We start from the raw sequence: 227,437 nt of genomic DNA, 5'->3' as shown, positions 1-227,437 counted from the left end.
CATAAATGAGTTTAATCTGTAAGGAAAATGTAGAAGAGGTCAAAGATTTTGAATTTGATGTCTGATAAATGAGTCATTGCAGTTAGTGGAGTGGGATTCAAGGCGCAAGAGAATGTGGGTGTAGACCGTTGGATAAGTTTCAGGTCATGTTTGTTGGGAATTTGGAAGTTTGATGAGGAGTGTATTGAATAGAAAAGACTTGAGGCAGCAAGGGATGAATTGATCTGTTGATCAAGGGATTCGAGTGAGACAGAGTCAGAAGTGGAAATAGACAGTTTGCTATTAGCTTGAATATGGAATTTGAGACTAAGCAGCAAACTAGGCTTGGTCCATCAGGATTTGCATAAGTGAGAAGCTGCAGAGAGAAAGAAATGAGATTGGAGATGATGGTACGGAATGTTGGCAAGAACTAATCAGGTTGACTTCACTTCTGGAGTTAAGTTGGTGCCTAGCCCACACTGGATAAAATTTTGTTCTTCTGTCACTTATGTTTGATGGGCTTATGGATCCATTTTGTATATTTAAAAATAATACACCCGTGATCGTTGACTCAAATTCAAACATTTGGTTAAAATATAGTCCACTAGTCTTGTGAACAAGTATATGAACAGTGTATTCTAAAATCTGACTCATTTACTAACTGGTAAACAGTATGAGTTTTAGTTGAGGTTTATATTAAGTTTACAAAATTAAATATGTAATGGACTATCATATAATGTTTCGTGAATGTAAAAATACCTCTGAAACATGATAACTGAGACCTGATCATAAGTAGGAATATCTGACAGTTAGTTAATTGTATTGCAATAAAATTTCTGTAATGTTTGAACAATTAGCAGTTATTGTCTTTTTTGGAAAAAAAAGTTCAAAGTTTCATATCTCCGGAACTAATTTCTGTAAAAGTAATAGACAGTCATCAAACAGAGGTAATTCTGACATCCCCTGTCATCATAAGATGACTCAGGTACTTACTTGAGTAGGATGACACTCGTGAGTGTGTGTACAAACTTCAAATCAAAAGTACAACTATATCCCTTTAATCTATTGTTGACCACTGTTATTTAAAACTGGATAGTTTTGTCTTTAAAACATATCCATTTCTGAAAAGATTACTGTGGGAGGAAAACTACATGGATAAACAAGTGGTTTGTAATTATGAACAAAGGACTTAATGCCTCAGTATGCACAATTGGAAGAAAATGTTAAGACTTGTTCAGCTGTCGGAACATGTAAAATGTGGTCTTTTTGTTCTGAAAGTCCAGTAGTGTTAAATGAGAGAGTGTATGCATTTAAATAGTACCTTTCATTCACCTCATCTCAGGATATTTCCAAATGCTTCATAGCCAAAGAAGTATCTTAGAAATGTAGTCAGTGTTGTAAGGGAAACATAGCATCCAACAACAAGGACCCACAGGCAACAATGAGATGCAGGATCAGATCATCTATTGTTACTAATTGGCATTCTATTAGAATACACTCAGATCTTGTAAAACACCTGAATTCATTTCCTGTATTACTTAGCAAAAGCTGTGATCAGAGTTGACTGAAATGATGTAAGAGCAGTTGTGGCTTTGCACATGGAACTGATTGCTCCAATCAGGACAGCATTTAGTGAAAATGGATCTGGTAACATTGGGCACGGGCTGAGATAAGGCTTCCTCCCGACACTATTGCTTTTTGATATCTTTGCAGAACCCATGATTAAGAGGGTGCACTAGATGCAGTACAGAAAGGTGTCAAAGTAAGTCAGTTGGTAAAGATAATGAGATCTGCAGATGTGCAGACTCTGGTAACCAGAGCAGCAGAGGAAATACGGGTGCTAATAGATCAAATTAAAGAAGTGCGAAAGGAAAATTATTGTTGAAGTACAACAGTTATGAAGACTGGAGCAACCAATGGTGGGAAAACATAGCTCACGATAAATGGTCAACATCTGGACCCACCCGTCACAATTTAAATACTTGGGAAACATCTTGTCAGAAGATGATCACAGCCATAAAGAAACACACTAAAATAGCACTGACAAAGTGCATCCACTAAATATAAAGAATTGCTCAGTATGGAATGATAGAAATCCTAAGAAAAGAAGAATGATCAAGTCTGTGATCTGGCTTGCCTTATACAGAGCTGAACCATGGAAATTGAGAAAAGCAGACATTCAGAGACTAGAAAATTGTGACCTGTGGTTCTGGAGAAAGATGGAGCTCATCAGTATGAGGGACCATGAGAGCAATGAACAAGTTGTCAGAATGGTTGAATGGAGGAAAGCTCATTAGTGAATATCTTTCAGATTGATCATATCGTCAGGCATGAAAACTTACTGAAGAAGCTATTTGTATGGATGGAGACCCAAGATAGAGAAAGTGAATGAAAGATGAGAGAAATGAAAATTAAAAATGTGGAGCTCCAGTGAGCAACTAAGAAGCCACAAGGTTTGGAGAAATAAGCAGAGAATCTGTCATTGGCTATATCATTACTATGGATCTTCCATTAGCTTTTCTCTCTTCTAAAATATATTATAGTGGATACGAAGCCATGAAGAAAATGATGAGATTGAGTTTCCTCACTGGATGGTGGAGAAATGCATTGAGTTAGAGTTAACTTTGTTGCCCAGATTTTGAAACAACACAGTCATGATTTTTTAAAAAATGTAGTTTCTGTATGTTTTTGACAATGTGGCCAATTGATGTGCCTAACTATGAACCAATCAGAATGCACCTTCAGTAATGATGCTGAGCTACTTGTCATGTTGTTATGGAGGCACTTTAATGAACTAAGATCTACAGGGGTTCCCTGATTTATGAATGTCTGACTTACAAACATGATTCCCATATGTGGTTGTAATTTCAAAGAGCCAACATATGGACATTTCCTGTACTTATGAATGGCTTCTTTACATCATCCTGCGCAATGTTCCAACTTATATTCAAATCAACTTGTGATTGGACTCCAGAAGGGGACCTGTTCACAACCCAGGGACTGCCTGTGCAAAATGTTGTCTGGTGAAGATGTCTCTGTTGATTGAATCGGCTGCATGTTGTTATCCTGGAATTCGTTCAGCCCTGAATTAGCAAGTTTCATGACTTTTGCTATCACAATATTGCAGCCTGAATAAGAATTATTGTTTGTGAGAGTGCTGCACACTTTGAATTTGGCATGTTTGACTAACAGCTCCAGGATTCACTGGTTCTTGGGCAGGGCATGTGACACAACAGATGTTGCATATGTCAGCATTTTGTATTGTCTTATTAAATTCAATGAAGTGGTGTCTCTGGGAGTGGGGTGTTTGAAAAGCTTAGGTGCATTTTCACAATATTTATGAACATATGATTTTGTTCTGTAAGAAAGTCCGCTAACACTACACTTGAATACATTTGGCTTGCCTTATACAGAGCTGAAACATGGAAATTGTGAAAAGCAGACATTCAGAGACTAGAAAATTGTGACCTGTAGTTCTGGTGAAAGATGGAGCACATCAGTTGAAGGGACCATGAGTGCAATGGACAAGTTGTCAGAATGGTTGAATTCACCAGATGTTTTTTGTTACCAATGCAATATAAAGTTAAAAAGTTTGGTATTGTAAAGTCACACCCTGAAACTGAGGAGCACATTCCAATCAGCAAAGTTTTCTGAGCAGTTAACAGTTACATTTTTAATTTATTTGGGCCTGCATTTACTTAACAATTTGATTTATACCCTTGAACAGTTGGTCATTGTTGCACATTAGCATTGTGCATTTATGGTAAAACACTCCTCAAAATGCAACGTATTACATAGCTTCCACTGATCAGTGCAGAACAGACATTTGTGTATATGTCATATGAATCATCAGCATTCTGTTCACTAGAAACTGGTTGGAATAAATTGCCATTAACTGGACCACATGGCAACCTCATCAGCAGCTATTGCAATAATAAGCTGGAAACTGGCTGCAGCAAAACAGGCTGAGAAAAACAGGATGCTAATGTTCCAAAATGTGTTGCTAATTGAAATGATATTGTTGGGCTGATAGCTTCCTGTAGTTTTCTAGTGTTCCTTATAAAGAAAATAATTTGGTTAAAATTCTTTAGTTGAGATGTGACATCACTGGCCAAATCCACTTTGTTGTCCGTCCCTAATTACCCTCAAGAAGACAGACAATTATCACTTTCTCTTCATTCCATGGCCTCTTGGACCAGCCACTACCGAGGACTAGATCCTGTTCAACTGCCGAGGACTGGATCCTGTTCAACTGTTGAGGACTGGATCCTGGCTAACTGTTGAGGACTGGATCCTGTCTAACTGTTGAGGACTGGACGCTGTCTACCTGTTGAGGACTGGACGCTGTCTAATTGCTGAGGACTGTATCCTGTCTAATTGTCGAGGATTGGACACTGTCCAACTGTTGAGGACCGAACCCTGCCCAACTGCTGAGGACCGAACCCTGCCCAACTGCTGAGGACTGAACCCTGCCCAACTGCTGAGGACTGAACCCTGCCCAACTGCTGAGGACCGAACCGTGCCCAACTGCTGAGGACCAAACCCTGCCCAACTGCTGAGGACCGGTACCTGTCTAACTGCTGAGGACCGAACTGTGCCCAACTGCTGAGGACCAAACCCTGCCCAACTGCTGAGGACCGAACCCTGCCCAACTGCTGAGGACCGGTACCTGTCTAACTGCTGAGGACCGAACCGTGCCCAACTGCTGAGGACCAAACCCTGCCCAACTGCTGAGGACCGAACCCTGCCCAACTGCTGAGGACCGAACCCTGCCCAACTGCTGAGGACCGGTACTTGCCCAACTGCTGAGGACCAGTACCTGTCTAACTGCTGAGGACCGGTACCTGTCTAACTGCTGAGGACCTGGGGCCTTTCAAAACTGCCAAGAACCAGAGGCCTGTCAAAGCTGTTGAGGGCCGGGTCCTGACAAAACTTCTGAGGACCAGGGCCGATTGAAACTGCCAAGGACTGGAGACTTGCCGAAACTGCCAAAGACCAGGGGCCTGTTGAAGCCACCAAGGCCCAGGGGCCCTTCAAAACTGCTAAGGGCCAGGGGTCCATCGAAATCACTGAGGACCGGAACCTAGATGGTGGTGATGAGTTGCTTTATTGAACAGCTGCTGTCAGTCTGGTGTATAGACACCCACCGTGCTGCTGGGGAGGGAGTTCCAGAATCTGACCCAGCAACAGTGAAGGAACAGAAATACAGTTCCAAGACATTGTATTACATGAATTGGAATGCAACTAGTAGGGTGAACTAAAATGAGGGAACTAGAACATCCTCACTTCTGACCATATGATGGAGAGATGGTAATAGATGAAGAATCTGAAGACTGTTGAGCCAAGGACACTACCTTAAGGAGCTCTTCCTATGTCTTAGGGATGAGATTTTTTTCCCCAACAATCACAATTATCTTCCTTTATGATTGTAATAATAGTGACGAGCACATCAATTAGCAGCACATAGCACAAAAGGAAATCATTCACCCCATAGTGTTTCTGCTGACCTTTTTGAAAGGGCTGTTCATTTAGTCCCTTTATTTCACTGATTCACCATAGTCTCGCAAGTATTTCATTTTAATCCTAATTATTTGTTTTTTTAAAGTTAGCCATGAGTCTACTTGTACTGTAATTTCCAGAGGTGCATTCTTGGGTTATAACTCATTGTGTAAAACTAATTCTGTTGATCTCCTGTCTGGTTCCTTTATCTGATATCTCTGTCCTTTGGCTAGAAATCCATCTGCCATAGAAGCACTTTGTCCCTATTTATTGCTTTAAAATGCCGTATAATTTTAAGCAGCTCCATTAAATTAGCTTCTCTAATTCTTCCCTGTAACTGAAGTCCCTCATCGCTGTTGTATTACCTTTATTTTAATATTCTTGTATGGTATGTGGGCTTTATTTTACCTGCTGGTCCAAGACACCAGCTCTGAATGTTCTTGGCCTTCCTATGTCAAGTCCAAAATGGCAGGATTTACTTGAAGCTTCAATATTTTCTTTCAATTCTGGCAGTCCAGAATGGAAGAGACCAATTTCATGAAAGTTGCTTGGAGCACACAGAAACTTGGAACAACTTTGAAGGATCATTCCATTTGGTGAGCGACAATAACTCTGAGAGGAATTTGTTTCCCAAATCTACCACCTGTTTGAAAACTGGATCATTGTACCCATTAATATTTCCCATATGTTTAAACTTCTTGCATTTTGTATAAATCACATCATATCTGAAAGCCTTGCTGTGACAGTTTTGGGTGATTCTCACAAAGTGATTGTGTTTGAAGTCCACACTGTCCTGCTTGTGAGAAAATGCTGTGCAATGAAAAATATATTGCTGCAGAAAAGTGCGGGAACATTTAAAAATAAATCATCTCCAATTCAAAAGATTTTGAGCCAGTTTTTCTTCAGCTCTCTTAGTCACTTTAAACACAATAAAGTTGCTTGAAAGTCATCAAATGTGTGTGATCTTGTTTCTGAATGTGTCCACGTAGATATAGTACCTTCCCTCAAAACCAACAGAACTGAGAATGCAACCATGCTGAATTTTGGATTTTACTAGGTCGTGGGTCAGTGGGTGGATCCGGCAAATCTGGTCAGATGGGGTCAGGGGCTACTGGAAGTAATGGGCATATGCCAGGGCGCAAATAGCAAAACAGAAACGGAGTCTGGAGCCATGCTGTCCCTAGTTGAATTGTCCAGATAAATTAATTTTAATTGAGTAAATTTAAAAAAAAGGTGCATGGCACATTCGGAAGCACCCAGTTTTTGGACATTTTCGGGTTTTCAACAGCCAGTTTTGAGAGTACATCTGTGCAGGGAATAAAACCATTTTCTCCAGTGGATTTATTTTTCTGCAATAAACTTTTGTGTCAAAAAGTTTGAATCAGAAAATCAAAGAATTTATATTTATGATGCTCACTATTCCAGAAATGCTGCATGAAAACAAAATCTCCTGTACTGTGTCACCTTTGTCGTCTCTTTAAATGTGTTCTGACATGCTGTATGTTTCACAAGTCTCTGCTGCTATTAAAAATGCCTAATCCTATTGGGTTTGTTTCTGTCTGCTACATAACAACCACATTTTGTTAAGTTTTGTTTTGTATAACACAGGAGGGCTGCAGTCCAAAAAAAAAGTCGAAATGATTTATGTGGTACAAGCCTTAATGAACTTTAGACAAAGTGTGGGAACAGGGTTGAGTGTGAGTAATTGGTGGCTGAAGTACAAAAATTGTTGCATGCTAATCCAGATGATTTCCTGTTTGACAGAACATAAGAATGAGATTCATAGCAAAGAGTTATCTTGTAATTTGTGTTCGATACATGATAATAAATAAGCTGACAAATTTTAAAAGGCATAATTATTTTCCAAATAATATGTTCATGTGTGTACTTGCCATTCCTTTAGGGTACATAGGCTATGGTACTTTCGTGCTAACTGGTCATAGCAATCAGTTAAAGTGCTTCGTCAGACTTTTAACCAGACTTCATAAGTGATTAATCGGTCAGGCGGTGAGTTACTTTTGCAAATGGGCATGCTGGGGCCTGTATGTATCCACAAACACTGACTTACCAGCCCATTAACTTCAAAACACTTCATCGTGTTTTAAGCAAGCTTTGTAAATGACTTCCTGTCATCAGACACTGTTTGTTTAGAGAATGAGCATGTTCGGAACTCTTTGTGCACCCGTTTGAACATCCATAAACATTTGACTAACTGCCTCAGTGACTTATGAGTTTTATGAGATTTTAACTAATGTCAGAAGTGTCTTCCTGCCATCAGATCTGGAGTTGTTTTTTAAACGTGAACGCTGTGAATTGTCAAAATTATGCTCAAACTTGTGTTGAAATGCTTGAGAGCATATAGCACCCAAGTGACTCAGTGAGTTTACAGGATGGAAGCTGAGCCATATAGTTCAGAAATGCCCTAGTTTTGACCTTCTGTCAATGCTGAATTAACTTTACAGCCTTGGGTCAGTGGGGTGCAAAAGTTGGAATCAACACTTCTAAGGGAAACTCCAACCCAATCATGTTCCTTACTGCTATACAATAACCCAAAATTTAGTCCTCCTACACAAACTACAAACAAAATTAAGACATAACAGTGATAAGTTATGCAATAAGGTGGTCTCTTCTAATATTCATCAATCATACTTCCACTTGGGTAAGCTGGTAGTCACACTGATGAGAGTTTAAGTGTGAAATTCATGACTATTTCAGGATATATACATTCCTGAGTTTTTGTTTTGGTTGTTTAGAATGTTATAAAGTAAATTCACTGATCTTATAAAAAAAAAGCACAGGCAACTTTTACAGTTTTCTGACGTCATTCAGCACAGATCCTGCTGAATGGAAAAGATACAAGGGCCACAAAGCAACTTAAAGCGATTATGAAAGGAAATTTGCCAGGGACATCAACATCAATTAGAAGAAATTTTATAGTTACATAAAGGGAAGCAGGTGATCAGGAGCAGTGTTGGCCCACTGAACACTGAAAGTGGGGATATTGTCAATGACTATAAAGAAATAGCAGATACATTGAATAATTACTTTGCCTCAATATTCAGAGTAGAAAAAGAGGATAGCTTGCCAGAACATAGAACATTACAGCACAGGACAGGCGCTTCAGCTTTCAATGTTGCGCCGCCCTGTGAAACCAATCTGAAGCCCATCTGATCTACACTATTCCATTCTCGTCCATATGCCTATCCAATGACTATTTAAATGCTCATAATGTTGGCTACTCTACTACTGTTGCAGGCAGTGCATTCCATGTCCCTACTACTCTCTGAGTAAAGAAACTACCTCCGACATCTGTCCTATATCTATCATCCCTGAATTTGAAACTATGTCCCCCGTGCTAGTCATCACCATTCAAGGAAAAAGGCTCTCACTGTCCACCCGATCTTACCCTCTGATTGTCTTATGTGTCTCAATTATGTCATCTCTCAACCTTCTTCTCCAACAAAAACAGCCTAAAGTCCCTCAACCTTTCCTCGTAAGACCTTCCCTCCAAACCAGGGAACATCCTAGTAAATCTCCTCCAAACCCTTTCCAAAGCTTCCACATCCTTCCTATAATACGGTGACCAGAACTGTGCGCAATACTCCAAATCGGCCATAGCTGCAGAATGACCTCATGACTCCGAAACTCAGTTCCTCTACCAATAAAAGCTAGCACACATATGCTTTCTTAACAGCTCTATCAACCTGCTCATCTATACTACCAAGAATCTTACCATTCACCTAGTACTCTGCATTCCTGTTACTCCTTCCAAAGTGAATCACCTCACACTTTTCTGCATTAAACTCCATTTGCCATCTCTCAGCCCAATTCGGCAGCCTATCTATGTTCTTCCACAACCTACAATATCCTTTGGCACTGTCCATAACTGTACTGACCGTAGTGTCATCCGCAAATTTACTGACCCACCCTTCCACACTCCCATCCAGGTTGCTTATAAAAATGACAAACAGCAGTGGACCCAAAACAGGTCCTTGCAGTGCACCACTAGTAACTGAACTTCAGCATGAACATTTCCCATCAACCACCATCCTCGGCCTTCTTTCAGCTAGCCAATTTCTGATCCAACCCGCTAAATCACCCTCAGTCCCATGTCTCCATATTTTGTGCAGTTGACTACCATGGGAAACACTTTACTGAAATCCATATACACCAGATCATCAGCTCTACCTTCATCTGTCTGTTTGGTCACCCTCTCAGAACTCAATAAGGTTTCTGAGAAATGACCTACCCTTCATAAGACCATGTTGACTATCTCTAATCAACTTATTCCTTTTGAGATGATTATGAGTCCTATCTCTTAGAAACGTTTCCAACACTTCACTCACAACCGAAGTAAGGCTCACTGGTCTATAATTACCAAGGTTATCTCTACTCCCCTTCTTGAGCAAGGAAATAAAATTTCCTATCCTCCAGTCTTCTGGTACTATTCCTGTAGACAATGATGACATAAAGATCGAAGCTCAAGTCTCAGCAATTTCCACCCTAGCGTCCCAGAGAATCCTAGGATAAATCCCATCTGGCCCAGGGGATTTATCTAATTTCACACTTCCCAGAACTTCTAACACCTTCTCCTTGTGAACCTCAATCCCATCTAGTCTAGTAGCCTGTTTCTCAAAATTCTCTTTTTCATAATTATCTTTTTCCAGGGTGAATACTGATGAAAAATATTCATTCAGTGCTTCCTGTATCTCCTCTGACTCCACGCACAACTTCCCACTACTGGCCTTGATTGGCCCTAATCTTACTCTAGTCATTCTTTTATCACTTATATACCCATAGGAAGCTTCAGGGTTTTCCCTGCTCCTATCTGCCAACAACCTCTCATATTCCCTCCTTGCTTGTCTTAGTTCTCTCTTTAGGTCTTTCCTGGCTACCTTGTAACTCTGAATCACCCTAACTGAGTCTTCACATCTCATCCAGACATAAGCCTTCTTCTTCCTCTTGACAAGAGTTTGAACTTCCTTAGTAAACTACAGCTCCTATGCTCAACAACTTCCTCCCTGTCTGACAGATACATACTTAGCAAGGACACACATCCACCTGTTTGGTCACCTTCTCAAAGAACTCGATAAGGATTGTGAGGCATGACCTACCCAAGTTGTTCTTTGAGTAAGCTCCACATTTCTATTGTGCCCACCCCCTGCAGTTTCCTTCCCTATCCTATGTATTCTAAATCTTGTCTAATTGCATCATAATTACCTTTTGCCCCACCTGTAGCTCTTGCCCTTCGTGTATACCTATCCCATGACTGAATTGTGGTCCCTATCACCAAAGTGCTCACCTACCTCCAAATATAACACCAGGGCGGGTTCATTACCCAATACCAAATCTAATGTGGCCTCGCTCCTTGTTGGCCTTTCTATATACTGTGTCAGAAAACCATCCTGCACATAATGGACAAAAACTGACCCATCTAAAGTACTTGAACTATAGTATTCCCAGTCAATATTTGGAAAGTTGAAGCACCCATAGCAACTACTCTGGTACTGTCACTCCTATTGAGGATCATCTTTGCTCTCCTGAGGAAGTTCTGAGGAAATGAATAATTGAACAGGATTAGGGACTGAATGAAATTAACACAAGTAAAACATCAGTAATGGAGGAAATTGAAGATGACAAATCCCCAGGACCTGAAGATTTCATTCTGAGGATGTTAAAGGAAGTAGAATCGTTGAGTCATAGAGATGTATAGCACGGAAACAGACCCTTCGGTCCAACTCATCCATGCCGACCAGATATCCCAACCCAATCTAGTCCCACCTGCCAGCACCCTCCCCATATCCCTCCAAACCCTACCTATTCAAATAGCCATCCAGATGCCTTTTAAATGTTGCAATTGTACCAGCCGTCACCACTTCCTCTGGCAGCCCATTTCACACACTTACCACCCTCTCTGTGAAAAAGTTGCCTCTTAGATGTCTTTTATATCTTTCCCCTCTCACCCTAAACCTATGGCCTCATGTTCTGGACTCCCTCACCCCAGGGAAAAGAGTTTGTCTATTTATCCTATCCATGCCCCTCATGATTTTATAAACCTCTATAAGGTCACCTGTCAGCTCTAGGGAAAACAGCACCAGCCTATTCAACCTCTCCCTATTGCTCTAATAGGGGCAACATCCCTGGCAACATCCTTGTAAATCTTTTCTGAAGCCTTTCAAGTTTCACAATATCCTTCCGATATTTCATGCGATATTCCAAAAGTGGCCTAACCAATTTCCTGTACAGCCGCAACATTACCTCCCAACTCCTATACTCAATACTCTGACTAATAAAGGAAAACATACCAAACACCTTCTTCACTATCCTATTTACCTGTGACTCCACTTTCAAGGAGCTGTGAACCTGCACGCCATGGTCTTTTTGTTCAACAACGCTCCCTCAGACCTTACCATTAAGTGTATAAGTCCTGCTAAGATTTGCTTTCCCAAAATACAGCACCTTGCATTTATGTAAATTAAACTCCATCTGCCACTTCTCAGCCCATTTGCCCATCTGATCAAGATCCCCTTGTAATCTGAGGTAGCCTTCTTCGCTGTGCACTACTCCTCCAATTTTGGTGTTATGTGCAGACTTGCTAACTTTACCTCTTATGCTCACATCTAAAATATTTATATAATTGTTGAAAAGTCGTGGACCTAGCACTGATCCATGTGGCACTCCAGTGGTCACAGGCCTCCAGTCTGAAAAACAACCCTCCATCACCACCCTCTAATTTCGATGATTGAGCCAGTTCTGTATCCAAATAGCTAGTTCTCCCTGTATTCCATGAGATCTAACCAGTCTCTCATGGGGAACCTTGTTGAACGTCTTACTGAAGTCCATATAGATCACGTCCATCACTCTGCCCTCATCAATTCACTTTGTTACTTCCTCAAAAGACTCAATCAAGTTAGTGAGACATGATTTCCCACGCACAAAGCCATGTTGACTATCCCTAATCAGACCTTGCCTTTCCAAATACATGTACATCCTGTCCCTCAGGATTCCCTCCAACAACTTGCCCACCAACGACGTCAGGCTCACTGGTCTATAGTTCCCTGGCTTTTAGGGGAACACATTATAGATGACCTGACTATAATCTTTGAGAAACAAAAACAGAAAGTGCTGGAAAAACTGAGCAGATCTGTGGAGAGAAATCAGAGTTGACATTTCGAGTCGAGTGAGTTCTGATTTCTCTCCACAGACGCTGTCAGACCTGCTGAGCTTTTCCAGCAATTTCAATTTTTGTTTCTGATTTACAGCATGCACAGTTCTTTCAGTTTTTATAATCTTTCAGGGTTCCCTAGAAACAGTGTCATCCCTCTGCATTGGAAAATAGTTCTCAAATCACTCCACTTTTAAAAAATGGGGAAAGAGGAAAACTCAGGGAATTACAGACCAATTAGACTAACATCTATGCTGGATAAATAGTTGGAGGCTTTAATCAAGGATGAGGTAACTGAACACCTAGAAAATTTCCACTTAACCAGGAAGAATCAGCATGGATTCATGACAGATAGGTCATGTCTGATAAATCTCAGAGAATTTTCTGGATAGGTGATTAAGATAATGGACAGGGTAATGTCTATGGACGTTGTTTATTTGGACTTGTAGAAGGTGTTTGATAAAGTCCCATATGAGAGACTGTAACATAAGGTGGAAGCCCTCGGAATTGAGAGCAAGTTACTGACAAGGCTGGGAAATTGAGTGAGAAGCAAGCGACAAAAGGTAGGAATAGTGTGTAAATACTCAAATTAGCAGGATGTGACCAATAGTGTCCTACAAGGTTCTGCACTAGAGCCTCAGTTACTCATATTATTTATTAAGTGATTTGGATAATGGCATAGAAAGTCATGCATCCAAATCTGCTGATGACACAAAGTTAGATGGAATTACAGACATTGTTGATAATCATATAAAATTCTAAAGGGATATTGATAGACCAAGTGAATGGGCAAAACTGTGGCAGATGAAGTTCAACGTAAGCAAGTTTGAGGTTATCAATTTTGGACTAGAAAAGGATAAATCAGCGTACTTTCTTATGGTATGAAGATAAATACAATAGATATCCAAAGAGACTTGGGGATTCAGATTGTTTAGATCTTTAAAGTATGAAAAGGTGCAGAAAAAATTCAAGAGGCTAATATATATGTTGAGGATTAGAGTATTAGGATACAGAGGTTATGCTACTGTTATTCAAAATCCTGGATAGACTCTGCTTGGAGTACTGTGAGCAGATCTGGGCATCAAACCTTAGGCTTGGAAAGGAGTATAATATAGGTTTACCAGAATGAAATCTGGAATTTAGGGTTATGAGGAGAGATTATACAATAATAAGATTAGATTACTTACAGTGTGGAAACAGGCCCTTCGGCCCAACAAGTCCACACCGACCCTCCGAAACACAACCCACCCATACCCCTACATTTACCCCTTACCTAACACTACGGGCAATTTAGCATGGCCAATTCACCTGCCCCGCACATCTTTGGACTGTGGGAGGAAACCGGAGCACCCGGAGGAAACCCACGCAGACACGGGGAGAACGTGCAAACTCCACACAATCAGTCGCCTGAGGTGGGAATTGAACCCAGGTCTCTGGCGCTGTGAGGCAGCAGTGCTAGCCACCGTGCCGCCCACTAATTTAGATGGTTTCTCCAGAACTTAGAAGGTTAGGGGGTGATCTGATCAACTCTTCAAGCTACTTACAGGAAAACATAAGGTAGATTAAGATCACTCAGGAAAAAAATTAGAAACACTTCTACACATAAAGGGTGATAGATGTTTGGAAGACTCTTCCACAAATGACGATGAATACTGGATCAGTTTTATATCTGAAATGGTTAAATTTTTGCTATAAATGGTGAAATGTTATAAGATAAGCAGAATTAGGCTCTTCAGCCCATCCAGTCTGCTGCACCATTTGATCATAGCTGATATGTATAACAACCCCATACTCTGTCTTCTCTCCATAACCCTTGATCCCTTACTAATCAATAACCTATCTAGCTCTATCTTAAGTATGCACAATGACTTGGACTACACTCAATGTTGCCATTGGCAGGCAGAAATAAAGTGGTAGCTTATTAAAAATCACGATGAAGCACTTGGAGTCCTATTTTCAGCCTGTCTAGTGACTCCCATTTCGGTGAGGGGTCCTCAAAATACATGACCCAAGCACCTCCTGGCTCAACAAATATCTAGACTTCCCTCAGCTTCATTTCTCCTCCCCCTGGATCACATTCTTGACATTTTAAATTACTGCCACCAACATGGCTCCATGAGGGTCCAAGTTCAGGGTTCTTCCAATCCCTCGAATGATGAGTTGCCTTTCAACATTTATTTAACGCTGGCAGCTTGCTAACTCTATTTGTTGTTTTTTTATTTATTTATATTTTTGTTGAAAAAGTTTATACTCTTTAACAAAAAATATTATAAAAATACAAAGGTACAGAAGAATAGAGAGAATACAACATTATATTACAACAGTATTAACAGTAAACTACCTAGTACTCTACAGGGTACGATCATCTCATAGTTACTTAACTTAGCTCAAGTTAAACTAAGAGGAAATTAAATAAAATGAAATTAAATTAAATAACAATTAAATTAGATTTCATCACATTACTCTCCTTGCCGCACCTCCACCTCAACGGGAGCAACAATTATTATACCCATACTGACTAAGCCTCCCCTCTTCAGAATCCTAGGACCACCAAACCTGGCCCTCACGACTATATAAAAGCCCTAATCAGTATCGCTGATGGATCCGTGTCTGTGGAACTTAGAAAGGGCCCCCACATTTTATAAAATTGCTCTGTTCCATGGTGCACTGTATTTGTAAGATACTTTTGGGAACGGGCTCCCCGTAAGACCTGGGTTTTTTTCTTATATCCAATTCTTCCTGGCACTGTGTAAGAATATTAAATAACCTCTTCCTGTGTCACCCAGAGTGGGCAGATTCGACAGTTCCAAAAGAAGGGATACCGGGTCTGCCTTAACTTCAATTCCCAGGATTCTCTCCAGCTTGTTGACATTGGCACCCCGGTATCCCCGAATCTTGTGGCAGGACCAAAAGCAGTGTGGACGGGCGCCCATGATAATTTTATGTTTGGAACATCCTGGAGATGATCCTTTCTTAGACATTGCTAACCCCTCCGGTGCCATATGGGCTCTGTGAAGGATCTTTAATTGCATCGCTTGTGCTTTATTGCATATTGAAATTTCCTTCACATTCTCCTATATCTCCTCCCATGTTTCCAATGAGATTTCTTCTCCTAATTCCTGATTCCAGATCCCATGGAGTCTCTCCATATCTCCCAAGGTGCTCTCTCTCTACAAATGATATATGGTACTAACCGAAAGAACGCCCCCACATCAGAGCACTCTTCTCTCTATGTGCAACTTGTAAGGCTGAGCTAAGCACATGGTTTTCTTCTGTATATAATCCCTCAGCTGAAAACATCAGAAGAGATCCCAACTAGGTATCCTGTATTACTGACTTAACTGGTTAAAAGACATCAAGACCTCTCCCTCAAATAAGTCTCCCAAATAGGGTACCCTCCCATGCTTTGAAGCCAGAGTCCATTGACCCCGGTCTAATTCCTTGGGCTCCCACTAATGGAGTGAACAGGGAGGTCTTAAGCAAATTGCCCTCACCCTGTCGCATTACTCTCCATGCTTTCACTGCATTTAAGATAATTAGGCTCTCACAGTACTCAGCCAAGGATCACATCATGTCCATAAACAATAAATTAACGAAGGGACACCTTGCCTGCGAAGCCTTCACATCAAGCCATATCGACCTCGAGTCCTTACGACCCAGTCACCCACATATGACAACAGGGCATTTATTTGGTATCTCTTCAAATCTGGAAGATCCACCCCCATACGCTGTGGGAGGTGCAACTTAGTACATTTAATTAAGGATGCCTGTGGCACCAAATAAAGGACCTAAGTCAGCTAAAAAGCATCCGCAGCACCTGTTGGGGAAGCAACAACGGGAGCATCCTAATAGGGTATAATAACCAAGTAAGAACATTCATTTTGATCAGGCCTATAAGGCCTAGCTATGATATTGGTAGCCCCTCCCACCACTGTAGTCCTGCTTCATCCTATCCAACAACTGCACAAAGTTAGCTCCGTACAGATGATGACAGACGGGGTAGTGAAAATTCCCAATAGGGAAAAACTTTTTGCGACCTCTGAAAAGGATATTGCATTCCATTCTCCATCTCAGGCACTTCCACCAATCCTCCCACAGCCATTTCTTCCCATTATCCTGTATCCCGAGAAGCTGCTGAATTATTTAATATTTTGTGTTAACCGGGGTACGGACTTTTCCAGGTTATCCAGAAACTGAAGGACATCATTCGCATAAAGAGTAATTTTGTGCTCTCCAAGTCCTACTTTTGGCGCCACTATTTCAGGATCCTTCCAGATGCCAGCGGCTCAATTCCCAAAGTCAATAACAGTGACAAGAGAGGACATCTCTGTCGGCTGCCTCTCCCAATGCTAAAATTATTCGATTTTACACTGTTCATGCTGACCTCTGCCTTGGGGTCACTATATAACACTGCAATCCACCGAGCGAAGGCTCCCCCAAGAACAATACCAAAGAGATATGACCACTGCACCCGACCTTTTCCACATCTAGGGGGACCACCAAGCCCGGAATCAATCTCTACTGACATACTTGTAATATGTTCAGTACCCTCCTGCTATCATTGGAAGAGCTGCGGCCCTTGATAAAACCTGTCTGGTCTTCTTTTATAATAATAGGCAGTAGCTTTTCCAACCTCAGAGACAGCACCTTTGATAAAATTTCGAAGTCTACATTCAATAACGAGATAATACTGTACGATGCACAATCCTCGGAGTCTCTCCCTTGCTTTAAAATGAGCTTTAATTGGCTTCCCCGAGGGAAGGCGGAAGGCAGTTCTGTTCTATACGAGTGACTATACATCCCCAGAAGTGGCTAACATGTTTATAAACTCCTTGTAAAGCTTACTCGGAAACCCGTCTGGGCCAGGTGCTTTGCCACTTTGGAGCTGTCTCCTGTACCTCTTGTATCGTCAGGAGTGCATTTAAAAGGGAGGCCTGCTCTGCATTTATACTGGGGAGGTTCAGGTTTGGATTCCATTTTCGCTTCTCCATGCTCACAGCCCTCCGACCGGGTATAACTTTGCATAGAATTCCTGAAATCCAGCATTAGTCTTTTTCAGCTCGCGGGTGATGGTACCAGCTTTCTCCCTAATAGATACAATGGACATTTCTTCCTAGCCAGGTAAATCTGGCTTATCCCCATACTCTAACAACCTTTGTTTGCAAAGGAGACCCCTCTCTTCACCACCTCTGTCAGCACTGAGTCCAGAGCAGCCCAGAGAGCCGTGACCTACTGTAACTTAACCACAGATGGCCTGTTATAATAGAGAGAGAGAACCTGCACAGTTACTGCCTTTACTGTTTGAATTCATGTATTTCTGGACATCAGAGTGCATCTGGGAAAATTAACAAACAGTGAAATTCACAATTGATCTTGGAGGAACTGTTGGGCGAAGTTCACAGCACAGAATCAGATAAGTTAATCGTCTTTAAGTGTGGCCTACAGAGAATCTGGTATAGTGAGTAGAGTGGGTTCTTTCTTGAGTATATGTTTGTGGAGATATGTCTCTTAATTAAGTTCAAAATATAAGCCATAACTATTAATTTATCATGGGGCAGTGTTTTGTAGAGGAATAAGACAGTGTTATTTTCTGGTCTGTAGATTGTGAAGGAGCAAAAATGGCCTTTAGTACAATGATATATACTTCTTGTTAGATGTGGGAGTTTAAAGAGAGTTTAAGGGTTACTGCGGATTATATTGGCCATAAATGCTGTTGCTGCAAATCTTATCAGATCGAATGGATCGATTGGAGAGACAGTTAGAAGCAATGAGGAATTTGCAAGAGCAACAGTATGTGATGGATGGCAGTTATAGGAAGGGGGGAAAGTCTCAGATACAGTCACATAGATGGGTTAACCCCAGGAAAAGTAAGTGCGGTAGGCAGCTAGTGCAGGAGTCTTTTGTGGATATACCCATTTCAAACAGGTATGCTGTTTTGGAAAATGTAGGGGGTGATGGATTCTCAGGGGAATGTAGCACGAACAACCAAGTTTCTGTTATTGAGACTGGCTCTAATGCAACGAGAGGTACGTTGGGTTCCAAGAGATCAATTGTGTTAGGGGATTCTCTAGTCCGACGTACAGACAGACATTTCTGTGGCCAGCAGTGATAAAGCAGAATGGTGTGTTGCTTCCCTGGTGCCAGGATCAAGGATGTCTCAGAGAGGGTGCAGAATGTTCTCAAGGGGAAAGGGCCCAGCAAGAGGTCATTGTCCACATTGGAACCAACGACACAGGAAGGAAAAAGGTTGAAATTCTGAAGGGAGATTACAGAGAGTTAGGCAGAAATTTAAAAAGGAGGTCCTCGAGAGTAGTAATATCTGGATTACTCCTGGTGCTAAGAGTTAATGAGGGCAGGAATAGGAGGATAGAGCAGATGAATCATAGCTGGTGTATGGGAGAAGGATTCACATTTTTGAATCATTGGAATCTGTTTTGGGGTAGAAGTGACCTGTACAGGAAGGACAGATTGCATCTAAATTGGAAGGGGACTAATATACTGGCAGGGAAATTTGCTAGAGCTGCTCAGGAGGATTTAAACTAAGGTGGGGGGTGGGGGGGGGGGGGGGGGGGGAGGTGGGGGGGACCTTGGGAGATAGTGAGGAAAGAGATCAATCTAAGACTGGTACAGTTGAAAACAGAAGCTAGTCAAACAGTCAGGGCAGGCAGGGACAAGATAGGACTAATAAATTAAACTCCATTTATTTCAATGCAAGGGTCCAAACAGGGAAGGCAGATGAACTCAGGGCATGGTTAGGAACATGAGACTGGGATATCAGAGCAATCACAGAAACGTGGATCAGGGCTGGGCAGGACTGGCAGCTTAATGTTCCAGGATACAAATGCTACAGGAAGGATAGAAAGGGAGGCAAGAGAGGCTGGGGAAGTGGCATTTTTGATAAGGGATAGCATTACAGCTGTGCTGAGGGAGGATATTCCCGGAAATACATCCAGGGAAGTTATTTGAGTGGAACTGAGAAATAAGAAAGGGATGTCAACCTTATTGGGATTGTATTATAGACCTCCTAATAGTCAGAGGGAAATTGAGAAACAAACTTGTAAGGAGATCGCAGCCATCTGTAAGAATAATAAGGTGATTATGGTAGGGAATTTTAACTTTCCAAACATAGACTGGGACTGCCATAGTGTTAAGGGTTTAGATGGAGAGGAATTTGTTAAGTGTGTGCAAGACAATTTTCTGATTCAGTATATGGATGTACCTACCAGAGAAAGTGCAAAACTTGACCTACTCTTGGGAAATAAGGCAGGGCAGGTGACTGAGGTGTCAGTGGGGGAGCACTTTAGGGCCAGCAACCGTAATTCTATTAGATTTAAAATAGTGATGGAAAAGGATAGACCAGATCTAAAAGTTGAAGTTCTAAATTGGAAAAAGGCCAATTTTGACGGTATTAGGCAAGAACTTTCAAAAGCTGACTGGGGGCAGATGTTCACAGGTAAAGGGACAGCTGGAAAATGGGAAGCCTTCAGAAATGAGATAACGAGATTCCAGAGAAAGTATATTCCTGTCAGGGTGAAAGGGAAGGCTGGTAGGTATAGGGAATGCTGGATGACTAAAGAAATTGAGGGTTTGGTTAAGAAACCATATGTAAGGTATACACAGGATACATTGAGTGAATCCTTAGAAGAGTATAAAGGAAGTAGGAGTATACTTAAGAGGGAAATCAGGAGGGCAGAAAGGGGACATGAGATAGCTTTGGCAAATAGAATTAAGGAGAATCCAAAGAGTTTTTACTAATACATTAAGGACAAAGGGTAACTAGGGAGAGAATAGGGCCCTCCGCTTCAGAGACCTCCACACACATCATCTATTGCATCCGCTGCACCCGATGTGGCCTCCTCTATATTGGTGGGACAGGCCGCTTACTTGCGGAACGCTTCAGAGAACACCTCTGGGCCGCCCGAACCAACTAACCCAATCACCCCGTGGCTCAACACTTTAACTCCCCCTCCCACTCCACCGAGGACATGCAGGTCCTTGGACTCCTCCATCGGCAGAACACAACTACACGACGGCTGGAGGAGGAGCGCCTCATCTTCCGCCTGGGAACCCTCCAACCACAAGGTATGAATTCAGATTTCTCCAGCTTCCTCATTTCCCCTCCCCCCATCTTGTCTCAGTTGGTTCCCTCAACTCAGCACCGCCCTCCTAACCTGCAATCCTCTTCCTGACCTCTCCGCCCCCACCCCACTCCGGCCTATCACCCTCACCTTGACCTCCTTCCACCTATCCTACCTCCATCGCCCCTCCCCCTAGTCCCTCCTCCCTACCTTTTATCTCAGCCTGCTTGGCTCTCTCTCTTATTCCTGATGAAGGGCTTATGCTCGAAACGTCGAATTCTCTATTCCTGAGATGCTGCCTAACCTGCTGTGCTTTGACCAGCAACACATTTGCAGCTTGATCTCCAGCATCTGCAGACCTAATTTTTTACCCCTCAAAGATCAGCAAGGTGGCCTTTGTGTGGAGCCGCAGAAAATGGGGGAGATACTAAATGAGTATTTTGCATCAGTATTTACTGTGTAAAGGGATATAGAAGGTATAGACTGTAGGGAAATAAATGGCGACATCTTGCAAAATGTCCAAATTACAGAGGAGGAAGTGCTGGATGTCTTGAAATGGGTAAAGGTGGATAAATCCCCAGGACCTGATCAGGTGTACCCTAGAACTCTGTGGGAAGCTAGAGAAGTGATTCCTGGGCCTCTTACTGAGATATTTGTATCATTGATAGTCACATGTGAGGTGCCAGAAGACTGGAGGTTGGTTAACGTGGTGCCACTGTTTAAGAAAGGGAATAAGGACAAGCCAGAGAACTATAGACCAGTGAGCATGACGTTGGTGGTGGGCAAGTTGTTGGAGGGAAGCCTGAGGGACAGGATGTACATGTATTTGGAAAGGCAAGGACTGATTAGGGATAGTCAGCATGACTTTGTACATGGGAAATCATGTCTCACAAACTTGATTGAGTTTTTTGAGGAAGTAACATTGGGGATTGATGAGGGCAGAGCGGTAGATGTGATCTGTATGGACTTCAGTAAGACATTCGACAAGGTTTCCCATGGGAGACTGATTAGCAAGGTTAGATCTCACGGAATATAGAGAGAACTAGCCATTTGGATACAGAACTGACTCAAAGGTAGAAGACAGAGGGTGATGGTGGAGGGTTGTTTTTCAGACTGGAGATCTGTGACCAATGGAGTGCCACAAGGATCGGTGTTGGGTCGTCTACTTTTTGTCATTTACATAAATGATGTCGATGCGAGCATAAGAGGTACAGTTAGTAAGTTTGCGGATGACACCAAAATTGGAGGTGTAGTGGACAGTGAAGAGAGTTACCTCAGATTACAACAGGATCTTGATCAAATGGGCCAATGGGCTGAGAAGTGGCAGATGGAGTTTAATTCAGATAAATGTGAGGTACTGCATTTTGGAAAAGCAAATCTTAGCAGGACTTTTACACTTAATGGTAAGGTCCTAGGGAGTGTTGCTGAACAAAGAGACCTTGGAGTCAGGTTCATAGCTCCTTGAAAGTGGAGTCACAGGTAGATAGGATAGTGAAGAAGGTGTTTGGTATGCTTTCCTTTATTGGTCAGAGTATTGAGTACAGGTGTTGGGAGGTCATGTTGGGAGGTCCTGTACAGGACTTTGGTTAGGCCACTGTTGGAATATTGCATGGAATTCTGGTCTCCTTCCTACCGGAAAGATGTTGTGAAACTTGGAAGGGTTCAGAAAAGATTTACAAGAATGTTGCCAGGGTTGGAGGATTTGAGCTACAGGGAGAGGCTGAACAGGCTGGGGCTGTTTTCCCTGGAACATCAGAAACTGAGGGGTGACCTCATAGAGGTTTATAAAATCATGAAGGGCATGGATAGGATAAATAGACAAAGCCTTTTCCCTGAGGTGGGGGAGTCCAGAACTAGAGGCCATATGTTTAGAATGAGAGGGGAAAGATATAAAAGGGACCTAAGATGCAACTTTTTCACACAGACAGTGGTATGTGTATGCAATGAGTTGCCAGAGGATATGGTGGAGGCTGGAACAATTGCAACATTCAAAAGGCATCTGGATGGGTATATGAATAGGAAGAGTTTGGAGGGATATGGGCCAATTACTGGCAAATAGGACTAGATTAGTTGGGATATTTGGTAGGCATGGACAGATGGACCGAAAGGTCTGTTTCCATACTGTGCATTTCTATGACTCTGTGGCTTATTGTCTGCAAATATCTTTTTCTCTTCCCCACTCAGCCCAATTCAGTTATTTCAGAATGTTCATAAATTCTTTTGCCTTTTCTGCTGAGTTGAAACGATAAACAGATCCACCATGATTAAAACGCAATATTGCCAGGTACCTCAGAGAATATTGAATATTCAAGTCTCTTCTTTTTTTTCTTAACATCATCAAAAGATTTCCTCTTCTTAATTATGGTCCAGAAAAGACTTGAAAGATATCATTCTTGAAACTTTATATACCAGGGCCTGTGGATCTCTTCCCAGTCTTCTGAGACTTCTATTATCAACTGCTTTTCTTGATAGTACTGGATTCACACTAGGACTGGGCAGGGGTGCTGTTCCAACCCAGATCTGTGCATCGCAATCCGATGGGCCCGCTCCACACTCACCCAGCCTGACTTGATCTCCAGCTCCAAGATTCTCAAGGTCGTCAACCTGGTCCAGCAGGACCTGAACTTGGCCTTCCCGAGTTTGGATCCACCCCTTAGCGATCTCTGTCATGGTCTCCGAGGCTGCGGTCCCTTGTTCGACCGCTTCCACACGTCGGTCCAATGTCCGAATCTCCTGCTCATGCCTTTTCAGAATGGCAGAAATTGGCTCCAGTGCTGTTTCGACTTTTTTCGGAGTTTTGCAAACTCCGAGAGTAGATGTGGCTGCTCCACCGAGCTCAAAGGCGCTGCCATGGGAGTTGAAGCAGCAGCCGCAGGTGTGCCTGACACAGGGGAGTGCCCTGCCTGCTGCCATCCCTTCACTCCTTTACCCTTGTCTTCATTTCGACTCCAGAGCTTCCAGATCCTAATTTAAAAGGTTCTAGGTATTCCAACTGCTTTGTGTAAACAATGTTTCTCAGGGATAGCTAATGGGGGTAGTGGGTAGGAGTCCACCTTGCCTGGGGTATAGCACAGAGCCCAACACAGCAGACTTTTCAGACCACCGCCATCTTGGATCTCCCCTTGCTGACTCTATTTAAATGCGGGCCAATAGTGTAGACTCCTGATTACTTCCATCAGGTTCATTCCTTGTGTCTCCAATTCACTGGAAGTAGCCACATGAAAATCACTTTCAGCAGGTCTATTGCTGCAATAAAAGGAGGACTTAAACGATAACATTTAGCATTTGCAAAATGAACAAGTATCCTTAAATGTCAGCTAATAATTGCATCATTTGGCAGCTGTAATAAAAGAAGCATTGAATCACTGTGAGAAAATTTGAAAGCAGAAGGAAATGGCAAATGAGTCTGCAATTGTTCATAAGAAGCCCTGGGATGAGATAAACCTGAGAAACCTCATGGGTCACAGAACATATGGGTTAGAAAACAATTCTTCAGTTCTAACAATTTTAAAATAATGGCGCATTTACTGTTAACACAGAGTGTTTCAGCGCAAAAACTAACATGTAACATGATAGATCTCTGAGGAATTCAGACAACTGGAGAAAGAAGGCTGTTTAAGATAATTTTTTGAACTACTCTCAGTTATGAGAACATTTACACAAGGTAATTTTACAACTTTTTTCTAACAATAACCTTGGCTGCCAACAATGGCTATTGAAAACTTATGTCTTAACGTCTGATACATGCTTTAAATAAGATGGAAAGTCTGAAACTCATACATTTATCAAAGTATTATCTTCTTTGATTTTTGAAGCAAGGAAAAGATGACAGCTTTACTTACTCAAATCTTTAATCATACATGACATCAAGGCGTGCAAAGCTATGGGCCAAGTGCTGGAAAATGGGATTAGAATAGTTAGGTGGTTGCTTTTGATAGGCATTAACACAATGGGCCGAAGAGCCCTTTTGGTGTTGTAGATCTCTAGGACTATATATTTAGTGCCAGTTGTGGCCTGGTTTGAAGCACCTTTATCTCTGAGTCAGAAGGTTATAGGTTCAATCCTAAGCCAGAACTTGAGTTTATAAGGCCAACACTCCAGTGCCCTGCAGTTCTGCAAAAGCTGAAATAATGCGAGCACCTTATGGAGATAGCTTTACTTGAAGCATTCCTTAAATTTAAACAAGTGGCGAATCATGTCTCCAGTGTAATGGTGTGAGTCTTCACTGGTGAATTCAGGTGGGTTAATTCAGTGCATTGTGCTGACCTCCTTCCAAATTTGTTGTGTTGACTGTACAATTAATGGTAGGGCCTTGGGTAGAGTTGTAGAACAGAGGAACTCAGGGTTTCAGGTACATAATTATTTGAAGTTTGTGTCACATACAGACAGGTTGGTTAAAAAAGCATTTAGCATTGCTCAGTCCTTTGAGTATAGAGTTAAGATGTCACCTGGAAGTTGCAGAGAACATTGGTGAGGTTTCTTCTGGATTACTGTGTCTAATTCCAGTTGCCCTGTTATAGGAAGGATGTGATTAAGCTAGAGAGGGTTCAGAAGAGATTTTACTAGGATGCTGCCAGATATGGAGGTTTGAGTTATAAAGGAAGGCTGGATAGGCTGGGACAATTTTCACTTAAGCGGACGAGGTTGAGAGGTGACCTTATAGTGGTTTATAAAATCAGGAGGCGTACAGTAGGGTTAATGGTGGTTGTCTTTTCTATAGGATGGGGGATTTCAAGACTAGGAGGCAACTTTTTAAGGTGAGAGGTACAGAATTTACTGAAATACATGAGGGACAAATCTTTTGTGGTTCACATGTGGAATAAACTTCCTGAGGAAGTAGCGGATGTGGGCACAGTTATAAGTTAAAACATTGAAAAGATATTTAGATGAATACATGAGTAGGAAAGGTTTGGAGGGACATGGACCAGGAGCAGACAGGTGGTGCTAGTTTAGTTTGGGATTATGTTCAGCATGGACTGGTTGAATTGAAGAGTCTATTTCCAAGCTATGTGACTCTATGACTGACTTGCGTAATCAATAAGAGCTTTAACCTCCCACTGTCAGATTGCCGAAATAGAGAATTTTTTATAAATTCATTGGCCATTGCTGGCTCAGTCAGCATTTACTGCCCATACCCAATTGCCCTAGATTTACCATTTGAGATGGCAGTTAAGAGTCAACCAAATTGCCGTGTGCCAAGAATCACACGGAGGCCAGACTCGGTAAGGATGGCTGATTCCCTTCTGCAAGGGGCACTGCAGAAATAGATTGTTGCAAAACCAGTTGCAATTGGGCCAGATACATTGCCAGATGTTTATTAAATTTAAATTCCGCCATTTGCCATTGCAATATTCAAACTCAGAGAATTAACCTGTGGATTCGGGATTACTAGCTCAGTGACATCATCACTGTGCTAACACTTCTGCATGCAAAGTTTGCCTCTTAGAGTCATAGAGTCATAGAGGTGTACAGCACAGATTCCTGATGAAGGGCTTCTGCCCGAAACATCGATTTTCCCTGCTCCTCGGATTCTGCCTGACCTACTGAGCTTTTCCAGTACCACTTTAATCTTGACTCTAATCTCTAGAATCTGCAGTATCCACTTCTGCCTATGTACAGCACAGAAACAGACCCTTTAGTCCAACTCCATGCTGACCAGATATCCCAACCTAATCTAGTCCCACCTGTCAGCACCCTCCCAATATCCCTCCAAACCCTTCCTGTCCATATACCCATCCAGATGCCGTTTAAATGTTGTGATTGTACCAGCCTCCACCACTTCCTCTGGCAGCTCATTGCATACGCGTACCACCCTCTGCGTGAAAACGTTGCCCCTTAGGTCTCTTTTATATCTTTCCCCTCTCACCCTAAACCCTCTAGTTCTGGGCTCCCCCCCCCTCCACCACTGCCACCACCAGGGATAAGACTTTGTCTATCTACCTTATCCATGCACCTCATGATTTTATAAACCTCCATGAGGTCACCCCATAGCTTCTGACGCTCCAGGGAAAACAGCTCCAGTCTATTCAATCTCTCTCTATTGCTCAAATCCTCCAACTCTGGCAACATCCTTGTAAATCTTTCAAGTTTCACAACATCCTTCCGATAGGAAGGAGACCAGAATTGCATGCAATATTTCAACAGTGGCCTAACCAATGTCTGCACAGCCCCAAAATGACCTCCCAACTCCTGTACTCATTACTCTGACCAATAAAGGAAAGCATACCAAACACCTTCTTCACTATCCCCTCTACCTGCGACTCCACTTTCAAGGAGCTATGAACCTGCACTCCAAGGTCTCTTTGTTCAGCAACACTCCCTAGGACCTTACCATTAAGTGTATAAGTCCTGCTAAGATTTGCTCTCCCAAAATGCAGTAATTCACAATTATCTTGTTCAAATTTAAACAGTGTTTTCAGATATAAGTGTCTGCACATGGTACAAATTGTACTTCAGCTTTTGCAAAACTTCCAAAATTAACCATCATTATTTATATAGTCTTTGTTAAAGATCAGGATGCAATAGGAGGAGTACAAGGTAAAAATTAATGAGTAAAGGAGAAATGTAGCGCCTTGCTGATGTTTGTCAAAGTGAGTACACTAGTGCCATCTTAGGGGGAAGACATGTCATTGGTTTAATGTCTGAGCCGGAAACTGGCACCTCCGACAACACAGCACATCCCTCAGTACTGCACGAGAATATTTTGAATTGATCTTGTCTTTTCACCCTATCCATGTCGCACATGATTTTGAATCTGTTATAGACTCTTTGATACTATGACAAAAGTTTATTTCCCGTGGTGGAGGAGTCCAAAACTAGAGGGCATAGGTTAAAGGTGAGTTGAAGGTTTAAAAGGGACCTAAAGGGCATCTTTTTCCACGCAGAGACTGGTGTGTGAATGGAATGAGCTGCCAGAGGAAGTGGTGGAGGCTGATACAATTATAGCACTTAAAAGGCATCTGAATGGGTATATGAATAGAAGGGTTTAGGGGGATATGGGCCAAATGCTGGCAAATGGGATTAGATTTATTTAGGATATCAACAAGTTGCACTAAAGGGTCTGTTTCCATGCTGTGCAACTTTATGACTGGATGACTCCAAATGATGGTGTGCTTTGGGAATTATAAGTCCCAGGTCACTCAGTTCCTCCACTGTGCACACCACACTCAGTTCAGTCTCACAGTCACAGGATCAGTCTTACACCAGGAACGTTGTGAACTGGAAAGAAGTGTGTTACCAACAGTGACATGCCTGAGATCAGAGGTGAGAAAAGGTGTTTAAAATGTGTGGGACAGGTGCAATTGCAAAAAAGTTAAATAGTTTGATAAAGACATTGCAATGAGAAGCCATTGAGAAAGAGAAAGAAATATGGGAATCAGACAGAATTAGTGCATCGGAAAGAAATATTACCTTCAATAGTCATTTTGATAATGCCACAGGAGGTGATATTTTCAAAGGTTTTTATTTATTTTTTGAGGATAGCTGAATCATGGCTTAGGGTATAATTTTACTCTGTTGAAGTTTGAGGAGGTAAGCCCAAAGGCTACTTCAGCCAGGACAGGAATCACACCCCCATACTGTTAATGTTATTTTGAACCATACACAGGCAGTTTCTGGATTTCGAACAGGTTCCATTCTGGAGTTCGTTCACAAGTCACTATGTACGAAAGTCAGAACACAATCCAGGACAGGAACGCTTTGTATCAGATCTTCAAAAATACACTGCTGTATAAAATCATGTTCATTTGTATGAGTTTCTGTAGGATTAGATTAGATTCCCTACAGTGTGGAAACAGACCCTTCAGCCCATCCAGTCCACACCGACCCTCTGAAGAGTAACCCACCCATTCCCATTTCCCTCTGACTAATGCACCTAACACTATGGGCAATTTAGCATGGCCAATTCACCTACACATCTTTGTGACTGTGGGAGGAATCTGGAGCACCCGGAGGAAACCACGCAGACACAAGGAGAATGTGCAAACTCCACACAGTCGCCCGAGGCTGGAATCAAACCTGGGACCCTGGTGCTGTGAGGCAGCATTGCTAACCTCTGAGCCACCGTGCCACCCCAAGTTGGATATTTATAAATCAGGAACTCCCTGCATAAACAGTCTAGTCAACTAACCAGGCCCCTCGCAGTAATCATCCAGATTAGAATCCATTGTATTGCATTGTGTATTACTTGTTAAAAATTTTATCCTCTCACTCAGTGTGAGCACACTGTGAACTATTGATTTTAATTGAAATGCAAGTTGCAGTTCTGACATTTTTAGAAAAGATGCATTTCACCTGCATCTTACAAGCAAAAGAAAATTAAATCCTCAGTAAAATGTGTGTCAGTACGAGGCTGTTTGCAACGACTGTTTATATTTGATTTTGCATGACCTGATTACTGATGAAGGATTTCCATCAGTCTGATGGAAAGAGCTCATTTTTGTACGTTCTTTTCCATTTTCTGCTCGATTTCCATCGCAGACTCATTTCTGATTTGGAGGAGGAAAAATGGTGAAGCATTTCCTATGTGGTGTGACATGACCAATTCCTACCACCTTTGAGAGACCGACTGATATGGCCTTTGAAATCTTGCAAAGTAATGGACAAAGTCTATAGCAGATCGAGGTCACTTGATATATGGGGAGGACTTGGGTAAATTTGAACACTCTTGCTCGCTGCCAACTCTCCTAACACAGAGCTACTAAAGGAATTAGCAGTCTGGTATTGTCCTCTGCTTTCCATCTTTCTGAAACCAAAACTGGACACTCTTCCCCAACTGTGGTACAACCATACATATAAGTAGGTGGAGGCCAAGGGGAACATCACTGCCAGTGTAAACTTATTGGAATGAGTGGCCTTCTTCTGTGTCCAATATCCTATTTACACAAGTAGTTTGAGAAAGAAACAATTACTGTAGGTAAACATGCACTTATGTGGAAATCAGACACAAAAATCAACACTGGGAAGAAAGGAGCTTAGGGTGTGTGGCTGGAATTTTGAACAAAGAGCTGATATTTAATGAAAATTTGATGGAGGGCAGAGGCATACCGAAATAATTTCTAAACCCTGGAGCTTAAATGACCGAAGATATGACGATCTTCAGTGGGGATAAAGAGAGGGAGATGTAGCAAAAGCTAGACTCAGGAAAATAGAGAATAGCAGGGATGTGGTTCGGTCTCAAGGAAGATCAGACACATGGAAGAATAAAACTCTGGACAGATTTAAATGTGAGATTTGATTTTAAAGGCGCACTTTGGAATTGGCAATGATGCAAAGTGGCCGAGCAGAGGCTGATAGCCAAGTTCGGTGACCATGAGGATAACTTCAACCAGAACCTTGGGTTCATGGCACACTACAGGTGACCACACTGCACTACACACACACACACACACACACACACACACTCTTACATATTCACACACTCACTCAGACCGTCTCTCATAGACACACTGTCTCTCATGCACACACGTATGCACCCCCTCACACTCACACCCATGTACACACCCTCTCACAGGCTTATACTCCATCACACTCACGCGCACACTTTACCAAGTTTTCGCATGCGCAAACACACACACACTCACATGCACTCAAGTTCACAAGCAAACACTCACAAGCACACACCCTCTCTCACTCTCTCATGCACGCACACATACATATAGGTCTATGGGTTGAATTTGTATTTGCATAATTATATTTGCAGATATATTCTATTTTGCTCAAAAATGCACAATCTGCAGGAAGTCAATGCAGGCAGTCAATCCATGTCATATTTTGTAAATTCCACTTTGGAAATAGAACCAGTCTGACTCAAGATTAGGATACAGGCGGACTCTGACTTCACATCTTTAATGCATTGTCTGAGCTGAAATGTCACCTTATGTTCTAAAAATTATCTTGCGAATGTGACTTAAAAGAAGTTCTGGGATTTACATATTACTGAACCAAAACCTGCAACCCATTCTAAAAGAGGAAAGACTTAACAATAATCCAGGTTTGTTCAATATATCATTTTAGTTGCATGACACTGTAATCTTTTGCTATAAATTCTGTGTCTTATGATCTTATACTCCACCACCAACTGATGAAGGAGCAGTGTTCTGAAAAGTAGTGCTTCCAAATAAACCTGTTGGACTATAACCTGGTGTTGTGTGATTTTTAACTTTGTCCATCCCAGTCCAACACCGACTCCTCAACATCAGAATGATGAATGAATGGGTCATGGTGTGAGATCGATTGTATGGAGTAGTTTTGGAATAGCTGAAGCTTACAGCAGCTGGAAAAAGGAAGTTTGCAACTGATTAGCTTGGGGAGCTCCTGTAATAGACATGGAAGAAAAGTTGCAGAGACTCTGACATTAATTTTCATATTCTCTCTGGTTATAAAAGAGGTGCCAGAGGACTGGAGGACAGCTAATGTGGTACTATTATTCAAGAAGAGTGGTAGTGATAAACCAAGGATACATTAGCCAGTGTGTTTAACATCAGGTGGAGGTAGATGGTTTCACAATGGATGGTACACGCAACTTAGCAGCTGGGGATAAGGATGGAATTGGTGACAAGACTAAAGTTTGAAGACCATGGATTTGGTCTTTCCAATGTCTTGTACCAACCCGATATACTTTCAATTGCAAAACCACCTAGGAAGGATGTGATTGCACTGGAGAGATTGCTGAAGATATTCATCAGGTTGTTGCCTGGGCTGGAGCATTTCAGCTATGAAGAGAGACTAGATAGACCGGAATTGTTTTCCTTAGCGGAGTGAAGGCTGAGAGGGGACTTGATTGAGATAAACAAAGTTATGAGGAATGTATAAAAGTTAAAAATCACATAACAGCAGGTTATAGTCCAATAGGTTTATTTGGAAGCACTAGCTTTCGGAGCGCTGCTCCTTCATCAGGTAGCTATGGAGCAGGATTATAACACTGAAAAGATGAGTGATTCATGCAACTAATATGCTTTGTTGAACAAGCCTCAATTGCTGTTTAGTTTTTAAGGCATTAAGGTTTGTTCAATATATTGTATCAGTTGCATGCATAATATTGTGATGTTTTGCTATAAATTCTGTGTCTTATGATGCTGCTCCACAGCTACCTGATGAAGGAGCGTCGCTCCGAAAGCTAGTGCTTCCAAATAGACCTGTTGGACTATAACCTGGTGTTGTGTGATTTTTAACTTTGTCCACCCCAGTCCAACACCAGCACCTCCACATCACCAGGGATGGAGACAAAGTAACAAGGAAGAAATCTTTCTCCCCTAGTGATTGATGACCAATGTGGGAATAATGGGTGAAAGGATTTCTTTCCATGCTGTAATTCTCTGAAATTTCCATCACTGTAGTCCCTTTCACAACTTCAGACCATCCCAAAGCACATCATAGAGTCATAAGAGACATACAGCATGGAAACAGACCCTTTGGACCAACTTGCCCACATTGATCAGATATCTGGAATTAATCTAATCCCATTTGCCAGCACTTGGCCCACTAACCTCTAAACCCTTCCTATTCATATACCCATCCGGGCACCTTTTAAATGTCATAATTGTACTAGCCTCCACCACTTCCTCTGGCAGCTCATTCCATACACCCACCACCCTCTAATCACCCCTCATGTCCTTTTTAATTCTTTCCACTCTCACCTTAAACCAATGCCCTCTAGTTTTGGACTTCCCCAACCCTGGGGAAAAGATGTTGGCTATTCACCCTCTCCATGCCTGTCATGATTTTATGAAACTCTGTAAGGTCACCCATCAGTTCCAATGCTCCAGGGAAAATAGCCCCATCCTATGCAGCCTTTCCTTATAGGAGAAAGTAAGGACTGCAGATACTGGAGATCAGAGCTGAAAAATGTGCTGCTGGAAAAGCGCAGCAGGTCAGGCAGCATCCAAGGAGCAGGAATCCTGAAGAAGGGCTTATGCCCGAAACGTCGATTCTCCTGCTCCTTGGATGCTGCCTGACCTGCTGCGCTTTTCCAGCAACACATTTTTCAGCCTTTCCCTACAGCCCAAATCCTCCAAACCTGGCAACATCCTTGTAAATCTTTTCTGAACACTTGCAAGTTTAACAACATCTTTCCTATAGAAGGGAGTTGGAAATAAATACAATTTTCTCGAAGTGACCTCACCAATGTACAGCTGCAACATGACCTCCCAACTCCTATACTCAGTGCACTGACTAATAAAGGCAAGGATGCCAAAATCCTTCTTCACTGCCCTGTCTATTTGCCACTCCATTTTCAAGGAACTCATGTCCAAAAGACTTTTATTATTCGTAAGTAAAATTGAGAGTAATGCAATGAATCTATTGATTTGCAGCAAGGAAAGTGTTATGAAGGAAATAGGGAGTTTACTCAATGGGAATAGTTCTAGATTTGGTGCAATGTGACACTAAGTTGTCACACTCTCTCAGCATTGGAGAATTATGAGCATTCATACTGGTGCAGTAGAGATAGAGGTTAAGAGGAAAACGTCCGTATGTCTATATTTTGTACTCTTGGTTAGTGTTATAGGCCAGCGTTTATCCCACATTCCTTGTTGAACTTAAAATGGGTTCACCTGACAAAGGAGCGGTACTCCAAAAGCTTGTGATTTCAAATAAACCTGTTGAACTATAATCTGGTGTCATGTGTGATTTCTGACCTTGTCAAAAGGGGATTGTAAGCCTTCTGCTTGAAATTCTGCGGATTGTGTGGTAAAAGTGCTCCAACATTCTATCAGGTTGGGGTTGTAGCCTTGGCTCAGTTGGTTACCATGCTTGTCTCAGAATTGCAAGGTTCTAAATTCAATTCCTACATTTGGACATAAGCTCAAAACCCATTGCTCCCTCTGTGCTGTACTGTCGTAGGTGTCATAATTATCCTTCAATCAACATCATAAAAAAGACTGGCTGGTCCTTATTATTACTTGTGGGAGCTAGCAGTAAACTGCATTGCATATAGTACAATACTTTCTACATTTTGTTAGCTGTAAAACACTTTGAGATATCTGAAAAGTGCTATATAAATGCAAGTCTCTCTAGTAAGGAAGGCAGGATGGTATGTGACTTGGTATGTGGACACACATTTGGAAAAGGTGTGGATATTGTAGAGTCGTAGAGCACGGAAACATACCCTTCACTCCAACTGGTCCATGCTGACCAGGTTTGCCAAGCTAAACTAGTCCCATTTGCCTGCATTTGGCTCATATCCCTCTAAACCTTTCCTCTCCATGCACCTGTCTAAATGTCTTCTAAATGTAACAACTGTACCTGCATCAATCACTTCCTCTGGAAGGAGAAAATGAGGACTGCAGATGCTGGAGATCAGAGTCGAAAAGTGTGGCATTGGAAAAGCACAGCAGGTCAGGCACCATCTGACAAGCAGGAAAGTTGACGTTTTGGGCATAAGCCCCTCATCAGGAATGTGTCCTGATGAAGGGCTTATGCCCAAAACATCGACTTCCCTGCTCTTCGGATGCAACCTGACCTCTGTGTAAAAACGGTGTCCCTCAAGTTCTTTTAAAATCTTTCTCCTCGCACCTTAAAAGTTTGCCCTCTTGTTTTAAACTTTTAAACCTGGATAAAATACCCCTGCTATTCACCTTATCTATGCCCCTCATGATTTTATAAACCTCAATAAGGTAACCCCTCAACCTCCTGTGAAAAAGTTCCAGCCTATCCAACCTTCCTGTAGCAGGGGGAACCAGAAATAAACACAGTATTCCAAAAGCACGCCCCATGGACAGAATGCACTGCAGCCATTGTATGTCCATCATGAAGGGGCTGGACGTTTCGCCAAGTGTGTGAGGTATCAACCAGATGGACTGGATTATACCAGGCATCCTGAGTGTTGTTGCATCTGCACCATACTTCACTAAGTGACATGCAGATCTTGAAGAGGCACTGAGAAAGCTGGAGATGTGCCATTTGCTGCTGATACCTAGCCTTTGACCTGCTGTGACATTTATATGGCCAGGCCAGTTGAGTTTCTGGTCAATGGTGAACCATACCCACACCTCAAGATACTGATGTGGAATTTCAATAGTTGGGAGTTGGCTAGGCTTTCACTTGTTGGTCATGTTCAAGATCTGGTACTTAATTGGAGTAGATTCTCATAAATCAGGCAAGATTTTTAGTATGTCCTGCTTCATTCAGTTCAAAATCGCATAACACCAGTTATAGTCCAACAGGTTTATTTGGAAGTACTGGCTTTCAGAGTAATTCCAAATAAACCTGTTGGACTGTAACCTGGTGTTGTGTGATTTTTAATTTTGTCCACCCCAGTCCCAACAGCTCCTCTATAACACTGCTGCATGCAGGCTGCTTCATTATATGAGATCCTGTGAAGCAAGTTGAGTAGTGCATGATCATTTACAGATAGCCCTCATTTGATAGAAGAAAGGTCATTGATAAAGCAGCTGAAGATTGTTGGGCCTAGGGCACTCCTGCAGACCATAAGACCACAGGAAATAGTAACAGGAGCAGGCTGTTCAGCCCCTTGAGCCTTCCCCACCACTCAAGAGGATCATGGCTGACTCGACATTCCTCACATCCACTTTCCTGGCTTTTCCCTTTAACCCTTGATTCCCCAACTGATCAATAATCTATCTATCTCAGCCTTAAGTATGTCCAAGGACTCTGTCCCCACAGCTCTCTATGGCAAGGAACTCTGAAGACTCACCACTCTCTGAGAAAAGAAATTCCTCCTCATCTCAGTCTTAAATTGGCATCCCTTTATTCTGAGTCTATACCCTCTGGTCCCAGACTGTTCCATGAGGGGAAACATCCTCTCAGTATTGACTCTGTCAAGCACCTTCAGAATCCTATAGGTCTCACTAAGATAATCTCTCAACCTTCTGAACTCAGTAAATACAGTCCCAACCAGTTTAAACTTTGCTCATAAGACAATCCCTCCATCCCAGGGCTTATTCTAGTGAACCTAAGGAGACCAAAACTGCTTTCAGTACTCCATGTGTGGCCTCACCAGCACCTGGAATTGTTGCAGTAAGACTCCCCTCCTCTTATCCTGTAATCCCCTTGAAATAAGGGCCAACAGTCCATTAGCCTTCCTGGTTACCTGCTGCGGCAGGTGCTAGCTTTCTGTTTCTGTGCAGAGATATTCTGAGATCCCCAAAACCACAGCCATTTTCCATTGTCACATTGGCTGCCAATGAAAGAATTTGCTTTTACAGATAGGGGCTTAGCGAGTTTTGAGAAGATTTGTAGCTTGGGTTGAGGATGTAGGTTTGCTCGCTGAGCTGGAAGGTTCATTTCCAGACATTTCGTCACCCTACTAGGTAACATCTTCAGTGGGCCTCAGGCGAAGTACTGCTGATAATTGCTGCTTTCTATTTATATGTTTGGGTTTCTTTGGGTTGGTGATGTCATTTCCTGTGGTAATGTCATTTCCAATGGTGAAGTCACTTGCTGTTCATTTTCTCAGGGGGTGGTAGATGGGGTTTAACTCGATGTATTTGTTGATAGAGTTCTAATTGGAATGCCATGCTTCTAGGAATTTTCATGCGTGTCTTTGGCTTATTCTAGGATGGATGTGTTATCCCAGTCGAAGTGGTGTCCTTCCTCATTTGTATGTGAGGATACTAGTGAGAGACAGTCATGTCTTTTTGTGGTTAGTTGGTGTTCATGTATCCTGGTGGCTAGTTTTCTGCCTGTTTGTCCAATGTAATGTTTGTTACAGATCTTGCGATATTTGTTTGTTACGATATTTTGTAAATGACATTACAATGACACATGTTTTGCTTATTGTCTATATAGGGTCTTTCAAGTTCATTAGCTGCTGTTTAAGTGTGTTGGTGGGTTTGTGAGCTACCGTAATGCCAAGGGGTCTGAGTAGTCTGGCAGTCATTTCCGAGATATCTTTGATGTAGGGGAGAATGGCTAGGGTTTCTGGACGTGTTTTGTCTGCTTGTTTGGGTTAGGGTTAGGGGATTCTCAGGATGGTATTGGATGAAATGAAAAGCTGCAGGGTGGTGCAAGGGGATAAGTAAACTGAGGAACCTTGATGACATGGTGAACTATGATGATACTTGTCAACTAAAACCATGAGCAATAGACAAATGCTGTTCACCTGATTAAAAATAAGCAAAATAGAGCTCTTCTGTAAATCTGGTCACCATTGTGGATTATGCCTTACGCTGACAGTTTTCATGAAAATGCTTGCCTCCAAATTGAAATTTTAAAATTCCCCACCTTACACTGATTCTCTTTTTTAATATGTCAGTTGACCCCATGGAGTGCTAATACACACATCATGTTATTTTCAGCATGGCTTTGTTACCTTTGCTAATGTAAATGTTATTAATTACAACATTGCTGTTTATTCACAATGCAAAATGTACTCTTGTCCTCCATCCAGAATCTGCTCTGAAGAGATTCCTGTCATTTCCACATTTCAGTCGTCATGTAGGATAACACACAGCAGAGGGCATCACTAACATTCGAATGCCTGCTTACTCCTGTCAGTAACATTTTCAATAGACATTGTCAGACGCCTTCATTTTGCTGCATTGTGACATTCAGATCCTTAACCAACATAATGGAAAAAGTAACCAGAAATGTTAAAATCTAAGCTCTGGCATTATTCTATTGTTGTTGAGAAACATCCTAAGTTTTCACTTTTTGAATATCCTATCCTTCAGAAAACAAGATTGGCATTTGTTTGTTATAAATCCTAAAGGATAATGTGTAAAATGAATTGAGAATTGTTTACTGGAGCAGAATGATTATTGTTCTATAAAGCAGCACAACAACGTTTGCACAAAGATTGGTCCTGTGAAAAATCAATCGACGTTATAGTCTGCAATATGGGGACTTAGTTAGGGGAAGGGAGTTGGGAATACTTTACTATTGTTTCATAAACACCTTGATTTAACGTTTTATACTTTTGACAGTGCAGCACTCCTGCAGCACCTCATTGATGTACATATGCACATTCATAACTACCATCCCCCAAAATTTGGGTCAATTAAAATTTAAAGACTGAGTTTGATAGATATTTGACAAATACAAATAAGAATGTGAATGAAGGTCAGCAGATGGTGTTGAGATGCAGAGGAAGTGGAAGTGAATGGGGTAAAATAGGGAGGCTGGACAGCTTACTCTTTGCTCCTATGACACAGATTGGACATTCAAGTTCGACAAAAGAGCTTTTAACCTAGTGAGGACAGGATTACATTTCGCTGCAGTAGATAAAAGAATTGCCCAGCTCGAGGATACAGCAAGGTGAGAGTGATATAGAAAGAGATTAAACCTAGAAACAAAATTACAGTGGCAGAACCAGCAGTATCACCCAGAGAGTTTGTAATGAGAAAGGCCGCAAGGTTTTCAGAAGTGGTGCAAGGAGATTGTGTGAGGCAAGACAATTGAGACTCAGAGAATGATGTTCCCGTAAAATGGTTCTGTGCACATAATCTGGGACGAGGTTCGTAGCTGGTGGTGGTCAGTGTTAAATCTACCACTCCAGACTTTCATGCTAGACATGTTTTATTGACCTCACCAGATGGACTAAGGTGCTTAAAGACATGAGTGTCCCTATAAATACTAAAATAATGCTAGAAGTATCTCTCCATATGATCCAGGATTACAAAGGGTCAAAGCTGAAGTCAGTGAGACCATGAGTAATAACAGATGCTGACATCTTATTCTAATAAGGTATACCTTCACTCCCATTATTGCACTGACCCATATGCCTAGGCAGGCCTACACACTTGGTCTTGCATTCTGTACTCTCTGGTGGTGTTGTACATTATAAAGATACAGCCAGCTGACTAAACTGACTCCATTAGAAAGACAGTGACTAAAATGGTTTTATACTAGAATAGCACATGTTGTGATACCATGTTGCTATCTTAAAGGTCTGGTCTGGAATCTTTGCCATAATTCAGCAATTGGGTTTGTCAGTGAAGGTAATCACTGACAATGTTACCTAATAGGAAAAAAAAACAGCCAATTGTTTAGTGAGAATAAAATCAAGGGAGCAAGAGGTTGGGGGTCTAAGAACATAGAACAGTACAACACAGGAACAGGCCCTTCCCCCCCCCCCCCCCCCCCCCCACCCCCCACCCCCCATGCCTGTGATGACTATGATGCCATTCTAAACGAATACTGTCTGACTGTAAATGATCCACATCCCTCTATTTCCTGACTGCTCATGTGTCTGTCTAAATGCCTCTTAAATGTTGCTATCATATCTGTTTCCACCATCTCAACGCATTCCAGGCACCTACCATCCTCTGAACATAAAACTTTTCTTGCACATCTCTCTTAAACTTATCCCCTCTGACCTTAAACCTGTCCCCGTAGAATTTGACATTTCCACCCTGGGAAATAGACTTTGACTAAGCACACTATCAATCCCTCTCATAATTTCTTGATACTTCTTTCAGGTTGCTCCATTTAGTAAAATTTGAAGACAGACTGCACCTGGATCATAGATATAGAGCATAGAGATGGAAACAGACCCTTCAGTCCAACTTGTCCATGCTGACCAGATATCCCAATCCAATCTAGTCCCATTTGCCAGCACTTGGCCCATATCCCTCCAAACCCTTCCTACTCATATACCCATATCTCAGTAGTGAGAAGCTAGATTTTATTGTGTTATAAATTAAATAGGAACAGTACAGCAAAAGTAGGCCATTCAGCCCCTCAATCTGTTCCTCCGTTCAAGGAGATTATGGCTGGTCTGTGGTCATGTACCTGCTTTTGGCTCATATATCTTAATCTCTCAATAATTGATAATCTCTGAGAAAAAGTGGAGTACTGCTATCTCATGTAGTGGATGTCTGTGTGCTGAATTCCTCCCGAGACTTGGACTTGAGATTGGGGTAGAACCAATTCTTAAGAAAAGGTATTTCCAGAAACTCAAGTTTATTCTTCCATGGGATGTGGCCATCGCTGACAAAGCCAGCATTTATTGCTCATCCCTAAATGCCCTTGAACTGAATCACTTGATAGTCTATTTCAGAGAGCAGTTAAGCACCAATCACAAGAGCCCAACATCACGAGTATTGAGAGCAGATAGGAGCAGAAGGTTTCCTTCTTCAGAGAGCATTAGTGAACCCAATGGGTTTTTGCAACAATCAACAGTGGGGGTAGCACAGTGGCTCAGTGGTTAGCACTGCTGCCTCACAGCACCAGGGTTCCAGCTTCGATTCCAGCCTTGGGTGACTGTCTATGCGGAGTTCGCATGTTCTCACCGTGTCTGGATGGGTTTTCTAGGTGCTCTGGTTTCCTCCCACAATCCAAAGATATGCGGGTCAGGTGAATTGGCCATGTTAAATTGCCCATGGTGTTAGATGCATTAGTCAGAGGGAAACAGGTGTGGGTGGGTTACTCTTTGGAGGGTCGGTGTGGACTAGTTGGGCCGAAGGATCTGTTTCCACACTACATGGAGTCTAATTTAACAGTAGTTTATGTGTAAAATCAGCTTTCAATTCCAGATTAATTAATTTCGTTCAATTTAAATTCCATCCAGAACTCAAAATAGCCGGTTGCAATGGATGAATTTGCCCTGAAATCTCAAACTGATGCCTGAAAATTCAACCGTGGGACCAACCAACCAGAGAAGGGTCCCCACAGTTAATGAGAGGCATTGGATCTCTGAAGGGATACCTCTCTCCCTTTGTTTTGTCATTGGAGGAGCAGCGTTGGGATGGTAGAAACTTGTAATTGGATGAATTGGAGGAGCGCGGTGGTCAGTCTTGAGCCCACCATGTCACAAAGATTGAAAGAAGTCAGCAGTGAGGACCTATCATGGCCAGGCCCATGTTCTGGACAGATGTGGCACAGGAGCAGGATGTCATCTGGATGGGAACCAGTGCCCAATGGCACAAGAGGGTCTGATTGCAAGTAGAAAATTTCCAACCAATAGGAGAAAACGTGGGCATATGCCTTTATTATTCACCCATGTGTAACAAACAAATCCACCCATACCTTTTGTGTTTGATAGCATGTTGAACTCAAATTTAACTTTGGTGAAGAAACATTCAAATTCACTGCCAAAGATGGCTTTACAGAACTAAACAGGACTATTGATTGTCATATTGTAAAGCTGCGACAAACTGCACACAGCAAAATTTAACTAAAAACTTCAAAAGCACTTCTAATTTAACATCTAGGGAACTGGCTGAACAAACCTTCAATAGAATCAAGCGGTTCAAGGAAAATATCAATATCAAAGCCAATAAAATATAAATAAAAATATCAATACAAAATTCAATAACTTTAGAAACGGTACCTCTTTTCCCATGTTCTTGACCCATTCCCCACACACCTCTGGTTCTGTCATGACAGGGTAGCTTTCAGCACAGCGAAGCCATTTTCACCTACTCATGGTATCTATTGTCAGCTTTTTCTCTCCCTGGCATTCTATCATTCATTTCTTTTCCATCCAACTATTTTCTCTATTTCCATCTCCATCTCTCCAATCACTTGCTCCATCCCTACCTACCTCCTTCAATTCATATATCACCTTGTCCTAGCTGCTATCAGTTCTGAGGAGAGGCTGGATAGGCCGGGACTTTTTTCTTCACTGGAGCATATGTGGTTGAGAGGTGACTTTATAGGAGTTTATAAAATCATGAGGGGCATAGATTAGGTGAATGGCAGATGCCTTTTCTCTAGGGTGGGATATTTCAAGACTAGGGAACATATTTTTAAGATGAGAGGAGAAAGATTTCAAAAAGACATGACAGGGATTTTTTTTTTACACAGTGAGTGGTTCATGTGTAAAATGAACTTCCAGAGGAAGCGATGGATGCAGGATTTAAAAGATTTAAAAGATGTTTAGGTAAGTGCATGAATAAGAAATGTTTGGAAGGACACGAGCCAAGCGGAGGCAGGTGGAACTAGTTTAGTTTGGGATTATGGTCAGCATGGACGGGTTGGACTGAAGGGTGTGTTTCTGTGCTGTATGACTCTATAAGAAGGGTCACTGCATTCAACTTTGTTTCTCTCTCCACAGATGCTGCTAAGTTTCTCCAGCAATTTCTGTTTTTGTTTCAACAGAAATACTGTTGACCCTAAACCAAGGGAGATTTTCATTATTGGTGGCATTTCTGCAAAAGATTAACTGTCTGTCTCGTATCAAGGAATGGACATGGCGAAAGTGCAGAAAGAAGGACTGACAACAATATATGCATGATCCCATTTTTCACAAAAAGAATGTGGGGGGATATATATCATAAGTTAATAAAACATCCTATTGATAGATTCCATTTTAAAAGATCTAGGAATGTGTGTACGCAGACTTTGTCGGAATTGTGGGAATGTTCGCTGAGCTGGGAAGTTGATTTGCAGACATTTCCTCCCCTGTCTAGTGGCATCTTCAGTGCTTTGGAGCCTCCTGTGAAGTGCTGCTGTACTGTATCTTCTGGACTTTATCTGGTTCTGTTCCTGTTGCTGGTTCATTGTAGTTGCCGATATATTGGGTGTAGGTCTATGTGTCTGTTGATGGAGTCCGTGGATGAGTGCCAAGCTTCTAGAAATTCTCTGGCTGTCCTCTGTTTAGCTATGATGATTGTGTTGTCCCAGTTGAATTTGTGGTCCTTATCATCTGTGTGTGTGGCCAGAGAATTTTGTTGAAGCATGGCACTCATCTATAGACTCACAGGAGGCTCCAAAGCACTGAAGATGTCACCCAGACAGGGGCCGAAATGTCTGCAAGTCAACTTCCCAACTCGGCCAACATACCCACAAACCACAGCAACCAGCACCCAAGCTACAAAACTTTAAGCAAATATTGATTAGATTAGATTACTTACAGTGTGGAAACAGGCCCTTCAGGCCAACAAGTCCACACCGACCCGCCAAAGCGCAACCCACCCATACATTTACCCCTTTACCTAACACTACGGGCAATTGAGCATGGCCAATTTACCTGAACTGCACATCTTTGGACTGTGGGAGGAAATCGGAGCACCCGGAGGAAACCCACGCAGACACGGGGAGAACGTGCAAACTCCACACAGTCAGTCACCTGAGGCAGGAATTGAACCCAGGTCTCTGGCGCTGTGAGGCAGCAGTGCTAACCACCGTGCCGCCCACAAATACAATCTTTGTATTTGTATAGCTTATCTTTCCAAGGAACAAAGCTGCAAAAACATATTCAACATAAATACAAAAAAAATGCTCCCATGGGACTGCATTATGATTAGATCCCATACAGTATGGAAATAGGCCATTCGGCCCAACTAGTCCACACCAACCCTCTGAAGAGTAACCCACCCACACCCATTTCCCTCTGACTAATGCATCTAACACTATGGGCAATTTCCCATGGCCAATTCACCTGACCTGCACATCTTTGGACTGTGGGAGGAAATCGGAGAAAACCCACACAGACATGGGGAGAATGTGCAAACTCCACATAGATAGTTGGACCAAGGCTAGAATTGAATCTGGGACCCTGGTGCTGTGAGGCAGCAGTGCAAATCTGGTTCCCCCCTGCCAGCACTGACTCACCGTGTCACCCATAAAAAAAGTGGTAGGAGTGAGAACAGCAAGCACTCCGTCCCTGGGTGGTTATCCAGCACAGAGGTTAGTGAGAATGAGAAAGGAGCCACTAAAAACTAAACATGATCCCCAAAAATCAAAATGAAGTCCATGAGAATCTCTCACAAAGAATCCTTGGGGCATTAGAAAATTTGACCCCTGATTCTATTGATGGGATTTGAACTTACATTCCCAGGAAAATAGACTTGGCATTCTGAATATCATTGAACATCAACAGTGTGCCAATACCACCATCCAAATCTCCCTGATGAGTTTCAATTGCTTGAAGGGTCAGAAATAATTTCCTGCATTTAATTTCCCCGAATTCTTACCTGGCTTTTTAATCTGCTTTTCTCGCCTCTTCCAAAAGATCGCGTGGGTTTGGTGAAATGGAGAATGTGTATAGTGGGGTACACAAAGTATTGCAACTGTGTGGGACAAGCGATATAAACTAGAAGGTCTTCCCCATGTGACAGTATTTTGTTCTACTTTGATTCATTAGTGAGACATCCCAATTGGAGCAAGATGTTCCTGACACATGAATTCTCAGAGAAATTCCATCTATTTAGTTTTTAAAATGTAGCAATGCCCGATAAGTCAATTCATTTTGAAAACAAAAGCTGGCGAATTATATATACATAGGAAACCGTATTGGAGAGAATTTCGTCAGCATTTCAATTTGCTTCATCAACACATTCGTCGAGGAGAGATGTTTCGCTACATAAGATAAAAGATGCTATCAAATGGTGTAGAATCATTGAATGATAGAATCATATATTACAGGAGAGGCCTTACAGCCCATCAAGTACTGCCAAAGAAATGCTACTGCCTACACTAGTCCCACTTTCCAGCTCTTGGCCCATAGACTTGAATGTTATGACATTTCAAGAGCTCACCCAAGCATTTCTTATAGACTGTGAGGTTTCTTGCCTCAACCACCCACCCAGGCAGTGCATTCTGGACTCCACCAACCTCTGGGTGAAAATACTTTTCCTCAAATCCCCTCTAATCTCCTGCCATCCACTTTAAAATTGTCCTCCTTTGTTCTTGACCCTTCAACTGAAAGGAATTGCTGTTTCCTTGCACCCTGAGCATGCCCCCCTTAATCTTGTGCACCTCAACCAGGTCCTGGAAAATAAACCAGGATCAAGGAATCCATTTGTGAAACATAGAGTCATAGAGATGTACAGCATGGAAACAGACCCTTCGGTCCAACTCGTCCATGCCAACCAGATATCCCAACCCAATCTAGTACCCCCTGCTAGCATCCGGCCCATATCCCTCCAAACCCTTCCTATTCATATACCCATCCAAATGCCTCTTAAATGTTGTCATTGTACCAGGCTTCACCACTTCCTCTGGCAGCTCATTCCATACACGTACCACCCTCTGTGTGAAAACGTTGCCCCGTGGGTCTCTTTTATATCTTTCCCCTCTCACCCTAAACCTATCTAGTTCTGGACTCCCCAACCTCAAGGAAAAGATTTTATCTATTTATCCTATCCATGCCCCTCATAATTTTGTAAACCTCTATAAGGTCACCCCTCAGCCTCCAATGCTCCAGGGAAAACAGCCCCAGCCTGTTCAGCCTCTCCCTGTAGCTCAGATCCTCCAACCCTGGCAACATCCTTGTAAATCTTTTCTGAACCCTTTCAAGTTTCACAACATCTTTCCGATAGAAAGGAGACCAGAATTGCGCGCAATATTCCAACAGTGGCCGAGCCAAGCAACATCATTGTCTTGGACCACCTCATGGGGGCAGGTTCACAGCCTGCTGCTGATACATAAGGAGACCCCATATTTGTTGTTCAGTCTTTGTAAAGGTACCTCAGACCTCAGGATGTCCTGCTCTGACATGAAGAAGCGGTTGGGGTATGGTGTGTACTGACTTAAGCTGTAAGGGCCAGATTTTAAACTCATCCAACACCCACCCACCCACTCAGTAACACAGTTTAAATTGGACCCCATGTAAACTCTGTAGGGAAGACAATAAAAGGAGAGAGAAGTAAAGCAGAAATAGAAGCGATTTTATTTGATAGATTATATAAAGCACAGCTGGAGGCACAAAGATGAATGCAATTATTTCTTATTGCTTGCATTTTGCTTTATTTCCTCCCACTTACTATGTACGAGCAGATGACAATGTAATCTTGAAAGAAAATTGCCAGGTCTGAATGAGAAATGTACGATTTTTAGCAGCTGTAGGGGTTACCATAGATCAAATACCATGCTTGTCTGATTTCCATATATTTAATTTAAACCCCATTTCACCCTTTGCAAGTAGAATCCAGCTGGGCTTTTTTTTGTGTTTTTTTTTTGTTAATTCAATGAGCAGAATTTTACTGGTACTCTCCATCGAGGCTACAACCAGTAGGATAGGAAGCAATCAGACTAAATCCCCAACCAAGTGTCTTTTTCAGTTTCACTGTCTCTAGATGCTGGGAAAACCCATGAGGATTTAAATAAGGCAGCGAATAATCTAGATTTTTCCTCAACCGTGCCTCAGCAAGGTAGTGACAATGAAAATGGAATAGATTCTAGGACACTGCATGCACATTGATTGATCCTTGGGCAATCCATTCACATTCCCTTCTCCCCAGTTTCTTTACTGCTTCCTCAAGACAAGCTGTGACAATGTGAGTTAATACATGAAGATAAGAAACATGAATAAGAGTTGAACAATACATAATTGTGAATCCGTTCCACCATTCAATAAGGCCATGCCTAATTTGTACCTTAACTCCATCTGCACGCCTTGGCTCTTTTTCCTCTCACCTTGCAAATGAATCTCTTGATATTAGATTAAACATCATTAATTGCATTAGCACCTGCTTTTCTTTTGATGGAGAGACTTCTCCACACTTCTCTTTTTGTATTTTCTGAGTTTTCTCCTGAATGGCCTGATTTCAACTCCTGCCCCAGTGCTAGACTTCCTCCACCTGTTTCCCTCCCTACCCTTATAAAGTAGAAGTAGATGCTTATTATTATTTTTAATTTACAGTAGAACCTTGATTATCCGAATGAGATGGGTGCGGAGTATTTTGTTCGGATAATTGATCATTCAGATAGTCGATCTGATCGTAAACATGTGGTAATTTATGAGAGCTGGTTATTCTCGGTTACCCGGCAATGCATGCTGTAATGTTGTTTAACTGATATCGGAATGCTGAGCTGCCTCATGCCGATTTTACAGGACCTTGAGATCTTGTTTGGATATTCCAAAATTTGGATAATTGATGTTTGGATAATCGAGGTTGTACTTACACTCCTGGAATATCCCTCTTAGCAAGAAGGAGGTTTCATTCACTCTCTTCTTCGTCTGATTCTCTCTCCCCTTTTCCTGCAGCATTCCTTAGTCTTTACCATGCAGTGTCCCTTCAACAGCTTTCATCTGTTCTCCATCCCAGTTGAGGTGGGAGGTTGTTGGGTGATAGGTTGAAGAAAGCAGACTTTATGACTGGAGGCAGGGAGTCAGGATTATGGAGGTGTTTGTTAAATGACCAGACTAGGAAGCCGGTCTGCAGACTGGCCTTCCCAATGGCAATGATGGGGTGAGGTGAGTGTCATGGATGAAATGGAACGGAATAGATATTTAATAGAAATTAGTAGGAGGAGAGGGAAGTGCCTTGGAGGGGAGGTGGTGTCAGTGGGGAAGAGTGGGACTGTGGGACGGGTTTCAGTGCATCGTAATAATAGACTTGTAGGGAGTAGGTAACAAGTGCAGCATATCAATTGAAGAGATTGTACAGTCAAGTGAGGGATATGATCAGAGCAAAAAAAGAACTAAGAACAAAATTCAGGGAATAAAGGAAACTTTGGATGCCAAAGCTGCCCTCGGAAAGAGGCCAGGAAAAAGTTGAGGATTGAGGCGAAAAAGCAAATTTTTGAGGAGATGTGCCAGACGGGAGAGAAGCAGAAAAAGATACTGGTGTGTGGTTAGAGATTAACTTTATCATACAGATGCAGATTTCAGGAAGTCTGATATGTATCTTTCTGTAGTTTAAATGGAAAAACTCTTTGGAAAGTTCTGTTTGTCATTCAAGAACCATTCCTTGCCTATGTTGTTCAGTGGCTTTTAGATTTTCAGAAAGCCCAGTCCTCCAAGAAAAACTTATGAAAAGTATCAAATTATTTTTCTTTATGAAATATTGTGAGGGAACACTTTGGGAAAACTTTACAATACTATTTGGGGATAGACGTCAAGACACTTGACAAAATGATGGGTTGAACTATAGAGCGTGGAGATTGGGGGGCAGAATTTTTTTTTATTGGGATGGGAGAACGTAAGATCATAAGAACTAGGAGGAGGAGTAGGCCATCCGGCCCATTGAGCCTGCTCTGCCATTCAATAAGATCATGGACATAGCTCCACTTACCCACCCTTGCACCATACCCATAATTCCTTTACTGTTCAAATATCTATCTATCTTTGTCTTAAAAGCATTCAATGAGGTAGCCTCAACAACTTCCCTGGGCAGGGAGTTCCACAGATTCATAACCCTTTGGGTGAAGAAGTTCCTCCTCAGCTCAGTCCTAAATCTGCTCCCCCTTACTTTGTGGCTGTGCCCCTCATTCTAGTTTCACTCTCCAGTGGAAACAATCTCCCTGCTTTTAATCTATTCCCTATATCACTTTGCATGTTTCTATAAGATCCCCCTTATTCTCGTAAATTCCTGTGAGTATAGTCCCAGTCTACTTAATCTCTCCTCATAAGCCAACCCTCTTAATTCCGGAATCAACCAAGTGAACCTCCTTTGCACCCCCTCCAATAGCAGTACATCCTTTCTCAGTACTTGGCCATCACTGGCTGGCCAGTAATTATTGTCTATTCATAGTGGCCTGAGACAAGATGATGGTGAGCTGCCTTCTTGAATCACTGCAGTCCATGTGCTGTAGGTAGATGTACAATGCCCTTAGGGAGGAAATTCCAGGATTTTGACCCAGTGACACCAAAGGAATGGTGATATATTTCCAAGTCAGGATGGTGAGTGGCTCGGGCCTTGGTGTTCCCATGTTCCTGCTGCCCTTGTCCTTCTCGTTGGAAATGGCTAGGTGTTGTCTAAGGATCTTCGGTGAATTTCTGCACTGCATCTTGCAGTTAGTGTAGATATTGTGTTGGGGTTGGGTCAAGAGGAAATCAGATGTCTGAAGATGTAGTCAGAGGCAGCAAGGACGGAGGAAAGGGTTGTGAATCTGTGGAACTCCCTGCCCAGGAAAGTAGTTGAGGCTACCTCATTGAATGCTTTTAAGACAACGATAGATAGATATTTGAACAGTAAAGGAATTATGGGTTTGGTGCAGGGGAAGTCACAGGATGTTACTTTGGATTGGCAATGGGGAAAAGAGAAGCAGGGATTGTCAAACGCTGTAAACTTAAAACAGAAGAGTAGAAAAATTATTTAGAAATGTTCATAAGATTAAGAACAATTCATCAAAGAGTACAAACCTATCTGAAGAGGAAAATGAAAGGAAGAGATTTCAGCCACTGTTCCACAGAACCACCAATTGCCTATACTTGGGATTACAGTGTGACATGTTCAGAAAATATTTAAATGTTTACATAAGCATTTCCATCTCAAACTCTTACATTGGGATGTTCAGTGTTAAATGTTGACATGCAATATCCAACTCTAAGGACTCTGTTTCTCCCTCCACAGATGCTGTCAGACCTGAGGTTTCTCCAGCATTTTCTGTTTTCATTTCAGTTCTGTGGCATCTGCAGTGACTTGCTTTTTATCTGGATTATTTGTATTTTTTTTTACATGCAGCACATGGGCAGTACAATTTTTATTGAATAAACCAACATAGTCATCGAATCATAAAATTATACACGGCAGGAAACAGACCCTTCAGACCAACCCGTCCATGCCAAACAGAAATTCTACATTTCAGATTGATTAGATTAGATTACTTACAGTGTGGAACCAGGCCCTTCAGCCCAACAAGTCCACACCGACCCATCGAAGCGCAACCCACCCATACCCCTACATTTACCCCTTACCCAACACTACGGGCAATTTAGCATGGCCAATTCACCTGACCTGCACATCTTTGGAATGTGGGAGGAAACCGGAGCACTCGGAGGAAACCCATCCAGTCCCTTTTGGCAACTATCTCTCTGAACCTTTCCTATTCATATAACATCCAGATATCTTTTGTAATTGTACCAGCCTCCACCACTTCCTCTGGCGGTTCCCTCCATACATGCACCACCCTCTGTATGAAAACACTGCCCCTCTCACCTTAAACCTATGCCCTCTAGCCTTGGACTCCCCTACCCTGGGGAAAAAGACCTTGGCTATTCACCCTATTCATGCTCTCATGCTTTTATAAATCTCTAGAAGTTCATACAGGAACATTGGGAAGGTTAAGATGAATGAAAACAGATTATTGGTGGAAGCTGGTACAATTAAAACATTTAAAAGGCATCTGGATGGACACATGAATAGGAAGGGTTCAGAGGGATATGGGCCAAGTGCTGGCAGATGGGACTAGATTAATTTAGCATTTCCATGCTGCACAACTCTAGTTGGGACATGGATCTGAAATATCAGTTTTAAGCTGGGGTAAGTTGAAAGTCATGAGCATATACAGAGAGAGAGAAAGAAAAGCAGAATAACTGAGAGAGCACAGTAAGGTATATGCTGAAGAGCATATAAAAAAATGTGGCTTTGCAAATTGGTGTAAAAGAAATCAAAATTGTTCACAAATACAGAAGAACCTCAAAACAGATAAAAGCTCTCAGGTTATTATAAAACATCATTCTTAGGACAAGATAAGAAACAAGCAACATAATGCCCACATTCATCATGGAGTGCCTTCCACCCTTTGGAAAAGATAAAGGCATTAGGCACAAGGGATCACCATCACTTGGAAGTTCTCCCTAGGTCAAACACTATCCCACCTTGCAAACACATTGTCATTTCTTCACTGTTCCTGGGTCAAAATCCCAGAAAGCCCGACCTAACAACACTCTGGATTTCTGTTCACCATATGGGCAGGCAGCGGTTCAATAAGGTGGCTCATCACAACCTTCTGAAGTGGATGTGGGAGTGGGCAATACATGCTGGTGCTGTCTGCATCCCAGGAAGAACAAAGTACACAATCAGCCAATGAGCGGACAATCCAACAGCGAAGAAAGAAACATTGCAGAAAATTATTACAATAAGAACAGAACTGCACATTTTCACAAAAGAAACGTCATGAATTCTGTATTCATGAATTCTGTAGGGGGAGGCAATGTCCTAGTGGTATTATCGCTGGTCTGTTAATCCAGAGACCCAGGATTGCTTTGAGGTATGTAGGGAAGAGGTGTTGGAAATTCTGGAAAGGGTGAAAATAGATAAGTCCCCTGGGCCTGATGGCATTTATCCTAGGATTCTCTGGGAAGCAAGGGAGGAGATTGCAGAGCCATTGGCCTTGATTTTTATGTCCTCGTTGTCTACAGGAATAGTGCCAGAAGACTGGAGGATAACAAATGTGGTTCCCTTGTTCAAGAAGGGGAGTAGGGATAATCCTAGTAACTATAGGCCGGTGAGTCTCACTTCTGTTGTGGGCAAAGTCTTAGAGAGAATTGTAAGGGATAAGATTTATGAACATCTGGATAGGAATAATGTGATCAAGGATAGTCAGCATTGTTCTGTGAAGGGCAGGTCATGCCTCACAAATCTTATTGAATTCTTTGAGAAGGTGACTAAGGAGGTGGACGAGGGTAAAGCGGTAGATGTGGTGTATATGGATTTTAGTAAGGCGTTTGATAAGGTTCCCCATGGTAGGCTACTGCAAAAAATACGGAGGTATGGCATTGAGGTTGCGTTAGAGGTTTGGATTAGGAATTGGCTGGCTGGAAGAAGACAGAGGGTAGTAGTTGATGGTAAAGGTTCATCTTGGAGTGCAGTTACTAGCGTGTTCCGCAAGGATCTGTTTTGGGACCATTGCTGTTTGTCATTTTTATAAATGACCTGGAGGAGGGGCTAGAAGGTTGGGTGAGCAAGTTTGCGGATGATACAAAAGTCGGTGGAGTTGTTGACAGTGAGGAAGGATGTGGCAGGTTACAGCAGGATATAGATAAGCTGCAGAGCTGGGCAGAAAGGTGGCAAATGGAGTTCAATGTAGGTAAGTGTGAAGTGATTCACTTTGGTAAGAGTAACAAGAAGATGGGGTACTGGCCTATTGGTCGGATACTTGGTAGTTGCCACCTAAGTAAATAGTGCTGTGAATAAGGCAAATGGTGTACTGGCTTTTATTGGTAGAGGAATTGAGTTCCGGAGTCATGAGGTCATGTTGCAGTTGTATAAGACTCTGGTGCGGCCGCATATGGAGTATTGTGTGCATTTTGGTCGCCATACTATAGGAAGGATGTGGAGGCACTGGAACGGGTGGAGAGGAGGTTTACTAGAATGTTGCCTGGTATGGTAGGAAGATCGTATGAGGAAAGGCTGAGGCACTTGGGGCTGTTTTCGTTGGAGAAAAGAAGGTTTAGGGGTGACTTGATAGAGGTGTACAAGATGATTAGGGGTTTAGATAGGGTTGACAATGAGAACCTTTTTCCACGTATGGAGTCAGCTATTACGAGGGGGCATAGCTTTAAATTAAGGGGAGGTAGGTATAGGACAGATGTTAGGGGTAGATTCTTTACTCAGCGAGTCGTGAGTTCATGGAATGCCCTGCCAGTAGCCCTCTTTATGGGCATTTAAACGGGCATTGGATAGGCATATGGAGGATAGTGGGCTAGTGTAGGTTAGGTGGGCTTGGGTCGGTGCAACATCGAGGGCCAAAGGACCTGTACTGCACTGTATTTTTCTATGTTCTATGTTCTAATTCTGTCTCCCTGCTAAGATTTTGTTATACTTGAAAGGGGCAGAAAAGATTTACAGGGATGTAGCCAGCGTTGAAGGATTTGAGCTACAGGGAGAGGCTGGATAGGCTGGGGCTGTTTTCCCTGGAGCGTCGAAGATTAGTGGATGACCTTATAGAGGTTTATAAAATCATGAAGGGCATGGCTAGGGTGTATAGCCAAGGTCTTTTTCCCAGGGTAAGGGAATCCAAATCTAAAGGGCATACGTTTAAGGTGAGAGGAGAAAGGTTTAAAAGGGACCTAAGGGGCAACTTTTTCACACAAAGGGCCATCCAGGTATAGAACGAGCTGCCAGGGGAAGTGGTGAAGGCCGGTACAATTGTAACATTTAAAAGATATCTGGATGGGTACATGAATAGGAAGGGTTTAGATAAATATGAACCAAATGCAGGCAAATGGGTCTAGATTAATTTAGGTTATCTGGTCAGCACGGACGAGTTGGACCGAGGGGTGGTTTCTGTGCTGTACAGCTCTATGACATAACATTTAATGATCCAGGTTATCTATCACATACACAATAATGTAGATGATTTCTTACCTGTAGGTATCTGAACAAAAAGCACAGCTTGGTTTTCCCATAGCAGCCTGACCGGCTTCTGATGATCTACGGTGACAGCAATGGATGAGAATCCTGGATAACCTCACACTGTGCCACCAGGAAGAATTCTTAACATAACAATCAGTATTGCTTTACTTATATCTGTCTAAATCAGGCTCAGCATGCAAAGTTGAGCTTGCGTAGCGTATAAAAAATGAGGTCTGCAGATGCTGGAGATCACAGCTGAAAATGTGTTGCTGGTCAAAGCACAGCAGGCCAGGCAGCATCTCAGGAATAGAGAATTCAACGTTTCGAGCATAAGCCCTTCATCAGGAATAAGCCTTTCCTGATGAAGGGCTTATGCTCAAAACGTCGAATTCTCTATTCCTGAGATGCTGCCTGGCCTGCTGTGCTTTGACCAGCAACACATTTTCAGCTTGCGTAGCGTATAGTCAACTGGACATGCTTGATCATCTCATCAACGCTAACATGCTCATTCGAGATTCCGAGCTGGCAGAGTGTTGGAACTTGCCCAGTCTGCAAGCAGTTTGTTCATGCTCTACTACATCTATATCATTCACTTGGGCCACCTGGAGCCTGGGCTGGTGAATTGGGTCTTGACCACAGCCACAATTCATCAAAGGCCAACAGTGATGTTGAGCTTCCCTTCAAACAGTAAGCATATGGTAACTTGATGAACATGGTAATCGCCCAACACCAACATACCCCTCACCTCCTTGTTTGTCCTTTTTTGTTGTTCTTTCAACTTTTGTACATTCCTTTGAGTCTACACAAATTCAATTGCTTGAAGTTGAGCTTAAACGCATATGAATGGAGGTATGTGTGATAACATATACTTGAAAGAAACAACTTGCGAGGACTGGGACAAACAGAGAGCTGTCACATGGAACCAGCACGAACACAAATGCCCAATTAGCTTCTTTCCGTGTGGAATGATCCTCTGAGCTCCAGGGAAAACAGCCCCAGTCTATTCAGCTTCTCCCTATTGCTCAACCTAACATATTTTGAAAATCATTATTTTGCATGTAGCTGTTCAGGGATATTGGTTTTGTAATTAGTAACATTTAAGAATGCTTCCCTTCTTGTTCTGCTTGGCTGTTTCTTAAACAAATAACAAAGGAAACAATATAAAATTTAATAAGCACATTATTAGTTCTCACTATAATGGTTCATTAATGTATTACCTTTGCAATATTTTATGTTTATTAGCTTAGGTTTATTGTTGGGTCACTTGTACAGCTTATATTTCCCTCATGGGCAGTTTGGTAATCTGGGCAATGGATAGTTCATCAACCACTATCTGCTGCTAATAAACTTCATAAAATCTTATTTGTAAATACTTTGAACAATCCCAATTTAATGTTACATTACTTATTGAAAGACTTAACTGCCTCTGCAGTGCCAAAATTGATTGATTTTCAAAATTTCAATGAATATTTTCTTACCTTGCATGTTTCCATCGGATGCCGAGGTAGACCATATCTGGGCCTCATCAATACTTCTGCAGTCATATGTGGGAAACTACTGCCTTGGTTATTTTACACCCCTCCTGATCCCAGTTAGTAATGCTTAGTCTAACATTGATAATTTGTTAATTTTCAGATCTCACTGAGCCATTGTAGTCAGCATACATTACCTAAGAAACTTTTGTGGTAGTCCTTCTACCTCTGAGACAGGAGACCCAAGGTGATGGCCTACCTGCTCTACAGATGTGGAATAACATCTCCAAACAGGTTGCTTAGAAAAGGTCTACATTGCCGTTTCATTCACTAAAACAAGCGGTATGTACCTATTGGGGCTCTTGTGATGTAGTGGTATTGTCCCAGCATTTGAGCTAAAATTCCCGGGTCAATTTCATCTTCTCTAGAGATGCACCATTAAATCCCTCAAGCGATTGGTTAAAAATTAAAGTGAGAATATGGAGGATTTTCTTCTGCTGTTGACTTGATTGCTTGTTTTCTCACTTTAACTTTTGTTCCTTGCTTTGTTCCCTTTACCCTTCACCCCAAATTCTTGTCAACTAAAAAGTATTATTAAAAATGTTTAAAATCTTCTTGTTTTCCAAACAGTGGTAGTTCTTTATCATTTTCAGTCCACCAACCATGTCTTCATTTCCCATCATATTACCTGCAAATTTAATTGAGTGCACCGTTCTATGTTGGTCATCTTCATGTTTTCTGCACTAGTGTTGTCTTTTGTTATTCATTGTCTTCTTGTCCTGGGTGTTTAATCTGATTTGGGTACACGTTTGTAATGGTTGAATAGCTTCAGATGGCCAAACTAATGCAATGACATGTATAAGCCTGAGATCCCCTTCAGTTTAATACACAAATTATGACATTTTAGTTATGCTGGAGGCTTCTCCCACTGACAATAGAAATATACCACTCCGCCTCAAAATACAATAGCATACAAGGTCACAATATTATAGAAACTATGACCTTCTGAACAATTCTGGAGAAACAGGTAAATTTGTTTCATAGACACAACTTGATTAGTCACCATTGATTGTGTTGCTTTTCACCCTTAAGATGAGGGTAGGTTTAGCTTAGTTGGCTGGACAGTTGATTTAGGAGAAAGTGAGGACTGCAGATGCTGGAGAGTCAGATTGGAAAAGTGTGGGGCTGGAAAAGCACAGCAGGTCAGGCAGCATCTGTGGAACAGGAGGGTTGACGTTTTGGGCATAAGCCCTTCTTCAGGAATAATGCCACTTCTGCCTGAACCATCCAGTCTCCTGCTCCTCGGACACTGCCTCTCCTGCTGTACTTTTCCAGATTCACACTTTTCAACCCTAGACAGTTGGTTTTCAAAGCAACATGATGCCAACAGGGTTTAATCCCCATGCTCGCTGAGTTTACCATGAAGGACTCTCCTTCTCAACCCGTCTCCTCATCTGAGTTATGGTGGTGCTCAGATTAAATTACCATCAGTTATCTCTCTCTAATGAGAGAGCATCCTTATGATCTGGTAAGATCATTGAGACTTGGCATGACCTTTAAAATAACTTCCATATGGCATGGATAATCTCAGCAGAACAACAGGAGAGGAATTTCTCAGAAAGCCTGTTCATATAAGCCATTTTTCTTGTACTTTTCAAGAGATGTATCAGTACCAGGAAGGGGATTGCTATCCAATCTTTCCATCTAATATCACTACCGTGCATTCTTGGTAATATGTATTGGAGAATTGTAAGGAACAGGACACTTGTTTTTCCCTATCTGCCCTGTTAAAATGGATATTCATTGCCCCAATGGCCTAATTAGGAATGCCAAGAAAGTAACAAATTGTGAACGTTGCATGTTGACCATGAGCTGCAAACCCGTAGTCCACATTAAGGTTAAGAAATGCGCACAAAAAGAAGGGACAGAAAAAAAATCCAAACATTCCCAGAAGCTGAAGAAACATTTGGAGGAAGGTAATCAGGTTTTTGACAATTGACTAAAATTAGTAGTGGCTAATTTAACAGTGCCTGGCTCTATGAATATGTGAATTGGCAAAGAAGAGATATTCTGTGACTGTGACAATTGTTGCTGGACATCTTATGCCACCCTGTCAAATGTATGCCAAAATGGCAACTCAATCCATGCCTTCTCATGAGTATGAATGCATTTTTGCAGTTGCACATTAATTTCTAACTAAATTTAAGTTAGAAGGTTAGGGCTGGCACTTAATAAAGTAAGTACATTTGTAAAGTTGAGATTTATCTTCCTGTAATTCTATTCAACCTCTCTAGCCCAGAAAAACAACAATTAAAACTTTGGAGACTCATTCCTGCAGGTAGCAATTTTCCCTGGAGAGTTTCAATTTATTTTTCTCTTAGCTTCTTCTTTTTTGCCTCATAATCAAATCTATTTTCATTTCTCTTTATTTTTTCCTTTCTCCAAGTCTAATTCTGACTGGATTTTATTTCCATTCTTCCTTTGTTTCTGTCTCAATCCTTAAATATATCACAGGTTAAGGAGATAGACTGTTCATCCCCTCATTCATCAATGTCCCACAAGCCTCATTAAATAGCTTGCACATCCAACAACTTGCAGGGCACACCATTTGGAGCTGAAGATGAAACAGTCCCAACAAATGCCTGACGTAAACAAGTTCTGGGTCATTGTTCCAGCAACAGTTCCTGACCTATAACATCTCTTCTGTTTTTCTGACTTTCTCATTCTGAAATCAGTTTTCTTGTCTTTATCTCCATAACGTGTACAAGTAAACGAATTCCACCAGATACGATGATATGTAATTTCATTCCCAAATGAGGCTTCAGCTTTGGATAAGTCCATGTAATGTGAAACCTGTTAAATAAAAGGCTCCAATAATGTTTTGCTTTTGCTCATATTTCTGTTGCTTCTTTCAATGCATATGTGTAATTTTTCTCACCGTTAATTATCTTGTATTTTCATTCTCCTTCCAAGTCTATCAGAAGGTAAACAATTTAAAACCTGCTTAATGATAAGGACTAGGCCAGTAATATACTAATCTCCAAAAAGGAGCTTATTATATTAGTGTTATTATTAACAACGAATGTTAATCAATGAATTCAAAGCACTGATTTAGAATTGCTGTCATTTGCATATTCATCAGCAAGCCATTTATTTGTAATGAGATGTTAAGTGGCAGCTATCAGTATAAAACAAAAATGATGTCCCTCCTGTTAGCTGTCAACACAGTTACATGAACGTTAACATGAGTAGCATATCAGGATTTAGATATTTCTAACAAAAATTTCAGTGTGTCAGAAATAAGCATTTGCTCTTTGAGAAGCAGATCAAAGGATCTCTATACAACACATCAGGTAATCTTTAAAAGCATTGGGAAATGCTCAATCATTTGATTTAATAACTAGTTTAGATCACATGAAACTTCCTTTATGTGCTGGGTCTAGCAAAATAGTAGATATGCCTTGATAAAGAGATCTCAGCTGTTAATATAAATAATGTACAATGGAGCTCTTCTCCTGTTTGCATCAAAGACATTAACCTGCCTCAATGCATGTTATAGGTTTTTTAGAAGGTTTGTAGGCAACAAACTAAACTGCACATTGCTTAAGGTTCGTAATATTTAATCATTTTAACTAGCTACAAAACATTAACCACTTCACAGACTGACAGAGGCAGTAGGAATTCCACATTACATGCTGTAATAACATTTATCTCAACAGATTTTGTTATTTTTGTTTAGTTATTTCTTTAACTACACAGTCCAGCCATTTGCTGTGCATAGCTCTAAATACATAAAGCGACAAGAAACTTTACAAAACACAGGTAATAACAAACAAAATACAATTTCTTTATAAAATCTACATATCTTTCATAAATATTCAGGCCTATGTATACAACTACGTTTCCCCTGTTAGTGCAATCTTTCCATCAGATATTGTTACCATTAGCAGCATCTAAACCTTGTGGATAAATTGTCTAACCGCTACCAATATGTTTTGCTTCTGCCTTAAGTTTCCTCATTTTGAGAATACTCATTGCAGGAATTGTTCATTTATTAAATGCTTTGTCCTTATTTTACACCATGTTCACGGTTTTGTTTCTCGAACATAAAATGTGGCACTACTGTAGACTTGCAGATATAACCTATTATCAACTGTGTCTCAATACTGAGCATGCTTTGCCAAGGCGCTACTGCCATGTGAAGATCATTTTAGCAGAAGGGTCTTACAATTAATATCATGCATAATTGTATGAGTACATCACCTCAGTGCAAGGACGGTTACAGTTACACACACCACACTTCCTTGACGTTAAGTTAGAAAGGTTCTGTGAAATGAACATAAGACAACAGTTTTGTTTTTAACTATGCATTTTTATCATCACATTACCCTTAGGAACATGGCAGTAGCTTTGTGTAATGACACAGTTCACAAGGACAATACTGTACACCCTGCAATTCAAAAGAAAAACAGCTTTTCTCAAGCTCCTATTTTACCGAGCAAACTTTGTAATGGGAAAACAAAATGAAAAATCACGAGTGAGCTAAAGCCATCAATCCAGCCCTATATACATCCTTTGGAAAGAGATTCATCTAGAAATAAATAATTACAAGTACTCTGGTTAAAAATATGACAAGCTACACAGGGCAACTTTTACACTGGGTCTGTCATGTGCATGTGTGCAAACCTAGTCAGTAAATACCACAATAAAATCAATGTATACGCTGCTTTCTGAAGAGTGCCAGGGAGTAGTGCACTTTCCTGCAGGCTTAGCCACTTCCCAGCATCTTTGTTGCACGTTGGTTAGCTTCGTCAATCCTGGTTTTATTGGATTCAGCCTAAAATTATAAAAAAAAATTGCACCCACATTATTTTGTGTTGGAGGAAGAGCAAATTAATTGTACATTACCCAAAGAATGAAGAATAATTGAATGGCAAGCACCACAAACAACTGGATCTGAAATAAGAATTGAAGGAGGCCATTTGGCCCTTCAGGCCTATTCTACCATTCAATAAAATCTTGGCTGACCACTATCTAATAGGAGAAAGTGAGGTCTGTAGATGCTGGAGGGCACCTCTCTCTTGACCTGTCCATTGTCTTTCCTACCTATGTGACCCACCCTCCTCTTCAACCTATCACCTTCTGTCCCACATTCTTCTACCTATTGCATTCTCAGTTACCTTCCCCTCAGCTCCACCCCACTCCCATTTATTTCTCAGCCTCCTTGGCCCACAAGCCTCATTCCTGATGAAGGGCTTTTGCCTGAAATGTCAATTCTCCTGCTGCTCGGCTGCTGCTTGACCTGCTGTGCTTTTCCCGCACCATACTCTCAACTCTGACCATTATCTATCTCAACTCCACTTCCCGAATCTGCCTCCATTCCTTTAGCTCAGCTGGCTGGTTTATAGTACAGAGTGACACCAACGGCATGGTTCAAATCCCATATCGACCGAGGTTACCATGAACGACTGGTCTTCTCAACCTCTTCCCTTGCCTGACTTATGGTGACTCTCAGGTTAAACCACCACTAACCATCTCTCACCAATGACAGAGCAGTCCTCTAGGACTACGATGACTTTACTTACTTAATTCCTCAAAAAAAAACTTGTCAACTTTTGGATATTAGGTACTCAACGGCTAAATATCCTCAGCTCCCCAGGGCGAAGAATTCCAAAGCTTCACAACCCACTAAGTGAAAAAATGTATCCCAATCTGCAACCAAAATGACTGACACCTTCCTCTGAGACTGATTATTTCTAGGTTCTCCAGCCTGAGAGAACACGTTCTCAACATGTACTGTACACTCACTGTTAAAAGAAAACATGTTCACAGAAGGAAGGTATGTCGTTTATAAAATCTTTTCCATTGACCAACAATACAGAGGATATGTAGACAACGTCAATACCTAAACAAATGCGTTGTGCAAATAGAGGCATAGAGATGTACAGAACGGAAACAGGCCCTTCAGTCCAGCTTGTCCATGCCAACTGGATATCCTAACCTAATCGAGTCCCATTTGCCACCACTTCCTCTGGCAGCACATTCCATAGATGCACCATCCTCTGTGTGAAAAAATTACCCCTTAGGTTCCCTTTATATCTTTCCCTCTCACCCTAAACCCTATAGTTCTGGGCTCCCCCACCCCAAGGAAAATAACTTGTCTATTTATCCTATCCATGCCCCTCATGATTTTATAAACCTCTATAATGTCACCCCCAAGTAAGAACTAGCTAGCATACATTCAGTTAATTGGATATAGGTGTTTCTAATGCTGACGAAATAGTAAATCACAGAGGTACAGCACACTGGAGAACACCGCTTATAGCTCTACTGATCAGTGGTGCATTGCCACTGTCCCTTTGCAAGTACGTGCAGATGTTTCATTGCTCAGTGCTAGAGGCTAAAAGGCAGTGAAACATCTGTAGATATGGGATTAGCATTCTGACAGTAGTGTCCTGGAGTCTCCAGGAAATAAAGATTAATCTTCTGGACAATGCTACAAACAATGATGGAAATAAAATAAATCACTTTGGCAATAACAAATGGGAAGTTTTTTTTTGATATTCCCTTTTTGGTTATTAGTCACAAACATATGGGGAATGTTTGGTAATACCAAACTTGAATATTGCTGAAAAGAGAGACACATTGCTTAAGCTTTTCATCTTGCACTCATCAGGACACACGCAAGAATGCCAAATTTCACCTCTCACAACAGTTTAAGGTACAGGGATAAAGGGTGCTGATTGGCTGAAGCATGAGCATGGAGGATGGAATGAGGAACAAAAGGCACCCCAAAACTTCTGGGTGAACATAATCCTTCTGTTTGCAAATAACAGCTTCTTGCATCTGAATGAATGTCATTTTATGCAAGTATAAATATATTATGAACTTGACTGATTATCTTAAACTGGTTGTTAGTTGTTATTGAGACGTGTGGCACTGGAAAAGCACAGCAGGCCAGGCAGCATTTAAGGTGCAGAACGGCTGACATTTCGGGCATAAGTCCTTCATCAGGAATCCAATTGGTTGTTGTCCAATTACCCAAAACCTTGGGGAGCTGATAGTTCCCTCCTGGTATCCCTACCAATGAGCACACTTTTTTCTTGTCATATAAATCTTTGTGATTGTTTAAAATTAGTTATGCTTGAGTTTGTTCTGCTGATTGGAAGGTTAAAAAGCATTGACAAATGCCTCTCTTTTCAGGAATATTGAAGCTAGTGGAGGAGAGAATTTAGACAAATTGGCTCAGTGGGGAAGCTTGTTTATATGATGAAACTCATAGGCATGTATCCAAAATATTATCTCCTCCAGAGGTAGTCTGGAACTTAGCAGCAGCAAAAATGATGACAGGAATATTCTAATTACTTACTTAGTTGTGTTACTGATCATTATTCCCGCATACAATAATAATTGAAGTACCTGATATTCCACAGGTAACTGTCCGTACTTTACCCATAGAGTTTTCAGTTCCCTTTCAATTCAGAGATCAACGTGTTGCTCGTTCACTAAGCACTGAAGACGTGAGCAACAAGAATCTTCAGGTGAAATGGCTTCACCTGACAGGGAACTGCACTCCGAAAGCTTGTGATTTTAAATAAACGCATTCACCTATAACTTGATGTCACATAACTTCAGACTTGAGAGGTGAGGGGAGGAACTAACCATAAAATGCTTTCTGAACATGACAGTGATCAAACATTGCTTGATGAACATGTTAACAAATATTACGAATGTTAGTCACCCTGTGACTATGTCAATGAGATACTCACAGAATCACAGAATTGTTGCAGTGCAGTGGAAGGCCATTTGGCCCATCATCTGCACCAGTTCTGCAAATGTGTAATTCAGCTTGTCCCACCATCACCCCCTAATCATTCTTTCTTCATCGAAAGTATATTTGTGTGAAGTTACTGTCTCATGCTAATGTAAATCTTTCATTAAAGCCATCAACAGGGAAAGTTTCACTTCTCTGTTACTCCAATGATGATGTGCTCACACATCATATTGAAGCATCCAGAAGATTCAAATCAGAAGGTCTAGTTATGCAATTGTGTCAGTACTGAAAATGTGTTGCTGGAAAAGTGCAGCAGGTCAGGCAGCATCCAAGGAGCAGGAGAATCGATGTTTCGGGCATAAGCCCTTCTTCAGGAATTGTATCAGTACAGTTATTTATGGAGTGTGAATGATGCGTTTATCCCAAAGTTTGTCTCATGGGTCATGATATTCCCATCTTTATTGGAGTTAGATTATTGTAAGTTCTGCACATCAGCTGGCAATATACACAGCAACATTCAGGTAAAAATACAATTTAGAATAGTCATTGAGTACATCCAAGGCAGGAGTTGGTAATTTGCTTTTCACTTGAGGAATTTAGGTACATTACCCCAGTTGAAAATTCATACAAAACACATATTAGTACATGTTGCAAATTAAATAAGTTCAAAAGACTTTTGCCTGTTTTCAACAGTGTTTCTTGCAGAAATTATATGTCACTACAACCCTTCCTTTGGATGGGAAATGTTGATAAACAAGAAGCTATTGCTCACAGTTTTTAAAAAAAATAACTTGTAGGACATGGGTGTTGTGGCCTGGCCAGCATTTATTGCCCATCCCCAGTTACTCTTAAGAAGGTGGTAGTGAGCTGCCTTCTTAAACCACTGCAATCCACATGCTGTAGGTTGATCCACAATGTGCTTAATGGAAAGAATTGCAGAATGTTGACCCAATGACTATGAAGGAATGGTGATATATTTCCAAGTCAGAATGCTCAGTGACTTGGAGGGGAATGTGCAGGTGGTGATGTTTCCCTGTATCTGCTTCTCTCTATTTTAGATGGAAATGGTTGTTGGTTTGGGAGGTCCAGTCTAAGGATCTTTGGCAATTTTCTGCAGTACATATTGTAGGCAGGACATACCGATGCTAATCAGTGTCGGTGGTGGAGGGAGTGGATGCTTGTGGATGTGGTGCCAGTCAAGTGGGCTGCTTTGTCCCGGCTGGTGCCAATCTTCTTGAGTGTTGTTGGAGCTACACTAATCCAGGCAAGTGGAGAGTATTCCATCACAATCCTGGCTTGTACCTTATAGATGATGGACAAGCTTTGAGGTGTCAGGAGGTGATTTACCTGCTGCAATATTCCTAGCCTCTAATCTGTTCTTGTAGCCACAGTTTATGTGGTGAGTCCAGGTGAGTTTCTGGTCAATGGTAACCCCCAAGATGTTGACACAGAGGGAATTCAGTGATGGTGATCCCACTGAATGACAAGGGACAGTGGTTAGATTGTCTTAAAATGGGGATGGCCATTACCTGGCATTTGTGGTGTGAATGTTACTGTGAACACAGTGCATTGAATTTAAATAAAAAAGGGTTAAAAATTTAGCCAATATCCTTTTGTCAACACATCAATCCCTCCTCTCCAATCTTGGTAATTGGCCTCAGAATGGGGCACCATTTACTGGCTCGGCAGAACATTTGCTTATAGTGATCAGCAACACAACCCTCAACATGCGACATTTTTCCTACTGCATTTACATTGTTAATGTGGGCACATGGCTATACACTGCATAATGATAGTACAGTGTGTGTTTTCAAACTTCAAATAGAGTCAGAGAGTCGTAGAGATGTACAGCACGGAAACAGACCCTTCTGTCCAACTCATCCATGCCGAGCAGATATCCTAAACTAATCCAGTCCCATTTGCCAGCACTTGGCCCATATCCATCTAAACCCTTCCTATTCATGTACCCATCAAGATGCCTTTAAATGTCGTAATTGTACGAGCCTCCATCACTTCCCCTTGCAGCACATTCCATACATGCACCACCCTCTGCATGAAAACATTGCCCCATAGCTGACCTTTACATTTTTCCCCTCTCACCCTAAACCTATGCCATCTAGTTCTGGACTCCCCCACCCCAGCCATAAAGGCTTTGTCTATTTACCCTATCCATGCCCCTCATGATTTTATAAACCTCTATAAGGTCACTCCTCAGCCTCCGACGCTCCAGGGAAAACAGCCCCAGCCTGTTCAGCCTTTTCCTGTACCTCAAACCCTCCAACCTTGGCAACATCCTTGTTAATCTTTTCTGAACCCTATTAAATTTCACAGCATTCTTCTGATGGGAGGGAGAACAGAATTGCAAACAACATAGATCAGTAGACAGTTTAATGAGTGAGCCGAAGTGCATTTTAAACACACGAACACCGATAGTTCAGAATTAGTTTAGGGCCAGTTACAAAGTGAATTCATATTCCCCCCCAAGTACCTTTAAAATTGATTTGCTAATAGTCTTACCTTCTCCATAATCCTGTCAATCTGGCGGTTCTGTGTATCAATCTCATTACCCATGTCAAGAGCCATGTGGCGAAGATTACCAATGATACCACCAACTTGCTCTAAATTGTCATCCATCTCATTTTCCCGGGCATCATTGGTTACTCTGCATCAGAAGAAAGTGTCTTTAAAATATATTATTTGGATCATTTCCTTGAGTCTGACTATACAGAAAAACAATTTTATCTCTTAAATTTAGTTAGAGGAATGGAATAGGGGAATTTTCAATTAATCAGCAATAGTGGTTTCTACTTTATTATGGTCTCAACTCATGTTATGACTGGACAAATCAGATCACAGAATGCAATCTGCTTTGATAGATCATGCATTTTTTTGTAATGTAACATATCGGTCATGATTTGGAGATGCCGGTGTTGGACTGGGGTGTACAAAGTTAAAAATTACACAACACCAGGTTGTAGTCCAACAGGTTTAATTGGAAGCAGTAGCTTTCGGAACGCCGCTGATGAAAACCTGATGAACCACCTGATGAAGGAGCAGCGTTCCGAAAGCTAGAATGCTTCCAAGTAAACCTGTTGGACTGTAACCTGGTGTTGTGTAATTTTTAACATATTGGTCATTCACTGCAGGATAGGTACACAAGAATGGAGACTTTCTTTAACAACAAAGCAAATATTTAATTCACAAGAAAATGAAATGTAGAGCACAGTTTGAAAGATATTAAACACAGTTTCATTTGTTCCACAATATTATTAGTTTACAGCAAGATAAATCCAAAGAAATTACTTTTCTTTATCAAATCTTTAGGTTCAACTTAATTGATTCTGTTCAGTTCTGTTTTGTGAACTATGAAGGCTTTATAAATGAATACTCACAGAATTGAGTGCTTAAACTTTATCAGCTTTACCATAATCTGCAGCTTTCTAACCAAATACTCTGGTCTGGAAATTTCAGAGGATCAACCTTTACCTCAAGGTAACTGTATTTTCCCTGAACTGTCCTATCCACTTTTTCAGGAGAGTAACTATATTTGCTTCTGACCCCTACTGCATACACTGCCCAGGAGTGTAAGAAATGACAGAAAGTTGCATGCACAGCTCAGACCATCACGAAAGGCAACCTCCCAACCATGGACTTCATTTATACTTCTCGTTACCACGGAAAGGCTATCAACATCATCAAAGACCTCTCCCACCCTAGTAATGTTCTCTTCCAACATCTTCCATCCGGCAGAAGACACAGTCACTTGAACACATGCACCAACAGATTCAAGAACAGCTTCTTCCCTGCTGTTTTCAGACTGCTGAAGGGAGCTCTAATACCCTTGTATGTCCTGCTCTGTCTAAGCACCCTGTGGTCTGTATGTCCTTGTTTGCCATGATTTGCCTGTACAGCTCATAAAACAAACCTTTTCACTGTACTTCGGTACATGTGACTACAAGAAATCAAGTCAAATCAAAATCAGTCAATTCTCCTCCAAAAACTTTTCTAAAAGCTTTTATTCTCCATGTTTTCTAAGCTAAAATCATTCTTTGACGATTCTAAACTAGGAGAAAGTGAGGACTGCAGATGCCGACGATCAGAGTCGAGAGTGTGGTGCTGGAAAAGCACAACATGTCAGGCAGCATCCGAGGAGCAGGAGAATCAACATTTCAGGCATAAGCCCATCATCAGGAATGGAGAATCGACATTTTGGGCATAAGCCCTTCATCAGGAATGAGGGAGAGTCAACATTTCAGGCATAAGCTTTAGGCATATTCCTTTGATTTGCCTGCTCTTTGGATGCTGCCTGACCTGCTGTGCTTTTCCAGCACCACACACTCTCTAATGCCCGCCAATTTTCACTTCACTTCTCAAGAATCCCAAAGTATAAATAAATAATCTTGCAGCTCTCTGACCCATCAGAATTAGGTTGGGTCTAATTCTTCCACTATCAGCGCTTCCTGTTTTTCTGTTCCTCACCAACTTTTGTTGCATCTTATTGTCAATGCATTGAAGACAATATTCCCACTTTTCACAGCAAATCCCTGCCATTGTCTGGTCCCTCCCTACCTCTGCCATCTCTTCCAGCATGGAAAATTAATAATTCCTTGAGCTCCAACCTTAGGGGAGAGCTCTGTTTTGCAGCCAGTACACCTTATTTTCACCCTCAGTTTCCCACGTCAGACATTGGAGGAGCTACCACAGCTCAACGAACCATACTCTATCAGTTACTATGTTCAAGATAAAGAACAAAAGATTCACTCTTGAAAGAACAGAAACATCTGAGCTTTACTGCTAGACTGATGTGACTTTTCCATTTCATCTTCCAAAGTAATCAGCCTAAATGCTAATTTTTAACTTCATACACCCCAGTCCAACACCAGCACCTCCAAATCACAGTTACAAAACAGTTCACTTTAACCTGTTGGTGTGAACCATATATTTTCTACTTGCCAATCCTAAGATCAATATAAACCTTTTGTATTTAGAGACAGAGATTTGAATATTTTTATAAGTGGAACAGTTCCACTTTGGTGATTGTGGTCTCCAATTTCATTATACTGTTTGCTGTTCTTGTGAACATTGTAGGTATTATTTTACAGACCTGCAGTAGCATAAAAAACATATGCAACTTAACATGCTATAAGAAGGCAAATGGATATGTAATAATGAGCTGGATTTGCTCTTGCCCCTGCTTTCCCTGTTATATATGAATGACTTACACACTGGTGAACAGGACACATATTCAAAAATTTTCATGTGGTGCAAAACAAGGAATCAGGCTCATTAACGAGCCAATTGACAGTAATTATTTTGAAGCTCAGCAGAAATGAGTGGTGCTCAAGGATGCGAGTGTTACAGTCTTCAAAAGATTAACCAGAAAGCTCCTGTGGGATTCACCCACAGCTTTTAAGACAAAATCCATCTTTCAAAGGCACTTAGTGCTCGACTGAGGAAACTGGGACCCATCCTTGCATCTTGCCCTCTCTGTCATGCGTCCAGAGATCCTACGATGATGTCTGTTGGAGGCAAACCAGCTATGTTAGTCCCTCTTATTTTTTTTTCTGTCATTTGTGCGATGTAGGCATGCCTAGTTCACCATATTTTGTTTATCCCCAAATGCCACTAAAACTGACCGACTTGCTCAGGCCATTTCCAGAGGGCAGTTAACAGTCAACCACAATGTCATGGGTTGGGAGTCACATGTAGGCCAGAACAGGTAAGGATGGCACATTGCCTTCCTTGAAGAACATTAGTGAATGTGGTTTAGTGAATGGCAGCACTGGGCCAAGCAGGGTTTCCTTCCTTGTGTTCTGAATTCTAGGAAAGGCCCATCATAGAGTCATGGAGATGTATAACACAGAAATGTCAGTCCAACTCATCCATGCTGACCAGATATCCTAAATTAATCTAGTCCCATTTCTCAGCATTTGACCATATCCCTCTAAACCCTTCCTATTCAATTACCCATCCAGATGACTTTTAAATGTTGTAACTATAACAGCCTCCACCACTTCCTCTGGCAGCTCATTCTACACACACACCACCCTCTGTGTGAAAAGATTGTCCCTTAGGTCCCTTTCCACTCTCACTTTAAACATATTCACTCTAGCTTTGGACTCCTCTACCCTGGGAAATCAAACCCTGGCTATTCATCCTATGCATGCCCTCAATGATTATATAAACCTCTGTTGTTGTGGTTCTGTTCGCCGAGTTGGGAATTTGTGTTGCAGACGTCTCGTCTTCTGTCTAGGTGATATCCTCAGTGCTTGGGAGCCTCCTGTGAAGCGCTTCTGTGATCTTTCCTCCAGCATTTGTAGTGGTTTGAATCTGCCGCTTCTGGTTGTCAGTTCCAGCTGTCCACTGCAGTGGCCGATATATTGGGTCCAGGTCAATGTGCTTATTGATTGAATCTGTGGAGAGTGCCATGCCTCTAGGAATTCCCTGGCTGTTCTCTGTTTGGCTTGTCCTATAATAGTAGTGTTGTCCCAGTCGAATTCATGTTGCTTGTCATCTGCGTATGTGGCTACTAAGGATAGCTGGTCATGTTGTTTCGTGGCTAGTTGGTGTTCATGGATGCAGATAATGTTGGAGGAAAGATCACAGAAGTGCTTCACAGGAGGCTCCCAATCACTGAGGATGTCACCTAGACTGGGGACGAAACATCTGCAACAAACTCCCAGCTCGGCGAACAGAACCACAACAACGAGCACCCGAGCTACAAATCTTTTCACAAACTTTGAATATAAACCTCTATAAAGTCACCCCCTAAGTGCCTGTCAGATACATAAATCAGCCAGACCTCCTGTTGAGAGTGCGTTTCATTCCAGCAATGAGCTGGACCTGGGTCAGTAATATTAAACTCCACCCAAAATGAATTCTAAACCATCTTATCCACCTGTGGAGAGCTGGTGGGTCTTCCCCATTGGTCGATACCATGGCTTTCTTCCACTCGTAAGCTTGGTTCTTGATGACTGAAATCTTTGCATCGTTCAACTTGGGACCAAGGTAAAGCCCCAGATAACAGTATGTCTTTTAGTCTGGTGCGTTCTGAGTTTTAATCTCACCTGCGAATAAATCCTCCACTGATAGCCATCTGCTCACGCTCATCCATCACCCGGGCCGGTTGGCTGGCCACGACCCCATCCTGGTTATTCCCCCAGGCCTTTTTATAAGCATCACTTGACTTCAGTCTGCACAAGTACAACAGGACACCATAACGTAGACACCGAAACCGGGGCTCAAGCCGGGACACTTTGTAACTCCACAATTTCTAACTGCACCAGGCAGATGGAAATTTTAGGAAGTAATAGCATACCGATATATCATATGATTGAGAAAAAAATTGTAGCCATGATTGCACCAAACACATATTACACTTTTCAGTGCACAAACGTCCACGTAAGTGTTTCCGATATTATTCACATGGAAATTAATGAAACTTTGGGTTATTACACAGAACAAGACATACAACACTAACATTAGCAGACAGAAATAAAAAACTGTCAAATTCAGCATGGACAACACATGACAGAAATCAGACTGTCGTGTTGGAGTGAAGTTTAGGATGAGCTTGAAGTTTTCTTTTCAAGTATCTCCCTCCCCTTTGAAGATAACACAAGTATTTAATATCATGAAGCAAGTAGCCAATAGCTATCAAAGCAGCTTGCACAAGCTGTATGATCAGAAGCACCATTTTACTTACACTTTTTCCCAACCCAATCTACCAATGTTATGTTGAAAGTTTTGTATTGTTATTGGAAATGTTGGCCGCATTTCAGAATAATATATCGGTACTTGTAATTTATTAACCATAAGTCGTTGTCTAATGTATGCCCCTTTGCCAATGAACACGCAAACTGAAGAAGCACATACAGTGGAACAAATGCAAGAGCGAAAGGTAACGCAGTTAGTGAACTATTAGGATTAGAAAGGAAAGCATTGAACACATCCTTGTGTCTTGTTTGAGTCTGGACCCTAGGCACAAAAGGGAAAGCACAAAGCACACTCAGGCAGGCCCATGAACCGAAGGGTCACTAGCAGAAAAAGCAACATCAATGGAAGGATACTAATGACTTGCTCAGCACACAATTAGAATAAATCTTTGATCATCAACTAATAGTGGAAGGGGAAGGGGTTGGCGGGGGGGGGGGGGGGGGGGGGTTGCAAAACAAAAGAAATGAGTCAATAGCAAGCTGAAATAAAATTGCGATTCGCAAAGCTCGTGCACGTTTTCTCTCTCTATATAAGCCCATTCTCATCCGTGCAGCTACAATAACAGTGCTGCAGTGTCAGGTCTCTGGGATGTGCAGTATGTGCTGTGTTAATTGTATAGCAAAGTATATTCTATCTAGGTATTTATAACATCAACCAATTATGCCACACATCTGGAGCAGGCCTCCTATGCCAGAGGCAGGGACACTACCACTGTGCCACACCAGCCCAATCATTCCATTGTTAAAGCCATTTCTGATTTTTCCCAGCTGCTTAATCCTGTAGAATCTAACAGTAAAGTGACTATCTGTTCTTGACCATTGGTAGACTTGAGTGGTCAGGTGAAACATTGGTGTCTATGTATATGCTTCACCCAGCACTCAGTTCCAATAACTTCTGTTGGGCACATGATACACAAATAAATAGATCAAATCAAATACGTGATCCGGCTCAGAACTAATGGACTGTCGTTACACAAAATCCTGGCAACACTCAGCAGGTCAGGCACCATCTGTGGCGGGAGAAACACTGTTAACACTTTCAGGCTTTTCACCTTCCCTCAGAACAGGAAAATGTTAGAGATGTGATGGGTGTTTTAGTCTGGGCGTTTTTGCCTTTCGGATGAGATCAGGCTAGACCTCAGGTTTTTGTGAGCTGGCAGTAAAGAAAATAAAGATCTTGTTGGCTTGCAAAGCAAAAGGATTCAAGAACAGGAACAACAATTTCTTGCTGCAATGATACAAGGCATTGGTGAGACCACACATGAAATATTATGTGCAGCTTTGGTCTCCTTTATCAGATGAAGGATGTTCTGTCTGTAGAGGGAGCATAGCGAAAGTTTACCAAGTCAATTTCTGGGATGGCAGGGCTGATGTATGAGAAGAGATTGAGTCAGTTAGACCAAAGAACAAAGAAAATTAAAGCACAGGAACAGGCCCTTCGGCCCTCCAAGTCTGCGCCGATCCAGATCCTTTATCTAAACCTGGCACCTATTTTCCAAGGATGTGTATCCCTCTGCTCCCTGCCCATTCATGTATCTGTTCCAATTATATTCCCTGGGGTTTAGAAGAATGAGGGGGCTATCTCATGGAACCTAAAACAGGACAGGACAGGTTAGACGCAGGAAGGATGGTCCTGATGGCGAGGGAGTCCAGAAGCAGAGGTAGTTGTTTAGGGATAAGGGGTAAACCTTTTAGGACTGAGATGAAGAGAAATCTATTCACTCACAGAGTGGGGACCCAGTGGAATTCACTGTCACAGAATGCGGTTGAGGCCAAAACATTTTGTGTTTTCAAGAGGGAGGTAGAAATGGCTGTTGTGGCTAAAGTGATGAAGGGATATGGGGAGAGGGTTTATTTAGGACATTGAGCCCAATGAACAGCTATGAACTTAATGAATGGTGGAGCAGGCTAAAGGGGCTGTATGGCCTACTCCTGCTCCTATCCCCTTTGTTTCTATGTTTCTCTGATCTTACAATCTGTAAGGCTGGGGACCATGACAATTTCCACTTCCATTTAAATATGCGATGCACAGTATTCAGATGTCCACGGAGGAAGAAAGAAAATCGGGGGTGGGGGGGGAGAGGTACCGTCGCTTACAATAGCGGGGTTGTGTCCTAAATAGCTCTCAGTCCAGTCCAACATTCTACAACGGTCCCCACCACTCAATGGCTAAGGCCACAGTTACAGCATGCTTCAGAGATGTGTCTGCATGTTCACTAAACCTCATCTCAGCAACAAGTTTAAAGCTAGTGCAGAGGCTGACACACCATTGAAACATACACTCCACGGGTAGTGACAGACCTGCTCTGCATTTCTCAAAACCTCCTTCCTATATTTTCATTGCCACCTTTGCAATTCACTGCTATTCTCTTCCAGAAATGTCCACCTCAAAGAATGTCTGCTGTACTATCCAACAGAGTTTCTATTTGTCTGTTAATCATATTTCACCTTTTTTATACCCTTTGGTTTCACCTTTTCACAGATTCCAACTGCTGGGTTCTATCACCCCCGTCACTCATTTTCCCTGCCTTTGGAATTGTTTAAAATCCATCATGAAGGGTTGGGAGGGATATGGGCCAGGTGCTGGCAGGTGGGACTAGATTGGGTTGACATATCTGGTCAGCATGGATGAGTTGGACCGAAGGGTCTGTTTCCGTGCTAATACCCCTATAACTCTATATCTGTAACTTCTTTCACTTCAGATCTGAAGCTTTTCTCTCTCGGTAGGCAAAGCCTGACCTGCTGAGTGTTTGCAGCCTCCTCTGCTTTTATACGAAAATAGGCAAGCTTTGTTTAAACATAAACCACCAGCAATAGCCTGGTTCATGAAGTACAAACATCTTGGAAATAGGCCCCTTTCTTCATTGGTCAGGGGGAGTGTTCCTGTCAGATTAGATTCCCTACAGTATGGAAACAGGCCCTTCAGCCCAACAAGTCCACACCGACCTTCCAAAGAGTAACCCACCCAGACCCATTACTCAACCCTACATTTGTCCCTGACTAATGCATCTAACACTATGGGCAACTTAGCTTGGCCAACCCACCTGACTTGCACACCTTTGGATTGTGGGACAAAACCAGAACACCTAGAGGAAACCCATGCAGACACAGGGGGAATGTGCAAACTCCACACAGTCACCCAAGGCAGGATGAGGCAACAGTGCTAACCACTGTGCCACCCCATCACCAAGTAGAGCTCAAATGGTGCATTTGAATCATCTGACACCACTAATTGCTCACGCTTCCAAGAGGGAACTGCAATGACCACAAACAAGGCCTATAACCAAATGTGCCTGAACCCTTCCAGGATACACCTGCCAACACGTCCACAAGCCCTGGAGGGTTATGGAGCAGAGACTCCTCTCCCTTCAGGTCGAGAGCATTGAATAAAAGTCGAAGCCAAGAGAACTGTAGATATTGGAAATCAGAAACAAAAACAGAAATTGGCTGGAGAAGCTAAGCAGGTCTGGCAGCAACTGTGGAGAGAAATCAGAGTTAACATTCTGGGTCCAGTGACCCTTGCCCAGAACTGGTTCCTGAGGATGCTGCCAGACCTGCAGAGGTTTTGTCTTCGTTCAAGGGTATTGAAGTCATGGCTTGTCAAAAATGGGGAGGCGGTGAGTAGGGTCAGGTGGACAAATTGGGGTGGAGAGCTGAGAGTTTGGGGTTGTGCTCTCTAAGGTAGCAAAGGCTGCAACAGAGTTGAGTGCCTCCTGCCCCGCTCTGCTCTCACAGTTCTTACCTCTCTTGTGGCTTGCTTTCTCTCAGTTCCCACTGAGCAGGTTGTGACGGTTTTTAATCCTCAGCCTGGGGGAAGCACAGATTTGCATCTGAGCACAGAAGGGACCTGGCACCACTGCCAGTTTGATCAGACTGTGCAGATTTCCTTGACTCTGGGCCCCACCTGTGTCAGAATCGCAATAGGAGCCTACATTTCCGAAGGGAGTGTGAACGGGCAAGTAGAACAAAGAGAAAACAAATTTCAACTGGCGTTGATTAAACTTTGAAAATAAAAATGAGAAAATCTGACTTGTTAGACTATAAGACACAGGAGCAGAAACTAGGCCATTCAGCCCATCGAGTCTGCCCTGTCATTCAATCATGGCTGATAAGTTTCTCAACTCCATTCTCCCGATTTCTTCCCATAACCCTTGATTCCTGTGATATTCAAGAACCTATCTATCTCAGTCTTAAATATACTCAATGACCTGGCCTCCACAGTCTTCTGTGGCAGTGAATTCCATAGATTTCCCCACTCTCTGGCTGAAGACGTTTCTCCTTATCTCTGTTCTGAAAGATCTTCCCTTTACTCTGTTGCTGCAATCATTGCATATGTATGACAGGCATTCACATTTGGAAGTTACAAACCGTTCTGATTTAACCACAGCATACTGCACATGCTCAGCTCCTGAATCACTACCTGCTGTTAAATTTGCATGCTGAAATAATAGACTGTTACATTACATACAAGAACACACTCAGGCATGAAATAAATCTGTCATAATAAACATGCTCGAAAAACAAGGTTATCATTTCACACAGTGATGTGAAATAGAGACTACTAAAGAGCATCTGTTGACTGATTTACGTCAAAATTACTTGTTCAGGCTGTGTCTTGTTACACTTTGCTTTTCAGGGAGGCAGAATTAACCAAATTCTTCTCATTTTTGCTTGTTTTCCCCATGAAGCAACAAATGACACATCACAGCAATAATGAATCCAGTTGTGTTAAGAATCGGAATGGACCACTTTCAATTAAAAATTGAAAGGCGATAACACAGTTCATTCATTGCTGCTCAACTGAACATTTAGACATCACACACTATTACCCACATCACATGGCACAATAAAATAAGTCATTCTTGAATAGATCTGTCAACTGATAACATGCTGAGTGTGTTCTGGTAATGTTCTATTATTTACGTTTTAGCATCTCCAAGTTAATAGCTCGATATCTGTACAATGAGCATGCGAGGGCATTGCTTACATAGTTGACATCGAGAGTGGAGGGTTTCTGTTTGCAGCATGCCTGATTTCTCTATGCATTATACCGACCGGATAGTCTACACTATGAAATGGATGCCTTTAAACTATATCATTTCTCTGCATGCCAATTGCTCATCCTGCCACTAATGCCAAGCGTGGATGAGCTGTGCAAGGCTTGATTTTGAGCCTTGGATGCCCAGATGCTTAGGCAGGCAGGCAGGCAGACGGACACCACCTACTTGTTACATGGACAGGCACAAAGACCACAGAATTTTCCTAGATCTGTCAAATTCTTTTCTGCTTCTTTCATGTCCTTATTGATTTGGTCCATTCCTTCCTCGATGCGTTCCAGTTGTTCTGATTAAACACAAGATTTTTTTTTGTTTTTAAATCCCCACACAATGAAGCAGATGAGAAAGAAAGGACAAAAAGAAAAAAAAGACAATTCAAAAAAGGAACACTTCAGACATTCACTTTGACAGCTGGACACCACACATCAGAGCCAGCACTCAGTACCTACTTGTTACAAGGGCATATGAAAAGACCACAGCATTTCCCTAAATCTTTTAAAGTTTTCTCAGCTTCCTTCATGTCCTGGTTGATATGGTTCATGCCATCTTCCACACGATCAAGTTGTTCTGGTCAGGATAAAGGGATTATAGCAGTGGAATGAATTTCGGTTTGCATTGACCATGAATAATGACCATGTTGACTAAGTTATGAAGCCAGAGACAAGTTCACTAGCTTGATGCATTGTTACTGCTGTCTGCACATTGAATGTGGACCAAATTATTTCTTGTTGATAGACCTAGAAAGGAAAATAATTATCTCATTGTTTCAGGTAATGATGGTATTGGGCCATTTGATGAGCATATTCTGCAATCTAAATGTAATGTAGAAGAAAGAAAAATAGAAGCCAGACCTTCAAAGAGAAATTTGTTACTCTTTGATTATGAATTCATAGTTTCTCTCCACATAGCCTCTCCTCCTGTCAAGCTAAGGGGGTAGCACTCTTGCCTCTGAGTCACATGTGGCTTGGGTACCATTTTCACTCCAGAGACTTGAGTACTGAGAGATGCTGCACTGTCGGAAATGCCATGTTGCAGGTGGGTCGCTATGCTGATGGCCTGGTTGATCTTTCGGGTGGATATAAATGTTATGTTTGTTTGAAGAAGGGAGCAGGGAGAAGTTTATCCCTAGTTTCTGGGCCAATATTTCTCTGAAAAGCCAACACAATCTGATTAGCAGATTACTCATGGGACCATACTGTGTGCAAATTAGTTGTTGTGATCCCTGTATTACAACAGTTATTACATTTTAAATGTTTTAATAAACTTATGAGAAAAAGTTGAGTAGATTAGACCTAAACGTATTAGGATGTAGAATAATGTTAGGTGATTTTATTGAAACATATTAGGTTCTGAAAGGGTTTGATAGGGTCGATGCTGAATGTTTCATCTTGTGAGGAAGTCTAGAACTGAGAGACATAGTTTCTGCATCCGAGGTATTCAATCTAAAATGGAGATGAGGAGGAATTTCTTGTCTCAGAGGGCTATTAGTGTTTGGCATTCTCTTGCACAGAGATCAATGAAGGAAGATCATTCAAGGCGAAGGTAGACAGAGCTTTAAGAGCCAAAGATGCTGGCAATCAGAAAGAAAAGTAGAAATTGCTGGAAAAGCTCAGCAGGCCTGGCAGCATCTGTGCAGAGAAGTCAGAATTCTGGGGAAGGATCACAGGACCCGAAATGTTAACTCTGATTTCACTCCATGGATACTATCAGACCTTCTGGGCTTCGGCAGGAATTTCTGTTTACGTAAAATAATTTTAGATTGACAATGGAATCAAGTAGTTTAGGGGACAGGCAAGAAAGTGGAATTAAGGTTACAATTAGATTAGCTCTGCTTTTACTGAATGATGAAGCAAGCTCAATGTTTCAAATGCCTTCCTCCCTCTCTTAATTTGTGTGATCGTGTGATCGTATTGGTTATTAAGCACTGAGGGACATCCCAAGTTTACTTACACAAAGGAAAGTCATTTCTCAAAAATAAATACAATGAAATAAAATTTAATTGTCTCACAGTCGCTGTGTAAATACGCACCTGGAATTGAAGTTTGCTAACATCTAAAATACAGAGTCTGTTAGACAAAAAAAAACTGTGCTGCAATGACAAATAATTCTTTTTAATTTTACAGTAATAAAAATCACATTCTACAAAGTCAACTAATTCAGGGAAATAAGCTGGTGTGTCCAGAATCACTCAGTGGCATCTTGCAGTTGAAACCTATGACAGTAGGTATAGAAACTTTAATGAAAAGTCACACAAGTCCCAAGACAAGACCAACCACCTCAGAGATCCAAAGAAACAATATACTGCCTCAGTTTGATATTTTTCATCACGGCTCTCAAAAAAGTACTTCACAATAGTATTAATGTGAAAGGTGAACAGAGAAGCAAATAGGCAATAGGCTCTGCAGCCACTGTGATCATAAACCATTCAAACCAAAGCCCACGCAGAGTTCAGAAGAATTCTCAAAAGTGCCTCCTTCTGTCAGTATTAAGCATTGACAGCTCATTGAAGCACAAGGGAGTAGAGGTAAAGTCACCATAGTCCTAGTTCGGGAGGGATGTCTGGTGGTGGGTTAACATGAGGGGCACAACACTCAGGCAAGGGGAAAAGTTGAGAAGGAAAGTCCTTCAAGGCAACCTCAGCCAGTGCTGGAATTGAACCCACACTGGTGTAGCACTCTGTGTAGCAAACCAGCCATCCACCCAACAGAGCTAACCAGTCATCCACAAGACTGCTGGATAGCCCATTGGCTATATTGATTGACCAGCCAGAGTTTGTCTTGGATCTGCACCTTAATGAGTTGCAACTGCTGAGACAATGACCTGATACATGTATTTAAAAGTCGTAACAGCCAGTGGGACTAATGTGCAGAATAAGAAGATTATAATCACTAATCCTGAGTACTTCAAATCCAGCAGCATCCCCTTGCATTCAAATCAGAGAGGGTAAAATGGGATAGTTGGATGGGAAGAAGATTAAATCTTCCAACATAATCCTTCCGCAAAATCTATTATTCTTGTAGAATTCGTCTAAAGAACACAATGTTATGTGTAGTATCCAAACATATTTCAACCTGAATGCATACTTACCTCATTTTATCAGATTATTTTCCAAAAGCTGTAAATTGAGTTTCCAATAAATATAAATGCATACTACCTCTACCAGAATCAAAATGCCATCAAAGGGTTTTTGAACAAGTTCCATTTTTATCACGCAATGCACAATAGTGCCAGCTGCACCCGAACATGTGGAGTTAATTATTTTTATCCCACGCTTAGGGAGTCGTGCCTCTCAACCTATGTATAAGTAACTGTCTCTCTGTGATGGAGAGACATGCCTATGAGCCAAGTGGACTATGACGAATTTTGCACTTAATAATTTTTGCAGTCATTATATAAAAAAAATTTCAGGATTGCAATGCACAAGTTTTACTTATTTGGCTCAAACAAAATCATGACTGTCTTTGTGACTAGGATATGGAATTTTATGGTTTAAGGTTTACTTAACTGAGTTTCTGTTACGAGTGGCAATTAATTTTGCAGATATCTTTCCTGCCAAAAATGCAAAACTTTTAAATCATGACGCTTTGAGTAAACACATAAACTCATTATAAACAGCAACTGTGTTTATGTTTTGTCTTTCATCCATCCCAATACCGCCCACTTTTTGTCATTTAATCTCTTCAGCTTACTTCATTACCACTTTTTTTTCCCTTTTGTCCTTTCTTCACTTTAATTTCCTGGTCTCTTCAATTCCTTAAATGAATGTTCAATGGCCAGGCAGATTTATGCTCCTCAAGGGAGTCACAGGTTATGTTGTTAGGAAAGTGAAGTAGAGAGGTGCAGGGATTGAGTTTCGACGCCATGAGGTCATGTTGCAACTGTACAAAACTCTGATGTAGCCGCATTTGGAATATTGTGTACAATTCTGATGGCCGCATCATAGGAAGGATGTGGAAACATTGTAAAGGGTGCAGAGGAGATTTACCAGGATGTTGCCTGGAATGGAGGGAAGGTCTTATGAGGACAGGCTGAGGGATTTGAGTCTGTTTTTGTTAGAAAGAAGAAGGTTAAGAGGTGAATTAATAGAGACATACAAGATAATCAGAGGGTTAGACAGGGTGGACAGGGAGAGCCTTTTCCCTCAGATGGTGATGGCTAGCATGAGGGGACATAGCTTTAAATTGAGGGGTGATAGATATAGGACAGATGTCAGAGGCAGCTTCTTTAATCAGAGAGTAGTAAGGGCATGGAATGCTCTGCAACAGTAGTAGACTCACCAACTTTAAGGGCATGTAAATAGTCATTGGATAGGCATGTGGACAAGAATGAAATAGTGTAGGACAGATGGGCTTCAGATTGGTTCCACAGGTCAGCTCAACATCGAGGGCCGAAGGGCCTGTACTGCACTGTTGAAAATGAATCTCTTTAGGCACGTAATGACACATCTCTGGAGCAGGTGAGACTTGAGCCCAGACCATCTAGAACAGAGGTAGGGACACTACCAATGTGCCACTAGTGCCTTTTTTTCGATAATATCTGGCATTCCCAGGCAGTCTCCCATCCAAGTGCTAACCAGAACTGAGTCTGCTTCGCTTCCAAAATCCAAATTCCAAAATGAGATTGTTTTCAGACTAGTACAGCCATAGGCAGCAGTTGGCTTGTATTCTTGCTACACTTCAGGATTAATTTAATTGCCTGCGAATCACTGTGTGGTGTCTGGAGGACATGCAAAGTGATCAATAAATACTCAATTCCTTTCTTTCCTGCTCTTTCTCTCTCTGTTTCTCTGTCAATTGGACCATTTTTACTGAAATGTAAATTGCAATGGAAAGTAAGTTTTCCACCAATTTTGAAATACAGGTAAAGTGCAGCTCAAACGCAATATCCAACTAATTTGTTTAAAAAAATTAACTTGGCCTTCAGCAGTTTGAAGAACACTCGATGTACGTTTTGAGATTTTCACATCTTATTTGAGTTAGGTTCATGTCAAATGCATTTTCAACAAAATGTTCAACGGCTGTAGATCAGAGCTTCTGCCTTAAATTGTTCCAAGCTTGCACACTGTATTACAATCGAGTTGGTATATTTTGCCTTACTGCCACATGGCTTGTTCACTGGGTGTCAATGACACCACTTGGCTTGGAATCCTATTTGCATTGCTGAGTGATGACGTGTTATAGTTTCACAGACGCACTTGACATTTGGTGTCATTGTTGTAGGTGCCTGACTAGATTTGCTTTTATAATTGGTACTCTTTCCATTTAAATGTTGGTGAGTCCCACTCCTTCATCCTCACCATCTACATGACATCCAGTGGGAGACCACATGCCATCACAGTCAGTTATCAGTTTGTTTATGCCCCAGTACATTTGCAGGAGAAGAAAGCAGAAGACATGAAGGGGAACAAGGCAAAGAAGAGGGAGAACAAGGAGATGGTCCTCCATGATTTCCCAGCAAACAACTTCAAAAGGGGAAGCGCTGTAGATCAGTGGCATTTTGTATTCCCTGATCGCTGAAATGGGACACCTACTCCATTGAAATATCAGAAACCCATTTGTCATGCAATTTTTGGCCAGCATCATTTGATTTCCACAGTGAGGGAAAATATGCTTATCCTCATGAGGGCAGCATGGTGACTCAGTGGTGAGCATTGCTGCTTCATAGCACCAGGGACCTGGGTTTGATTCCACCCTTGGGTGAGTGTCCGTGTAGAGTTTGCACATTCTCTCTGTGTCTGCATTGGATTCCTCCCACCATCCAAAGATGCTCAGCTTATTGCCCATAGAATCCAGGGATGTGCAGGTTAGATGGATCAACCATGGGAAATGAAGGGTTACTGGGATAGAATGTGGGGGTGGGATCTGGGTGGAATGCTCTTCAGATGGTTGGTGTGGACTTGGTGCATTGAATGACCTGCTTCCACATTGTAGGGATTCTATGTATAAGTTGCTATATGTTCTATGTATATTTTTATCTTTAAGAGACTTTAGTTTTGAGGAGCTGAGTTGCTGAGGGTACAGGGACACCCTGTAACTAGTTGCTCTACTATAATGTTTATTTAACAACTTGTAATGGACCAGAGTTTCCACTGGGCAGATATCATTAATCCAGTATAGATAGAAGTGCTGCATATATATCCTGCAGTATTCCCATTGTTGAATACACCAAAGAAGGAAATTGAAGATTCTCCTATGCCTGGGAACCTCTGAAAGTCTCCATTTAATTTGGAGACTTTGAATGTTCAAACTAAAGTTGGTGAAATAGTTACCGAGGAATTTTTTTAGACTACTCATTACCTAGCTTACCTCCTGAATAACTATTAAACTGACCCCAGAGATAACTCACACTTGCCTCATCTTCACCCCTCTCAGAACCTTTATACCACATCCCCAAAACCAGAAGAGCAGCACAGGGAGGGAAAGCACCGTTTTGAAAAAGCCTATGAAAGTCCAGAAATAACTTTTTAAAGCTTGAATGTAATTTTGTGCCATTTAGCAAGGGGACTGGGGAACAATGCACAATCATGAAAGAGGTAGGTTTTCAATCTGTAGCACAGGGAGAAATGCAGAAGGAAGTGATATTGAAAGAGGGTAGGGTGTATGTGTGGTGTGGGAAGTACAAGCAAGTGGTTGCTGATTCATGATCATTAGATGCAGAGTGAAGAGGCCATGAGAGATGGGGCGGTTGAGTCGGTGGCAATGAACATGGGAAAGGAATTTCTTTTCCATATATTTTCATGGTATGTGGTATCACTGGCACTTTTTGCACATCCTTCATTGCTCTTGAAAAGGTGCTGGTGAGCTGGCATCTTGAACCGTTGAGGTCCATGAGGGTTTTCAGGTGTACCCACAATGCTGTTTGGGAGGGAATTTGATCCAGAGAAGCTTTGTAATCAAGATGGAGCATGGTTGCGGGGAGTTTTGGTCCCAAGGATCTGCCGTGTTTGCCCTTCTTGGCAGTCAAAGTCATGGGTTTGAAAGAAGCTATAGAAGGAGCCTTGGTAATGTGCTGCATAAATTACACACTGCTGCCAACCTGTGGATGGAAGGAAAAGGAAGTGAATTCTCAAAGTGGTGGATGAGATGCAGATGAAGTAAGCTGCCTTGCCCTGGACGATGTTGAGCCTCATGACTGCTGTTACAGATGCAAGCATCAAACCAAGGTTATAGGAGCTGAACAACGCAGTCAATGCAAAAGTAACTTACTAGAGAACCGGGAGAGTTGAGATAGACATCATGACTTATAGCTTTAAGCAGGAAAGATAATTTGATTTCCTGACTTAAAGCGCAATCAGGATCTCATGGATCATTTTAAATTTATAGACTCTTTGTTTGACCACTGCCAATAAACCTCGCCTCCCCCCCCCCCCCCCGCCCCAGAATTGTGGAAAGATGCAAGTTAAAATCCAAAGTGGTATAAATGGGTAAGGATCTGAACAGGTAAGTAATCATTGCTTATCTAAACCCACAGATGTTTGTTAAAGTTAACCTGGCCCCTTTATTTTTGGGTTGATGACCCATCCTTCGATACGCCTCTGCTGCTAAAAGTGTGCTGCTTCTATCAACAAAAGGAAAGTACAGTGAATTCTGGAAATCTGAAATAAATTGGAAAATACTGGAAACACACAAGTCAGACAACATTTATTCTGATGAAATGTCACAGACCTGAAACATTAGCCCTGCTTCTCTCTCTCTCTCTCTCTCTCTCTCTCTCTGTCTCTTTCTCTCTCTCTCTCTGTGTCTCCACAGATACTGCCTTATCTACCGACCTTTTCCAGCATTCCCTGTTTTTACTTCTACTTCTCTCTCTCTCTCTCCTCCCCTACCTTTACATAATTTTGAACACACCTATGCTGTCTACTCCACAAACTGCACTGTGTTAATCAGAACCCAATTTGTAGTCCCTCATGTTAGTGAACCTGCAGGATGTAGACTCTCAAACCTCAGTAAATTTCATATTGTCTGGGCTCCAATAGTTTGTGGCATTTCCTGAGAATGAGCTGACTGATCAAAAGTGTTGGCTTTCACCTCTGATGTCTTTTTGGCTGTGGATTCTTAAGGTTCCTTTGGAAATATCCTGAAAAATGTGGCACTCACCCCTTATCATATATATTCTGAGAGTTGGGGTTGAAGTTCTGCCAATATTAAAACGACACATTTCTGCAGGTTGTCTGCCAAAGCTATTTCAGAATCCCCCTTGGTGTCAATAAAGTTGGAAACGCAGCCTAACAATAGCAATAGACGGAACACTCATTGTAATATCTATAGACAGGGCCTGATTTTAACTCAAACAAAATGCAGAGTTAAAATCGGGTCCTCTTATGTACAGTTTAGAATTCAAAGGAGTATGTTTTCTGGTATACGTTTTACGTCTGCTGGAACCATTTGGGACATCTTGGGTAAATTCATTGTCATCAATCATTCTTGAATTAGTTGAGACAGTTGGGGTGGGATGCCCACTTGAAATCTTAAGTAAAACCAGGTTCAGTCTTAGTATATTTATTACATATTATTTAATAACTAATTACTTTCTTTCTAAGATACGTTATGACCTCTTCCAAGACATCAGACTCAACTTAAATTCACATTATGACTTTAACTGTTTACCCTGGTACAGAACTGGCTTAAAGGTAGAAGACAGAGGGTGGCGGTGGAGGGTCGATTTTCAGGTTGGAGGCCTGTGACCAGTGGAGTGCCACAAGGATCGGTGCTGGGTCCTCTACTTTTCATCATTTATATAAATTATTTGGATGTGAGCATAAGAGGTATAGTTAGTAAGTTTGCAGATGACACCAAAATTGGAGGTGTAGTGGACAGCAAAGAAGATTCCCTCAGATTACCTCAGATTACGTCAGATGGGCCAATGGGCTGAGAATAGGCAGATGGAGTTGAATTCAGATAAATGCAAGTTGCTGCATTTTGGGAAAGCAAATCTTAGCAGGACTTATACACTTAATGGTAAGGTCCTAGGGAGTGTTGCTGAACAAAGAGACCTTGGAGTGCAGGTTCATAGCTCCTTGAAAGTGGAGTCACAGGTAGTTAGGATAGTGAAGAAGGTGATTGGTATGCTTTCCTTTATTGGTCAGAGTGTTGAGTATAGGAGTTGGGAAGTCATGTTGCGGCTGTACAGGACATTGGTTCGGCCACTGTTGGAATATTGCGTGCAATTCTGGTCTCCTTCCTATCGGAAAGGTGTTGTGAAACTTGAAAGGGTTCAGAAAAGATTTACAAGGATGTTGCCAGGGTTGGAGGATTTGAGCTACAGGGAGAGGCTGAACAGGCTGGGACTGTTTTCTCTGCAGCGTCGGAGGCTAAGGGGTGACCTTATAGAGGTTTACAAAATTATGGGGGGCGTGGTAAGGATAAATAAAGTATTTTCCCTGAGGTAAGGGAGTCCAGAACTAGAGGGCATAGGTTCAGGGTGAGAGGGGAAAGATACAAAAGAGACCTAAGGGGCAACTTTTTCACGCAGAGGGTGGTATGTGTATGGAATGAGCTGCCAGAGGAAGTGGTGGAGGCTGATACAATTGCAACATTTAAAAGGCATTTGGATGGATATATGAATAGGAAGGGTTTGGAGAGATATGGACCGGGTGCTGGCAGGTAGGACTAGATTGGGTTGGGATATCTGGTCCGCAAGGATGGGTTGCACCGAAGGGTCTGTTTCCGTGCTGTATATCTCTATGACTCTATGACAAATAACAATTATTTGAGCACACTCTGATGAGTACATGGACAGCTGGTTAGCTCCTCCCAGGAGGACCCCCTAATATACAGATGAATGGAAATTATTTCATAGCATCCCTACAGAGTGGAACAGGCCCATCAAGTCGACATCAACTCTCCAAAAGAGCACCCCACCCAGACTCACCCCCCTACTCTATCCCTGTAACCCTGCATTTCCCATGGCTAACCTACACATTCATGGACACCATGGGCAATTTAACAGGGGCAACCCAGCTAACCTGCACATCTTTGGACTGTGGGAGGAAACTGGAGCACATGGAGAAAACCCTCACAGATACAGGGAGAATGTGCAAACTGCATAAAGACAGTTGCCCGAGGCTAGAATTGAACCTATGTCCCTGGCACTGTGAGGCAGCAATGCTAACCGCTGAGCTACTATGCCAACCCTAAAATTATCTTGTGATGTCAATTAATCCTTTCAGGTACTAACTCTATGATTATGTATAACGGACAATTTCATTTATACCATTTTACATCCTTTTTTTTAAACTGCTCCATCTCACAAACATCTGCAGGAGGAGAAAGTGAAGACTGCAGATGCTGGAGATCAGAGTTTGAAAAGTATGGCACTGGAAAACTGCAGCAGGTCAGGCAGCATCCGAGGAGCAGGAGAGTCGATGTTATAAGCCTGATGAAAGGCTTATGCCCGAAACGTCGACATTCCTGCTCCTCAGATGCTGCCTGACCTGCTGTGCTTATTAGATTAGATTACTTACAGTGTGGAAACAGGCCCTTCGGCCCAACAAGTCCACACCGACCCGTCGAAGCGCAACCCACCCATACCCTGCATTTACCCCTTACCTAACACTACGGGCAATTTAGCATGGCCAATTCACCTGACCCGCACATCTTTGGACTGTGGGAGGAAACCGGAGCACCCAGAGGAAACCCACGCAGACATGGGGAGAACATGCAACATTATCCAGTGCCACACTTTTCAAAACATCTGTAGTACCCTGTAGTACACTCTCAAGTAGCCCAGCATGGTGAGAAAAAGTATGCTTTACTAATTTCAATAGAGTTCAAAACAAAACATTTCAAATTGCCCATTTTAGAACAACACACATTTAAACATTGAAATGTTTAAAAACATACCTCCTTGTTCATCCAGCATGACCAAAGTTCTGATGCCAGCATCCTTGCTCTGTTTTTTTAAAAATAGTTGGAACAGGGTGGAGGAAAAGGGAAGAACGAAAAAGAAAATCAGCAAGTTAACAAAAAAGTTTCAGAATTCTAAAGGTTCAGAAGAACTAAAAGGTTAAAACCAGAGTCTGATGTAAGCACTGGAATTAATGATGTTATTTGGTATTTAATCTCACTGCTTTGTTATTTAACAACAGGAAATTGTCTCCTGGAGGCTGAAAGAGCTTTGTGGAGAAATTGTTCTGATTATGACTTCATAATTGTTTTATCAAACTTACACAGTATGAAGAAATGACTAAGCAACAATTTCTGCTCATATCTATTATAAAAACCTCCACGAGAATCAATCTTATGGATAATAAGATGGATTTGATTTTGAAAGATAAGCCAAAGAAAAGCTAAGCAATTTATGCTCATGGAGTGCAGCACTGATCTATACATATAATATGACATTTGTCATATACAAGGCTATTACACTGCAACACAATCCACATCATAGTCATAGAGATGTACAGCATGGAAACAGACCCTTCGGTCCAACCAGTCCATGCCGACCAGATATCCCAACCCAATCTAGTCCCACCTGCCAGCATCCGGCCCATATCCCTTCACCCTTCCTATTCATACACCCATCCAAATGTCTCTTAAATGTTGCAATTGTAGTAGGCTCAGCCACTTCCTCTGGCAGCTCATTCCATACACGTACCACCCTCTGCGTGAAAAAGTTGCCCCTTAGGTCTCTTTTATGTCTTTCCCCTCTCACCCTAAACCTATGCCCTCTCATTGTGGGCTCCCCCACTTCAGGGAAAAGACTTTGTCTATTTATGCTATCCATGCCCCTCATGATTTTACAAACCTGTATAAGGTCACCCCTCAGCCTCAGACATTTCAGGGAAAACAGCCCCAGTCTGTTCAGCCTCTCCCTATAGCTCAAATCCTCCAACCCTGGCAACATCCTTGTAAATCTTTTCTGAACCCTTCCAAGTTTCACATCATCCTTCCAATAGGAAGGAGACCAGAATTGCATGCAATATTCCAACAGTGGCATCACCAATGTCCTGCACAGCTGCAACATGACCTCCCAACTCCTGTACTCAGTATTCTGACCAATAAAGGAAAGCATACCAAACACCTTCTTCACTATCCTATCTACCTGCGATTCCACTTTCAAGGAGCTATGAAACTGCACTCCAAGGTCTCTTTGTTCAACAACACTCCCTAGGACCTTGCCATTAAGTGTATAAGTCCTAAGATTTGCTTTCCCAAAATGCAGCAACTTGCATTATCTGAATTCAATTCCATCTGCCACTTCTCAGCCCATTGGCCCATCTGATCAAGATCCCGTTGTAATCTGAGGTAACCTTCTTCGCTGTCCTCTACACCTCCAATTTTGATGTCATCTGTAAACTTACTCATTATACCTCTTATGCTCACATCCAAGTCATTTATATAATAGCTGAAAAAGACCCAGCATCGATCAGTATAACTGAGGGACATCCTGTATCCCAAAGATTTATTTTTGCAAATCTGGCCACAAGTCTCGCATTAAGACACAGCCATTTGCAAAAATCAAAGCAAACAAATAATTAAATGGCTGATTTTACACAACACTGCTTTATATCTGTGTTTTGAAGCCTGAGAACTGTACACACAGGATTAGTCCAGGCTCTGGTGTTCCAGGCTCCAACTATGATCATCTGGCTTCAAGAAATAGATACCGGAGCAGACCATTGGAAAGTGCCCTGATCTCCAATTTAAATGACAGATCTGATTTGGAGGTGCTAGTGTTGGACTGGAGTGTACAACATAGAACATTACAGCGCAGTACAGGCCCTTCGGCCCTCAATGTTGCGCCGCCCTGTCATACCAATCACACAACACCAGTTTGTAGTCCAACAGGTTTATTTGGAAGCACCAAAAGCTAGCGATTCCAAACAAACCTGTTGGACTATAACCTGGTGTTGTACAATTTTTTACTTAACTGACAGATACTTTGAACTACATCCCCACAGAGATCAGAGTTGAAAAGTGTAGCGCTGGAAAAAGCACTGCAGGCTGCACCCAGGGAGCAGGAGAATCAAAAAGGAAACATCCTCATGGCACCCACCCTGTTAAGCCCCCTCTCAGGGTTTAGTATGTTTCAATAAGATCACATCTGAACCTCCTAAACTCCAGTGGGTATAGGCCAAACCTACTCAATCTTTCTTCATAAGACAATCCTTTCATCTAAAGAATAAGCCAATGAAATTGCACTGATTAATTTCTTAAGTAAGTACATCTCTTTTTAAGTTAAGGGTCTAAACCTGTACACTTTACTCAGGCTGCAGTCTCATTAATTGCTTGAACAGTTGCAGCAAGACCTCCCAATTTTTAAACACTGTCCCCCTTGCAATAAAGACCAGCATTCCATTTAGTGTCCTAATTACTTGCTGAAACTGCGTGCTTTTGTGATTCATGTACAGACACCCAGATCCCTCTATACTGCAGCATTCTACAGCCACCCTTCATTTAATTTTCTATTGTTCTGGCCAGAGTGGACAAGATCACATTTTCGCCCATTATTCTGCATTTACTCCTTTTTTGCCAACTCATTTAAACTATCCATCTCCCTTGAAAGAATCTTCATGACTCCCTCAAAACTTGCTTTCCTACCTGTTTCTGCATCACCTGCAAATTTGGCTACAGTATTGTTTCTCTTTTTATTCAAATCAAGAATTAAAAGCATTAAACAGTTGGTTCCCCAGCACTGATCCCTGCAGCACTCCACTAGTTAGTTTGAAATACAAGGATGACCCATTTATCCTGACTCTGTATTTCCTGTTGGTTAGCCAATCCTCTAACCATGTTATAATAACGTCCTCAACATCATGAAGTCAGTAACATTTTATTTGGTACCATGCGAAATGCCTTTTGAAAATATATCTGCTGCTTTCCCTTTGTTCACTCTGTTTGTCAGATCTCAAGAAACTTAATAAGCTTTCCCTTTCACAAACCATGTTGTCACTGCCTGATTGTATTATGATTTTCTAATTGTCCTGCTACTTCTTCCTTAATAATGGGATCCAGCATTCTCCCAACAACGGATGTTAGGCGAACAGGCCTATAATTTCTTGCACTGTCTCCCTCCATTCTTGACAATTACCATTTGAGGTTTTTGAATCTGCCAGGGCTGTTAGAAAATCCTAGGAATGTTGAAAGATTCCAATCAAAGCATACACTCCCTGTAAACTTTGTTTTAAACAGTTTAGTATGAAGGGCACCGGGTTCTGGGGAGCTGCCAGTCTTAGCTTCATTTGTACTGTTTCTCTAGTGATCTAGATTGTTGCACATTCTTCCTTCCCTTTTGTGCCCTGAATTCTATTATTCTTGAAATGTTTTGGTGTCTTCTAGTATGATGACAGATACAAAATACTTGTTCACATTCTCTGCCATTTCCTTGTTTCCCACAATTAATTCCACAGTCTCACCTTCACATTTCTGAGGAATGAACACTTACTTTAGTTACTCTTTCCATTTTTGTACACTTACAGAAGCTTTTACTGTGTAATTTTATATTTCTTGCTCCTATGCTTTGCTAGTTTTTAACATTTTCACAATCTCCTGTTTTGGTACTAATATGTTTTGCAGCAATGTATGTCTTTTCTATCCATTTCATTACATTCCTTCATCATCCATTGATCCTTTCCATAGCAGCTAACTTTTTCAGTGGAATACATCTTTATTAAGAGTTACTTACGATCTCCTCAAATATCTACATTGTTTCTGCATTGTCTTACATTTTCACTATTTTCTCTTTCTACTTTAGTCAACTTTGTCTTCATACTTCTGCAAGTGCTTTTATTAAGTTCAAGCAGACAGATCCAAATGTTTCACACTCAAAGAGAACGTGAATTCTTACATGTTGTGATCACTCTTACCATGTGTACCATTAACTACGAGATCATTACTTAATCCTGTCTCATTACACATAACCAGGTCTATAATACTCCATTTCTGATTGATTTTAGAATGTGTTGTTCTAAGAAACTATCCCAAATATAGTCTGTGAACTCATCCTCCAGACTAATTTTGCCAATTTGAATAATCATAGTGACATTAAGTCTAGAGTCCAACAGCAGAGACAGCCCCTTTAGCTCAAACTAGTCCATGCTGACCAAAGTGTCCATCCACAATAACCCCATGTCCCTACACTTGGCCCATTTCCTTCTAAACCTTTCCTATCCACGTATTTGTCCAAATGCCTTTTAAATATTATTAATGTACCCACCCTAACCACTGTCGCTGGCAGCTCATTCCATGTGTACCACCCTCTGTGTGAAAATGTTGCCCCTCAGGTTCCCTTTTTTTCTTTCCCCCTTACCTCAAACTGATGCCTGCTCGTCCTCAATTCTCCAGCCCTGGGAAAAAGACTGAGTGGCATTCACTCTATCTATGCCTCTCATGAGTGGGGTAGGGGGGCTGCTATAAACCACTTCCATCATTATTTCATTTGCTGTTTCTTATCTGCATCCAAACTGGTTCTATACATGTTCCTTCAATCCAATGCCATTTCTTATGTTTGAACTAATTCATTCTTTATTAACAGAGTTACCCAGCCCTCCTTTTCAGCTCTTTGTGTCCTTCCAAAGTGCAAAATACCTTTGGATATTTAGATCCCAACATATAAAGAGACAAGCAGCTCTTTATATGCACTTAAGTAGCAACCAAACCAATGCTTTCTAGATATTTTCTTAATCACCTTGCAACCATGTCTCTATCATGGTTATCTTATCACACTCAGAATCTTAGAATCGCTACAGTGTGGAAAGAGGTCATTTGGCTCAACAAGTCCACACCGACCCTCCGAAGAGTATCCCTCCCGACCCATTCCCCTGCCCTATTACTTTACATTTCCTCTGATTAGTGCACCTAACCTCCACATCCCAGAACACTACGGGCAATTTAGCTTGGCCAATTCACTTAACCTACACATTTTTGGACTGTGGGAGGAAACTGGAGCACCCAGAGGAAACCCACGCAGACACGGGGAGAATGTGCAAACTCCACACAGACAATCGCCGAGGGAGGAATCAAACCCAGGTCCCTGGCACTGTGAGGCAGCAGTGCTAACCACTGGGCTTCCTATATAACTATTTGTGCTATCAAGTCATCTCCCTTGTTACAAGTGCATTCAGATATTAAAAAAGACTTTAATTTTATCTTTTTCCAAATGCTCCCTATTCTGATTTTATTTGCTGGTACACTACAACAGTAGTTTCTAATTTCTAATTCGCCTGCTCAGAGATGTTATTGTATACCTCTGGTGCTGGTGGGACTTGAACACATGGCCCAAAGGTAGGGATATTTCTACTAGGCCACAAGTACCTCCTTCCTGTTGTACTCTGGTTATCTTTGCCTGCATCACTACAATAATGCCTTTTTTCTAAACTGAACAGATCATTCCTCACTTGAACCTTCCACTATACTCTTACCTACTACTTTGCTAAAAGTCATGGTCTAACCTTTGTTACACAGTTTTCCAGTACACCGGTCCCAGGGCGATACAGATGGTACAGTTCCATACTCCCTCACTATTGGTGCCAGTGTCCCATGAATCAAAACCCACCTCTTCCATGCCAATCTTTGAGCCACACATCCAACTCTCTGATCTTACTTCCTCTATGCCAATTTCATTGTGGTTCAGTAGTGACATGCCGATTATTGCCTATGGAATAACATGGTCTCACCTCTGTGGAGTGTCATAATATGGACCCCAAGGATTGTATTATCATGAGATCTGAGTGTGCATTTCAGTGAACAAGAATTAAAAGGGTAAGTTACAAATAAATTTCCAACACAAAAGTTTAAACCCCAGCTCCAGCTTTGACTATTTGAAGTATTGTTGATATTATCCTGATTACCAATTGGTGAAGGGTGAAACTAGTGCCAATCTTTACTCTGTTTAAATTTATTTACAAAGAGAAACATTTCAACCACCATCATCATATGTCACTAAGCGTCTCTTTATATTTGCTTAAGTAGCAACCAGACCAATGCCTTCTGGATATTTTCCTAATCAAGCTGCTCAGAAATGTGATCATACAGGTAGGGCTTTGACCCAGGCCTCTGGCTCAGAGGTAGGGACACTACCACTGCACCACAAGTTCCCTCCCAACACTCTTGTTCTCTTTTTTTCTAAGTAATTGGTTTAGAGGTGTTATTACAATGCCTCTGGAGCAGGTGGGACTTGAAGCTGGGCCTCCTTGCTCATAAGTAGGGATACTACCACCATGGCACAAAAGCCCCATAATTAATGCTCTCCATCATAATACAATGTAATTGTAAAATTAACCACAATCCATATACAACTAACAATAAAGCTATAAGGGGACAGATCTAACTCAAAGTCAGCTAATTCCCAACGTAAGTATCTCCAAACGTCACCTCATGATCTGATGCATCCAAATGCAGGACACCTATCAGAAAGATGTTGTGAAATCTGAAAGGGTTCAGAAAAGACTGACAAGGATGTTGCCAGTGTTGAAAGATTTGAGCTATAGGGAGAGGTTGAATAGGCTGGGGCTATTTTCCCTGGAGCGTCGGAGGCTGGGGTGTGACCTTATAGAAGTTTACAAAATCATGAGGGGCATGGATAGGGTAAATAGACAAAGTCTTTTCCCTGGGGTCGGCAAGTCCAGAACTAGAGGGCATAGATTTAAGGTGAAGGGGAAAGATATAAAAGAGACCTAAGGGGCAACTTTTTCATACAGAGGATAGTATGTGTATGGAATGAGCTGCCAGAGGATGTGGTGGAGGCTAGTACAATTGCAACATTTAAAGGCATTTGGATGGGTATATGAATAGGAAGGGTTTGGAGGGATATGGGCCGGGTGTTGGCAGGTGGGACTAGATTGGGTTGGGATATCTGGTCGGCATGGACGAGTTGGACCGAACTGTTTCCGTGCTGTACATCTCTATGACTCTATGAGTGCATCGGGTCAAGCAGTTATTGATTGACAAGAGCACCCATTTGTAATTGGCATTTGGCTCTTTAAATGCAGAAATGTGGGTGAGAGCAGACTGGTTGTTGGATCCTGAATGTGAATTTGAGATATCCAAGGGTAGAGTCGGAACTATGCACACTTTAAAATGACCACTGGCTGAAATAATCGCAAAGGCGTTGCAGAAGCATTTCAGTTTATATTTACATCTGCTCCAGGGTGGCCTACAAGAAAATCTCTGGCCCAGTGCAGGCAAGTTAGACAGATTCCTGCTCCAGAATTGTATCACCGTCAAGCTCTCCCCTGTCTGAACACCATGCTCAATACAGACCCCAGATAATCTCCCATTCCTTCATGGTCAATAAGCTGTAATGGAGCATTTGACTCGGAGCAGATTGTGACAGCGTTTAAAAGCCAAACTGAAATGACAGAAGATTAAGGCACAGAAATAACCCGTTCTGTTCACTAAATTTACACAAGTGGTCTTCCCCAATATCTATCCCTCGCCACATCCTGCAATGTTTTGAGCAATTACTTACATCACTTCAAAACTGATCAAATTTGCTTCAATGGTGGTTTGCAGTGATGAGTTCCTGACATCTTAAATGCCCTTAAATACATTTTGTGATTACATTGAATTCCTGCGTTCCCGTGAAAATATTATTTTTTCAATCATTTCCACATCAGATGATTCAAAACGCCAACTAATCTCTTGTGAATGTCTTTAGGGACATTACTACCTCTCCCATAGGATTGCTCAGGGGAATAAACAAGTACACCCATGCAAACTTAACAAAATCAGGCTTGCACACACATTTATAAAATTCAATTTCTGTTGTAGTGTTAAAAACTATGCTGGCATTGAAAAAGAATACTACTGCCTATTGACCTTTCTAAGACCGCTTGCTTCTCTTTATTTAATATACAGGAACCCTTCAGGATTTGGAACAGTTAGTTTTCTTAGTGGCAATTGAATATTGAAGACCTAAATGTTATTAATACATCTCATCATTTTGGCACAGATGACAGACTTGATGGAGCAATGAGCAGTATTTTCAATCGCTTAACATGTTTCATCGAAATAGAATTTGGGAGCATTGATGTTTACTGCTAGAAAACATTATGAAAAAATATTCCTGAACAGATTGAAATCATAAAATCCCTACAGTGTGGAAGCAGGCCATTCGGCCCATCATGTCCACACAGACTTTGCATTTTCCCATGTTTAATTCACCTAGTTTTCACAAACATGGCCAATCCATCTAATCTGCATGCCTTTGGACTGCACAGAATCAAATGGCACATTTTAAGACTTTCATTTAAAAACTTAGAGGGCAATTTTCCTCAGATACCTTTGTCATTAAAGAGCCTCCATGTTAGCCAAGGTTAGTCTTATGCTGAAAAGGCAGTTTGGTGGTTCATGAAAAATGACATAATAAAGAGTTGAAGATTGCATTTGGAATGGTCACCTGGAGATCGTTGAGGATTGATTGCCTTTTTAGTTGCTTGTTAATGCACATGAAGGAGGTTGCCACTTATTTTCTTGGCTAACACTAATGGTAAGGTCTTAGGACCAGGTCATTTAGCCCTTCGAGCCTACTCCACTAATTGACAAGATTGTCGCCAATCTCATTGTGATATCAATTCCAAATCCGGTTCAGTGTTAAACCACCAAGTGGATGGCTCCTGTGATAGTCTCCCTGCCTCTGAGTCAGGGGCTCCTGGGTTAAAGTCCCACCTGCTCCCTGCTGGGCAGGTTAATTTGAACATATCTTAAATCTGCAAGTGCCTATCTTGGTATCTCCTGCTGAGTTCAACTTTGGTAATCAGCAATTAGGATCAAAATTGCATGCTAAAATCAGAAATTCAAGCAGCTATGTCGTATTAGCACCTTTTTTTGGTCTGTTCACACCATTGCACCAAAATAGCCCTCCTAAATTAGCAAGTCCCAATGTCCTTTCTCAATATGATTTTCTGCTTTGAAAACAGGTTTGATTTTCTGTTTTCTTTAATTGTACTTAAAGCCCTGAGTGCTGGAATAGTCCCGGTGTCCCCTGACCTCTCACGAAGGCATCATTATCATTTATGAAATACCAACACTGTAAAAAAAGGCTAAAAATGTACTTTCACAGATGAGATGAACACTGATATTTTGCTTAACTTCATACGTAAAAGCATCCCATTCACACTTCAATCATTCAACAGTTAAGTTTCACCCAGATGCTTTCCTTTATTCCCTTTGTCAAAAGCCTCTTTTAATGCTACACAACTCACATCATTTTAATATACATTCTGTTATGGACCAGACCAAACCCCCTCAAAATATATTAAGAAGATAATCAGGATGCTAACTTGTTCTAATTTTAAAGGAAGACATTGTGCTCCAGATGCAACTCGATTGGTCAAACTACCAGGCTTGAAACAAAACACACTTCATTTATACGGCAATTAAAATACAGACAAAATAAAGCTAAAAGAAGAGGCTTAATTGTAACTCTACCAAAATGCTTAACAAAATACTATATATTTTAATAATTATCTATTCCAGTTCATGGTAACATCCCATGAACACACCATTAACAAAGGCAAATTCAGTAAAATAGATCCTCTCACATGCATTTCTAGCAGCAGCAAGAGAACACCAGCTTTTAACTGCAACAGAGCGAGGAATAAAAGTCTTCACATCCAGCTTCAAGTCCCCAGCAACTGCTACAGAAAGCTACAACTAAAAAAATCCTGGTTCTGCAGGAGCTTGACCCCATCCATTCAGGCTGCGTCTATTGTTTCAACTTTTAAAAATATCCAAGGCCTCACAAAATGTTTATTAGTTTTGGAGCAGACTGCTCAGGATTTCTGTCTCAACCTTTCTTCATTAAAAAAAGGATGAAATGCATCTCTGAAAGCCACAATATCATCTCAATATTTATAGATTTATGTACATATAAAGATTCATCAGTCACAATTTATCACATTTGTTCAAAATTCTTTTCAATTCAATCAATTTAGCTTAATCCCATCTTCAAATCACTTAGCTCATTGTCACAGTTAATCTGATATTATTGCATAGCGAGTACCTCCTACATATTTTTCATGAAAAACAGAATAAACTCTTGAAGAGCTCTGAAGAATCCACCTAAAAAGTTCTCATTTATTGCCATCTTTTGTACCTTGTTAACTATTTTCCTGCCTTTTCTATCTCCTTCCTCTCAGTCTCTGCTAAAGACAAAGCCTCCTTCTGTGGTAATATTTTGATCAGTTGCCAACATCTTGCCCAAAGATATTGTTGTTCATGTGAAAGGAGAAAGTGAGGTCTGCAGATGCTGGAGATCAGAGCTGAAAATGTGTTGCTGGAAAAGCGCAACAGGTCAGGCAGCATCCAAGGAACAGGAGATTCAACGTTTCGGGCATAAGCCCTTCCTGAAGAAGGGCTTATGCCTAAAACGTCAAATCTCCTGTTCCTTGGATGCTGCCTGACCTGCTGCGTTTTTCCAGCAACACATTTTTAGCTCTTGTTCATGTGAAAGCCTAGTATATGTTGGCAGTTGATTGAACCATGAAGGATATCACAGTCTGATAATCTCTTCGCATAAAAAAAAACACAACACATCCACCTCTCCACCTCTAGCAGGGGCCACTGGATGGTGATAAGTAACCTAGACCATATCTGATTTGTCCACTGCTAGCCCAGGGCACTGCCATAATAAAACAAAGAACTGGGAATGCTGGAGATCTGAAACAAACAAAATTAGAAATTGCTGGAGAAACTCAACAGGTCTGGTGGCATCTGGAGAGTGAGAAACATAGTTATCATTTCAAGTCTGGTATGACACTTATTCAGAACTAAAGAATGGTCATTTGACTTGAATTGTAACTCTATTTTCTCTCTATGGATGCTTCCAGACCTACTGAGTTTCTGCAGCAATTTCTGTTTTTGTTTGGTCCAGAGATCTGCCAGTTGTGAAATCGCTACCATTCAGAAAGTTGATTTCAATAAATTATATAGACCAGGTCCTTTATGAAGACTTCAATAAAAGCAAACTACTGTGGATGGTGGAATTCTGAAATAAACATATAACGTGCTGGAGAAACTCAACAGGTCTGGTAGCATCTGTGGAGAGAGAAACAGAGTTAATATTTCGAGTTTAGCATGACACCTCTTCAGAGTGAAAATAGCTGGAGATTGGGGGTTATTATGCTGTTGAGAGAAGGAAGAGGAGCGTGTGGAACAGACAATGAGGGTGACCAGAGCTAACGACAGAGACACTGATAATGGTTTCTCAAGCATTTTCCGTAGTAGTTGTAACAAGGTCAACCAGGTGGACTTCGTAGATTATAAGTTCCCTGACTGGGGCTGTTAATCTGGTCCAATAAAGGAGCCCTGGCTGACAGATATAAACAAGAGTGTTCGAGGTTCTGTTCACTCTGAGAGCTGGCTTTGACAGAGCTGGATAAAGGATTCTCCAAGTGAAAATAAAGAGTGACTTGGTGTTGGTAAACCAGCCTCTGTGAAATTATTTCACTTTCTGTTTTGATTTTAGGCCTGAAATGACTCAGTCACTCTATCATGAGGATTTTTGAGCCTTTGGTAAGTCCAGCTTCTATTGCTGACTAAGTGTTCAACAACAATTAAGTAAAATACATATCAGTTTTATCTTTCTACCTTCAACAGCAACTCCTGAACCTGAGACCTCACCACCGAGAATGACAACAGTGGAAGGCTCATGGTAATGCTATCACTTCCATATTCCCCTCCCAGCTTTACATTAGCCAGACTTAGCCTATACCTTGCTGGACTGACCTCCTACAACTCCCTGTCTAACAGTCCTGTGGAAGCACTTTGACCACATGGACACAATGCCTTCAATAAGAAAGCTAGTATGAGAGGTGACCTTGTTGAACCATGCAAGATTCTCAGAGGACTCGTCAGGGTAGACGTGGAAATGCCATTTCTCCTTTAGGGAGAGTCCAGGACCTAATCTCAGAGTAAGATGTTGCAAGTTTAAGATACAAATGAGGAGGAACTATGGGTGGAGAATAAACTTCAATCTATCCAGCAACACCCACATCATGGAATATTCCCGGTAACATTTGATAGCCTGCAGGATGTGATAATCCTCTAACATAGAAAACAGAAACCAGCGTAGGCCATTCAGCCCATCCAGCCTGCTCTGCCATTCACTGTGACCATGACTGACTGCCCTACTCAGTACAGTACCCAATTCCTGCTTTCTCGCTATGCCCTTTGATTCCTTCAGATCTAAGAACTATATTTAATTCCTTCTAAAAAGCATTCAATGTTTTGGCCACAAATGCTTCCTGTGACAAATTTATTTCATTCATTTTATTTATTTATGGTCTCTAAAAGCATTAACTAGTACCTGACAAAAAAAAAGTGCCTCATTTCATGAAGGATTCAGGGGTGTAAAGTATTCAGTACAGTGTCCATTTCAGAACACATTTTCCAGTCTGGGGAATAAGGTGAACAACGACGTCATTAACTCATTTTTGAAGGAATATATTTATTCTGTGCTGTAAAAAAAAATCACACACGCAGCTGTCTCAAAATATCGGACACATTCTCATTGAGACCATTCACATCCTTTAAAAGATCACAAGGCAGAACTAAGATGAAGACAGCTCAAAAAGCTAGCTGATCTCATCATGACTACTTACGCCCACATCTCCCTCCAGCTGCTTTCCGTAAATGAAGGCACTGTCCTAGAATCATCCTCTCTCCCGGTGGAAACCTATTGTAGCTATTTACCATTCTCTCTCTCCAAAGCACATGATATCTACCCTAAATGTTACTTTCTGAATCCACAACCTCTTGTCAAGCTGCCTGGTACAGCTCCAATTATTGGTTCAGATTTCTTTCCTACTTCCCATTCAGGCTTTTGTCTAATAAGGGGTCCTCTCTGATATATCTTCAAAGGGAAACAATGCAGAGGGCACCCTTTAGAAGGTACATAAAACACTGAGTAGGATATGGAAAGCAAACCTGAAACAATGGCTTAACAATTCACTCCTCATCGCTCTTTCATTTGAATCCAGCTGGTTTACAAATATAATCCTGCATTCTATTTGCTATCTTTACTGTCACCACAAGCTGATTAAACACGATGAGCCTCGGAGTCAACTCACATGACCATGTCCCTTTCAGCGGTTCCCTTGACAGGTTCTAGCCCACCCAGAGAGTGCAGGTGCCTCCCATTTTTACCTTTAGCCTTGCATTTGTCCAAAGCAAATTTAAAGTGGGCCCCAGGTGCAAACCCTATCAAGCTCACTTTTAGTGACGTTACTTTCCCGAAGACAAATCCATTCCCGTCACTGTCCCTCAACCTAGCCCACCTAGTGACTCTGAGCACCTCACATGTAGATGGCTACCCTGGCCCCTTTCCTTGCATTGCTGTAACCAATTGAAATGCAAGTTCAGTGTAAAATCACCATGAAGTGACAGGAATGTTGATTTTCCAAGTGACAGCTGGCCTGTTAGCATACAAACAGATGAGGCTCCTGAGAATCTGTGGAGGCGGTTCACACCCTGCAAGCAATTGTGTGGCTCTTCATCAATTTCTTTAAAGGAACATGCTGGTGAACAAATAGTCATTGCCTATCCCTCAACTTCAAAAAAGATACTGAATCAACCATTAAGAATATTGAAATTGTATTGAGATACCTGAGGGTGGAACACGGTGTGTGGAGAAATGCTTATTTTATATTGCACTTGCTGTAATTGTCAATTTGAAATGTTTTGCCCTCAGGCTACATTCCTGATATGCAAAGTATAACGTAAATATTAAAAATATTACAATTGTATTGAGGGGCACCCAAGAATTAGAACTTGCTGTATGGGGACAAGCTGAATTTTATGGCACCTTCTGCAATTCTCAAGTCATAATATTTTATAATCTATTTTGCATAAATTTTATGAATACAAAATATTTTTGCTCAAAGGATATTCTAGATTCTAAAGCCTTCGAAGCAAGTTGATAAAGAATTCAATCTCTAACAGTGGGCCTTACCTGGAAGTTAGTTTATGCAGTAATTCAATATCACAAAGTCATTAACACGTCTACCATATTATTCCTAGATACTTTCCAATCGACCTGGTCAGAAATATTATTACGTGCCTCTGGAGCCAGTGCGGTTTGAAGCTGGGCCTCCTGCTTCTGAGGTAGGGACTGTACCCTGTATCACGAAGAGGCCTCCAGTTTATTTATCAGATTGTCCGTATTGAAAGGCTCAATGTTAAAATTGTCTCAGTGGTCCTAACACCATGTGGAAATGCAGCGTAAGCTATGGTGCAGAAATTCCAGGATCCTGCGAAAACTACTCTGGACCTCTCACACTTCTCTATAACCATTACTTACGCACAAAACACAGAATGCTAGCATACAGGTGTAGCAGGTAATCAGTAAGGCGAATGGAATGTTGGCCCTTATTTCATGCAGATTGGCATATAAGAGTAGTGACGTCTTATGGCAACTGTACAAGGTATTGTGAGACTGCATCTGGTATATTTGAGCAGTAGGATCCTCTTATTTCAAGAAATATATCATTTTGTGGGAGGCAGTTCAGAGAAGGTTTACTATGTTAATCCCTGGTACGGAGGAAATATCTTTTGAGCAAAGGTTAAACAAATTGGGACAGTACTCCCTGGAGTTTAGAAGAATGGGAGGTGATTTCATTGAGACATATCAGATTCTCAAGGGGCTTGACAGGGTCAATGCTGAGAGGATGTTTCCCATCATGGGAGAGTCTAGGACAAGAGGGTATAGTCTCAGAATAAAGGGGCACCAATCTCAGACTGAAATGAGGTTGAATTTCTTCTCTCAGAGAGTTGAGAGTCTTTGAAACTCCTTGACACAGTAGCTGTTGGAGCAGAGTCCTTGTGTATATTTAAGGTTGAGGGAGATTGATTCTTTATCAGTCGGGGAATCAAAGGTTATGGGGAAAATACAGGAAAGTGGATGTGAGAATGAGAGATCAGCCATGATCCTATTGTATGGTAGACCAGCAAGAGGCTGGGAGAACACAGCAAGCCAGGCAGCGTCAGGAGGTGGAGAAGTCAACGTTTCGAATGTAACTCTTCTTCAGGTCCTGAAATGTTCACTTCTCCACCTCCTGATGCTGCCTGACTTGCTGTGTTCTTCCAGCCTCCTGCTGATCTACCTTGGATTCCAGCTTATTACAGAGGAGGAAGTGCTGGATGTCTTGAAACACATAAAGGTGGATAAATCCCCATGATCTGATCAGGTATACCCTAGAACTCTGTGGAAAGCTAGGGAAGCTGGGCCCTTTGTATCATCGATGGTCACAGGTGAGGTGCCAGAAGATTAGGGTTGGCTAACATGGTACCATTATTTAAGAAATGTGGTAAGGACAAGCCAGGGGACTATAGATTGATGAGCGTGACATCGGGGGTGGGCATGTTGTTAGAAAGACTCCTGAGGGACAGCATTTACACGGATTTGGAAAGGCAAGGACTGATTAGGGATGGTCAACATGGCTTTGCACGTGGGGAAATCATGAGTCACGAATTTGAATGAGTTTTTAAAAAAAGTAACAAAGAGGATTGGTGAGAGCAGAGTGGTGGATGCGATCTATATGGACTTCAGTAAGGCACTGCACAAGGTTCTTCATGAGAGACTGGTTAGCAAGGATAGATCTCGTGGAATACAGGGAGAACTAGCCTTTTGGATACAGAATTGGCTCTAAGGTAGAAGACAGAGGGTGGTGGTGGAGGGTTGTTTTGTCAGACCAGAGGCCTGTGACCAGTGGAGTGCCACAAGGATCGGTGCTGGGTCCACTGCTTTTCATCATTTATATAAATGATTTGGATATGAACATAGAAGGTACAGTTGGTAAGTTTGCAGGTGACACCAAAATTGGAAGTGTAGTGGACAACAAAGAAGGTTACCTCAGATTACAACAGGTTCTTGATCAGATGGGTCAATGGGCTGAGAAGTGGCAGATGGAGTTTAACTTAGATAAATGCGAGGTGCTACATTTTGGGAAAGCAAATCTATATACTTAATGGTAAGGTCCTAGGGAGTGTTACTGAACAAAGAGACCTTGGAGCACAGGTTCATAGCTCCTTGAAAGTAGAGTCACAGGTAAATAGGATAGTGAAGAAGGCGTTTGGTATGCTTTCCTTTATTGGTCAGAGTATTGAGTATAGGAGTTGAGAGGTCATGTTCCGGCTGTACAGGGTGTTGGTTAGGCCACTTTTGGAATATTGCGTGCAATTCTGGTCTCCTTCCGATCGGAAAGATGTTGTGAAACTTGAAAGGGTTCAGAAAAGGTTTACAAGGATGTTGCCAGGGTTGGAGGATTTGAGCTAGAGAGAGAGGCTGAATACGCTGGGGCTGTTTTCCCTGAAGCATTGAAGGCAGAGGGGTGACCTCATAAAGGTTTATAAAATCATGAGGGGCATGGATAGGATAAATAGACAAAGTCTTTTCCCTGGGATGGGGGAGCCAGAACTAGAGGGCATAGGTTTAGGATGAGTGGGGAAAGATGTAAAAGGACCTAAGGGGCAACTTTTTCACGCAGAGGGTGGTGCATGTATGGAGTGAGCTGCCAGAGGAAGTGGTGGAGACTGGTACAATTGCGACAGTTAAAAGGCATCTGGATGGGTATATGAATAGGAAGGGTTTGGAGGGATATGGGCCAAGTGCTGGCAGGTGGGACTAGATTGGGTTGGGATATTTGATCGGCATGGATGAGTTGGACCAAGGGGTCTGTTTCCGTGCTGTACATCTCTATGATTCTATGACTCTATCTGCAGTTTTTTTTGTCCGTCATCCTATTGTATGGCAGAGCAGGCTTGAGGGGTCAAATGGCCTAGTTCCTATTTCTTATCATCTTATTAGCACGCCCTTTGTGTTTTGTCCTGTGACATCTGTAATCACTAATCTCCCTTGCCCTCTAACTTTCCCTAGACCTTCCCATTTTTCCACCTCTCCTCCCCACCTTGTTCCACAGTGTGAAGTATACACTTTCCCAACTTCCTCTTCAGTTCTAAAGGCAAGTCACATTGGATTCAAAACATTAACACTGTTTCCCTCACTCAAAACTGTTTCCAGATGCCGCCAGACTTGCTGAGTTTCTCTAGCGCTGTTTGTTCTTGTTTAATCTTGCATATTCTATACCCGGCTTGCACAATATTATGCATAGGGTTCTTGTAATAAGACATATGGTCTCATTCTCTTAAATGTGAAATTCCTGCATCCTCCAGTATAGAAGGTCCCATATTTACAATGTATATTCATGATGTTGATAAGGGAAATAAATCAAAGTTACAGATGACACAGAGCTGGGTGGGAGGATGAACTGTGAGGAGGATGCAGAGATGCTTCAGTGTGATGCGGCCAAGCTGACCGTGTGGGCAAGTGCATGACAAATGAAGCATAATGTGGATAAATGAGAGGTTATCCACTTTGGTGGCAAAAAGAGAAAGGTAGATTATAACCTGAATGGTGACAGATTGGGAAACGGGGAGATGTAATGAGACCTGGACATATGAGACTCATACAGCAGTCACTGGAAGTACACATGCAGCTGCAACCAATAGTGAAAAAAAACAAATGGTATATTGGCCTTCATAGCAAGGAGATTCGAGTACAGAAGTAGGGATGTCTTGCTGCAATTGTACAGGGCCTTGGTGAGACCACAACTAGAACACCACATGCAATTTTGGTCTCCTTACCTGAGGAGGAATGTTCTGGCTCTGGAGGGAGTACAACAAAGTTTTATAAGATTGATTCTTGGCAGGACTGATGTGTGAAAAGAGACTGGATCCAGTTAGGATTATATTCATTGACATTTAGAAGAATGAGGTGGATCTCATTGAAACATATAAAATTATAAAAGGATTAAGATAAATGCAAGAAAGATGTTGCCTATGACTGACGTGTCCAGAATTATTTAGGACTAAGACGAGGAGACATTTCTTCACCCAGAGAATAGTCAGCCGACAGAATTCTCTGGCACAGAAAGTAGTAAGACAAAAACAATGAATGTTTTCAAGAAGGAATTAGATGTAGACCTTAGGGACCGAATGTTATGCGGAGAAAGCAGGAAGAGGATACTGAGTTGGGCTATCTATGAATGGTGGAGTCGGCTTCAAGGGTCAACTCCTCCTGTTCCAATATTCTATTCTTCTATGTTAATCTTGTACTGTGTGACACCAAGTTAAGAAGTTTCCTAAATGGAGGTGTTGGACCTAAGATAACTGTTTTTTTAACATCGGTTCAAAAAGGCAGCAGGATTGAGACTGCTCTCACTCTTCATTCTCCTCCTTTGTTTTCTAATTCCTCCATTGCTTCAGCCCTCCCAATCTCCCCGTAACGTCTGGGAACTTCCATGATCTCTACACTGCTTACACTCTGCCTTCTTGAGCATTCCAAATCTGAAAGATGGTGCCATTGGCCCCCATGTCTTCAGTTGTGTCTGCTCCAAACACTAGAATTCCCTCGCTAACATCTCTACCTCTTGACCGCACTTTCCTCTTTCAAAGCACTCTTAAAGTCCACCCCTTTGATTCAGCTTTTGGTGATCTGACCTATTGTCACCTCGTAGCTCAGTGTCATGATTTGCTTCACAGCACACCTGTGGAGCTCCTGGAGATGCATCATGAACTTAAAGATGCTATTTAAATTTAAATTGTTATTGTAAATGTTGGGGTTACAGTTTCTGAAACTGGCGAGATTTGAGGACTGCTGGAATATTAAAAATGTTTAAAGAGATAAGGGACACAGGCAATAGTTACCGTCATTAACTAGGCAAGTGAGTAACTGATGATTGTGACTTAAATTATGGATAAAACACCACTGAAAAATAGATAATCTTTTGTTGTTTCCCTTGCTTTCCCTTGAATTAAATTGCTTGAGGGAAAATCAGGCTGGTTTCTTCACAGGCATGCACTCAGAGTGAGTTGATATTCTGACACTTGCCACACCCAGACAATCTGTTCAGGAAACTCTTCCCAGTACATGAGATTTCTAATTTTAGCTACAAAACATTTGACAGTGCTAACATGTTCCTTATTTGCAATAGGAAAATAGGCAAGTGGTTTCTTTGTTAATGTTGGATTATAGGAACAGTTCTATTTCAACAACTGACTGCCCTTTGACAATGTTAAGTTAAACCAGAGGCAGTGAGATGTCAGAGAGGGCAGGATTCAAATGCAAAGGATGGCTCCAAATCAATGAGGTTGATGCTTGTCTGACTGACAGTCACTCGAAGTGTCAACGTCTGATGAGTTTGGAGTCACGGAATCGAACACCCAACTTTCTAAATAAGACGTTTTAATGTCAGGGTGTGATCAGATTAATAACATGCCACCACTTCCTTATGTACACTATCATTTTTATATCAACTTTCAGTTCAAAGGCAATCAAGGGTGAGAATCTGAAGCCATTAGCAGCAATTAAGCTTCACTCAAGCATAAGTGCAGCACGGTGGCTCGGTGGTTAGCACTGTCTCACAGCTCCAGGGACCAGGTTCAATTCCATCCTCGGGAGAGTGTCTGCATGGAGTTTGCACATTCTCCCGTCTCTGTGTTGGTTTCCTCCGGGTGCTCCGGTTTCCTCCCACAATCCAAAAATGTGCAGGTCAGGGTGGATTGGCCATGCTAAATTGCCCAATAGTGTTAGGTGCATTAGTCAGAGGGAAATGGGTGCGTTACTCTTCGCAGGGTGAGTGTGCACTTGTTGGGCCAAATGGCCTGTTTTCACACTGTAGGGAATCTAATCTAATCAATAAGTCAGCTTCCATTGCTAGGCTGGAGCCTAATTGAAGGGCTTTTGCCCGAAACGTCGATTTCGCTGCTCCTTGGATGCTGCCTGAACTGCTGTGCTCTTCCAGCACCACTGATCCAGAATCTGGTTTCCAGCATCTGCAGTCATTGTTTTTACCTGGAGCCTAATTGTCCTAGCAAAAATAAATATATTATCATACAGGACACAGGGTTGTTCTCACATGAGTGAGAGAAGTGGAGGTGATGGGGGTGACTGGTGATTGCTTTAACCTGCGGTAAAGGGAGAGTTTGAGAAGGAAGGGCCCTTCATGGGAATCGCAGACAATGCAGGAATTAAACCTGTGCTGTTGCCATCAATTTGCATAACAAATCAGCCATCCAGCCAACTGAGCTCACTGACCCTCCTAGGTAGAGCACTGTGTAGACCTGTACTTGGGATGTCAGCCCTCTAACATTGCCCTGGAGACTCCAGGAATTAAGGACAGATTGCCAGGTTATTGCCCGGAGCAATCCCAGAGGAAAGTCATCGCAGAACTCAAACTCATTGAGTTTTTAAAATGTCTTTGAGCATCTTACTTGCTACACATTAACAAAAGCAAAACTGGGGAGAAGGTGGCGTGGTGGTACCATCACTGGTTGTCAAGAGATTCAGACTAATGCTCTGGAGGTATGGGCTTAATATGTTAGCTGATGTAATTTGTAATCAATGTATACATCTGAAGTTGCTAGCCAGTTTCAATAATGGTGACCATGACAACTGTGATTGATAGTTGTTTAAAATTACCATCTTATTTACTAATGTCCTTCAGGGAGAGAAATCTGCTGTTCTTACCCAGTCTGGCCAGACGTGACTCTGGACCCACAGTCATGTGGTTGACTCTATATTGCCCTTTGAAATTGTCCAGAGAGCCACCCATTTGTACAAAACTGCTACAGATGCCAGATGACAACGCCCATATTACATGGGGTCAGCAGGCAAATTTGCTTTTGAAATCTCCAATTCATCCAGGAAATTTCACTCACAAGGGTGCATACTATGGAAAAGTCACCCCCATGAATAGCATGGAAAGGAATGGTGAGGAGCGGTGTCTCTAATGATGGGGAGTTGTTTCCATGCTTGCTGCCAATGATCAGCACTTTGTTGTGACTACACCAGTCCGTGGAAGGTGCATTTAGGATGATGGCCTTTTGTATGTAGAAGTGTTGAAAAATGTAGCGCTGGAAAAGCACAGCAGCTCAGGCGGCATCTGAAGACCAGGAGAATCCTATTCTCCTGCTCCTTGGCTCCTGCCTGACTGGCCATGCTTTCCCAGCGCCACACTTACCGACTCTGATCTCCAACATCTGCAGTCCTCACTTTCTCCTGTGTGTAGAAGTCTGTCACAATTATTTTGTGAAAAGAATTATTGTTAACTTCAACATGTCGCCCTGTGCCAAGTTAATTATTGTGTCAGCTAGGAAATTGATGCTTTCCTTACATATTCTGTCTGTAGGTTTAATGAAGTTGATATTGAGGATATTCATGAATTATTCTAATTCTGCTTCTATATGGGTACAATACAAATATAGAACATAATTTTATATGTGACTGCATCAACTAATAAAGGGATCAGTAAGCATTAAGAAACAGCTCTGGAAAACCAAAAGATAACCTTTAAAAATCAACAACTATCTCTTGAGAGGTTCTGAGAATTACACACTATGTTGGATCTTGCCACATTAGCCAAAACAGTTCCGGAAGACACTTGCTGAAAGCCAGTACAGAATTGGCCATGCCAATGATACTCAAATCCCATTAAAAAAAACTACAATCACGGAATTCCTACAGTGTGGAAGCAGGCCATCCAGGTCCACACCAACCCTCCAAAGAACATCCCATTCAGACCCACAGCATTCCTGCATTTCCCCTGTCTCACCCACTTAGCCTGCACATCTCTGTACACTACGGGGCAATTTAACACAGCCAATCCACCCTAACCTGCACATCTTTGGACTGTCAGAGGAAACCCATGCTGATGCGGGGAGAATGTGCAAACTCCAGACTGGAGGGTGGAATTGAACCTGGGTCCCTGGTGCTGTGAGGCAGCAGTGCTGACCACTGAGCTACCATACCACCCCTAGAGACAGGACAAAAGATTGAGAAGCAGTGAGGAACTAATCAACCCTGGAAATGGTGTGATCGTTAGATTCTCCATTTTCTGGGAAACCCAGGGCATTATTCATTTAGGCTCCAGCTCTGTTTGCCTGAGCAGAATTTCCTACACTGTTTGGAGAAGCCATAAGCTTTAACACAGCAGTGCACTTGTTGCTAGAGGCTTCATCCTCTAAAGAGGATGCAGGAAATGCAATAACTACCTTACTGTCGCAACAAATCCTCTGCCCCTCCTTAACCCCAAGGAGGATTCCTTTTCCCTCCGTTGGCTCCTTGACTCACCTCCTGATGTTCCAAAGCTTGTCTATCATCTGCAAGGCACATGTCAGGAGTGTGATAGAATACTCCCTGCTTGTCAGGATGGGTGTAACTCCAACAACAATCTAGAAGCCTGACAACATCCAGAAACAAAGCAGCCCTCACTGGATTGGCACCACATCCACAAGCTCCCATTCCCTCCAACAGTGGCACTCAATAACGGCAGTGTGAACCATCCTCAAGATGCATTGGGGAAATTCACCAAAGAGTCTTAGACCGTGCCTCCCCAACTCATGACCAATTCTATCTAGAAGGTCAATGGTGGCAAATACATTGGAACACCACCACCTGCAAGTCCCCCTCCAAGCCACACACCATCCCGAAGTGGAAATATCTCGCCGTTCCTTCAGTGTCGCTGGGTCAAAATCCTGAAACTCCTTCCCTAAGGCCATTGTGGGTCAACTTAAAACACACGGTCTGCAATAGCTTAAGAAGGTAACTCACCACCTTCAAGGACAACTAGGGACGGGCAATAAATGCTGGCTCAGCCAGCAATACCCATAGATCACGACTGAATAAAACAAAAATATTTTTACTTCCTCCAAATCACTGCCTCAAGTTCTCCTGCCTGTCTCAGCAGCACTTACTTTTCCCAGGGGCTGTTACTGACGCTTCAGACCATTATAGGAGGCCTATTAATGTTCTCATTAATTGGACAGTTAATTGTCCATCTATCCAGTTAATTGGACTGTTAAGGAATGACCTTTCACCTCAATGTCATAGTCATGGAAGGCTGCAGTAAAATTCAGGTCTTTGTGTGTATCATAAATTGCAAGCTCCTCACCCGTCCTTCCCCCTATACCATCTGTAGGATTAGGACAGCAGGAAGGATTTGAAAGGAAATAAAGCCTTCATTATCCCAGACAGAAGACTGCCTTCACTGCCAGTACATTTTCTTTCTATTTAGTCCTGTGGTTACATCTAATCGTGAGGTAGGTGATTCAATAAGATTGGAAAGGATTTGCCTCCAATTTTGTTCGTGTCTCTTTGTATATCAAGCTGCAGGGATACAGAAATCTGCATGTTTTCCACATTAAACACAATGGGATTTTACAGTAAGATTGAGTGAAATGGATGCTATTTTCAGTAACTGCAGAAAGGAACTTCTCTTGGGGAAAGCAAGCCTGTTTCATTACCAGGGCACTGAGGGAAAGGGAGTAAATTCTAACATATTAACAAAACAAAAACAACAAACTGGGAATGTCAGCAAAATTCTTCATCACTTCAGAAACTCAGCAGGCAGATCATCTATCGCTTCTTTTGGAATGAATAGAACTTTCTGGAAGTAGTTTACAGAGAAACAAAAAGTGAAGGAAAGGCTCAGCAAGTCAGAACATCTTTGCAGAAAGAGAAAATTTACAAACATCGAGCAGGAGTAGGCCATTCAGCCTTCCATCATTCTTTGTTATCATGGTGGCCATCCAACTCGATAGCCTGTTCCTGTTACCCCCACCCCCCCGCTCGTCCTTTGATCCTTTACCCCCCTCCCCGTCCTTTGATCCTTTCAGCCCCAAGTGTTACATCCAACAGCTTCTTGAAACCATACAATGTTTTGGCGTCTGTGCTAATAAATTCCATTGGGTTAACTCTCTCTGGGTGAAGGAATTTCACCTCATCTCAGTCTCAGATGGTTTATCCCCTATCTTTAGATGACGACCCCTAGTCTGGAATCCCTGGGGAACGCCCTTCTTTGCTAATGTTTCAGGCCAATGATCTATCATCAGAATTACTTTTCGCTGAGCTGGATGACTGGACAGGATGGTCCCTCATGGGCTTCTAATACCCTGGCCTCAAGTTCAAATGGGCATCAGAAGCCCAAGACAGGCAAAAGTTATAACTTTGTGGGTGCTCCGCATCCCAGTGTAAAGTTCAGGAGTGCAAGATAGGCGCTGAAAGACCAGCAGCTCCAGGGTAAAACTTTTCGAGGCACACATGAAGTGTTGAGCTTTCCTGCTGTCTATTATACATATTTTGTAATCATTGATTCAGACTTGACATCCCTTTTGCAGCAAGTAGGAACTGAGCCTAGGTTAGCTGGGCTCAGGGGTAGGGACACTACCAGTGTGCCACATGTGCAAATTCACTGGCCCACACAGATATTTTCTAATCACCCTGTTCAGAGATGCTATCATGATTTGGAGAAACCAGTGTTAAACTGGCGTGGACAGAGTCAAAAATCACACAATACCAGGTTATAGTCCGACAGGTTTATTTGGAAGCACTAGCTTTTGAGGCACTGTCTCTTCATCAGGTGGTGAAGGAGCAGCGCTCTGAAAGCTAGTGCTTCCAAATAAACCTGTTGGACTATACCCTGATGTGTGATTTTTAACCTTGCCCAGAGATGTTATGGAGCAAATGGGACTTGAGGTTGGCCTTCAAGCTCAGAGGCAGGAACACCACCAATGAACTACAAGAACTCTCCTGCTGCCCAGTATATTGGAGAGATATGGATATAAATTGCCCATTTAAGGGTATTCTCCAGGCTACAGGCAGGGGACACACACAGCTTTCCCCATCACCTGTAACATTGTAGACCGTGGGTCGCAGACAGTGTTGCACTGACATAATCCATCTTCCTGTCTTCCCCATGTGGAGAATGAGAACTTGCCAATGACTTTTTTTTCCCCTGAAATAGTCAATCAGGAGTCCCTCCAGCTTGATATAATCTGATGCTTATTAAAGTAAACATCCCTCATAGATATTATGGATGTACCCACACCACATGGAGTGCTGCAATTCAAGAAGACGGGCTAACCACCACCCTCTGAAAATCTATAACAAATAGGCGACAAATGTTGGCCCTTTCAGAAACGGCCACATCATATTAAAAAATGGTCTACGGTGCCTTATGAGGAGAACACAGTGCTGAGTCTTTGGAAAGGTAGCTTTTGAAAATTGGGAGAAATGTACATAAAACATAAGCAATATGAGACCATACAGCCCCTCGAGTCCCCCTCTTCACAGGCTGATCTGATTGTGGCCTTAACTGCATATTCCCACCTATCCCCAATAACCTTGTATTACCTTGTCAATCAAAAATCAGTCTAACTCAGTCTTGAACATGGTCAATGACCTGGCCTCCATTCTCTGAGGTGGGGAAATCTGGCCCTCAGAGAGAAGAAATTCCTCCTAATCTCCATTTTAAATGGAAGGCCTATTTTCTGAAACTGTGCCCCCACCGCTCAGATCTAGATTTGAACACTCACCCTATCAAGTACTTTCAGGATCTTTCAGATTTCAATAAGGTCACCTCTCATTGGCCATGCTAAATAACAGAAAGTGAGGACTGTAGATGCTGGAGAATCAGAGTTCAAGGGTGGCGTTGGAAAAGCACAGCAGTTTAGGCTACATTTGAGGAGCAGGAGGGTCGATGTTTCAGGTGAAGCCCTTCATCAGGAACAATCCTGATAAGGAGTTTATGCCTGAAACGTTGACTCTCCTGCTCCTCAGACGCTGCCTGACCTGCTGTGCTTTTCCAGTGCCACCCTTTTGGACTCATGTTAAATAGCCTGTCATGTCTAGGAATGTGCAGGCTAGGTGTATGAACCATGGGAAATGCAGGGTCATAGAGATGGAGTGGATCTGCATAGGATGCTCTTCAGAGGGTCAGTGTGGGCTGAATGGCCTGCTTCCAACACTATCGGGATTCTATGAACCACAGAAAGTTCTGTTCCACCAATGTTAGTGAAACATGATATGGTTATATGGGAAAGTGGACATGGGGAATATTGAATCAGCCATGACCCTATTGAATGGCAGGGCAGCTTTGATGGGCCAAACGACCTTCTCCTGTCCCTATTTCTTACGGGACCATGCAGGTGAACATCTGCCTTTCGGACCAGACTTTCACATGACGATAGTTTTGTGAAGATGACGTGATTTTCATTCCCAGTACCTTCCAATCCTTCAGCTGTAAAGAGGCTGTCACTTGCTATCAATAATAGTTTGTCTGACCCTGGAGCTGGCTCATATCTTATGTAATGAGTGGCAGATATACTTGTGCTGTCCTTTAAGAATTTTAACATTACATCAGACTGCAGTTGGCAGATCTATTTTCAGAGTTTCCTCAGAGCTAGTGATGAACTTAACTGAAGTGTTTCTGTATGATGGCTGACTTGTGCCTCCTGGCCTTCCTTCAGAGGAACATTTGCAGACAGCAGTAATCATTATCTCCTGTAAGGTCATTTTGCATCACTGCTAATGATAGGCATGTAAGACTCTTCCCTAACAACTAGTTAGCTCCATTCTAAGGATATGTTCACTTTGCATAAATCAAAGGAATTAGTTGTCCAAAACTGTATACACTCTGAGATTATTCAGATAGGAATAGCCAGCTTATTATTAGCCTAATTAATTAAATTATTTGAGATTGCCTCCAACTTTAAAATAAAGCAATCATCCTAAATGAAGTGTGCACATTCAAGATTTGATAACAGAGAAACAGAGTTAACAGTTCATGGCTCGAAATGTTAACTGTTTCTCTCTCCACAGATGCTGCTAGACCTGCTGAGTTTCTCCAGCGTCTCCTGGGTTTTTAATAGATTTCCAGCATCTGCAGTATTTTGTTCTAAAGATCCACAGTTTGCTTTTTAAAGAGACAAATATGAACAATTCTGTCCTTGAAAGAATGACCCAAACTATACCTGCGCATCACCGTAGGCACATTACAGTCCCCCAGTAGCAGAGTCTATTTTAATTCATCAATTCCTTGAGCAAGCTCATCTGAACGAATGCTCCTGCATTATGTGCACACCATTTTTAAGGTCATCGGATTTCAGTGACAATTCTGCTAGGCTATCTGCTTCAATGAGGAGATACAGCAGCTGCCTGTCAAAACATCCCTTTTGATGGAAGCCACTCATTTCCCTTGAGAAACACACAACAGGAATTCTTTCAGCAGGTCCACGAAACCCAACTGATGTCAGGGCTAGAGAATATGGTTCTGAGTTGGGTGATCAGCCATGAATGCTGGAGCCGGTTTGAAGAACCAAATGATTAGAGTGGTGCTGGAAAAGTACAGTAGGTCAGGCAGCATTCAAGGAGCAGGAAAATCAACACTTCGGGCAAAGTCCTTCATGGGGCTTTTGCCCAAAACGTCGATTTTCCTGCCCCTCAGGCGCTGCATGACCTGCTGTGTTTTTCCAGCGCCACTCTAGTCTTGACTCTAATCTCCAGCATCTGCAGTACACACCTTCACCTCGAAGAACCAAATGGCCTACCTGTGCTCCTATTCTAAGTTTCTATGACTCGTGGTGGTGATAAGAGGCTGCTGCTAGGCACTCTGCCCATTGTAGGTGACAGCCTGCCTCTGTGAGCTGCTCACTCCAAACTGTTCTCAGCTGCTGAGCCTACAAGTGGGAGGTGAGTGTTTCCATATTGAGCCACTGGCTCAAAGACATTGTGGGTGACCGTGTCGGCAGGTCCCAACAACTTAAGAGGTGAATCCTCCAGTGGCTGCACTGAGACAACAGGACAGTTATGACCCAATGGAAATGGTAGATCTACAGTTACAACATTTAAAAGGTATTTTGATAGTACGTGAATAGGAAAGGGTTGTAGGGATATCAGCCAGGAGCAGGCAGGTGGGACTAGTTTAGTTCAGGATTATGACAGGCGTGGACTGGTTGGACCAAAGGGTCTGTTTCCATACTGTATATCTCTATAACTCTAATTGATTCACCCTAATACTATAATAAGAGGGTGATCTTATGGTGGTAGTGTTCCTACTTCTGAGTCCATAGGCCCAGTTACAAGTCCCACCTGCTCCAGAGGTGTGTAATAACATCTCTGAACAGATTGATTCAAAGATATCGACAATAAAGTTGGATACTCTTGTGTTAACAGGAGGCAAAGGTATGTAATGCAGTATTCTATAAATAAACAAGCTATCAAGAAAGGATTTGAGACTAGTTTCATACTTTAATCATCTGTCTTGGGATCGATTTATCAATCACTGAGTAACAGAACAAACACAAGGGCTGAACTTTCTCTTTGTAAATCCCTAACAACTGCTATAGATAATGATGTTAATTAAAGTGGGATGGTGAAAGGGTAGAATTTACAGAGTCAGTTTTACTCTTTTAGGATTGAGTGCAGTTAGAGCCTTACAAGAGATATTTGCATCCCAGATTCCAAATCAAAGATATAAAATATAGAAAAGAGGAGTAGAGATAGGCCATTCAGCTCTTCTATCCTGCTCCAATAGGAAAATGATGTGTAAAATGGAAAGTTGAAGAGAATTCTCTCGAAACTAATCCATGTAACAACCAAAACTTACAATTGAAATGCTTAGCATAAAACAACAGAACACAGTCCACATCTGAACATTAAAGTCCTTACCTCTTCAACCAGTTGAAGCATGCGGCGAGTGCTTTCCAATGACTGTAAATAGGAAGAAAGACAGAAAATGAATTGAACAAAATCAGAAACTACACAGCTTAAATAATTTTCAGGAATCATTGAATCAAATGGCAATTGAACAGAATAGGAGGGCTCTTGTGGCACTGGTACTGCCCTAGCTCTGGGGGTTGGTTAGCGAGTTGGCCAGGTGCCTCATTTGTGATGTTAAGTGGTGCCAATAGAATGGATCCAATTCTGGTGCCAGGTTAACGTGAAAGTCCTGTTTTTTTTTCAAACATGTCCCTTGTCTGGGTTTTGGAAACTCTCAAATTAAGCTCCTCACCAGTTGTCTCTCTCTTATGAGAGAGTGGGACTGAGCCAGGAGTCCCAGGTTCAAGCTCCACCTCCTCTAGAGATATGTAACAACACCTCTCAACAGGGAGATTAAAAATGCCTAGAAATGAATGTGGCCACATGCATCAATATTCCTATGTTAACCTGTCAATTCTCCTTCCATAGCCTTGCAAATTGCTCCCTTCAGATATTTATTCTGGTGCCAACTGGAAGTTACTATTGAATCCTGTTACATTTCCTTTGTATTCACAGTAGCACTGTGCCTAGTAATTTGGGGTTATGAGTTCAAATCCTACCACAGTAACTGGGGGAATTTACATTCGCTTAATTTGTGAATCTGAATTTAGAAGGAAACAATGTTGCTGGTAATGGTCATCAAAAAACAATTAGATTGTTGTAAAAATTGTCCATTTGGTTCACTGAGGTTTTTGACAGAAGGAAATCTGCCAGTGTTACTCTGTCTGGTGCTTATTTTAATCCAAATCCATAAGAATATAGCTGAATATTTGGTCCTGAGGCACTTCATTCTAATGACTGCAGTGGTTCAAGATGGCAGCTCACACAACTTCCTGAAGGACAATTAAGAATGGGTAATAAATGCTGGGCCAGCCAGCAACACCCACGTTGCATGAACAAATGAAAAAAAACTGCCCTTTCAAACAGCTGAGCAAGCCACTCACTTAAATTAATATTGTTATGAAACAGTTTGACCGGAAGTATCATCTGTGATTGAGCAACATTTTTAAGAGGTTGCAATAAGTTACTAGCAACAAACACAGAAATTGCTGGAAAACCTCAGCAGATGTGGCAGCATATGTGGTGTGAAATCAGACTTAATTTTTCTGGTCGAGTGACCCTTCCTCAGAACCTGCTGAGCTTTTCCAGCAATTTCTGTTTTCTTGTTCTTTCAGCATTTACATAAGAAGGATTGGTTCTTTAACAAGTTTTTCAATGTTTAGATTTTTTCTAGGCAAAAAATAAGAGATATGAAGTAGGCTAAGCCTCTATTCTTGATATTGTTAATGACAGAATCTGATTGGTACTTTTGTAGGATTGCAAGAGCTATAGTTTTATTCTAAGATGTTTGAATGGATCTCTTCTGTCTTGAGCTGTTACTGTATTGCTCATTGATTCTGTGCATAGCGAATACTTGGGGAATGGGCATGAGGGTCACTTGGGGATATGAGGGTCTAATATCCCTCAGTACAATTGTGTCAAAGGTTCAGGAACCAAGGTTGGCTCTCTGCACTCTTACATTACCATGGCCATACCTCCACACTGCTTCAGACTTAAGACCATCCTGCAGCCGTCTTCCAAAATGAAAATACAGCAGACAGCGACTTTTCAAAGGGAGAATGGTCTGTTGGAAGCTTCCCAACTCAACATACCTACATTATTGATGTGAATCCGGCTCTAAATTGATGCGATTTTATGATCAACCAGACCAGAGACAAAGCTCAAATAGATTTTTAATTAAGATGGATATGGGCAGGAAGTACATCTAATGCCTAAGCAGACACAGAGTATGAACGGTTGTGCTTTAGCCTTTCTCCTTAGAACAATTTACCTTCCGGCAAGTCAGTGCAGATTCAGAACACTGTCATTATCAGCATTTAAACTACTGAACTTGAGCAAGTCATATTAATACAGTGCAACCATTGTACTGAATAAAAATATACTTGTCCTTTTCACAGGTTACCACACACTTGAAATGCATTACATAATCTGGAAAATGAGTGTAGATAATCTCAAATACTGGCATTAATTGTACATGACAGTAACTTGTAAAGAAGCAAAGTAAGGAAGCTTGTATTTAGATTGCGTTTCTCACAGCCACTTGACACTTTGAAGTATATTTATTGTTGAAATGCAGGAACCGCAACTGCTAATTTGAGCACAGCAAGCTTCCACATGTAACAATGTGTTGACAACCAGCTAATCTATTTTAGTCATGGTGAGTAAAGGATATATTTTGGCCAGGACGCTGTGGATATTGCCCCTGCTATCATTCTATGGGATCTTCCATGCCAAGTGGAGAGTGCAGCCAGGGCCTTAGTTCAATGCTTCATGGCCAAAGTCAGACCATCAAACAGTGCAGTTGTCACTCAGTACTTCACTGGAGTGATTAAGATCTAGAATGGAACTTACATGTGGAACTTTGTAATTAAGAGACGAGTGTGCTAAGAACTAGGTGAAATAATCTTAAAGTGGAATAGCACAGAATTCCCACAGTGTGGAAGCAGACCATTCAGCCATCAAGGCTATACCACCCCTCCAAAGAGCCTTCCACTCAGAGCCACCATATCCCTGCAATCCTGCATTTCCCCTGGCCAATCCACCCTAACTTGCACATCAATGGATTGTGGGAGGAAATCAGACCACCCAGAGGAAACCCACGCAGACACAAGGAGAATGTGCAAACCCCACACAGACAGTCGCCCGAGGCTGGAATCGAACCCGGGTCCCTGGAGCTGTGACGCATCAGTGCTCACCACTGAGCCACTCATTGCATATTGTGCATGAAATTTCTTTCATTTGAAAAGTTTTTAACTATACCATACTCGCCAAATTAAGATTTTAGATTGTATAGAGGTCTTGTTAAGGTGTTTATTGTAGGGGTTCCTTGGACATTAATGGTGAAGCTGCACAATGAGATAAACCTATCATTAATGTACATGCAGAAAATGGAAGGAGCAAATTTAAAAGGCAAAAGATGGTACAGAGAGAGGTGCCTTGGGAAGGATGGACTGACAGAAATCTGACACCAGTTAGGTCAGATTTAATCTAGAACTAAGTCCAGCTAGATCCAGAAAGAAACATTTCTTATTTGTAGAGCATGCAACACCTCAAAAGATGTTGTGCATCAGGAGAAGGTTACATTGTGGTGACTGAAGGTATGATGAAAATGCAAACTTTGAAGATGTCAATAAATATTGCAGGAGAAGTAACAAAGCAAAAAAGTTTAGGATGAGGGATCTGACTGTTGAGATAAGTTTCTGTTCCTGACAATGAAGCAGGAAAAGGGGGGAATTCAAAGGACATTTGACATGAATAGCACAGACATCCGCCGACATTTCTGCCACCTCCAAAAAGACCCCACCACCAGGGATATAATTTCCTCCCCACCCCTTTCCACCTTCCGCAAAGACCATTCCCTCCGTGACTACCTGGTCAGGTCCATGCCCCCCTACAACCCACCCTCCCGTCCTGGCACTTTCCCCTGCCATAGCAGGAACTGTCAAACCTGTGCCCACACCTCCTCCCTCACCTCCATCCAACGCCCTAAAGGAGCCTTCCACATCCATCAAAGTTTTACCTGCACATCCACTAATATCATTCATTGTATCCATTGATCCCGATGCAGTCTCCTCTACATTGGGGAGACTGGGCGCCTCCTAGCAGAGCGCTTTAGAGAACATCTCCGGGACACCCGCACCAATCAACCACACCGCTCGTGGCCCAACATTTCAACTCCCCCTCCCACTCTGGCGAGGACATGCAGGTCCTGGGCCTCCTTCACCGCCGCTCCCTCACCACCAGACGCCTGGAGGAAGAACGCCTCATCTTCCGCTTCGGAACACTTCAAACCGTTGGCATCAATGTGGACTTCAACAGTTTCCTCATTTCCCCTTCCCCCACCTCATCCTAGTTCCAAACTTCCAGCTCAGCACTGTCCCCATGACTTGTCTGGACTTGTCCTACCTGTCTATCTCCTTTTCCACCGATCCATTTCAACCTCTCCTCCCTGACCTATCACCTTCATCTCCTCCCCCACTCACCCATTGCTCTATGCTACTTTCTCCCCACCCCCACCCTCCTCTAGCTTATCTCTCCACGCTTCAGGCTCACTGCCTTTATTCCTGATGAAGGGCTTTTGCCCGAAACGTCGATTTCGCTGCACCTTGGATGCTGCCTGAACTGCTGTGCTCTTCCAGCACCACTGATCCATGAATAGCACAGCAATCAGTCATTGAGAATGAAGCAGACGAGAGAGATAGGGTGGGCTGAAGCCATGCAGGTATTGGTTGTATTCTTGGCCTGATCCCCTTCTTTCTCAAATGCTGCTCTTGACATTGCTATCCACAGCCAAAGAGTTAACTTCCCTATGTTAATGGATTGTACCTTGCTCTCCCTCTCCAGTTCCCTGCACCACAGCTTGTGTCTTGCAGCACGGTATTACTGAATCAGTTGAGTGCACCAACACAGTGACATGAATTGTGAAATCAGTGGGAATTAAAAGACAATTTAGAATTCAGGACCGTCTGACTCACCTCATCAGCCACCTGGTCAGCACGCTGTTGCATATTCTCCAACTCATTGCGCATATCTGCATCATCGGCCATGATGAATTCGAGCTGTCACTGGAGACTTCAATCCCAGAAAGTAACAGCACCAGTTAGGTCTGTAGCAAAAGGAAATTGGATACATTGAAGTGATTAACATAAATTTAAATGATAATCCTTCCCATAGTTTCCATTGAAAGAAGACTTAATTTGACAACCTCAAAACGTAATTATTTATTATTGAAATTAACAAAAGAGAAGCATCCAGTGTCAATGATACTTTTGTGAGACCACTTTGATTAACACCCTGATGAAAGGTTAATAACTCTGTTTTTCTCTCTTCACAAGAGGTGCCAGACTTGCTGATGAGCATTACTAGCACTTTCTGCTCTGATTTCAGATTTCCAACATCCACAGCATTTTGCTTTTGATGAACAACCTGCCACATGTTTGAAACTAGTTACAGCTCATTCTCATTTTGACTGGCTATCTACCTTATTCAGTCCTGTCTCATGAACATCTGCTCTGCTAAGACAAGGCATAACTTTACAGGAGAAAATATTAATCTGTGAGTATGTAGAGTCTTACAGATGGTCCTACTTGTCCATGCTGACCAGATAGCCTAAGTTAATCTAGTCCCATTTGCCAGCATTTGGCTCAAATCCCTCTAAAACCTTCCTATTCATATATCCATCCAGGTGCCTTTTAAATGCTGTAACTGTACCAGTCTCCACCACTTTCTCTGGTAGTATCTGAATAATACGAACATTCAAAGAGACCATATTGAGTGATATCCTTCACTGAGCAGATCAGCCATAATGTCATTGAATGGCGTAAAGGCTCAAGGGGCTGAATGGCCTAGTCTTGTTTCCAGCTAATGTTTTAAATTGAGTGATAGCCAACTAAGTGCCAGTTCGAGGTTCAGGTGTCAAATAAAGCTTTATGATGGGGAATTATTTAAAACAAAGTACTCTAATGTATCCCTGACATCATAAATTCATATTACGATAAGCAAAAACTGGATGAATGTAAATATTGGAACTAACCGCATAGACTATTAGTTTTAATAACACATTAGGTTTTTCAATCTTTCATGATGTTATAACTCATCTATCACATCAAATGACAATGTAATTTCCATTTTCTGATTCTCTGCTTAGTGAGAATACTTAGTATGTCAGCTTGATAACTATAGCTATGTAAACTGAAAATTAATTTCATTCCATATGGACAAAACAAGCAATATCAGGTCGGCAGCAGTGAATTTAAAACTTTAAATCAAATGTCTGATATTCATAAACCAGGTGGCTTCATTCTCAGAGCCTAAATGATATTCGTTTTAATAAATAGACTCAGCTCTAACACAGCTGAATAGGAAATGAATGTGGAGTGTTTCAGAGATCTGTTATCAATTTGAACTCTACCGGCTAGTTTCCAGATTGATTGAGGTTCCTTTCAACACCATCCTCTTCCATTATTACAGTGCATTAATCAGAGAATCATAGAATAGCACAGGACTGAAAATGGCCATTTGGCCTGGCTGATCCATGCTAGCTGTGTGCAGAGTAATCCGATTAGTCCCACATTCCTTCCTCTTACATGCAGCAGTAAGCATAGATGGCATTGGTAAGACCACATTACAAATACTGTGCCCCGTTTTGATTTCCTTAGTTATGGAAGGATGTAAATGCAATGGATACAGATCAGAGAAGATCTATTAGATTGCTACATGAAACGAATGGGTATTCTTACGAGGGAAGGTTGGTCGGACTGGGCCTGTTTTGAGTGTAGAAGAGCAAGAGGAGAATTGATTGAAGTGCATGAGATTCTGAATGGTGAGTTATCATGGATGTGGAAAGGGTTTTCCACTTGTGGGTCAGTCTACAACTAGAGTCCACTGTTTTAAAATAAGGAGTCACCCTTTTAGGGTATAAATGAGGAGACATTTTTCTCTCAAAAGGTTGTGCAACTTTGGAACTCTGCCTCAGAAGATGCAGAAAACATTGAATATTTTTAAGGCAGAGGTAGATAGATTCTTGGCAAAAGCCTCCATTCCTGATGAAGGGCTTTTGCCCGAAATGTTGATTTTCCTGCTCCTTGGATGCTGCCTGACCTACTGTGCTTTTCCAGCACCACTCTAATCTAGTAGATAGATTCTTGTTCAGCAGGGAAATAAAAGACTATCAAGGTGTAGAATTCAAAACCCAAACAGATCAGCTGCAATCTTAAAGCATGGCAATTCAGATTTGAGGGGACTAATGTCCTATCATTGCTATTATTTCATAAATTCAGCACTGCTGCCTCACAGCACCAGGACACAGCTTTAATTCCAGCCTCAGCCTACTGTCTGTCATGAGGTTGCACATTCTCTCTGTGTCTGTGTGGGTTTCCTCCGGGTGCTCCAATTTCCTCCCACAGCCCAGAGGTGTGCAGGTGAATTGGCCGTGCTAAATTGTCCAGCGTGTTCTGGGATGTGTAGGTTAGGTGCATTAGTCAGGGAAAATGTAAAAGTGATAGGGTAGGGGAATGGGTCTAGGTGGATCCATTCTCCACCAAGGATGGAAACTCTTCAGAGTCTTGGTGTGGACTTGTTGGGCCAAATGGCCTGTTTCCACATCATAGGAATTCTATGATTATATGATTCTTTTCTCCTTCTGAAAATGCACCTTTTGTCTTACTGCATTTAAATTGAAGCTGTATCCATCATACTTACAAGCTATGTGTCCCAGTTCATAGAACCCCTACAGTGCAAATAGAAGCCATTTGACCCATCAAGAATGCACTAACCTTCCAAAGAGAACCCCACCTAGACCCACTGTTCCCTATATTTCCCACAGCTAATCCACCTAGCCTACACAGCCCTGGACTGTACAAAGCAATTTAGCATGACCAATCCACTGGACCAACACATCTTTGGACTGTGGGAGGAAACCGCAGCACCCAGCAGAAACCTACACAGATACAAAGTGAATGTGCAAACACCACACAGACAGTCATCCAAGGGTGGAATTGAACCTGAGTCCCTGCTGCTGTGAGGCAGCAGTGCTAACCACTGAGCCACAATGCCTCCTAGTTAAGTCCAAATTCTATTGTGTAAAATCAAGATTTCCTCAAGTGGTTCTTCTGCAACACATCTTAAACCTTGTTTTCTCCAGCTATCAACCTTTGAAATAGTGTTTCTTTATTTACTTTCTCTAAAGTCCTCCTGATTTTATACAACTCTGTCAAATTGCCTCCTAACCTTGTCTGGAGCGTTGACATGCTAGCACGTATGAATTTGAGCTAGGCCAGCTTCCAGTTTGGATTCTACAACAAGCATCAAAGGGGATAGTGCCTGTTTTACACAGCCACCTCAGACATCTCTACAATGCCTTCACCAAAATGACACTTGATATGTTTCCACCATTACCTGTACTGAGTTGATCAATCCCCTTATAATTGCAGCTGTAGAAAACAGATTAAATGAGTTCCAGTTCCATCTATTCTATTTTCAAGCTAAGTCGATCAAGAATTGCTTTCTGCAAAATTTGCTAATCAATTTGCGGTAGTGTGGCAGAATGGTTTGCTTCTGTACAGCAAGTCCTCCACAGCTACTTCAATGGAAAATTCATTCTATCAGCAACAAAAGAGGGATGGCCAATTCAGTCTTAATACATTTAATAAATTCACCTCTTCTCAGCCTATGAATTCAGCTGGCTTGCAAATTCAAAAGCAAAATCTGACCACACGCTAAGCAGGTTTCCAGGACTTCAGAAGACTACTGGAGAGGAAAGGGCAAATTTTCACACAGGAAGGAATATGAATCAGAGATTGGACAGAGACAGTGAAAGTTGTCATTTCACTGCACATCTATGTGACAGTAACCAGTTACAAATACAATGATTTTGTCGAAAGTTTCATTTACTCTTATGTGTGTATATTCTTCCAATTTGCTTTGGAACAATTGTCAAATTTGAATCCCAGTCAGAGTATTTTAGAATGGTAACAATACAGGAAGAGGCCAATTACTCATTCGTTCTCTGCAAGAGCAACTCAGCTGGTCCCTCTTCCCCGCTTTTTTCAGACTGACCATGCAATGTTTTCCTTTTCTCTTCAGACGCTTTTTGTAAACTGCACTCGAAGCTGCCTCTGGGGAGTGAGTTCCCGATCCTAACCACTTACAAAGTGAAAAGGACTTTACTCGTGTTGCTGTTGGTCATTTTTGCCAATCATCTTCAATCAGTGTCCTCTGCTTCTCAAGCAATTGTTGATGTACAGAAAACAGACAACAGGAATAAATGGGTAATTTTCAGGTTGACAGATTGTGACTACCACTCACTCCTTGTTATCCACTGACTCACAATCCATGGAGCTGTGTACTCAGGAATTTGGCTTCAGGCCCAGTTTTATCCTTACCCCATTGTCTGCCTCGCTAAACATCATGCAATCTTTCACACTGCAGGGTCGAAGAACACAGTAGTGGTCTCCGTTCTTTATTTCTTATTCATAGGAAATCCATGTCCCTGTGCCTCGTGGATAATGAGGATTGAGCGTAATCAGGTTTCACTAGTTCAGCACTTGGGCTTGCACTGTTTCCAACCCACATCCATAATGATGGCACTAAGTGTAACCTTTTCTGATGATATGAAGCTAGGTAGAACAATAAGCTGGGAGGAGGATGTGTAGACTGCAAATGAATGTAGACCAATTAAAGGGAGTAATCAAGAACATGACTGGTGAAATTTAATGTGAGGGAGTGCGAAGTGAAGGGAAATTGGAAATATTTTAAATGGTGAGAGACAGGGAAATGTTAGTATACAGAGGAACCTGGACATCCCAACACTAAGATCATCAAATGTTAACACGGCAAGCGAGTAATTAGGAAAGCACATGGAGATGCCAATCTGTATCAAGCAAGGACTGGAATGTAAGAGTGAAGTAGTTTTATTACAATATTATCGGGCCCTGGGGAGAGCACAGCTGTCGTGCTGTGTGCCATTTTGCTACCCATACCTGAGCGAGAACATCCTTACCAAGAGAATGCAACAAGAGTTTGCTGGATTGATCTCTGGGATGAAGGGATTGTGCAATGAGCAAAGATTGAGAATATTGGATTTAGATAATTTTGTTGAAGTATACAGCACAATAGCAGCATTCAAGAAGCACCCGGACAAAGATATGAATAGGAATGGAATAGAGGGATAAAGATCCTGTAAGTGAAGATAATTTTAATATGGAAGGGCCAGGTCTGTTGGCGTAGCCTTGGAGGGTTGAAAGACTTAATCTTGTGCTGTACTGTTCTTTGTCCATATATAATACTGAAGAGGCTTGTTGGGGCAGATGTTACGAGAATGACTATTCTGGCTGGAATTCGAGAATATGGGGTCACAGTCTTTGAATAAGGAGTTGCCCACTTTGCTTTGTGTAAAGGGGAGGTGATGTCTTAGTGCTTTATCATTAGACTATTAATCCAGAGACCCTGGTAAGGTTCTGGAGACCTGGGTTTGAATCCAATAAATATCTGCAATTGGGAGTCTAATGATGACCGTGAAACCATTGTCAATTGTCAGAAAAGCCCATCTGGTTTACAAATGCCTCTAGTAAAGAAATGTTTGTCCTTGCTCGCTCTGTCCTACACATGACTCCAGGCAGCTGCAAAGTGATTAATACTTAACTACCCTCTGGACAATTAGAGATGGGTAATAAATGCTGGCCTAGCCAATGATGCACACATCCTCTGAACGGATAACAAAATGGTCATATGTTTTAAAGTTATCCTCTAGTCCATAATACAGCTGGCCATGCCTTTGCTCACTAAGACATTGGAATTAAAATAAATATCTCTCCAATCAAGTTTGATTTTTATTCTTGCCCATTCCTAATTGTTGTTGAGCTGAGTGACTTGCAAGTCCATTACAGTGAGGAGTCAAGCACATTGCTGTGAATCTATGGTCATGTGTTGACAAGCCTGGGGTAAGAAAGGCTAATCTATAGGTATTTACAATAATCGATACGTTGCTGATTGAATTCAGATTCCATCTGTTGCCTACTTGGTAAGATCTGAATCCATGTCCCCAGGGCAGTAGCCTGGGACTGCAGACTAGTAATCTAGTGACTTTACCACTGTTGTATAATTGTGTATAGGACTGAAAGGGTTAACATTGAGGAGTGCATTGAGCACTACCACAATGATGATGGCACGCAGACTTGGGGGAAGAGGTGCGGGGACGCGGGGAACAGCTGATTGTAAATGAGAAAGTACAATTATCCAAGTGCTCAGGGTCTGGGACCAGTCCCCATCAGGAACTGTCTCCTTCAGATGGAAGATGGACCAGAAGATATTGAGGGAAGACCCAAGGAAGAGTTTCCTAACAATTCATCTGGAAAGCCGTATGCTGTCTTCACAACTTTAATGAGATCTACACACTCTGTGCTTCTTATAGCAGACTGACTCCTTGGATGGCTGGAATATCTCCAAGTTTGCAAATGCTGGGTGGGAAGGTGAACTGTAAGGAGGATGTTGAGACGCTTCAGTGTGATTTAGACATGTTGAGTGAGTGGGCAGACAGGTGAAGTATAATATCGATAAATGTCAGTTTGTCCATTTTGGTAGTAAAAGCAGGCTATCAGATTACATCTGAATGGTGATAGATTGGGAAAGGGTGAGGTGCAACAAGACTTGGATGTCCTTAACAACAGTTTCTGAAAGTAATTGTGCAGGTGCAGCAGGCAGTAAAGAAACAGTAGTGGGCGGCACGATGGCACAGTGGTTAGCACTGCTGCCTCACAGCGCCAGAGACCCGGGTTCATTTCCCGACTCAGGCGACTGACTGTGTGGAGTTTGCACGTTCTCCCCGTGTCTGCGTGGGTTTCCTCCGGGTGCTCCGGTTTCCTCCCACAGTCCAAAGATGTGCGGGTCAGGTGAATTGGCCATGCTAAATTGCCCGTAGTGTTAGCTAAGGGGTAAATGTAGGGGAATGGGTGGGTTGCACTTCGGCGGGTCGGTGTGGACTTGTTGGGCCAAAGGGCCTGTTTCCACACTGTAAGTAATCTAAGAAACAAATGGTGCGCAGGTCTTCATAGTGAGAGGATTCAGGTACAGGAGGACCCTGGTACACACACCTGGGGTATTGCATGCAGTTTTCGACTTGCTATCTGAGGAAGAATGTTCTGGCTATTGAGGGTGTAAAATAAGGGTTTATAAGACTGGGATGGGCAGAACTGACATATGAAGAGAGACCATATCGGTTAAGTTTATATTCACTGGAGTTCAGAAGATTGAGGAGGAATCGCACAGAAACGGATACAATTCAAACAGGGCTAGACAGGGAGAATGCAGGAAGAATGTTCCTAATAACCAGGGAGTCCAGAGCCAGAGGTCAATGTCTAATGGTACAGGGTAAGCCATTTAGAACTGAGATGGGGAGAAATTTCTTCACCCAGGGATGGTGAGCCTGTGGAATTCTCTGCCACAGAAAGCCATTGAGGCCAAAACACAGAATATTTTCAAAAGGAGTTAGATATAGTTTTTAGAGCTAAAGGGATCATAAGGTATGGGTAGAAAGTAGGAACAGGGTATTGAGTTGGAGGATCAGGCATGATCATATTGACTGGTAGGGCAGGCTTGAAGGACTGAATGGTCTATTCCTGCTCCTATTCTGTGTTTCTAACTGCCTGTTCACCCTTTAGTACCAGTGGACCATTCTCATTGTCACTGAAGTATACTTTAATTTTGTTGAATTAACTAATGTGTCATATTTCAACTGTTAGCTCTTTGCAAACTTAATTAACTATCTAAAAGTCCCTCATGAATGGTCAACTGCCTATATTAGGCAGCTGTGGTCCCAAACCTCTATAATCTAACTCTTGGACTCTCTTGTCCCAGCATCAGGGGCTCCTGACTGAACATGGGAAACAAGAAATGATCCCCACTCCTATATATAACAGCAAAGCACAGATTTACTTTTATAAGCAGGAACAAAATTCACACCAGCTGCATTCATCACATACAGTTGTTACTTGTAGATTAGCTTAATGTTTTAATTCATTGGCGTAATACTATAATTTTGTAACCTAGCAATTATTTAATACTGAGCAGAACTGCAGGGGTGGCAATGAAATTTGTAACACTTCCAACAATGCTGACATATCACTGGATGTTAAACCAGACTTCGCCCCCAGTTCATAGCTAGCATGCATGCATATTTTTCACAGAAAAACTATTAGCTACATTTTTCTCCCCTTGTCCAAATTGATAAACTAAACCCATTAGCTTCCACTACCTGATCATTCCTGTGAGTTTATGACATGCATTGCTGCACACCCTCCCACACTTGATAGGGTGTTGTCTGGGAATAATTAGTCATAGAGGTCTACAGCATGAAAACAGGCCCTTTGGCCCAACTAGTCCATGCTGCCCAGTTTTCACAATTAAACTAGTCCCATTTGCCTGCATTTGGTCCCTATCCCTCCATCCCTATCCCATCCATATACCTGTCTAAGTGTCTTTTCAATGACAAAATTATACTCACCTCCACCAATATCTCTGGCAGCCCATTCCAGACACTCACCACCCTCTGAGTGGAAAAATTGTCCATCTGGGCTTTTTTGTAACTCTTCCTTCTCACTGTAAACCTATTCCTCTAGTTTTAGACTCCCCTACACTGGGGAAAAACTGTTGGCTACCTACTTTATCAATGCCTCTCATGATTTTATAGAGCTCCATAAGGCATTTTGTGCTCTCGGGAAAAAAGTCCCAGCCTATTCAGCCTCTCTATATAACTCAAACTTTCCGGTCTAGGTAGCTTTCTAGTAAAACTTTTCTGCACTCTTTCTAGATTAATAATGTCCTTTCTATAGGAGGGCGACCAGAACGGCTCACAGTGCTCCAAATTTGACCAAATCAATGTCTTGTACAACTGCAACACTTATCCACCTCTGATAAGGTAAAGTCACTATAGTCTCAGAAGACTACAGGACTGCTCTCTCATTCGAGAGAGAGAGATAACTGTTGGTGGTTTAACCTGAGGGTCGCCATGCCTCAGACGAGGGGGGAGAGGTTGAAAAGGTGGGACCTTCATGGTAATCGCAATCAGCGCAGGAAGTTTTGGCATCACTTTGCATTGTAAACCAGTTGCCCAGCCAAATTACTGCAAACGATCTCTGGTAGTGCTGAGTAGATGGCCTTTCTCACAACAGAGGAATACTACTTCAGAAAGCTGTAAAGAATCAACAGCATTGTTGTGGGACTAGAGTCACATGTAGGCTAGGACAAAGATGAAATGACAGGTTTCCTTCACTAAAAGACAACGGGGACAATTGTTGTGTTTTTACAACAATCCAACAGCTACCATATCACCTTTAATAACACTAGTGACTTATTCCCACGTTTTTCCTCAAATTCTAAAATTGATTAAAATTAAACTCACATTCACTGGAATACTCATGAAAGCCTCAGGAATATCAGTCCTGGAACGTATCTGTCAGATTATTCTAGCACTGGTATGAGGTATTGGATGGAAACATGGAAGCCAGCAGCACCAAAACGAAGGCTATACAAAGATGTTAAGAGGAACATGTGCAAGGCTTTTGGGAAGGAACTACCTGAATAGCTCTTTAAAAGGGCCAGCAGCAGCTCAATGTGTTGAATGGTCTCCTTCTGTATTGTATATTTACAATTGGTTTCAAATTCTTCCATGGCCGTATACCACCTCAGATCTTCTCCTCCATCTCTAATACCTCTCCCAGCCCTATAATGCACTGTAATATCTGTGCTCCTCTAATCCTCAGTTTTCATTGAGATACCATCAAGGACTGTGCCTCTAGCTGTCTTTGTCCTAAACTCTAGGATGATCTCCTAATCCTTCCCACCTATCTATCTCTCCCTCTTCCTGTATGAGGATCTGTAAAATCAAGCCATTTTAAGTATGTGGTCACCTACTCCGATCTATCCTTAAGTGGTTCTGTGTCAAATTTTGTTTGACAGTGTGCCTGCAAAGTAGTTTGGGACATTTTGTTACCTTTCTATTCAATTAAAGGCACTGATTAAATGGAAGTTGTTGATGCTGCACAACTCCATGGTCATGCAAGAGAAGGGAGAAATGATGGCATTGTGGTATTCTTCCTAGCCTATTAATCCAGAGACCCAAGAAATATTCTGGCGACCTGGAATTGAGTTGTGCCATGGTCAGTGAAGGCATTTAAAAACAGCAAAAATCTGGAATTATGAGTGTAACAATTATCATTGTTGACTGTTGTAAACTGGACTCATCTGGTTCACTATAGTCATGGAGTTATAAAGCATAGAAAGAGATCCTTAGGTCCATGTCGTCCATACTGACCAGATATCCTAAAGTGATCTAGTCCCATTTGTCAGCATTTGGTCTATATCCCTCTAAATTTTTCCTGTTCATACACCCATCCAGGTGCCTTTTAAATGTTGTAATTTTACCAGCCTCCACCACTTTCTCTGGCAGCTCATTCCATACACGTACCACCCACTGCATGAAAAAATTGCCCCTTAGGTCCCTTTTAAACCTTCACCCTCTCACCTTAAACCTATGCCTCTTGTTTTGGACTCCCCTATCCTGGAACAAAGACCTTGGCTATTCATCCTATGCATGTCCATCATGATTTTATAAACCTCTATAAGGTCCATTTAAGGAAATGCCCTTTAAGGAAGGAAGCCGCTATCCTTATCTGGTCTGACCTATATGTGACTCCAGGTTGACTTCTAACTGCCCTCTGGGTAATTAGGGATGGGCAATAAATTGCTGGCCACGTCAGTGATACCTACATCCCAAAAATGACTGAAGAAAGAAGGAATGGGAGAGAATCATATATATAAAGGAGAGAGGATCCAATATTATGGGGATGTATGAATGAAGACAGAATGAAAAAACATCCTTGATGGAAATTTCAACATCCCGAATGTGTGATAATAACAGCAGTTTGAAAAAAGTGGAATCAAGACACAGAGGCAAACTGAACCAAGGGATTATGAATCAGAGTTTAAAGAAATTAAATTTGTGAGACTTGAGACACCAGTTGTGACAGAAGGTGTAGTTCACATGGAGACAGCAAACCGCAAAAGACTGCAGAAGAAATGAGGTAACATTAACGCAGCTTCAATAAGACGTACACAATCTTTCTTTTAAAAAAAGTGCCAGCCATATTTTATTCTTTAATCTTCTTATGTGAAAATAAATCTCTAGTGGCAAAGGGGAATGCAGAATGATTCTACAGTCAATTATATTACTTTCCCTGAGGCAATTTTTTTTCTGAAGAAAAGAAATTAATTAAAATTTTATTTCTATCATAATGGTATAATTGCCCTTAATGGTGAAAGAAGTTTCACAAGGTAAAGACAATGAATAACCAAACCAGCAGTAACAAACATTGAACATGCAATTGTCTTTAAAACAAATCCAACATCTACATTCCTTGCAGATCCCAACAAATACATGAGATAAAGTGTCCCAGAATCAAGACTTCCTTGGGGAGATATTCCTTAAATCCGACTTAGAAATTTGATCTTGTTCTACCAGTAGTTGTATTCCCCTGTCCATTGTTTATTTCTGACAAGACAAATGAGAGAATGAGGAGGATTTTGCTGCAAAAAACATCACTGATTTTAAACAATGTATGTCATTCTTAATGCACAAACTAGCCAGAAATTCCAGGATATGCCCCTAATTGCAGATCTGGTTGATTTCCCCAATTCCCCCACACAAATGTCATCTCATTCTTAGCCTCCTTATTAACCTTAAAAACTTGCTACAGAATATCAAAGCTCATGATTAACAGCATAAATACCATTTTAACAACCTGAAAATGAATGTCAATTACACTCACTGATCGTGAAAGGGAACAATTTATACTGTTATCTTCCATGAAATAATCAATTGTTGTTAGAGATTTTAAAATTGCCAAAATGCTTTTGTTACATATCAGTCTCACTTTTTCTAATCTTCAATTCAGTCTTTCTTTCCATCTTTAATTCTCTTCAGTGTCTTAGAGTCATACAGCCATAGAGCTGAAAACCACCAGATGAAGGAGCAGCACTCCAAAAGCTAGTGCTTCCAAAGGAACCTGTTGGACTATAACCTGGTATTGTGTGATTTTTAGTCATAGAGCAGTACAACATGGAAACAAATTCTTTGGTTCAACTTGTCCACACTGTCCATGCCAACCAGCTATACCAAATTAATCTAGTCCCATTTGCCATGATTTGGCCCATATTCCTCTAAACTTTTCCTATTCATGTATCCATCCAGATGCCTTTTAAATGTTGTAATTTTACCAGCCTCCACCACTTCCTCTGGCAGATCATTCCATACATGCACCATTCTCTGTATGAAAATGCTGCCCCTTAGATCCCTATTAAATTTTTCCTCTCTTACATTAACTTATGTCCTATAGTTTCTGAACTCCCCCACCTCGGGGGTAAACACCTTGTCTATTTATTCATGTCCCTCATGATTTTATAAACCTTTATAAGGTCACCGCTCAGCCTCTGACGCTCCAGGGAAAATAGCCCCAGCCTATTCAGCCTCAAACCCTCCACACCTTATGAATCTAATTTCACACTTCTGGACCCCCTCCATTAACCTCCTTCATTTTCCTGTTGCCTCTTTCTGAATGAGTAAATCCTGTTAGTTAAGGAGATACATTGGTGGTCTCACCATTTACAGGAGTCTCAGATACCTCCATTCCCATTCAAGCTGAAGGCTACAGGTAGAAGTCTAATTAACAGGGCGTTCTGCACGATATCACATTTCGGTCAAAAGTTGTGTATACCAATTACTGACATGAAGGGCTTATGTTCCACTGCATATCCAGTGCCCTTGTTTTTAATTCATTCATTACATAAACGGCGCTGTTTAAATGGAAATTATTGTTGCTACACATTTCTATGGTAATGCAAGAGAAGGGGTAAGTGAGATGGCATTAAATATGAGCATCACTGACTGGGTCAGTATTCTTTTATTTGTTTTGACATTGAGCTTATCTTAAGGGGTTGTTATTGGAATTAAGTCACATTATTTAAAGATACTGGACTCATATTCTGAAATGCACCAAGACATAAAACTGAAGCAATGGGGTAGAAATTGAAACTTATTGTAGCTCTCTGATGTAGTACGCCTGTCAAGAAGGGAGGGAGACAGAACATTTAGGGCTAGTTAGCCTGACTTGGAACGATTTAGAGTCCATTATTAAGGGAGAGGTTATGAAGTGCTTGGAAGTGCATGGTAAAATAGGGTTGAGTCTGCATAGCATTATCAAAGGGAGGTCATGCCTGACAAATCTGTTAGAATTTTTTGAGGAGGTACTGACCAAGTCAGACAAAGGAGAGGCAGCTGATGTGATGTGTTTGGATTTTCACAAGGCCTTTGATTAGGGGGTCACACAGGAGGCTGCTAAATAGATTAAGAGGTCATGGGCAATGTACTGGCATGGACAGAGGATTGGCTGACTGGCAGAAGGCAGAGAGTCTTGTTCAAGAAAGACTTTGGAAACTTAAACCACAAAAGGGCTTGGGAGTCCTACTTTAGGATTCTCTTAAGGTTAACGCGGTGAAAGGGCTTATGCCCAAAACGTTGAATTTTCTGTTCCTTGGATGCTGCCTGACCTGCTGTGCTTTTCCAGCAACACATTTTCAGCAAGTTTTACAGGAGCCCAGTTAGATCCACGCAGGCATAAGCACCCACAAAGGGCACTTAGAATAGTTATAATGGGTGGAACCAGGAAGAGCAGGAGTGCTTCACCAACTTGAACATCTTGATAGCTCCTCGGTTGTTGCTCCTTATACCTGTTGCCCCAACAACACTCCCTCCCTGCCATCAACCCCCACCGCACCAGCCCCCATGTCCTCTCACCTTCCAGGCTCTCCCTCCAGGATGCTGATGGAGCAGGAGTGATTCTAGAGTACAGCTTTAATGGGGGCTGTATAATTCAACTCATTCTTGGCTATTTCATTAAAGTATAAGGTGTGTCACATTACACATTTGTAGTTAAACAGCCATGGAAACACAGAAAGTAGAAGCATGAATAGGCCATTCGGCACTGCTCCATCATTCAGTAGGATCACGGCTCATCCTCTACCTCAATTCCCTGTTCCTGCTTTCTCCCCATGCCCTTTGATCCCTTTAGCCCGAAGAACATTGTCTAACTCCTTCTTGAAAGCATTCAGCATTTTAGCCTGGATTGCTGTCTGTACCTGTGAAGTCCGCAGGCTCACCATGCCCTACGTGAAGGCAAGCTGGGATATTTTCAATGAGATGACAAGATCGGAGATATCTAGACAGCTGTTGGGAGAGATGGAGCATCCCACTTCAGTTTTACACAGCCAGTTAACATATGAATCCTTATTCGTAGCTGCAATTGCTTCCATATGGTCTGTGGGTTGTCCTGTTACCTGCTCACGTAACCGTAATCTGTGAACTTCTACACACAACACTTCCCAGTTTTCTGAAATGCACCAGCATTAACACTATAGTAGCAAAACTATCTTCCAATTTTAATTTTTATTTCCACTCTGAAATTAGAATCTATGACTTGACTACTTATGGTTCCATCTTTTCATCTCCTGTGCACAGGCCAGTGAACCACATTGATAATTCAAGCTGGACCTGAAATGTATGAACATAAGGACCTAAGAAGTAGGAACGTGATTAGGCTATTTGGCCCCTCGAGCCTGTTCTGCTATTCAATGGGATCTTGAGTCATTTTTATATTGAACTCCACTATACTCATTGAAATATAGGAACATTCTGCCATTCTGCCATTCAATGAGATTGTGGTTGATGTGTGGCCTAATTCCATGTACCAGCCTTTGGCCCACATTCCTTAATACCTTTACTCAACTAAAACTGACTGATTTCAATATCCCCGATTCCATGTCATACACAGTCATAGAGGTATACAGCACGGAAACAGACCCTTTGGTCCAACTAATCTATCCCAACTAGTCCCACCTGCCTGAGCTTGGCCCATATTCCTCCAACCCTTTTCTATTCATGTATTTATCCAAATGCCTTTGCAAAGTTGTAACTGTATGTGCATTCACCACTTCCTCTGGCAGTTCATTCCACATATGAACCACTCTCTGTGTAAAAAAGGTTCCCCCAGGGCCAGTTCAAATCCTCCTCCTCTCATCTTAGAAATATTGAATTGAGTTTATTGTCACATGTACCGAGGCACAGTGAAAAGCTTTGTCTTGGGAGTAATACAGGTAGATCACATAGTTATGTAGCATAGATAAGTAAATAACCTGATATGTCTTGAAATCTCAAGAAATTTTATAATCTCAGCTTTGAAAATACTCAGGGGCTGATCATCCACAGTCTCTGAGAAAGAGAATTCTCAGATTGAGAACCCTATGGATGTTCTTCCTCATCTCAGTCCCAAATGATGGCTTCTATATCCTGAGACTGGTGTTCCGTTTTCTAAAGTCTCCATCCAAAGGGAAAAAAAAATCAGCATTTACCCTTTTAAGCCCCCTGATAATTTAAATGTTTCAGTGAGATCGCTTCTAATTCTTCCAAAATCCAGGGAATGCCTAAATGATTAAATGTTGGACTTTAGATAACACATAATTTTCTGAGCACAAATAAAGTCGGAGGAGAAAGTGAGGAGTGCAGATGCTGGAGATCAGAGTCGAGAGTGTGGTGCTGGAAAAGCACAGCAGGTCAGGCAGCCTCCGAGGAGCAGGAGAATCGATGTTTCGGGCATAAGCCCTTCTTCAATTCTCCACCTCCTCAGATGCTACCTGATCTGCTGTGCTTTTCCAGCACCACACTCTCCACAAATAAAGTGGTGACGGTTTAAAGGGAAATAACAGGAAGCAAAGTTAAAACAATATTTTTGTAAGAGACATTCAGCCAAAGATATCACTGCAAGTAAGCGACTGGTTTGATCTAATTAACTGCCTCACAACATTGTGATAGGGTCCATTCTTTGTCTGCTTTTGAAGAAATAATCATGCACAGAATTCAACACAATGTTATGTGAATGTAATATCCAACTGTTTCAGTTAAACCCAACATTGTGTCAACATAAATGAGTAAGTCACTATCTTTGTGCCCCCCACCAAATTCATAAAGTGTGAGACACCTCCAGTAGATGTTTCCAGCTAACACCCAGTTGCATTATAACTCCAATCTGGTACAATAACATGTTTAGACAACCCACAATGTTGTCCCAGAAACCGTTTGCACTGAACATGAACAGACAGGGAATAAAGGGGTAGGGACCACCTGCAGGCAGTTTTCTAGTTGCAGTTGAACCCACAATCCTTCTGATCCAGAGATGAGTGTGCTGCCATCATTGATGGGTAGGCAGACAGGATTAGTTTAGAGTTAGAATAAGATGTAGTTTAATTTGGGTGGCATGGTGGCTCAGTGGTTAGCACTGCTATCTCACAGCACCAATGACCCAGGTTCGATTCCAGCCTTGGGCAACTGTCTGTGCGGATTTTCCCTGTGTCTTTATGGGTTTTCTCTGGGAGCTCCAGTTTCCACCCACTGTCCAAAGATGTGTGGGTTAGGTGGTTTGACAAAGTGAGGATTGGAGAGTTAGAATCAAAAAGTGTGGCACTGGAAAAGCACAGGAGGTCAGGATTGGCCATGCTAAATTGCCCATAGTGTCTAGGGATGTGCAGGCTAGGTGGATTAACCATGAGAAATGCAGGGTTACAGGGATAGGGGTGTAGGTCTGGTGGGATGTTCTTTGGAGGGGCAGTGTGGACATGATAGGCCAAATGGCCTGCTTCCACACTGTGGGGATTCAATGATTTGTTTGAATGGTATCATGGTTGGCACAGCTGTACTGTTCCATGAGTGGGAAACTGTCTATGTTGTTTAAATGTTTAACAAGTCAAAAACCCAATTTGAATGTTTCAGCCTGTGTGCAGACCTGCCTTGTTGCTGGGCAGAAAATGAAGCAATAGTTGGCAGCATAAAATGTTTTTTTTATTCATCATCTGAGGCTACAGACGTAATCACAAGACTGGTCCTTCCAGTAAAATGGTGGTCTCAGGTTGATAGATTGCTCTGAGTTTGTCACTGATTCATGATTTCACAAATGACCTGGAAATGAATGTGGATTAAAATTACAGGGAGTTGCAATGTCTGCAACAGATTTAGGACAGACTTTGTTTTAAGGAAGTAAGACAATGAGACAGCTTTTTCTGTAAGTTGTTCCAATTCCCAAGGCCTAACAAAAGTTGAAGGTGAAGATTTGGCAAGCACACCACTGTGCCATTTTGACCACCAGTTCATTTAGTAGTCCTGATGAAGGGCTTATGCCCGAAACGTCGAATTTCCTGTTCCTTGGAGGCTGCCTGACCTGCTGCGCTTTAACCAGCAACATATTTTCAGCACACCAGTTCATTTAGCCATGGCTTTCATTTTTATTGATTCATGGGATATCAAGGTCGATGGATGGAACTGCATTTATTGCCCCACTGTGGTTGCCCTTGTAAAATTCTTAAAATGTGAAATCTTACCATGCCATGCTCAACTAGAATTTCGAATTGAGTTTCTAAAACGTTATCAGTCTCCACTGTATTTTAACACACATCTGATGTGTGTAAATTATCTAGATAGAGTCAAGCTTGGTCTTCACTGCCATGCATTTGAGAGGATCCCATCTGATCTCAGCAGGAACAGGTCTTGCCAGCTGAGCTATTGAAGGCCAAGTGAATCAAGGGATATGGTTGGGAAGTAGAGTTAAGGAATGAGTGTAGCTATGGTTTCATTGAACAGCAGAACAGAGTTGACGGGCTGAATGGTCCACTGCTGATTTTGATGTTTTTACTAAGGTTTGCCACCGAGGCTAAGGGATTAGTAACTTGGCGCTCTTTCTTTTTAATCTTGACGAATTTCTAAAGCAAGTGCACAATCATAAGAACGTGGAAATCTCCCCAGAAACATATTCACAGAGTCTATGCTCCATACGCTAAGGATGAACAATAACATAGGTCAAAGAGAGTACTCTATAATACGGAGGTTTTATAGAAGGTTATAATCTATTACCCAACACTCAAACCGAACTGAAACAGGAAATGCTGGAAAAGCTCAGCAGGTCTGGCAGCATCTGTGGAGAGAAATCAGAGTTAATGTTTCAAATCAAGTGACCCTTCTTTACAGTATGTCACTGGACCCCAAACTGGACCCAAATCCAGTGACAAACTGTGAAGAAGGGTCATTGGATTCGAAACATTAACTCTGATTTCTCTCCACAGATGCTGCCTGACCTGCTGAGCTTTTCCAGCAATTCTCGTTTTTGTTTCTAATTTATCACATCTGCAGTTCTTTTAGCTTTTACCCAAAATGAACCTCTTGCAAATGAGACAAATATCGCAGTATGCTTGGGTTGGCTTGTATTGGTGTGTTATTTCTAGAGAGTTGCTAAAACTAACTTGCTGCTGCTATTAGCTGGAAATTACCTATGTGCTGTCATCTCCAAGCAACACTTCATTTGCTCCCATTTATTTTTGTGCAATATGCCACATTTTGATTTCAATGATCATTTTTAATTGCAAGCACAAAGTGCACCCATGCATACATCATTGTGCTGGTCTGTTTAGAAACCTGGTCAACTATCTTCCCAGAAAACCCCTGATTTAAAAACAAAACTACCAGGTGTCAGAAAGTGTGGAATTTGTAGGCGGCTACGTAAATGTACCTGAGGGAGAAAGTTCACAGAAGTCATGAATAAGAGCCTGAATAAAGCAGTTTTTTGACAGCTACTGTTAAGTAGCATCCAATATTACTTTTCACAACTCAATTTAATGATTATAATGGTCTCTTAAAAGAATTGCTATATGTTGAAAGCACAACAGCTTTGACTATAGAAAACAGATCTCTTAGCGCATGTAAAGACTGAAATACTTCAGAGACTGCTCTGTAGTCGCTTAACAAGTCAACTGTTGTAACTTGTGCATTCTGCTCCACTTACAGTAGCTAATAGGCTCTGCTGTGAACAGTGCAGTGCTTTAATACCAGCTATTGTAAAAGCAAAACAACTAAAGTTCAGCTGCATAAACTCCAAGCCTATTGAGCAAAAGTGCTGAAAACAAGAGTGCTTAACAAGCGCTGTTGAATGCATTATTCATATTTCTGCCTCACATTCTATATCTACTCATGTCTGGCCGTGAAATTAAATGCAATCATTACTTTGCTTAGAATGTAAACAAATTAATGGGAACTCTCTGGTTTATGGCCCCAAATCACTGTGGGTTAGGGGACTTGGGGAGGTTAGCCATCTCTTCCCCCAACCCTGCAAGTTCAGCCAAACTATTTCAGACAGCCTAGTGAGGAAAAGACATCCTGGGCAGAAATTCCGGGCATATAAGATTAGATTCCCTGCAGTGTGGAAACAGGACCTTCAGCCCAACAAATCTATACTGACCCTCTGAAGAGCAACCCACCCAGATCCATTTCACTCTGACTAACACTATGGGCAATTTAGCCTGGCCAATTCACCTGACCTGCACAACTTTGGATTGTGGGAGGAAACTGGAGCGAACCCACACAGACACAGGGAGAATGTGCAAACTCCATACAGGCAGTCACCAAAGGCTGGAATCGAACCTGGATCCCTGGTACTGTGAGGCAGCAGTGCTAACCACTGAGCCATCGTGCCACCCCTAAATACAAGGAAAGACTTGCATTTCTGATTTAATATGCAGTCAATCTGGTACTTAAGATATTATTGAAACCAATTGGTAAACAGCAAGCTCCCACAAGCAACAACATGAAAATATTCAGAAAGAAAATCCAATAAAACTGGTGAATGAGTCATATTGATCTGATTCATTTTGTTCACCTTCAAAACAGAAGGTCAGTACTGCATATTCATTTCCACGTGTTACTGTTTTCCTTTCCTCCAGGCAGGGGGCGTGGAGACAGTATTGTCTACACGATGTTGGTCAGGATACTAAGGTAACCCTCCTGTTCTTCTTTGAAACACTGTTTGAGAAGACAGGCAGAACCTCGATTCAACACCTCATCCCCAACAACACTCACAATGAGGCTCACACATTGGCATAATGTTGCACTAAAGTCCTGGAGTCAGAATTGAACCTATTGCCCTTCTGATTCAGAGGTGAGCATGCTGACACACAAGCTTTGCCCACTAAGACAAAAGGCTTGGTACAAAAGATATATTTGCCTAAGTCCTTCTTCCAAACCTTGGGCCCTAAAAATGTACAGCTGGTCCTGAATGTGCATGCAGTGACACTGGCAGGAGTCCATTGCTATAAATGGAAACCAGGCTGGATACATATCTAAGCTGTTTGTATGTGTCCTCATGGCTAAGGTGTACTGAATAATGCAAGGAGAACATTGTGGATGCTGGAAAGCTAACATTAAAATAACAGAAAATGCTAGAGAAACAAAACAAGTCTGGCACCATCTTTGGAGAGAGCAACCTTTTGAGTCCAAAATGACTCTTCTCCGGAACCTCTGCGCAATTCCAAACAAGAGCCATTGAACCCAAAATGATAAATCTGTTTGTCTCACCTGTTGAGGCCTTCTGAGTCTCTCCACCATTTTCTGATTTTAGTGCACTGGATAATGTTGATTCCATTATGTCACCACTGTACACTTAAATGTGCAGTCGACTCTCTAGCCCACTTTGAAATTACATCAGTTTCCCGATCCAATGGAAGTATTACTTTTCAATAAAACCACAATGAAGCTATGACTTGCATTTATACAGCCCCAATCCCAAGAAACCATTTCCAAAATCCTTCATGGAAACATTAGCAGGCAATAATGGACAGTAGGACGAAGAAGAACAGTGGGTGCCAAAAGACTAGTCATAGACATAAATTGTAAATGGGCTCCTAAGCGGAGAGGAACTGAGAAAAGGATGGGTCTAGAGAATAAGGGTTTTACATGACTGAAGGCAGACCTGACATCAATGGCACAAAGGAATTGGGGGGGAAGGGTGGTGCAAACACAAGAGGCCATCTGTTTGGTTGAATGATGCAAAGGCATTGTATTCTTTATCACACATGCAATAAATCAGCATGTTCACTATTCTAACTTACAATCTGCCTGTCAATCCTGATGCAATAAGACATTCTTGCCAATGCTTTGAATTGGAAAATTGGAATTCCTGTAGCAGTATTGGCATCTGTCATGCTAATTTATATGTTCAACACTTAACATACATTTCGGGAGCTCCAAACTGACTGGCCCACAGATTTTGGAATTATCACCTTGCTTTTTTAAATCTTGCTTCCTGAGAACAGTTCAGTGGCTTCAATGAACAGCTTCCTTTCAGTTTGCATGGATTTCTGATATCAGGTAATACATTGAGATTTGCACGACACATTTAAGTTCTAAAGTCATGTGTGACTTTATTATAAGGAGAATCATTTGGTCATTCAGACAAGTGGAAAGTAGTGAATTAAAATCAAATCAGCTCCAGAGGGATAAATGAATAGGAGAAAGAAAGAAATAATAAAGAGACAGAAAGGAAAAGCTGAACAAAATGTAAATATGTGCAAACATTCACTTTGAAAAATATCTCTGTGAACAATTTGGTAGCTGTTGGAAAGCAACTTCATAGATTAAATGGTATCCCTTTCTAGACCAGAGAGGTTGAGTGGGATTACATGAAAATAGCTGAAAATGTGTTGCTGGAAAAGCGCAGCAGGTCAGGCAGCATCCAAGGAGCAGCAGAGTCGGCGATTCGGGCATGAGCCCTTCTTCAGGAATCCTTATGCCCGAAGCGTCGACTCTCCTGTTCCTTGGATGCTGCCTGACCTGCTGCGCTTTTCCAGCAACACATTTTCAGCTCTGACCTCCAGCATCTGCAGTCCTCACTTTCTCCTTACATGAAAATAACCTTGTTTTTAAAAGGGTCTTACTCTGTTAAATACTGGGCTTACCTTGCATTGGAAAATTTGATTTGTTTTAACAATATAAATGCAGAAATGTTTCAACATTCACTGGAAGTATGAGCATAAAATTATGCTTTCTCATGGCTAAAGACGGAGCAATGCAAATTGCCCTGCAGTTTATGGGAATTCATAATCCCTGGGATATATCACACCCTCCCTTCCCCCAAAGCTTTCCAGGTGATTGGGTCATATATAATGACAAGATTCATTAAACCTGCTGTTGTTTTACCAGCAAATTCTGAGCCAATATGTTTTGAGAAACTCAACCTCGATAACTTGTCTTCTAGTTTGAAGGCTAAAGTCTCACATTTGAAAGCTTATGAAATGTACTGGGACAACACTACTATTATAGGACAAGCCAAACAGAGAACAGCCAGGGAATTCCTAGAGGCATGGCACTCATCCACAGATTCTATCAACAAACACATCGACCTGGACCCAATATACCGACCACTGCAGCGGACAGGTGGAACTGACAACCGGAAGCGGCAGAGACAAACGACTATAAATGCCAGAGGAAACATCACAGAAGCACTTCACAGGAGGCTCCCAAGCACTGAGGATGTCACCTAGACAGGGGACGAAATGCCTGCAGCACTAATTCCCAACTCGACAAACAGAACCACAACAACAAGCACCCGAGCTCCAAATCTTCTCACAAACTTATGAAATGTAGTTTTAGTTTTAATTTCTCTCTGAAATATACCTTTTAATTGTAACATTTAGACTGTCATTGGCCACTACAAACAATGGATAGCTGTTAGTACGTTTCCAGTTTCTGGTCTCATTTGCTAGCATAACAGGGAGATGTGAGTTCTAGCTTAGAGGGCATGGCAATGCTATAGAGTTAAATTGATATCAACATTCAAAGTGACAGGATCACTGAAGCATCTGTGTTAATGATTTATGCCCATGGACGTCAATTTTATCGTCCTTATACAGTTTAGACTCAGTAACACCTCCGAGCTCACTGTCTCAGAACTATAAATCAGGACAGACTATCCTGTGAAAGAAGGTCTTCAAGGTCTTGACTTGCCTTGCAAAAAAAGGCCCACTGATGGTGACATACATTGTAAAATACAAAATCCAAAGACAAATTAATGGTGGACGTTCCAAAAGGCTATGAGGAAAGTGCTGGCCTGATTTTTGTTTTGCATGAGAAATGTCCATCACTGGCAAGACTGGCATTTATTATACATCCCGGGTTGCGGTTGAACTGAGTAACTAGTTCAGCTTCTCAGCAGGTAGGTTTAAAACTCACATGCTGCCTCAGCAAGTTAGCTTCCTTGCAAGGTCAGCTCGTTGGAGTGACTGGGCCGTAAGAACAATGTAAGGGTTTGATGCCTTTTCTGGCTGATGTGTTTCCTTATTCTACCCATGATCTAAAGTGCTTAGATCTATCTTCAGGCAGCAAGTAGGCACAAATGATTCCATGCAAAGTTGCATGCCTTTTAACAAGGGGAAAGTATTAGTTATTTGCTGCAGTGTATCCTGTAGGAAATACATGATACAACCTTTAAGCAACTGGATGAGGCATTTGCCTCGGATGGTATTGATGTCCCAGACTGAGGATGTCAATCTTTTGCACATTAACCTCCAGTATTATCAACTGTGGATCCCAGGAGCCAGCAGGTATTGGGAGGACTTAGTGGAGTGGGAAGATAACTTACTTGCCTTTAGCCTGCTCTGCACCACCAAAACAGGCTCTTCAGCCCATCGGGTCTGCTCTGTTCTTGTCCTATCTATTCTCAACTCATTTTCCAGCACTTGGCCCATAGTCTTGGCATAGAGTGCATCCAAATACTTTTTAAATGTTTCTACCTCTATTACCCTTATAGGCAACGAGTTCCAGATTCCCACCACCCTCTGGGTAAAAAAGCTTTTCCTCACATCTTCTCCTTTCTTTTAAATCTCTGCCCCTGGTCTTTGATCACTCCATCAAGGGGAAAGGTTTCTTCCTGTCAACTCTGTCTGTGCCCCTCAAACTGTTATACATCTGAACTCTGCTCCAAGATAAGCAAGCCCAGTCAATCCAACCTCCCTTCATCACTAAAACTCTCCAACCAGGCAAAATCCTGGTAAACGCAATGTAGGAGCAAATTTCTGCAGATACTGAAAGCAAAAGAATGCTGCCGATTTCAGCTCTTCATCAGAGCCATCTAGACTAGAAATGTTAACTTGCTTTCTCTACATGGATACTACCTGACCCGCTATGATCTCCAGCATTTTTTGCTTTCAGTAGCATCCTGGTAAATCTCCTTTGCACTCTCTCCAGTGCTATCCCATGAATAATCAATGCATTCATCTGATATTTTTTTTCTTTACTGTGCTATTGAAATTAAATAGGTCAACACCAACACTAAAACAGCGGAGTTTGGAATTTCAGATGAATACGTTCGGCATTCATATACTATAGATCCATATGTCAATTTCAATACTATTACATTGAATCATATGTTATATGCTACTGGAAAAATGTATGCTATTTGTTCCTTAAACCACAATTGAATATCTATCTTTCTTATCTGGCATCCCAGTGCCTTGGCTATGTTGCCATTGGCAACAGCATCTATGCTGTATTAACCACACAACATAAATAGTGCCAAGATTGCTGACTCTAACTGAAATCATGCGATTTTGCAATAAAGAACCACCTGCTGTCTCAGAAACAACCTCTTTCACGCATGCATTCAGGTGTGGCGATTTTACCAAGTCACTTCTGTTCAGTGATGGCTCAGGATACTGGATAAATGTTCAATTTAAAATTGCCAGTAAGACACATCAATTTAAACCTGTCTCTGAGAGCGAGGAGAGCAGTTTGAAGGAAATTCTTTATTCCACAAATCTGCTGAGGCATGAAAGGGAAGATTTGCAGCAGGTAATAGCTAAGGAAGTATGTAGTGTCCTTTCAAGTGATGCAAGATAAACATTTGCAGCAAAGTACCACACAAACAAAAGTGGGTCAGCAGAGAAATTGGTCTCAATTTGAATGGGGAAAAGACAAGAAAGAAATCAGCCATGATCTCATTGAATGGTGCAACAGACTCAATGGGCTGAATGGCTTATTTCTGCTCCAATACCTTAAGGCAAAGAACCAGCAGAGACTCACTAGAGCACCTAGCCTCTTGCCTTTCTTAGCTTAATGTGGTTGTATGCTAGGAAGCAAACAACCACAAACATAGCATAGCTAAATAAGATGCAAATCTCATGTTAATAAAGTAGGGATTGCGACCATGGTTGCTAGCTACAGTGTTAATAAACTGTTGACCAAAAAATTTGGGTGATACTTTATAGCCAAAACTGCAAATGTGTTGCTGGTCAAAGCACAGCAGGCCAGGCAGCATCTCTATTCCTGAGATGCTGCCTGGCCTGCTGTGCTTTGACCAGCAACACATTTGCAGCTGTGATCTCCAGCATCTGCAGACCTCATTTTTTACTTTATAGCCAAAAACATTGCACCTGAAAAAGAAGCCAAAATATTTCTAGAAAAATATTGGGCTGTGAAATTTTCATAAACGTAATTAATAGAACATAGAACATAGAACAATACAGTGCAGAACAGGCCCTTCGGCCCTCAATGTTGCACCGACCTGTGAACTATTCTCAGCTCGTCCCCCTACACTATCCCATGATCATCCATGTGCTTATCCAAGGATTGTTTAAATCTCCCTAATGTGACTGAGTTAACTACGCTAGCAGGTAGTGCATTCCACGCCCTTACCACTCTCTGTGTCAAGAACCTGCCTTTGACATCTGTCTTAAATCTATCACCCCTCAATTTGTAGTTATGCCGCCTCGTACACGTTGACATCATCATCCAAGGAAAAAGACTTTCACTGTCTGCCTTATCTAATCCTCTGATCATCTTGCATGTCTCTATCAAATCTCCTCTTAGCCTTCTTTTTGCCAATGAGAACAGGTTCAAGTCTCTCAGCCTTTCCTCATAAGACCTTCCCTCCAGACCGGGCAACATCCTGGTAAATCTCCTCTACACCTTTTCCAATGCTTCCATATCTTTCCCAAAATATGGCGATCAGAACTGTACACAATATTCCAAATGTGGTCGCACCTGCATTTTGTATAGTTGTAACATGACATTGCGGCTCCAGAACACAATCCCTCTACCAATGAAACCTAACATACCATATGCCTTCTTAACAGCACTATCAACCTGGGTGGCAATTTTCAGAGGTCTGTGCGCAGGGACTCCAAGATCCCTCTGCACATCCACATGACCAAGAATCTTTCCATTGAGCCAGTACTCTGCCTTCCTGTTATTCTTCCCAAAGAGCATCACCTCACATTTAGCTGCATTGAACTCCATTTGCCACCTCTCAGCCCAATTCTGCAGTTTATCTAAGTCCCCCTGCAAACTGCACACTACTCCACAATTTAATATTCAGACTTCTGGGTAAATATGAATTTCGTGATGAAAAATAAGTTTTTTTTACAAAAATTGTATTAGAGTATATTTAATTCTTTAACAAACCTCTCATGAACTAGGCACAACATCCAAATTCAGGCCTTAAAGTCTCAACTATAAATATTAGGAAACCCCCTGAGTTAATGAGTAGGATTTGTGACTAAAACATAACATCAAAGGAATTGTAGGACGTTGGGGGAGGAGGAAGTAAAGTACCCTCTCACTGACAAAATGAAAGGTTGAACAAGCCTAATGCCTAGCTGTGCTCAGTCATCCTAGCTCATTATAATTAGTTTCTGCTGTAGATGAATGTTCTCTCAGGGAATCCTTGCCTCTCAGCAAATCACACTGTAGTCATCAGGTTTAATTTAAATCTTTACAGTTTTACTTTGTTGGCCCACTCAGGCTGCACTATGCAAAAGATTAAAGAGATCCACAAAAGAGGATTTACTTTTTATGCAAATACAGAAGGCCAAACCCCATTCTATTTATTCCCAGCCAATCAACTAATCCCAATCTATTGTGCTCCTCAAGGGATTTCATGCGTATGAACAATACCAAAAATGCCGTACCCTGCAAAAAAAGCACTCAACATATTTAATCATTCATGGGTATATTCACATTTAATATTTATTGCAAATTAGGTGCGTTCAGCAAAGTAATTACTGGAATTATTAACCTAGCACTTCAGCAAAACGACTAGCGTTCTGACTCCACATGACATGGACAGAACAAAAGAAGAATTCACCCAGATTTGTCCCACGCCTATGTATTGTGTGATCTTTTAGACAAAATGTAAAGCTGCTTTGCCCTTCCCTTCACTGGGCTGGCAAACCAGGATTTCAAATTCTTGTTAGAGTATGCATTCACAAGCCACATGTAATTATTCAAGGCAACAAAATATATGTAAGGAAATTGTGCAAGTTCTTTCAGTCAAGGTAATCTGTTCAATGTTATCGAGGTGAAAGCTGCAGCAAAACATTGAAAATGTCACCAGTGCTGCCAAATCCCTTGAGACAGTTTCAAGGCATTCATTTCGACAGGTAGCTTTGTTCTAAAATCTGACATCCATTCCTTAGCAGGGACAGAAAGGAAAGGAGGAAGGTGAGAAAAATGAGTGAAGAAACCTGTCTATGTGTGGGGAGGGTTTCAAGGGTGGGTGAGAGAAGGGGTGGAGGAAAGGAGAGGACTGGAGTTGGCAGAGGAGAGTGGGTGAAAGGAGAGGAGGGGAAGGAAATAGAGAGAAAAATAAAAGGACCGGCAGAGGTGAATGTTGGGGGACAAGGGGATGAGGGTAGGGGAAGAACAAAATGGCCGGAGGGGGAAAGGAGCAAAAGAGAAAAGGGAGGGAAAAGGGGAGAGCACTGAAAGATAATTGAGGAGAAGATCTGAGAGGAGACAGATTGAAGAGGAGGGCAAGGGGATTGAAGAGGAAAGTTGGAGGATTTAGATTTTTAATATTTCAACTTCCCACAAAACCTAGATTCATTTGTTTCTGGTTGTTAAAATATCAAACAAATCCTGTTTTTGCAAATCTGTAAAAAGGATTCACAGGGACCAAGTGACAAATTCAACCATTCACTTCTGTAGCAAACAGGCATACTGCAAGAATACTTTCTTTTCTTTGGTACCCATGACTATCGTACATAAATTAAATTTTTCTTGTTCAGATCTTTATGGGTGTGTGTTGGTCACGCAAACCATGTGTTGTCAAGTATAAAATATCTGTAAGTTTCAAATCATAAATGCAGATAATCATGTGGAGACTTTGTTGTAGCAAAGTACTGATAGTATCATCAGGGAAAGATAAAAGCATGTGAACACTGTGAACCTGATGCTCAAAGGGCAATTTCCAACTGACCGTATGTGAAAACGAGGAGCAGGTCAGAGGTTAGCAATTCTGCTACAAGTAGCACTCCTTCAAAGACTGTCCAACTTCGACAAAACGCAAATCAGGAGTGTGATGGAATACCTTGATGATTACAGCTCCAACAATACCCAAGAAGCTCAACAGCATTCAGAACCAGTCAACTAGTCTCATTGGCACCTCCTGACCTCATTAAGTATTCAGACTGTCCACCACTGACCGACAGTGGCAGTAGTGCCTACACCTACAAGATGCACCACAGTAATTCTTCAAGACTGCCTTGGTAGTTCCATCAAAAGCATGAGCCTCTACCATTTTTAAGGACAAGGCGTATGGGAACACCACCTGCAAGTTCCATTCCAAGGCACATGCCATCCTGTCATATCAGTCCTTTGCTAGTGATGGGTCAAAATTCTAGAACTCTCTTCCCTACTGCCCAACATGTACTGCAGCTATTCACGAAGGTGAGTCACAATCACCATTTGCAGGGTAATTAGGGATGGTTAATAGATACGGCGTGGACAATGACTGCCAAAACCCGTGAATGTGTTTTTAAAAATGCTTGTTACGGTAAATGACTGAAATCTGTGGGCCAAAACTACACAAGGTTAAAAAGTTTCAAGTGCTTGCATTTTATACTATTGATACATAATATGGTGAAAATGATTGAAACTTCATTAATGTTAAGCAAAATGACTTTTTTAACATAGTGGAACAATGTGAATGATTTTGAAAGTGTTTTTTACACTTCCTCATTTCACTATGGGGTTCAATTGTTCTTTACAGTTTATGGAACACCAGTGATTATGAAGAGCCATAGCTTGGCATGAGAGTGGATTGAAGTGCACAGTGTGACACATGGGGCAGGAAGTTGCATGGACAGGGCATGGAACCTGTATGGGGGTTAGGTGAGATATGAAGTGAATGTGAGAGCTAGAGGTCCATTATTCATTCATCATAACTGGGATGAAGTATCACAGAATGAGGCAGACCGTTTAAACATCCCACCTGTGCACCAACCAGCCCCTGTAGCTACCTTCTCTGGGCTGGCTGGTCTGATTATGGCCCGCACCCATATTCCTCAAACAGCAAAAGTTCTATCTTTGAGGGCACTTTCTCCTGAGGCCAGGAAGTCTCCCAACTTCCGCTACCTGCTTTGAAGATTAAAAGCTGAAAATGTGTTGCTGGAAAAGCGCAGCAGGTCAGGCAGCATCCAAGGAACAGGAAATTCGATGTTTCGGGCATAAGCCCTCATTCCTGATGAAGGGCTTATGCCCGAAACGTCGAATTTCCTGTTCCTTGGATGCTGCCTGACCTGCTGTGCTTTTCCAGCAACACATTTTCAGCTCTGATCTCCAGCATCTGCAGACCTCACTTTCTCCTTGAAGATTAAAAGCCCATGCTCTCTTAGCAAAGACAATACTAGAGCCATCTACTTCACCACTGAATGCAATAAATGGCTGCTCATAACTGCACCACTGTAGACCCATCTTCCCTAATTATGTCCCAACAGCCGGAAACTCAAATCACACTAGCTGTTCTGGGACGTCGCTCCTGTGCCTTTCTCTTCTCCCTGGCAAACACCAGCTCAGAAATATCACGCAAAAGGGACTGAGAGATTAATTTGCACTGGACAGTATATACACAGCATATGTGTGCATTGTGTGCATAGGAACAACCCGTAAACAGCAGGACATTTGGGAACACTAGTCATCACAGTGCTGCACATGCCTAGAGGGAATACAGTGGAATTGATTGCTCAAGCAAATATGGCTGTGTGTGCGATACATCTATGCACAGCTGATTAACTTAATGTTGTTGATGCCTCCTGTGGCATCCTGAAATGATCTAGAAATACATGCAAGAGAAATGATTGAGAGCATAATGCTGGTGGAAGTGTTCAACTCCTGAATGGTAGCATTGTTTCAAAGTGATGAGCAAAAGAAATGGAACAAAAATTAAATTTTAATGAATTCACATGAGTGAAAAGGTTGAACACAACACTTGACGAAAACTTTTAAAATTAACTTTCAAACTTGATTTGCTGTGCAATAAACCATTTTTAATAGGCTCTGTTTAACCATGTTAACCAGGTTAACTGTTAGTGGATAAATACTTTGTTGGGTTGGAGCATTTTACATGGAAATGTTGGCAATACATCACCGCACCATGCTCAAGTACTCAGTCTCTATTAATATTAAGGCTGTACCAAGCATTAACTTTACATGTAATAAGCTGGCTTATTAACAGCAAAGTGTGTGTTATTATTTATACGCATATTATGCATCTTTATTGTAGAACATGTCATGCTTCAATAATTGGAGATGCAGGCTGATACATGCTGTGTTGTAACGGATGTCAATTTGTTCAATTCATGAACTATATGTCAGTGATACCTCACATAATGACTGTGATATAGAGATGTACTGATAATCCCATTGTTTCTTTCCTTCAGCTGATAGATAGCGACATTGATAACCTGTTCAAATTTCTTGCGTTTTCATGTAGGATTCATAGAACTGAATAATTAATACCGGCTCCATGTATGCCCTATAAAGAATCTTGCAACTGAGGAATCTATCCTCCTTTCCAACAAGAGTGGGTGAGTCAGCAATGGTAATGCCATTAAATGTCAAGAGGCGGTGGCTAATGGTCAATGACTGTTAGTTGCCACATGTCGGTCAATCCTGGATATTGTCCAGGTCTTGCTGCATTTGGATAACTTTTGCCTCTTTGTCTAATCTGCTCAGCCAATTGGGGAGCCAATGGCTTTGTGGGATTATCACTGGATTGTTAATCCAGAGATCCAGGGAATGTTCTGGGGACCTGCGTTTGAATCCCGCCACAGCAGATGGTGGGATTTGAATTCATATAGGCATGGTGGCTCAGTGATTAGCATTGCTGCCTCACAGCACCAGGATCCCAGGTTGGATTTCAGCCTCGGGTGACTGTGTGGAGTTTTGCATATTCTCCTCGTGTCTGCATGGGTTTCTCCCAGGTGCTCTGGTTTCCTCCCACAGTACAAAGATGTGCAAGCCAGATGAATTGGCCATGCTAAATTGCCCATAGTGTTAAGTGCATTAGTCAGAGGGAAATGGGTCTGGGTAAGTTACTCTTCAGAGGGTCGGTGTGGACTTTTTAGGCCAAAGGGCCGATTTCCACACTGTAGGGTATCTAATCTAATGCCCAGCATTTGCAGTGCATCGGCCAGCCATCTTTCACACTGGCGCTCTGATGTCTTCATGCTCAGGCTCCTAACAAACTTAATTGACTGGCGTTGTCAGTGGTGACCTGTTAATTCATCTTCTCAGAAAAGTTCACACCGAATGTCCAGCCACCTATCCGGGTCTGTGACCTCGAAATCAGCTCAGATTCCAATTCATGACTTGAACTGGAAAATTCAGCCCTCACTAAACAAAATTCTGAGACTGATCAGCTTTGAAACATAATATTGTTCACGAACAACTAATTAGAGATGAATGTAGATATTTTCCTGTTCCTGTGTTAGAACACTGTACTAAGATTACTCAAGAATAATGCAACAAAACACTTCTGACTTAAATCACACCAGAGGTTACATAACAGATTAAAAACATCCAAAGTCCTTGACCACACCACATGTGGGCGCCGCCTTAAATTAATGAGTGATCACCAAGCAGTACAATGTAAATCGTAGCTCATCTGCTTTGCCATATTCCAAAAATGAAGTTCGATTTGATTGAGGTATTGCTGTTCACTCAATTAAGAATATCATAGTCCATAATACTATATTATAACTTTCAATTCAATAAATAATGCCAAGTGCATAATTATATACAATACCATTAATTAAATGAGTAATATCAGAGTGCACAATGCTATACCGTACCATTAATTCATGAGTGATATCGCAGAAACACAGGAAGTTGTTCAACCCCTCAAGCATGTTTCATCATTCAATGGAATTGTGGCTGATATGAAACCCATCTGCCCTTGCCCCATTCGCCTCAATGCCTTTGGTTAACAAAAGTCTAAAAGTCAGATTTAAAATTAACAACTGACAAAGAATAAATTGACGTTTGTAGAAATGAGTTCCACTGAGCTGTGTTTGTAAACATGCTTTCCAGTTTCACTCCTGAAGGATTTGACTCGAATCTTTAGGCCTATCCCCTTAGTCCTACACATGTCAATCAGCAGAAATACTTTGCTGTATCAATCCTATATGTTTCCCTTAGCAGGAATTTAAAGCTGTTACTGCTTCTCTGAAAAATTAAACAAATCAAATCATCAATTAACTTCGTAAATTCCAGGGATTGCAATGTTAGGTTAATTTATCTCTCCCATTAATTTAACCCTTGGGTACCAGATACTATTCCAGCAATCTACATTGCACTTCCTGCCATCTCAAGGTTTGGTGCCTAGAACTGTTCACAGCCTGACCACAGTACGGAATCTACAGTACCATTCAGTCAGTGAGTAATATCCACAGCACATAATATCACACATACCAACCATGAGTAATGATAGACAGTATGAACCACAAACCCACTGTGTTTCAAGAGACCTTAGTTGAAGTATAAAAATATTTTCATTTTGCACAGCTCATATCTATAATACTTTCAGTAATTGTCCTTCATCAAACCATTAATATTTTGTCTCACTCTTAATAATAAATAACATTGGATATTAACAGTTAGGTGTGCAGTCTGATAGCTTACATCAGATTTGTTAATTAAATCCTGGACATCAGAAAAATGATAGTACTTTGAATTCCTAGTATCACCATCAAAGGTAAAGCTACAATTGGCACATTTTCAGGACATAATGATCACGCAATTTTGTCTCCTTTTCGGGATAGAATCAAACATATAGCCTAAATACCTCAAAAAAAAGGAGCAGCTCTTACAGCCAGAAATGTTTCCCATCCTCCATCTTGGATTATCAAGTCTGGTCTCCTTCCTATCGGAAAGATATTGTGAAACTTGAAAAGGTTCAGATAAGATTTACCAGGATGTTGCCAGGGTTGGAGGACCTGAGCTATAGGGAGAGGCTGAACAGGCTGGGGCTGTTTTCCCTGGAGCGTCGGAGACTGAGGGGTGACCTTATAGAGGTTTACAAAATTATGAGGGGCATGGATAGGATAAATAGGCAAAGTCTTTTCCCTGGGGTTGGGGAGTCCAGAACTAGAGGGAATAGGTTTAGGGTGAGAGGGGAAAGATATAAAAGAGACCTAAGGGACAACCTTTTCACGTAGGGTGGTACATGCATGGAATGAGCTGCCAGAGGATGTGGTGGAGGCTGGTACAATTGCAACATTTAAGAGGCATTTGGATGGTTATATGAATAGGGAGGGTTTGGAGGGATATGGGCTGGGTGCTGGCAGGTGGGACTAGATTGGGTTGGGGTATCTGGTCAGCCTGGACGGGTTGGACAGAAGGGTCTGTTTCCATGCTGTACATCTCCAAGACTCTATTACAGCCATGTGAAAGCAGATCACCCCAGTTCAGCTCTGTAGAATCAATATTGCTTTAATTATTGGCCACATTGTCTGCCTTCCAAACCAGCTCTCTACCTTGTCATTATGACCAGGAGGACAGAGGAAATGCTTCAAATATGTCATTAAAGTCTCCCTAGAAAGAAATGCAACATCTCCACCAATCCGTCAGAGTCACGTGCCCACTCAAATTGGAGAAGAACCATTAATGCAGGTGACACCCATCTCTAGCATTTCCAACAGTCACAGATGGGAGTCAGGCACAAGCAGTGGTAGTGGTATGCAAAACCCAAGCATCCCACCCATCTGCTTCTTCAAACACTTATGGCAGGGTGTTCACAACCTGCCTGTCTAATTACCTCTGGATCCAACACTTGTAACACTTCAGAACTAGCTTAATATTTGTATGAGAAGGTCAGAAATGATCTCAAATGTTTCTTTTGAGTCTAAGAAAATTTAATTTCAAGTAAAAGCAAATTTCTGCAACATGAATTTATCATCAGAACATTGTTACCTGCAAAGATTTGAATATTTAACTATTGTGTCAACTATAAATGTGGCAATTCATCCTTAATGTTATGGAAATGCTTTATGTTGCTGATCTTTTGCATGTTAACTGGAGGTTTGTCATGGCACAGTATTCCAATCCGAGGAATCAGAATCAAGTGAAAATACAAATTTAGGAATTGCTACACTGCTCCTCAATGTTAGTAAAATCCCTTAGAGGAGTGAACAACCGTACTGCCCAGTCTGGTTGTAGCTATTACCTGTACCATTTATTGCTTCAAGAGCACATCACTTAACAGAGTGAGTTGGAAACAGAGTGAGAATTAGAACTTAAGCAGGAATTTGGTAAGAATGGGAATTCAGTGGGTACACAATACAGAATTTGAACATTTTGTTTCATTGATAAGTTTCATTTAGTTAACTAAATCAAGCAGCAACTACATATCTGCTATACATGGGTCACCAGCCAGTTGTTGTAAGACATTGAGTATCCAAGATGGCGATGACATTGGATACCTAAGCCGGAACTCATCCACTCCATCCACTTCTTTTCCTTTTCTTTCTCTTTTGTGTTTTTTTTCCCTTCTTTCTTCTTGGCGATGTCCTGAACGCCAGGCCCTAGTGCACTCTCGGACTCCCAGTTTCAGTGGACACCCAACATGGCAGTCTCCTGGCTCGGTTTGGCGGTCTTCCAACCTGATGTAGCGGTCTCCCAGTCTCTTGTGGTGGTCTCTCGGTCTGTCATGGCTGTCTCTCGGCTCAGTGTAGCTGTCTCTCAGTCTGTCGTGGTGGTCTCTCGGCTCGGTGTGGCTGTCTCCCAACCTGGCGTAGCTGTCTCCCAGTCTGCGTTGGCCATCTCTCGGTCTGTCATGGATTTTTCTGACCCCGTGTGTCTGTCTCCCGGCCCAGTGTGGCTGTATCTCGGGCTGTCATGGCAGTCTCCTTGTCTGTTGTGGCTGTTTGCCGGCCAGGAGTGGCTGTCTCCTGGTCTGTTGTAGCTGCCTTCCAATCTGTCGTGGTGGTCTCTCAGCCTGATGTGGCAGTCTTTCATCTTGGCATGGTCTCAGCGTCGGCTTCCGGCCTTGCGAATCGAGTTGAGGAGAAACTTCTTCACCCAGGGAGTGGTGGATATATAGAATGCTCTGCCCCAGAAAGCAGTGGAGGCCAAGTCTCTGGATGCTTTCAAAAAAAGGGATGGATAGAGCCCTTAAAGATAGTGGAATCAAGGGTTCTGAGAATAAGGCAGGAACAGGATACTGATTGTGGATGATCAGCCATGATCAGAATGAAGGGTGATGCTGACCCGAAGGGCTGAATGGCCTACTCCTGCACCAATTGTCTATTGTCTATTGATATGATTCCAGAGCTGTCTGTAAGCCTCAAGAACCTCAAGGTGAGGCCTGGTATGGTCCAGAGTCAAGATCCTGTGCAGCCTAAACATCAGGTGATTTGGAAGGACTGTTATTCAGAACTTTTTATTTCTTTATTTTCCTAATGAATCCTATGATCAGAAATGCGGGACTTTTTATTTCTTTATTTTTATAAATTACTTTTCCTCTGAAGAATTTATACTTAAGAATTTGTATCTAGGTAACTTTGTACTTAAAATGGCATTGTAAGTGACGACTTTTAAACTTTCACTGTACCCGTGTGAGTACGTGACAATAAAGCTAAATCTAATTCTAGTTCTAGTTGGGAGAAGACAGACCGGTTGAAAATAGCTGCAGATAGTGAGGAGGATTGCCAATGGATACAGCAGGATATAGATAGGCTGGAGACTTAGGCAGAGAAATGGCAGATGGAATTTAATCCGGACAACTGTGAGGTGATATCGAAGATTGAATACAGGAGGGATGTAGACAATAACTGGGCGGCACGGTGGCACAGTGGTTAGCACTGCTGCCTCACAGCGCCTGAAGACCCGGGTTCAATTCCCGACTCAGGCGACTGACTGTGTGGAGTTTGCACGTTCTCCCCGTGTCTGCGTGGGTTTCCTCCGGGTGCTCCGGTTTCCTCCCACAGTCCAAAGATGTGCGGGTCAGGTGAATTGGCCATGCTAAAATTGCCCGTAGTGTTAGGTAAGGGGTAATGTAGGGGTATGGGTGGGTTTCGCTTCGGCGGGTCGGTGTGGACTTGTTGGGCCGAAGGGCCTGTTTCCACACTGTAAGTCTAATCTAATGATAGAAAACTTAATAGGATTAACATAGAGAGGGATCTCGGCATACAGGTCCACAGTTCCCTGAAAGTGGCAACACAAATAGATAATGTGGTCAAGAAGGCATCTAACATTCTTGCCTTCATTGTCAAGACATGGAATATAAAAATTGGCGAGTCATGTTGTAGCTGTATAGAAATTTGGTTAGGCCATATGTGGAATATTGTGTACAGTTCTGGTCGTTGCATTACAAGAAGGATATGGAAGCTTTGGAGCGGTTCAGAAACTGTATACCAAGATGTTCCCTGGTTTAGAGGGTGTTGGCTCTGTGGAGAGATTGGACAAAGTTGGTATGTTTTCACTCAAAAGTCAAAGGATGAGGGGTGGGACCTGATAGAAGTTTACAAAATTATGAGAGGTGTGGATAGAATGGATAGTCAGAGTCTTTCTCCCAGGGTAGAAATGACAGTTGCTAGGAGACATAGGTTTAAGGTAAAAAGAGGCAAGTTTAAAGGAGATGGGTTTTTAAAAGTTTTTTACACAGTGGGGGGGAAGTGCCTGGAATGGTCTGCCATTGGAGGTGGTGGAGGTGAATACAGTAACAATGTTTAGGAGGCATCTTGACAGATATATGAGCAGGCAGGAACAGAGGGATATGGACCATGTTGAGACAAAAGGAATGTAGTTTCAAAAGGCATCATGTGTCAGTGTAGTCTTGGTTGGTTGAAGGTCCTGTTCTTGTGCTGTACTGTTTGTTCTTTGTTGTTTGGTTTGTGTCTTAAAGTTCTGGCTCTAAGACCACATCATGAAACAAGGTGAGAAGAGTATAAGAGTAGAGATTTTTCCCATGGGAGTTTAACAGCAATGTAGACTTTATGCAGAGGCTGCTCAAGGTGCTAAGTAGATTTGCTGATGTTGAACTCACTGCTTCAAAGAAGATCAAACTAACTAAGCCAAGATATGGCAGCACAACAAATGATGCATCATCCTATCAAAAATGTGCAACTTCCAAGTGCCAAGAAGGTAAAATCTCTCAACAAACCTCTCTGCTGTGATTTAATAAAGATAAGAAGGAAATTTTGATAAGTTAGGGCAGTTATAGGAAGCTCACAGATAGTGAGACAATACCAATAAGAGTGGGAGAGATTCCTGTTCAGCTATATGATACAAAAGAAAGTTGTACCCTCTACAGAGTACAACATGCAGGTATGACTGTCCCCAGGATTTCAGACTCTCTGAGTAATCTGCAGCCTAACACCACCCCACAGACTTATAACACAACAGAATTCAGTTCAAGGTTAGTCCTTATGAGGAATGACAAAACAAACAATAGAGTCAGAGTGTTAAAAGCCCTTGATCTTATTCTGCCATTTAATTAGATCATGTCTGTTCTGAACCTTAATTTCATTTACCCGCCCTCGCACCTGCAACTAACAAAGATCTATTGATTTCAGTCTTAAAAATTTCAATTGATCCAGCCTTTTGGAGAGGAGAGAGTTTCAAATTTCCACTGTACATAATGTAGAAATACTTGTTGAAATCACTTTCATATGTCCTGGGTCAAATTTTGAGATGAGACCCCGGGTTCTGTTCATTTCTCTGATTCCACTACATCAAAGTACTTCACCATTGTAACCTCTTTGATTGCATCAACTTCAAGGGAATATAAAACTCAACTATGCAACTTGTGTTTACGAATTAATGCTTGGATTATTCTGGTGATTCTGTGCTGTGCTATGTCAAAGACAGAAACCTTCAAGAGTTGATTGGAGTAGACTGTTCACGGGTAAAAGGGACAACTGCAAGGCTTTTGAAAGTGAGAAAATGAGAGTTCAGAAGCATTATGTTCCTGTTAGAATGAAGGGTGAGGTTGGTAAGAGTAGGGTACAATGGATGAATAAAAATATTGAGGCTCTGGTCAAGAATACGAGGGAGTCATACATAGAAGAACCTCGATTATCTGAACAACATGGGTATTTTGTTCGGATAACCGAATGTTCTGATAATTGAATGCCAGCTAACACAGTTTAGCCAAGCATCTTGTTCGAATAATCCAAAATTCAGATAATCGACATTTGGATAATTGAGGTTCCTCTGTTTTACATATAGACAACTGGGATGAAGTGAATCTTTTGATGAGTATAAGGGGTATAGGGGCACTCTTAAGAGGGAAATCAGAAGGTAAAAAGGGAATATGTGATATCCTTGGCAAAGAAGGTGAAGGATAATCTGAAGAAATGCTACAAGTACATTAAGCGCAAGAGAGCAACTAGGAAGCGAATAGGGCCCCTTAAAGATCAATGAGGTTGTCTATGTGTGGACACAACGAGATGGGAGAGATACTACACAAATATTTTGTGACATTTTTTATTGCAGAGAAAGAAATGGAGGCTAGGGAAGTTGGAAATAAATATTGATGTCTTGAAAACAGTCCACATAACAGAAAAGGAAGTACTGAAGACGTTAAAAAACATAAAAGTGAATAAATATCCAGCATTTGATCAGGTGTATCCCAGTATGTAAGAAGTTAGGGAAGATGTTGCTGACCCCTAGCAGAAATATTTGTAAAATCCACAGTCATGGATGAGGTGCTGGAGAACTGGAGGGTGGCTATTGTTGTGCCTTTATTTAAGAAAGGCTGTAAGGAGAAGTCTGAGAACTATAGACCTCTGAACCTGACATTGGTGATGGATAAACTGTTGGAAGGGATGCTGAGAGATAGGATTTACATGCGTTTGAAGAGGCACAGACTGATTAGGGATAGTCAGCATGACCTTGTGCATGGGAAATCATGTCTCACAAACTTGATTAAGTTTTTTGAGGACATAACGAAAAACATTGATGAGGGCAAAGCAGTAGACATTGTCTCCATAGACTTTAGTAAAGCCTTTGAGAGGGTTCTGCATTGTAGATTGATTAGTAAAGTTGGATTACACGGGGTCCAGGGAGACCTTGTCATTTGGATAGAAAATGACTGTTGGAGACAGAAGGTGGTGGTGAAAGGTTGTTTTTCGGACCGGACCCCTGTGACTAGCAATGTTCAGAAGGGATTAGTGTTGGGTTCACTGTTGTTTGTCATTTATATAAATGATTTGGATGAGAAATTAGGAGGCATCATTCGTAAGTTTGCAGATGACATGAAAATTGGGAGAAATATAGTGAAGAAGGCTATCTAAGATTACAAAGGGACCTTGATCAATTGGGACAATGGGATGGATAGTGGTAGATGGATTCTAATTTGGGTGAATGCGAGGTATTGCATTTTGGTAAAGTGAATAAGGGTAGGTGCTCCTGATGAAAGGCTTTTGCTTGAAATGTCGATTTTCCTGCTCCTCAGATGCTGCCTGACCTGCTGTGCTTTTCAAGCACCACTCTAATCTAGTTATACAGTTAATGGTAGGGCCCAGGGTAGTATTGTTGAACACTAGAGAGAACTAGGGTTCAGTGACAAAGTGGTGTCACAGGTAGACAGGGTGACTAAAAAGGCATTTAGCACACTTGCCTTCATTGCTTATACCCTTGAGTATAGGAGTTGGGACATCATGTTGAGATTGTCCAGGACGTTAATGAGGCTCCTTTGGAGTATTGAGAGCAGTTCTGGTCACCCCGCTATTGGTAGGATATTATCAAAATGGAGAGGGTTCAAAAAAGATTTACCAGGATGTTGCCAGGCATGGAAGGTTTGAGATTTTGGGAGAGGCCAGAATAAACTGGGACTTTTTTCACTGAAGCGTAGGAGATTGAGGGGTGACCTTAGAGACTTTTATAAAATTGTGAGGGGCATGGATAAGGTAAATAGCAAAGGTCTTTCCCTGGAGTGGATGAATCCAAAGAGGATATACTTTTAAAGTGAGTGAAGAAAGATTTAAAAGGGACCTGAGGGGCAATTGTTTCACATAGAGCGCAGTTTGTGTGTGGAATGAATTGCCAGAGGATGTGGTAGATGTAGGCACAGTTACAACATCTAAAACACATTCGGACAGATAAACAAATAGAAAAAGTTTAGAGGAATGTAGGCCAAATACAGGCAAGTGGGACTAGTGAAGTTTGAGAAACTTGGTTGGCGTTGACAAGTTGGACTGAAGGGTCTGTTTTCATGCTGTTTGACTTTATGACTGTAAGACCAAGATATCCTTTCATGGGTTCTTTGGCGCAAAAACAAAGTGCATTACTACAGAAACTACCTTTATAAACAGTAACATCAATTTTGCCTATTTGCACTCTTAAAACAGTATTTCATGTGAATTTCCTTTTTATGATATGTGTATGAACCTTTAATGGTTTGTACATTTAGTCATCTCCTTTTAATTGCTAATATGGGGAGTATAGAACTGTCAGTTAAGAAACTAACCTCCATAAGCAGTTGAACCACCTCTCACCTGTGCTCAAACTGTACTGTATATCATTAACCTCCTTTACATGTCACGCTGAAGATTGTTATCCAATGGTGACTCTGTTATGTTGTCCCAGTTCTATAGCACCTGGCAAATAGAAGGCTCTTTCTGAGTTGAAGTAAGCACCAGGTATGTCCCAAATTGGATAACGGTCATTTGTGGGTTCCAACGTTCAAGTTGACTGGGATCCAACAGGGACCCCGCGCTAGGAGAGCAGTAGCATTTTATATCCAAACAGGAAAACTTCATCTTACTCTGCAGAGGCATGGTGTTTCGGATGGATGATTGATCCAATATGAAAGCAACGTGACAGCTGCCAGGAAAATGGGCACAGACCTGTATGGTATGCTGCCAGTCATCACACTGGCTGGATATTAATAGAATGGAGCACTTTGGCATCATGAGGACAGTCACAGCTTGTGCAAAAACAAACAATATAACATCCCTTGGAGACTGTGCCCTGGGCAGAAGGCACCAGACATTTCATTTTCAACTTGCTGTCAATTTCTCAGGCATTTTTGTCTTTGAGCAGTCTTTTGGCTTGGTATTAAAAAAAAACAGGGATTTTAGCAAGGAACCTTTACAAATAGAACGTTACCAAACTCACTGCAAAGGCCTGGCATGTAGTCACTTTACAATATAGCATTGTTGGTAACATGTTTTCAACAGATACTTACAGAATATTTTTGACCAATAAATGTTAATCAATGGTGCATTTCCCACTACCTTTAAGATAATCTCTTAGGAAGCCAAATGGGATGTTGACAATAATCTATAAGACAGAAGTCAAGATTGTGATGGAATGCTCCCCACTTGATGTATGATTACAGCTCCAACCTCACCCAGGAAACTCAACAGCATCCAGGAGATAATAGTTTGTTTTGGGGCACCATCTAAACATCTTTTGCATTCACTCCCTCAACCACCAACAAACGGAGGCACGGTCTGTACCTTCTCCAAGATGCACTGCAATAACCCACCAGGGTTCCTTTGACAGCACCTTCCAAACCTATACTAATACCCTCCAGAAAGACAAGGGCAGCTAATACATGGCAACACCATCAGCTGTAAGTTCCCCTCCAAGCCATACATTGTCCTGACTTGGAAATATATTGCCATTTCTCCACCATCATTGGGTCAAAATCCTGGAATTTCCTCCCTAATAGCATTGTGGGTCTATCCCCAATATAGGAACTGCGGCAGGTCAAAAAGGCAGCTCACCACCACCATCTCAAGGGCAACTAGGGACAGACAATAAACTCTGGCCCAGCTCGCAATGCTCCCATCCCATGAACAAACAAAACACATTTCCTCAGTTCCTGCTCGTTAGCTTTTAATTCTGTGCATTCAATATGTGGGTCTGTTAGTCCAGTCAATTCCTTTCACCCCAGTAATGAGGACAAGGTCCTGTTCTGTTTTTTAATTTTCTCATTTATAGCAATGCTATTAGAAAGTCACATCTTCAAGTTAGTGACTCAAGTTTCCTACTTCAATGCAAGGACAGTGAACCTATGGAGAACATTACTAACGCTGCTGGTGACAACCATAGAGTTATTTGTAGCACCGAGTAAGAACTAAATCTTTTGTTCCAAACAAAGTGATGAAAATACAAAGAAAAATTATCACTACTTAAGTATCATTCTAACTTTTGTCTTCCAGCTAATTTAAGCTCTGGTTTTATAGCTAGCATAAGAAAGGACAGCAACAAAGTTGTAATTTTAGTGAATTAGTTCTTCAGAGGACCAGATCAATGCTATGCCAACAAAGGTTCAAATCCCACCATGTATGAGCGCATTTAAATTCAGTTAATGCATTTGGACTAACACGCTAGTCTCATTAATAATTATGATAAAATTAGTGGATTGTTTTGGGGAAAAAAAGCAATATGGTTCATTAATGCCCACCAGGGGAGGAAATCCATTGTCTTTACCCAGTCTGGCCAAATGTAACTCAGGTTCATGGAAATGTGGTTGACTGTTAACCGTTCTCTGAGATGGCTGAATTCAAGACAAATTAAGGATAGAAATAAGTGCCGGCTTTGCTATCACTGTTCTTATCTCTGGAGCAAATTTTAAAAATGAACATGGCAAAATTTGTGCTTAAAATGAAAGAAATAAAAAATAAGTCTTTGATCAAAATTACATATGCTGTGAAATCATTATGCATTCCTCCCACAGTCCAAAGATGTGCAGGTTAGGTGGATTGACCATGCTAAATTGCCCATTGTGTTCAGGGTTGTGTAGATTAGCTGCATTAGTCAGGGATAAAAGTAATGGAATAGGGTAGAGGAATAGGTCTGGGTGGGATACTCTTTGGAGGGTCAGTGTGGACTTGTTGGGCCAAATGGCCTGTTTCCATACTGTAGAGATTCAATGATTCTATGATTACCACATAGAGAAAAGAACAAAATTAATTAATTCATAATAACTATTGATTGATCTGTTTCATTCAAAACTTTAGCACATAATTCAAACCATGCTATCGAAACAATCTAAATTAAAAACTCACAGTTTATCTTCAATTGAGCAAAAATGAGTTTCTACAGATTTCCCAACATCTGTTCAGGTCATCCATTCACATCAACAGAAAAGCTTTAGATACATTTAGAAAAGCTATTGGCATATATTTAAACACTTTCAAAATAAACTCGTCAAAAGTAAGGCTTCTGTCTTGCTTCAGACAATTAAAGGATATAATTATGAAGTTTGTGACAATTCTCAGGCAAGAGTGTCATGAATATCCCAAGTTCAATGATACAGATGAAGGAACCAAATGCATGGTTACTAAATTTGTTAATGCTCTGAAGATAGAAAGGAGACTAAGTTGTGATGTGGACATGTGGAATCTGCAAACAAATATAAAATGATTAAATGAGTCAACAAAAAATTGGCAGAGATATTATAATGCTGGAAAATGTGAACTTATTGACCTTGTCAGGAAAAACAGAAAAACTGCATAATATCTAAATGGATAGAGATTGCAGGACTCTGAGGTACAATGAGATCTGGGTTACCTAATACATGAATCACAATTAGTTAGTACACAAGTGCAGCAAGTGGATAGGAAAGCAAATAAAATGTTGTTGTTCATTGCAGGAAGAGTGCAATACTTAAAAGCAGAGAAGTTTTGCATGATGTTGTTGAACCCATATCTAGAGGACTGGGTACAGCTTTAGTCTCCTTATTTAACAAAGGGTATGGCTGCAATAGAAGCAGTTCAGAGAAGGTTCAGTCAACAGCTTCTTGGGATGTAGGAGTTATCTTAGAAGGAAAGGCCAGACAGATTGGGCCTGTATCCATTGAAGGTTAAAAGAATTAGAGACAATCCAATTAATTAATATAAGATCCTGAGAGGGCTTGACAATGTGGATGCTGAAAGGATGTTTCCCTTTGTGAGGGAGAATAGAACTGTGTACTGTTAAAAATAAGAAGTCTCCAATTTAAGATGAAACTGAGCAGAAATGTTTTGTCTCAGGAGGTAATGAGTGTGAAATTTTCTGCCCCAGACAGTGGCAGAGACAAGGTAGTTGAATATTTTAATGATAAATGTCATTTTATTGTTGATTAACAAGGGAGTGAAAGGATACTAGTTCTAGGCAAAAAAGTGGAGTTGAGGCCACAAGCAGATCAGCCATGATCTCACCAATTGGCCGCAAGGGGCCGAATGGTCTGCTCTTGATTCTCACCCGTATGCTCTTGCATATGTTCCACATCAGCTGATTCACTGGCAAACTGAGTGGGTGCCTGTCTGAAAACTAAAACCTGATTAAACATCTTTCAAATGTAGTTCCAGCAATTCTATAACTACCTATGATAAAATTCTCACTTCAGCAGTTTCTAATGAAACCAAAACTTCACACAGTAAATCGAAACCCAGTACCAGAAAGTGCTATTTGTATAAACATTGGCCTGGTGAGAAGGTCATGCTGTGATACATGTTATATTTTATTAGAGTCACAGTCAATTCAAGACTGTGCCCTGAAAGAGTAACTTAGACACAATACAGTCAACTTTCAATTTACAGCCATTCCATTGTTGGGCATCATTGGGGCATTAAGCCGAAAGGTCTTTTAATAATCCCAATCGATCACTCAAGTTTTTATCTATTCTGATTTTTGGGGGGAGAAATGGAGAGAGTTTGTTTGGAATATTTTCATCATCACTTTTAATTATGTGCCAAAGCATTAAAGAAGACCAACTTATAGTTTAATCATGGATGAATTTCTTATACTATTGGGCGCTGTCCAGAGAAGGTTTATTAGGCTGAATGGGATGGGAGGTTTCAAGACTGAGGGCATATTTTTAACATGAGCGGAGTGATAGATTTAGCAAAGAATGAGGCAATTTTTTTACATAGAGCGTGGTTTGCGTTTAGAATGAACTTCCTGAGGAAGTGGTGGATGTGGGTACAATTTCAAAGTTAAAAGACATTTAGATAAGTAGGAAAGGTTTGAAAGATATTGGCCAGGAGTAGGCAGGTGGGACTAGTTTAGTTTGGGACTATGTTCGACATGGATTAGTTTGATCGAAGGGTCTGTTTCTGCGCTGTATGATATGACTCTACAACAGATGTTGAGTCGGTCAGGTTCACACTATTTGGAGTTTAGGAGATTGAAACATGTAAGATTCTTCAAAGACTTGACAAGGTTGATGCTGAGAGGATGTTTCCCATTATGGTAGAGTCTCGCCCAGGTAGTACAATCTCAGTCGAAGAGATCACTCAGTTAAGGTAGAGACGAAGAGGCATTTATACTCTCAGAAAATAGTGAATCTGTGGAATTCTTACCACATAGAGTTGTCAAGGCTGGACCATTACATACATTCAAGGCTGAGAATAGGTAGATTTTTAATCAACAAGGGAATCAAGGGTATAGGGAAAAGCAACATATTGGAGTTGAAGATCAGTCATGATCTCATTGAATGATGCAGCAGACTTGATGGGATGTACGGCCTACTTCTGCACTGAGATTTTATGGTCTTATTTTCTCAATGAGTTATTGTAAGGAATGAATCATAACTTACAGTTTTATCACTTTTGTGAGTTTCTTTCATTTTTATATCAAGCATTAATTTTGCAATGTTTAATTTTAAATTCATTCGTGTGTGAGCATCCCAAATGATGAGCCGATGATAAGCAGCATCTTTAGCATTGGCAGTATATATCTATTTTATTTAATTGACCCTACTGTAGAAAATAGCAAATTTATAAGACAGTTATGTTTAGGGACTCTCTATTTAATACTTGTAAATTGGAAGAATGTAAAGATCATGTGACCTGTTCGTGTCAATGAACAGATCATGTGACAAACACTCACCTGCAAGCTTGGGTGGTCTTGGTTGTTAAAGTTTAAAGGAGATCTTTGTTGTTTTACTGAGAAGAATGTTCATGATAAAGCAATGCTGTGTTGATGGTGGGTAGACTATTAGTCTCCACGTCACAAGATGGTGTTAGTAATATCAGGTTTTGTTTAATTACAACTAAATTGTCTGTTCAAAAGAGAATGCAGTTTTGAGTCGAGAGTTGAACTGCTTAACATTTCTGCCTAGATATAGTGCCCGTGTGATTCACATTGCCACAAACTTGGGTTTTGAGAACAAAAGAGTCCATGGCAAGCAACTGTACTGTTGGTTTATTGAGATTTTCCTAATGCATCCCTGATCTTCACAGAGAGGTCAGCCTGCAAGGATCCAAGAGACAGCATAAAAATAGAGGCAATAAGTACCTATTGTTCATCCCTGAAGAAGTAGTTGGGAATTCACACTCAGATTGAAGACACCATGTTTTGAGGGTCTAACCAAAGCTGAGAGTTACTCCTAGCTTTGGCTAGAGGGTTGGCTTTCTAATTCAACCTTCACCATTAAAGTTAGTTCATGGCATGGAGAACATCCAGCCAGAGAAGAAAACACAAAGGAGCTGAAAATAGTTTCGGATTGGTTCCTGGTGAATGAAGTGTGAACTTGAGAGATAGAGTTAAGCAGAAGCATGAGAAGGGAAATTTTGGCCATTGTAAATGTAAAATTAAGCATCTTCTCTGAATTTTGGACAATAAGTACCCTTCGGAAAAAATGTTTAGATTAGAATCTCTACAGTGTGGAAACAGGCCCTTCAGCCCAGCTAGTCCACGCTGCCCCTCCGAAGAGAAACCCACCCCCCTATATTTACCCCTGACTAACACTGTGGGCAATTTAGCATGGCTAATTCACCTGCACATCTTTGGGATTGTGGGAAGAAACCCATGCAGAATGTGCAAACTCCACACAGAGACTGGCAGGAATCGAACCCAGGTGCTGTGAGGTAGCAATGCTAACCATTGAGCCACCGTGCCGTTGATATTGTCTTTAGTTTGTTGATTACAGAGAAAGTCTTAAAACTCGAAACCTTGTTTTATCATTGTTTTGGTCATTCGTTGAATGTTCAAACTTTTTAAAAAATTTGTCATACTCTATAGGTATCATAACATCACATAAGCACCAGGTCTCCTGCTAGCATCATCAAACAGACATGTAAATCTAGGTATGAAAAATGATTACCTGTTTTATAAATAATCAATAAAGTAATTTCAAACTAAGGCTTCCATCTATCCATCTGTCACTCTATTCCTTTAATTCAATGCTGATTAGGTAATTTAATAAAACTGAATAGAAATTCCGATATAGGAAAAGCTATGGACATTAACTTCTGATAGGAAAAGGCAAGAACCTCTCTACCTTCAGAAAGCAAAAACTACATTTAAATAGCACCTTTCATGTCATTCAGCAGGCATGAAGCACATGAAGTACACTAGGAGCATCCTCACTATTGCAATATAGGAAGTGCAGTAGCTAGCTTTTGTACAGAAAGCTCCCATAAAGATTGACTTATTGCATAAGTAATTTGCTTTTTTAGTGATTCCAATTAAGCAATAAATATTGGTTAGGACATTCAGTTGACCTCCCATGCTCTTTTAAACAGTGACAAGGAATATTTTATCCCAATTTGGGAGGACGGATGGCATTTCATTTGAAAGATGACACAACCTAACACTGCTGAAATTTTGTCCTGAAATTTCAAGAGTGGGGACTTCAACCCATGGCCTTCCAACTCAGATGGGAGAGTGTAATGAAGCATTGACTGGTCCCATGTTTTATTTCCAATTTAGACTTGTGCCCACTGAACTGGCTTGGAGTTGAAGTTCAGGACTTTCTTCCTTAACGTTCAAGCTTGAACAGGAAAGAAATTCTACGAGCATGTGGCGAGAATCAGAGATGAATTGAACTGCTTGACCTTGAACTAATAATAACCACTCCAAACCCTTGCTTGACCCTGTCTCATTTAAAATGCATTTTTGTTCCAACACTTTCTGCTTTCAGCACACCCTGGAACGATTTATGTACATATGTGATGTTCATTGGTGCTCATAATTTTCCCTGCTCTAACATTGACCTCATTTCCAGCTTTAGAATAATTCAGCCACAGGCAATTCCTGAGGATTAAGCACAGTAAAGGTACTCTGTAAAGCAGAGTCTATGTGTAGGTGGATAGTTATTGTGAGTTGCTAAGAATTCTATGCTCTAACATGCTATGAAATAAGGTATTGTGCAAAGAGAAAAAGGCTTGCTTTTATCTGCAATTACATGGAAATAAAACTTGGTTTCACTCTAGTCTACCACTGCTTACAAAGTCAGTTCCAACAGCCTCTGCAATTGCCAAGGCCAAGATCAGTGATTTATGCAGTAGAGTACTTATTCTCGACATTGTATGTTATCTGGGGAAAACAGAATCATGTGAATATAAATTCTGAAGCAGACGCAGTCCAAGAAGTATTGGACGGCAAGTATCCCATTGTTTCTTTTAAATATATTTCACATTACATAGTTGATTTCCTTTTGCTTTGTTTAACTTCATTTTAAATTATATTTAAGACACTCTTAATAATACTTGTAATTGTTTGTTTGACTCTTGAATACCTTCATGTCTGAATGGGTCTTGTACAACATGAGAAAATAACTTGTCTTTGGTTTTGAGGATTGGTAGAAAAGTACGTGTAAGTTAATATATTAAATATATTATTGGATGCTGTCTGACCTGCTGTGCTTTTCCAGCAACACATTTTCAGCTCTGATCTCCAGCATCTGCAGTCCTCACTTTCTCCTATTAAAATCATAGACCAAGTTAATAGCAATTATCGCTAAGAAGGATTTTCTTTGTTCTCTGAAGTTTCTGATTGAATAGTTAGCTGAAATTCCTGTGGTGTTCAAGAACTCTGATGCATCACGTTTATTGAAGGCTCATGTTTCTACTGCTCAAATTCAAACCAAGGTTTTGTGAGTTTGAGGAGCGGCTGGGTTCCCCACAGTGTAAGTGGATAGTTGAATGCTTCCTGAATCACAGTATGCAGAAAAAAATTAACCCCTGGCCAGAACAGAGATGTACAAGTGGGAGGCCATCTGAAAACGCAGGAAGAGACACACAGCACAAGAATCCACTATGTCATACCAACATCTAACAGTAAATACCAGTGTGGGTTACAACAAGTCCAGTCCCAATCCTGGCACTGTAAGTCAAATGGATGCATGGGACAGGAGGTAAAATATAGGAGCACAATACAGTACGTCTAGGGAACAGACATACAGTATTCTACATCTGACTTGAGACCCTGACCCTATGTTTTCTCTCAAGTGGCCAAGAAAGGACTATCATGAAAAGGTCCAGAACATTCTACCAGGGGTCCAGGTTAGAACCAACAAAAAAGGATGGACGATGATGGAGGTTCTGCAGTCAGAGTGTGCAGAATAAGTATGGAAGTTGAAAAACAGGATTGCATTGACCAGTAACCTCTGAATTCTGCCCAGTGCGGAGTAATAATAAGAACTGAAACAGGAGGATCTGCCAAGTCCATGTATGGCTAAAGATATAACATATGAGTGAAGTCCTCACATTTTTGGGCACTGGGGCTACTACTGTGGAGCATTGAGATCTGTTCAAGATTGGCTTTTGCATTTGTAGGTGAACAGGGAGATGCAAGAACTATGGAATAATGAGAATGGGAGACTCCAAGTCCCCGATATTAAATGGAATTATTATCATGTCAAAGGAAGAGAAGGAGGGAAATATCGGAAATGTGTTCAGGGGGCTTTTCTTGACTATAACGTTCCCTACCCATTGAGAAAGAGGACATTGACTCTTGAAGTGGGCCAAGTGGGAAGTGGCACAATGGGAGGACATCTCAGGAAGGGTAATTATAATAGGGAAATCCAAGTAGGGAAGGACAAGGAGCTGCCTTAAATAAAAATAACCATATTGCTAGACAACTAACTTCAGAGTACTGAAGCCCCAGACAAAGCAAAGCCTAAGATTGATCAGCACCAATATAATAGAGCAATGATTAGCCACGAAGGAGTAGAAGGTTCAGGAAACATCTGGGAATGTTCTTATAACGGAGGTATGGAGGACAACCAGAGTGCACAAGAGGATGAAAGAGTTACAGAGAAAGATAAAGCAAGAAAAAGGCAGCATGTGGTAGAAGTCTGTCTGATGAAGGGCTTTTGCCCAAAACGTCGACTTTCCTGCTCCTTGGATGCTGCCTGACCTGCTGTGCTTTTCCAGCACCGCTCTGATTTCCAGCATCGGCAGTCATAACTTTTGCCTGAAGATACAGAAGATCAGGCTGAACTGGATTGTCCAAACCTTGGCATTAATAAGGACATGATGATTTCAGAAAGTGTATAGATGAGGCTGACCAGAATGGTTCCAAAGACGAGGCTCTGCATTTCCCCAGATAGATTGGAAAAGGTAGATTGTTCTTAGAGCAGAGAAGGTGAAGGGGAGCTTTGATAGAGGTGTTTAAAATGGCTGAAAAGTAGCAGATTTAAGGTGACTAAGACACCAAGAAATGAAATGTACTGATTATGATTGGTTATGGTTTGATTGCACTGCTTGATTTGGATGATTAGTATCAGTTAAATAATAATCTTCGAAGTGGAATGGATAAATACTTGAAGGAGGCTTTTTAAAATATTTAGGGATATGAAGAAACAGCAGGGTAGGGAAAGTAACCAGATTGCTCTTCAAGAGAATCAGCGCAGACCCGAGGGGCAGAATGACCTCCCATCTGAGCTGAATGGTTCCTTATTTGACAATGCTTTTGGTAATCTAATATCACTTGATGAGGCTTATTCTCAAATATTCTTTGATTAACCTGCTCCGAGATGTTTTAAGATGCTTCATAAATGCAGTTCATGGTCATAACTATGCAGGATATCAATCAACAGTTCATAATATAGTCAGGAATTCATGAGTGTGAACAAACAAAGCATTTCCACAGGCTTAACAGCTTAAGCTATTAAATGAACATTGCTGATTTTAAAGGTTAAATTAAGGCAGGCGTATGTGTAATTATTTTTCGGAGCTAAGGGACTAACATGGTGCAGCTGTGCTTTTATCAGCATCAAGGTCCCAGTTATATTCGACAGTAGGAAACAGCGCCCTGAAAGCTAATGCTTTTTCAAATGAGAAATAAAAAAGTCTGTTCCAAAAAAAAAGTAATGAATGAAGCAAAGATTTCAAATAGATCTCTTAGCTCTTCGCAATATCCCTATTCAATAATGCAACTTTAATTAAAGAAAAATGAAGAAAATTCACGACCTGGGATGCCTTTGAGAATGGTATTGTCTAAACTACAATAAGTGACTTCTGCCAAAAAGTAATACTTTTAAGCCCACCAGGACTATCCTGCAAGATGACATACAATGCTATTTAGCGTTACTGTAGCCCTGAACAAACAATGCTAAAATACTTTAAGACTCTTTACAGCAGTGCTTATTAAAACAATATTAGCTCTGATTCTTATCAGCAAACGTGAGGGTAGATGACCAAAATTGTAATCAAGGAGAGAAAATTCGAAATATTTCGGGAGGAAGTTCCATTGTTTAGACTCTAGGCAGCTGCAGACACAAACACCAATACTGGAGCAATGAGAACCTGGGATACCCGAAGGATTAGATTTGGATGATTATTATGCTTCTAGAATTTATCCTGTGCAGCTCAAAATGATGGATGTATCAGAATATTTTAATAAGATCCACAGGGCCTTCCCTGGAGCTCTGAGCAATTTCGTCTTTTCTGTTACACGCAGAATTCACATACTCAGTAGGTTTATTTATAACTTTTCAAAACTTTGAGGCTTTTTTTTATTAATGAGTGAGATTGTCATTCCTATTACAGGTCCAATTGTTCATTCTCACTGCCAACATTCCAGTTCCAAATTTTAATTTTACTCATTTGGTTCCTTATTTACTTTAACTTGTTTGAATATTAATAATAGTTGTGAATGTTGCCAAAGCATTGCATTCTTCAAGACATATACAAACACAATGCCAATTTTAAATGATCACAATATTTTACACTATAGAAGAAGAGGGTGCTGATTTGTTGATAAAGGACACTGATTGTCCCATGTCAGCTATTATAGAGTCATGGAGTCATACAGGATGGAAAAAAATCCTTTGCTCTAACCAGTCCATGCCGAACATAATCCCAAACTAAACTATATTCACATCCCATATCCCATATCCCATATCCCTTTTTTGTTCATGTACTGATCCAAATGCCTTTCAAATGTTGTAATCGTACTCACATCCACCACTTCCTCATGAGACCAAACCTCAGTGTAAAATATTTGCCCCTTATGTTAATTGTTAGCTATGATTCAATGATGGGATAATACTTGCTGAACAATCCTGGGTGCGCTAATTGCTACATTGACATTTTAAGATAAAAAGTCAAGCTTGTGACATGGCTCATTTATCTCAACTAGAAGTGACATATTTTCACACCCAAAGAGCCTATATTCTCAGTAAACAAATAGAATATGCCTTGTGCCTTTTTTTTATTAACTGGGTAATAGCGCACCTATATTTTCCTGTTTCATTCTCCAAGGCAATGTTTTGTTTGTGTCTCTACTGTGGTATGGAACTGTGATGAAGAATCTGCATGCTTATGCAGAGTTGGACAGGGAGGATTAGAGATGATAGCTTTTTCTAAATTGACACAACCACAATAGCCCAAAATGGTCTTCTTTTGTGTTGCTAATCATTTTTGTATTTGTATAGAGGCAACATCATCTACCTATCTATAGTATTGATGCAGCTGTATTTGTGAGGTGTGTGCAAATATAACAGATTATAAATAGTCACTGGGTGATTAATGCAGAACTCTGAATCGAGTGTTTCTATCTTAGCAGATGTAAGCTGCGTGTTGTTGGCTACGTATGCAGCAATTAGTTATTTAAAATGAAAATGTTATCACACTTTCAAGTGCTATTCAATTTTTTAAAAGTTGCAACATTGGGCAACATTTTACCAGTTCATGGATGACAGATGAGGTAAAATAGCAGGAACCTCACTTGGGGCTGTCCCATCATTGGGGTTTCTATCCAGCAGTGAGATTCTGTTCCGAGGAAGTAGCAAGCCAATTAGCATAATTACAGATCCAATTAAGGGCTACTTGAATGGTTCTGTTGGCATTTCACTGACAGCAGGGTGGCAACTAAATGAAGGTGACCTCACTGCACCCAGAGTTGTTGGGGGGTGGGGGAGGGAAGTAGAGGTGTGAGCAAAACAATGAAACACCCAGAGAGTGCTCAGAGGGGTCTCTCCTTGTTCCAGGTGTTGAATTCCTGAACTGTTGTATGAATTTACCTGGCACACCTGCAGGTTCTCCTCCATAATTCATACACAACCACCTATCAGAAGCAGCCAAATTCTGAGGCAGACCCACTGCTGACATCTGTGAGTTCAGGATCCACTCTTCACTCTGATACAGGCCACTGAATTACAACAGCAATAGAGAAAGCAATTGACGTGCACAGAGCAACTCAGTCATAAAAGTTAAACAGAACTCATGCAATCGAAAGGTTATTACAGACATCAATCTTTCTAAAATACTCTGATGGGATTAAAATAAAAACTGCCTGAACCTCAGAGCTAGCACACACTGAATGAGTTTTCAGAAGACTTTTAGTCAAGGCTCGATTAAAAACAGAGTCCAAATTTCTGTCTGAAAGTTCTCCTGAGAAGCCTTTAGGGATAGTTTATTATAAAGAAGGTGTTATATAAATGTAGTTTGCTGTATAGCCATCATTTTTAATGCTACCAATTGTTACGTTATGGTGTTTTTCACAGAAGAAATAATATTCCCTTGATATCTTCCAGTCCTTTGTTTTTTCATTACACAAACAATTTGCTTACATATCTTTCCATCTCTCTCTCTTTTTTGCAGTCATTTCTGTTGCATTTTTTAAAACTATCTTTCTTTTTCCATCTCACTTCTTATTCTGCCTCTGTCTCTTTATGAAAAGAGCTTTCTTTAGCTGAGGTGACCAGAGTTAAGGAGTTTAAGAAAAAGTGGGGACTGCAGATACTGGAGAGTCAATGTCTAAAAGTGTGGTGCTGGAAAAGTGCAGCAGGCCAGGCAGCATCCGAAGAGCAGGAGAATCGATGTTTTGGGCATAAACAGACTAAGAGTTAGGAGTGAAACCTTTACTTATTGGCTTGGCGAATTGCCAACAAATTAGCAGTTCTTCTCATGCAGTATAAAATGTTGTTCCCTCTTTACAATAGTATTCTTGCATATAGTCCTGATGGTTGCATAACAAAAGTCTTCAATAAAATGTACCTTTTCCAGCCATTTTTATCTTTCCATTTCTACTCTCTTATTTTGTCATTTTTTTTATTTTCTGAAAGCATTGACTCAATACTGGGATATAGTTCCATGGGTGGGCATTGGGCACTATCAGGAAACTTATTTAAGTTTCCATGGATTAGATGTGTGCCAGGACAAAAGATATTTGGCAGGCCATTTCACTGTGTGGGCTTCATGTCAAAGCTTAGTCTCCTTCTATATCCATACACAACAACATCAACCCGCGGTGACATCAATACGCATTTCAAAATAAATGTCTAAAAGATCTCCAATGCCTCTCTGTTTGGAAGTTTGGTAAAATTTACTAAGTATTGGCATTTTTGGAAGGGTTTTGCAGTCTTTCAGCAAATTTATGGCAGGTATATTGGAATTGAATCCTGAACTCCTTTAGCTTCCTGCCTATCTATTACAGAAATAAATATCCATCCACCTATCATTCCCCTGCAAAGAAAATTAGTTGCAATGTGGTTATAGACAAAATAGTTGAATCAGTACATTACATTCAACAAGCCTTCCTGAGGAGAAAGCAAACATGCGCATTGTTTATCAGACAAGCATTATCAGATACGGCTAACAAGTCAGAATTCATACTTTCACACATCCAATACCCAAGAATTGGCCACCAGTGAATGCCAATCATAACAGCACAAACCATTTATAGATAAGGTGCAGAGATTTATCCCGACTATAAAATAACACTGCATAAAGAAGGGGAATGTGATAAGCGTTCACACAAATTCTCCAGACAATACAACCTAGAAGGTCAACTGTATTGAAGATATGTTTGTGCTGAAATCTGCCTATTGAAATGACAGGAAAGATATGACTGACAGTAAAGAAAAGGTAAAAAGTGTTAATCAGGATCAAAAACAATGCTGTGTGTAAGTCAACAATCCTGACTTATGTCCACCAAGCTGTAAATTTTCCAACATTTTCTGTCTCATTTTCTCCATCGCAAAATAACTAGGGAACAACAAAGTGCCAGCCAGCCTGAACCCTGTATGCTCCCATTATTTTCCCAGTCAATATGTTCTTCCCATTGGGATGTAGTATATTAAAGCACATGGACTAAACCCTGAATTGAAATTTGTTGAACTTACACGATGTCAAGAGCTACAAATGGAAGATGATTGAAATGTTGGCTTTTATTTCAAAGGGAATGGAATATAAAAATAGAGAGGTCTTGCTAAAATTATACATGGCTGTAGTCAGACACAAGCTGGAATATTGTGAACAGTTTTGGTCACTTTTACTAAGATATGCTTGCATTGGCGTCAGTCCAGAGAAGGTTGATTAGGTCGATTCCAGGTTTGGAGGGACTGTTTTATGAGGAGAGTTTGAGTAGGTTGTGCTTATACCCATTGGATTTCAGAAGAATGAGAGGTGAACTTATTGAAATAAACAAGATTCTAAAGCAGCCAGATAGGGTAGTTGTAGAAAGGTTGTTCCCCCTTTTGGAAGACTCTAAGACCAGAGGGCAAAATCCCAGATTAAGGGGTCACTCATTTAGGATAAAGATGAGGAGGAATTTCTTCTCTCAGAGGGCAGTGAATCTATGGAATTCTAAAAACAGGAGGCTGTCAAGGATAGGTCATTAAGTATATTAAAGATCGACTCATATAGATTTTTAACCAAAAAGGGAATTAAAGGTTATGGGGATGAAGCATGACATTGGAGTCGAGGATTATCAGATCAGCCATGATCTCATTTGAATGATGGAGTAGACCTAATGGGCTGAATGGCCCACTTTTGCTGTTACATCTTATGGTCTTATGTGTCACAGTACACACACTATCATTCACATATATAAGTAAGGGCAGATTCAGGCACTCTGCCTAGTTAAAACTCCACAAAATTTGAGGAGTCCCAAACCATGCACCAACAGAGTAATATCATTTAGCTCTGCTGTCTCCGCTATTTATGCTTTGTGTAGGAAACACAATAGAAAAGTTGAGCTTGTAGAATACAGGTGGTAACGTATCCAACAAGATTCATCCTCAAAGAAATTATTGGTTGCAGCCACTTAAAGGTCATAACAAAGATTGGAACATTTTGATAGGTTGGAAAAGTATTCAGATAATCAATTACCTGATTTTGTAGATAATGTAAAACAGCAGAAACACAGATAATCTTGTGGAAGCAAGAACAGGAGTCACTGGGCAATGGGAGAACTGTCAAACCCCTGTTGACAGCTAGGGAAGTGAATGTGAAGAGAATTACTCTGTTTGGAAATGCAGTGTATTCTCCACAATGGATTACTGGCACTACCATTGGTGGATTGCAGAAGCCAGGCTCCATGCGAGACATGAATGCAGAAGAAAACAGTACATTTTAAGGTAAGGCTCTCCACTAGTACCATACACCAGGTAGGCAACCCAAGGACTGATGCCATGAAGCGCTACTTGTTATCTGGCTACGTGTTTACCAAACCCTGCCTGTCATCCCAGCCACGTTGTCTACCTAAATAAGCTTGCAGCTCTGGCATTCTTTCCAAAACACATTCACACCTCAGTAAGGCACACAGTCAAGATGCAATGTGCAGCTGAAAGCCTTATCACATTTGCATTTCTTTGTGCTATCTCCATGTTGCATGTTGACTTCGACCATCCTTGCTGTAAAACACCATACTGTTGATCCTCAGGAAATGGAGCTAGTTGTACTCAACTCCTTGCTGACCAATGGGCTAGATTTCTGCAGACGTGTTCTCCAGTTTGCTGGACTTTTTGGCAGACCTTCTTTCATCTGTTGCCTCAATCAGACACATCTTACAGGGTCTGACTATCTATGTGCATCGATGCGATGAATTTTTACAACAGGACTTGCAGCTTGCTTCAGACTAGGCCAAAGGGAGTCTGACAACAACATAGGCCAGTTTAGCTCCAGAAAGAGGCAGGAATGCTATGTACACCCACAAGAAAACTTGAGGTCTCCTCTGACCTGGACTGGACTTTACTCCAATTTGATCTGACTTAAAACTCATCCCCAAAATTTACATGGAAATAAAAAGTTGCCCAATGTCCAGCTGCTTTGAGTCACTCTATATCTTTTTCATTCCTGTTCCAGGTGACAACTGGATTGGCAGCACTTACACAAGGCATTGAAATGCTCCAAGACTGAAATTTAGACTAGGCACTGCATTTGGCTTTCTTCTCATTGCATTACACTTTGTAATTCCAGCCAATCAGTGAAACTCAGACTAACTTATCCAGCAGACAGCTAAACCGCAAGAATATAAGCATGTGCTGTGATTTTACTTCAATATTTCCAAAATCAGTCTTTTTTTAAATTGAAAAGAGAAGGCTTAATAATTCAAAATATTTCCTGTTTGTTTAATTAATTGTAGGATCAAACAATTTTATTTACAATCAAATTGTTTTCACATAAAGGACTCAGTTTGATTCTTATTAAGTAGGAGCAGGCTGCTGAGGGCAGCTGTCATCTAAGCTTGAGGGCAGCTATTAGATGTAACTCATCAAGTTGGATAAAATAAATTGTTAAATGATTTCCCTGGTCTTACCCACAAGAGACACATGATATGTCAATCAGTCTTTGTTTCTTGTTAAAGTCTCCCAGCCGATCTTGATTTGCTGCCACATTTATAAACAGAGCAGTGATAACAGTCCTGCTAAACCGACCTTTGTCAGCTTCATTCTCCAAATGTCCAGCAGCATCAAAGAAGTGAGGAGATAAAGAGAGATGAATAGACATGGTCAATGCAGGAAGGATGTTCCTGATGGTGGGAGAATCTGAAGTGGGGATGATAGAGTCAAAGTCTAAGCAAAGGGGGTAAACCATTTGGGAGTGAGATGAGAAGAAATTTCTTCACCCAGAAAGTGGTGAGCCTGTGGAATTTTCTACCACCGAAAGCAATCAAGCTCCAAAAATGTGCGATTTCAAAAGGAATTGGATATAGCACTTGGGCCTAAAGGAAGCAAAAGATATGGGGAAATCTTCTGGTAAAACGGCGATGGAGTAGTACAGTGGAAATGGAGCTCCTCCACTCCACCTGTTCCTTTTCTTCTTTGTTTTTTAGTTTCTCCCTCTCTCCCTTCTCTCGGCCACAGAAACCCAGCCCCAACTTCCAAAGCTGAGTCGGAGGAGATGACAGGGGCTCGAGCAGGGACACTAGCAGCCAGAGGCCAGAGCACGGTCACTTGCGGCTGGAAGCAGGAATGGGGATATTGGCCAAACGTGGAATGTGGTGGCAGCCAGCAGTCAGACCACATTGAGGCTCCCTGCACAGATTTGTTGTGGAGAGTCTTTGGAGGGACACTGTTATGTTTGTCATTTGAACTGTACCTCTTGTTTTTCTGACTTGACGGTCATACTTTTCCTTCATTTTTCTATTCTGTAACTAAGGATTGTACGAAGGAACCTTTGTACCCAAGATAGCGCTGTAAGTGGTGACTTATAAACTTTTCACTGTACTCATTTGAGCACATGGGTGGCATGGTGGCTCAGTGGTCAGCACTGCTGCTTCACAGCACCAGGGTCCCAGGTTCAATTCCAGTCTTGGGTGACTGTCTGTGTAGAGTTTGCACATTCTCTGTGTGGGTTTGCTCTGGTTTCCTCCCACAGTCCAAGGCTATGCAGGTTAGGTGAATTGGCCATGCTAAATTGCCTGTAGTGTTCAGTACATTAGTCAGAGGGAAATGGGTTTGGGTGGATTACTCTTTTGGAGGGTTGGTGTGGACTTGTTGGGCTGAAGAGCCTGTTTCCACCCTGTAGGGAATCTAATCTAATTAAAGCCAATTCAAAAACAAGGAAGAGGCCATTGATTTGGATGATCAGCCAGGATCATATTGAATGGCAGAGCAGACTCAAAGGGCCGAATGATAGTCTCATTTTCCTATGTTTTAAATTGCTGCATCTTAAAAAGGTGTTTGGGAATTTAAAAAGCTGAACAAAATTGCTTAAGTATGGAAGACAGTCAGAAAATCCTGTGGAGAACAGCAAAGCGACAGAACATGCAACAGAATGCACCTGAGCTTAAAAAAAACCAAGTCTTTTGCTGCACCACCTCTGTGTGACGAAGCATGGGGAAAGGGGGAAGGGAGTGGAATTCCATCATCGGCTGTTATGGACTTTGTTGGAGTACAGCTTGATGAAGCAAATAAGGATAAAACTTAGTGAAAATGTGTGGTCAGGCTGGCAGGAGATGTTAAAATAGAACTCCAGCATTGAGACTCAACACCACACCTCAGACAGCACTCTTCCAACCATTTTTCCAATCAATGCAACTCCCATTTACCCTAATTCATTGCTTTACTGACTGTGATGATATTTTGGCTTTAAGAGGTGTAAATTTTGTCCTGTTTTTTTTTAAATGAAGAGAGGTTGAGACAGTGATACCAAGCAGTCTGTTCCACGCTAATAAAGTTAACAGTTTGTGAGGGCATTGGGTTTTTTAATTGGAACAATAGAAGCAGCCTGAATGGGTGGAATCAGGTTCCACACAGAACCAGGGTTTTAGTTTAGGTTTCAACAGTTGCTGGGGTTTTGAAGCTGCCAGACATCTCTCCCTGCTACAGCAAAACATTTGAGCTTTCTCTATCTGCCAGAATTTTCTTGTGATGTTCTTTCCTCCTGGATTGGAGAAACATTGCACATGAGCCAATCTATTTTACAGAATGTGCCTTTGTTATGGGATGTTACTATATTGGAACAATTTCAGGTTAGTAGTTAAATAATCTATTATTCTGTTAAATTTTCCAACAGATTTAAAGTTAGATCAATTCTTATTTCTTTGGTTTGTATTTTAACTGTGGAATAGGAATAAAGTGTACTTTGCTTAAAGCTGAATATTGTAACCTTTACCCTTGCCTTTAAAAAAGGAGAAGTTAGGGTCCAGGCTATCTTCTTGATATATTTGAAGGGGGTCTGATCTGGTCCATAACATGAGGGTGGCATGGTGTTTCAGTGGTTCACATTATTGCCTCACAGCACCAGGGACCCGGGTTCGATTCCAGCCTTGGGCGACTGTCTGTGTGGAGTATACGCATTCTTCCCGTGTCTGTGTGGGTTTCCTCAGGGTGCTCCAGTTTCCTCCCAAAGATGTGCAGATTAGGTGAAATGGCCATGCTAAATTGCCCACAGTGTTCAGGGATGTGTAGGTTAAGTGCATTAATTGGGGTAAACATAGAGTAATGGGATAGGGGAATGGGTCTGCATGGGTTACTTTTCAAAGGGTTGGTGTGGACTTGTTGGACCTAATGGTCTGTTTCCACACTGTAGGGATTCTATGATAAATACTGTTTAAACTAGCTCTCCACAGGCTGTTAAGAAACAACATATTTGAAAATTTCCTGCTCCATTTTGATTGGGCGTGGGTTAATTCCCAAAAAAGCTGTCCAGGATTTGAGACAAAAATGCAAAAAACTACAGATTTAATATAAGTAGCCTTAAGGATATCAGTGTCAAAAAATGTGGTGCTGAAAAAGCACAGCCAGTCAGGCAGCATCCAAGGAGCAGGAGAGTCAATGTTTTGAGCATAAGCTCTTCATCAACTTTAGCATAGCTGTGCTTTTCCAGCACCACACTCTCAACTCTGGTCTCCAACATCTGCAGTCCTCACTTTCTCCTTAAGGATAGCAGTGTTGAGAAGTGAAAGCATTCATACAAATATGATTGTTCCCTGATAGATAAACCTTTAGTCAGTAAAGGAATCAAGGGTTATAAAGATAAAGCAAGAAAGTGGAATATAGGATTATCAGATCAGTTATAACCTCATTGAAAGTCAGAACAGAACTGATGGGCTGAATGGCCTTCTTCTGCTCCTACATTCTATGGTGTTATGATCTTGTAATGTTGTTCCTTCAAGAACTCTGCACCAATCTGTGATGATCTGTGATAATAAAGTTGTTCACTTGCTCATCACTAATATACCTCACACTGAAACAAAGAACTAACTACAAACAAATACCTACTATTTAGTGGTAAGCCAGTCTACCACCAAAGCACAGCCTCTCCAGGAAAGACATTTCAAAACATGGCAGACTGTGAGATGTGCAAGTCAAATAACATTTCTCCAGTCACACTGACAAAAATAGCCAAATTCAAATTGAATTGAATATGTAGCAATTATGCACTGAGACAAACATTTGCTACAGCACCTTCTAAAGATATGCTTCCCAATAGCAAAACTAATTTCTGTTATGTCGGAAATGCAGTTAGCGTGAAATCAGTAACTGCATTCAGACAAACTATAAGGATAGGTGCTATGAAATGGAAAGTTCACAATGTTGGCTGAGAGATTGTCTGAAGTTGAGCTTCACACACCTATGACGGAGTGGAGAAAATTTAAAACTGTGACTTCCAGTGGTTAATACTGTGCAAATAGTAAGATGGATTTTATATTTTCCAACACTAACATTTCAAATGATCATGAAAAATGTGCAGGAGAAAAACAAAAGAGTTGATACCCTTGACTGTACGCATTTCGGATTTTGAGTCTGATCTGCACTCAGAAGCTCTCAGCTGTTAGATCAACAAAGGGACAACATGAGCTGTTTTACTTTGGTCTTCATGCAAGAACCAAGGTGATCTCTAGCAACAGAACAAAAGCACCAGAAGCAATGACAGTTGGTTGCTCACAGTCCTGCAGCTCCACAGGAAAAGGTGAATCAGCTGACAGGTGCAGTTCACAGGAGACAGAACCTGTTAAAAAGAATATGTGGGTAGAGGATAAACCGCCTCAACACATGGGAACAGTAGCTTCTCAAGAAGACTCAGGGTCTTAAGTTACATTTGTTAGATTGGCACCTGCTTCCCCGTTGGTCTGGTGGCCATACTTTATCATCTATAACACCTACAGCTTTAATGTTTGTGCCTCTGGATCTTTCCAGGATTTCACCAGAGACAATTGGAGGATCGTATGGTAGCTGGCGCACAAATACACTTGAGAGGCAAATGATGGCTTGTCTGCCAGAACCAGAAGTTACGTACACCTTTCCTGTGATGGTGCCAGTCAGAATGACTGGGCACTCAGGGTTGTAGTTCTCGCTGGCTTGGCACAAATGCAGGGCAATTGAAGCAATCTCTCATCTCCCAGGAGTACTCATCAACCACATGAACTCCAGCTCCATCAATGTACAATGGTAAAGGGATCTTTATGGAAGTGTGTGCAAAATTCATGGCCATATAGTCCTGAAGCAATTCATCCTCCCTTCACAACTGACAGCACACCTATCAATTATTTCCTCAGGGCCAAGAGATACCTGTTGAATAGGCAGATGACACCCATGAAGAACTTAATCAATGAGACCACAAGAGAAAAAGTGAAAACAATTCAAAAAGCCAGATGCACCATTGGGCAAGACATGAATATGCTGAGGATGCTTTTCAGGTCAAAAGGATGCATCTTTTAGGGCCAGCATAGTGGCTCAGCGGTTAGCACTGCTGCCTCACAGCACCAGAGTCCCAAGTTCGATTCCAGCCTCGGGTGACTGTCTGTGTGGAGTTTGCACATTCTCCCTGTGTCTGCGTGGGTTTCCTCCCGGTGCTCCGGTTTCCTCCCACATTCCAAAAATGTGCAGGTCAGGTCAATTAGCCATGCTAAATTGTCCATAGTGTTAGGTGCATTAGTCGGGTGGGGGGAGGTGGGTTACTCTTCGGAGGGTCGGTGTGGACTTGTGGGGCCGAAGGGCCTATTTCCACACTGTAGGGAATCTAATCTAATCTTGAGGCATCCTTCAGTAGGGGCCAGTCAGAGTCTCCACAATGGCCATAGGGCACTGACCTCCGCACCAAATTGCAAGGGAACATGGTTGGGCCCAAAGGAGGAAGAAGGTCCAGAGCATAGCGCCTCTTCAAATAATTGCGAGGAGGAGTTAGAATATGATGCACCAAAACCATCAGCACCAATGTTCATTTGCTGGACAGGATTCTTAGAATACTGTCGCTAATGCAAGATGCATTTTACCTCCCCAGTCCACCCATCTGACAACACATGTAAAAATCACTTTTGCCATGCTGCAGCCACGCTATGACATTAAGACAAAGCCGTCCTAGAAACAACTGCACATTTTTCCCAGCCCACCGGTGCTCAGCATTATTTATTTATTAATCATTAATTAAGAGTCAAAAGCCAGGATGCAAACGAAAGTGGGGAAGCCAACATAAATGGGAAGAAATAGTATTTATGTGGCTGCAAGACCGAACAGCAACTTACCAGTCATTGTGTAACATTGCAATGTGATATTCTTGTGCATTCAAGATCTGCATTCTTCTTCCCAACACTTCTACATGATGCAACTTCTGTCGCTTGAGCAGAGTACGAAGTAGGATGGGCTGACCACTGAATTGCTCTCGGCTGACGTCCTTGGGGGTTTCAGGCCCTTGAGGGGCCAATGGCTACTCTCCCTGAACAAGAGCAGACCCAGCCCTATGAACACAAGGTAGCATCTGAGGCACTGACAAGCCAAGGAAAATTGGATGTGAAATGGAAGTGCTCAATTTCCCTGTTATATTTCACCATCATTCTTCTGGTGGCCCAAATGCCCTTGCCTGCTAGCAATGAGGGTGGGGATATTTTGTTGCTGTGGTAAAATAAAAGGTTACTGTTTAAGATGATTGTCAGAAGTGCAAGCAATGTGTGAAGGTCAACATGAACTTGTCTATAACATTTCACGAAGATGACTCATCTATGTGCACAACAAAGGCCTGAAACATCATGCCACTCATAAAGAAGATGGATTATTTCAATATCTACACATACTATGGGTGAACAAGCTGCCAGTTACCACATATGCTTTGCTGCTGCTTTAAGACTATTCCGTTTATTGAGGTGAGCAGAGCTTTAAGCATCGTGCATCGTCCAAACCTGACTCCCCCTATCTGTAACCCCTGCTCATGCTCATTTGTGATGTGGGAGTCATTAGATGAAACCCAACAATTTGCCTTATCGGAGAAGTGTGGGTATTTGAGCTGGTACAGGCCTGTGTAATGGTATACCGTCACAGGGAAATGATCTCTTCAGGCACTGTCCTCATCTTCCTGGGCCATCTCCTCAGAGACACTTAAAGGCCCTTTTAAGTGATTAAAGATATGAGTTTGAGCTGTCAAGCTAATGACACTTTAAGTGATCATTACGCACATGCCCTATATTTCACTGGCTGCTGGCACCAAATTAACATGAGTGAGTATTGCATGCCATGAGGCTTTCAGATATTTAATTCTGTGTTCTGAGCCAAGCAGGCTGAGATTTCTCTGTTGCTTGGCACCTCCCCCTCAGCAGCTATCAATTGCAAGATTGCTAGCAGGCCATCCCCAGTTCTCTGTCTCATCTCTCATTTTCTGTGCTGTCTTCTCCAAGAGAGGAAAGGAGAGACCGATGAGAGAGAGAGAGTAATATGAATACAGTGAACAAATGAAGAGGATATTTGTTGATGGTGATAATGTGAGATATGCCATTGTATAAGGAGTGTTAATTGTGGATGTGTCCATAAAAAAGCACCTTGATAGGAGAGGGGTGGGTGTACCTGCAACATAAGAGTGGGGTGATGTGGTGGAGTAGGTTTGAGAAGGCAGAATGAGAGGGTTGACGTAATACACACTACAGGATGCAGTTGAATGTGCCATTGTCCTTATCATTGCCATCCTGTTTAGATCATTAAATCACTTTCATCCTTGAATCCATGAGTCTGATATGAAACTCTATCTACTGGCCTCATGGACCTTCTTGATTTCACCTGCAGGCTTCTTCCTCCCATCAGTGAGGAAGATTATTTCTCAGTAAATCATTACAGTAGCACATCCAGAGAAGCATCATCAAAATGAAATGCAGTCTTCCAATGACTTTGAACTCCATTCTGCCAAGTCAATGTTTTCTGCACCCCACTCCAGGTCCATTATTGAAGTCTCCCTTCAAATACTAGAGATGATGATAATCATCATCTTACCCCTCACGTTAATTTGCCAGGAAACCTTAAAGTGATATGACAGTGCAGTACTGAGCCTATGATGCCACTCTATGAAGAAACAGTAACACTGATAATATGTTGGAGGCAGATTATGGAAAGAGTATTAGGCTGTTATTTGAAAAGGAAAGATGTTCAGGATTATAGGGAGAAAGCAGGTAAATATCATTAAGTGAAATGATTATTTAAAGAGCTGATGGACTGCATGGACTCTTTTGGCACTTTAATAATACTGTAATTCTATGAATACTTCTCCGTTTTCTGCAATTTGTGGATTACCTCAAAAAGGCCAGATCGTGCCCTCTCTGAGTATGTTGCAAAGCTAATATTCATCCAATTGTACAATCATAACTTTGTTTCCATGTCATAAAATTATTAGTCTGATAAATGAGAATAATGTCCAATCATATCATGAAGATGTATATATTTTCTAATTTATTTTTCTAGAAATTTCCCATCAGAAATGCTGAAACAAAAATTTAATGTTCACCTATACAAGTTAACAAATTAAATATCTAAGTTATATCAAGAACCTCATAAATACACAATCAGTGACCTTTAAACAGCATGTTTTAAAATATTTAAATCAATACTTATCTGTCAATATTATATTTTCTATCATACATTCTAACTCCTATTCTTCCCACACCCATTTACTTTTTTTGGAGGAAAGCTGGAATTGAAATTATCAATATAATTTCACTTCACTGTTGACCTTTCACTGGTCCATCAATTTCATCAAAACTCAGCAACAATAGGAAATCTGAATGTAAAAGTCATGTCAGGTCAATACAAATGACTGCATATTAGATTGCATTCACGAAGTAGTCTCTTCATTATCAACCCACTAGTATCAAGCAATTGCTTCAGATCATGAAATGCTGCTCACAAATTTTAACTGCTATAAGAAATAAGTTTGTGTTGGATACAGTGTTAAAATATTAAACATCTGAATCTGACCCTATTCTATTCACTTCAATGAGGTGGGAGTGGGGGGAGAGTTGGGGAAAGACAAGAAACCAAATCATGGGACTCATTGGCAATTTAAATTTTATCAGGTTATGAGTGTTTAACAATATTATTTTAAATTTAATCTGGACCAGAAAGGTTTCCTACATCTTGGAAAACTCAAAGATTAAATGGAGCCAGAACTTGTTGCATCCAATCTACCTGATTAGACCCACCCCATGATCATCCACCCCATGATCAGACATTACCAAATCACCACTTACCCCAAACCTTCACTGTTGTAATGTTTGGTTAATTATATTGTTTCATTTTAATGTCTTTATTTAAGATTTAGAATAAACAGATGTTGGTTATTAATTGTCTGCACACATGTACAGTGAGCACACATGGCACTGGCAGGTGGAAGCTGCTGTGAGACTGAGTAGTCAATAAACTTCTATACACTGACTGGCTTGGATCTGGATTGGCAACTCACACCACCAACATTCCAGTTCCCTCTTTCCCCACAATTCTTCTTATCCTCTCTTTGGGCCTCCAGTCTTCCTCACGCAGGCCTCCAATTTTACACGGTCTCTGATCTTATCACTTAATTTGCAATAGTTACCCTGATCTGGCCTCTGATTTTTTGCTTCTGGTCAGTGATCTCCCCTAAATCTTGCTCCAGAACTGTATCTCTGCCTCTTCTGTCTCAAAGCATTCCACCACCATCAGCCTTCCCGTCATCTCTCATCATCTCCCCCCCCCCCCCCCCCACTCACATACACTACACCACATCATCATCCCACCCCACATTTGATTACTCCCCATGCCCACCTCTCATCATCTACCCACCCAAACAATTTCCTACTCACTTCTGCCAATCCCAAACTGTGGCCTGACGTTGAAGGCTTAGTGTCCTGTCAACCAAGCAACTTTGTAATCTGACTGGCTGTGTCCTGGAAATGGAAGCAGGAATACTGATTGACAGTCAAGCCCGCAGGAAATCTGTGCCACTGAGCTTTCTAAGGTCACATAACACTGTGCTCCCACCTCTGCACCGTCTCCACCTCCAAATTCTGCCTGTCGACATCTAAACTCACCCCACAGAGCCACCTAAACGTAAGTCTGCAAATACAATGTGACAGTTGAATTGGCAAAATTAAATGGGAAATGTTGACACAGTCAATTAGAATCGCAATGCGATCATCAGGTGTCAACCAGACCTTGCAATAGCAGATAGCGTTGGCTCGTTGCAAGAAGTTTCTGCGTTATTAACATTTATTTTAGACACAGGTTTTGAAAATCAAATGGAGAGTCAGGAATCCATCAAATTCGATTTTGTTTTAAACGTCACGCAAGCTTTCATCAATGTTTATTCCAAGGGACTTTAACAGCTTACAAACTCAAGATCGCTTCTTCTAGCAGTTGGTCTTCGATTGCAAAATGCATCATTTCTCTCCAGTCGTTCACAGCACCACAGATAATTCACATCCTCACAGCTGACCCATGTTCCAGGGGCGAGACTAGCTAAACAAACCGCTTGAGAAGTTACGTTTGCTGGACCTAGAATTTTTTGTTTGGCTATGAATCTTTCTCAGCCATTTCTGAAAGGTAACAACCGCACATGACCATTGCATTAAATAAAAGTAAAGCTTGCATGTTGCACTAATGCATATTAAAACAAAAACCCTCAGGAGAACACCGAACAAGTAAATAACCTCCTCCCTTCCACCTACACCAAGCCACGTAGATATTCCCATCCGAGTCACGTGGAAGGATTTCATTCGGCGTAACTCCGTAGCAGATCAGTACGTGAACCAGAAGCGCGTGTTCATGGAAGTTTTACAATCATCTTTTTTAAAATACAAAATAGCCCGGCATAACACACTGGGTTGCTCACACAGAACAGACTGACGAATGGAAATATCTTATAAATGGTTGACTAATACAGAACATAGAGACACACTGTCAACGCAACTGAACTGGGCGAGCAATTGGGTCATTAATAAATTACAGTCATGGAAATGATCAGATCTTGTCTCATTTCTAGATGTTTGAATCGACAACTGGCAGCTCGTGTCTCCCTTATTAGATTATTTCGTAGCTCCTTCCCTTGCAAGGTAGATGTGCCCTCAACAATTTAGTAAGCTCTGACAGTGGGTTCACTTAGAAATACAGTGTATATGGACACATGGTGGTTACTGTTGGAACGCCTCCAGAAGCACCCGCCCTGGTTCAGGCAACAGGCGAGCGCTGTCCAGGGTCCTGAAACCACCCAGCGGCATCAATCACACACTCGGCTCATCGTAATTCCGCTGTCCAGGGTCCTGAAAAGAAACTCCCGCACCTACTACAGCCCAGGGTTCGCATTGACTCTGTCCAGGGTCCTGAAATCGACCTCAGTCCAGCCGAGGTTCGGGCGGCAAACTAGCGCTGTACTGTAATCGCTGAACGTCAGTCCATCCCTAGGGTCAGGCATTATTCAAGCGTTTTTACGGGGTCTGAGACCGCCCAGCATCAGCAGCTGCCCTCGGTGGCGATTATAATCTTGTGTAATTAACACAGGCAAGAGGCTGACCCGCCCAAAGTCTCCCGAACACCATATAGGCAAGTTATACACCATCAATCCCCCATCCCTCCCCCCCCAAAAAAATCAGAATTTATATAGCTGGCAATTTAGCAACCGTAACACAAGAAGACACACGCACATCGGTCGGGAGCTTACTCACCAGGGACCCTCTTCTGCAAACAGTGTGAGAGGTGGAACTACTGCATAGTTTAAATGGGTTTCTCACCTGGTCTGGAAAAAAAAGATGCGGATGGCAGATTCCAACTTCTGCTTGCTTCGCCGGGTGTGAAGGCTAGAAATGAGAGAGAAAGGGTGTATTTGCAGTGGGATAGCACACAGTTGCCGCCTTGCTGTCGTCGCCGTTCTGTACGTGTGTATGTGTGAATGTAACAAGTGTTAGTCTCCTCCTCCTCCCTCCCCGCTCTCTCTCTCTCTCTCTCTTTCTCTTTCTTCAATGGCAACAGCTCCAGTACCCATCGAGCATGTCCGCCTTTGACGTCAGCGCTTTATATAGACCCTGGCTGAGGGACAAACATCAGACACTGGCTTTGAGTCATCAACAGCTGCTCTCAGGATTTCTGCCTTCCCCTCAGCATCATTATTCCAGTGTCTGTGCTGTCACGACAGTATCAGCCCTGTCGCCTCTAGGAGCACGTTCTCTGGAGAAATCACAGCAGTTCGGCAAAGGAGGCTCAGCAACTTTGATCAAGGACTGATAGTGAAAGAACTAAAACTGATAGTTAAAAAAATCCTAGCTTTTAAATATTTCCTGCAGATCCTGGTTTCTTTTCTCTCCCCGTGTGTGACGATCTAAATACAGTTTATTTGATGAGTTCAGGACTTTATAACACTTTGAAGTTCCTAACAACTCGTTTCATAGGAATGTGCCTTCAGAATTTCGCGGTTGGAAAGGGCTGAGTAGAGATATTGTACCCCGAACGCCTCTTACCTTAAAAGAAGCACTCGGACCTTATATGCATCAATTATATTCATGCAACTAACGTGTCCAGAATTCACGATAAATTGTCTGTTGATTGTTCTCTACACTAAGGAACCTTGCTTTAATTCTTTGTCTCACAAAAACCGTTAACTTTGCTCTAGTGTGGTTTGAGTAAGAAATGTGACTGTAATACTGTTGTGGGATATGACCCGCAATCCTAACTGAAAACTGGAGGGCTCGGTATGTGGGCGCTGGGCAACGCTTCAAGTACAAACACAGAATTAATGACAGAAACAGAAAACGCTGGAAACGTTCAGCAGGCGAGGTGGGGAGAGAAAGCGAATTAATTTTTCAAGTTCATGTCTCTTTCACAGGGATAAAGCGTTGTTCCACTCTACAGACGACGCCTGACCTGTTGTACATTTACAGCTTTTTTTTTGCCCAGATTTCCAGCACACGCAGGTATTTCCATTCTGTAAACCGTCAACAAAACCATCTGTTCTGAAATGAACTGAACTCGCCAAATTGTAGCAGTAATCTGTTCTTCTGAACTGCTAAATGCAACTTTATTTTGAAGCCATGGTGGGGAAATGTTTGAGATATTTGCCCTGTTTAATTGTAAATCTTCAGTCACCTTTTCAGATTGTGAGGTAATCCAAACTCTAGAGTAAACCAGGCGTTTATTATTGGCTCTCCTGTTACATTGCACATCTTTTTTTTATCAACAACACACCCGACTTTGTGAGGAATCGACCGCCTCCGGGAAGTTAACTCGAACCTCACGCAAAGTTTGAGGTTTGTTAACAATTCACCGATTAAGACATGTCTCGGTCTGCAGGGAGTCCTCTCTGAGGCAGCTGAATGCAAACATTCTCAGGAAATGACGCAGCTTCTCCATTTTTGGGAGAGCAAACACGCTATAAAACGGACGGGCAGTTTTCCCAGAAGCATTGTCAATATTTTATTTCAAATTGTAGTCAACAACCCTGCCTTTAGCTTCTGTAGATCACATCACGGCTCTGTCAAATGCCCTCTAACCCTTGAAGATCCTAACCCCACTGGGGAGAGGCTTCTGTGGAAAATCCCACATCTCACCAGCGGCTCTATGTTTGTCCATTCATTAGGATTACACGGTACCAAATGTATTGTTTCAACAGGGTACATCAGAACAAACGGTTTGGCAATGATCATTTATAACGATGTGAGTACCGAGGCAAAGAGTCATCATGCATAATGGACAGACGTGCCTAATCCACTCCAGGTTCCGAGACCATCATTTTGAAAGCTTTCAGCTCACACACAATGACAGTCATACAGTAACACAGTAAGCAGCGTCCTAAGGTCTTTCTGCCAAAGTACAATGGAGATCCATTCAGTTGTCAGACCTTCCCATTGCCTCTATGTAAGTAAATAGTGTTTTGCATAAATAAGAAATGACCCTTTTTTTTGCTATTGCAGGGAATGTCAGATTCCAATGTTTGTTTTTTTTTCTTGATATGTAAAGACTGCACAAAATTGATTTAGTATCTGTGTATTTACTCAAAGGTTTATTATGAATAAAGTATATTTTTGCAATACAAACACAGTAAGCAGAAACATTATCATTGCATATTTTTAATACACTCTGTGCCACAAAGAGAGCTCTAACTATTCAAAAACTGCAGTTATAATCAGCTCACTAGCTTCCTAAAGATAAACTTCATAAAATTAAAACTAAAAATATCTAACTTGTTTTAAATTACTGCTTTCCTCCTGTTCACCTTATTATTCCTCCCTCTCATTCTCCCTTTTGATATTTTGTTCAAACATTTACTTGAATGCTATCTTCCTTGTAACTATTTACTTAAATCTTAACATTGTGACGCAATTTCATTTCTATATTGCTCTGATCCACAATTCAGTTGAGGCAACCACCTTGACTTTCAAAATTGATTTTGTTCATTCATCTGATAAGGAGATTACATTTGGAAACTGGCATATAAAATGTTCACTCGAATGAAAGAAAAATCTATCAGAAAATATTCGAGAAAGATTTGCTTAGATGTACAGACCTGCTGGAATAGAAGTTATAGAGTCAACATGGAAACAGGCTGCTTGGTCCAACCAGACCATGCTGACCATAATCACAAACTAAACTAGTTCCAGCTGCCTGCGCTTGGTCCATATTCCTCCAAATCTTTTCTATTCATGAACTTATCTAAATGTCTTTTAAATGTTGTAACTGTATCACATCAATCACTTCCTCTGGAAAATAATTCTACACTGTGTAGTTAAAAACTCCCCCTTCTTGTCTTTTTAAAATCTTTCTCCTCTGAACTTAAAAATATGCCCCCAGTTTTGAGATTCCCCCACCCTAGATAAAAGATACCTGCCATTCATCTCTATACCCCTCATGATTTTAAGTGTCTCTCAAGATCACCCTCAACCTCCTGTGGTTCAGTGAAAAACATCCCAATCTATTCAGCTTCTCCTTATAACTCAACCTCTCTATTCCCAGCAACATTCTGGTAAATCTTTTCTGACCCTGTCCAGCTTAATAATATCCTTACTATAACAGGGAGACCAAAACTGGACACAATGGTCCAGAAGAGGCCTCACCAATGTCCTTTAAAACCTCAGCATAGCATCCCAATTCCTATACTCCAAGGTCTGGGCAATGAAGGCAAGCATGCTAAAGGCCTTCTTAAGCATCCTATCTATATGTGGTGCAAACTTCAAGAATTATGCACCTGAACCACTAGGTCTCTCTGTTCGACAACACTACCCAAGATGTTACTTTTAATTGTATAAATCCTGTCCTTATTTGTTTTACCAAATACAATATCTCACATTTATCCAAATTAAACTCCATCTGCCACTTCTCAGCCCATTGATCCAATTGATCGAGATCTCTTTATAATGTTAGATAACCTTCTTTACTACCGAATATATGATCAATCTTGGTGTCATCTGCAAACTTACTGACCATGCTTTCTATATTGTCATCAAAATCATTTATATAAATGATAAACAACAGTGGACCCAGCAGGGATACCTGTTGAACACCACTGATCACAGGCCTCCAGTCTGAAAAACAATGGCATTTATTTTGAGAGGACTTGAATGTTAGAGTAGGGGTGTACTTCTGAGGCTCTATAAGGCTCTGGTCAGACCATATTTGGAGTATTATGTGCACATTTGGGCCCCATATCTCAGGAAGACTGTATTGGCTCTGGAGCAGGTTCAGAGGAGGTTCATGAGAATGGTCCCAGGAATGAAAAGTTTAACGTATGAGAAATGTTCGAGGACCCTGGGTCTATACTCAATGTAACTTAGAAGGATGAGGGGGAATCTAATTGAAACTTACAGAATACTGAATGGCCTGGACAGAGTGAATGTTGGGAAGATGTTTCCATTGGTAGGAAAGACTAGGACCCAAGGGCATAGCCGTAGAGTAAAGGGAAGATCTTTTAGAAGAAGATAAAGAGAAACTTCTTCAGCCAGAGAGTGGTGATGCTATGGAATCCACTGCCACAGAAGGCTGTGGAAGTCTGGCCTTACAGTATATTTAAGACTGAGATAGATAGGTTCTTGATTGTCAAGGGGATTAAGGGGAGAAAGCAAGAGAATGGGGTTGATTGAATGGCAGAGCAGACTTGATGGACGGAATAACCTAATTTCTGCTCCTATGTCTTATGGTCTTTACCAAAGTCCAAGTAAACAATATGTACAACTGTGCTGGTTGCAAGTACATCATTACATATGTTAGGTTACCAGAAATCTTACTGCAGAAAGATATCTGCCATAAAACTATTCCCCATGCCTGGCTTACACACAACTAGACCTATTATATAAAATTTTCATTATTGTGAATGATGTTGGCTAGGACAGCATTTACTGCCTACTCGTTTTTGCCCTTGAAAAGGTAGTGGTGAACCACCTTCTTGAATTGCTACAGTCCACATGGTAAAGGTATAGTGCCTATAGGAAGGGAGCTCCAGGATTTTGACCCAGCAAAAGTGAAAGAACAGCAATATATTTCCAAGTCATAGAGTCATAGAGATGTACAGCACAGAAACAGATCCTTCAGTCCAACCCATCCATGCCAACCAGATATCCCAACCCAATCTAGTCCTACCTGCCAGCACCCGGCCCATATCGCTTCAAACTTTTCCTATTCATATACCCATCCAAATGCCTCTTAAATGTTGCAATTGTACCAGCCTCCACCACTTCCTCTGGCAACTCATTCCATACCCATACCACTCTCTGTGTGAAAAAGTTACCCCTTAGGTCTCTTTTATATCTTTCCCCTCTCACCTAAAACCTATATACTCTAGTTTTGGATTCCCCAACCCCAGGAAAAAAAAACTTTGTCTATTTACCCTATCCATGCCTGTCATAATTTTGTAAACCTCTATAAAGTCATCCCTCAACCTCCAACGCTCCAGGGAAAACAACCCCAGCCTGGAGGGTAATCTGGTATCTCAGGATTCTGCTTGTCTTTCTAGGTGGTAGAAATCTCAGTTAGGCAGGTACTGTTGAAGGACACTCAGTGAGTTGCTGCAGTCTGGTAGATGGTGCATACTGCTGCTGTGTTGCTATAGTGGTGGAGGGATTGAATGTGAATGGGATATTGATCAAGCTGACTGTATTATCCTGGGTGACATTGATCTTTCTGAATGTTATTGGAGCCACTCTCATCCAGGTGACTAGGGAGTGCTCCATCACAGTCCTGACTTATACCTTATAGACTGTAGACAGGATTTGAATAGTCAGAAGATCAATAGCATCTCTCAATTCCCAATGCTCAACTTCTCTTGCAACCACAAGAGATATATGCCAATCTAGCTAGATTTCTGGTTCATTTACCACCCCCCCCCCCAGAATGTTAATGATAAGGGATTCAGCAATATTAATGTAATTGAATATCAGAAGTGAGTGTAGTGCTCTCTAGTTGTAGATGGTTATTGTCTTGCATTTTGAGAGCAGTAATGTTGCTCACTACTTTTAATCCCTTGCCTGGATGTTGTATAAATCTTTCTCCATGCATCCCCAGGCTACTTCAGTATCGGAGGAATTACAAATGGAGTTGAACACTGCACAATTATCAGTGAGCATCTCATTTCTGATCTTATGGAGAAGGAAGATATATTGATGAAGCATTTGAAAATGTTTGGGTTTAGAACATTGTCCAGAGGAGCTCCCACAGTGATGCCTGAGACTGAAATTTAAAACTCACACAACAGGTTGGACTATAACTGGCACCCCTATGTCATGGGACTGAAATAATTGAACTCAAACAATCACAACCATTTTCCTTTGTATTAATATGACTCCAAAACGTGAGGTCGACCTTCTCTAACTACCACCAGTCCTGATGAAACGTCATTGGCCTGATGTTAAGCCTGTATCTCTCTCCATGGACTTTGAGTCCAACCAACACACCCTATTTTTATTTCAGATTTCCAGCAACTGCTTTAGTTTGCTTTTGCTCCATTGAATGCATTTAACGCTTGACTGAAGCACCACCTCATGGCCAGAGCCTGAAATTGCATATAGGCTGCCATTCTTTGCAGTATTGCAGTGACACAGAAGGCAAGGTTTTGAGTTCCCACCCAAGGCCAGGAATGAAGTCAGTCAGGGTCTGATAATTTCAGCACTATTCCCAGCATGACCATTTTAAGGGTGAAAGGTTCAGGCAGCCCAGGAAGAGATGACTAGGATTTTCCAATCTGCCTCCAGCATCGCGACACTACACAAGGCAAGTGAACTGTCCAGAGCTGGGAACCCAGCAGCAGAAACAAAACCAGAAATTGATAGAAATGCTCAACAGGTCTGGCAGCATCTGTGGAGATGAATCAGCATTAACATTTTGGGTCCAGTGGCCCTCACTACTGTCTCAGTGTTACAGCTTATGTCAAAATAGAATCCCTAGTAAGGAAGCAGGCCATTGAGTCCACACCAACCACTGAAGAGTATCCCACTGAGGTGCATTCGTTCTATCCTATCCCTGTTACCCTGCATTTCCCATAGCCAATCCATCTAACCTGCACATCCCTGGAGTGTGGGAGGAGACCCACACAGACATGAGCACAGTGTACAAATTCCGCACGGACAGTTGCCCAAAGCTGGAATCGAACTCAGGTCCCTAGCACTGATGGGCAGCTGTGTTAAGCACTGAATCACCATGCCACAGTTCCATAGACAATCCCTAGCTGCCTAGGTGCAGGAATAATCTCAGGTCATCTCCACACCCTGCCCTTTTCATCAAAACATTTCTCCATCCGTCACACTCAAGGCCTGCTTTCTCTATTTTATTAATCGAACCTTTTAACAGTTGCTGAAAGCGTGCTTTCATGTTGAAGTACCCTTTCAGTAATTTATCCTTTATTACATACTGTTGCTCCTGGGAACCCGGTCTCCATATCAGTTAAGGACTCACCCCCATCAAAATTCTAATGAGCGACTGTTGCAACTTGGGGACAGATTCAGGATTCAGAAACAGTCCTGGTTCCTGGTTCCTGGTTCCTATCCCTAGTGAGACCAAAAAGCTTCCCATTAACACTGGATAATCTATCAAAACATTACAAGTTTCAGAGTAAAAGGGTAGCATTCAACAATATGGGTCAAGTGCAGGAAATTGGGATTAGCAGATCTTTAGTGGTAGTTATGTAGCTACAGACTTGATGGCCCAAAGAGCCTTTTCTGCGCTGTATGATTCTTTGAATCTACGACACTCAAACTGGTATGTTGGTGTGAACAAATCATTTGTTTAAAACTTCTCTTATGGACATTGCTGGCAAGACTAACATTTAATTGCATTCCCATGATTATTCCTTGAGAAGATGGTGGTGGGAAGCTGCCTTATTGAACCATTACAGTCCATATGCTGAAGGCACATATACAAGTGCTGTTTGGGAGGCAGTTCTAGGATTTTGGTCCAATGATAATGAAGGAATGCTGATATAGCTCCAAGTCAGGATGGCGTTTGATTTATGAGGGTAAATGCAGATGGTGGTGGAGATTGCCTGCACCTGCTGTCTAGGTGGTTGAGGCTACTGGTTTGAAAGGTGCTTTTGAAGGAGGCTTGATGGGTTGTTATGTTTTGTAAATGGTTCACACTGTAGCCACAGTGCATCACCATTGGTTGAGGAAGCAATGGTATAAGGTGGAGGATGAGATATTGATAAAGTAGGTACCATTGTCTGAGTGTTATCAGTTTCTTGGCTGTTTTTACAGTTGCGCTCGTCTAGAAAATGAAGAGTATTCCAACACACTCCTGATTTGTTCCTTGTAGATGGTGAATTGGCTCTGGGCAGAGGGTGAGTTACTCTCTCCCAATTTGTTGCCTCTGACCTGCTGTTTTAGTCATAGCGTTTAGATTTTCTTTTCTAATCAACCTGTTCAGAGGTTGCAATGGCATACCTCTGGAATAGGTAGAACTTGAAACAGGTGGCATCCTGGTTCAGAGACAGGGGTGCTACCACTGTGCCACAAGAGCTCCCTTACTATTTATATGACCAAATCAAGTATGTTTCTGGTCAATAGTGATTCCCAGGACATCAATAGTTGGTGATTCAATCGTGATCATTAGATAGTTAGAAATTTTCTTCTTATAAATGGTAAATGCCTGGAATTTTGTGTTTTTCTACATTTACCCATGGGGTGTGGGTGTTGCTGGCTAAACTAGCATGTATTATCGATTCCTAGTTTACCTTGAGAAGGTGGTGATGAGCTGCCTTCTTGAATTGTTGTTAGTGTAAATTTTACTTGCCACTTCTCAACACATACCTGAATGTTGTCCAGGTCTTGCTGCATAGTGAGTCCGACTACTTCAGTATCTGAGGAATTGTGAAGACTATTGAATATTGTACAATTATCAGCAAACATCCCCATTTCTGAGTTCATCATGGAGGGAAGGTCATTGATGAAGCAGCTGAAGATGGGCTTTAAGCACAATTCTGAGAAATTCCTGTGGTAATGGCCTGAGATAATTCACCACCAACAGCTATCATCATCTTTGTTTGTGCTAGGAATGACTCCAGTCAGGGAAATGTATTCATCAAATTCTATTGACTCCATTTTTAGTTTTGCACTTAGTTCAGTGATGCCTTGATGTCAAGGTCAGTCACTGTCACTTCACCTCTTCAACTCAGCTTTCAGTTCATGATTACACCAATCTGCAATGAGGTCAGGAGTCAAGTAGTCTTGTTGGAACCAAACCGAACGTTGGTCAATCGGTTATTGATAAGGAAAGTACCCCTTGATATCACTGCCATTGACAATTTCAATCATTTTGTCCTTAATTGAGTCTAAAAATGTAATTAACTTTTTGTGAACAACCTTCGTTGTGAGGGAAACAGCAATATGTGTAAAGAAAACCCAAAAAGCTGCAGATGCTGAAAATTGGAAACAAAACAGAAATTGTTGGAGAAACTCAGCAGGCTTGACATAAATGCTGAAAATGGGTTGGGGTTTGGGGAAAGGATTAAACAATGGGTGGAGATGGAGCCCAGAGAGAGAGAAAAACAGCTAGGTGGACAAGAAATGGGCAGGGGTCAGCCTCGAAGAATGAGTGGCTGCTATCAGCAGTTGACAATGGGTTGTTTGTGGTAGCAGTCCAAAAAGTAAGAAAAACTTGATGGGTGGGGACTTGGGTAAGGACATGGGAGAAGGTGCTCAATCCCTCAAATTTTTGAACTTGATATTAAGTCCAGAAGTACTGTAACTGTACTTGAGGTACTTGGCAAAAAACTAACTTTGGGATTCAAGTCTTTAGCTAACACATTGTCATAGTCTTTGCTGTATTCAGTGCACTCAGTTGTTTCTTGATATCATGCAGACTAACTCAAATTGACCAAGGACTGGCAATTATGATGCTAAGAACATCAGGACAAGGCTGTGAATGATAATTGCCTTGACACTTCTAGATCTTTGTAAAAACTTCAGGCTTGCCTTTTACAATGATGTGCTGATCTGCCCCATCACTGAGTATGGAGATGATCCTGGATTCTCATTCTCTTGTTGTTGATAAATTGTCCTTCACTTTTCATGACTGAATGTAGCAGGACTGCAGAGTATTGATCTGGTATGTTGGTTATTGAACTGCTGATCTTTGTCTTTAGCATGCATATACTTTCACCAGATTTGCACATTATCTGTATGTATATAGGTCTGTAATGCTGCTCCTGGTATGCTCCTTTACACTGCTGTTAAGCTAACATTGTGAACATCAATTGATTGTTGTTATAGAGTGAGGAAAATATTGGACAATGAAGATATAGATTGTGGCTGAATATAATTCTGCTGCTGCTCATGATTTACAGCATCTCACAGATGTCTCTTTGAGCTTCAAGACCTGCTCTGAATCTATCCTATTTAGTATGGTGATAGAACACAACACTACGCAAGAAAGATAGGACCTCATCTCAAGGATGTTGAAGTTTTTGCTCCAAGTAATACTGATGTAGACTGATGCATCTGTGATAAATAAATTGGTGATGGTTGAGGTCCAAAAAGCTTTTCCCTCATGATGGTTCTCTAACCTTCTGCTGAAGTCTAGTCTGGAAGATATCCTTCAGCACCTAACCAGTTTTGTTAGTTGTAGTGCTAGTTTTAATGATGGACATTGATGTTCGCTATTCCAAGCACTTTCTGTGTTCCTGTCATGCTCAGCATTTCTTCCAAGTGATATTCAACAGGCAGGAACACTGATTCATTAGCTGGAGAATGCAAATGGGTGATAAACAGCAGGTAGTTCTTTGTCCATGTTTGTCCTGATGCTGTGAAAGTTTGAGGATTCTCGAGATAAAGTTGAGAACTCCCAGAGTTGCTCATCACTATATACCAATCAGGTACTACTTCCAGTAGGTCAGTGCTGCCGATGGAAGAGAACACACCCAGGGATGACAATGGGGAAGGCAATGGTATTGTTTGAAAGCTATGATTTTGTAAATATGATTAGGTTCCTAGAGGGACAGTAAAAAGTGAAGTCTGCAGATGCTGGAGATCAGAGCTGAAAATGTGTTGCTGGTTAAAGTACAGCAGGTCAGGCAGCATCCAAGGAACAGGAAATTTGACGTTTCGGGCATAAGCCCTTCATCAGGAATGAGGAGAGTGTGCCAGGCAGGCTAAGATAAAAGGTAGGGAGGAGGGACTTGGGGGAGGGGCGATGGAGATGTGATAGGTGGAAGGAGGTCAAGGTGAGGGTGATAGGCCAGAGTGGGGTGGGGGCAGAGAGGTCAGGAAGAAGATTGCAGGTTAGGAGGGCGGTGCTGAGTTCGAGGGAATCGACTGAGACAAGGTGGGGGGAGGGGAAATGAGGAAACTGGAGAAATCTGAGTTCATCCCTTGTGGTTGGAGGGTTCCCAGGCGGAAGATGAGGCGCTCTTCCTCCAACCGTCGTGTTGTTATGTTCTGGCGATGGAGGAGTCCAAGGACCTGCATGTCCTCGGTGGAGTGGGAGGGAGAGTTAAAGTGTTGAGCCACGGGATGGTTGGGTTGGTTGGTCCGGGCGTCCCAGAGGTGTTCCCTGAAGCGTTCCGCGAGTAGGCGGCCCATCTCCCCAATATAGAGGAGGCCACATTGGGTGCAGCGGATGCAATAGATGATGTGTGTGGAGGTGCAGGTGAATTTGTGGCGGATATGGAAGGATCCCTTGGGGCCTTGGAGAGAGGTAAGGGAGGAGGTATGGGTGCAAGTTTTGCATTTCCTGCGGTTGCAGGGGAAGGTGCCGGGAGTGGAGGTTGGGTTGGTGGGGAGTGTGGACCTGACGAGGGAGTCACGAAGGGAGTGGTCTTTGCGAAACGCTGATAGGGGAGGGGAGGGAAATATATCCCTGGTGGTGGGGTCCGTTTGGAGGTGGCGGAAATGACGGCAGATGATACACTGTATACAGAGGTTGGTGGGGTGGTAGGTGAGAACCAGTGTGGTTCTGTCTTGGTGGCGGTTGGAGGGGCGGGGCTCAAGGGCGGAGGAGCGGGAAGTGGAGGAGATGTGGTGGAGGGCATCGTCGATCACGTCTGGGGGGAATCTGCGGTCCTTGAAGAAGGAGGCCATCTGGGCTGTACGGTACTGGAACTGGTCCTCCTGGGAGCAGATGCGGCGGAGAGGAAGGAATTGGGAATATGGGATGGCGTTTTTACAGGGGGCAGGGTGGGAGGAGGTGTAGTCCAGGTAGCTGTGGGAGTCAGTCGGTTTATAGTAGATGTCTGTGTTGAGTCGGTTGCCCGAGATAGAAAAGGAAAGGTCTAGGAAGGGGAGGGAGGAGTCTGAGACAGTCCAGGTGAATTTGAGGTTGGGATGGAAGGTGTTGGTAAAGTTGATGAACTGTTCAACCTCCTCGTGGGAGCACGAGGCAGCGCCAATACAGTCATCGATGTAGCGGAGGAAAAGGTGGGGGGCGTTGCCCCACCGAACTCATCTCCGCGTACCTCGACACGGTTCTGTCCCCCTTAGTCCAAGAACTCCCCACCTACGTTCGGGACACCACCCACGCCCTCCACTTCCTCCATGATTTTCGCTTCCCCGGTCCCCAACACCTTATCTTCACGATGGACATCCAGTCCCTGTACACCTCCATCCCCCATCACGAAGGACTCAAAGCCCTCCGCTTCTTCCTTTCCCACCACACCAACCAGTACCCTTCCACTGACACCCTCCTTCGACTGACTGAACTGGTCCTCACCCTGAATAACTTCTCTTTCCAATCCTCCCACTTCCTCCAAACTAAAGGAGTTGCCATGGGCACCCGCATGGGCCCCAGCTATGCCTGTCTCTTCGTAGGATATGTGGAACAGTCCATCTTCCGCAACTACACTGGCACCACCCCCCACCTTTTTCTCCGCTACATCGATGACTGTATCGGCGCTGCCTCGTGCTCCCACGAGGAGGTTGAACAGTTCTGTACATACTCAATGACCTGGCCTCCACAGCTTTCTGAGACAGTGAATCTCCAGCATCTGCGGTACTGCATTTAATGCGTTTTTGTTAGGTTTCTAATTTGATTTCTTGCCCTGGTTTGAGAGATGAGGGATTATTAGTTACTTGGATGACTGGGCAAGTTAGGATTGTTCTCCTTAGAGTAGACAAGGCTAAAATGACATATGATGGGGGTGTTTAAACTTCATAAGCAGTTTGGATAGAGATAATTTCGAACTAATGATGATACAACATACGAAGGGTGCAGATTTAAGGTGGTTGAGAAAAGGGCTGGAAGCAACATGAAGATAGTTTTTATCCAACAAGTGGTAATGTTTTGGAATGTGCTGCCTGATAAGGAATAGGGTGATAGATACAAATCCAGAAGGAGTCTTCAAATGAGAATTGGATAAATATTTAAAACAGAAAACAGTTCAAGGATAGGGGAACGGCAACAATTGAATTGATCTTGGAGAGTGATAGCATAGACCTGATGGACTAACTGGCTTTCTGCTGTGCTGTAGTATTCTACAAAATAGAATAGAAGTGAAAGACTCTTGGAAGATCAATATGGTGTTCCAGTAAGGAATGTAATTTTTTCAAAGCCACTTCCATAGTGCTTAAAAGTCCTGACATTGTCCCATTCAAAAATAATTTGCAATTAGGAGTTGCTTCTGGAGAACATAGGAATAATTCTGTCAACTATGGGTTAACCTCAAACATTCCAGCCAGGTGGAACACGCATCATTTACAACAATGTTTCACCAACAATACCAGACCCAAACAGCAAGGTCTTCCATCAGTGGGACATCTTTCATTTCCAGTGCAGCTATTCTTATGGCCTTTCTGAATGAAACTGCCAACCTCATGCTGAATTATAAGAAGATATGCACTGTGTTCAATAACAGCAGTGCAAATGCCTTTCAATTGTGAAGATTTATAGCTGGTCGGTGGTATATTTCCTCCTTTCAATTTGACCGACACTGAAAAGCAGATTGCAGAGGTGAAAGGAAGTGTTCAGACACATTGTGACATGTGTACATGACTAATTATAGCTGCTTCCCCATACCCGTGATTGCCAAGTTGCATCAATATATTGCCTGATAAAGAATTTTCTTGCAGAGTACAGCTTGTTAATTCAATGTTTACACCAGATCATAATTGTATCAAACACAACAATAACTAACATACTGAAAGATTTGGTGGAGATTGGTGGGTGGGTGTCAAAACAGCACTGTCGCAGAGTAGAGCAAAGCAAAGATCTCAAAAAGCTTTGCATTTGGAATATTGTGAGCAGTTTCAGGCCCTGTATCTATGGAAGGATGTGCTAGCATTGGAGGGGGTCCAGAGGCGGTTTGCAAGAATGGCTCTGGGGATGAAAGGCTTGTCATATGAGACGTGGTTGAGGACGGACTCTGTGTCTGTACTCGATGGAGTTTAGAAGGATGGGAGAAGCTGCAAATGTGTTGCTGGTCAAAGCACAGCAGGTTAGGCAGCATCTCAGGAATAGAGAATTCGACGTTTCGAGCATAAGCCGGTTCCTGATGAAGGGCTTATGCTCGAAACGTCGAATTCTCTATTCCTGAGATGCTGCCTAACCTGCTGTGCTTTGACCAGCAACACATTTGCAGCTGTGATCTCCAGCATCTGCAGACCTCATTTTTTACTCAAGGATGGGAGAAGGCCTCATTGGAACTTAGAGAATACGGAGAGGCCTGATTAGAGACATGGACATGGAGAAGATACTTCCACTAGCAGGAGATACTAGGACCCAAGGGCACAGTCTCAGAGTGAAAGAACTCTGTAGAATTAAGATGAGGAGGAGTTTCTTCAACCAGAAGGTGGTGGATCTATGGAACTATTGTAGCAGAAGACTATTGAAACCCAGTTATTGAGTGCATTTTAGGCAAATACAGATAGGGTCTTAATTGGTAAGTGAATGGAAGGTTATGGGTACAGGTTAGGAGAATGGGGTTAAGAACATATCAGCCATGATGAAATGGCAGAGCAGATTTGATGGACCAAATGATCTAATTTTGCTCCTATATCTTATGGTCTTATATTCTTATGGCATTATAATAACCAGTGTTTGTCAAATCATGCTAATCAAGTAAAGTGTGATTTGTGCCTTTTTACGCCAGTGTCAGAAGCTTGAAATTGTGTTTTGTTTGAAGCTAACAGAACAGACACGATAAAGTGATGGATGTTGAGTTAAAGTACTCATTTTGCATCTATATTGTCCCCAGTACTCTGTCACAGAAATCCCTATGGGCAGCTGGTACAAAAATACACAACCCCCAAAAGGGGCAGCATGGTTGCTCAGTGGTTAGCATTGCTGCCTCACAGCGCCAGGGACCCAGATTCAATTACACCCTCAGGCAACTGTCTATGTGGAGTTTGCACATTCTCCCCGTGTCTGCGTGGGCTTCCTGCGGGTGCTCTGGTTTCCTTCCACAGCCCAAAGATGTGCAGTATGGGTGACTTAGCCATGGGAAATGTTGGAGCTCAGGATAGGGTGGATGGGATGCCCCTCAGAGGGTCAGTGTGAACTTGATGGGCTGAATGGACTGCTTCCACATTATAGGGATTCAATGATTCTATGAACCACCATTCCAAACAAGCCCGTTGGGGGACATGGATTCCTCATGACAGGGATCTTCACATTTCCAGACTTTTCATGGCCTGCCAGGCAGAGTGTGAGTGTATTACAGGAGTTGGAGAGAAGGAATGATGTAGCTGTGATGACCCCTCCAGATCACCAGTCTCCAGTTCAGTTACATTTTACAGTTTTGTTAGAATGCTGGGATGTCTCAGAAACACCCCTCATGGTGCAGGGACTTGCCATTTAAGTGGTAAGTGGCCTCCCCCTCCCCCACCATCAACTCTATAAGGTCCATTGGGGTTAGCAGCAGATAATCCCAGTGGATTTGTGATGAGATAATCTGCTAGTGTTATTGGTAAAGCTGGTCACTATCCTTTGCCAACTCAGGAATACCAGCTGATTTCTCATCAGTTATGATTAGTGCAATCTCTTTATCGCCAGGTCTTAACGTCTCACCTTCAAGCACTACATCACCACCTAATTCTTGCACAGTGTCAGTAACTGTGTTGCAATTCAAATGTATGCGATAGCACTTGGTGCTCTGGTGAGTATTGCTTTTCAGTTTTTGGTGGAGTGTGACTTCGTTAATCTTACCCTGACAAGACAGCAGATGGTGCGTTATGAGTAAATAAGACTCTTATCCATATGGGGACTGCACTGCCTGCTTACATGTGTCTGTGCTCAATCTCTGTGGGTGGAATACATAACATAACAAGGACAGAAATTGGGAAGCTCCATTCCTGATGCACAACTGGCTATAGATGAAGATGGGATGCACAATCAAGACCTAATAGATCGAACAACAGCATAGCCTTGCAATTTCTATTCCCACTTTACAAGTCAAAAACTACCCCTCCTTTTTAATGTCTATTTTGCCCTTAAAAAATAAAAGCAGTACATTGTAGGGTGGAGAATGGCCTTCAAAACTGCATTTTCTTTTCCTTATTTGGCATTTTTATTTCTTGTTACCTGTTATGTTGACATTTCTAATATCAATCCAATTTTTGATCTTATCTCACATGCGTCGAGGGCAAATTCCACAATGACGCCTATACAATGAAAAAGTGATTGTTTAGCAAACACAGTGCACCCATGATGTCAGTCATGCTGTTTGCAAAGGGAGAAGGATGTTAGATGCTGGCAACAGTCCAGCGTATCCAGTTTGGCAACCTGTCAGAGGTTAAAGTAGTCATTAATTCCAATCTCACCTTCCCTCCCACAAAGAAATGATGCAGTGGAGAACATGCAACCAAGAGAGGAACGCCCAATACTGAATCCACACAAGTACAGAATTCTGAGAATAATAAGTGAGGGAAATTGTGCAAGATGACAAGATTGGAAGTAGGGTGGCAAAATGAGACTAGCAAAGGCACAACAACTAATGTCAATCCGATAGGTTTCATAAAGCATGGGTGCTATTTCTTCAAGGTTGAATTCATCATGTGCATGTCACTGAAAGCTCCCCTGTGTCTCACATTATAGGCACCACTCCTTGGGTAAAGAGGCTGTCTACCTAATGACCTCTTTGACACTTCCACAGCATCACCCATCCCATTCATGTATCTAGGATTCCTGTCATATTATATGTCACATGATGCATTGGGCAGAAATTTCCCTCAGGCTTTGGGACCCCAAGCTTAGGACCAAGCAAAAGTTCTGAATTCACCCTGGGTCACCAGCAAGACAGAGTAACCACCTTCCAGAAGATGGACACCTATCTGTCTACCTCTGAGCTTGTCATCCTCCTGCTGTTTCAACAGAGTTCTAGTAACACTAGAGTCTCAACCATTCCACCAGAAGCAGAGATACTGCTGATGCAGGTGGGCAACAACAAGGACACCTTGATAATCTGAATTACAGACCTCCACTAGATTGATCTTCACCATGGTTGCACCCTTTCATGAGTGCAGCCCTCTCTTTGGGAGGTGGAGACCCAGGTTCCAATGTCAACCTCACCCCAAACCTGTGTTAGGGATATTGTGGCATTTAGGCGAAAGTGAGGACTGCAGATGCTGGAAATCAGAGTCTAGATTAGAGTGGTGCTGGAAAAGCACAGCAGGTCAGGCAGCATCCGAGGAGCAGGAAAATCGATATTTCCTGATGAAGGGCTTTTGCCCGAAACGTCGATTTTCCTCCTCCTTGGATGCTGCCTGACCTGCTGTGCTTTTCCAACACCACTTTAATCTAGATACTGTGCATCCAAAATGGCACCTTTGCACAAGGCAGGGAACCATTACACTGTCAGCGAAAAGCCAGAGACACCATCAAATCACCACAAAAGACACTTTACCAATGCAAATTACGTGGAGGTGGCTGTTGATAGCTTCCAGTTCCTCCTTGGCAGCTGTTAGATTGGTATCAGATCCCTGGTAGAGGGAATGCATTGAAACGCCATCCTGGCATGCCAACCATGTTCCCCATCTCCAAATCTGCCCACATTGAAGATGAAGAAAATTCAGCTCCTTGTCTCTGCATTTGCAGTTGGTTCAATGTGTGCAATCATTGGAGCACTGAGCCAGAAGAAATAGTGAGTAAGGCAGAAAAGTTATTACAGGGAGAAAGTGAGGAGTGCAGACGCTGGAGATCAGAGTCGAAAAGTGTGGTGCAGGAAAAGTACAGTTATGACAAGGTAAATTATGAAGGTCTAGTGAGCTATTCCTGGATCCTAGAGGATGGCAAATGCCATTCCCTCATGAAGTGACCATTCTTCAATGGACAGTGTATGGACTCAAATCTCAAGGTCCACACAAAGAAAGCACCTCTCTCACATGCAGTTCATCGGTGTGGTTTACATGCAATTGATTGAGATGATGGAGAAGTAGAATGACTGTGGCACAGTGCTGAAAATCTCTGCAGAACATCCTGCAGAATTAGTCAAAACACTAGAGATTTCTGGTCATTGAAGGCAACTGGACTGGCAGTAACCCACTGTTTCAGTGGATGTCTTTGAGGATCAGCCTGAAAGATGACAAAGCATCCATGAACACAACCTGGCACTGACTATTTGAGTAAAAAGTGAGGTCTGCAAATGCTGGAGATCAGAGCTGAAAATGTGTTGCTGGAAAAGCGTAGCAGGTCAGGCAGCATCCAAGGAACAGGAAATTCGACGTTTCGGGCATAAGCCCTTCATCAGGAATGAGGAGAGTGTGCCAGGCAGGCTAAGATAAAAGGTAGGGAGGAGGGACTTGGGGGAGGGGTGATGGAGATGTGATAGGTGGAAGGAGGTCAAGGTGAGGGTGATAAGCCGGAGTGGGGTGGGGGCTGAGAGGTCAGGAAGAAGATTGCAGGTTAGGAGGGCGGTGCTGAGGTCAAGGGAATCGATTGAGACAAGGTGGGGGGAGGGGAAATGAGGAAACTGGAGAAATCTGAGTTCATCCCTTGTGGTTGGAGGGTTCTCAGGCGGAAGATGAGGCGGTCTTCCTCCAGCCGTCGTGTTGTTATGTTCTGGCAATGGAGGAGTCCAAGGACCTTGGTGGAGTGGGAGGGGGAGTTAAAGTGTTGAGCCACGGGGTGGTTGGGTTGGTTGGTCCGGGTATCCCAGACGTGTTCCCTGAAGCGTTCCGCAAGTAGGCGGCCCGTCTCCCCAATATAGAGGAGGCCACATCGGGTGCAACGGATGCAATAAATGATGTGTGTGGAGGTGCAGGTGAATTTGTGGCGGATATGGAAGGATCCCTTGGGGCCTTGGAGAGAGGTAAGGGAGGAGGTATGGGTGCAAGTTGTGCATTTCCTGCGGTTGCAGGGGAAGGTGCCGGGAGTGGAGGTTGGGCTGATGGGGGGTCTGGACCTGACGAGGGAGTCACGGAGAGAGTGGTCTTTGCGGAACGCTGATAGGGAAGGGGAAGGAAATATGACCCTGGTGGCGGGGTCCGTTTGGAGGTGGCGGAAATGACGACGGATGATACGCTGTATACGGAGGTTGGTGGCGTGGTAGGTGAGAACCAGTGTGGTTCTGTCTTGGTGGCGGTTGGAGGGGCGGGGCTCAAGGGCGGAGGAGCGGGAAGTGGAGGAGATACGGTAGAGGGCATCGTCGATCACGTCTGGGGGGAATCTGCGGTCCTTGAAGAAGGAGGCCATCTGGGCTGTACGGTATTGGAACTGGTCCCCTTGGGAGCAGATGCGGCAGAGACGAAGGAATTGGGAATATGGGATGGCGTTTTTACAGGGGGCAGGGTGGGAGGAGGTGTAGTCTAGGTAGCTGTGGGAGTCAGTCGGTTTATAGTAGATGTCTGTGTTGATTCAGTCGCCCGAGATAGAAATGGAAAGGTCTAGGAAGGGGAGGGAGGAGTCTGAGACGGTCCAGGTGAATTTGAGGTCGGGCTGGAAGGTGTTGGTAAAGTTGATGAACTGTTCAACCTCCTCGTGGGAGCACGAGGCAGCGCCGATACAGTCATTGATATAGCGGAGGAAAAGGTGGGGGGTGGTGACAGTGTAGTTGCGGAAGATGGACTGTTCCACTGACTATTTGATCCGTATTGATACAAATCAATGGAAGCTATGATCCATGGCTGGTAACAGTGGGCTCCAAAGTGTGGGGCCAGATGTTTTTGACTATTCATAAAGTGCCATTAGGCGATTGTCATTTTTTGTACTCCTGAACTCCAGCAGTTGGCTAGTATGGTTTTATAAAGACCAGAGATTTTATTTATTACAAAGTGTAGCATAACCTGTACTATAAATATAGCTAATTTAATGTGGCTTTGCACATAGATTTTAGAAAAGATCTGAAAGACTGGAGTCTTTTGGATGAGATGTTGAACAAAGGCCATATTTGCTCTCTCAGGTGTATTTAAAGATTCTCTGCTCCCACTTCAAGGAAGAGTTAGTTTGTTGTGATTTGTTATTCTTTTATGAATATGATATTTTGGCCAAATAGAGGTGGCAGGATGTTTACATGATCCAGGGTCACAAAATGTGAGAGAAAGCAGGGTGCTGAGAAACAAGAGGTTAATGTTGAACACATGTCAATCACTGCTGGATCTTGCTCAGGAGCTTCATGTGATTATCTATACATTGGTCTCTCCACATCACAGAAGCTTAGAAATTCCCAGACAACTGCTTCTGTGAGCTAAAGATAATCAGATCAGCCTCTACATTGTTTGTGAAGAATGGATAGTTGAAATTGCAGCCATTATATTGGAAGTTACCAATAGTTCAGTCAGTGAAACAGCCATTTTTGCAGTCCTTAGTTTTGTAGATTGGTTGAGATTCTGACATCTCGATTTCTTTCGACCATGTTTGAATTTCAACATTCAGTACGATAGAGTGTCCATTTATTTCCCTATTAGCTATGTGACTTCAGGCAATCAGATTGAGAGATCCCTTTACCTGCAATACAGTGGTGATGACAGGGTAATTTTTTGACTTTGATCTTCACAGTACACTAACACTCCATAAGACCATAAGACATAGGAGTGGAAGTAAGGCCATTCGGCCCATCAAGTCCATTCCGCCATTCAATCATGGCTGATGGGCATTTCAACTCTACTTACCCGCATTCTCCCCGTAGCCCTTAATTCCTTGTGACATCAAGAATTTATCAATCTCTGCCTTGAAGATATTTAGCGTCCCAGCCTCCACTGCACTCTGCAGCAATGAATTCCACAGGCCCACCACTCTCTGGCTGAAGAAATGTCTCCGCATTCCTGTTCTGAATTTACCCCCTCTGATTCTCAGGCTGTGTCCACGGGTCCTAGTCTCCTCACCTAATGGAAACAATTTCCTAGCATCCACCCTGTCCAATCCATGTATTATCTTGTAAGTTTCTATTAGATCTCCCCTTAATCTTCTAAACTCCAATGAATACAATCCCAGGATCCTCACCCGTTCCTCATATGTTAAACCGCTATTCCAGGGATCATCCGTGTGAATCTCCACTGGACACGCTCCAGTGCCAGTATGTCCTTCCTGTGGTGTGGGAACCAAAACTGGACACAGTACTCCAAATGGGGCCTAACCAGAGCTTTATAAAGTCTCAGTAGTACAACGGTACTTTTATATTCCAACCCTCGAGATAAATGACAACATTGCATTCGCTTTCTTAATCAGAGACTCAACCTGCATGTTTACCTTTAGAGAATCCTTGACTAGCACTCCCAGACCCCTTTGTACTTTGGCTTTACGAATTTTCTCACCGTTTAGAAAGTAGTCCATGCTTGTTTTTTTTTCCAAAGTGCAAGACCTCGCATTTGCTCACATTGAATTCCATCAGCCATTTCCTGGACCACTCTCCCAAACTGTCTAGATCCTTCTGCAGCCTCCCCACTTCCTCAGTACTACCTGCCTGTCCACCTAACTTTGTATCATCGCCAAACTTTGCTAGAATGCCCCCAGTTCCTTCATCCAGATCATTAATATATAACGTGAACAGCTGCAGCCCCAACATTGAACCCTGTGGGACACTGCTTGTCACTGGCTGCCATTCCGAAAAAGAACCTTTTATCCCAACTCTCTGCCTTCTGTCAGACAGCCAATCCTCAATCCATACCAGTAGTTCACCTCGAACACCATGGGCCCTCACCTTGCTCAGCAGCCTCCTGTGTGGCACCTTATCAAAGGCCTTTTGGAAGTCTAGATAGACCACATCTACTGGGTTTCCCTGGTCTAACCAACTTGTCACCTCTTCAAAGAATTCAGACAGGTTTTTCAGGCACGACCTCCCCTTACTAAATCCATGTTGACTTGTTCTAATCCGACTCTGCTCTTCCAAGAATTTAGAAACCTCATCCTTAATGATGGATTCTAGAATTTTACCAACAACCGAGGTTAGGCTAATTGGCCTATAATTTTCCATCATTTGTCTAGATCCTTTCTTGAGCAAGGGGGTTACAACAGCAATCTTCCAATCATCCGGGACTTTCCCTGACTCCAGTGACTTTTGAAAGATCTCAACCAACACCTCCACTATTTCCTCAGCCACCTCCCTCAGAACTCTAGGATGTATCCCATCGGGGCCAGGAGATTTATCAATTTTAAGACCTTTTAGCTTTTAGATTAGATTAGATTACTTCCAGTGTGGAAACAGGCCCTTCGGCCCAACAAGTCCATACCGACCCGCTGAAGCGAAACCCACCCATACCCCTACATTTGCCCCTTACCTAACACTACGGGCAATTTAGCATGGCCAATTCACCTGACTTGCACATCTTTGGACTGTGAGAGGGAACCGGAGCACCCGGAGGAAACCCACGCAGACACAGGGAGAACGTTCAAACTTCACACAGTCAGTCACCTGAGGCGGGAGCTGAACCCGGGTCTCTGGCGCTGTGAGGCAGCAGTGCTAACCACAGTACCACCGTGCCACCCACTGCCACCATGCCGCCCACTTTCTAGCACTTTCTCTTTTGTAATGGCAACCATACTCAACTCAGCCCCCTGACTCCCTTTAATTGTTGGGATGTTACTCATGTCTTCCACTGTGAAGACTGACGCAAAGTACTTATTAAGTTCTCCAGCTGTTTCCTTATCTCCCATCACTAGGCTTCCAGCATCAGTCTGAAGTGGCCCAGTGTCTACTTTTGCCTGTCGTTTGTTTCTTATGTATTGAAAGAAACTTTTACTATCATTTCTAATATTACTGGCTAGCCTACCTTCATATTTGATCATCTCCTTCCTTATTTCTCTCTTTGTTATCCTCTGTTTGTTTTTGTAGCCTTCCCAATCTTCTGATTTCCCAGTGCTCTTGGCCGCTTTATAGGTTCTCTCTTTTTCTTTAATAGATTTCCTGACTTCCTTTGTCAGCCATGGCTGTCTAATCCCTCCCTGGATAATCTTTCTTTTCTTGGGGATGAACCTCTGTACAGTGTCCTCTATTATACCCACAAACTCCTGCCATTTTTGTTCTACTGTCTTCCCCGCTAGGTTCTGCTTCCAGTCTATTTTCATCAGTTCCTCTCTCATGCCCTCATAATTACCTTTATTTAACTGTAACACCATTACATCCAATTTTGCCTTCTCTCTTTCAAACTGCAGATTGAACTCTACCATACTCAAACCCAAGTTGGCGCATATGAGAACATTTAGTCCTACGAGCACAGTCCAGAAGAATTATAAAGCTATAGGGTCACGCAAACTACTCTCTACATGAGATGTCACCCCTTAGGTCCATTTTAAATCTTTCTCCTCTCACTTTAAACCTATTCCCTCCAGTTTTGGACTCTCCTACCCTGGGAAAAATATCTTGTCTTTTCATCTTATCCATGCCCCTCATGATTTTGTAAACCTCTATAAGGTCAGCCTCCAACGCTCTAAGGGAAAAAAAGCCCTAACCTATTCCGGCCTTCCCAACAACTCAAACCCTCCAGTACTGGCAACATCCTTGTAAATCTTTCGTATAGAAGGGTGACCAGAATTGTATGCAATATTCCAAAAGTTGTCTAACCAATGTCCTGTACAGCTGCAACATGACCTCCCAACTCCGAAGCTCAATGTTCTGATCAATGGAAGCATGCATGCCAAATGTCTTTTTCACCAGCACATCTACTTGCAACTCCAGAAACTATGTTTTGCCCTACCAAAATGCAACACCTCATATTTATCTACATTAAACTCTATTTGCCACTCCTCGGCCCATTTGATCAACGTCCTGTTGTACTCCGAGATAATCTTCTTCACTGTCCACTACTTAACCTATTCTTTTTAACCCCTGCCCATGTGTACTCTTCAAAGGGAAAAATAACAAAATATGTCTGCACTTTGGAACAGTATCAGCAGTGGATGGCTTGCTGTTGAGCTTGGAGCTAATGGCTTCTTGTTGGTTTTGCAGTCAGAAGAGATCACAGGCAATCAGTTTTGACTTACCTCTTCACAACCCATTTCTCTTCCAGAAGAGCAGTTGTTTGAAGTCTCAGTCCCATTCATGGGTGTCACATTCTGTGGGCCTCTTTCTCTCACCAGCTATCTAATTTATATGCACGGCTATTGTTGGTTGTATCAGCCTTCTGTAAATTTCATAGAGTTTTATTTTTATAGAAACTCTACAGTGTGGAAACAGGCCATTTGGCCCAACAAGTCCCTCTGAAGAGTAACCCACCCAGACCCAATCCCATACCTTACGTTTACCCCTGACTAATGCACCTAACCTACACATCCCTGGACACTACGGGCAATTTAGCATGACCAATTCACCTGACCTGCACATGTTTGGATTGTGGGAGGAAACTGGAGCACCCGGAGGACACGCACGTAGACAAGAGGAGAATGTGCAAACTCCACACAGACAGTTGCCTGAGGTGGGAATTGAACCCAGGTCCCTGGCGCTGTGAGCCAGGAGCTAACCACTGAGCCACTGTGCCGCTCAAAACTCATTTTGGATTACAAGTTCAAAATGCCCATAGTACTTCAGCGTTTTGATGATGTGCATTCCTCAAAATGTACCGTGTTTAAAGTAATCCATCAGGGAAATTCTCTCATTTAACTGGAATGGCGTATACACCTGAAGCCTGTTTTTGAATTTGCATCCCTGTACAATTTCATTATATGGCCGATTGCAGGAGAAGTAATGTCCAAACATATGCTCGCTGCAAAACTGTTTGCTTAATAAGATTAATGGTGCTCTCATTGCAGTTTTGAAAACAGTGAGCGGTTTTGAGAAAATTGATTCCTTCAGACCAATGGAGCAAAGCGGGAGTCATAGAGCAGTGACAAATGATCCAAAGGGAAGATGAGTAATTTTCTTCCTTTGGTTGTCAGGATCTGGAATGCTTGAAAGCTGATGCCGTAAATGATTTTAAAATGTTGGGCAGCTACATGAGGATTAAGAAACAAACAAAACTGATTACGCCAACACTTATGTACTTACTGATCTAAAATGGCCCCAGTTAAATAGCACTCCAATTGAAAAATTCTCAACCTCATTCTCAAAGCCCACCAACATCATGCCTATTCCATCTCATTGTAATCTCTGCCAGCACTGCAGTCACCACTTCTCCATTTATGGCATCTCATAGACATAAATTTCAAATTGCTCCACCATTGATAGGCATGTTGCTGAGGCCTCAAGCTCCCAAATTCCTGCTCTGCACCTTTCCAACTCTTTATCCTCCCTTATGCACTGCTAAAAACCTACCTCTTTGACCAAACATTTGGCCACCTTTTCCAATATCTTCCCTTATGGCTTGGTGTTAAATTTTGTTTGATAACATCCTGTGCATCAACCTTGGGTAATGTACTGTATTAAAGGAGCTATGCAAATGCAGTTTCTTGTTACAAATAGGAGAGGGGGTCTGGACTTATCAGTGCCTGCTGTCTCTCTCTCTCAAAGTGCCAACTGGTACAATGGGCCCAATGACATTTTTCTGTATGCTGTATGTCGATGTGATTTTTTAGAGGGGTGTTTTCATGAAATATTGGACGCCAAGAATACATTTTCTTCCAATTGACAATCATCTTAATTCAATATCATTTCTAAAATCCCTTTGTCAGGTTGTCACAATCCACCCTGTAGTCATTTTAAGGCCTTGGGCATTTTTTCAAATGAAAACCTTGAGGCACTATTTCTATCGTGTCTTTCTTTTTAATCTTTTGTTACATGCGATCTTTTAACAAATGGATACATGAAAGGCACAGACTGTTCTATATTTTATTGTGAACCACCCCATTCCAGTTACATTAATATTGTGGGTGTGCAGCTTGTACTTTGCAGTACAAAGTTTCAGTGCTTTGTTCAGTTAAATCATTCATTAATCACTGTTGTTCAGCCATTAACGTAGTTAAATGTTCAAAAACATTTCACACAGGCCTAATTGGAAAAATAAATGGACACATAATTAAAGGAAAAGGTATTGTGGAAGCTTGGCACTAAATTTCTGGCCTTGAAACTACTGGGCTTAGTTTTTCAGCCCTGTTCTCAACACCACTCATTTTGCCCTGAGCAGTTCAGGACTTACTGTGTTACCTTCCTCCATGCGGTTCAGAGCCAATAAGACTTTATTGAGAACCTTTATTGACAGAAATTAAATGAGGCCAACTGGGAATTTCCACTCTATGTTCAGTTTACCAACTAATGGAGGCAGTCTAGCAGCCCAGAGGTAGTAATGGTCACTGGATTAATAATCCTGAAACACAAACGAATGTCCTGGGGGCCTTAGCTCAAACCTCACCATGTCAGATTGTGAAATTTGAATGCAATGAGAATCTAGAATTAAAATTAAAATTCAGCATGATGGCAACCATTGTCAACTGTTGTTAAAAAGAAATCTAATTCAGTAATGTACCTTGAGGGAAGAAAATCTTACCTGGTCTGGCCTGCATGTGACTCCAGACACACACCAAGGTTGTTGACTCTTTACTCCCTCTGGATGATTAGGGATAGAAATTAAATGCTGGCCCAGTCAGTGTTGGTCACTTCCCATACATGACTTTTTTTTTTAAATGGCTGGTACCCAGATGTGAGTGCTGCTGTATTTGCCATTTATGTAAAGACAGTGGGTGAGCGTTCACCGCCACAAGGAATCCTCTTCTCAACCCTCCAATCCAGGTTCAACAGCCCATAATTGGACAGGGAACTTGACTCCAAGTCAATGAAGTGGGACACTCAATGAAAATCCCACAGGGTGACTATTTCCTTTCCATTTCGGGACACAGGAAGAGTCCCGACTCCCAGTCAATGTGAGTATTAAAGGAGGTGAAGGAGGTAGAAGGGCTCCAGACATCATGGAGGGAGAAGGGATCTGCAAGATTCAGAGAAGTGAGGACGATTGGAGTCATTGCAGAATAAGAGGAAGTTACTGACTGGGGAAGAGATGAGGCCATAACGCAAGGATGAGAATTTTAAACTGTGTATTGGGAAATTGGGAACTAGCATGAATTGCAAGGAGAAAGGTAATGGGAGAGTTGGAGCAGACGTAGGTATGAAGATAGGTTGTGGAAATTGAGATGAGTTGAAACTGAAAGAAGGGTAACGGAGGTAAACAATTCAGCGAACATTAATAGTTGAAACTGGAAGTGACAACAGCACAACTGAGAGTTTTAGCAGAGGATTGGCTGAGCTAAGGACAGAGATGGCCAATGTTAAAAAAAGAGTGACTGTCTTTGTCACAGGGAAGACGTTGGATTGATTCAGATGTTAAGATTTCGAGCAGTGTGCCTCATAGAAAGACAACTGCTTCAATTGTTTCAACAATTAAGCTGATCCTCATGGATAGACCCTTCAATCCAAGCTCAGGTTGGCAAACTGGTTACAATTAATATCCAGAGATATTGATTTTCAAAACAGCAATACAGAATTAGATAAAATACTGTTAAATTTGGGGGGGATCTAAGATGGCGGTGATCTGAGAAGATCACACTGCAGAGCTTCGCATTGCAGCAGGAGCAGGACGGTCCTTTAACCCACCCAACCCAGGTCATCAGGATTTCTTGAGGTGTTGGAAAGATTGTGGAGTCCCAAGAAACATTTAAAAATTGACTTACCTGTATTTTCAGCTCTCCAGAAATGCCTAAAAATGGAGGAGGAGCATCTGAGGCCGGGCCTGCAGCTCAGCCTGCAGTAGCCTCGGAGCCGATTACTCTCCAGGACCTGGTGAACCAGCTCTCAAAATCTCGCGAGATGTTGGGGAAACAGATTGAAGAGAAGCTGGCTCCAGTCTCTCTCATGCTGCAGAAGCATGAGTAGCAGCTGGGAGACCTGGAGAAGAGGACGGATGAGGTGGAGCACAGGGTCACAGTGGTGGAAGCTGATGTCAGTTCATTCAAGGATGAGATCCAAGTCCTGAAGACGCAGGTTCGTAGTTTGCGTGACCAAGTGGATGATCTTGAAAACAGGGGCAGGAGAAAAAACTTTCGGATCATCGATCTGCCTGAGGGTAAGGAAGTGAGCGGCCTGCGGAATTTGTTGAAGATTGGCTTCCGAAATTCCTTGACTTGGAGATTGGCATGAGAGGATTGAAGATAGAGAGGGCTCACCGGGTCACAGCACGGAGATCGGGTCTGGGTCAACGCCCTCATCCTTTCCTGATGCGGTTCCATCATTACCAGGAAACGGAGAGAGAGTCATGGAGGCTTCCAGACTCCAGGGGAAGGATCCAAAGGCCCTAATTTACGAGAGGTCTAAGATCATGTTTTTTCAGGACTTTTCAGCAGTGGTGATCCAGAAATGAAAATCATATGATGGTGTCAAGAGAAGATTGAAGGAGCTTGGGATTCACCTTAGATGGATCCATGCATCTCTTTGACACATCAGAGAAGGCAAGAGACTTTATGGACAAACTAACCTAATTTAAACAATTGTAGTATGTATAAATATTGTTGCTTGGGTATGCGTTTATCATTCAATAAAAGAAATGGAGGAAACTCGGTTGGAGCTTTGTTTTTTCCCTTTTTTTTCCTCTATTGATAATAATTTGATTCAAACAATGTCTGGCAGTGGTTAAGATGTACATTTTAAATTTCTAAGTTAGGACATACCAAAGGATTTATTCCCTTTTTTTAAATAAAAGAATTTTTTTTATTCATATTGATATTCTATGGGGTGTTTCTTCTTTTTAGCTTGTGCTTGCGATGCGGCTCTAGCTGAGAGAGGTGAAGGTGGTTGAGATGGTTAGATGCCTATTTATGGGCAATTCGGGATGGGTAGTTGCCCCCTCCGGGCAGGGGGTGAGTTCCCCTACTCAGCGCTATTGGCACTTTATATGTTGGTTTGTTTTTTGGTTTTTGTTGATTTTTATTTTTAATAATTTTGTATGTTTGTTAAATGTAGTGGTTTTAATTTATGTAGTTTTTATATTTGGTGGACCATGCGACACTAAGGCTCCGCAATTTGTGGTTCGGGTTCCTCCTCTCTGGAATTTAAATGTGATTGCAGAAGATTATGGCTAATGATTTGATTAAATGGTGTACCTGGAATATCAAGGAAAATCACTCACCAATTAAGAGGAAGAAGGTACTCTTGAGTCTTAGAAAAGAGAAGGTGGATATTGCTTTGTTACAGGAGACACATTTGGATGACAAGGAGCATCTGAAATTACAGCAGAATGGCTTTGACCGAGTTTATTTTTCATCATTTAATACCAGAAGTAGGGGAGTGGCTATATTGGTAAGGAAAAATCTCTCATTTAAATTGTTGGAATGTGTTAAAGACACATATGGGAGGTTTGTAATTCTTAAAGCCTTGATAAATGGGGAAGAATATGGCATTTTAAACGTTTATTGTCCCCCAGCTCATCCTCTTAAGTTCTTGGTAGATGCTTTTTCTAAACTGATAAGTCTCAAGTCTCGGCACATCAGTATAGAGGGAGATTTTAACTGCCTCACGGACCCCACAGTAGACAGGTTGCCTAAAGATCCCTCGATACCCTCTGCACAAACTAAACAGTTATTGGGTTTGTGTGGGGAATTAGGGTTGGTGGATGTCTGGAGATGTCTCCACCCTACAGGTATGGATTTCACATTTTTCTCCAATCTACATAGATGTCTCAAGAGGATTGATTTTTTTTCTGACCCCTGCGGTAACCCTGGACCTGGTGGCAACCTGTACAATTGGTAATATTGCCATTTCTGATCATGCTCCAGTGTACCTCATGGTTAAAATTAAGGATGTTATAGTCGATTCAAGGTACTGGTGAATGGACCCCTTTATTCTCATGGACAGCAAGTTTGTGGAGTATTTCTCTAGGGAATTTTGGGCATTCCTAGACATCAACATAGGCTCGGTTGATAGCTCATCTGTTCTCTGGGAAACTGCCAAAGCTTATGCCAGAGGGTTAGTTATTTCATATTCCACAAGTAGGAAGCGACAGAAGGGTGAGCAGCAATGTCTCCTTGAAGCACGGTTGAAGGCAGCCAAGAAGGCCTATTTTGACAGACCCTCGTTGGTCAAACTACAGAGGATTACGGCACTGAGGTCTGCACTAAATTCCGTGCTCACGCAGGTGGCAAAGAAGGAGCTGGCTTTTGCAAAGCAAAGGTTGTACGAGCATGGTGACAAGCCAGGCAAATACTTAGCATACCTTGCCAGAAAGAGAAGTGCCCCACAAACCATTACAGTGATTCAGGAAGGTCTGGGAACCTAACATGTGATTCTAAAAAGATTAATGTGGCGTTCCAGAGATTCTACTCTAAATTATATCAGTCTGAGAATTGTGAGGAGGGGCAGGCCAAAATGGAATCCTTTTTTAGAGATCTGAAGCTCCCGGGTGTGACTCCCGAACAACAGCCCTTTCTCAATGCCCCATTATCAGAGCAGGAAGTGCAGGAAACTGTGAGGCAGCTTCAGAGTGGAAAAGTGCCCGGTCCTGATGGACTTCCCAGTGAATTCTATAATGAATTTATCAGTATACTGTCAGGCCCGATGCTGAATATGTTTAATGATTCATACAGTCATGTTTGTCTCCCACCATCTCTGAGAGAGGCCAATATTTCACTTATCCTTAAAAAAGGGAAGGATCCGGAAGACTGTGCTTCATACAGGCCCATGTCGCTCTTAAGTGTGGACTTTAAGATCCGCTCTAAGGCTCTTGCGTTAAGGCTGGAGACTATGTTACCCTCCATTATTAAAGAGGATCAGATGGGCTTCATAAAGGGTCGCAGATCCTCCAATAACGTTAGGAGGCTGCTTAACATAATTCAAGCATGCTAACAACAGGCAACACAGGGATTGGTGATTTCTTTAGATGCAGAAAAGGCATTTGACCGAGTTGAGTGGCTATACCTTTTCTATACTCTAGACTGGTTTGGTCTGGGCAAAGTTTTCATAAGATGGGTAAAGGTTCTCCACAGTGTACCTCTCACTGCGGTCATTACCAACGGGATACGATCAAGCAATTTTAATATTTCTAGGTACAGCCGGCAGGGCTGTCCCCTTTCACCATTACTTTTTACGTTGGTGATTGAACCGTTGGCAGAGGCCATTCGTGGGGATCTCAATATATCAGCTCCAGAAGTGGGGTCAAAATTACATAAGATCTCGTTGTATGCAGATGATGTTCTAATTTTCTTGACAAATCCAGCAGTCTCAGTGCCTTGCCTGATACAATGCATTCACATGTTTGGTGCTTTTTCAGGGTATAAGATTAATTTTGCTAAATCAGAGGCTATGCCTATGGGTGGTCTTACGAAAGAGTTGGCCCTTGAGAGTGACTATAGATTCCCGTTTAGGTGGTCACAGGGGGGGTTTGTGTATTTGAGCACATTCATTACTCCAGTTCTGGATTGGCTGTTCAAAGCCAATTTTACTCAATTATTTGAAAAAATTAAACAAGATCTCCAAAGATGGGAGGCACTTCCAGTCTCATGGTTGGGTCCGATAGCACTTATTAAGATGAATATTCTCCCCTGTTTGCTATACCTTATACAGATGCTCCTCCTGATTTTCAATAAACAAACACTCAGGAGACTGAACAGTTGGTTCAGCTCCTTTATCTGGCACCGTAAACGGCCTCTCATTAAATTAGCCAAACTGCAGTTGCCTCACAGATTGGGGGGAGTAGACCTTCCGGACTTTAAAAGTTACCAATTAAGCTCACTTTTGACCTATAAGTGATTGGGTTTGTGGGGACCCTCTTTCAATATGGCTAGGTATCGAAGTCTCCCAGGCAAGGTACCCCCTTACCAGTTTGCTGTTTTTGGACAAAGTGAGGACAGTTAGGGAATATTGCAATAACCCAATAGTCATCAATACTGTTAAAGCATGGAGGGCAATTCGGCAGAGGGAAGGTAATATTGGCAAAACATCTTTGTTTACACCTTTAGTGGGTATGTCCAGTTTTCAACCAGGTATGATAGATTCTGGATTTAAACATTGAGCAGCTAGGGGTATATCTTACATGGGTGATTTATTTGAGGGAGATGTAATAATGTCCTTCGATCAGTTAGTACGGAAGTACAAGTTACCTAATAGAGACCTCTTTCGTTTTTTTCAAGTTAGGCATTTTATTCAAAAAAAGACCACACTTTTGACTAATCCCTACAAATCTGACATAGAAAGAGGGGTACTAAGGGCTAAGAGTACACTCTCTGTCAGTACTCTATATCACCAATTGGGGGGTGCCACCTCAAATGAGTCTGATCAACTCTGCAAGATGTGGGAAAGAGAGCTGGGTGTTGAAGTTTCTTCAGAGGCATGGGAGGATATTTGGGAGAATGGAAGGATGATATCAATTTGCAATAGGACCCATGCTTTACAGTTGAAGATTGTCCACAGGGTCCACTTAGCCCCAGACCATTTGTCAAAATTTAAACCAGGAGTATCTTCAGCATGCCCCAAGTGCAAGGTCTGCATGGACACTCTTACCCATTGTCTTTGGTCTTGGGACAGGCTTCAAACATATTGGAGCGCTGTGGTGGGCGCAATGGAGAGGATTTTAGGTGTAGGGGTGGAGAAGGGCCCTATTTCGCTCCTTTTGGGCCTACCCACTGTATTTCCTGCAGACTCGCATAAGGAAAATCTTTTCAATATTCTTACATTCTGTGCAAGGAAGAATATCTTGCTAGGTTGGATATCAGAAAACCCCCCAGGCCTGTCAAGTTGGCGGAAGATTGTTATGGAGCATATTCCCCTGGATTTTCTCACAAATATGGTACACCACAAAACTGAGAATTTTACAAGACATGGCAACCCTTTTTGAAATACCTGGACACAGATTTATCTGCCACACTAACAAGGGCTTTTATATAGCTGTGACGATTGTGTTTCATGAGTCCAATATCCAGGGAGGAGGAACTGTGAATGTATAAGTGTTTTGTTTGGCTGGGCTGAGTTATTACTATTTATTTGTTTGTTGTTACATATTTATTTAGTTAATTTAATAGCTAGTTTAGTTTTTTTTAATTTTATACTTCTCTATATATGTTTATACATTCGTATAGGAGGGTGGGTTGGGGAATTTTTTTTATTATTTGGGTTTAGTTTTGTACTATTTTTGTACTGTTTTGAATTGGTTTGTATTTGTTGTAATATTTAAAAATCTATTTTTTCTTAATAAAAATATATTATAAAAAAGACTGTTAAATTTAATTTGGGGTTATTATTTCATTCCTTGATGGTTGGAGACTGATTTCACAAAAGCATTGGGAGCTATGACAGTCTCCCTTATAAATATTCCATAATGGGGAGTTACATGGCATGATATCAATCCATTTGGTCTGGAAAGATTCCAGTTTTGTGTCTATCACCTGACCACCATTTACAAGCACAGGTCAGGAATGTGATGGAATACTCCCAATTTGGCTGGGTGAATGCAGCTCCAAGAACATTCAAGAACCTTAACATCACCCAGGGCAAAGCAGCCTACTTGATTGACACCACATCCATAAACATTCACTTTCTATCGCACTGGCGTACAGTAGCAACAGTGTGTAAGATCCATAATACCTGCAGGAATTCACCAAAGCTCCTCAAACAGCACATTCCAACATTACAATTAATCTAGAAGGACAACAGCAGCAGATTCATGAGAACATCAAAACCTGCAAATTTCCCTCTAAGTTACCCATCATCTTAACTTGGAAACATATCAGTGCTCTTTCAATGACACTGGGTCAAAATTCTAGAATTCCTTTCCTAATGGCATTGCAGGGGGTACCTATATCAAATAGACTCCAGTGATTCAAAGAGGTAGCTCCCCACCACATTCGAAGGATGACTAGTCATAGAGTCAAATAGCATGAGAACAGACCCTTCAATCCAACTCATCCATACAGAACAAGTTTCCCAAACTCAACTAGTCCCACTTGCCTGCGTTTGGCACATATCCTTCTAAACCTTTCCTACTCATGTGTCTGTCTGAATGCCTTTTCAATGTAGTAACTGTACCTCTATCTGCCACTTCCTCTGGCATTTTATTCCACAAACAAACCACCCTCTGTGTGAAAAAGTTACTCCTTAGGTCCCTTTTAAATCTGTCCCCTCTCACCTTAAACCTATACCCTCTAGTTTTCAATTCCCCTACCTTAGAGAAAAGACCTTGAATATGCCCCTCATGATTGTATAAACCTCTATAAGATTACTCATCAACCTCCCACACTCCACTGAAAAAGGTCTCAGCCTATTCACCCTCTCCCTATAACTCAAACGCTCCAATTCCAGGAACAGTTTTGTAAATCTTCAATGTAGCTCTTTAATAATATCCTTCTATAACAGGACAACCAGATTTGAACACAGTTCTCCTCACTGGGTTATGAATGCTGGAACTTTAAAGGACAGAGATGAATAAGAATTATCACTATGGTTCCAGCTATGAAAATCCCTCCCAAGTACAAAACCTCTGGGGACAGGCAATAAATGCTGCCCAGCCAGCAACACACATATTCCAAGAATGGATTTTTTTTAAAAATCAATTTTCAAATAACATTGGTAAAGTGTCACACAACATCTATCATAGAACTAACCTGTTACAAGCACATTAAACTTTATTAAATTATTTGAGATTTAGTAATACAGTCATACAGTCATAGTGATGTACGGCATGGAAACAGACCCTTCGGCCCAACTTGTCCATGCCGGCCAGATATCTCAACCCAATCTAGTCCCACTTGCCAGCACCTGGCCCATATCCCTCCAAACCCTTCCTATTCATATACTCATCCAGATGCTTTTTAAATGTTGTAATTGTACCAAGTTCCACCACTTCATCTGACAGCTCATTTCATACACGTACCACCCTCTGTGTGAAAAAGTTGCTCCTTATGTCTCTTTTATATCGATCCCCTCTCACCCTAAACCTATGCCCTTTAGTTCTGGACTCCCCCACCCAGGGAAAATACCTTGTCTATTTATCCTATCCATGCCCTTCATGATTTTATAAATCTCTATAAGGTCACCCCTCAGCCTTTGACGTTCCAGGGAAAACAACCCCAGCTTATTCAACCTCTCCCTATAGCTGAAATCCTCCAACCCTGGCAACATCCTTGTAAATCTTTTCTGAACCCATTCAAGTTTCACAACATCTTTCCAATAGAGAGGAGACCAGATTGTATGTAATATTCCAAAGTGGTCTAGCCACAGTCCTGTATAGCCGCAGCATGATCTCCCAACTCCTATACTCAGTGCTCTGTCAAAGGAAGGACAGCACACCAAACACCTTCTTCATTGTCCCATCTACCTGCAACTCTACTTTCAAGGAGCTATGAACCTACATAGGGTCATGCAGCTGTTCAGCATGGAAACAGATCTTTCAATCCAACCCTTCCATGCCAACCAGATATCCTAAATAAATCTAGTCACATGTGCCAGCATTTGGCCCATATCCCTCTAAACCCTTCCTATTCATATACCTATCCAGATGCCTTTTAATTGTTGTAATTGTAGAAAGGTCCACCAGTCCCTCTGGCAGATAATCATTCCATACACACATTACCCTCTGTGTGAAAAGGTTGCTCCTCAGGTCCTTTTCAAATCTTTCCCCTCTCACCTTAAACCTGCACCCTCCAGTTTTGAGCTCCCTTACCCTGAGGAAAAGACCTTGCCTACTTACCCTATGAACATGCTCTCCTTGAATTCATGTATTAGACGATGTTTACTGTCCTGAGATGAATTCTATTGTATTCGTATAAATCAAAAGGTGCAATTTTCTTTGCTTTATTTTTGCTTCTTTCTGTAACAATGTAACATTTAAAAGATATAGTTGTAATTCTATTTTAAATAATGAAAATGGAATAAAACATGATTAATATTTTAAAAACCCATTATTACTTCATTTATATTTCATAACAATATTGTATTTCATGAATTTTATAAGACCCCTGTTACAGAATTATCAACTGAGAGATGTCATAATTATTGTACATAACCCCAGCTATAATTTCTGAACAGTATCTTTTTCAGTAAACATACCTTAATGACAAATATAAAGTGAAGAATGATGTATTCTTAATTAATTATATAATCTTGCAGAATTGGTATTTGTAAAGTGCTGAGGGGAAAAGCATTGTGTGGTGGTCCCTTTAAAAGATGGTGCTTTGTCTGTGCTTCGAGATTTAAAATGGATGTCTGTGAGCAGCAGCTTGGGGGTTTGCAGATGCACAGAAAGTCCGAACTGAAATATTTATATCGAAAGGCCGTACGGTTAGTAGGCCAAGCAGCAGTTCTTACCAAGACTACAGTCTTTTGAACTTAGCCAATCAATTTGAAAGAGGTAATTTGATATGAAAAACCTATTAAATTTAAATCTGATGGTTTTAACAACATAGCACAAATCCTGTTGTAAGAAATATTGATATGTCATCACGGGTGTAAAAGAAGGGGGCAGTTGGACAAAGACCCCAGAGCTAGCTGCCAACTGCCAGAGCTCAGGGCCCTCAGCTCTCTCTCGAGAGAGAATTGTTGGCTCTCACAGTCTCCTCTATGGTTCAGCGAAAACATCATCTAAATAACAACAGAGAAGGCATCCCTGACACAAGAGTCAATAGAGAAGACATTCCTGACAGAAGAACCTTTTGATAGATATTTTTATTGAAAGATTTTTAAAATAAAATTCTAAAACAAATTACAACACCAACAAGCGAAGAAAAATACACTGTGTGTATATAACAACAAAAGAGAAAAAAAATACAAATGAAACACAACTATACTCGTGTGCAAAATAGGCAGATCAATAAAAGTAATTAATAAATCATAAATAAAACAGCTCAGCACAACAAAAAAATTAGCTCCAAGTGTTACACATAAATTTATTTGGAATTCTTCCTTCAAGGACATCAAGTACACCGGATCAGACCATCATGGTTACACACACGCCCTCGTTAAGATGGCAGATAAATCTACATCCAAATAGTCCAGAAAGGGCTGCCATATCCTATAAAAATTTTCAATTTTCCGGTGTATCATTTCCATATAAAGATCCATGGTAAGCATATGCCAACCCAATAGACCCCGGGGGGAAGGGTTTCAGAAGTCCAACACATTAGAATATTTTTCCATGCAGAGAAAGTAAGAATATTAAAAAGTATTTTTCCCATAAACATCCAGGGAAGATATATTGGGTAGGCCCAGGAGAAGAGAGATAGGGTCCATCTTAACATCAGCCCCCAAGACTCTCTCTATAACTCTGGCACAGCACTCCCGTATATATGGACCCTGCGGCAAGTCTATAAACAATAATTGAGAGTGCCAATGCTTAGGACATAATGAAGATACTCCCACCTACAATTTTGAGAGACGGTCTGGGACCAGGTAGAACTCCATGCTAAATCTTTACCTGCATGACAAAGGTCCTCTTACAGATTGAAATCTTCCTAGCATTCTCGCAAATGTACCCCCACATCTCCGGCGAGATCTTGACCCTAATTCTCTCATCCAGACCCCACAAAGCCACTCTGAAAGTTCACCCCCTAACAAATGATAAAGATTACTAATAGACAGAATATTTTTAGCATGAAGCATCATCTTCTCCATAACAGATCTGCAGAGGTCGGTCAAAAGCGTGGTACCTTTTTGAATAAAATCCTTGACCTGAAAAAAGCAAAATAGGTCTCTGCTATCTAAACCATATTTACGGATTACTTAGTCAAATGACACCATTATTTCACCTTCTAATATCGCCCAAACAAGAGATTCCCATAGCTGCCCAGAGCTTAAATCCAGAGTCCATTATTCCCAGCTGAAAACCCAACATATCAGCTTGAGGAGTAAGAAAAAACGTTTTGAATATATTACTCCCCCTCTGTCACATTGTCCTCCATACCGCGACGATATTAATAATTATCGGATTATTATTCCATGACCATCTTCAATTTATCGAAAAACAGCAAGCTAATAAGGGGACATTTTGCCTGGGAGGCCTCAATATCCAGCCATTTTGATGCTGCGTCTTTACAAGCCCAGTCACTAACAAGCGGTAGAAGGGAACTTAATTGGTATCCAGGAAATCCACTCCCCTCCCTCCCCTGAGGCAACTGCAACTTAGGCAGCTTGGTAAGAAGCTGCCCGCGGCTCCAAGTAAAGGAGCTAAACCATTTGTTAAGTCTCTGGAATGTTTGCCTCGGAAGATTAAGGGGAACATTCGTATAGGATACAGCAAACGGGGGAGAGCATTCATTTGAAAAGAGCCAGCTGGCCTAGTCAGGGTATTGGAAACGCCTCCTATCGCTGAAGATCTTGCTTAATCCTGTCGAGCAAGTGGGCAAAATTGGCCTTGAACAACCGATCAAAGACAAGTGTAACAAAGATGCCTAAATAAAGAAAACCCTCCTGGGACCATTTGAAGGAGAACCGTGATTCATCCTGCACATCAAATGCTCTCCGAAGACCTCACCCATAGACATACCCTCTGATTGTGAGAAATTAATCTGATACCCCGAAATGGAGCCAAATGAATTGATACATTGTATCAGATGGGGTACAGAGACCACTGGATTCAACAGAAAAACAAGAATATCATCTGTGTATAATGAGATCTTATGTGATTTAGATCTTACTTTTGGGGCAGCTATATTAGGATCCCTGCAGATCGCCTCTGCCAGCAGCTCGATCACCAATTTGAAAAGGAATGGCGAGAAGGGACAGCCTTGTCGAATACCCCACAGATATTAAAATTACTAGACATCACACCATTGGTGAGAACCGCCACCAAAGGATCAGTATAAAGGACCTCACCCACCTAATAAAATCCTCCCCCAATCTGAATCGCTACAGACTATAAAGAAGACATCGCCACTCGACCCAATCAGTGCCTTTTCTGCACCTAAGGAGATCACTAGTCTCTGAACTGACTGCTGCTGACAAGTTTGAATCATATTCAGCAACCTCTTGACATTATTAGAGCATCTATGGCCTTTTATAAAACCCGTTTGTCATCCTTCACAATAGAAGGCAGCACAGTTTCCAATCTTAACACAAGAACCTTAGACAAAATTTTAAAATCGGAGTTCAAACGTGAGATGGGCCTATAGGAGGCACATTGTTCTGGAGTCTTCCCTTTCTTGAGAATGAGAGAAATATTAGCCTCTCGTAGGGATGACACTTGACTATACAAGTAAGTATACATGTCTAACATTGGTCCCGACACTATACTTATAAATTCTTTGTAACACTCACTCGGGAGACTGTCAGGACCAGACACCTTCCCATTCTGCATCTGTTTCACAGCCTCCTGTACCTCATGCACTGTTAAAGGGGCATTAAGGAAAGATGCCTGCTTAGAAGTAACTCTTGGGAGATCCAGGTTCTTAAAGAAAGACTCCATCTTAGCCCATCCACCCTTACAACATTCAGCCTCATATAATTTAGAATAGAATTTCCAAAATGCTGCATTGATCCTTTTAGAGTCGAAAGTGACCATCCCAGTCCCACCCCCTGATTGAGGTAATGGCTTGGGGAGCATTCGTTCTCCTGGCGAGATATGCTGGCATCTGCCCGGCTTGTCACCATGTTCAAGCAGTCTTTGTTTCATGAAGGAAAGTTCCTTCCTTGCTGTCTGCGTAAGAGCCGTAACCCACTGCAACTTAACCACTGATGGCTTATCAAAATGTGACTTTTCAGTGGTCTTTAACCACACCTCAAGCAGGTGCTGTTGCTCCCCCTTCTGTCACTTCTGACTAGCAGAGTGAGA

The 227,437-nt window shown here is 41.9% G+C and overlaps 1 protein-coding gene across 1 annotated transcript; it reads right to left on the bottom strand.

Annotated features, from left to right (window-relative positions):
* Positions 1-58,814: 58,814 nt before the first annotated feature.
* LOC132819527 (synaptosomal-associated protein 25) lies at positions 58,815-187,788 on the bottom strand. Its single transcript, XM_060831083.1, has 8 exons — positions 187,739-187,788; positions 118,674-118,804; positions 114,049-114,090; positions 85,449-85,497; positions 74,776-74,893; positions 68,903-69,028; positions 64,353-64,497; positions 58,815-58,898 (listed from the first exon to the last, which is right to left on the bottom strand). The coding sequence occupies exons 2-8, from the start codon at positions 118,743-118,745 to the stop codon at positions 58,830-58,832; spliced, it is 621 nt and encodes a 206-aa protein (XP_060687066.1). The 5' UTR covers positions 118,746-118,804; positions 187,739-187,788; the 3' UTR covers positions 58,815-58,829.
* Positions 187,789-227,437: the final 39,649 nt, after the last annotated feature.

The sequence above is a fragment of the Hemiscyllium ocellatum genome, chromosome 10, assembly GCF_020745735.1.
Source record: "Hemiscyllium ocellatum isolate sHemOce1 chromosome 10, sHemOce1.pat.X.cur, whole genome shotgun sequence".
Classification (NCBI taxonomy): domain Eukaryota; kingdom Metazoa; phylum Chordata; class Chondrichthyes; order Orectolobiformes; family Hemiscylliidae; genus Hemiscyllium; species Hemiscyllium ocellatum.
Note: the sequence above shows the minus strand (reverse complement) of the source record. Positions and strands in the feature narration are given on the sequence as shown.

Excerpts from the sequence above, each read along its gene's own strand:
- LOC132819527 (XM_060831083.1), bottom strand. The coding sequence starts at position 118,745 with ATGGCCGATGATGCAGATATGCGCAATGAGTTGGAGAATATGCAACAG. Across the intron at positions 74,894-85,448 it reads CATGCTGGATGAACAAGGAG|AACAACTGGAACGCATCGAG; the intron begins GTATGTTTTTAA and ends GTGTTTAATCAG. Across the intron at positions 58,899-64,352 it reads TTGACAGGATTATGGAGAAG|GCTGAATCCAATAAAACCAG; the intron begins GTAAGACTATTA and ends TTATAATTTTAG.